At 42.9% G+C, this 224,422-nt stretch overlaps 3 protein-coding genes, 1 long non-coding RNA gene and 1 pseudogene across 11 annotated transcripts; 3 read left to right on the forward strand and 2 right to left on the reverse strand.

Annotated features, from left to right (window-relative positions):
• The first annotated feature begins 794 nt into the window (after positions 1 to 794).
• Positions 795 to 55,582, forward strand: RUBCNL (rubicon like autophagy enhancer). Of its 4 annotated transcripts, none has more exons than XM_075128554.1 (16): positions 795 to 1,187; positions 10,003 to 10,105; positions 12,579 to 12,699; positions 21,224 to 21,913; positions 36,750 to 36,835; positions 39,625 to 39,832; positions 42,723 to 42,827; positions 45,197 to 45,239; positions 45,487 to 45,619; positions 46,021 to 46,166; positions 47,105 to 47,169; positions 51,278 to 51,516; positions 52,460 to 52,521; positions 54,188 to 54,341; positions 54,468 to 54,558; positions 55,072 to 55,582. In XM_075128554.1, exons 2-16 carry the CDS (start codon positions 10,034 to 10,036, stop codon positions 55,179 to 55,181), a joined length of 2,325 nt encoding a protein of 774 aa, XP_074984655.1. In that variant the 5' UTR covers positions 795 to 1,187; positions 10,003 to 10,033; the 3' UTR covers positions 55,182 to 55,582. The 4 variants fall into 4 exon arrangements, with proteins under 4 accessions (XP_074984655.1, XP_048706431.2, XP_048706423.2 ...); XM_048850466.2 differs by lacking the exon at positions 795 to 1,187 and adding an exon at positions 3,504 to 3,988; XM_075128557.1 differs by lacking the exon at positions 795 to 1,187 and adding an exon at positions 3,972 to 3,988 and having other exon boundaries at positions 10,050 to 10,105.
• A 6,183-nt stretch (positions 55,583 to 61,765) lies between these two features.
• On the reverse strand, positions 61,766 to 65,605 carry LOC125627168 (E3 SUMO-protein ligase KIAA1586-like; annotated as a pseudogene).
• Positions 65,606 to 79,135: 13,530 nt separating this feature from the next.
• LRRC63 (leucine rich repeat containing 63) lies at positions 79,136 to 129,031 on the reverse strand. Of its 4 annotated transcripts, XM_048850536.2 has the most exons (11): positions 128,785 to 129,031; positions 118,731 to 118,790; positions 117,846 to 117,992; positions 110,602 to 111,351; positions 107,443 to 107,580; positions 106,424 to 106,584; positions 103,754 to 103,852; positions 97,047 to 97,183; positions 86,830 to 86,913; positions 83,654 to 83,893; positions 79,136 to 82,754 (listed from the first exon to the last, which is right to left on the reverse strand). In XM_048850536.2, exons 3-11 carry the CDS (start codon positions 117,931 to 117,933, stop codon positions 82,589 to 82,591), a joined length of 1,863 nt encoding a protein of 620 aa, XP_048706493.2. In that variant the 5' UTR covers positions 117,934 to 117,992; positions 118,731 to 118,790; positions 128,785 to 129,031; the 3' UTR covers positions 79,136 to 82,588. The 4 variants fall into 4 exon arrangements, with proteins under 4 accessions (XP_048706493.2, XP_048706502.2, XP_048706509.2 ...); XM_048850545.2 differs by lacking the exon at positions 118,731 to 118,790; XM_048850552.2 differs by lacking the exon at positions 86,830 to 86,913.
• A 154-nt stretch (positions 129,032 to 129,185) lies between these two features.
• LCP1 (lymphocyte cytosolic protein 1) lies at positions 129,186 to 201,542 on the forward strand. 2 transcript variants are annotated; one of them, XM_075128563.1, is made up of 17 exons: positions 129,186 to 129,305; positions 129,801 to 129,891; positions 179,258 to 179,347; positions 180,689 to 180,852; positions 181,387 to 181,516; positions 181,865 to 181,997; positions 183,990 to 184,071; positions 186,405 to 186,570; positions 188,340 to 188,482; positions 189,980 to 190,075; positions 190,654 to 190,849; positions 193,551 to 193,629; positions 193,835 to 193,949; positions 195,555 to 195,688; positions 196,515 to 196,638; positions 198,172 to 198,296; positions 200,019 to 201,542. In XM_075128563.1, the coding sequence occupies exons 3-17, from the start codon at positions 179,281 to 179,283 to the stop codon at positions 200,149 to 200,151; spliced, it is 1,887 nt and encodes a 628-aa protein (XP_074984664.1). In that variant the 5' UTR covers positions 129,186 to 129,305; positions 129,801 to 129,891; positions 179,258 to 179,280; the 3' UTR covers positions 200,152 to 201,542. The 2 variants fall into 2 exon arrangements, with proteins under 2 accessions (XP_074984664.1, XP_074984663.1); XM_075128562.1 differs by lacking the exons at positions 129,186 to 129,305; positions 129,801 to 129,891 and adding an exon at positions 163,963 to 164,110.
• Positions 201,543 to 212,678: 11,136 nt separating this feature from the next.
• Positions 212,679 to 214,631, forward strand: LOC142072142 (uncharacterized). Its single transcript, XR_012668469.1, has 2 exons — positions 212,679 to 213,350; positions 214,364 to 214,631. It is a non-coding gene; the product is annotated as an uncharacterized LOC142072142 (long non-coding RNA).
• Positions 214,632 to 224,422: the final 9,791 nt, after the last annotated feature.

A 224,422-nucleotide genomic window follows, 5' to 3' on the forward strand; every position in this document is an offset into this window, starting at 1 on the left:
GCCAATATTTTAAGTTTCTCATGATGATCTGGCTGACATAGTTGATTTAATTTTTGTTTTTTAAATATTTCTTTTAACTATTTTAGTTAAAAACAATTTTAACAAAAAAACCCTGATTTTAAAAAACTTGAATGTTTAACTAAATTCAAAATTTCATATTCCTGTTTTGTTAAAATATTATACATTTGCTGTTGAAGAAAAACATCCAGAATACATAATGTTGTTGTTTTAGTTAAATAAAACAATTTAAATGACTGTCTGGTGAGGTTGTCCTTCTAATACAGCATGGCAAGAAAATCCTCCAAATATTAATGATTAACCTCTTGCATTGAACATAGTTTACCTCCCAATGACTTCACAACTATCTGCTTCAATTACCTTTGGTAAATGAAATAACCAAACAATCATTCATTTTCCGATATAGCTGTCAAACTAATCGGAAAAGTTTTCCAAAATAAATCACTTTAAAAATGTATGTGTACCTTCTAAAAACGAAACCTACATCTATCTCTCTGAGTTGTGAAGAATATGTATTAAGGTTTTAACAACCAACCAGAATGCACTTGTATGTAGAAATCCATGATTACATCGAGTCTTCCTGACTAGTGATTTCAATCAGATCCACCCTGCCTCAAACTTTGAGGTATGTTTCAGGATAATTGATGACACAGCTGCTGGGCTGGGTTAGAACAGAAGGATGGGGAATGACAGGGTGTGTGTGTGTGTGTGTGTGTGTGTGTGTGTGTGTGTGTAGACCCACCCTGTTGAAGCACCACCGCAGTCAGGACAGCAAGGAAAACGACTGCAGCCATGCGCCCAGCCCGCGAGCGGGGGCGCAGCAGGCTCCCTGGGTGTGGGATTTCCTCTGAGGCCGTTGGCCGGGCTTGCGCCCGCTCGCACGGGGACAGTCCCGGCCCTGTCCCCACCCCCTCGGGAGCAGGAGGTCAGGGCAGGTCGGAGGCTAGGGCTGGAAGCTGCGCCCAGCGTCTCTCGCTTCCCCGCCCCGCGCGGCAGCCAGGAGCTGTAACTCCGCCGGGCAGCGACGTGAGCCCGCCCGCCGCCGCCGCCGCCGCAGCCCGGGCAGGCGGCCCCGCGACCTGGGCGGCGCAAACAGTCCCCAGCCCGCGCGCGGGGCGGAGCGGCCGGTTGCCTGCGGGGGCGGCGCCCTGCGCCCCCCAGCCTCACGGGTAAGGGGCCGGGCGGCGGGCAGAGCGGGCTGGGAGCGCAGCAGCGGGGGGCTGCTAATCCGGCGGCGGGACCGGGGCTTGGGATGGTGGAGGGACTGTGTGACCGGGGACCTGGGGACAGATAAGGGGGTGCTGATAGGTGGAGGGGGTCGCTGGTTAATGGGGGCCGGGGGCGGGGAGAGGGGGTGCTGGTTGCTGGGGTTGGGGGACAGGTGGAGGGGGCGGGGGAGAGGGGGTGCTGGTTGCTGGGGTTGGGGGACAGGTGGAGGGGGCGGGGGAGAGGAGGTGCTGGTTGCTGGGGTTGGGGGACAGGTGGAGGGGGCGGGGGAGAGGGGGTGCTGGTTGCTGGGGTTGGGGGACAGGTGGAGGGGGCGGGGGAGAGGGGGTGCTGGTTGCTGGGGTTGGGGGACAGGTGGAGGGGGCGGGGGAGAGGGGGTGCTGGTTGCTGGGGTTGGGGGACAGGTGGAGGGGGCGGGGGAGAGGGGGTGCTGGTTGCTGGGGTTGGGGGACAGGTGGAGGGGGCGGGGGAGAGGGGGTGCTGGTTGCTGGGGTTGGGGGACAGGTGGAGGGGGCGGGGGAGAGGGGGTGCTGGTTGCTGGGGTTGGGGGACAGGTGGAGGGGGCGGGGGAGAGGGGGTGCTGGTTGCTGGGGTTGGGGGACAGGTGGAGGGGGGCGGGGGAGAGGAGGTGCTGGTTGCTGGGGTTGGGGGACAGGTGGAGGGGGCGGGGGAGAGGGGGTGCTGGTTGCTGGGGTTGGGGGACAGGTGGAGGGGGCGGGGGAGAGGGGGTGCTGGTTGCTGGGGTTGGGGGACAGGTGGAGGGGGGCGGGGGAGAGGAGGTGCTGGTTGCTGGGGTTGGGGGACAGGTGGAGGGGGCGGGGGAGAGGGGGTGCTGGTTGCTGGGGTTGGGGGACAGGTGGAGGGGGGCGGGGGAGAGGAGGTGCTGGTTGCTGGGGTTGGGGGACAGGTGGAGGGGGCGGGGGAGAGGGGGTGCTGGTTGCTGGGGGCGGGGGACAGGTGGAGGGGGCGGGGGAGAGGGGGTGCTGGTTGCTGGGGTTGGGGGACAGGTGGAGGGGGGCGGGGGAGAGGGGGTGCTGGTTGCTGGGGTTGGGGGACAGGTGGAGGGGGCGGGGGAGAGGGGGTGCTGGTTGCTGGGGGCGGGGGACAGGTGGAGGGGGCGGGGGAGAGGGGGTGCTGGTTGCTGGGGTTGGGGGACAGGTGGAGGGGGCGGGGGAGAGGAGGTGCTGGTTGCTGGGGGCGGGGGACAGGTGGAGGGGGCGGGGGAGAGGGGGTGCTGGTTGCTGGGGCTGGGGGACAGGTGGAGGGGGGCGGGGGAGAGGGGGTGCTGGTTGCTGGGGTGGGGGACAGGTGGAGGGGGGCGGGGGAGAGGAGGTGCTGGTTGCTGGGGTAGGGGACAGGTGGAGGGGGCGGGGGAGAGGGGGTGCTGGTTGCTGGGGTGGGGGACAGGTGGAGGGGGGCGGGGGAGAGGGGGTGCTGGTTGCTGGGGTTGGGGGACAGGTGGAGGGGGGCGGGGGAGAGGGGGTGCTGGTTGCTGGGGTGGGGGACAGGTGGAGCGGGGCGGGGGAGAGGGGGTGCTGGTTGCTGGGGTAGGGGACAGGTGGAGGGGGGCGGGGGAGAGGGGGTGCTGGTTGCTGGGGCTGGGGGACAGGTGGAGGGGGGGGAGAAGGGGTGCTGGTTGCTGGGGTTGGGGGACAGGTGGAGGGGGGCGGGGGAGAGGAGGTGCTGGTTGCTGGGGTAGGGGACAGGTGGAGGGGGGCGGGGGAGAGGGGGTGCTGGTTGCTGGGGTTGGGGGACAGGTGGAGGGGGGCGGGGAGAGGGGCTACTGGTTGCTGGGGTAGGGGACAGGTGGAGGGGGGCGGGGGAGAGGGGGTGCTGGTTGCTGGGGTTGGGGGACAGGTGGAGGGGGCGGGGGAGAGGGGGTGCTGGTTGCTGGGGTGGGGGACAGGTGGAGGGGGGCGGGGGAGAGGGGGTGCTGGTTGCTGGGGGCGGGGGAGAGGGGGTGCTGGTTGCTGGAGGGCGGGGTGCTGATTATTACTGCGCTGTGGGGGTGGAGATGCGGGTTGTGAGTGGGCACCATGTGGCTGCACAGAGGCGTGGCATAGAGCCTGTGACCTGAGGACACCGGCCCTGCAGCTGCAGGTCCCCAGGCTGCTGCTGGTGCGCACAGAGGGAGCCGGGAGGAGGCGAGCTGCTACTAGGGTTAGGTTTAGAAATGATCTAGCCGCATCCCCTATTGCGAAGAGCGAAAACAGTGACTGTTGGGAGGAGCAACGCTGAATCGCTCCTTCCGCCTCATCCCGAGTAGTGCGGGATATGGCTGTGGCTGGGACTGGGAACATGAAGGGCAGCTCTGGCTTCCAAGCCTCTTTCTGTCCCTGTCAGCCTAACCTGGTGCTTGTCCCAAGCCCTCGATTTCCTGCTGCCAATACTGATCAAAGCCTGTTCTGGCCGGGGCCGGGGCTCTTTCTGGACTGGTGGGGCTGGATAAGGGAGGGCTAATGATAAACAGTCACAGCCACACGGTCATTCAGAAGTTGCGCGGAGTGACTCCCCTGGTATACTTGTCAGTAGATTGCATCAGCTAATAAGTAGTCAGGCGTGGGTGCTGGGAGAATCGGCCATAAGAAACAAGCAATACTTGTGCGAGACCAAACCTGTTCTTATTGTAAAAGAACAAAAACAAAAAACACCAACCAGACTCCCAGAGGATATACCTGAGGTAGCTCTGACTGCAAACAGTATTCGTGTTAGCTGAATCAGGAGTGTTACAGGAACACAAAGGGTAAAATTTGCTTTTGTTTTCTCCATAATTATTTCTTACTTTAGCTTGTAAGTATTTTTATAATTTTCTTGCAGGAGACCATGCTTTTGGCTGTTTAGAGTTTGAATATCTTTTGGCAGTAAGATACACAGGAATTTATTTAATGTTTTTATGTGGCTTTCCCCCTAACTTACTGTGTTTTATAAAAAGTTAGTGGCTTTCTCTGGGGGCATAATCCGCCTACTCAATATTTCATATCTCTAGAATCAGTTAATGTTAACTCAGTGCTTGGGGGAAAAAAATACAAGTGGCAAGTAGGAAACTTTACCAGTCAAGTGTGTTTGTGGGCTTGAGCTGTCCATTTCTTAAGAATTTAAACCCTCTGCCCCTGCCCGCCTTTTTTTTTAATTTTTATTTTTCCCTTGATGGTTGCAAAGAATGTGAATGGGTATAGGGCTGTCTGCGGACATTTCCAGTCCTACTGTTGGCTGTTGCTTTCCTAAGGGCAGCAAAGACAAACTGGCCTAATTTCATCAGCTTTAAGTGCTGCTTCTCAGAATCTTTTGACAGTAGTGAAACCATCAGAATCACATCATTCTCACTGTGTTGCTGCTTGGGAAAATTATGAAATGTAGCAGAGTCAAGCTCTGAGGGTGTATCCTCACTACGAAAAAGGATGTGTTTAATACATGCTAGTAGCTAACACATGTTAAAAAGTCCTAGTGTAGACAAGGCAGTTGTAGTTTTAAAATGTACTAGCTGGTTGAGATAACCACATTTTTGCTAGCATAGACAAAGCCTGAATTTATTCACAGGAAAATGAGGGTGAGGTACAAGCAGTTGGAACTACACTTTCTAAATCCCTGTTTTGACAGGCAAAAAGGTGCATTTTCAATCAAGTTTGCTTAACACAATTGAAAAGCCTTCTTTGTTACTCGTTAAGATGCACCACTAACATGCTTGACACCCTCTTAGCTGCCCTGTTGTTGCCAAAAGGTGTGTGTGCGTGCGGGGATCTAGGCTAGAGTATAGAAGCTAACACTGCTTCGACACGTTAGCTTGCATCTTAACCAGAATTAAGAGGGCTTTCAATTCAGTTAAACTAACAGGATTGAAAAAACATGCCCTCCTTTTTCTCTGAGAGACAGGGTGGAAGAGGTAAAATCTTTTATTGGACCAACTTCTGATCAGGTCTGGGAAAGGTACTCAAGAGTGTCACAGCTAAACACAAAGTTTGTGTAGCATAAATAGTTAATACATATTCTAAGGGACAATTCAAGGTGAAGTGTCCCATTAACATCCTGGCAGTCCTAGGACAAAGAAGAGGGGCTGGTGGGTTACAGAATGTTGTAATGAGGTGCAAATCTAGTATCTTTGTTAAAACTGATTTTTAGTGTATAGCAGAGCCATGAATTTAATTTCCCAGGCTCGTTTTTGAAGATGTTGTGCAGGTTTCCTTTGAGGACGTGGACTGACAGACCAGATATGGAGTGGTTGTTTTGTGAAAAGTGTTTCTCCATGGGTAATATGGTGTTTTTGTCTTTTATCATTTTTTCTGTGTGACTTCATTCAACAAGATAGTGATTGTCTGGCTTCACCCAGTAGTTGTTGTTGGGGCATTTAGCACACTGGATGAAGTATATCACATATTGTGATAGGCATGTGTAGGACCCGTGGATCTTGAAAGATGTACTGTGTGGAGTAATGACCATTATAGCAGTGGAGATATGGCTGCAGCTTTTGCAGGGTCTGGTGCCACTTCGAGTTGGTGAGTCTGTGTCTGTAGAGAGCTTGCTCTTGATGATGAAACTGGGGAGTTGTTTGAAGGCAAAAAGGAGAAGGTTCAGGAAAGATTTCTTTCAGGATATAGTTCCCATCGAGTATGGGTTGTAATTGTTTAATGATACCTCATATGGATCCCAGTGTGGTAGGTGACAACTAGGGGAAAAAAGCCTCCAATCCCACACCCCTCATATTGAAGAAGGTTCTTTAATTGGGATATTGGATGGCCTGTTTTACGATGTGATCTACTTCTCTAGTGGAGTGTCCTTATTTGGTGAAGGCAGTTTTAAGTGTGTTTAGATTTGTGTTCCAGCAGTTCTCCTCAAAACATATTGTGTGGTATCCGAGTGCCTGTCTGTAGATAAGATTTCTTGGTGGGTTTGGGTGGTTACTGGATCTGTGAAGATAAGTGTGGTTATCTGTGAGTTTCTTGTTTATAGTTGTTCCATTGCTGAGGCTGATTGTGGTGTCCAGGAAGTTGATGCTGGTTCAGGAGTGTTCTACAGAGAGTTTAATAGATGGGTGGTGGATGTTGAAGTTGTAGTAGAAATCTATGAGTGAGTTTAGGTCGTCTGTCCAGAGGATGAAAATATCATTGATGTGTCTCAGCTATATCACTGGTTTTCTGGTGTACTTGTCCAGAAATTCTTCCTCAAGGTGGCCCCGTCAGATGAGACCCAGTGGGAGGTAAAGGATGAGAAACCTGTTTATTTCCAAGAGCTGGGATTTCAAGCTTCATTCATCTGTTAGCTAAAGATGGATACAAAAAATAGGGTCCTCTTCCTGAGAGAATCCCAGAACCACCAAGGCAACTATGGGGTAGGGTTTCTCCAGGGCATTGCTTCTGCCCCTTGTAGGTGGGGTTCCCTCATCTTACATATCAGCCTCTGCCTAGCATGTGTTTCTGGTAAATTTGATATGCTGGTTAAATCAGCTGTGAGTAATGTTTCAGCAATTACTTCGATCAATATGTTCTAACTGAAATGTTTAACAGATGAAAAAAAATAAGCCTCTTCCAAAATTATGCTTAAAGAGCTGCTGACTCTTCCTAATTTTAGGTGCTCAGATTCCATGGTGATGAGTGCAGCATAAATGGCAAGGCTCATGGGAAAACTTGGAAAAAAATCCCAAATATTACATTTACGAACAGATATGCAGACAATTGTCTGTGCAGATCTGTCTTCTTTAGATAACTGAAAGTGTAAGAAAAAATATTCACTTTCTTTTTCGCCAGTTCCTGCCCCCCATGAAATTCAGTAAAATGGATATTTTCACATTGAAAGCACGCAAACATGAATTTTAGCGTCTGTCCACTTCAAAGCTGCCTTCGCTTCAAAATGGATCTTGTTCTATGTGATAATATATTATTTATTTAATGTGGTGGTCAATTTTTAGTGAAAGAATTCACACAAAAAAGTAAGGGCCCAATTCTGCTACTCTTATTCATGAATAGTACCTTCCTTTGACAATTCGTCCTGTTGACTTAATTTGACTACTCATAGAAGTAAAGTATTCAGAATGAGACACATGGTGGACATTTAAGAATTCCGTACTTGAGTATTTTTCCATTTTATTACAAATGTTTCATATGCATCTATACTAGGTTCATTATTTGCATGAACAAACATTGGACTATACACACTGCTGTATGAGCAGGTGTGACTACTGAAGTAGCACCTGCTTTATACCAGGGCTGAACCTGGCCTACTCGGCTTTATAAAGATGAACAGTGATCCTTATCAGAAGATACTTAAGCATATATCAAAGGATATTTCTGCAACATAATTTTCTTATGTTAGCTTTTATTTAAGGCCCTGATCCTGCAAATACTTATGCACATTTAATGATATGTATTTGAATAGTTCCTTTGAAGCCGGTGGGTAAAGTTATGCATTTATATAAGCATCACGGTCTTAGATTGTAATCTCAAGTCTTGAAACTGTTTGAATTTATTTGTAAAAGACAGCACATATCTGTGGCACTGTACAAATATTAATAGATACTGGAGCATAGAGTTGGACTTCGGTAGCAGTTGATCTGGTTTAATTTTATCTTCCTCAGTGTTTCTAAGACTTTCAATATTCTTACTTTGTATTCTATTGTATGTAAAGTAAAGATTATATTATCCTGTTTAACTATAAAATAAACCAGCTTTTGAACTTACACAAAGCTCTTCTTTCCCAGACCTGAAGAAGACCTCTGTAAGCCCAAAAGCTTGTCTCTCTCACCAACAGAAATTGATACAATAAAAGATACTACCTCACCTACTTTGTGTCTCTAATAATTTATTTAAAATTTTTTTATTGGAACATGATCTCTCTATCATCTAATGCCTTCTTGTAAGGTCGGTCAGTTTCACTTAAAGGGCTACATAGTGCTGTGGAATAGATATGTGGGTGGCAGAATTTGATATTTATATTTTAGATGGATAATACTGATGTTTACTTTTAAGCATTTGTTTTTATTGATTTTACATTTTCACAGTTGTGGGAAATTGGTGAGGAATCAGACAATAATTATTTCCTGAGAGTAGACATTGAGATTCAAAAAGTTAAAGCTTTGTGACCATTAAAAGACAAATTGTGGACATCGTGTCAATGTACAAAGTAAATATTCTTAAATAAAACCCTAAGTTCTCAAGCAGCATTTTTCTTATTTTGCCTAGCTGTAAATTTTGATTATCATCGATGGAAATAATTTTGTCAGTTTGTGTGTACATGACGAAATTGACATTTACTGACAAACCTCTAATCCTTCCAAGTCATATATATTTATATATAACATTTTTTTTAAAAGATTGTATCATGCCACAGACTTATTTTTTTAAACAGACTCTCATTGGTTGTACTAAGGTGTTCTGAGTTCAATAGATATGACACAATAGTGCCCTAAGGCTTAATCTACAATAGATTTTTTTTCTAAAAAATTTCCACTGTTTTAACATTGATGCTGTCCACATGTGGTAGCAAACAAGGCTGCATTAAGGCACTCTAGCCCCTTGGGCACATTCCATATGGGTATAGAAGTAGATTGCAGAATTAAGATGAGGGTGTGCTATTCAGACCACTTGGAGCTATTGTTTTAGCTGTTTTCAGACATTAATTACACCAGGTCACGTTTTCAAGCTTTTTTTTTTTTTTTTTTTTTTTTTTGCTATCAGAGGGCTAGAAACATTTTTCTAATGTGAAAATGGAGACTGATCTCTTCATGTGACTCTAGGAGACAGGACCCCATAATGCCTATTCCTTAATCCAGCCCTGGTACTAGCTGGGAGTGCTACTGTAGGTTGGTGGACAGTATATTAACAGCTGCATAGTATATCTGTTCTGAACTGCAGTTTATATTGTGTACAAATACTGTGAGTGCAGGTGGGGAAAGGATAGCTATAACTGCTAAATCTTAAAGAAGCACAAAATCTTATTTATAGATATCCTGGGCAAAAAAGCAAGAGTTGAAATACACAACAAACAGTTGTTTCTAGAATAATAGAAGTTAGAGGGAGAGAGACTGGCTGTTCCAATAAGTCTTTTTCTATCTCTTAGCCCAGGCAGGTTCTAAATTAAATGTTTTCCAAAGGTTTCCATGAAGCAGCAATCATAAGGTCTCAAAGTTAAACACTTGCCTAAGGAAAAACTAGCTTACCTTAAACAAGCTTTGCACTATCAAATTACCCACACCCCTGACCTATATAAGTTACACTGATAGAAGTACTGGTGCAGACAATGCTATATTGGCAAGAGACGCTCTTCAACCGACATAGCTACCACCGCTCATTGGGGGTGGCTTAATTATGTTGATGGGAGAGCTTTCTCCCGTCAGCATAGAGCAGCTACATGGGAGATTTTGCAGCTGCATCTGTACAGCTGTGCCACTGTAAGGTCTCTAGTGTAGACATAGCCTAATTGTAGGGAAACTCTTATTATGATTGAGTCGTTTCTCTTTGTATAATGAAAATATAGTCTAAACCCATCCGACGTTCATGTCACATTTCTGAAAATGTCATTAATCTATCCTTAGTAATACAGGTTTTTTTTGTTCTGAGTATGTGTAAACTGTTTGAATTAGAAAGATGCTCATTTAACCTTTCATTGTTAGTACTCCATTGTGCTTGGTAGTAAATGAGAAGGTTAGAAACTGCACAACAGTCAAGTATTAACAGTACATAAAGATTTGTCTGTATTTAAAGACTGCAAAACAAAATGAAAGCATGATTAATTTAGTAATTGTTATCACCTTTTCTCAATTGCTTCCAGGTAGTTTAAAATAAATGAAGATTTTCCCATCATGTCTTTCCATACAGGATCAGTAACTAGCTACTGTAGAACACAGGCCTTCAAACAGTTAAGTGCTCAAGAGGTAAAGCAAGATGTTGTTGGTTCCTTTTTTATTAACTGGAAATCATCTTATCGCTTTTCGTTGAATAGATACTATATCCTTAAACTGCTTTTGGTTTCATGATGAACTTGGACTTTAAGCCCAACACAGATGGAAAACCAAATTATTATTTATTTTATGAAAATTGGTTTTACTAAAATTTTACTAAAATTGGTTGTGACTAGTTTGTTTTGATTACAACTGTGCATTGTGTACCTCTGTTAGGTTTGGACATTGACTTCAGATAACTCATTTATGACTTTACAGTAAAATTGTATCTAACTAAAATATTTGTTTGATAATTAAACATATCTAAGAGAGTTTCCCTTTTCAAGCTTTTTCCAAAACCTGAAATATTATCTCATTTAAGTGGGAGTTGTTTTGAAAGTAATTAAAATCTCTTATCTATATTCTGAGACTAGTAACTGCTTCTGATAAGATCTAACAGGCAGCATCTTAGAGTAAAATTATACTCAGTGTAAATGACAGGTTTCAGAGTAGCAGCCGTGTTAGTCTGTATTCGCAAAAATAAAAGGAGTACTAGTGGCACCTTAGAGACTAACCAATTTATTTGAGCATAAGCTTTCATGAGCTACAGCTCACTTCATCGGATGCATTCAGTGGAAAATACAGTGAGGAGGTTTATATACACACAGAACATGAAAAAATGGGTGTTATCATACACACTTATCATACACACTGTAAGGAGAATGATCACTTAAGATGAGCTATTACCAGCAGGAGAGCCGGGTGTGGGGGGGGGGGAAGAAAACCTTTTGTAGTGATAATCAAGGTGGGCCATTTCCAGCAGTTAACAGGAACATCTGAGGAACGGGGTAGGGGTGGGGGTGGGGGTGTGGGAGAAATAAACATGGGGAAATAGTTAACTTAGGCTTGAAGAGAGACTGGGAGTGGATGTGTCATTACACAAAGTAAAACTATTTCAAATAAATTGGTTAGTCTCTAAGGTGTCACAAGTACTCCTTTTCTATTTCCCCATGTTTATTCCCCCTCCCCCCCCCCCCCCCGCCCCGTTCCTCAGACGTTCCTGTTAACTGCTGGAAATGGCCCACCTTGATTATCACTACAAAAGGTTTTCTTCCCCCTCCGCCTTCCCCCCCCCCCCAGTAATAACTCATCTTAAGTGATCACTCTCCTTACAGTGTGTATGATGATACCCATTTTTTCATGTTCTGTGTGTATATAAATCTCCTCACTGTATTTTCCACTGAATGCATCCGATGAAGTGAGCTGTAGCTCATGAAAGCTTATGCTCAAATAAATTGGTTAGTCTCTAAGGTGCCACTAGTACTCCTTTTCATTCAGTGTAAATGTTATAGTTGTAGAATACTTGCAGTAAGGTGTGGTGTTGACTTGTGTGATAATTAGGGCATTAGTATCCTAAAAGGCAACGCTTCTTTATTGCATAACTGATTAATAATGAGTATTCAAAAATAACTTTTAATCAAACTAACTGATTGCTAAATATTTATGTTCCTATAAGAAATGTTGGGCTTGATAATGCTGGTTTATAGTATGTATGTATGTATTAAATATGACATGTTTGGAAATGTCAGTTTTTAAAAATTCTTCTTGTGAAAAAGGGTCTAAAGCAAATCAGATGTTTAACAGAATATTTTCCTAACCTTTTAGGTTATGGAATTCTGAATATGTCAAGCATAACATAATATGTCATTGTCCCCAGTAACTATTCTCCAGATAAAATGGAAATACTTCAGTTTTGATTTGGATACCTGTTCCTTCCCAGATTCCAAAGGAGCTTTGCTTTGATCTTTAAACTAACCAGACTGTTGTCTGCTGTCAGGCTCTGGTGCAGCTTATTTAGTTTAAAAACAGTATGTATCTTAGCAGCTTCTCCCTTCCAACTATTAATTTACAAGAATTACAGTTCCTCTTTCTTTTCTTAATACTTTCAGTGTTATGCCAGTATGTTTTTAAACATCTTAATTCAACACAAACTGACGACCTATTCGTGTAAACGGCACATGCTTAACTTTACCATGAGTAGTTACATTGAAATAAATAATATTCACTGTAGTAGAATTAGAATGTGCATAAGTGTCGGCAGGATTGGGGCCTAAGAAAACAGGATTTCTTTCTCTTCCCCTTAGATATTTTGCTCCCCCCCCAGCCAACGCATTTTAATAACTTTGTTTTCTCAAAAATAACTAAAAATAAAATAGTTGTATTGGCCATTACATTTGTGAAGCATGTCAATTTTTGTTGCCAGTCCTGAACTGTTATGTTGTTGTGACCTAAACAATGGAAATGCAACAATATTACAGTGGGTGAGAGATTAGAGCATTTTTGTAACACAGGTTTGACTAAACTCTGTCTTTCTCTGCAGTGCTTAATAAAACATTGTGCATTGTTCTCCTGAGAGACCTCCATAATCCGATTGTCTTTATTTATTTGTTTTGGTTTTTTGTCTTAGTTGACCAAGCAAAGCAATAAGGTAACTGTCTCCGAGTCAGTGTATTTATCGAATGCTACAGTGTTTGCCCCAGCAAGGATTAGCTGTCTTGCTCAGACACCTCAAATTTCAGATCTCTCAGGTATGATTTTTATAATCGATTTTTCTAACTTATATTCTTAACTGTTGATTGCATGGCATGATAGTCAGCCTATTAATAGAAATGGTAGATATTTGTATAGTCCTTTAATTACCGAGAGCTAACTGACTGAAAATGAAAATTTATTTGTTGGCTGTTGAGATGAGTCAGTACAAAAGTGCCTCCTTCACTCTGCCTCGCTTCCTTGCCTTGAGAAGAATCTGCCATCCATTCTGGTCAGAACAGCAATCTGAGTGCTCAAAAGGTAAAATGAATGCTTCTTCCCATGAATAATCTGAATGGTATTTGAAAATAAAGACTTTGCCCTTACTCATGCAAGTAGTAATAATTTTGTTGACTTCAACAGGCTACTAGCTTGAATACAATTTGCAAGATGAAGCCATTAGTAGGAATACACTAGTTGTAATTTCAAAATTTGAGCTTAAAATAACACTTCTGATGTTGGCAACATAGGAGCCCAGAGTAAAGATGAAAGTTTATAATGGGGGATTAGCCCGTCTATGACCAAAAAGAAGGATTTTAGCCAGTGCTGACCCAGAATAAAACCCAAACATTGTAATTTTGAGGCAACAATCACATTACTTCTACTTGGACAGTCCCTTCCATTGTTCACTTAAGCTTTGCTTTAAATGATGTGGATAGAAAGCTGGAGAAATCAGTAGAGAACATTGAAAGTCTCACAAGGCAAGAGAATCTCTGTCATTATTGCTGTAGTGCCTAGGAGCCCTACTTATGGGGAGGACTCCATTGTACCAGGTGCTATACAAACACAGAATGAAAAGACGCTGCCTGCCCAAAGAGTTTACAATCTAAGTATAAGACAAGAAACATCAGATGGATACAGGCAGATGGGAGTAGAAGGAAACCATGAGACAATGTTGGTCAGTGTGATAGGCAGTAGTACCAATGGCCTAACTGATTTTTTGTAGGCATCCTGGCTAAGAGTTTTAAGGCGGTAGGTCTGCACATGTTTATGGGGAGCGCCTCCCAAGCATGAGTGGCAGCAAAGAAACAAAAGAGGGAGAAAGCACAAAAGTTCTTGTTTTAAACTTTAACAAGTGGATTATAGAAGCTGACATCATGGGCCGATTGGATGCAGGAATCAATATGGTTGGAAAATAACTGGTTGGAAAACAGTTCCCAGAGAATAGTTATCAGTGGTTCACAGTCATGCTGGAAGGGCATCACAAGTGGGGTCCCACAGGGATCGGTTCTGGTCTGGTTCTGTTCAATATCTTCATCAAAGATTTAGATAATGGCATAGAGAGTGTACTTATAAAGTTTGCGGACGATACCAAGCTGGGAGGGGTTGCAAACGCTTTGGAGGATTGGATTAAAATTCAAAATGATCTGGAGAAATGGTCTGAAGTAAATAGGATGAAATTCAATAAGGACAAATGCAAAGTACTCCACTTAGGAAGGAACAATCATTTGCACACATACAAAATGGGAAATGACTGCCTTGGAAGGAGTACTGCGTGAAGGAATCTGGGGCTCATAGTGGACCACAAGCTAAATATGAGTCAACAGTGTAACATTGTTGCAAAAAAAAGCGAACATCATTCTGGGATGTATTAGCAGGAGTATTATAAGCAAGACATGAGAAGTAATTCTTCTGTTCTACTCCGTGCTGATTAGGGCTCAACTGGAGTATTGTGTCCAGTTCTGGGTGCCACATTTCAAAAAAGATGTGGACAAATTGGAGAGAGTCCAGAGAAGAGCAACAAAAATGATTAAAGGTCTAGAAAACATGACCTATGTATGAGGGAAGATTGAAAAAATTGCATTTGATTAGTCTGGAAAAGAGAAGACTGAGAGGGAACATAACAGTTTTCAAGTACATAAAAGGTCATTACAAGGAGGAGGAAGAAAAATTGTTCTTAACCACTGAGGATAGGACAAGAAGCAATGGTCTTAAATTGCAGCAAGGGCCATTTAGGTTGGACATTAGGAAAAACTTCTTAACTGTCAGGGTGGTTAAGCACTGGAATAAATTGCCTAGGGAGGTTGTGGAATCTCCATAATTGGAGATTTTTAAGAGCAGGTTGGACAAACACCTGTCGGGGTGGTCTGGATAATGCTTCGTCCTGCCGTGAGTTCAGGGGACTGGACTAGATGACCTCTTGAGGTCCCTTCCAGTTCTATGATTCTATGTCAATAGTAAATGAGAGATGATAGGTAGGAGGAAGTGTAGACCATGAAGGGCCTTGAAAGTGAAGACCTGCTGCCCACCTTCCCCCACGGGGCACACAGAGATGTGCCAGCAGCAGGGCTAAGGCGGCTCCCTGCCCACTCTGCCTCCTTCCCACCGTGCCGCTTTGCTCCCAGAAGCAGCTGGCATGTTCCAGCATCCCTAGGGGTAAGTGTGTGTGTGTGGGGGGGTGTCTCTGCATGCTGCCCCCACCCCGAACGCCGACTCCACAGCTCCCATTGGCTGGGAACTGCAGCCAATGGGAGCTGCGGGGGAGGTGCCTGCAGGCAGCAGTGCATGGAGACCCCCTGCCCCTCCCCCCCCCCAACCTAGGAGCCTCTGCCAGAGGGATATGTGCACCAGTCACTTTTGGGAGCCGCACCGTCCAAGGTAAGCATTGCCCCCTACTCCCCTCCTGTACCCCTGCCCCAGCCCAGAGCCCTCACCCCTCCTCCTGTACCCCAACCCCCTGCCCCAGCCCAGAGCCCAGACCCAAACTTCCTGCCAGAGCCCTCACCCCTCTTTCCACATTCCTGCCCCAGCCGAGTGCCCACACCCAGCACCCAAACTTCCTCCCAGTGCCTGCCCCCCCCACCTTCTGCACCCCAACCCCCTGCCCCAATCAAGGTTCCTCACTTTATTTTCATTTACTTCCCATTACTTATAATATAAGAGGAGGATGAAGAAAGAAAGAATGAAAAATGGAGTGGGGTGGGGGAGGAGATAAGAGAGCATGTTATTTTTCTTGGCTGGGTCCTGAAAATGAAGCTGCACACAGAGCCCCACTAATTCTAAATCCGATACTACTTCTGACAGGCCAAGGAGAATGAGGATGGAGTGCTAGTTCTGAGATTTGGCTAAGAAGAGGCCACTAGAGACTTTGAGAGAGGTTTCAGTGGAGTGCAAGGAGCAAAAACCAGACTTGAAAAGGTCTTGGGATGGAATTGCGGGAGAGGAGCTCCAGACAGCAATTGTACAGATAGCAGGCTCAATGAGTTTAGAGATGAACCGGGGAAGGGAGATGGGGCAGTAGTTGGAGAGGAAAATCGGTTGAAGGATGGGAGAGACTAAAGCATGTTTGTATTGTGAGCGGAAAGAACCAGTGAGAGTGAGAGGTTAAGGAGAAGAGTAAGGAAGGAGATGAGTGAGGGCAAGGGCTACCAGAAGATGGGATAGGGTGAGGTTACTCATGGAAGTGGAGAGAGTGGGGGAGGTGAGCAGGCAAAAACCTACATCTGTTACAGAGGAGAAGATGGAGAGAGCTGTAGGAGGGAAAGGGTAAGGCCATGCCATATGTAGTTAATTTTCTCTTGGAAGAAATTGGTGAGATTCTATATGGGGCAAGAAGTAGAGGGAGGAGGAGAAGGTTTGAGGAGTGAGTCAAAGATGGCAAAAAAGCACTAGGATTGTGAATGTGGGATTCAATTAAATTGGATAAGTAGAACTGTTTACTTAGGATGATGGCAGAACTGAAGGAGGAGAGAACGAATTTATAGTGGAGGAAGTCAGTCTGGTCATTGGGATTTTCACCTGAGATGCTCCACAGTACAAAAGCCAGATTAGAGGAAGAGGCTGTTGGGGGGTGAGCCAGGGCTGGGGGTTGGCAGGCAGAACTTGTGATTGGAAAGACTGGCAAAAGAGTCAGAGGTAGAGGAGAGGCTGTATTTTGAATATTTTGTCTTATATGGAGGATGATGTGCATATGGGGAGAGAGACATGCAAGTGCAACCTATTAAAGTTATCAAACTATGCCCCCCCCCCCCCCCCCCGGAAAACAAATACAAGTATCGTAGAACCTCAGCGTTATGAACATCTCAGGAATGGAGGCTGTTTGTAACTCAGAAATGTTTGCAACTCTGAACAAAACGCTATTGTGGTTCTTTCAAAAGTTTACAAGTGAACGTTGAATTAATACAGCGTTGAAACTTTACTAGGCAGAAGAAAAATGCTGCTTTCCCTTTATTTAACACAGTACTGTACTGTATTTGCTTTTGTGTGTATGTCTCTGCTGCTGCCAGATTGTGTACTTCCGGTTCCAAATGAGGTGGGTGGTTAACTGGTCAGTTCATAACTCTGGTGTTTGTAACTCTGCGGTTCTACTGTATTGCCCTTTTTTGAAAGTCTTTTAGCTTTCAGTCCCTGTCTCTTTGAGTCTATGCTGCTTAAGGAACAAATCACTAGCAACGTGATTTCCGCAAGCAGTGGGATCAGTTCATTAATGTTTAGCAGTTTTTCAGATGCACCTTAGATTTCTCTTCTGAGAAGTGCTTTTACAATATTGAGGCTGCTAGGCTGAGCAAAGTGGCTAGGAGTTTTCTTAGAGTCCCTAAATTAGTAAACTCTCTTATCTAACAAACAATTCCAGCACATACTGGCTCCCAGTTGAGTGGGCCTTAGTGAGATTTGTTGCCAGTTGTTTTTAGTTGAGATTCATTTCCTGACAATGTCCAAGGAGACAACTCTTGGACAAAGGTCTCCCAGACTTGCCACTCTGTTCCGCTTGTGGTACTTGGCATTCCCTCTGGTCCTAATAAATCGCCCTTTGCTCTGGATATGAATCTTGCTGTTTGCACCTATTCTCAGACTTTCACAATCAACTTATCTGCCTTCAATGAGACACATGCCCATTTCTTTGTCATGTGAGGTCTGATAACTTATCTCGTAACATCCACCACATGACAAGGCCCTTCATTTAATGACTGATGGTAAGTTTTTGCTAAATTTCTTGATGAAGAAATGTGTCTGGTTCTACAATTCCATAATTTGTAGTAATTGATTGCAGTGCATACTAGTACATCATACTCATGATGTCAGACCTGCTTTTAAAAATCTTAACCAAATTCTTCTCTGTTCTGTTGACCTCCAACTTTGCAGTAATTCACTTAAAATTGTGAAATTGTAGCATATAGAGCGTTTGATTCCTTCCAAGGAACTCTGTGCCTTAGTTATTTGTTAAGGGTCCAGACAAAATGCTGCTGCCATTCTGAATAATGGTTTCATGGTAATTCTGGCCTTGTCTTGTCTGGGATTGAAAGGAACACATTCTAAAATTTGGTGTAGGCTGAGCAGTGTAGTCTTTAACCTGTGCTAAGCTAGCTGAGCCAGTATTGGGCCCATACTTTCCGGTCGTTGTTTCCTCCGGATCCAGCAGGAGTATGAATGAGTGGGAAGGCTGGCTGCAGTGAAAGCATCATATGCCCTTGCTTTTTGTCCCAACCAGCTGGGATCTTGTCTGGATCCAGCAGGAGTATCAGTGAGTGGGGAAGTGCTTCAAGAAAGGTAATTTTTTCTATGAAAGAAAGCACATCAGAAATGTGAAGGTTCTTGTAAAAGTACTCTGTAGGTATCCATTGCTGCTTTTTTTTTCTTTCTTTTCTTTTTTTTTTTTTTTTTAAGTGGAGTGGATTCTGTCATATTTTATTCTTCAAAAATAATTCCTTATAAAGATCTCAACTTGGTGCTTGTTTCCATCTATTTGCAGACTCAGTAAGTGCCTTTGTAAAAATGACATTTGCAACTGTAAAGAATATAAATGAAAGTTTAAATTCTAAATATTACACCTTTCATTACCCTCTTTGTTTAGCGGGAATCTTTCTTGCCTGGTTGTCTACACTTATAGTGCTGCAGTGGTTGTAGAGGGAGAACTTCTCCCATCAGCATAGGTACTCCATCCCCCCAGTAGACAGTAGCTATGTTGACATAGTGCTGTCTGTACAGGGGGTTAAGTTAGTATAACTGCATTGCTAAGGGATGTGAATATTCCATACCCCTGAGCAACACAGTTATATTGACATAAGTCTGTAGTGTAGACCAGCCTAAGTCCTGCCAGTGAGTTTCAATGGCTTGGTGAAGACTCTAGCACTTCATGTTCTTTTTTGACACAATGTATACTGTATGACTCCTCTGCCTTTTGTAGTAATCTGTATTCTTCTGCCTTGCTAAACTGTTAAGTTCCATTCTTGCCTTAATGCAGGAGATAGTGTAAGGACTGGAGCATTGTGTGTGTGGTTTTTGTTGTTTGTTTTTCCCCTGTTCAGGATTTCCTGAAGGCTCTTTCTTTTCAGCTCACATGTAGTTTCCAAAAATGACACATATTGGGAACATATTGGGACAACCAACCACAGTTTAAATGTATCATAAAGGGAAGGGTAAACACCTTTAAAATCCCTCCTGGCCAGAGGAAAAACCCTTTCACCTGTAAAGGGTTAAGAAGCTAGGATAACCTCGCTGCCACCATGTCAAGGTTCCTTCCCCACTCTGAACTCTAGGGTACAGATGTGGGGACCTGCATGAAAACCCCCAAGCTTATTTTTACCAGCTTAGGTTAAAACTTCCCCAAGGTACAAACTATTTTCTTTTTTCCCTTGGACTTTATTGCTGTCACCACTAAGCGTCTAACAGATATATAACAGGGAAAGAGCCCGCTTGGAAATATCTTTCCCCCCTACACTCCCTTTCCCGGGGAAGGTTTGATAAAAATCCTCACCAATTTGCATAGGTGAACACAGACCCAAACCCCTGAATCTTAAGAACAATGAAAAAGCAATCAGGTTCTTAAAAGAAGAATTTTAATCGAAGAAAAAGTAAAAGAATCACCTCTGTAAAATCAGGATGGTAAATACCTTACAGGGTAATCAGATTCAAAACATAGAGAATCCCTCTAGGCAAAACCTTAAGTTACAAAAAGACACACAAACAGGAATCTATATTTCATTCAGCATAGCTTATTTTCTCAGCCAGTTAAACAAAACAGAATCTAACGCATATCTAGCTAGGTTTCAGAGTAACAGCCGTGTTAGTCTGTATTCGCAAAAAGAAAAGGAGTACTTGTGGCACCTTAGAGACTAACCAATTTATTTGAGCATAAGCTTTCGTGAGCTACAGCTCACTTCTGTATTTTCCACAGTATGCATCCGATGAAGATGTTTTTATACACACAAACCATGAAAAAATGGGTGTTTATCACTACAAAAGGTTTTCTCTCCCCCACCCCACTTTCCTGCTGGTAATAGCTTATGTAAAGTGATCACTCTCCTTACAATGTGTATGATAATCAAGGTGGGCCATTTCCAGCACAAATCCAGGGTTTAACAAGAACGTCTGAGGAACCGGGGGTGGGGGGGGAAACAAGGGGAAATAGGTTACCTTGCATAATAACTTAGCCACTCCCAGTCTCTATTCTAAGTTAATTGTATCCAATTTGCAAATGAATTCCAGCAGTCTCTCGCTGGAGTCTGATTTTGAAGTTTTTCTGTTGTAATATCACAATTTTCATGTCTGTAATCGCATGACCAGAGAGATTGAAGTGTTCTCCGACTGGTTTATGAATGTTATAATTCTTGACATCTGATTTGTGTCCATTTATTCTTTTACGTAGAGACTGTCCAGTTTGACCAATGTACATGGCAGAGGGGCATTGGTGGCACATGATGGCATATATCACATTGGTGGATGTGCAGGTGAACGAGCCTCTGATAGTGTGGCTGATGTGATTAGGCCCTGTGATGGTGTCCCCTGAATAGATATGTGGGCAGAGTTGGCAATGGGCTTTGTTGCAAGGATAGGTTCCTGGGTTAGTGGTTCTGTTGTGTGGTATGTGGTTGCTGGTGAGTATTTGCTTCAGGTTGGGGGTTGTCTGTAGGCAAGGACTGGCCTGTCTCCCAAGATTTGTGAGAGTGTTGGGTCATCCTTCAGATAGGTTGTAGATCCTTGATAATGCGTTGGAGGGGTTTTAGTTGGGGGCTGAAGGTGACAGCTAGTGGCGTTCTGTTATTTTCTTTGTTAGGCCTGTCCTGTAGTAGGTGACTTCTGGGAACTCTATCTAATTCCTGTTCTGTTGCTGGCAAAAGCATCACACAGACAGAGAGAACCATTGTCGTCCTTCCCCCCTCCCACCCACCCCCTCCGGCCACCCCAGCTTTGAAAGTATCGTCTCCTCATTGGTCATTTTGGTCACGTGCCAGCAAGGTTATCTTAGCTTCTTAACCCTTTACAGGTGAAAGGGTTTTTCCTTGGGCCAGGAGGGATTTTAAAGGTGTTTACCCTTCCCTTTATATTTATGACAAAATGTTTACTGATTATACATGCTTGGCTAGGAATGGCTTACTTTACTGTTGATGATTATCTATGATTGATCAACAATAGAAACATTTCCTGGTTGCAGGAGACAAGATCCCTAACCTTCCAGTGGAAGTGGTGTTGGGGGTTTTGTTTGGAATTTTTTTTTCCATTGGAGGTGTTCTCTATTCGTGCTGTAACTAGTAACCTTTTTTTGATGATTTCCTAACCTCTCAATCCCTTACTTTTCCTAAACAGATGAGTACTCAAGGCCAGCAGTGATTGGGCATGCAGGAAATTTTAGATCATTCCTGGACAGTACTGCAGCTATCAAAGAAATTCTTGCATCTGTTCTAAATACATCTGGTATTAAACCATCTTCACTACCAGAGAAAACTGTATTGCAGACAACTGAAGATCCAGACAGCAATATGGAACACTGGGAGGAGAGTACCGATGGTGATTCTAATGATGACAGTGACACAGACTATACACATCACCATATTGCTTCTACACAAATGGATGTTAGATTTATGAGGCATAAAGCATCTTGGGATAATACTCAGTGTAGTTCTTCTAAATCTTCACTGGTTTCCTCATCATGCCCACTTTATCCTGGCAGAAGCTCCATCACTTCGGCGTTAAATAGCTCATCCCGCTTGGAAATGTCTCCTCTGAAATGTGATTACTTTACTCAAGTGACATTAACTGGAGGCACTGTCACATCATTGACAAACTCTGCTATTATGTGTTCAGAAAAAGAACTTAAAAACTCTTCAAGTTCACCAGACCACCCTTTGCCTTTTAACGGAATCTCTCCAGATTCAACAGCTAATGAGCTGTCGTCAGCATTTAGAAATTCTGAGACTTTGGAACCCATGCCACTCAGAGATGAGGGCAGCAATGCTTTCCACCCACGTTCACAGTCAGCGCCCTCTGATCAGCAAGGTAACTTTCATTTAATCACTTCCAAACCTTTTCCAGGTAAGACTTTTGTAGTACTAATGGATAGACCCAAATGAAACTAGTTTCACTGTGGTGATATAACTGACCACGCAAACACTGCCACTTGGGGCTGTCTACACTTAAAACACTACGGTGTAGACACTACCTACTCTGATGGGAGGGGTTCTCCTGTTGCCATAGATAATCCACCTCCCCAACAGGTGGTAGCTATATCAACCAAAGAATTCTTCCATCAACCTAGCGCTGTCTACATCAAGAGTTAGGTTGGCTTAACTATACCACTCAGGTGTGGATTTTTCCCACCCTTGAGCGACGTAGCTGGGTCAACCTAACTTTATAGTGTAATCCAGGCTTTGGAATGGGACAGAGTAAAGATGGAGGAATAACAAATTAAGAATAGCTGTTCTCTGGGGACAAACTAATCAGTGAGACTCTGAACACATGCTAGGGGGTGTCTCTGCTATTTTCTTTTTATAAGAATGCTAAAAGATTCTAATTTAGTACTGAATCTCTAATAGAACATAAGTCATTTAACTCTAATAATGCAGATAATGTAACTTAAGAGACTACTGCCCAACTTTATCTTATCTCAGAATTTCCCTTATGCTAAAAGCAAATAAAGTAAATCTTGGCATTTTTTGCTTTAGCTAATGGTTAAATGATGTGCTGGAGGGGATTCCTGGAAGACCCTTATTATGTTTGACACCAAATTGCACACAAGAAAGAGGGGTGATTTCCCTGACTCTGATGGGAATTCATCTCCTCTCTGGGTACTGCTGTATCATCCTATGCCACAGTTGACTTATACCTTCCGCAGAATATATATATTTTTTGCTTTTGGAATAGACCAGATTTCACCAAAAGGCAGGTATCCTCAAAGGGATCGTATCTTCAGACTTACACCAAAAGCTCTTCATTTGTCATCCACCTCCTTCAAATGATGCAAATCTTAACACTGTGCTGTATTTGCAACATACTCATATTTTGTTCCTTAAAAAAACACCACCACCATATTCATTCCTGCGAAAGTGCATATAGTAAGTTTGCTTGTTCTGGGGCATCACCTCCTGGAATTGTTACGATAAAGAACTTATGTTTTATAGGAATCTATTTTCTCATCAGATACTCCCCACTGTTCTTTGTGAGCACATAAACAGGATCAGGGAGAAGAGTTTTGCAGGAGCCCCTTGTTCTAAATACAGTGTGAGCAGCATTGCTGATAAGTTTCAGTTTTTGTTTGTTTAGTCATATGAAGAGTACTTTTAGTCATATGAAGAGTTTAGTCATATGAAGAGTCCCAGATTGTCATCAATGGAAAATAAAGTTCTCTATTATCAAGGTGCAGGACAAATAGTGACATTAGGGGAGATGGCATGGTCTAATCCAGCATTTTTTTAAAGTTCGGGTCATGACCCAGTATTGGGTCGCAGCATGTAAGGCACTGGGTTGCTCTGGTCAGCACCGCTGACCAAGATGTTAAAAGTCCTGTCAGCGGTGCTGTCCAGCTAAGGCAGGCTAGTGCCTACCTGTTCCGACATTGCACTGCGCCTTGGAATCGGCCAGCAGCAGATCTGACTTCTGGGCTGGGGGCCAAGGGGCTCTGCGCGCTGTCCCCACTCCGAGCACCGGCTCCACTGTGGGTGGTGGTGGTGGTGCGTGCAGGCGAGAGCCGTGCGGAGCTGCTTGTGCACCTCTGCCTAGGAGCCAGACCTGCTGCTGGCCTCTTCAGGTGGTCCACAGTGCCAGGACAGGCGAGAAGCCTGCCTCTGCACCCCGGCTGTGCCGCTGACTGGGAGCTGCCGGAGGTAAGTCAGCGCCCCAACCCCGCAACACCAATCCCCTGCCCCAGTCCTGAGCCCCCACAAACATGGAACCCCTTCCTACACCCCAAACCCCTCATCCCTGGCCCCACCTTAGAGCCTGCACCTGGAGCCCTGACCCCCTCCCATGCCCCAAACCCCTCATCCCCAGCTCTGTGGGGTCACAAGCATCAACAATTTTCTTCAACTGTGTCCCCAGATAAAAAGTTTTGAAAACCACTGGTCTAGTCTAGTGGTCATGGCACTGAACTAGGAGTCAGACCTGGATCTCTTTCTGTCTCGGCCACTGGTCTTCTGTTTGTGTTTGGCCAAGTTGCTTCATGCCCCTGTTTCCCCTCTCATCTTTTGTCTGTATTGTTCTTTAGATAGTGAGCTGCTCTTTGCAGCAAGGACGGTCTCTTCTCATGTGTTTGTACAGTGCCTAGCACAATGGGGCACAATCTCAGTTAAGACATCTGTCTGCTACTCTTAATACAAATAACTAAAATAGTAACTGATTTGGCTTCTACTTAAAGGAGACCTGAAGGTGGAGGGATTGGGAGGGTTTGTGCTCTCTTCCCCTTCTTTATGATTAGAAAAAAGGCTTGAACGAAAGGCTTTTTTCTCTTCAAAATTTGCATTTTTTCTGTTTTTACCTTAGAAATCTCAGGAATGTCAAATCTTTTGTACTCTGTCTTGCTAAAGGGCTCTGAGAACCCAAAAACATGGACTGGGCATTCCCTCAAGGCCTGCTCCAAAACCCATTAGAGCTAATGAAGACTCCAATTAACTTCAGTGGACTTTGGATCAGGTCTTCAGTTATTAAATGAAATGGTGTAGGTGCTGAATCGTCACCAAAAATGCTTTCAGTTCAATAGTTTGTCAGGCATTTTGGATTAAATAGATGTTGACATAAACAAAAGGTAACAATGTGAGTAAAAGTCATCCCCAGCCCTCAGTGAATTGGGTTTCCTTTCATTGATATCTGATATCCTAATTGTATTAGCTTCTCAGTCATCCAGGAACCATAAGGTTGAGACGGTGTGAATTTCTGGTGTAAGGGAGGGAAAAATCAGGCTGCCCGGGTATCATAAATAAATGCTCCCCCACCATCCAAAAAAACCCCTTAAACACATTTGTTTCTGTTTTTGTTACTTTAAAATCAACATTGCACAGTTGACAGACTCTGTGGCTCCACCCCTCAGTACTCTAGTTCACAGGGCCGGCTCTACGTACCAGCACGTGCTCGGGGCGGCACTTTTCAAGGGGTGGCGTTCCGGCCCTTGGGGCGGCAAAAGACCTCGAGCTGGCCCTGCTAGTCTCTCTCACCTGTAAATGGCTAATGTCATGTTAATTCAAAAAGTGTCTTGATCCTGCAGTGAGCTCCTAAATGGGCAGACCCCATTGCAGGATCAGGGACTTTTAACAATACCTAGTTATTTGAGACATATAGTTTCATAAATACTGAGCCGTTGATTAATGTGACCGTGATGATTGTGGTTTGCTCCAGTTAGGTGCTTTGTTCATTGAACCAAGCACAATGTATTTGGATCCTGTCCAGAACAGAGAAGGGAAGAAACAAACTACGCCCATGTTTGTAATCAAGTACAGCTAGTCATGCAGGTCTGGATAGTTTAATCCTGGCCAAGTCTCCAAACTGTTGCCAGGGATTGTTATGCATTAAAGTTGCTTGGAACCATCTGTCTTATTGCAAACGATGGAAGCTTGTGGCATGTCTCATGAGTCTGATGATGTTGGCTAGTGTAGTGGTCACCTGGAAAACAAATGCCAGAATGGGTTGAGGGGGGAGGGGTGGATAGAGATGAAGTAAACACTCTAAAAATGTCCTTGCCTGTGTTAATATTGCTGTAGATCCTGATTTCACCCCCATCATTTAGTCCTCAGAGGTGCTAGGGTCCTATCATTTGAGCCCTGCAAATCCATGGATATCCATATCTGTGGATGTAGATGTGTATATATGTGGACCATTTTTGCGGATTGTGGATTGGATGCGGATACAAATTTTGTATCCACACAGGGCTCTACCTATCATGCATAGTGGGATAGTCTTTGTCAAATTATGACTTCTGTTTTTGCATTCCATTCTTCCATACTTCCATTCTGTGTGCTGACTACAGTTTTGCATTCTGTGCTGGAAAAATGTTGTCAAGGCCAGTCTGTTGCACTGCATTCCAGACAGGTGTCCAGCCCAGGAAAGATGCTTGACACCTTGTTGAATTACTATGATTTAAAAGCCCTCAGATAGTCAACTTTGACTGTCTTCCAACTGCACCCAATCCCATGGAATAATGAACTTTCTACTCAGAAGTCTGATGGGAGGAAGGGGCTGGAATGTCTCAGTTTGGGCACCTGTGAAAAAAACACAGACTGTATTTAAGAAGGGGTGTTTCTCAGTGGAGCAGGGCCATTCACTACCACTTGCAAGAATATCTGGGGGGGAGGGAGGGAAGGAGAGACTCTTTACCTAGCCTGAATGCTGAGCATACCTTTGATTCTCAGAAGGATGAGATAAGATTGGGGATGGATGTGTGTGTGTGTGTCTGTGTCTCTGTCTCTCTCCCTCCCCCCCCCCCCCAAGGACATTTGTTGTTTTGCAAAGATATATAATTTTCTATTGCTTGTTAAAGTAAAGTGACTGTGCTTAAAACATTCCTTTGGCTTTTGACACGGTCTCCCACAGTATTCTTGTCAGCAAGTTAAGGAAGTATGGGCTGGATGAATGCACTACAAGGTGGGTAGAAAGCTGGCTAGATTGTCGGGCTCAACGGGTAGTTATCAATGGCTCCATGTCTAGTTGGCAGCCGGTATCAAGTGGAGTGCCCCAAGGGTCGGTCCTGGGGCCGGTTTTGTTCAATATCTTCATAAATGATCTGGAGGATGGTGTGGATTGCACTCTCAGCAAATTTGCGGATGATACTAAACTGGGAGGAGTGGTAGATACGCTGGAGGGGAGGGATAGGATACAGAAGGACCTAGACAAATTGGAGGATTGGGCCAAAAGAAATCTGATGAGGTTCAATAAGGATAAGTGCAGGGTCCTGCACTTAGGACGGAAGAACCCAATGCACAGCTACAGACTAGGGACCGAATGGCTAGGCAGCAGTTCTGCGGAAAAGGACCTAGGGGTGACAGTGGACAAGAAGCTGGATATGAGTCAGCAGTGTGCCCTTGTTGCCAAGAAGGCCAATGGCATTTTGGGATGTATAAGTAGGGGCATAGCGAGCAGATCGAGGGACGTGATCGTTCCTCTCTATTCGACATTGGTGAGGCCTCATCTGGAGTACTGTGTCCAGTTTTGGGCCCCACACTTCAAGAAGGATGTGGATAAATTGGAGAGAGTCCAGCGAAGGGCAACAAAAATGATTAGGGGTCTGGAACACATGAGTTATGAGGAGAGGCTGAGGGAGCTGGGATTGTTTAGCCTGCAGAAGAGAAGAATGAGGGGGGATTTGATAGCTGCTTTCAACTACCTGAAAGGGGGTTCCAAAGAGGATGGCTCTAGACTGTTCTCAATGGTATCAGATGACAGAACGAGGAGTAATGGTCTCAAGCTGCAGTGGGGGAGGTTTAGATTGGATATTAGGAAAAACTTTTTCACTAAGAGGGTGGTGAAACACTGGAATGCGTTACCTAGGGAGGTGGTAGAATCTCCTTCCTTAGAGGTTTTTAAGGTCAGGCTTGACAAAGCCCTGGCTGGGATGATTTAACTGGGAATTGGTCCTGCTTCGAGCAGGGGGTTGGACTAGATGACCTTCTGGGGTCCCTTCCAACCCTTATATTCTATGATTCTATGATTCTTTGCTGAACCTGTGTTCCTTGCCTTTCTGCCATGTTGTCCGCAAAGGGATTAAACTAAAAGCCAAGAATGACCAGAGAGTAGGTGGAATTCTGAGGGAGTGTCAGCAACTTGGGGGCTCAGGACGTCTGAGGTGCTGGTTCCAGAGTTTGGGGGAGGCAGTCCCACATCCAAAGGAAGGGCTTAGACATGGGCGGCGGGTGAATCGGGGGCTTGTCTGGCCCACCCCTTCTCCCCCCCTTCCCCTGCTGGAGCCCAGAGTCACCCTCTCACCAGCCCCAGGCCACCCGAGCACCCCACCCAGCCCCGGAGCGCCAGGCGGGCAGGCAGCCAAGCATGGGCCACAGTGGGCAGCAGTGTTTTCCCCAGGAATTGAAATTTGGGGGGGGCGGGGGGGGTTGAATTTACCGGGGGGGGAGGACCGATGAGGGGGGAGACTGTGAGGGTGAAGGTAGGCTGTGTGGCACCATAGTAAAAACTGAAAAATGTTTCATGACCATTTTATTAGATTTTAATTTGCGTGAGGATTTTAAAACATGATTTAAGTTGGCTACTCAAGCCTTCTATGAAGCACTATATCTACATCCTTCTTGGTTTCTTGTTATAATTTTGCACAACTCTGTTAATGAACTTCTTGAATGCAATGCGTTCAACTTTGGTGGCTTCTCGTGTGTCTGGTACTTCCATTCCTTCCGTTGATATGCCCATTAGTTCATTCACATGATCAGGCAGAAGGTGACTTCTTTCAGAACACAAAATGCTATTCAATGATGAAAAAGAACGCTCAACTATAGCTGTTGTGACTGGAAGTAGCAAGAGATGACTTCCTACTTCTTTCATCCCAGGAAACATAGCATAAAGATCAAGTCGAGCCACTAGTGATGATAAAAAAGAAGTTGAAGTCAAATGTTCATTCATTCGTTGAATGATATTCCACTCTGTTCAAATTCTGTATTCTGTCCTGAGCACATGGCAGCCCCATTGCTGGTAGTGCCTCACACCGCTCAACTGTCGGTGTTTTATAGGACAGGGATCCGTAAAAGCTACCTAGAGGTTGAGTAGAATCTAGAAGTCGCTGTTGTAGATTTTTAAGATTCATGGCTATGTACTTTTTCAGTTTTCTTAACAAACACCTCTTGTCCTCTTCACTTAAGAATTCAATATAAATGCCTTCATTAGTCAACTTCTGGACTGAAGCCTTTGCTTCTTCCATTACTTTTCCAATGAATAGTTCTCTGATACAAATGTAGCTTCTATTGCTGGACAAAGATCTACTACTATTGAAGCAGATGCCTGGATGGCATTGTTTAATGACCCAAGTGGTTTCAACAGTAGACTTACAAAAGAGAGAATAGCAATAGTCTTCTCTGAATGTAGTAGCAAAAGTAATCCACCAGCCTCACTACTTAGATCCATCCCATCTTCGTAGATACTTTCCAAAGCCAGTAATAACGGCTGGAGTAATTTTAAGACAACAGCCAAGGACCGTTCATGAGAAAGCCAGAGGGTTTTCCCAGGTTGGACTAATTTGAACTTCAGTCCCACTGTATCTTCTATACTTTCCAAGATATTCAGTCTTTTTGGACTCTTGCTGAAAAAAGAATATAATGAGGCACAAGCTCTTGGCAGAAAGTTTAACACCCTTTTAACTGAAGTGCCTCATTTCTGAATTCAGGAGGAAAAAAGACTTAATAAATACAACAGCATATATACGATAAACGTGCAGGAGAGTGTCTAAATAATGTCTTGGAATCCACATTTTGGACTGTTACTTAAAAACAAAGTAATTTTAGATTTATACAGTGAGACTTTTTATAATGAAGTGCTCTTTTGTTTTCTTGTCTAAAAACTGCTGTATAAGCAGGGAGTCGCTATAATAGGCAAAGACCTCTCTGGAAAAGATCCCTCGCCTTGTACACCGTAGCAGTCGTGGCAGCACCTCTTGTCACCCTCTCCATTTGCAGAGCTGAAGCAATTCTAGCAAAACTGGTTCCTCTCACTCCTGGCAGGAAACAGCTGCATCAAGGCTGGAAGTCTCAGATTCCTCCTTTCCCCTTCTTCTATAGGTTACTCCCGAACCCCTGTCCTTGTCTGCTTAGTCAGAACAGAGGGGTGGGAGAAGGAGATGATGCCTGTGGAATACAACATTTAGCATCTAACTGGTGGATAACACATTTTCTAAGGTGTCTAGCACAGTAGAATCTGCTTATAGTAAAGCTATAGTGGTTACAGTAACCAGAATGAACGTCCTTTTCAGACATGCTGCCACCATTCAGGATTCTAATTCTGCTTCACAATAAATGGAATTTTCACGCTTGAAGTTTACTTGTAAGTGGGTTCTACAGTTTAGGATTAATGTACATATGCCATTACATCCTGCTTTGATTAATGTACATATGCCATTACATCCTGCTTCGGTCCTGCTTTGAGCAGGGGGTTGGACTAGATGACCTCCTGAGGTCCCTTCCAACCCTGATATTCTATGATTCTAAGACATTAAATGTGTAGCTTTTTAAATGTCTTTTGAAGAGTCTGCAGCTCGTACAAGCACTAGTTGGAGTAGAGGGCCTCTACAGTGTGTATAGGAGAGATTAGGGTTACACTTTTCTCTAAGCAAAGCTTGTACTCCACTATGTCTTCCAGAGAAGTTTGCAACTCCATCAAATGCACAAGCAGCCATCTTTTTGGGGTCCAACTGAGAAGCATTTAACTCTTCTAAGATGTGGGTTGTCACAGATGAAGCCAGTGTGTCTTCTATAACTTGAACATCTAGAAATGCATCTACTGGCTACCACAGTCATCAAGATAATGTACACAATGACTTAATACTTGATGCCCATTTGCATAGGTGCGTTCATCAGCCATGTATGCAAATTTTTTGAATGTGATGAGAGAGTTCTTCACTTTTTCAACTGTTGAGTCTTTCAGTGTTGCATCACATGCTTCTAGCCAGTCAGTTGAGTTTCTTGCAGAAAGACAGTGAGCATTTGCTGGTCTTGTTCAGAACCAGTGTTCAGCTTCAAGGTGAACAAGTGACAATGCACTTAACATTGGCCTCCAGTCTGCAGTGTGTGGTATCTCTTGCTTAAATAGAAAGTAAGATGCCACCGCCATGTTTGTTCGCATGAACTGTGTAGTGTCTCCAGCATTCTTAACAGCCTCCTTAGCACTCACTGGTGTTGTCCTGGGTCAGTGGAGACTCAGCGCTCAGAGGTGCTTTCACATGAGTTCACCTCCCAGGTGGGGGCAAAGAAGGCACCTTGCTCGTTCCTCCAGCTGCTCACTGTTCGCTCTGGTCACTGTTGTTCGTTGTGCCACCGTTCACTCCATTGCTCTGTTGTCAATGGCCCTGCACTATCACCTTCTGCTGCCATGTGCCACTGTGACCTCTGCCAGTTGGTCTCTTGAGGTTGCACACAGCTCTCAGTCATTTCAGTTGAGCTCTCAGTGGGGGAACCTCGCTGCTAGTGCAGACTGGTCCATCTCTTCTACAGAAACACTGTCTCCACTGCAGGTTTAAGCACTCAGACCTGATTATCAGTGATTTCAACTGTAGTGGTCACTTAACAAAACAAGAGACTATCCATGGAGCCTAATCAGCTCAGTCTTTAAACAGTGAGAGGGGCAGGTCAAATAGTACTTGTGACTCAGGCAGACCATCAAGCAAAACAACTGTCCCCAGCCTCTCTCGATGCCCTCAGTCAGCAGAGGCTAAGTACAGTTCTACTGCCCTTTACTCATACAATAAGAACAACAACATTTCATTACTCCTCCTCCCCCCCTCCCCCCTGCATTCAAGTGATTTGTAACCTAGCCCCCGCCAAAATCTATCACTTGGGCAACACAGCTCTGTTTGCTGGATACCTAGGTAGATTAGGTGTGAATGTAAATACAGTGCTCCTGATGCCCTCCTCCCCCCCCCCCCCCCCCCCCCCCCAGTCGCTACTTCATCACTAGCTATCAGGGAGAGCTCATTTAGACTTTGCTTACAAATCATAATTTGAAAGTATTAGGTTGGCCAACATCACCGAAATGAATACACTGACATTGTCATAAAACAGCTGTATAAGGAAGCTAGTCTATGTTCATACTTTTCAAATGTATTATACTTTTTCAGATACATGTATTTTATCATACACTTTGTATGCTTTTAAAGTATGTATTAATATTTCAATTTCAATTCAGATTTCCAAACAATCACTACATTGGCAACACTGCATGTAACTGGTTCACAAAACGGGGGGGGGGGTGTTGGGGAAATGCAAGGTGGATGTAGGGAAGTCCCTGGGCGGCATGGACCCGAGTCCCCAAACGCCAGGTGGGTGGGCAGCACGAGCACTGGCTCCAGCTGCCCAGAGTCCCTGGCTTCAGGCCGGTCCCCACTAGCCCCAGCCTCAGCCCAGGGCAAGGGTGCCAGAGTCCTCCCAAAAGTGGGGGGAGCCAGGTGCCCCCGCCCCTCTGCCCGAGGTGGAGGCAAAAGCAGCCCCCTGCCTGTGTCCCAGGTCCCCAGCCTCAGGCTCCCAACAACTGCCCACACAACTCTCCCCGACCCAACTCCGGTCGGGGCCCTTGGAGCCAAAGCCTGGCCATGATAAGAGCTGGGCAGGCAGCTGTGGCACACCCTACACCTGCCCGCAGTGTGGGTGGTTTGAGCAGCCCCTGGCCTGTGTCCCTGCCTCCCAGGTCCCCTGCCCAGGGCAGGTGGTGCCTTGGGGGCAAGAGGAGGGAAAGGGGGCTTCGAAGCACATGGGATTCAGTGGTTCGGTTCCTTCACAACCAATGGGTGTCAGTCAGAATGTGGACTGGGCCACGTTTGAAAAAAGATCATTCAAGGATTAGGGACTTTATTTTGTTAAACCTGAGAGATTTTTTTTTTTGTGGGGGCAGGCACCTCATTCAGCTCTGGCAAAGAAAATAGATTCCTAGATTCCAAAGCCAAAAGGAACCACTGTGATCATCTGGTCTGACCTCCTGTGTGACACAGGCCAGAGAACTTCTCCAAAATAATTCCTAGAGCATATCTTTTTTTTTTTTTAAAGCCAGTCTTGATTTTAAAATTTGCCATTTGCTTTGATTCTTTATACTATGCTTAGAGCTTTAAACTTACTGTGCCATCTCAGAGATCATGCAACTTCCAGAATCCTCAACTTCAGGCCTCTGCTCCTCTCTTCAGCCAGTTAAACCACTGGCTAGTGGCTTAGGGGAGAGAGTGGTATGAGATATCTTCTTCCCTCACTGGAGCTGTGACTGTGAAATTGCACTGAGGCAGGAGAAGGGACAGTAGAAGGGAACAGGAAGCCAAACGACCAGACATGAACTGCTTAATTTTAGAGTGGGAATTATACTAGAGTGTTTTCTCTTTGGCATTCTATTGTCAGTTAGATTCTTACCTGAAAACAAGCTTTGTCCCTCTCTCAAATCCACCCCCACCATTTAAATGTTGGTGTGATTCCTGCTGCCTTGTCTCCCGCTGCTGAGGAAAAAACCTGGAAAATGAAAGCCTGTTATACCAATAAAATAAAAACCAGCAGGATCTTATTAAAGGGAATAAGGCAAAATGCCACATTTATTGTGAATACAGAAAGAATCATAGTAAGCAGTTAGTTATAGCTATAACATTCCATTCAATTTCATATTTATTCACACATTCATTCATATACACACACACACACACAGGTTCTGCAAGGTTGTTATCATAGTTACTAGCCTTAGAGTTGCACATGCCAAGCCACTGGCCAGGTGGCCTGGACATGAGGAGGGAGCGGGGCCTTGTCAGGTGTTCATCTGATGCTCCTGGAAGTTGGTTTGCAGAATCAGACCCCAAAGTTCTCACTTTCTAGAGTCCATTTTTATAGGAATTTCTTCCTATGCCAGTCTATGGGAATTGCTTCGTCATGCTGTTGCTGAATCAATCAGCAGATGTCACATTCCTGACGGCTCCGTGCTGCCAGATGTTATCTTGTTCTTTAGTTCTCCCATTCTTGAGGCTGTTGGGTGGATTCCAGCCTACCCTCCGTGGGTCCTCTGGTTGTTTCCACTTGATGCCTTCTTCGGCTGATGGACACTGGATTCTTAGGCTGGCACCTCCCTGATCATCAGTTATTAACCACACCAAGCATCCATCCACATACATCCTCTATCTCTATTTTAATCACAATTGTTAATACAATAAAAGGGCGGGGAGTCTCTGGGTGCTGTTTCTGTTGTTAGAGTATTGCTTTGAGTCTCTCTCTCTGTGTGAGTAGTTGTTGTTAGAGTATTGCTTTGAGAACAGACTCTGTTTTAGGATGTACTAACACAATTAGCAACTTGTAAGTTTCACACAGAGAGGGAGAGAAACAGTAAAACCAAGAGACCAAAAACCAAGAGACCTCTTAATTAGTAATACCCTGGAATTTAAATTATGGGGAATCAAACTCATTTGTGGTTTTTAATACAGAACTTCTTTAATATGATCCAACAAGCCTTGATGTTTAAATCCAGACAAACTGTTTTTTAATAGAATTTACTTTTTAACTATGAAACTGTTTCTACTTATCCTATGAAACTTCCTCTAAGGACCTCTCCAATAATCTCTGTTTAAAAAGGGCCACACTAAGGTCCCCCCTACCCCTATGACTTCAGTACAGTTTAATTTGAAATTCAAATCTCTACCTTTGCTAGATAACTGTTTAAATGAATTGCTTTTCCTGGTCTTTGAGGTGATGGATGTGTGGCAAGCAAAATGGCTGTTACTTCCCTTTAGCTTTAATTTTTTGCCTAGGTTACTCAGAATATCCAGTTTCCTAATGTGACTGTCTGAAATGTCCTTTCCCAGACCCCAACAGGGTTAGAGCAGCGATGCACAGTGCCTAGCAAACAAACTGACAATTTTGTCCAAGGGGGTGAGGTAATTTCTTTTATTGGACCACCTTCTTTCTCTCTCTCTCTTTCACTAACAGAAGTGGGTCCAATAAAAGATATTATCTCACCCACCTTCTCTCTCTGATATCCTGGGACCCACATGGCTGCCACACTGCATACAGTTTTATCTGTCACACGTTGCTGTCAGGCCCCACCAACCTTCCTCCTACAGACTGTGTGTGCACCACAGTTCTCTCCTTCCACACCTCCACCTGACTAGGCAGTTGGACGCTTATCCTTCTTGGTAGCTACAAAGTACAGCTAGCTCACTCATACTGAAATGGTGCATACAGTGATCTGTTGCAGATGTAAGTTGAGGCTCCAAAGATGATACAATCTGAAAAGGAACTAAAATTTTTAGATTGTTTTAAGTTTAATCAAATGTTTTGGTGAACCTTGGTTGAGTTAAAACTTGAATGAGAAGGCAGACTTCTAAAAAGGAAAGTACGCACTCTTAGTGTGATCCCGTGTTTGGTCTTTTTGTCTTCCCCCACCTTATCCTAACTAAGCTCCTTCAGGAGGGAAATGGGGAACCCTTTTGAAGTAAGATGGGGAGGACAGGATTACTTTATCTTCAGTGTATGTATGCAGTGTTGTTGTAGCTGTGTGGGTCCCAGACAGACAAGGCTGGGTGAGGTAATATCTTTATTGGACCAACTTGTGATTGATGAGAGAGACAAGCTTTGGAACTTACAGAGCTCTTCTTCAGGTCTGGGAAACTTACTGTGTCACAGCTAAATACAAGATCAAACAGATAGTTTAGCATAAGTAGTTAGCACATATTCTAGTTAACACATATTCTAAAGGACGATTCAAGGTGAAGTGTCCAATTATAGCCAAATAAAAATGATTAACGTATTGAGAAATGTTCAGTGCTAATTAGCTGGAGGGGGTGACTTGCATAAACTATTCTTATGTGTTTTTGGGAGTGTCTCTCTGTTCATTATAGTTTATCATTTTAAGCAGAAAGTCAATGGTGGAGAGGGTCTAGTTTGAAAAAGACAGACCATTTGCTTGTCATCTGGATGTTCTAAATCATTTTATATTGCAGTATACCCAGAACGTGCCAGATGCTGTGTGAGTATATAAGAAGCCAGGCCCTGCCCCAAAGTCTTTTTTACTGAAACAAGTCAATACATGCAAGGTAGGGAAGAGAGAAACAATATACAAGCAAAGTGGTCATGGTGGTGGTAAGCACAGGTTTTATTATCATATGCTCCTTGATATATATATATTTTGTTGTGACTGTATAAACTATCCCCTTGCACTCTATCTTGCCAATATTAGTTGGCTAATTTCTTGTAGTAGTGGTTCTTAGGGATTTAATATAAAATATTAGAATATGAACCAACTAATTTTAATGAAGGTGAGGCTTTAATTTCAACAAGAATTAAGACCCATTCCAGCACATCATGTTTGTGATTGAGTGTAGGTACTCGAGCTATAGAGAAACAAATGTGTGCTCTGCTCTATCATAAAAAGGTGCTGAAAGGGATGAGATGGTGCTTTTGTTTTCCATATTCAGCAAAATCACCAGTGAGCACTGTAAAAATGGCAGCTGCTACACTGTAAAACGAGAAATGCTGCATCTCTACGTATGGTGGTCCTACATATGCTAACATGCAGTAGGGATTCAGGACGTATGGAAATATACAGCAAACTTTTCTGAGCTTCTTGCATTCATATGAAACCAATGCCCACATTGTCTGCAGCTGGCCCCTGTATGATTAGACACCCACTGAAACCTGTATTGTGCTAGCATGAGTCTTCCAGCCAGTGGCTAACAGTTCTGAGCAGCGTTAACTTTCCACATGCTTACTGTAATAACACATGGCGTTTTCCAAGGGTAGCATATTGAGTACCCAGGCTTTTCCATGTGGCTTTTCTTAACTGCTCGGGTCCACACTCGTTTATTTGTAGTTCAGTGCGCTGGTATTTTATGTGCTTGATTAGCGTACTAAATGAACAGCTTTGGGCTTTGCTTAGACTTCTGAGGCAGGTTTACAATGAAGTTATGTGTTGCAGTGTATTTAAGCTTTGTTTCCCCTAAACTTGACATACTTTCTCCAGGTTGCCTGGATAAGTTAAGTACTGTTCGTATTTTCAAAAGACCAAGGTCCCTCAAACTGTCTCTACCTTTGACAATTCCTTTCTCCTCCCTCCCCGTGACCCCCCCCCCCCATGCCCTTGACAGTTTTGGAAAACAAGGGTAAGTTTTTCTCTTGGAAAGCACTTAACATATTGTGGCTAGTGCAAAGAAACACATAACTAATAGTAATGCTTATTGTTACACCTACAGGTGCTACTTCAGATTTAAGCATAGGAGCTATTTCCTTGAACCGTTCCTTGCAGGATATCTTCATGCTTCCTGTAGATGTGGAGAAGGTGAGAGCATTGCAGTTATGGTTCTATTGTGCCAATATTCTAGTGCAGAATAATCACTTATGAATAATTACACTTGATTGTTTGCTAGTCAGTCTACGTAGAACTGATTCCGTCTGATTGGCTTTAGAAGAACAAACTTTAGTGATGCCAAAATTAGTCTTTTACAACTTGCTGTTTTTCTTTTTTTATTCTGTTTTAGGATGAGCATTTGTACAAATTAAAATTCAGCCCAAGCTTTTCAATATTGCCCCTTCTACACACCCTCCTTTCACTCACTTCAGGGAGTGTAATACTTTAAAGATACTCCCTTTTCATTCCAAACATTTTCCAAACAATGTTTTCCCCTTTCCTATACCTCCATTTTATCTACATTATTTCATGCTATTCTGTGAAAGTATAGCACAGGATTTGTTTTGTGCTAGTGTTATGTGAAGGAGTAAATAACACTTCCTTATTCACTTTATCCACACCAGTCAAGATTTTATAGACCTCAATCATATCCCCTCCTAGTCATCTCTTTTCCAAGTGGAAAAGTCCCAGAGTTTTTAATCGCTCCTCATATGGAAGCTGTTCCATACACTGAATCATTTTTGTTGCCTTTTTCAGTACCTTTTCCAATTCTAATATATCTTTTTAGATGAGGTGACCAGAACCACATGCAGTATTCAAGGTGTAGGCATGCCATGGATTTATATAGAAGCATTATCATATATTATGTCTTATTATCTAGCCCTCTTCTAATGGTTCCTAACATTGATAGCTTTTTTTGACTGCTGCTGCATTTTTAGCAGATGTTTTCAGAGAACTATCCACAATGACGCCAAGATCACTTTTGTGAGTGGTAGCAGCTAATTTAGACCCCATCATTTTGTCACCCTGCCTATCAGTGGCAAAGCAGGGAATAAAACTGAGGTCTCCTGAATTCCAATCCAGTGCTCTGTCCACTAGGCAGCACTGCCCCCTCTACACAAATGATCAGGAGGCTGTCATCTTAGAGGAAAGATCAAAGAGCTCAGTCATGATGAAAGGGAGAGGGGGAGAATATAACAACTATTAAAGGGTTCAGACACCAGGGATGGTACAAGGGGTTTAACTAGAAGTAATGGGATAAAACTAAGAGGGGGGAATTAGGATGAATATCAGGAGAGAACTTCCTGACAGTTGACCTCTATTAGACAACGGAGTCGTCTCCCGTGGGAATTGGTAGAAGATTGGACAAAGCACTAATCTACGTACTGAAAGTTACAATCCTGCCCTGGGAGGGAGAGGGAATAGATGACCTAATAGGTCTTCTCCACCTTTCTCCTATGACCCTGAGCTGTTTCCTGAAGGGAAGGAGCTCAGCGTATAAAAGGAAGGTGGCGAAAAAGGGGTGAGAGCAGAGTTCACGTAAATGGAGACTGTTTGCTTATATAAGTTCCTCAATATGCAAGAACCCACTTGGCAACACAAACTCTTGCAGGCAAGTTCTTAACCATTGGACATGGCACAAGTATTCTCAGGTCTGCCAGTGACCTGGTATTAACCCCCATTGAGAATCCATCAAACTTTCTCTGAATCACCTTGGTATCAGTATTTCCCCTCCAGGAAAAATTGGCTATTTAATTTTCTTTCCTTTGTTAATGGTATGTCCCAAAGCTTGTTGAATGGTTTCTGTGGGAAACTGTTAACAAAAGAAGTGGTGATAATCGAACATCATTTAGTTTAAGATAGTTTCTTCAGGCACCCATGTGAACTTCTTGAGACGTTACGTGAGGGCCTGTACTGTTGGGGAAATGCCATTTTATTGGACTTGTTTAGAAATAAAATCTGTTGTTCACCTCTTTCTCCTAAAGATGGTCAAAAAGTTGAAGAAATGTCTACTGTAGTTTTCATTTTTAATTGTTCTTAAGTGATGATAATTTAAGTGCTTATTACTACAGCTTCCCGTTACACTGCTGTGAAGAATGTTGTAATTACAACTGGTGCCATTTTTAGAGCATTAACTCAATTTGTTAGTGGACTATTTGATATCTACATTCACAAGTTGCAACATTAGACCCCGAGAGTATTTTTAAGCAATGAGCTTTCTTATTGGACCTTGAAGTTGCATGCAAGCAAGCAACTCCATAGTGGGAGCCAGGGGATCTGTGTTCCATTCCTGGCTTTATCAACAACTTCCTGGGTGATCTTTTGAGCTAGTCACGCAAGTTTCCATTTTCCCACCTGTAAAATGGGGTTAATTATACCTTGCAAACATTAAAGAATTAAGTCAGTGAGATAAGCAAGTGCTTTTGCACTTCTGTTATCATCCCTCATCTGAGAATCTCAAAGTAGTATTAAAGCCTGCCACACCTCACCAGTTCAAAATTAATATGCACACTAAAGTGTCTATATATACTTCACTCCTTTAATTAAATCCTAGTAAATATGCTACATGGTTTAACATATGCTTACTAAAATGTATGGGTAATCTTGGGAATATGCCCTTAAAAATGCCTAAATATACACACCTGCCAAGAGACTACTCAATTAAGCATTTGAAGTTTCTTCCTTTTGATTTCAGAGAGGGAAAGAAAATAAATGCAACAAATATTCTTTAAAAACATTAAGACCAACATAAATTGAGTTTCTTGGATACTGTACCTCTTACCCACATTATTTTATTTTAATTTCCAGCAGCTTCTTAAATTAAAGGCCACGTATGCTTTAAGTATGCATTCTTGGCTTGTTAATGTTGGGAAGAGAAGCTGACACTAATTACACTAATAAGTAAACTAGTAATAAACATTCCTCTTTTCTGTGCCCAGGAGAATGCACACTTCTTGGTTGCAGATATGATTATAGCATCTCTGGAGAAAATGAAGTGCAGTATCCTAAGTCAACAGGCAGAGCCCTGGAATGCAGAGGAAACCAGTGGATGGCTAGGCAGCTATCAGACTGATTCAGAAATATCCTCTTGTACCAGAGTAAAGACACAATCTGCTTCTTCTGCTTCTTCAGACAGTGGCTATGAAGGTAAGTTATTTCATTTTAGCCCATAATGTAACGCTTCTTGCCTGTCTTTGCCCAATTACCCTACAGGAAGAGTTGGGATGGGTGTTTCTCATAAGTGAATTCCCTGTCCTGTCTAATCTTCACTGACTCCCCAGACAGGCTTCAAAAACAAAAGGTCGCTTGTCCTATGACAGAGGTGGGCAAACTGCGGCCCGTGGGACCGTCCTGCCCAGCCCCTGAGCTCCTGGCCCGGGAGGTTAGCCCCTGTCCCCTCCCCCGCTGTTCCCCCTCTCCCACAGCCTCAGCTCGCTGTGCTGCCAGTGAGCTCTGGCCGGGAGGCGCAGCTGCAGAGCCGCTGCCTGACCCGGGAGGGATAGCTCAGTGGTTTGAGCATTGGCCTGCTAAACCCAGGGTTGTGAGTTCAATCCTTGAGGGGGCCATTTGCGATCTCTGGCAAAAATTGGGGATTGGTCCTGCTTTGAGCAGGGGGTTGGACTAGATGACCTCCTGAGGTCCCTTCCAACCCTGATATTCTATGATCTCTATGATTCTATGACCTCTGTGCTGCGTGGTGGTGTGGCTGGCTCCAGCCGGGCAGCTATCAGTGCTCCAAGCAGTACGGTAAGGGGTCAGGGACCGTTGGGGGTGGGGTGAGGTGTGAGGGTTGAATAGAGGGCAGGGGAGTTTGGAGTGGTGGTCAGGGGACAGGGGTCTGGATAGGGGTTGGGGCGGTCAGATGGTGGGGAACAGAAGGGGGGTTTTATAAAGGCAGGGTTCCCAGCGGGGCAGTCAGGAAGGAGATGGGGGGTTGGATGGGTTGGTGTTATACCAACAAAATAAAAACCAGCAGGATCTTATTAAAGGGGAAAAGGCAAAATACCACATTTATTGTGAATACAGAAAGAATCATAGTAAGCAGTTAGTTATAGCTATAACATTCCATTCAATCTCATATTTATACACACACACACACACACAGATTCTACAAGGTTGTTATCATAATTACCAGCCTTAGAGTTGCTCATACCAAGCCACTGGCGAGGTGGCCTGGACATGAGGAGGGAGCAGGGCCTTGTCAGATGCTCCTCTGATGCTCCTGGAAGTTGGTTTGCACAATCAGACCCCAAAGTTCTCACTTTCTAGAGTCCATTTTTATAGGAATTTCTTCCTATGCCAGTCTATGGGAATTGCTTCATCATGCTGTTGCTGAATCAATCAGCCGATGTCACATTCCTGACGGCTCCATGCTGCCAGATGTTATCTTATTCTTTGGTTCTCCCATTCTTGAGGCTGTTGGGTGGATTCTAGTCTGCCCTCCGGGGGTCTTCTGTTATTTCCACTTGACGCCTTCTTCGGCTGATGGACACTGGATTCTTAGGCTGGCACCTCCCTGATCATTCAGTTACTAACCACACCAAGCATCCATCCATACATCCTCTATCTTATTTTAATCACAATTGTTAAAGTGAGATGAATACAACAGAAGGGCGGGGAGTTTCTGGGTGCTGTTTCTGTTGTTACAGAGTATTGCTTTGAGTCTCTCTCTCTGTGTGTGAGTAGTTGTTGTTTACAAAGAATTGCTTTGAGAACAGACTCTGTCTTAGAATGTACTAACACAATTGGCAGCTTGCAAGTTTCACACATAGAGGGAGAGAAACAGTACCAAAAACCAAGAGACCTCTTAATTAGTAATACCCTGGAATTTAAACTATGGGGAATCAAACTCATTTGTGATTTTAATACAGAACTTCTTTAATATGATCCAACGTCGGTGGAGGGCAGTCAGGGGCAGAGGTTCCAGGGGCAGTCAGGGGACAGGGAGGGGTGGATGGGGCAGGGGTCCTGGAGGGGGCTGTCAGGGAACAGGGGGGATTGGATGGGGCAGGAGTCCCGGGGGGAGGGCTGTCGGGGGCATGAAGCAGCGGGGGTTTGGATAGGGGGTGGGGGCTGGGCCAAGCCTGGCTGTTGGGGGAGGCACAGCCTCCCCTAACCAGCCCTCCATACAATTTTGGAAACCCGATGTGGCCCTCAGGCCAAAAAGTTTGCCTTCCCTTGTCCTATGAGATGTATCCCTGATAAATTTGATTCTCCAAGTTATTCCCACGCTTGCCAGTTTTTCTTTAACATTCACATCTGTGCATCTTTTATGGTTTGTCTCTCTCTTTGGAGTGTGCATGGGGATATATGTAGTTCTTTGTGCTGGACTGTGATTCACTAGAAATCGTAGTTCATGTTCCTTGTTAGTGAAACTGTCAAGTTAGGATTTAAAAAAAAAAAAAAAAAAACCACCACCACCTTCAAGTGCAACATTTGTAATGTGTGGTTTCTTCATCTTCCTTTTTTGTATTACGGGATATGGAGTCTGACTATCATCATTTGATTTATAACTTACTTCATTAGTTCACAGATCAGTCAGCAGACATTTGAGTAGGATGAAATCTCAAGCAGTATTTGTGCACATGTAGTATGAGTCAGGGTAACAAAGGCTTATGATATTGTAACACTGTACAGTACATGAATTTGTAAAATGGGCATGTCCCAAAAGGAATTTTAATACATTGTATAACATGAATCTAAACGATGTAACTTCTTGGGGGGGAAATCACTGAAGTAGAAGTGTGCGGGGTGGGGAAGCACATTACTATTAAATATTTATAACTGCAGTAGTTAATACAGGCTTCAATCAGCTTAGGCCCTGTTGTGTTAGACACTTTACAAATACAAAAGAAATGACAACCCCTACCCCAAAGAACATACAACCTAAAAGCTCATTCTACATTTAGTGTGTGGTTTTTGTTTGATGGAGAGGGAGGAGAAGACAGTGACAGAATGTTTAAAATAGTGCACAGATCTAAATGTATTAATCCCTCCATGAAACTCTTTTAGTAATGAATCACTTCCTTTGTTAAAGGTTGTGCTGTGCTGCAGGTCAGCTCATCAGTAAATCCACCATCACATCATGAGGCCGGTAGATTTCACTGCGATAGTGACTCAGACGATGAATTTGTAATTATTGGTAAGACTTTCAAACTATGCAGATGCAACTTGCAATGAGTCTGGATGGATTTACTAACTACTTCAGTGCCACTTTTCCAGAGCTACATGTTGCCATAGTATGTATTTTATAGTACAAACTCAGAGGTGTATGGTAAAATTTCTCTCTTGGTAATCATGCACTACTAATGGGAAGAGTTGAAATAGCTTTGCATAAGTGCTAAAACTCTATCATACATAATAATAATACAGGAGTTCATTTCTACAGCAAGAATACTTTCCACTGGTTGACATGTATATTAACGTGCATGCGCATTGTACGGGGTAGTGCCCAAAGTGTACCCACCACAGATTCCCTATATAGCCCCTGAGACACCTGAATTCAATTCCCTGCTTTGCCACAGGTTTCGTGTGTGACCTTGGGCAAGTCATTTAGCATCTCTGTGCCTCCATTACCTATCTGTAAAAAATCTGAAAAGCTAACACAATTCAAGACAAAGACGAGAACAGTCTTACAGAAGAAAGGGACATCATCAATAGGTGGACAAATTACTGCTCTGATCTATAAAACCACCAGACAAATGGAGATCCTAGTGTCCTAGACAGCCCAGATTCAACAGAGGAGGAGGACTTTCCAACACTGCATGAAGAAGTGGAGACAACTGTGAAATCACTCAAGAATGGAAAGGCTACAAGTATTGACAGTATCCCAGCCGAACTGATGAAATTCGGAGGAGAAATAGGAATAGATGTACTTACCAAGATCTGCAACAAGATCTGGCAGACCAATGAGTGGCCCTCCACGTGGACATAGTCACTAATCATCACTCTGTCAAAGAAAGGCAATTGTGTCAAAATTACTGGACCATAAGCTTAATTAGCCATCCCAGCCAAGTGATGTTGAAAGTCATATGGAACAGATTGAAGCCACAAATGGAGAATATCATTGCTGAAGAACAAGCTGGCTTTCGTGCTGGAAGAAGTATCACAGAACAGATTTTCAATCTTCGTGTTCTATGTGAGAAGTACTTATAACACCAGCAGGATGTCTATCCCATCTTTGTTGACTTCAAGAAGGCATTGACTATGGCACGCATAATGACTGATGCCATAGATGATCACATATGGACAGTCAACACTGGGGGCCAAACAATCTCAAATCTTTGGTTTGCTGATGACATTGCCGGCCTGTCAGGTAGCGAAGGTGAATTTACCAACCTTGTGAAACGATTGGATGAAACCTCCTCAAAATATGGCATTGAAATTAGTGCAGAGAAAACCAAGCTGACGACAAACAAACATGACTGGGTCAGCTCACATATCCCTGTCAGTGGACAAGAACTGGAGACAGTGAAACAGTTTAATTATCTGGGGGAAATCATCACTGATGAAGGATCAAAGGCAGAAATTCTGGCAAGAACTGCGCAAACAGCAGTGGTGGCAAAACTAAAGCCAATTTGGAGGAATAAGAACATCTCCCTGGAAAATAACTGAAAGTTCTGCACGCACTGGTCATCTTTGTTTTTCTGTATGCGTGTGAGACATGGACTCTTACGGCAGAACTTGAATGGAAAATACAGGTAGTAGAAATGAGATACTTCCGTAAAATCCTGGGCATCTCCTACTTCGACCATGTCACTAGTGAAGAGGTCCACAACATCATCACCCAATGCACTGAGTCATATGAAGACCTCTTTTCGACCATGAAGAAGTGCAAGCTGAAGTGGTACGGCCATGTAACAAGATTATCTGGCCTATCCAAGATCATCCTCCAAGGCACAGTACAGGGGAAGAGAAGAAGAGATGGACAGACAACATAAGAGTGGACAGGAATGGACTTCGCGGATACTCATCACTGACACACAATCATCAGGGGTGGAGACAATTGGTCGATTCCTCATCAATGACGGTGCCCCAACAACCAATGTGGTTATGGGAGTGATGATGATGATTGATGAAAATGAGATAATAGCACTTCCTTACCTGACAACGCTCTTGTGAAGATAAATATGTTAAGGATTGTCAGGTGCTCAGATACTATGATGATGGGAGCCATATAAGATCCTAAGGGCTTGTCTACACTGGCAATTTACAGCACTGCAACTTTCTTGCTCATGGGATGTGAAAAAGCACCCCTGTGAGTGCAGCAAGTTTCAGCGCTGTAAAGCACCAGTGTAGACAATGCCTCAGAGCTGGGAGCCATCCTCCTAGCACAGGGAACCACGCCCCCTGTGGAGATGGTTTTTTTTTCTCCCAGCACTGCACAGCGACCACACAAGGCACGTTAAGCTTTAGCATTGCCAGTGTAGACTAGCCCTAAAGTAGATAGAATACAATGGTAGGAGGTTTTTGCTTTTGTTGGGCTAACAAATTTTTTCTCCTTTTCTGCAGAACTTGAAGACTTGGAAAATATTGCAGCATCTCCAGATAAAAGGTAACTTTTTGTATTTCTCATAACTTAGTAAATAGCCAGGTGGCAATACTCTTCCCTGCCACATGGTACTTCTCCTAAAGAGAGGCAGGAAGGGAACATAGTTTTTGATGGCTGTGGCACAAGGGTCCTAGAGGTCATAGGTGAATCAAAGTGGGGAGAGGAGGGAGGGTGTGTGAGGAATCTTCAGGGATGTGGAAGACACAAATCTACTTATGAAATGCTGCCATTTGGCTTGCTTAATTTTCAGATTATCTTTTGATCCAGGCTGCAATTCTGCTGAAGTAACAGCACAGAAGCTATACCAAGCATTCAGGAAATGTTGGTTACAGGCAGAAACTAACATTCAGCTGTCTAGGAGCCTGAACACAACTAAGCAGAAAGTAAGTCTCTAAACAGAAAACAATGTGCTTATTATTCAGCGTGTTCAGTGCAGCTGCCTCATTGGCAAGGGGAGAAGGAGGATGCTTAATATGTGTGTTCAGGGTTTGGTTATTTTTAAGCAGTTTTGGGGGTGGGGGGAGTCTGTCTTGGTTAGAAAGCTCTAATGCCTTTAATTCAACGTAGGACAATCATGTAAATGGGATCTCTGTGAACACAGGAAGTCCTTCAAGAGTTGCTACTAAACATGACTTTGGGTATCAACGCTGTGATTGTACTGACAGCTGTTGGAGTGTTGAATGTGACACTTCATTGCATAGTCTGCAAAGCATGTTAGCATCTGTTCAGCTACTAGGTTGCAGGTTAAATTCCACACTTAAGTCTGTCTTTCTGTCTTCAATAGTATGCTAATAAAGAAAATATTCCAAAGGAACTTGAGTCTAGTGGGAATCTGGCAGAAGAAATAAAGGTCAAAGCCAAATTAAGAGGAACCACAGACTGGGCCCCACCTAGGTTTCAAATAATATTTAATATTCACCCATCACTCAAGTAAGTCTCAAGTACTTGTCTGTCTGTGGGCTAGTCATTTTGTTTCTGTTATACACTGAGCCCAGTCCAAAGCCTGTTGAGATCAGTGAAAAGATTTCTGTTGATTCACTGGGCTTTGGCTCGGAACTGTTATTCAGTACCTTGTTCTCCAGTGTCTCACTGGAAGTTGTGTAGTAATGTCTACTTTTGCTGAGTCATTATGTCCTGATTAACACTGTGTGTATACGGTTACTCAATATGGTGAGTAACTTTTTTTGAGGGTTGTGGGTAGGGTGACCAGACAGCAAATGTGAAAAATTGGGACGGGGATGGTGGGTAATAGGAGCCTATATAAGAAAAAGACCCAAAAATCGGGACTGTTCCTATAAAATTGGGACATCTAGTCACCCTAGTTGTGGGATCTTTGCTTTTTGCTCCCCTGCTGGCTCAAGACTTTTTTTTCAGCAAGCAAAAGACTGACTACGCAGAAGAACTATGAATCTCACTCTACTTAAAGTGCTGTTAAATGCACAAAGTAAATGAACAACTTTTTTTCTGCCAAATTCTGTTAAAACAACCTTGGGTGTTACTTGCAATTAATGATGGGTACAAAATGTTCAGACAAATGTGATTTTTTTTCCTGGGCTGACCGTATCCCTTTAAGCTTTCTTAAAGAAAGACTGGGGAAGTATCGCACTTCTCGCATACCATGATCTCTGGTAGCAGTGTCTGTATATTCTACAAAGATTAGCTTAGAGTTCACTGTAAAATAGCATACAGGACTTCTCTTTAACAACTGACTTCTCTTCCTACATTGTGGGTTTTTTTTGAGTAACATGATCAGACTTCCAAGTTGAAAATATTCATAAGTATTAGTGCAGGTGTCTGTCATTCTGGGAGAATGTAATTGATCAGATATGCTTTTGGATAGTTAGATTTAATTTTGTCTGTCTGTACAGGAGAGATGCCGTTGTAGCTGCACAAAACTTTACTTGTGCTGGTTGCGGAACCCCAGTAGAACTCAGTAAGTACTGAAACACAAACACAAACCCCCAGACATACCACACCAAGCAAACCCAGGTTGTTTGCCAACCTGTGTTCTTGTGTTGACATGATGCATTTTGCAGTTCTGACAATACCTTAACTAGAAGAAAACGCTCCGTGTTGGGGATGCACATAACACAGTGCACAATAGGATCATATCACCATCTGAAATGTCATTACAGCCAGAACACAACGCCTTTCTCCATCAGCTATAGGCCACTTCATAGCACTCCTACTTATCCACAGTTGGAAGTGGTGACTTTCAATAATAAAACTGGAAGCATTATTTATGACGTTGTAAAATAGCTTGTCTTTTTTAAAGTGGGCTATTAGTAAAAAATAAATTCAAGTCTCCAAGCTGCAAATCATAAATCTTAATTAGAAAATACTTTTGAAATAGAATTCGTAATCCTTGCCAATTCGTACTGTCAACTGGTCTTAAAAAGAGAGGCTGTGTAAGTAGTTTTCTTATTTTTAAAGACTTGACCACAAAACCCTGTTGGAGTTATAAAAATCTTTGGGATACTTTTTTCACAAACTGCTTAATGCATTGTAATGTGCAGATGTATCCACTTCATCAGGTCTCATTGCATGGGAAATCTCTGAAATGAGTGTAAAGCCCTATACTAGGTCCATTATACAAAGAGAAGAACAGGAGTACTTGTGGCACCTTAGAGACTAACAAATTTATTAGAGCATAAGCTTTTGTGGGCTACATCCCACTTCATCGGATGCATAGAATGGAACATATAGTAAGATTATATATAATATATATATATACACACACACACACACATATACACACACAGAGAGATAAGTTAGAAGTTACCATACAAACTGTGAGAGACTAATTAGTTAAGATGAGCTTTTATCAGCAGGAGAAAAAAAAAGAACTTTTGTAGTTCTTTTGTAGTTTTGTAGATAATCAAGGTGGCCCATTTAGACAGTTGACAAGAAGGTGTGAGGATACTTACCTTAAGGAAATAGATTCAATATGTGTAAGGACCCAGCCACTCCCAGTCTCTATTCAAACCCAAGTTAATGGTATCTAGTGTTCATATTAATTCATGCTCAGCAGTTTCTCATTGGAGTCTGTTTCTGAAGCTTTTCTGTTGCAAAATTGCCACCTTTAAATCTTTTACTGAGTGGCCAGAGAAGTTGAAGTGTTCTCCTACTGGTTTTTGAATGTTATGATTCCTGATGTCAGATTTGTGTCCATTTATTCTTTTGCGTAGAGACTGTCCGGTTTGGCTAATGTACATGGCAGAGGGGCATTGCTGGCACATCATGGCATATATCACATTGGTAGACGTGCAGGTGAACGAGCCTCTGATGGCGTGGCTAATGTGATGAGGTCCTGTGATGATGTCACTTGAATAACTATGTGGACAGAGTTGGCATCGGGCTTTGTTGCAAGGATAGGTTCCTGGGTTAGTGTTTTTGTTGTGTGGTGTGTGGTTGCTGGTGAGTATTTGCTTCCAGTTGGGGGGCTGTCTGTAAGCGAGGACTGGTCTGTCTCCCAAGATCTATGAGAGTGAGGGATCATTTTTCAGGATAGGTTTTAGATCTTCGATGATGCGCTGGAGAGGTTTTAGTTGGGGGCTGAAGGTGACAGCTAGTGGCATTCTGTTATTCTCTTTGTTGGGCCTGTCCTGTAGTAGGTGACTCCTGGGTACTCTTCTGGCTCTGTCAATCTGTGGACTCCTCCTGAAGGTCGAAACAACAGACTGGACTTCTACATAGATTGTGCACATCGACGTGCACAGGCTGAAATGCGGAAAAGCAGCATCACTTGCCCCGTAACCTCAGCCATGCTGAACACAACCCCATCAACAGCCTCAGGAACAACTCTGACGACATAATTAAAAAGGCTGACAAAGGAGGTGCTGTCATCATCATGAATAAGTTGGAATATGAACAAGAGGCTGCTAGGCAGCTCTCTAACTCCACATTCTACGGGCCATTATCCTCTGATCCCACCGAGGATTACTAAAAGAAACTACACCATCTGCTCAAGAAACTCCCTGAAAAAGCACAGGAACAGATCTGTGCAGACACATGCCTAGAACCCCAACCTGGGGTATTCTGTCTGCTTCCCAAGATCCATAAACCTGGGAATCCTGGACGCCCCATTATCTCAGGCATTGGCACCCTGACAGCAGGACTATCTGGCTATGTGGACTCTTTCCTCAGGCCCTACACTACCAGCACTTCCAGCTATCTTCGAGAAACCACTGACTTCCTGAGGAAACTATAATCCATCGGTGATCTTCCAGAGAACACCCTCCTGGCCACAATGGATGTAGAAGCCCTCTACACCAACATTCCACACAGAGATGGACTACAAGCTGTCAGGAACAGTATCCCCGATAATGTCACGGCAAACCTGGTGGCTGACCTTTGTGACTTTGTCCTCACCCATAACTATTTCACATTTGGGTACAATATATACCTTCAAGTCGGCAGCACTGCTATGGGTACCCGCATGGCCCCACAGTATGCCAACATTTTTATGGCTGACTTAGAACAATGCTTCCTTAGCTCTCGTCCCCTAAGACGCCTACTCTACTTGCACTACATTGATGACATCTTCATCATCTGGACCCATGGAAAAGAAGTCCTTGAGGAATTCCACCATGATTTCAACAATTTCCATTCCACCATCTACCTCAGCCTAGACAAAACCACACAAGCGGTCCATTTCCTGGACACTACTGTGCTAATAAGCGATGGTCACATAAACACCACCCCATACCGGAAACCTACTGACCGCTATGCTTACTTACATGCCTCCAGCTTCCATCCAGGACACACCACACTATCCATTGTCTACAGCCAAGCTTTAAGGTACAACTGCATTTGCTTCAATCCCTCAGACAGAGACAAACACCTACAAGATCTCTATCAAGCATTCTTAAAACTACAATACCCACCTGCTGAAGTGAAAAAACAGATTGACAGAGCCAGAAGAGTACCCAGAAGTCACCTACTACAGGACAGGCCCAACAAAGAAAATAACAGAACGCCACTAGCCGTCACCTTCAGCCCCCAACTGCCATGTACATTAGCCAAACCGGACAGTCTCTACGCAAAAGAATAAATGGACACAAATCTGACATCAGGAATCATAACATTCAAAAACCGGTAGGAGAACACTTCAACTTCTCTGGCCACTCAGTAAAAGATTTAAAGGTGGCAATTTTGCAACAGAAAAGCTTCAGAAACAGACTCCAATGAGCTTGAATTAATATGCAAACTAGATACCATTAACTTGGGTTTGAATAGAGACTGGGAGTGGCTGGGTCCTTACACATATTGAATCTATTTCCTTAAGTATCCTCACACCTTCTTGTCAATTGTCTAAATGGGCCACCTTGATTATCACTACAAAAGTTTTTTTTTTCTCTCTTTTTTCTCCTGCTGAGAATAGCTCATCTTAACTAATTAGCCTCTCACAGTTTGTATGGTAACTTCCAACTTATCTGTGTGTATGTGTGTATATATACATATTATCTTACTATATGTTCCATTCTATGCATCCGATGAAGTGGGATGTAGCCCACAAAAGCTTATGCTCTAATAAATTTGTTAGTCTCTAAGGTGCCACAAGTATTCCTGTTCTTTTTGCGAATACAGACTAACACGGCTGCTACTCTGAGACCTGTCATTATACAAAGAGAGACACTCGCTCATGACTGGCAGAACAAAATTAATATTTGAGTTGACATCAAAGACTCAAAGAATCATTAACAATAACTGTGCAAAGGAATTAGTGAGGTTACACCTGTAACCACAAGCCCCAGTCTTGAACTTGTTTTGGGGAAGCAGCCAACACTGTTTCCAATAAGGATCTGTGTAAATTTTGATGGTGATATAACTATGATCAGTCTTGCAAAAGAGGTTTCCATATTTAATTCAGAATATTAAATCTGACCACGAGTCTACCTCTTCAAAAAACAAGACTTCCCCCTCCGCCCAGCCCAGCCCATTTTTCTGTAGATCTGAATTATGTATTACTGGATTGACGCAGTTAAAAGGCAATACAGTAATTCTTTAAAGAACCATTCTTCATTGTTGACCCGCCACAGAATACATCAGGAGACTCCGCTATTGTGATTACCTGGGGAAGTACTTCTGTGACTGTTGCCATAGCTATGCACAAACTTCCATCCCTGCCCGAATATTGATTAAATGGGACTTCAAAAAGTACTATGTCTGTAACTTCTCCAAACATCTCCTGCTCAGCATATGGCAAAACCCCATCTTCAATGTGTCGTGTATCAACAAAACCCTCTATACAAAAGCAAAGGAACTGAACAGAGTCAGGGTAAGTGCAGCTTCTTTGTAATTGAAGTGTGTGGCATTGTCCTGCACGCTGCCAGAAGAAAGACTAGACCCCAGGAATCTGGTTTAATTAGGTTGCTGCCTTATTAAGTAACATATCTGGGCACTATCCGGTAATAACTCATCCAGTGCAAGCGATTCTTCATTTGTTACCTGTAGCACCTGAGGGCAGGAGGGCTGCTACCTGCCTCCCTTTTCTCCCGCTGTTCCAATCCACCTGCTGGGACCCCACCGCTATCGACTCTGATGAGGGTTAAAGGGATGGGGAAGAGGGGGTTTTAGGAGCCTCAATCCTATTGCCCACCTTGTTTAAGAGATGTCCAGTTTATCAGGGAATAGGATGCCCTATTGAACAAGTACCTGCCACCAGGAGAGACCAGCAGTTAGATTGGCTGCCTCTCTCTGCCCATGAAGCAGCTGTGTCTGGGCCAGCAGGAGAAAGAAAATAGTTGGCTCCTCTAAGGATTTCACACTCCCCCTCCCCTTCTTGTGGGCACACTGACCTCCCTGTGGGTTGGGAAGTGGAGGTGGCTCTGTGGCTGACTGGTTGGACAAAAGGGTGCAGCACAAGTCTATTGGCTCTTGTGAACCCAAGGGAAGGGCTTATAAACTCTTCCCCCTGCCCTGGGGCATAGCAATTGGTTTTATCTAGTCTTTGATCCTGCAGGAACAACCTGCAGCTTCAGGTTGTATGTTTTGGCCATGCATACGCATTTGTGGGGTAGGCCTTTTGGTGCATTATATAGCTGATCTGTCTAACCTTCTGCTGTATTTTTCCTAATTTTAAACTAAAACTGCTCTGTGGTGAAATGCTAATTTTTAAATATTACTGTCTAAATTACTGCTCTTAAACACTTCTGAATGTTTAAATATGCTGCTCTGCTTTTCATTTTAAATACTACATTTATCTACCCTTCATCCTTTAGGAGATACAAGAACAGCTTTTGCATATTAAAAAACTACTGAAAACCTGCAGGTTTGCTGAAAGGTATGGAGCATGATTAAGTATAGCAAATACTTGGTAGAAGTAAATAGTTATTCATGGAGCTTCCCCCTCCAGATGAATTTTTAATCATGTACTTTTTAAGGAAGTTAGTTCTGTATGATCAACAGAAATTCTGATATCGTCTTCCTTTCCCCTGCAAATTTATCTATTGCAAATTTATTTATTGCAAATGTCAAGTGATAGTATATTTTATAAGGCAGCTTGTTTTTTTCCCCAGTACCATTGTAGAAACACTTATGAGACTTGATTAATGATTCGATGTGTGTAATAATTTTTGGCAGATTTTTTTCTTTCGTCCTTCTGATACTATTCCTCTTGGAGGAACAATGTGAGTGTCCTTGCTCAGCAATGTAATGTCTGTTCAAAGTTTTTCTAAGGTGACTAGAGTGGTTATTCCATATGTTGCTCAAATCATGGCTCTTTAGTAGACTGTATTCATTCCATCTTCATTAACTAATGACACAAAACAAGCTGTAGAAAATGTGCATATTCTGCCTGAGTTAGGCAGCTCTGATTACTTTCTTTCATTACACAATCAGCCTAACTTCTCTGTGGCTTTAGGGAACATTGGTGGGTTTAAAGAAAAGCAAGATGTTCTTCCAGGATATGTTGTTGTTTTTTGTCTAAATCAATGCTTGCCTGCAATGCTTAATGTAGTAACTATAAAATGGAAAAATAATGGACCTTTGTTTTGCACCTGCAATTAGTCGTGGGTGCAGATGATAGCACTTGGACACTGAGCTGAGTTCTGGGTAAGACATTTAAATGCTATCACTTACACCCACAGAATTAGAGGTCTTTTATAAACCAGGCAAGTAAATAAGAAAATAAATTAGTAAAATTACCAAAAAAAAAAAAAAAAAAGTAAATGTTTAGTCTCTCTCTCTCTCTCTCTACCATGGGGCTAGGGACAATAATGATTCAATGACTGATGAAAATATTATTGTCAAAACTAAGCATTTTTGATGCACTCTTTCTCCATCCAATTATGGTTAGCAAATGAAAGTTAAAATGCACAACAATAGTGCTCCTCTTGCGCTTGCTGCAATGGCTGAATAGTCTAAAAGGCTTTTTAACACTCTCACCACCAACCCCCCCCCCCAACCACATCAGAACCCAACAATCACTTACTTCTTTTTGTGTGCATTCAAATAGTAAGCGGCTGATGCTGTTTCTGTGTGAGCATTCTGCGGATGATCAGTGAACAGGTGGGGTTATTGCATATGACGAGATTCATGCCTCCACAATTGAGAACAGAATTTTTTTTAGTTTGAATACTTATTGAACTCAAACTTTGGGAGAAAAAGCTATGTTAAATAATGACTCCCATACACCCTCACCCACAAGCCAAGAAAGTTCTCACTGTAGCCTTCCAACAAACACTCCAGCAGAAACTGGGTAGGCAAGACTTAATAGCCTTTCTTCTACGGTTAGTTAAGAAGCAGGAAAATTTTTTTTATAACTTTCAGGCTTTTTGCAAAATTCACAAGTGCCCTTTAACTCAGTTCTGCTGTGTATAGAGGTATCAATTTTATGTTCTTCCTGGTTGATGAGACTTGGCTGTCTCCACTTACTTACATGTTTTGATAAACATGCTCTCAATAAACATGTCACTTTGTAATTTAATTTTTTTTTTTTTAATCTGTAGTGTATTGAAAGAATTTGAACAGGTCTCCAGCCACCTGACGACAGAGCTGCATCTGTTCTCAATGGATGACTTGGTGAAGATTAAACGAGGGCTGTTAGTGCCTCTTCTCAGGGATATTCTAAAAAGCTCCACATCTCATGTAGAAAACTGCAAGGTAAGGGAATCGCTGTCTCTGGTATATAGCCTGAAGAATAGCCACAACTGACCATATTTTTTTTTTATAAATATGAACTTTTAATAAACATCAAAAAAGTAATTAACTCTTTTTCAATTCTTCTAGCTTTGTCAAGCCAAGGGATTTATTTGTGAATTTTGCCAGAGCTCAGATGTACTCTTCCCATTTCAGACTGCCACATGCAAAAGATGTACAGGTATGTTCCATCCCAAAGCTATTTCTTTCTTGTGAGAACATGTGTGTGTGCATGTATAATATTTCAGGCCCCGAATCTGCAAGGTACTTAAGCATGTGCCTAATTGTAAGCATGTGAGTAGTCCCACTGATTTCAAACTCTCTTGTCTCAGTGAGTTTATTGTATATTTGAAAACTTGGATGTGTTGTCTGCATGTAAGTTAAAACAAAATTCAAGTGTGTTCTTGGTATGGGTTTACATATCTCAGTTTGAGTTTGAAATAGCAAATGTAGTGCTGTTACATCAGATTTTTCTGGACCTAATCCAGTGCCCATTGAAGTCAATGGAAAGACTCCAATTGACCTCAAGGTTCATTGGCTTGGGATCAAAATATGGAATTAACCTTGTTACATTGTGCTTCATTGTCCTGGTCATGAGTCTTCTTCAGTTACTTTCGTATCGGGATAAACTACCATCTTTCAAGGAATACAATTATTGATGCAGTTTTCCCCACCTGCTTGTGTGTGTAAACAGTTTGCAAAGCGTGCTTCCACAGTCAGTGTTTCAAGTCTGGAGAGTGCCCCAAATGTCTGAGAATAGCTGCTCGGAGGATGTTTTTGGAAGCTCCATCTGTGGCTATGTGAGACTGGATTACTATGAAGAGGCACACAATTTTCTGTATATACCTCTGAAGAAACTAGATACAGATATATATGCGTCTGTCTACAGGGTGGATAATGTTGTTTTAAACATTGGTATTTTTAAATCATCCTGCCATGCTAACATTTTGTAATGTGACTTTTTAAAAAAAGAATAACGTTTTAATATTATGCTTGAATACCTGTCCTGACAGAAAATAGTTTTTAATGTGATCAGTTTAAGTGTATGCCATCATTAATATTTTGCTGCTATTGGTTTTTTACTCTTTCTGTTTCTGAATTTGTTTTTATTATTGTTGTTGTTATTTTATATTTGACAAGTTGACAGTTCCCATATGTAACTTTGCATGCAATGTAGAGACAATAAACAAGGTTGAAAAACTCTTTTAACCCTGTCAGATTTTTATTACAAGCAAGAGGTGATAAAATGTGCAGAATTTTTTCTCCTCTTTGAAACAATACTACAGAAATGCCTTGACTTCCAAGTTTGATTAAAAAAAAAAAATGAACCTGAAAATGTTATCCTGGTAAGCATCCTAATTCAAAATGGTGGATCAGTTTTGTTTTAAAAAGAGACCTGTACTAACCTCTGGGGCAGCACTTTCCAACCTGAGAGATGCCAGGCTACTTGGGGAGGGCATGTAGAGAGAGAGAGATACATGACCCTGAATCCACTCTGTCCAACGCTGCAGGCTTGCTGACTTCTACAGGCCAAGTACTGGGTATCTCTTTGAAAACGGACTGCTTTCCTCACCTGCTCCTGCAGATGCTTCTAACGAAGCCAGCCGTGGAAGTGGCTCATGCATTCAGAAGTGCTGAGCTATTGCCTGAACCTATATCACTCACTCCTACTCCTGTGGCACTTGCCTCAGTGTGGTGACAGCACACGTGGTTCAAGCTTCACTGCAATAGCAACGGACACCCACTGACCGAGACCCCCAACATTTACAGGAGGGGTTACTGTAGACATTGATCTGGAGAACATGTCCCAAAGGTACTTTCGCCCTAGCTAAATGCCTTTAAGACACTGGATCTGCTTCTGTCATTCAATGTCTAATTTCCTATGGGACTTTCAAACACCCTTCCCCTTAAATATCCATTCAAACACTAATGCTGTACTAAAAGAGAATGGGACTCTGAACCTGGTAGCTGTTGCGATTCACTTCCAAGCTGAAAATCTTTCACAATACACATTACAAGTTCTCATATACAGTTCTTATCTTCCTGTAGCTGGAAACAAAATGTAACTGCTTATTGCATAGATGTAAGATTATCATCGATGACTGTTATGTAAGATCTGCAAACAGACATGAAACTGCTGAGAAGTGAGTGACGTCAGATGGTGAGACACCTAGAGTTGGCTACATTTAATATGATGCAAGTGTTAGTTGCTGCATCTGAACGCAAAACTGAGTAAGCCACATTAATGGATTTGCTATAGGGATTTACATTTTATGAAAGAAGTTGCCTTAAGCCCTGTATAGAACAATTTGCAGGTCTACTGGGTTTGTTTAAATAAGGGGAAAATGTTCGCTTAAGCTTTATTTGGTTGTGTGTGCTTTCCATGAATAATCTAATGAATGAGTTTTCTCACCACAAATGTTTGCAGAAAGAGGAATGTTAAAATGAGTTTTTGTGCATGTGCACACAAATAATCTATGCTAATTTTAATCAGGCTGGTTGAGTACCACTTGAATCATCTGACCAATCATTGCTAAGCATCACCACTTGAATTCAAACTTATCAAAAGTTGAGTTTAAAAACAATAAAAAACCTTTGAATAAATTTGAAAATCACAAGCTACTTGTGGACAGCTTGTGGAGGGGGAGGGGGTAAACGTGTTTTAAAAAGCATTACAAGTTTTTTCACTTAGCCTATTTATTATATAACTACAGAACTTTCATATCCTACAGTTCTCCTCTTCCCTTCATCTTTCTTGTTCTTTTGGAGCTGCTGAAATTCTGTAGTGGACTGACACATACCTCAATCCGCTGTAGTATCCTGGCTCGCCTGCTTGGTGGAAGCGCAGACCCAAATAAATGGTCTATTTCTTTAAATTAAAAGTGTGTGTGTGTCTGGGGATACAGCCTGGGTCTTTCATTCTTCGATGTTAATTTGGCCATTCATAGGCCCTGTAAAGTTCTCCAGTGGTCAAGGGTGTCTTTGGCACCCTACAGTGTTTATAATTTGTCTTGTTGGGAATTGACTGTATATGGGGCTGCTTTCAACAGTATGAAACCCTACTGAAATATTTGTGTCTGTTCACAGCCCTAGTGTCGAAGAGTTGCTGGAACAGGTAGCGCCAACAGGACATTATGCCCTAAGAGCTTCGCAAGAGTTTGGTAAATAGTCATTTGTCTCTTGGCCAGGGCCAGAATGAGGCTTTTGGGGAAGCTAAACTAGCATGAGGCAGTTTGTTTAGTGATGGCTGGTTGATAGGATGCGTTTTCTGAGGGGGGCTGCTCAAGTAAACCAAGTATACTTTTTTGCTATTGGTATTTTGAACCCAAAGAAACAAAGCAGTGAAATGGAGAATGCCACCATAGTAAACCCCAAATGTTGCTGCTGTGTTCGAGAGACAAGACAAAATAAGAAAAGGAGGTAGCAGTAGGTGATGTGAAGTAACATGGAAAGAGGGACTAGGGACTGAAAATGCCCAGTCAGCTGTCTGTGGAGCATGTGAGCTGAAAGTACTTCATTTTAACCTGTCCTGAGTGTCATTAACTTATCCCATTACAAACTGTAAAACGTAGACTTACATGACCAGGCATACCTCGTTGTAATCCCCACTGTGCACCACAGAAGGTGCCAAGAGGTTTGTCGCCGCTCTGCACAAGGTTATAGAGGCTGTTGTGACATAAGTGTTTGTACTGAGGAAGCTCCGCTGCAGAAGCTGCCACCAAGAGATCAAGACTCCAGTGCTGAGGGGCATGTAAACTGTGCTTGGCCCAATGCAGAGGAAGCTGGGAGGGATGTTCAACAGTGGTCAGTTGCCACCTCTATGGGCCCTGGATTCTGGCAGCACTGGGGCCTGTTCTAGGCCCTATCGTAGTGGTCCACTCTGGCAGCTGAGAATAACCTGAACACAACAGGCCGCTTGCCCCCCTTTCCCATGCTCCATTCCCAAACTAGGGGACAAGGTAAATCCTCTGTGCCAGCAGGGGATTCCTCTGGCAGCAGAGGAGTTCCCAGACAGCTGTGGGCATATAGCAGCTAGAACAAGACTGAAAATGGTGCGTTGTGTATCTTATTTGGGGATAACATTGGAAAATGTTTGGCTTGGACAGAAGGGTCCAAGGCATTAGCATGGGTCTGTGGGCATTAGGACCAGGTGTTTTCTCCATTTCCCCTGTCATGTGGGCTTCAGAGGAAAGCCTCTACAAAGAGCCAGCAGACACTTCAGTTGCAACAAATGTGATTGATGTGGCTGGTTAATATCCTGTTACACATTTCAGTTCTCTTTTCACAGTGCCAGTACAGATTAACTGGAACTGCAGAAGTGCAATGACTGACACCTTTGAATGGGATATTATTACTAAATCACAGCATAAGGGTTGCTCTGAAGCAATATGGTAACTGAATGCACTGGAGCAGAATATCACCCCTTCCCCTCTGCTCATAAAAGGAACTGTAATGGGGTGTACCGGTTCTTGATGCCTAAAGGGAGCCAGAAGATGCCCTCTCAAGGGGGTGTTGGTGTGATCCTAGGCTCAGGAAGCAACCAAAACCAGAAGAAAGGCAGTGTTCCCGAGGAATTAACAGTGGGATGGGAAGATCCCAGGACACTGTTACTTTAAGGGTCTGGAATCTGAAGCCCTGTAGTGGGGGCAGGGCACCCCCCTTTCAGCCAATCAGGAGGGTTGCTCAGCAGGAGAGTAGTATAAATGCCAACTTTTCTCTCAGAGCAGGACATGTGCTGACTGAGGAAAGAAGGCAGAGCTGGAAGGCTAGACTTCTGCTGGATAGAATAAAGGCTCTGTTGTAATCAGGAGCATTGGACATGGGTTGGAACTATGGGGTTACTGTGTTTGTGTTTGGGACACTGAGGATTATTTTGGGCTACTGACCCAGTTTCAGGGGAGGTCTGGTGGTAGCCTTGAGAAAGACTACCCAGTGCTTCCAAGGGGCACGGAAGAGAGGGGGAAGATGGAGTGTGCCATTGAAACACCTCTGGCCACAAGGGGGAGCCAGGTGAATGGTGTCCCTGCTATGGAAGCCACCGCTAAAGTCAATGTCATGCTGGGGATTCCCCCAGCCTGGGTGTGTGGCAGCAGAGTTGGCTTTTGCTGCCCTCTCTGAAGCCCCAGTGCAGGCTGTGGGGCAGAGGTGGGAAGGGGCATGGCAGAGGTGCGGGAACAGCCAGAGCAATTCTTAGCTTGCAATGGTCTCTTAGGAACTACGGCAAGTTTATGTAGGCTAGAGCAGTGCTACTTAAAGTGGTGATCTGTGGACCGGCACCATTGGCTGCCGGTCTGTGCGCACATTGGGAAAAAAAAATTGCCGGTCCTCCACATCAGCTAGCTTGAGAAGCGCTGGGCTAGAGAATCCCGTGAAAATCAGTGTCAGTTCTGAGCCCAGCGTAACGAGAGCACAACAGAGAATCTGGCCCACAGTGACTGGGATTTGTCAGGGACTTTAATAAACAGTGAGTGGAACGTGCTGCTTCAGGGCCAACGCAATGCTTAACTTCAGTCTCTTAATAATTTGCATATTTAGTGACATTTCAAAGAGCAAGGCGTAAACACGTTGCTAGCAGTTGTAGAGATGCAGGAAAGCAGAAGTAACTGCACAGCTGTCCTGAGAAGCTTCCTCTTTCAGAACCAATATCTGTCTGGTTAACTCCTTGTCTTCCCCTTTTACAGGGTGAATGTGCTTGAAAGTGTGGTTTTGAATTCTGCATGTGTCTTCTTTTATTAGTAACACACTGACTCAGAAGGTGGTGCTCAAATCCCAGTTTGGTTAGGCTCGGGTTTGGACTTTGAAGCTGAATATGGGCTAGGGTTTGGGCTTTAATGGTACTGAAATCTTGGAGCTGTTCTAATGAGATTTTGGCTCAAAATGAGAGTGGCTGTTCCAGCTTGTGAGATCTTGGCTGCATTTAAGAATATAGTTCAATATAACATAGTTCAAGATTTGCATCCATCTGCAACCAAGTCCACAGGTGTTGGTTTGGTTCTGGGGATTGTAACTGTTCCTCTGCAAAACACTTGGTTCTAAAATTCTCAAAGGACTATACAGTTAATGTTCTATTTCTGACCCCCTTTAACAAGTAGCAGCCTTGTATTGATGTAGCTCTGACATTCCCCATCTGCTTTAATAGTTTAAATAGGAATCACTTCACTATTATAATGAAGCTACTTCTAGGCTGAAATGCAACAATGCACAGCTGCAACCATTTAGAACAGGAGAGGAAGGAGAATCATGTTTAAGCGAAATGCCAGGAGGAATTCATAGCAGAAGGTGGGATAAATAATTGAAGGAAAATGGTTTTTTTTCATGGGATAGTCTCTGGCTGATCCCATGATTTTTGCCACTTCATCAAGTTCCTGAATTGCAGCAACCCTCCTTTAACCAGGAACTGAACCCTTTGACGTCCATTTGTGCAACTGTTAGATTAAGTAGAGAGCTGACACAAGAGTGACGTGAGAACCCGCCTCACTCCAGACGCGCACTGCCTCTGCAGGGGCTAGACTTGAGTGCAGAGCATTAGCCAGAGGAGCAGCCAGCTAGCTCTTAAGTGTTAGATTCGTATTTACAAGGCAGACAAGGGAAAAGTCAATGAAAGCTTCTCAAGGTAGTTGTGACTGTTGTTTAGTGTAATGCTGCCCTTTTGAGGCACGTTCTCTTTAAATAAGGCTGCCCCGGGCCAGAGCAAGTGGGGGGCCTCTCCCCACCACTTCCACTGGCAGTTCCGCCCCTGTTCTGCCCCTTCCACCTGCAGCCCCGCCCACGGCCTCATCCCTTCTGCCTCTTCCCCTGAGGCCCTGCATTGTGCTTGCTCCTTTCTGCCCTCCCACCCCCACACCATGGCTCCCCGGACTGGAGAAGTTCTGTTCCCTCTCCATGGCCTCGGGCCGCAGCGGGGAGTCAGAGCTCCCCCAGGCCTGAGGCCACGGCAGGGAGCGACAGCTCCTTCAGTCCTGGGACCGCAGCCAGGGTTGGGACGTGCTTCCCCCACCGCCCGGCGCTTCTGCCAGGGTGTGGGATCAGGGCACAGGGACTTCCCCTGCCCTGCCCAGTGCTCCTGCTGCGGAGTGGAGTCGGGACGCGGGCAGTGATGAGCTGCCAAAATCTTAACAACCGGTTCCCGATAAAAAGTTCTGATTTAAGGGATGTGCCATAGTATGTATTTTTTGTACTTTTTTCCATAAGAAGTGGCAATGCATTGAGTCACTGGGAGTCATACTTAACAATAAAAATAATAAAAAATATTTTACATGTTTATTACAATAGAAACAAAGTATTGCTTTCTTAAATGAATTTAAAATACATTTGAAAAGAAAATATAAAGAAGAGATGTATGAGTAAGCAAACGATAATAATATTTAAGAATGAAATGCCTATTTTTCTTGTATTTTAAAATATTACATGTGAACTACTTAAGTTATTATTAAAAATAAAAAGTGTAATAGATTCATATTGAAGTATACAATGCAACAAGCAATATTTTAAAGAATATTTAAGTACATTATTTATTACTAATTAGGTGGTAATTTCCAAATGGCTTCTTGATCTTCTCCATAATCTTTGGTGTTGGATACACGAACTCTGGTATCTAATGCGGATCGATGACTTCTCATCCAGGCTTTAACATATGGTATTGGGTTAGTGGTTTTCCCAACTTAGTGGTTTTCCCAACAAATTGATGGTCATAAAGCTTGGGATATGTGTAATTGTTAAATTCGCCCTTTTATCACTACTGTCATAAATATAAAGGGAAGGGTAAACCCCTTTAAAATCCCTCCTGGCCAGAGGAAAACTCCTCTCACCTGTAAAGGGTTAAGAAGCTAAAGGTAACCTCGCTGGCACCTGACCAAAATGACCAATGAGGAGACAAGATACTTTCAAAAGCTGGGAGGAGGGAGAGAAACAAAGGGTCTCTGTCTGTCTATATGCTGCTTTTGTCGGGGGTAGAACAGGAATGGAGTCTTAGAACTTTTAGTAAGTAATCTAGCTAGGTATGCGTTAGATTATGATTTCTTTAAATGGCTGAGAAAAGAATTGTGCTGAATAGAATAACTATTTCTGTCTGTGTATCTTTTTTGTAACTTAAGGTTTTGCCCAGAGGGATTCTCTATGTTTTGAATCTTATTACCCTGTAAGGTATCTACCATCCTGATTTTACAGAGGGGATTTCTTTACTTCTATTTATTCCTATTTCTATTAAAAGTCGTCTTGTAAGAAAACTGAATGCTTTTTTCATTGTTCTCAGATCCAAGGGTTTGGGTCTGTGGTCACCTATGCAAATTGGTGAGGCTTTTTACCAAACCTTGTCCAGGAAGTGGGGTTCAAGGTTTTGGGAAGTATTTGGGGGGAAAGACGTTTCCAAACAGCTCTTCCCCAGTAACCAGTATTTGTTTGGTGGTGGTAGCGGCCAATCCAAGGACAAAGGGTAGAATATTTTGTACCTTGGGGAAGTTTTGACCTAAGCTGGTAAAGATAAGCTTAGGAGGTTTTCATGCAGGTCCCCACATCTGTACCCTAGCGTTCAGAGTGGGGAAGGAACCTTGACAACTACAAATAATATTCATCAACAAAAAAGCTCTTTCTGCTTCTGCAGAAGTAATTGCAATTGTATTCATAATTTGCTTTCCTTTCCTTATTGTTTCCGGATCAGGAAGATGTTTTGATTGAATGTTATTCTCTACAAAGTCACAAAAATCATTTAAATCAACTACAAATTTTATGAATTTGTTTAACTCATGCACTTTTTCTTCTCCTGATTTCCAAGGTAACCTGACTTCTTCAATATTCCATGAAGTGGGATCTATAACATTGAATAATTCAACTATTTTAGGTGTATTACTAGAATGACCTAAATTATCTTCTTTATATTTAATGTGATTTTCGTTTAATAATCTTGCCTTCATTTTTTCAATAATACACTCTATTATTTTGTCTCGTGGCAGTGATTTAAACCTTACATTATCTTCAAACTCTATGCATTTAAAAGCATCACTTTCTATCATTTCATTAATTTTATTTTCATGTATACCAAAACTATCTTTTAACTGTATGAAAAAATCAATCATTCGTTTGATTAGCTTATCTGCCTTTGTTAAACTCAATTGTCTCGCTTGCAATGCATTTGATAATAAAGCAATTTCATCCAAAATGTCAATCATTAATGCCAAGTCTTTTAAAAATTCTTTGTTTCTCAATCTTTTTTCCATGCCAGAAAATATATTTATTTTTTCAAAAATAAGAAAAAGAGCTGGATAAGCTCTCCTGACCGCTTTGACAGCTCTAAGACTACAAGAAGCCCATCATGGACCAAAAACACGGCCTATTTTGATTATTTCAATATATAGTTCTTCAGAAACTTGTTTAAGTTCAAACTGACTTTTATTTGACTGATGAAAAATTGCATAAATCTTGTCCAAAAAAATCTTGAAATGGCTTATTTCATTAATATCATTTATAGCATCATCTAAAGCCAGTTGTAGCCAATGATTCAAACAATGCCAAATTATAACGTTCGGAAAATCTTGAATGAGTTTTGTAGCAACTCCAGATTTATGTCCAAGCATGGTGCTCGCGCCATCAGAACAAAATCCGGTTAAATTTTTCTTTAAATATTCTGTGTCAAATCCTGTATCGGTTAATGCATTTCTCAAAGCATTGTAAATATTTTCTGCTTTTGTTGATTCTAATTCCACTAAATTGAGAAAAATTGTTGGTGAAGAATCTTGTAATTCACATTTTATAAGAATTACAAGCACAGTTTTACTTGAAATTGTAGAAGCTTCATCAATAATAATACAAATCTTTGAATTATTTTCAATGATTTTACTAAAAATTTGTTTTATTAATTCACCAATATGCTCTACGATTCTGATGGCTGAAAATCGAGAATGTAGGCAGTTCCCTAAATCGGTTTCATTCTTAATTTGTAGCTCTACTTCATCCTCCATATCTGACATTGGTCGGTTTCTTTTTACTAAGCTGTAAACTATGTTGAAAATTTTGCTGATTATTGCAATATTTTTTTCAGTAACTTTATCAATCACAGTAGTGAGAGGTTCTTTTTAGATTCATTTAAAACATTTATAACTCTCAAATGAGAGCTTGATTCAAAATGTTCCTTCATTTTTTTTCTTAATGTAGCTTGCTGAACTTTTTTTATCAGTTCCAGATGCTTTAATAGTACACTTTTGCCATTCCGAAGAAATCTGTAAAGATTTTCTTCCAAGGACCCCCAAATGTGACATATTTGCACAGTGGGAACAGCCAAGTTTTTTGCCTTCAATTATCAAGCCATTATATTTCTTTAAAAAATATTGTGCCTGCTCGGAAGTCCAACATTCAGGTACCACATTTTCACAGTCATGTAAATCCTCTTCCATTGCGAACGCATTTTCAGATGATTCAACATTTAAGATATTTTCATCACCAAAATTGTCATTGGCGTTTTCAGTATTTAAATCATTATTTTCACTACTAGAACTGACTAATGGTTTTGTCATTTTAGTGGAAAACCAGTCACTAATGCTTTTCTGGTGTTTCATTATGAAGAGTAAATAATATTGAATAGAAAACTTTAATCTTCGAATAACAGTCCAGTTAGTATTACACACCGAAATATCACACGCAATTTCCTAGAAACAAACAGGCCAACTATGACTCACTGGTCATGTTGAATTGTATAGAAAAGAGTTGAGCAAGTGCACGAACAAGGCAAGTGCAACCCCTGTTAATAAAATAATAAACGAGATGTTTGTCTTGCGTCAGGACGAACTTGGATGCGACCGAGTCCCAGCCTGCGACATTACATGCGCACACGCATAGCAACATAAATCTTGAACTATCTGTTGTAGAAACGGCTCTTTAACTGCTAAAATTCCACATCCCTTTGCATTTGAAGTTTATTTTGTACACTGTATTACAAGTCTTCATTAATTTAAGGTTTCCTGTGCCAGTTATAAATTTTATATTTACCTGAGCCCCCCACAGAACCCCAGAATGACAGCGGGCTAAGTGGGGCCAATAGCTGGGACCCCGTCTGGCAAGGGGCCAGCAGCCAGAACCCCAGACTCTGTCCGCCACCCTGCTCAGCCCGTCGCCGGACTGGAGTTCTGGCCGCTGGCCCCTTGCCAGCTGGGGTCCCAAGCAGGCAGTGTGCTGAGAGGGGCCAATGGCTGGGACTCCAGCTGGCAAGGGGCCAGAACTCCAGTCCAGAGGCGGGCTGAGCGGGGTGGCGGACAGAACCCCAGCCCGGCAGTGGCTCACCTGCCACTGCTCTGGGGTTCTGGCCGCCGGCTCCTGCCAGCCGGGGTCCCGGCTGCCAGCCCTGCTCAGTTCTGTTTACCCAGGCAGGCAGCGGGCTGAGTGGGGCCAGCGGACCCCGGCTGGCAGCAGCGTGCCAGTAAAACATCGGCTCGCCTGCCGCCTTTGGCAGGCATGCCACAGGTTGCCGACCCCTGCCCTATTATTTTCTACACCATTTTATAAGATTAAGATTATTCGTTTTAAGATCATTTTATAACATTTGTTTTCCTAACAATTTTTAACATCCAGTTCTAAAACTGCTTCAAAATTTAGCAACTGGTTCCCAGGAACTGGTGTGAACCGGCTCCAGCTCACCACTGGACGCAGGGGCTTCCCTGCCAGCCTGGCACTCCTGCCGTCGAGCAGGGTCGGGGTGGGGACACCCATTTTTCCAGGGCCCCCCATTGGTTGGGGCCCCTGGGCACAGGCCCCATCGGCCCAGTGGCTAATCTGCCACTGGTTATGATATATGGAGACATGGCAGCTATGTGTCTAAATAATCTGAGTAACGACCTTAGATGTGGAATTAGAAACCCTGGTCCTGTGAGTCTGCAAGTGTCCTCAGCACCTTGCAGGACTGAAGTTTAGAGACAGGTGGGGGGGCATGGCTGCCCTCAGGATGCTATTTGTCTGACCAGCAAATTTCAAGAACTTGTATATGTTCTGTCTATGGCCATGAAAGCAGCTTTAAAGTGGTACAACCACTGTACCAGGAAACCCCCAATCACTGCGGTCTCCTTGACAGGAGGAGTGCATTTTATCCATGGACGTGTCACTGTCCTACTTCAACAGCAGGTGGCAGCAAAACTTGCTTTCCACTGGTGCTGATCATGTTCATCTACTGCAATTTGTTTCACACTTCTGCCCTCAGATTAGTAATAATATTAGTCTGTTCGTGCCAAACCTTCTCACTTCCTGCATGGCAAGGGCTGTTGTGCAAAAGACCCTTTGATTTACATAGGGGGCCTCTCCCACAGCTTCTGCTTGAGCCAGGTGAAGTAGGATCAAGAGGAAAGCAACAAGCTGAGATGAAATATTTTCCCCACAGCCAAATGTAATAGTTGTTGTGCGCTCTTTTACTTCTCCATTAGAGTGGCAGCTGGGGAAACAACTTCCTAGACCTTTGGTTACTCGGGTAAAGTTGTTTGTCCAGCTGGTATCACATTTTTATATCATCTTTCAGACAAATTGCACTCAAATATTTTGTGGACTTGAATTCTAGAAGGCAGCACACCAAATGTGGTGTCTAAGGAAGAGTTCTAAAACATTTGTGAAGTTATGTAACTTATTTGTGCATCCAATTACCTTACTGCCCATGCAAATTGGGGGTTTGCACATGTAAATAGCCGCTGAAGCATCTAACTGTCCATTTTTGCAACCACATGCACCTGTACAAGTTCAGCAAACACACATACGAATTAAGTGCACAGATTCTGAAGCTCTGACACTGATATAAATGACAGAAAACAAGACATTGTATCATCACTTATATTTGTGTCCTGTTCAGTACCAGGTATGTTAATGGTCCTTAACAAATAATAATGAAACACCCAATCAAAGTCAAATAATAGAAGAAGGGAGAACGATTAAGAGGAATAAGCAACAGAGAGATAATGGGCTTTCAGCTGCAATTTACAAAGAAGTGTAGGCCTTGCCTACACTGGAGATTTGCTCCGGATACAGCCATCAGTGGTCAGCAACCTGTATAGCTGCAGCAGTGCAAACCCCAAGTGCAAACCAGGAAAGCTGTGATTTGACATTGTGGGGGACTGCATAGTGCAGCAAGATAAACTTCACCAGGGCAATCTCCACCTTTCCTTGTCTACAAGAGGAATTTGCCCTGATGCAGCTACACTGGTTGCTGGACAAACATGGCTGAATTAAAAAGTCCTTACCATAGGCAAGGATGGCACGTTAGGCTGGGACACGTGTAGGGTGTTCCAGATAGCAATAACTGCTGAGGAACAGACTGTCACACTAAGGTCCTGTCTACATTACCCACAGGATCGAGGGGCAGCGATCGATTCAGCAGGAGTCGATTTATTGCGTCTAGTCTATCGACTCTGGTACTCCACTGGAGCGAGAGGTGCTCCCTCTCCCAGCAGGGGAGTGTCAGCTGCCGACTCACGGCAGTGAAGACACCGTGGTGAGTAGATCTAAGTGCGTCGACTTCAGCTACGTTATTCACATAGCTGAAGTTGCATAACTTCAATCGATTTCCCTCCCCTTCCCACCTGCAGTGTAGACCAGGCCTAAGAGTAGCGAAGTTGTGAGTAAGTACAGAAAGAAGGCTTGCATCTGATGAGCGAGAGAAAGTTTAATAGCTGCAGCAATTTTGTTGACAGTTTTGTAAGCCAGCTCAGGCAAATGTGTAATATCATTAGCCATTAAGCATAGAGCTATTGTAACTTTTCCTGTTTTAATTTTTTTCCCTCAGCAGCTTGCTTGCCCAATACGCACGTGCTTGTAACTGCACTGAGTTACAGTTTGCTCTGTCTGCACATTTGTAGAGGCCTACAGCAAATGATCACTCTCCAACAGAAGAGGTCTTAACTTCTGGGATGAGTTATAGGATGTACCAAGTAATCACTGTCTCAATTCTTCTTGACTGGAATATAAATGGTGTAAAATCTGCTAACAAACGAAAGAAATACACATTGGAGAGGAGCCTTTACTGCAGGGAAGTAGTTAGTTGTCAAGAGTCCAGATACAATCCAAACCTAAAACATTTCATTTCAGAATTAATGTTGCCAAGTCAAGACTATAGCATCAGGGAAAAGAGACCATGCACTTAAAAGCAGAAGAAGTGAAAAGATAGGAACATCATAAGACTCATACAGCCCATTGGACATGCTTCTTTTGTATGTTGAGGCAGCTTTGCAAGCCAGTATCAAAGTGTACCTGTATTAGGTACAGAGCTGCAGCCTCCCGGCACAAGCAAACAGCCAGCACATGGTCCCAGAACACAGGCTTGTCCTATTTAAGGGAGGTAAATCTGTTATCTATTATCTATGGCCCAGATTTTCCCTCCCTTCTCCCCTCCCCACCAGATCTCCACATGGGAATGTGAGTCTTCCATGCGCAGATCTCCACCTCTGTGTGTAAAAGAAGAGGGTGGGGGGATTTCAAGTGCCTCCACAGTACAATTCCCCCTCCCTGCATCCTATGAAGGAACCTTACGTTCTTTCTAAACTACACTCAACCATTAGGGATGGGGATTGGGGCCATGCATGTTCATACGTGTGCGGAAGGGCCTTCTCACAGAGTCCCTCCTCATGCTCAGAATTGCTTCGGTTTGCCCACTGCGGACCATCCTCCCCAGACTGGCAAGGGACTTTGGCTGGAGTCTGCCCCTTCCAATGCAAATGTGCAACCAAAGCAAAGTTCAAACAGAAAGCAATAAAACCATCCTTCCCCATTGGTGACAGAGGTATTCACAGTCCTCCTGCCTCCCCAGGCTAAATTCTTTCCCCTCACAGGCCCACAGTGATTTACACAGTCTCCTTGTTCTAAGGTAACAGGGTGTCCTCACATCTTTTCACTCTTTGGTCATGGGATTTCACCACTGCTTTTAGGTGGCATCATAAGGGCGCCTCTCTCTCTCCTTTGACCTTAGGACTCTATATGTCCAAACTGCCTCATTTCCTAGTCTCCAAGGTCACTTCCTACTACTGCCCGTTTCAGTCTGTATTTGGGGCATTTTCCCTGACCTCTTCCCAATTGTCCTCCACCAAACCTCTCCCAGACTCCATTCCTGGCTCCATCTCAACAAGCACCCATTGCTAACCTCAGTTCAAATGCTGCATCCCTATTGAGCTCTTCCTCCACAGCATTCAAGCCCCTCACAAAGACCTGCCTCATCCCTGGTCTCACCTAGTAAAAAAACTAGGTCCCTCTTATATAGGCCTGGGCCCTACCCTTTGGCCACAGCAGGCCATGCTTACAGTGCCCGCTCCTGCTCCCACTGAAGTTGATGGCAAAAACCTTTCATTGCTCGCTGTCAAAAGGAGCAGGGCTGGGTCCAAAACTAATCACACACAAAAAATCTCTCTATTAAATATAATTATTTGCTTGATCAGAACCTGTTTTCTTCAAATAGAACCACTGTGTGAGGAAACTGAGTTGTAAGTTTGAAGGGTCAATAGCAAGCCATTTTTGCGCTAGAGGGCAACAAAACATTAGAAAAGTGTCAAGATTTCAAATCAGGGTAATATTCTTAATGAGTTTTAGCTAGCAAGGTTTCTTCAGCTTTCACAGAACAGTTTTCTTTGGCTTCAGGGTAAATGGGGCAATTTTAAAATCCGGAGTTATAGGGAAACTAAAATAGAGCCATATAATATAAGCTGGCTGGGCCCTTAACTCTCGTACCATCTGTCCATAATGACCTATGTAAAAATGAAATGTATCATCATGCACCAAAACTGCTGTATCAGCAAGGCTCCTGCTTTTTTAGGATTTATTCATTTCATTTTTCAGGGTTTATTTTTTTACCAATTTTTATATACTTTACTCATTACAGCAGTATATGTTGTCATCAGTAATCTCTTTGTAATGTCCCCTAGTGTGCTTTAACATAGTACTTTTCAAACAGCACTATCCTAAAGCACACTAGGAAACCTTCAGTGTGCACCAGCAGGGTCTACACGGACTAATTAATGCATAAGACATTAGCGCGCTTTAACCAATCACACCCCGGTAGTCCGTGTTACTGTTCTGTGGAGAGAAGCCCTTAGATACAAGTAACCATTTCCAGTGTGTGTTGGATAAACACCAATTTCAATTTTTTTTTTGGTATTTTTTTTTAAAGTCTGTGTTTATCACTTAAAAATAAAAAAAACCAGAAGCTCTATGCAGAAGTTCCTGAAGTAGGGACAATACAGTTAATACTGAAATAAATTAATCTGGCAAAGACATTGAACAGATTGGTCATTGTTGCCTTATTAGCATGGCATGGTCAAGTTTGAGCCTGATTTTCCTCTCATACCAGTTTGACACCTCTGTTACCTATTGGTTTGAATGGAGTTTCTCTGGAAGTACAGATGTATAAATACCCTACCAAATTCACGGTCCATTTTGGTCAATTTCACGGTCATAGGTTTTTTAAAATAGTAAATTTCATGATTTCAGCTCTTTAAATCTGAAATTTCCCCATGTTGTAATTGTAGGGATCCTGACCCAAATAGGAATTGTGTGCGGGGGGGGGGGGGGGGAGGGGTTACAAGGTTATTGTGGGGGGGGTGGCGGTACGGCTACCCTTCCTTCTGTGCCGCTGCTGGCAGCACCACTGCCTTCAGAGCTGGGCAGCCAGAGAGCGGTGGTTGTTGGTGAAGTGCCCAGCTCTGAAGGCAACACAGAAGTAAGAGTGGCAATACCATTACCCACCTAGAGTAGCCTTGCAACCCCCCTGCAACTCCTATTTGAGTCAGGACCCCCAATTTGAGAAACGCTGGTCTCCCCTGTGAAATCTGTATAGTATAGGGTAAAAGCACAAAACAGACCAGATTTCACGGTGGGAGAACAGATTTCACGGTCCATGATGCATTTTTTATGGCCGCGAATTTGTAGGGCCCTAGGTATAAATGAGAGGAGAATCAGACCTGAACGATTTAGCAGAGGCGGTTAGAAAAAGTAGTGTGATGTGAACAGGTGTCAGTGTTTATTCAGCTGAGACGCACCAGCTTTATTTTATATTTTGATTACATTTGTCAACTCACCTTGTCAGATAAACGATGTGGAGTTGCTCCTGCTACCTTGTTTTTTAAGACGAGAATGATAGCAAACAATACAGCTTCAGATCTTTTTTTAGTAAAAACTGTTCACATTGTTCTTTAAAAAAAATATCACAGGTGGTTAAAGCTCCAGCATAAAACATACCAGTAGGGGATGCTGGTACACAAGTAAAGATTGTCCTACATTAAAGGCTTAGGAACAGGTCCTTCCTTTCTCCTCGCACTGCCCCCCCACTCCCTGTTTTCACAGTGAGTGGTCGGGAAGTAGATGTATGTAAGTGGGCGAGTAAAGCCCAAGTGGCACTGGTCTGAGCTTGGTCCTAGCTTCTGCAGAAAGAACAGCTGGATTTTTCACGCAAGCCCTGAGAACACTTCACATCAGCGCTCTACACTCTCCAATTTTCTTTACCTTTGTCCATCCTTAGACTATTTTTTTTAAAGTTTATTCATGCATAACAGACACCAAGCTTTTTGCAGTGTTAATGTAGCTGTGTTAGGCCCAGGATATTAGCAAGACAAGAGGGGTGAGGTAATAGCTTTCATTGGACCCAACTTCTGTTGGTGAAAGACACTTTGGCGCTTACATGGAGCTCACATAGAGCTCTTGTTCAGCTTTAACACTGTCCATTGCCACCAGGCTAAGTAATGCAAATGCTCAGTTTTCTGCCCCTTGGAACCTGGCAGATGTGACTAGAAGCTGGCCTTTATTCATATACTACAGAAATGCTGAGCAATGCAGCCTCTCATTTGGAATTCCGTTAGCCTAGAGTCTGTTGCTGAATTACCCAGAGGAAGCCTATTCACTGGTCGTAAAAAAAAAAACAACCCAAAAAACCAATGCTAGAAAAACCTCCATGTCATCTGATGTTATCAAATGTTTGGCCTTTGGAAGAAATGGGAACACAAGTGCCTTAATGATCTTCAGTTGGCAGAAAATGCCCTTGTGACCATAGTTGTTTGTAGTGGTGGTGTAGCCGTATTGGTTCCAGGATATGAGAGAGTCCTGAAGAAGGGTGCTGTGTAGCACAAAAACTTGTCTCTTCCACCAACTGATGTAGGTCCATTAAAAGACATTTCTTCATCCACCGTGTCTCCCTTGTGACCATAGGCAGCCAGGCATAAGTAGGCGAAGCTTCAGGCTGCTCTAAGCTTTGATGGTGGTCAAGTTGGCCGTTGAACGGGAGACAATAGAGGTGGTTTAAACTGACTTTTGCTTCCCCATCTTTGATCCTGCAATATGTGTAGCATGATAGAACTAGAATATCAGGCCCCAAGAGCTTTAAACCGTTAAAGCTCCCTCCTCAATCACTGAGCTTTTTTCTCTTCACTATTGTGATGTCATAATCTCAATTCAAGATGCTCATGTGCCATCAAAATTTATTTACACACCACTTCTTGTGACCACATAGGTCCTCTCACACAGATGTAAATCGGGAGTAAATCTCTTGAAATCAGTGTGGGTTGGCAAAGCTAGTGTGAGAACACCATCTTAATATAGGTTTCTTGCTACACAGTCACAAAACATCATCATTTGCAATGGTGTTATCTCAGGCCAATCTTCATTAGACAAAGCACCGATGCTTGGGGTGCTCTGCCCTTCCTCATGTAATGAGCTCATTCTGTGGTTTGCCAAAAGCTAGAGCATGGGTGTGTCGCAACAAATTTCTACAGTAATGAAGTGACCCAGAAATATGCAGCGATGGTGTCAAAATACAGCAACACCTTTGCTAAGTGACTAGAAATGTGGCTGTAACATGCAAGTCCTCTGCTGGGTAAGTTGCTGGGTGAGCCATTTCATTTCAAAGTTTGCACTTCTTAGCATATTGAAGCAGTCCCTGCTACATGTACGAAACTGCACGTTGCTTTCCTGTGCTGCTGTGGTTTCCTGAGCAGAGTTCGCAGAAAAATGTGAGGGGCCTGCCTATCCCAGTACAGGCTACATTTCCTAAAGGTGATAGTACTAATACTTTAAACAAAAATAGAAGAAAGAAAGAAAGGAAAAAAAAGCCTTTTCTGGAGATTATCCCCTCCCCCATTGTAATCAGTGCTGACATGCCTCAATTCCGGACCACAAAAATAATATCTCCTGCAGTAAACCAGGCAATCCATTTTCTACCCTGAAAGTTTTATGCAAATAAAGCTATGCCCTGTTTTGCATATCTGAAGAGTATGTATTCTTTCATTTGCATAAAGGCTCCACCCTCAAATCCTTCAGTTCCTTACTCCTCCTCCTCCTCATAAAATCCATACATTTTTCTTGTCAAACCCATCAAGTCCCACTTTGTTTCCCCTCCATTTCCTGCCATGCCCACATCTGGTTCTGCACTGGAATTTCCCTAGGTGCCTCCCAAGTCTTCCCCCTGCCCAGATCTCTGGTTCCCCGAGGCTGTCTCTTCACTAGGAAAAAGGTGTGCTCCTAACCTGAGTTAGCTAACTTGAGTCAATCTTAGGGGACAGAGCGCAGTCTGTAGGCTGTGCTGCACACAAGTCAGCAGGTCAAGTTAAAGACGAAGGCCCAGATCCTCAAATGTACGGGCCTAACTCCCATTGAATTGATTCAATTGAGTTCAACAGGAGTTCAACAGGTGCCTAAAAACCTTTAAGGATCTGCTAACCGCCTTCCCTTCACTGACAGGTTTCAGAGTAGCAGCCGTGTTAGTTTGTATTCGCAAAAAGAAAAGGAGGACTTGTGGCACCTTAGAGACTAACCAATTTATTTGAGCATCAGCTTTCGTGAGCTACAGCTCACTTCATCGGATGCATAAAGTGGAAAATGCATACAGTTATGGAATACCCCATAACACACCAAAAACAAGGTACCTTCAGCTGAAAACTGACAAAGTGCTAGCTTGTGGCTGGGACTAATGTGGCCATGCAGGGGACTAAGCCCCCCCCCCCCGACCCCCTCTTCTGCATGGCCACCTTAGACCTGCCTCTATTCCACAGGGGAGGGGAGCAGAGACTATTTCTACTACTTCCCCCTACAAACAAGTAGGTGGCAGAATTGTGGTTTTTGACCTTCTAATGAACTGGTGAGCAGACCTGGCCGGACACAGGTAACAGGATTATGTTGCACCTGAAAGTACTGTAGCAGATTGTTCCCTGTTCCAGCATAAGAGATGATCACTGGAGAATCTGTGCCTCAGAGGGGCATCACTGAGGAGCAATGCCTTGCTAGGCTACTGTTGGGGCAGTACTTGTGGCACCTTAGAGACTAACCAATTTATTTGAGCATGAGCTTTCGTGAGCCACAGCTCACTTCATCGGATGCATACCGTGGAAACTGCAGAAGACATTATATACACACAGAGACCATGAAACAATACCTCCTCCCACCTCACTGTCCTGCTGGTAATAGCTTATCTAAAGTGATCATCAAGTTGAAATGGCCCAACTTGATGATTTACCAGCAGGAGAGTGAGTTTGTGTGTGGGGGGGCGGAGGGTGAGAAAACCTGGATTTGTGCTGGAAATGGCCCAACTTGATGATCACTTTAGACTGTGTGTATATAATGTCTTCTGCAGTTTCCACGGTATGCATCCGATGAAGTGAGCTGTGGCTCACGAAAGCTCATGCTCAAATAAATTGGTTAGTCTCTAAGGTGCCACAAGTACTCCTTTTCTTTTTGCGAAGACAGACTAACACGGCTGTTACTCTGAAACCTGTTGGGGTAGTGAATCTTCTGCAGCCTACTCCTCCTAACACAGGAGTTAATAACAGATCTCACATTGTCTCAATGTGGGGAAGGGTCAGGTCCAAAGTTTGTCTGCAGGTGCTTGCCTGAAACCCTTGTGTATAAGGGCTTCTCAACCTTATGATACATTAAGTTTGTCCACTAACTGCTAAAAACTATCCTCATATTACCTCACCTCCCCTTGTCTCTCTAGTATCCTGGGACCCATGCGGCTACAACACCACTACAAAAACTATCCTGAGCAAATGGTAAGCTCTTCAGTATTCAGCTAATAGCATTTTAGTTACAGGGAGTTTGGTCCCTGTACAGTCACTACCCCTCCTGTCAGTGAGCCAGTTAAAGGGGAAGTACTGTATATGCTAGGAGCATACCACTGCTTCTTTCTTCCACAAGCCAAGAGAACCACATAGAAATGCAAATTCAAGAACATAGCAGGAGTTAACCCTACTCGGAAAACAAACAATTGAAAATAAAACTAAGGCTTTGATTCTGATGTTGGCTATCTGGGAACAAATGAGAGAATATTTGTTCCTGAGACTGGAACAAAGCCCTTGAAGTTTAATTGTAAAAGAATTTCAGATTCAATTTTTCTATTTAAAGGAAAATGCTAAAGAACGTTACTGTATTAGAGTGAAAAGCTCTGGGTAAGTCTTGTGAGCTAGTTCACATACAAGTCAGGGTTTTTTAAAAACACAAGTTTCACGTAGTTGTTGATTGTGTATTTCAACACTTGTGTTGAAACTGTGAGCAAAAATATACAATTAAAAACTCTGCATTGTTAAACAGCATTGTGGTTAAGATCCAAAACCAGAGGTAGGAGTTTTGGATTCTGATCTCAGCTCCATCACAGATTTCCTGCGTGATGTGAAGACAACTTACGTCAGCAGTGGATTTACCATGAAACAAACCGTGGAGTGGCACAGGGCCCCCAATGACGGGGGCCCCCCCAAATGCAGCACAAATATCTGGCAACCTGCCCCCGAGTCCTGGCCGGCAGTGCAGCAGGGCTCAGGCAAGCAGGCTGCTTGCATGCCGTGGCCGGTGGCCCCACGCCACTCCCAGAAGCGGCTGGCTGCTGGCATGTCTCTGTGTGCCCCTGGCAGCGGAGTGGGGGAAGTGGTTGTGTGCTGCCTTCACCCCAGGCAGCCCACAGAGACCTGCTGCCCCCCTCCCTGCAAAGTGCACACAGAGACGTGCCAGCAGCGGGGCTAAGGTGGCTCCTTGCCCGCTCTCTGCGCCACTTTGCTCCCGGAAGCGGCTGGCATGTCCCTGCGGCCACTGGGTGTGTGTGTGTGTCCACGTGCTGGCCCGCCCCGAGCACCAATTCTGCAGCTCCCATTGGCTGGAAACTGTGGCCAGGAGGAGCTGGGGGGGTGGCACCTGCAGGCAGCGGCGCGTGGAGACCCCCCTGTTCCCACCCCCCGGCCTAGGAGCCACTGCACGAGGGGTATGTGTGCCGTAGCTTTGGGAGCCACGCTGCCCAAGTTTCAGAGTAGCAGCCATGTTAGTCTGTATTCGCAAAAAGAAAAGGAGTACTTGTGGCACCTTAAAGACTAACAAATTTATTTGAGCATAAGCTTTCATTAGCTACAGCTCGACAGCTTATGCTCAGATAAATTTGTTAGTCTCTAAGGTGTCACAAGTACTCCTTTTCTTTTTATGCTGCCCAAGGTAAGCGCTACCCCCCCGCCCCAGCCTGCACCCCGCACCCCGCACCCCACCCCCTCCCACACTCTAACCCCCTGTCCCAGCCCAGAGCCCGCACCCAAACTCCTGCCAGGGCCCTCACCCCTTCTCCCACATCCCAACCCCCTGCCCCAACCCAGAGCCCGCCCCCGCACCCAAACTATCTCCCACAGCCTGTCCCCCATGCCCCCTCCTACACCCCAACCCCTTGCCCCAATCAAGGTACCTCACTTTATTTTCATTTACTTCCCCTTATTTAAAATATAGGAGGAGGATGAAGAAAAAAAGAATGAAAAACGGGAGTGGGGGAGATAAGAGAGAACGTTATTTTTCTTGGCTGGGTCCCCGGTGGCGGGAGAGGAGGGCTGAAAATGAAGCTGCGCATAGGGCCCCACTAACTCTAAATCCGCCACTGAGTTACATGGTCCAAACTTTTCAAAAAAAGAGGTATCAACAGTTGGCTCATTAAGTTTGGAGTATGAAAGTTAACTGACAACATTTTTTTCCCCCCATAAAAAAGGTCATTTTGCCAAAGCTGAAATGATTTTCAGAAACGTATCAATATGGTCTCAGGCCCAAAATAGAAATTTCTGATCAAAACAAGAAAGCCACTTCTCCAGAACAGTCACTAGCTGGGTGGATAAGGCATGCACCTGGAATGGGGAAGACCCAGGTTCAAGTTGCTGCTCTACCTGAGTCTGAATGCTCTAACCTCCAGGCTGTTCTGGGGTGCATTGGTCAGTCTCTCTTGAAAGATTTCAAGAGGGCTCGTTTTTGTTCTGTATCAGAATGAAAACAAATGTCAAAGCCTCAACATCTGTTGCAAAATGGAACTGTTGTCTAGCCTGCACTACTGGGTACCACACTTAAGTCCTCTCCGGCCTCTTTTTCAGTGGTATAAAACATTCCCAACTCCAAATGAAACCAATGGCAAAAATAGTTACCCCACACCTCTGAAAATCAGGATTTAGGTGTGTTAAATTGGGCACCCAAAAACAGGAGCACCCAAAGTCATTTGACATTTGAAAATGTTCCTTTTGGTTCATCACATCTTTTAAGGGCCCAGTTTAAGGGTGTGGCAGATCGTTTGCCACCTCTGAAAAAACAAACTGGGCCATATCTTTAGCTGTTGTAAACTCTCATAGCTCCATTGACATTAACAAAGCTCACTGATTATCTGCAACTAGGGATCAGGCCCGCTTTGTTGAGTTGAATAGACTGCTCAAATAAGCAAGGCTGAAAAAGTATCTGGGGATATAGTGGGAGGGGAAGCCATTTGCTGAAGCACACTCTCACTGCTGGCGTGCCCCCTTGTGGCTGAGTGTGGTGTAACAAGCTTTTCCCCATCTGGTGCCCCCAGCTGACAGCTGCTTCAGTCCTGTGTTAGGCTCTCTTCCCATCCCTCGTCCCTCTGGCCATGTTTACTTCTGGAAGAATTCTGAGCCACTGCACACACATAGACTTCATGTCCCCCACAGATTTATTTTTTCTCCGCAGAAAATGCATTCTGCTTGAGAGGCACTGGAGTTACAACTTTCACCCAGCAGGGGCTGCTGTGGCACCAGAACAGAAAGCAGCTGGCTCACTGTAGCAGCCAGCAACCAATGGGAGGAGGAGTGGCTGTGTTCCTCAGAGCGCCCTGCCTGAAGGGCCAGGTGAGGAGGCATATGATATTGAGGGGGTGGGGGACACAGAGCAGGGCACACAGGGTTGCTGGGGTGGGTCACAAAGACTGGGGGGCTGAATGGGACTGGGGGTGCAGGGACACATGGAGATGGGGGGCATAGAGGCAGGGCCACATAGGGATGGGGTGGTGGCTGAGGGGGGGTGCAGAGACACATGGGGAGAAAGGAAGCTTAGTGGGGGTGCCCCAGGGACACATGGGGATGGAGGGAGGAAGGGTGGCTGAGATGGGGGTGCAGGGACACATGGGCACAGGAGCAGATGTGCCTGACTGCTAACCACTCCCATTCAGTCATTCAGGGTCTGCATGGGGGAGGCTCCCAACTCCCTGACAATGCCTCCCCCCAAAAAAAACCAAAACAAAACACTGTTCTATACTTCTCCCACCCCCACCCAACAACCCTCCAGGTTCACTCCCACCACTTACTTCCCTCTCCCTCAGCTCCTCCATTATCCCTGACTCCCCCAAGCCTTTGCACTGCTTCTGAGGGGTTCTGGAAATACATTTCTATATTGCAGTTTAAATTATTACTCAAAGTTCTGTATTAATAGGCCTAGTAAGGAATCTATCTGTCAAAACCACTTCCTGAATCTTTTTTGTTGTCTGTATTGTTAGACATACTTGTCGATAGGTATTTTGAAATAAATTACCAAAATAATTGAACGGGCATGATTATATTGTGTTATTTTGACAAATAAAATATACAGAATTTTGCAGAATTTTTAGGTGCAGAATTCCCCCGGTGTACAGGTCAGTTTAGTCTCACCCCTTTTGGGGTAACAACGTCCAACAAATACGAGTTCAAATATGCTGACAAAAAAATCTTCAGTCCTCAGAATCCTGTAGTCCTCACACCTTTCTTTCAGGGCTTTCCATCATCCCTGGCCCCTTCTTAGGGCTTCACACCACCTTACCAGTGGCTACTAGGGAAACCCAGCCCTCCTACTCCACTGGGCTCTAGTCCAGGGACCAAAGGACAGACTGGCAAAGTTCACAGCCCCAGACTTCTTGCTGTCACCTCCTTAGGGCACGTCTACACTTAAAATGCTGCATTGGTGCACTTGCGCTGCTGTAACACTTTAATCAAGATGCTGTAAGCTGACAGAAGAGAACTCTCTTGTTCTCTCCCTGAGAGGTGGTAGCTACATTGATGGAAGAAGCTCTCCCACCAACACTGTGTTGTCAACACAGGTGGTTAGGTCGGTATAACTATGTCGCTATATTTTTCACACCCCTGAGTGATGTAGTTATACCAACATAGGTCTTAGTGCAGACCAGACCTTAGATTTCTTCCTCCCATGTCTCACTCATGCTTTCTCCCCTACTACCTCTCTAGGTTATTCCTACTTTCAGGGCCCTCACCCGGAATCCCCCAACAAAATCCCAAACCCACAATTAAAATTTAACCCCACTTCTGCCTTCCTTGGGCTTGACTTTCATCCCTCTTTCAGTTACCCTGCTGTATTCCCTGATTGATTGACTCCCAGGACTCTCTTCTTAGAAGACCAGCTGCTGCTTTCTTTCATGGCATACCTCTAGAACCAGCTCCACCCCCGTGGCTGCTCCCTGTCTCTCTTGGCCACATACCAGCCTTCTCTACACACAGGCAAGGATCCCGGGGCTTACTCCTCAACTGTCCTAGTCTCTCTAATGCCAGAAAGTGACTGCAGACTTACTTTTTCTCCCCCTGCAGCATTCTTCTACTGTGGGTTCCTTCCCTTTCTAATAACCACAACCCAGCTCCTTCCCCAATTCGGCTTCTTCTCTAATTATGTCTGGCTCACTCTCCAGTTACAACCACGTGGGTTAAAATTGGTCTCAGGCCCACATTAATCCCTTCATGATTTGTGTGGGATAAACACACTATCACAACTTCAAACGAGCGAAATGCTGAACTATGAGCATTTCTGCTGTGACTATACTTCTCTGAAATAGAGGAGACTTGTTGGAAAGACATCAGCCATAAAAGATCTCTCTACAGATGCCACCAAAACCTTGTGTTCCTATTGGCGGCTGCTGCTGCTGCTACTAGTCATTTTAAGGAGAGCAAGCCCAAGCCCATCAAATCAAAACTGGTGACTGAGGGTGAAGAAATTCAGACTTCCTACTTAGGAAATCTGATAAATAATCTTTTGAAATTTGCAGAGCAAATTTTTCTTCGGACCCCCAAGTTTAATTTTTTATTAAACATTTTCCACCAACCAATGTTTTGTATTTGACAATGTCAAATTATATAATTAAAAGCAGACATAGCCCAAACATCCTTTAAATACAAATTACAGGGTTCCTTTGGAAAGCTCCTATCTTGGATTTTGACATTAAAAAAAATTAAGGACTATACAAAAATGTACATACCTATAATCAGCCAGACATTAGATTATTGGCGTCTGTCTCGTGTTCAAATAAATGAGAACACTATCTAGCAAACTTCACTTTAGTGTGAATTTCCTTTGTCAAAGCTATTTGTAATAAAATATGCACTACAGCTAAGATTTCCAAAAGCAACTAGTGATTTTGGGTGCCAACTTGAGACAATTTAACGAGGTCTGATTTTCAGAGTGACTGTTCAGCACTTTCTGAAAAATCAGGCCTCCTGGAGGTGTCTCCAGCTGGTTATCCAAAAAATCATTAGTTGTTTTTGAGAATCTTAGCCCCCATATAAACTCTGCACCTGGATTATCAACAGTATATTAAGTCTGGGTTGAAGACATGTTCAAGAGGCACCTTTTTGTAGTTGTGCCGTTTAACAATTACTAATAGCCAAATTAGTGTTTTGTATGTGGCAGATAGTGTAGCACTTTAAACCACTTTTTATACCAGTGGAAAAAAGCAGTTTTGCTAGTATAGTTTAATCATGTTCAGTTCAAATCAAAACCAGGCTACTACAGCCAAACTACTCCTCTGGGAACTGTGGCTATGTCTACACAGCAGTTGGGATGGCGCTTCCCAGAACAGGTAGACAGACACGTTACCTCTGCTTGAGCTAGCAGGCTAAACATAGCAGTGTGGCTGCTATACAGCAGAAGGTGGCTCATGACAGCCACCTAAGTACAACCATCCCACCTACCCCCTCTGAGCAGACATTTTTGTCTACCAGTGCTGTGTAAATATACCCTGTGTCACAGCACAGTGACATGGTTCCTGGAAAGGTATGACCCACGCTAGAGCCTGAACTTGCAAATGCTTACTCCTGGACAAATGCAAATGCTTACTATCACAAGTAGTCCCGTGTATGTGAATGGAACTCTTTGCAGCAGTAAGTACTAAGGCTGAAAGTGACTTGTGCAGAGGACCAACACCAAGTCCTATGCATCATTTAAATCCTACTTAAGCTTTGTTTTGAGGGCTTAAGCAGATCTCAAGTGGTGCAAAGGGCTTGCACTGGCTCTCTGCACATGGGTCAATTTCACTCTAAGGCCAATGGCATGTGTTTGTGGAACTGAACACTGAATTAGAACCATGTTCGAGACTACTCCTCTAGCAGGGCTTGAACAAGGTTTTAGGACAACGTTATAGAATGGTGTTAACGTTGTGTTACAGGGATACAAACTTTGTTGTCCAATTTTAAACCATGTTAAGAACCAATTTATAATATGGTGTACTATTGGTAGGGTGAAAGAGGATTAAAAAATTCTCTTCTATGAATTATTACTCCAGGAAGTATGGGGCCAAAATCATCGGTGGTACAATTTATAAACTTCACTTGGCTTATACGGCAATGAATTTGGCCTGCTATATTGTTGATTCAATTATTCACTGGTGTCTAATGAAACATAAGCAAGTTATGAATTGTGGATTTAAGCTATTTGTATAGAACTTGTCATGTCTTAATAGCTAAGCATAAGCAGTTCTTAAAATCCTTCCGAGAAGGCTAGTGAGTGATCCCAAACAAACCTAAACAGGCAAAGACTCCTTTCCAAATAAAAATAGAACATTTAGGCCAGAAAGCACATTAAGGAGGATATGATAATTGCACAGAGAAAGTGATCCCAAACACTCCAGTATCACAAGCTATTTTCTTGTACAACATGACCTAAAAAACCTCATATTTCTTAACTGCATTATATCACCGGTTTCTCTGCTGCAACCCAGATCAATTTCCATAAAGCATTCAAGTCTGAGAGTCAGTCTGAGACATGTACCTGCTGTAACAGGAAGGTGAGCAGGCATTAAAGAGAAAAGGAAGTTTGCGGAATCTAAATATGTTCCTGCAAGATCGAATGAGACGAAGTCCTTGACCATACAAGGGTCCTTTGCAGCAGTCACAGACTCTACAGCTAAGATGGAGAGAAAAATGAGTCAGAAACATTGCACATGACTATACACACACAGTACATTCCAGTTCACTTTCTGCATCTTCAACTAGAAATTAAGGGATCTAGCTGGCCTCAGATTGATTTTGAGACTGATGGTTGTGGAAGGTTCCTGCACTTCCAGAACTACATTGTGGTGTAGGCTGCTCTCTATTCCATGGGGGTAATGACTCTAGCCCTAAGGGTGTAGTTATACTTGTATGGCTCCAGTGGGGAAGGAGGACAAGTGGAAGTCTGAGGCAGACAAAGCGAAAATAGAGAGATGCAGTGCAGGGGTGGGGATAGCTCTGCCACTCCCAGAAATTGAGCTGGTATTTTTTTCAACTTAGATTGTTCTGAAGCTCACAGCTCTCTCTTGAACAGACTGGTTCAGTGCACAACCTCAACATGACGATGCAGCAAACATTTTTGGCTGGAATATACGATGGTAATAGGTGACAGTACAGAACTAGTTAAGCTATTTAAATGGATCAAAGCAATAATTTGCACATGTTTGATGAACTTGATTAAATGTACAGTTCCATATATTATCAAAAATACATAGGCCTGGTATGCATTCAGATACATAGCTGAGTATACCTGCATGAGAATTGTTATAAGTAACTGCACTATTATTGATCAGCATTATTTTAATGTGAAGATGTCAATAACTTATTCTGTGGCTCACAATTCATGGCATGGAGCTCCTACAGTGGTGATCTACAGAGGTGGTTTCATGATGGAGAAAGTATACATTACCAGGTCTAAAGCCGGTGTCCTTCTGACATTGCCAGAATAAGTAATTAGGGGCCATTGGTACATTTCTTGTGTATCCAAAACTCCCATGGAAGCCAGAGTGTCAGCTAGAGATTTCTGTCACTTACTTGTTTAATATTTCTTGAATATCCTTTGAGATCTCAGTATATCTTTGCCACATGTGGTTTCTGGAGAAGTAAAGGGCAGCCAGATCAGTAAGTCTCTGTGGCTGGTTCTGGCTGTTTTCTTTCCATAAAGAGGGATGCATCAAATTATTTTCTGTGTTAAGGAGTTTCACAGGAAGCTTCAAAACCCCACAAGGCAAAGCACACAGCTGATTTCCTTCAACATTCAGATATTCCAGTGCCCTGTAATTTTAAAGACCACCAAATTATGTACACAATTCATCTCAGCTATAATTGTATACATATCCTACTTCCCACTTGCTGAGTTACTGCACCTAGATGGAACATGTATCTGTATGTATAAAAGGCTAAGTTTTAAAAAATAATACATTTTAAGTGTTGATTCAATGATGCAATTATGTGCACAAAGAGAATTATTTTCTGAAGTACAATTTAAACAACTAGTGCAACTGGAAATAAGGGATTGTGTGTGTATCCAACTGAAAGCTTAAGACAGGTGTCCAAACACACACATAGGCCATCATCAGATTTCTCAAAAATTTAATGTTAAGTGTGTGTGTTCTCAACTTCACACTCTTGCTTATTAACATGTAAGTATACTTCTATATCTGCCCTCCTTCTGCTCATATAAACAGCTGCTGATATTCCGACAAACTTTCTCACCAAAAACAGCGACAGATTAACTCTTTGTGGGAAAAAATTCCTCTTTCATAGTGTCACAGTTTAGGGCAACTGCACCTGTATTCCCCCTTTACAGTGCAGCAAGGGCAACCATTCTCAAGTTACCAGCTCCCCCAGTCATCACCTGTCCTGGGCAGAGACCCATATTTCTCTCCCTTCTGACTGGAGTATCTCCAGGCTGCACAGTTCCCTGCTTTCACTGTGTTACTACCAACACAGACAAGTTGCCCAATGGCACCTACATGCTTTCTCATTAGGGATGGTTAACAGGTATAATTGTTATAAGGCATCATACAGCATAAGTGCCGACTTCTGCTCCCGCAAATGGGTGTTCGACCGCCCGGCCTTGTCCCGACTCCACTCCTGCCCCGCCTGCGCCCTGCCTCCATTCCAACCCCCTCCCCAAAGTCCCTGCCCCAACTCCGCCCCCTCCCTGCCCCTATTCTGACTTCTTCCCCAAATCCCCACCCTGGCCCCGCCTCTTCCCCAACTCCTCCGCTGAGCGCACCATGTTCCCACTCCTCCCCCTCCAGCTGTTTGGCAGCGGCAAGGCGGGAAGCGCTGGGAGGTAGGTGGAGGAGTAGGGACGTGGCGCGCTCAGGGGAGGGGGAGGAGGAGTAGGTCGGGTGTGGGGATGCGGGGAAGCTTGGCTGCTGGTGGGTGCAGAGCACCCACTAATTTTTCCCCATGGGTGCTCCAGCCCCGGAGCACCCACGGAGTCGGTGCCTATGTCATACAGCACTTCCTACACAAACCTACTTTATCCTTCAGGTACAAAGCATTACAAAAAAAACCATATTAAAACAATAAAAGAATCTTACACACATACTAATAAACTGACTAGTCTTCACCCCAGCCCTAACATGGGCTCTGGAAGGAGCAGTCCTTCAACACCCCATACTAAGGGTTTCGTTTTAGAAACAAATTCATCACAGCTTCAGCTTAGACCATGCCAACAGTCATATAGGCCTCAGTGGGCCCTGCCCTTCCAACCTTTCCCTAGAGCAGTGGTTCTCAACCAGGGGTACGTATACCCCTGGGGGTATGCAGTGGTATTCTAGGGGTACATCAACTCATCTTGATATTTGCTTAGTTTTACAACAGGCTACATAAAAACACTACCGAAATCAGTACAAATTAAAATTTCATACAGTGACTTATTTATACTGCTCTATATATTATATGCTGAAAAGTAAGTACAATATTTATATTCCAATTGATTTATTTTATAATTATATGGTAAAATGAGAAAATAAGTAATTGATCAGTAATAATGTGCTGTGACAGTTGTGTATTTTTACGTCTGATTTTATAGTCAAATAGATTTTAAGTGAGGTGAAATTTGCGGGTACAAAAGACAAATCAAACTCCTGAAAGCAGCACCATAGTCTGAAAAGGTTGAGAGCCACTGCCCTAAAGGACTGGGGCCCTCCCTGGACCAATGGTCCTGTCCATTTGCTGGATCAGGAAGAAGGTCATGAGCCAATTTAAAACCAGGCTGTTTATTCAAAAACCCTTTCTCTGTCTGTTGGTGCCTGAAGAATCCACTCTGAACTGGTATATGTGCACCTCTCCAGAGGGTGGCTTCAAAGGGTTTATAATGGAAGAAGTATATTAGCATCCCCATCCCTACTAGAGAAGGTACATGCAATGCCACAATAACACATATACAATTGCTTTTAATACAACATACCTCAAAGATGTTAACCGTCATTCTAAAAGGTACATTAATTCCTTGTTTTTTTCAGAAAAACCTTTTCAGTTTATCACAAAATTTCTACTGTATCATTCCCTTAAGGCCAAAGTATTAACCTCCCCTGTCTACCACACACAAACACACTGAGGGTATGTCTACACTGCAAGTGAAGGTGTAATTGTGGCATGGGTAGACATACCTGTGCTAGCTTTAACCTAGCTAATGTGTAATAATAGTAGTGAAGAAGTGGGAGAACAGGCTAGCAATCAGTGTACAAGGGGATCCCGGGTATGTCCTCTGGTGCCCATGCTAAAGCCCCTGCTCCCACATCGTCACTACCATTGTTACATGTGCTAGCTGGATTAAAGCTAGAGCAGGTATGCCTGCCCACACTGCAATCACACCTTCATTTGCACGTTCTGGGAATGACAATGTGGTTTACATGATTTGAGGGCATACAATTACAATGATCATGCGTGCAAATTAGGCAAGTGCGCATGCATATGGGCACAATTAACAAATGATCATAATTTGTGTGAAGTACCTGATTTACAAGCATAATCATGATATTTAAGCAGTTGGACATGCATTTAATTTTAAAAATCAGACCCCCATTACAGGGCAGTGGGCCAGACTGTGATCTCTGTTATACCGGTGTAAATCCAGAGTAAATCCATGGACATCAGTGGCGTTACTCCAGATTTATTAACAATCGACTTCCTAATAGGCTCACAATATTTTACACATAGGTCTGGTTCCAGTGTATATTATATATCAATACCTGAGATTCCTGATTTCATGAGGGATAACACTAATATCATTGTAGGAAACATCCAAATAACTAAGATATGGTAATAAAAACAGCCTGAAAAAAAGAGAAAACACAGTACATTACAGAAGAACTATTTAAATACATTGATCTATGCTAATTGATGTATATATCTCATTTATATCCACCTATAAAATCTGTGATGGGGCAGCTGCTATCAGTGTTAACTGTTACGAGTTTTAAAAGACTGATTTACTCCCACTGGACAGACAGGTTTCTGGAAGGGAACAAGTCCTTTCAAGACCATCCATTTCTTAGGTTGATGTTGGCCAAAATGAGCAGAAAACAGAAAACATTCCACTAAGATATGGTGTCACCCCAAAATTAGAAATAGCTCCATGCACAGAAGCTAAAGTAGTGCTGACAATATAAAGCAATATTACGAATGAAATCGCTGCATTATGAATTTATTCCTAACAGGATTCCTCCCCCCCCATGCTTCCTTGGTGTGTGTGTGTGTGTGTGTTTGTGAGCCAAAATCCCCACCCAGAGAGAGCAAGAGAGAGAGAGAGGTTGAAATACTGGTAGGTTAAGAGTCCCAAAGTGTGCTCAACTCCTATATTCTGCAAATCCTCAGAGGAGTCAGTTGAGTGAAGCCAGCAAATGGTACACAATAGCAGCAGACAATCAGCCAACTGTACTGCCACTGCTGGCAAGAGGTTCAAGGAGCCACACAGAGGCAGACCTGATAGGGTGTGCATTTGACAGGCCAATGCAAGAAGTAGAATAAGCCCAAGCAGTGGCTCCACTAGAGACCTCTAGAAATTGTGAAAATATTATCCTCCAGGACTATTCGTTACTAGTTGTGATGCTGGCAGACCAGGTGCCAGCTCATGCTAAGGCCCAGGGCCTCACTGAACACTAACAAATACATAGCTGGAAACCAGTCTGACTTACCTGGGTGCTCGTAGTGTTAAGATAAATATTAGAGTTGTAAGAATGTGTTTGGTGTTTAGCCCCTATGAACAGTGTAGGATGCTGCATGTATTGATCTCACTTATAACCTCTGTTGCCCATGGTATAAAATTATATTGAGTGTTTGCACTGTAAACATCTGCTATTGTGTAACTCAGGGCAGGTCTACACTTAAAATGCTGCATCTCTCTGTTAAGCTCTCACGTTGACATAGCGCGCTGTACACAGGGGTTAAGGTCAGTATACTACGTCACTCAGGGATATGGATTTTTCACGTTCCTGAGTGATGCAGTTATATGGACGTAGGTCTGTAGTGCAGAACTGGCCTCAAACAGGAAAGAAGTATTAACTAAGGAAAAGTGCGAGTCCTTCAAACAAGAGGCCTTTGAAACCAAATGAGCCATTGTAAGACATCAAAAGGACAAAGATTGTTGATGGACGTCCCCACTCACATAAAGAGGAATCAGGCGCCGACACTTGTTCTATCAGTGTGGGCTCTGGGGAGAAGGGGATAAAAATCCCTGTCAAGGAGAAACTGGATCTTTATGCATCTGGACTCTGAAAGGCAAGGATTCCTAAACATAAGCAAGCGATCCCCATGCTGCTTGGCATGGGTCAGTCCTAAAGCATATATAGAGCTGCTTATTATAGAAGCGTGTATTACCTTATTAAATCCAAGACTGTATCTCATTTGTGTTTGTATGTTTCTTGTTTTAACCTTGTAAATAACTCTTTTTTTTTTTAAATAAAACTTTGTTTTATTACAGGATTGGCTATTGCCTTGGTTTGAGATCGGAGTACAGTTGACGTGGTCCTTTGAGTAAGAGACTGGTCCTTTGACATTGGAAGTAACCTGAATATTGTTGTGATTTTGGTGTAAAGTGACCATCTGTCACATAGTCCAGCTTGCCTGCTTGGCAAGACAGATTGGAATGCCCCCGGCCACGGTCTCTGACTCCATGATAAGACTGTTATAGTGCTTTAGGAGTTCACACTTGTTACTGGGTTGGTGAAATCTAATTATAGAACAGACAATCAGTTTGGGGCATCTGCCCTGCTTTTTGACAGTCTTCCCTGAGGTTGGCACTCTCGGTCAACAGTCACTCCAGCCAGTGCGACATGAGTACTAACATAGAACTGAGGCCTCAATCAAGGTCAGGCACTGTGCAACTACGTAGTGAGAGCTAGAGCTTACAAACCAGATATGAAAGATGAAGTGTAGAGGAAAAGGGGTACATACAACTAAAAAAGCAAAGTGAGCAGAGGAAGGTTGGGAAAGCCATGATCTGAAGTTTGGTTTATTGCCTATCTTATGGGGAAGGGCCCAAGGATGGTGGATATACAGAAGATCCACAGCTTTGTACATATCTTTATATAGCATAAATATAACAATGCATCCTTCCAATTTCAGTGAATGCACACTACTACTTTGCATCCAGTAAATATATTATTAAAATTCTCCAGCTCCTTGTCAGGCAATTAGGTTGGTTGGTTTCACTTCTACAGTAGTTCTTCCCATATTGTAATGCATCATTTGTTTTGCAAGATATCTAATGTTCTTTCCTTTCCCAGCCACCTGTAAGCTGTGTTTTAGGGAACTTAATGTTAAATGGTTTACAAAGCAATCATTTCAGGAGTAGAGAAGAGCATTATTTTTGACTATTGTTGATCAATGGAAATTAGTTGTGTGTCTTTCTTTCACTTTCTGTGCCCTGTCTTCTCAATTAAGCCCAATAAATACATTTGCCAGAAGAGTAGTGGTTGAGTTACAGAATTCCTTAAGATATATCCAGAACTAACAAGGACAATACCAAAGAAGGAAGAGCTACAGATCACTTAAAGAGGCCGTGCCAAGAGAAAAGAGGTTATATGTAAATATATAAAAATTTCAAGATCATCACCTGGCTGTGGCCTGGCCTTCACTACAAAGCTAGGTCAACCTTGCCTTGCATCGACCTAGTTGCACGTATTCTACACTTAAATTTGTCTCCCACCGTGTGTAAGTGCCCCATTACAGCGATGTAGTAACACCACTTCCCCAAGCAGCATTGAGCCATGGTGACATACTGGGGTTGACAAACCACAAGCGTAGACACTGCATTACTTATGTCAACCCTAACAGTCCTCCTGCAGCTATCCTATAATGCCTGACACTGACCACTCTGGTCACAATTGTGAACTCTACTGCTCAGGGGTCTGGAGACCTGAAGGCCTCCTGACCCTCTAAAGTCCTGTGAGTTTTTGAAATACCTTTTCATGATTGTCCAGCTTGGTAAGCACACCTACCAGCTCTCCATTGTTGTATGCAACTGCCCAACTGACCATGCCAGCTACACACTCCAGAGATGCTCTGGCTTGGAGTAGACAGGAGGTATTGGATCTCCTGGGGCTGTAGGGAGAAGAGGCTATGCAGGCGCAGCTACAGGCTAGCCATAAAAGTGTGGACACCTACAAGCAGATTGCACAGGGGATGCAGGAGAAGTGGTATGGCAGGGATCAGCAGCAATGCTGCATGAAAGCAGAGTGTGGCAGGAATACCATAAGGCCAGGGAGGCCAACAGTTGATCCAGTGCCAAGCCTCAGACCTGCCGTTTTTACAAAGACCTGCATGCCATACTTGGTAGACACCCCATTACCCGTAGACAACCTTGGATACCTTTGAGGAGCCCGTCACGGGTCTCTGGCGTGAACAGCGAGGAGGAGGAGGAGGAGAAGGGTGGGAGATATGCAACTGTGGGGGTGCAGCTATGCCACGGTCCAGAACCTGTTTGAGATTTGATTGCAGACCAGTGAGTCCTGGCAGTTGAGCACAGGTAAGCCCAATGCAGGGGAAGGAACCTTGGATAAGTGTGTAAATGTATTTCCCATTACAGTGATGTATTAATGAAGTGCCCAACTTAACAGGACACAGCTATCGACTTTTCATTAAATTTACTCATACTAGAAGAGGTAGTGGTACTACAAAGAGAAGTAGAATTGTTTATGTGCTTTTTTCATTTCCCTGTACAGTTAGGCAGGGTGGACCATGTGAAACAGTTTGTTTATGTACACAGGGGTGTCCCTTGAATCCTCCAGAGAGATCTTGATGAAACTTTCATGGAGGTACTCTGCAATCCTCTCCTGAAGATTTCTAGGAAGGCAGCCTTATTTCTTCCTCTGAGGTAGGATTTTTTTCCCAGGCCAGTCAGTGATTACTGCAATGGTGCCTGCCCAAGTTAACAGGCCAGCAGCATATGGGCCTGAGCAGCTTCGGGAAGTCAGCAGCAGCTGTGCTATCTGTGCCTTTGTTACTCTCAGGGTGAGATATCAGCTAAAATCACGACCACCTGTGGACAATGGTGCCACTGTTCAGTGCCATTGCCATATACTCTTTATACAACTGAGCAATTCCTGTCTCATTTCCCTCACCCCAGGCGGGCCATGCTCACCCTGTTTGGTGCTGTGAGTGGTGCCATGCACAAGCACTCTGAAGCAGAAGTGGCAATAAGCATATCTGGTTTAAAACTTTAGGGGAGCAAGGGAAGGGAGTTCTGAATCTTAATGTTCACTTTCTTTTGTGACTATATTGACACTAGTACCTCTGTGTGTTTTGTCTGTAGCTGCTGCCATTGTGGCTTTGAGGGGTTTCCCCCTCCACACTGATGGAATGCCTAAGTCAGACAAGAAGGAGAAAGAAAAGGACTCAGGATAACATGTTCAGTGAGATGCTGCAAGTCAGGGCTGCATCAGACTGTGAGCAGAGTGCCTGGAGGGTGAATATCACAGACTGTATGGAGAAGGAAAGAGCAGATAGGAGAAAGGCCCAGGAGTTGCAACAGGAAAAGGGAGATGCGCTAGGATATAATGGGGCTTCTCCAGCAGCAAACACAGATGCTGCAAACTCTTGTGGACCTACTGATTCAACAATCTCAGCTCACTTCCCTTTGCAGTGTCTGGAGAACTCAATTATAGCACCTCCCTATTTCTCTTTCCCCCAGCATTCCACGTGGCCTCTGTGGCCACATCCCTACCCTACCACTCCACCCCGGGAGACAAACAACCACAGCTTCACAAGCACTGACCTATGGAAGCTCCAGTTGCTGTATGCGTAGCTAAAATGGACATGAACGTTCTTTCCCCGTTAAGTTCTGTTCTATTAATTTAGTAAGTTTTTAATGTATTTGCTTTTAAATTGCACAGATTTTTCTTTGTACTGGTTTTGTTACTCAAATTCTGTTATTTGAAGAATGATTCATCTTTATTAGTTCAGAACATATGCAGAGTCCTTAGCAGTACTGAAAGCAACCACTTACTGGTTTCCGTACAGTGTGACACAAAACTCAGAATCAGTGACGAACAGTGTAATAATCATAAATGTACAGCAAGCACCCACAATTCCTAACAGGTCCCCACACTGCAGAGCCAGGCAGAGCACAGTATATCACAATGCATGTCTGTGGCTCACTGTTAAAGTACTCTTTCAAAGCCACCCTGAGCCATATAGCTCCATTTGAGCTCTTGTAATCACCCTTGTGCCTGACTGTTCAAACTCAGCAGACTCTACCTCTTCCCTCCACCCCAAAGGCAACTTCCCCCCTTGGCATCACAGATATTATGAAAGACACAGCGGGCAGCTGTAACCACTAGGATATTTTTTTCACTGAAATCCAATCTTGTGAGTTAGCATTGCCAGCATCCATTCAATCTACCGAAAGCATACTCAACTGTCATTTTGCATTTGCTGAGTCAGTAGCTGAATCTTTCCTTGGTGCTGTCAAGATGGCTGGTGTATGGCTTCATGTCCAGAGGAGCAAGGTATAGGCTGGGTCCCCCAGGATCACTATTGGCATTTCAATATTGCTACTGGTAATCAGCCAGTGCTAAAAGAAAGTCCCTGCTTGTAGATTTATGAACAATCTTATGTTCTTAAAGATATGAGAATCATGCTCTTTCTTGACCAGCCAACACTGACGTTGGTGAAACGTCCCCAGTGATCCAGCAATACTTGCATAACCAGAAAAAAGTAGTCCTTTCAGTTGAGTGGCAAGGTGGTCTGGTGCCAAAATAGGGATATATGTGCTCTCTATTGCCCCACTGCAGTTCAGGACCCCCATTGCTGTAAATCCATGCACTATGTCCTGCACATTGCTGAGAGTCACAATCCTGCATAGCAAGAAGTAATGAATGGCCCTGCACACTTGCATGACAATTGCCCCGACAGTCAATTTTCTAACTCCAAAATGATTACCCACTGACTGGTGTTTGTGACAGCCGCTTGCTTCTTCGCTCTCAGTGTGGCACTCATTCTGGTGTCCCTGCGCTGGAGGGCTGGAGCAAGCTCAGCCCACAGATCCAGAAACGTGGCCTGGCACATCCGAAAGCTCTGCAGCCACTGCTCATCATCAGCCCGAATTACGATGCGATCCCACCAGTCAGTGCTTGTTTCTTGGGCCCAGAAGCAGTGCTCCACCATCTGCAGCTGCTCCATAAATGCCACCAAAACACTTGAACTGATTCTTGCTATGTCCCACAGCAATCTGTCCTCCATAAAATTGTGATGTTCCCTGCTGATTCAGTTCTTCTTGCGGCTCTGCAAATACTGGAGGATCGGCATCTGTTCTGTGATTGCAATGCTTACGACAATAGTGCAGAGATGTGCAGATTCCATACTTCTGTCAGAGATGGTGGACAGTGAGGAGGGCTGTGCTGATTCATGGGATTTTTTAAAAAGCTGTGAAAATTATGGGCTATGCGTGACATTATGGGATGGAGAAAATTGCACACTGGAAAGTTGACCCCTTGCTACCTGTTACCCCTCATGACTCATTTTTTCCCCACCATTCATTGCCAAAACTTCCCAAAAGACAGTGCACGGGATGGTGGCGGGTTGCACACTGGGATACCTAGCTATGGTACACTGCACTGTGCATTGACACAATATGCTTACAAGGTTGCTTATTTCCTACAGAAATCTTTTCCTTATTTCCCTTCTCTGGGCCTCCCTCTAGGACACATCTCTCTATGCTCACTAGAGCAGGATCCGGCCTTTGTTCAGCTGCAAAGGGCTTGCAGCTAACAGCTGAAACAGTTCTGTCAGTGACAGGCACTCCACCCCCACTCTCTCCTTTCCTGATGAGGTGCTGCCTTCAGCTGCAGTGCAGGAGACAGTCTCAACTCCATCCACACTTGGAACCATGCTGCTTCCCTTTGCTGCAGAGGAATCAAAGAGAATTGCTCCCTTTCCTCCAGCACTTCCTGGGACTTTACTCTTTTCCTCTGGGGTCCCACCATAATATTCCTTCTTGAGAAACTACATGGAAAAAATCATTCCCAATAAGCATGTCAATGGGGATATTTTCATTCTCAACTGATACTCATAGTCTCTCTCTTTTTCTGCTACCTGCAGTCTGTACAGCTCTAACTTTGCAACTGCATCGCTCTCATCCATTTTTATGCCTTTCTGCTCCTATTTCCCTTTCCCAAAATAAGAAACAGAAAATAACAAAAGTGTAACTTTTTTTTTTTTTTACTGTATTCAGCCAACCCACTTAAAATCTCGGCACCAGTGTATGAAGTGCAAATTTCATTCAGAACAACAAGCTGTGCATTTCAGTCTGCTTGCTGCACCACTGTGACATGTCCCCGGGGTACAATCTAGACTGTGAAACCACTGTGTCCCCTTAAATTCCCCAGCCTGGGCTGACTCTCAATATGCTATGCTAGTGACAAGCAATAAACCTCTCCAGAGGCTATGATCACTCACCCATCAATATGTGGTGACACACACCCAGTTGAGTTGTATGACTGCTCTCTAAGCCACTCATGAACTGTATAAAGAGACACCAGCAAATGTCCCAAGCCCCAAACCTTGCGCTCCAGTAATGTGCCATTTTACACTGCTCAAGACTCCCTAGGCAGTGCAAGCTCATTAATTAGTTAGCCACTTCGTCAAAGGAAAGCGACCATGCACCAATCTTTGTAATCTAAGCAGATTCCCCAAGCACTTCAACCCAAAACACACTGTTTTAGATCAAATATAAAAAAGAGATTTATTAACTATAGAAGGATAGATTTTGAATGATTATAAGGGGTAGGCATAGAGATCAAAGTTGGTTACATAAGAAATAAAAATAAAATCGCAGCCTAAATTCTACAGGCTAAGCAAGATTTGAATCAAGCACTTTCTCGCCCCTCTAGATGTTCCAGCAGTTACATTTCTTATTACACAGGCTGAATTTCTTTCTTAGCCTGGGACCAATCTCCACAGTTCAAAGTCTTTGTCTTCCTAATTTCTTGTTGCCTTCAGAGTAGGTGCGGGAGGAGAGAGGCCAAGTGGTGATGTCATCGATCCTTGTTTATACTTTCTCTCTAACAACCTCACACTTGGTAAGGCAACTCACATCTTTTCACATATTTATAACTGCTCCTGTATTTTCCACTCCATGCATCTGATGAAGTGGGTTCTAGCCCACGAAAGCTTATGCCCAAATAAATTTGTTAGTCTCTAAAGTGCAACAAGGACTCCTCGTTGTTTTTGCTGATATAGACTAACACGGCTACCACTCTGAAACTTATAACAATAGAATACCAATTGAAATTTATTAAATATTTTTGGATGTTTTTCTACATTTTCAATATTGATTTCAATTACAACACAGAATATAAAGTGCACAGTGCTCACTTTATATTATTATTTTTTTATTACAAATATATGCACTGTAAAAATGATAAACAAAAGAAATAGTATTTTTAATTCACCTCATACCAGTACTGAAGTGCAGTCTCTTTATCGTAAAAGTATAACTTACAAATGCAGATATTTTTTGGTTACATAACTGCACTCAAAAACAGTGTACAACTTTAGAGCTTACAAGTGCACTCAGTCCTACTTCTTATTCTACCAATCGCTAAGACGAACGAGTTTGTTTACATTGACTGGAGATATTACTGCCTGCTTCTTATTTACAATGTCACCTGAAAGTGAGAACAGGCATTCACATGGCACTTTTGTAGCCAGCACTGCAAGGTATTTACATGCCAGATATGCTAAACACTCGTATGCTCTTTCATGCTTTGGCCACCATTCCAGAAGACATGCTTCCATGCTGATGATGCTCATTAAAAAAATAATGCATCAATTAAATTTGTGACTGTACTCCTTGGGGGGATAATTGTATGTCTCCTGCTCTGTTTTACCTGTATTCTGCATATATCATGTTATAGCCGTCTCAGATGGTGACCCAGCACATGTTCATTTTAAGAACACTTTCACAGCAGATTTGATAAAAGGCAAAGAAGGTACCAATGTGAGATTTCTAAATATAGCTACAGCACTCAACCCTAGGTTTAAGAATCTGAAGTGCCGTCCAAAATCTGAGCAGGACGAGGTGTGGAGCGTGCTTTTGAGAGTCTTGAAAGAGCAACACTCTGATGTGGAAACTACAGAACCCAAACCACCAAAAAAGAAAATCAACCTTCTGTTGGTGGCATCTGACCAGATGATGAAAATGAACAAGCGTCAGTCCGCACTGCTTTGGATCATTATCGAGCAGAATCCATCATCAGAATGGATGCATGTCCTCTGGAATGGTGATTGAAGCATGAAGGGACATATGACTCTTTAATGCATCTGGCACAACAACAGTGCCATGCAAACGCCTGTTCTCACTTTCAGGTGACATCGTAAACAAGAAACAGGCAGCATTATCTCCTGTAAATTGTAACCAACCTTGTTTGTCTGAGTGATTGGCTGACCAAGAAGTAGGACTGAGTGGACTTGTAGGTTCTAAAGTTTTACATTGTTTTATTTTTGAATGCAGTTTTTTTTGTACATAATTTTACATTTGTAAGTTCAACTTTCATGATAAAGAGATTGCACTACAGTACTTGTATGAGGTGAATTGAAAAATACGTTTTTGTTTTTTACAGTGCAAATATTTGTAATAAAAATACAAAGTGAGCACTGTACACTTTGTATTCTGTTATAATTGAAATAAATATATTTGAAAATGTAGAAAACATCCACAAATATTTAAAATAAATAGTATTCTATTGTTCTTTAACAGTGCGATTAATCACGATAAATTTTTTTAATCGCTTGACAGCCCTACTATATATATACATTCCTAGAAAGCCTTTCTGTAGGTGTAATTAACAAAGCCAGTATGGAAATGAATTAATGAATGAATATAATGTAGGTCACACAAAAAATTTAATCCTTGTTTGAGCATAGAAATAGTGTAATCCAATCTATTAATTAATAGTAAACACCTTACCCAGTGGGAAGGGCAGATAGTAAATTGAAGGACATGTTAAGTATTCTAAGTGTCTTGAGTTTGTGGACATCATCAGGGATCTCTTTGATGGGGTTGTTTCGGAGCTTCAGTACTTCTAAGTTTTTAATATTATATACCTTCGGGGGGGAAAAAAGTAATGGAAAAAAAGTTGTTTACCACAAAGATAATCTGATTCTTGTTATGGTAAGAGTTTCTACATTTCTAACATTAGTAAGTGACACTGTAATAACTAGAAACAAGGAAACTGTCCTAATATTGTATGAATCTTGCATTTAATGTACAGCAGTAGTTAATTAGTAATGTTATTTTAGTTAAAGTACCTTATAAAAATGTCATGTGGTTTCTGGGCCTGCTCCTGATCTCACTTACACTGTTGTAGTATTATAGGTTGGGCTGGTAGCACCATCTACTATTAAGGTTGCCCTACACTTCCCATTACAAAAACATGTTTCCAGTTGCTTATAACTTAACCAAACTAACTGTTTCAACTGAAATTTTCCATGCTGGGTGTCTGCCACAGGCTGAATCTTTTTGGAAAATTTCAGCCAAAACAGTTCAGCCATTTTGAAGAATGGGGCTAGGGAAAAATACATTCTTTTGACCATGTTAAACATCTGATTAAAACCTTTTTTTTTAAGTTCTAGCACCCTGATACTTTGGGATTTAAAATGTGGCAGAGGGGTGGCCTTTGTGTCTTGGATGTGTTTTTTGCTGTCCCTATGAAAATCAGCCCTAATTTGGCCAAGTTATAAGCCTTTGAAAAAAATCACAGGTCACATATGATCAGTAGAGACTTCTTTAGATTTTAGCAGCTAATTTCCCTAAAGATTCTGTCTGCACTGAGTATGCTCCAGCCCAGGTCAGAGCAGGACCTTTCCAGTGATTGCAGCTCTGGGCTGCTGCAACCCATACCATATCTGGGTCCAAGCACGTTAACTGAGAGATTGAGAACACAGGTGAGTTAATGACACCCCCCCACACACACACACCGCCTGGCCCATGCAGCATGGAGGAGACAGAGACTGGGAGCCAGGAGGGAGTTCGGGGACTGGTTGTGCACAGAAACTGGGACTTGGTTGGAAGGAAACTAGGAGACAGGAGGGGACAATGGGAATGGGGAATCAGTATCATAGAATAGAATCATAAAATATCAGGGTTGGAAGAGACCTCAGGAGGTCATCTAGTCCAATCCCCTGCTCAAAGCGGGACCAACACCAACTAAATCATCCCAGCCAAGGCTTTGTCAAACCACGCCTTAAAAACCTTTAAGGATGGAGATTCCACCACTTCCCTAGGTAACCCATTCCAGTGCTTCACCACCCTCCTAGTGAAATAGTGTTTCCTAACCTAGACCTAGGTTGGTTTCCTATCCAACCTAGACCTTCCCCACTGCAACTTGAGACCATTGCTCCTTGTTCTGTCATCTGCCACCACTGAGATCAGCCGAGCTCCATCCTCTTTGGAACCCCCCTTCAGGTAATTGAAGGCTGCTATCAAATCTGCCCTCACTCTTCTCTTCTGTAGATTAAATAACCCCAGTTCCCTCAGCCTCTCCTCGTAAGTCATGTGCCCTAGCCCCCTAATCATTTTCGTTACTCTCTGCTGGACTCTCTCCAATTTGTCCACATCTCTTCTGTATTGGGGGGACCAAAACTGGATGCAATACTCCTGGCATGGTCTCACCAGTGTCCAATAGAGGGGAATAATCACTTCCCTCGATCTGCTGGCAATCCTCCTATTAATATAGCCCAATATGCCATTGGCCTTCTTAGCAACAAGGGCACACTGCTGACTCATATCCAGCTTCTCATCCACTGTAATCCTCAAGTCCTTTTCTGGAGAACTGTTGCTTAGCCAATCAGTCCCCAGCCTGTAGCAGTGCATGGGATTCTTTCTTCCTAAGTGCAGAACTCTGCACTTGTCCTTGTTGAACCTCACCAGATTTCTTTTGGCCCAATCCTCCAAACTGTCTGTGTCACTCTGGACCCTATCCCTATCCTCCATCGTATCTACCTCTCCCCTCAGCTTAGTGTCATCTGAAAACTTGCAGAGGGTGCAATTAATCCCATCATCCAGATCATTAATAAAGATGTTAAACAAAACCGGCTCCAGGATCGACCCCTGAGGCATGCCATTTGATACCGGCTGCCAACTAGACATCGAGCTGTTGATCACTACCCGTTGAGCCCAACAATCTAGCCTGCTTTCTTTCCACTTTATAGTCCATTCATCCAATCCATACTTTTTTTAACTTGCTGGCAAGAATACTGTGGGAGACCGCATCAAAAGCTTTGCTAAAGTCAAGATATATCACATCTACTGCTTTCCCCATATCCACAGAGCCAGTTATCTCATCATAGAAGGCAATCGGGTTGGTCAGGCATGACTTGCCCTTGGTGAATCCATGTTGACTGTTCCTGATCATCCTCCTCTCCTCCAAGTGCTTCAAAATGGATTCCTTGAGGACCTGCTCTATGATTTTGCTGGAGACTGAAGTGAGGCAGACTGGTCTGTAGTTCCCTGGGTTCTCTTTTTTCCCCTTTTAAAAATATGGGCACTATATTTGCCTTTTTCCAATTGTCCGGGACCTCCCCCGATCGCCACAAATTTTCAAAGATAATGGCCAATGGCTCTGCAGTCACATCAGCCAACTCCCTCAGAACCCTTGGATGTATTAGATCTGGATCCACGGACTTGTGCATGTCCAACTTTTCTAAATAGTCCTTAACCTGTTCTTTCACCACTGAGGGCTGCTCACCTACTCCCCATGCTGTGTTGCCCAGTGCAGCAGTCTGGGAGCTGCCCTTGCCTGTGAAGTCCGAGGCAAAAAGAGCACTGAGTACTTTAGCTTTTTCCACATCATCTGCCACGATGTTGCCTCCCTCATTCAATAAGGGTTCCACACTTTCCCTGACCTTCTTCTTGTTGCTAACATACCTGTAGAAACCCTTCTTGTTACCCTTCACATCCCTTGGTAGCTGCAACTCCCATTGTGCCTTGGCCTTCCTGATTACATCCCTGCATGCTCTAGCAATATTTTATCCTCTTCCCTAGTCATCTGTCAAAATTTCCAGTTCTTGTAAGCTTCTTTTTTGAGTTTAAGCTCAGTAGGTGGGGGATGGGAGAGACAGAGATTGCATGAGGAGCTGTGGGGAGTGCGGGACTGACTAGGTAAAGAGACTTAAGATAAGAACCCGCTATGTGTGTGTGGGGGGGTGAACAACACTGAGATTGGATGAGGAGGCTGGGAAGAGAAATTGGAACTGGACTGAAAGCCAGTGGGGATGGGGAATGTGGATGATGAGACTAGACTGGAGGCCAGTCTGGGGGAGAGAGACAGCTTAGATGAAGGTCTGGGATGGACTGGCAATCTCTGGGCAAGGAGACTAGAACAGGAAGCTCCGAGGGGTGAGGTAGGGCTTGCTGGACAAGGATTTGGTGTTTAGATGAAAAGCCTAAGAAGTAGAGACTGGGAGTGGCTAGATAAGGAGAATGGGACTAAGATGAGAAGCCGGGGTGGGGAAGAGGCAGGACTGGGACACGGACCAGTGGGAGAGATGAGGTACTACAGATCACGCTTGGGGGAAATGGACAGACCAGTCTGGAATGAAAACCAATATTCCAGAGTCCCACCATTCCTCTCCTGTGAATAAGTACTGGTGTAACCCAATGGCAAAGTGTGCTGGCCTCCTCGAATACTGCTCCACAGCAGTTGTATGTTATCATCTGTCAGTTACTCTGTTAGTTCAAATGGCAGAGGTTTTTGTGATGGATCCAAAGATTCCAACCCTGCTGATGACCCATTTGGGCCTCAGTACAATGTTTTTCAGTTTGCTTTTTCAAAAACCTAGGAAATTACACAAAAACTATGTTAAGCAAACATTATTTGGCTTGCACAGTCAAACACTCAACATTTGGAAATTCCAAAATTAAGATTGCCAGCACAACCTTAATTTGGCCCTTATGGGTATGTATTATGATAGGTCTAATTACACTATCACATACTATTTTCCCACAGGATCCCTACCTCTTTCAATGTACAGGATGAACCTGCTCTGGGGATGAATCAGGGTTGTGTAGTACAGGAGGCTGTGGTCTGCAGGCACCCTGCTTCATTTATTGCAGTTGGAAGGTGTGTGGTGAATGAGACAGGGATTGTAGGAAGAGGAATGATTGTCTCATAGAATCATAGCAGTGTAGGAATGGAAGGGACCTCGAGAGGTCATCCAATCCAAACCCCTGCACTCAGGGCAGGACTATGTAATAACTAGACCATTCCTGACAGGTGTTTGTACAACCTGTTCTTAAAACCTCCAATGATGGAGATTCCACAACCTCCCTAAGCAATTTATTCCAGTGCTTAATTACAGTTAGGAAGCTTTTCCTAATGTCCAAACTAAAGTTCCCTTTCTGCAATTTAAGTCCACTGCTTCTTGTCCTATCCTCAGAGGTAAACAAGAACAATTTTTTCCCCTCGTCCTTAGAACCATATTTTATGTACTTGAAAATTGTTATCATGCCCCCACTCAGTCTTCTCTTCTCCAGACTAAACAAACCCTATTTTTTCCAATCTTCCTTCATATCTCATGTTTTCTAGACCTTTAGTCATTTTTGTTGCCCTTCTCTGGACTTTCTCCAATTTGTCCACATCTTTCCTGAAACGTGGCACCCAGAACTGTACACAATACTCCAGCTGAGGCCTTATCAGCACAGAATAGAGTGGAAGTGGAGAATTTGATTCTACTCCTACCTCTGCCATAGAGTTCCTATGTGATACTGGGCAAATCACTTAAACCAAACTTTTACCAGGTGGTCACTAATTGTGTGTTCCTCATTTTCTGGGTGCCCAGAGTGAGACCTTGGGGCTTTATGTGCAGAAGTGCTGAGCACTCATAGCTGCAACTGAAGTCAATGGAAGCTGTGCTTTGGACCTACATAGCCTACCAAATTCATGGCTATGAAAAACGCATCACAGACCGTGAAATCTGGTCTCTCGCCATGAAATCTGGTCTTTTGTGTGCTTTTACCCTATACTATGCCAATTTCATGGGGGGGGGGAAGGGGGAGGAGACCAGCATTTCTCAAACTGGGGGTCCTGACTCAGAAGGGAGTTATGGGGGGTGTCATAAGGTTATTTTAGGGGGGGGGTCACGGTATTACCACCCTTACTTTTGTGCTGCCTTCAGTGCTGGGCAACCAGAGAGTGGCGGCTGTTGGCCAGGCTCCCATTTCTGAAGGCAGCTCCCAGCCAGCAGCAGCACAAAAGTAAGGGTGGCAATACCATACCATGCCACACTCCAGCTGCACAGCTCTGAAGGCAGCAGCACAGAAGTGAGAGTGGCGGCTGCTGACTGAGGGCCCAGCTGTGCAGGCAGCAGCGCAGAAGTAAAGGTGGCAATACCATACCATGCCATCCTTACTTCTACGCTGCTGCTGGAGGCAGCTCTGCCTTCAGAGCTGGGCTCCCAGCCAGCATCCACCACTCTCCAGCTGCCCAGCTCTGAAGGCAGCACTGCTGCCAGCAGCACAGAAGTAAGGGTAGCAGTACTGCAACCACTCCTACAATAACCTTGTGATCCTCTCCCAAACTCCTTCTTGGGTCAGTATCCCTACAATTACAACATAATGAAATTTCAGATTTAAATAGTTGAAGTCATGAAATTTATAATTTTTAAAATCCTATGACCATGAAATTGATCAGAATGGACCATGAATTTGGTAGGGCCCTAAACATACATATACTGTGCTATATAATGGTAAGTACTCTGAAAAATCAGGTTCCAGGATCACAAACTGGGCTCCCAAAATTAGTGGATAGTTTTGACTTTAATCTCTTTGTGCCTCAGCTCTCCATCTGCAAAAGAGGGATAATAAATACGCACTCATCTCACAGAAGTGTGGTGAAAATCAAATCACCAATGTTTGTGAAACACTCAGATACTATAGTTCTGAGCATTAATCAAAGCCCCTGAGAAAATTAATACTTCTGACTTCAGAGTAGGATCTGAATAATGTGCAGTAAGTAAAGCCTACAGCCACACATTGAACAATGAGGAAAAAAAATATTGACTAGCTGCTTATTAGTTGAGTACTATCTGTCCTGTGCACTGAACGAGGCATGGATCCTGTGGAAAAAGTAGTATGTGATCATGTAATTGAGGACTGGATCATAGCATATGCACAAGGGAGTTGCATTAAGATTGCACAGGCAACTTTAATTCTGGAATTTCCTAACTTTTGAGTGCTTGACTTTGCAACCGGATTAAGGTTCTTTCAGCGTATTTTTTGTGCGGAATATTAGTATTAACCATAGATTGGTGCTCCATAAATAAGGATAAGTTTAAATCAGGAGTCACTTCCCATTGAAGTCAACTGAGTGACACTAGTATAAAGCAAGATCAGAATGGGACCTTCAGACACAGATGCAGAGATATTTCTAAATCTTGTTGGAATCTTTCCAGGCTCACATTGATTCTTACTATCCCATAAATAACCAGAAATGTAAAGGAATGATGTTTTTCTAATATCTGAGCTATGCAATTTGCATCTCTTATTGCATCTCTTATTAAATCATTGTTGTTTGAAAGTTACATTTTTTTATGTTTAGTTTAATATTAAACTGTAAAAATTCAGACAGTCTTACAGTTTTACTCTTAATAACGATAAGGAAAATAACTGGTACATACCTCCCTGGGAAAGAAGTGTAAGTCATTGAACGATAGGTTAAGATACACCAAAGTGTCGACTAAAGGTGTCAGGTCTGGAAGGAGAGTCAGGAAATAACCCTAGAAGACATATTCAGTAGAAAGGATATATTAACTAAATTAAAAAATCAACATTTTTTATCAATGGGGGGGGAGGGGCAGAGCTAAGAACTGGCTCCATCAGGACGTAATTTAAAAGATTTAAAAAAAAATAGTTAGACAAATCACCAAAATGACTCCATTGATGGATACAAAGAATCATAGAACTGTAGGACTGGAAGGGACCTCAGGTCATCTAGTCCAACCTCCTTCACTCAAGGCAGGACTAGGAAATTTATTCCAGTGTTTAACTATCCTGACAGTTTGGAAGTTTTTCCTAATGTCCAACCTAAACCTCCCTTGCTGCAATTTAAGCCCATTGCTTCTTGTCCTATCCTGAGAGGTTAACAAGAACAATTTTTCTCCCTCCTCCTTTTAGTAACTTTTTATGTACTTGAAAACTGTTATGTCCCCTCTCAGTCTTCTCTTCTCCAGACTAAACAAACCCCATTTTTTCCAATCTTTCTTCATAGTTCACATTTTCTAGAACTTTACTCATTTTTGTTGCTCTCCTCTAGACTTCCTCTAATTTGTCCACATCTTTCCTGAAATGTGGCACCCAGAACTGGACACAATACTCCAGCTGAGGCCTTATCAGTGTGTCTTGCTTACAATACTCCTGCTAATATATCCCAGAATTATGTTTGCTTTTTTGCAACAGTTTTACACCATCGACTCATATTTAACTTGTGATCCACTATAAACCTCAGATCCCTTTCCGCAGTTCTCCTTCCTATGCAGTCATTTCCTGTTTTGTGGGTGTGTAACTGATTATTCCTTCATAAGTGGAGTACTTTGCATTTGTCCTCACTGAATTTCACCCTATTTACTTCAGACTATTTCTCCAGTTTGTCCAGATCATTTTGAATTTTAATTATATCCTCCAATGCACTTGCAACCAACCCCTCCCAGCTTGGTATCGTCTGCAAACTTTATAAGTGTACTCTCTCTGACACTTTCTAAATCACTGATGAAGATACTGAACCGACCCATTACCAATCCCTGTGAGTCCCCACTTGATATGCCTTTGCAGCTTGACTGTGATCCACTAATAACTACTCTCTGGGAATGGTTTTCCAACCAGTTATGCACCTACCTTATAACAGCTCAGTCTAGGTTGTATTTCCCTAGTTTGTTTATAAGGAAGTCATGCGAGACAGTATCAAATCATTATGCAAGGAGCATCAAAGGATTTGCCTAACTGAGGGCCACATTGCCTCTCACCTCCCACTTCATTGATCTCCTCTTTCCTCTTGCATCAAATTTAAGCTACTTGTTCCCACTTTCTATGCTCTGCATGGCCCAGTTACTACTTTTATCTTTTATTATGCCCTCTTTGTATGAAATGTACGGGGCTGTTTCCTGTGATCTTCCTAAGGTGCACGGGATGTGTACTCTGGAGCTGTCTAGCTAAATAGGTTCTGGAATGTACATGATGTTTGCAACTCAGAGATCCAGAGTCTTAGAAAGTGAAGCTTCCTCTTTTCATTTTTTAAAACCCCTTTCTTTCAAAGCTAGGAAACCCCATACAAAAAGCTATGGTAAAAAAATATGAATTCATGATTTTGACTCAAATCAGGAAATTAAGTCACGATTGCATGCACAACCTTTGTCTACACCCTTGGGTATAAATAGTTGGATACAGTATTTAATTATATCATATATTATAATCTTAATACATTAATATACTTTTCTCTACAACCTTAGAGAAATTTATGTGAAGTAACTATTTCCTTGTAAGCTAGAATTGTGAGTCATTTCTATGAAAGTTACTTAGTAAACCATACATTCCTAACAGATACTACAGATTGAATGTAAACAGTGAACAATAATAAATAGTTGAATAAATATTAAGCATTATTATACTGACAAACAGATCAATTGTCAATGCTTTGACTCAACAGATCCATGCATTACATGAAAACAGAAATAATTAAAAACAGCATCTACATAACAGGGCCGAATTAATGCCAGGCAGGGTTCCAGAAACTTTAGACTGTGAAGTCTCTGGCCTCCTAGAAAGAGGGTTGGGCACCTTATCCCACCTTCACGATCTTGCCACTCCTACTTGCATGGTGCTGAAGCAATCTGATGGCACTATATGGAGGAGAAGAAGTAGCAATGTGTCCAAACTCAGTCCAATACTGCAAGAGGTGCTAGGGCCAAGAGATGTCACATAAATCATGAGGTGCATCAGAAAAATGAGGAGAGACACACAATATAAGGGAAGAAGAGTGAGGGTGAAAAAGGAGAGGAAATAGATAATAAAGAGGGAGATCAAGGTGAGGCAAGAGAATTAAAAAGGCGCATCTAGAACAACCAAGCTTAAGACTAATCTAAAATTGGTAAACAAATCTTAAATTATTTTAGCCATTTTTAATTTTTAAAAAGTGGCCATATACTGACAATTTTAATACCAGGTTCTAGGTGAATGAAGTTAAGAAAGCCAAGTTATGAATCCCAGGGAAACTGTGTTTCTAATGAAAGCAGCAGTTGATCATTAAGGATAGCGATATGGAAAGTGGGTGCAGCTGTAATTTTTAAAAGGTATACCTTAAGATTAAGTTCAATTCTTCTATGGATTGTGCAGTATAAAACTGCCATTCTGGACCTGGCCATCAGTTTTTCTTGTTCATCCTGATCTCTTAACAAATTCTGGTACCCGAATCCCTGGATACCCTTTATAGTATCATCATCAAGGGCATGATCAGGTTCTGCAATTAAAAATATATGTAGTCAAATAAAGAAATAATCATTGAGATTAGGAAATAAAGAACTAAAGCTTCATTATGTAGATCCCAAATTTATAGCCAAATCCTTCCATGCACTGTCAGGCCTTACTCAGGCAAAATTCCCTGTTATAAATCAGTATCTTAGCATTACCTGGATAAAGACTGCAGAATTTGACCCTTTAAAAGCATTCAAATTTATTCAACTTTTTTTTTTGAAGGGGGAACAGCAGAATGGGTTTCAGCTATTGATAAAAGGGCCTGAGCAGTGATGTTTGGATTTGGAGCAGAACTTTCCTAAAGTTTGGGAGCATCTTGTTCAGGTCCATCTATAGCTTCAACCCACAACAGATGATGTTAAAGAGATTGAAGATTTTGATTCTGTTTAGATAAACCATTAAAGCCTAAATTTTCAGAAAGTGGCAATTGATTGAGGGCTTTAATTCTGGGTGGCTCAATCCATGGCACAAGCTTGGGATGAATTTCAGGTTTGGTTACAAAAGCTTTCTACCACTTTTACTGTTAATAGCCCAAATGGATTCCTCACTCACTGGTTTAAGACCCTACAATCCAAAAGCCCAACAGGGTGAGAGTGAAAAGCTTTGGCTTTGAATTTCCTTCCTGTCTTGGTTTTATTGTAATTGTACATTTCTATTATTTATTATGACAACATCCATTATAATTTATTATAACATCCATTTCATTCTCCCCTTAAAATGGCATGCAGTATTGGGAGTTGATAGTAGGACTGTTCTTCATCTTTTATATTGCCATTACAATAATGCCACTACAGTGCTGTACATAGTTTATTTCATAATTGTAATGTATATATCTTGCCCCTACCTGAATAGGACACTTTTTTGCTCTGTCCATGAGCGTACAGCTTTAAACTGTCCATATAAGATTCTTCCCCTTCATCACCTTCTTCTAAAATCTGTTCCAATGAGTTAGATTTTCTTATTTTCTCCTCCAAAGCCATTTCTGAAAAAAGTTGGGAGTGGTGGTAGAAGAGGTATGTGAGAAATGTATTAACTTAGTCAGACTAGCCCATTTCTCATTTACCCAAAGGATCATTTACACAGCTCTGGCAGCATAAATGGACCATCAAGTCAACGTTTACTTTTAAGGCCTCTTTACATTACCAGAGCAGCATAAAGGGACATAGTATAAATGACCATCAGGGAACCAAATTTCTTATCATAGCTTGCATGTGTCATAGGACAGCTATCTGAAATTCCTGATACACTATTTCTCTAGTATTCCCAGCAGTCATTTAAAAAAAAACAACAAAAAACCACCACCACACCTATATTCCCACTAAAATGCAATATAGGCTTATCTTAGAGTTAAGATTGATGCACTTTATTTCCAGCCAATGCAAACCATAAGAAGAAAGGAAATACGCATCTATGTCATTCAACAGCCCATCTGCACGCCACTCATCAGTTCCCTTTCTCAACCTCAGCTCCCTCCCTTCCACCAACCACAATCCACTTATCTCCACCCATTTTGAACAACCAATGTGCAGCCTCAACACCACAGCCACATTAATGGTTACGTGTTCATATGATTAATATAGAGTTGGTGTGGTTTCATGTTCCATTTTACATAATTCTGTATATAGTTTTGTACTGGGGTGTGTAAATGAGATAGAGGGTAAGACTGCAAATGGTGGCTGCAAACCATGTTTTTATGTAACATTCAGGAAATGTTATGTAAATGGGTGATTTATTTGGTTGGTGATGGGCCCAAATTTGGAAGCAATTTTAATGTAAAAATCACAGAATTGAAATATGCATGTGTGTCAGCTGGTATGTTATATTTACAGTGGGAGTTCAGTGCCTATTTGTTCAGGATGAGGGTGGAGATATATATTAACATTAACAGTTCTGAACTATAGATTGTGCAATCAATTTAACGACAAAATGCCATAACTATCTGGTTACAGTGTATACTCATTTTAACGTTCCATGCAACCCTTGAAATAAGTGTCTCTCTAAGAAATATTTTATGAAAATAATGGGTGAATGTTGCCTACTCACTTTTTTCCACCCATCACCCTTCCCCAGAAAAAAATACATTAAAAATGTTTACAATGTTTCAGGTCATAAAAGGCCAAGCCTGTAAATTAGCACAGAGAAATAATAGAACTGGACTGTCTGACCAGTCCTAGAATCAGATTCTTAAATTTTCATTAGCAAACAAAAATTACATTTAGCGACAGTTAAGGCTTGCTTATTTCCCCTGTGTGAATCACTACTAACTTAGCTACAGGAATAATTGCTCACCCTTTTCTAGACCAGCCATCAGAGGAGACGACACACTTTCACAGTGGATTACCCACCTATTTAGTAGCTAATATAAAATTGGTGACTGGAAATCACCAGTTGATTCTATCCCTGGCTTTGGGAGTGAAGTGCAGTTTACAGTTTAAAGATAGGCTAACTAAAAGTAGGTTAGTTGCTCTGAAAGGTCATAGCACAGTGGCTAAACTTGGGATTGCTCATGCCATAAGCTTGGGTTCTAGGCCACCAGTGATTTCACATTAAGTCCTATCTCTTGGTACGTTATTTATTGTTGAATTAAAATTCAGTGGGTTTGCTTTGGCACACATTTTCTGTTACAGCTGAAGAGGTATAAAATATTGATAAACAATACCGATGTATAACTGATATTCTAGGAATCAGCACGTGAGGAGCAACAATCTGGACAAAAGATAGGTCCCAGAGAGTTGCAGAGTTTTTGCAAAAGGTATACAAAGAAGAGTGAAGCAATCCAGGGAGGCAGTGGAAGAAGGAATCATCAGAAAGAGAATAATAATAAAATTACCCTATCAATTCATTTTTCATCACACCATCATGAAAAATTCAAACAGTGCTCAAAGTTTATATTCTATGTTTTGATTTTTGCCTATTCAATGAGATATCTATATCTATAAATAAATAAATTAAATAAAAGGTTAAAAGTTATGCTGTAACACAATCTTAACTGTAGTGCGGGCACTGCTACACCATAATTTTATCAAACCTGTTATTTACTTAGAGGTAAAAAATTGGAAGAAATATGGTTCATTAGTGCCTGTCTCTTCTGGGAGCAAAGGAAGTTGATTGTGAGACGTACACTCATCTTCTCCTAATCAAAGAGCTCTGCTTAGTGCTTTAGACTTGGAGGAAAGTCATAAGAACCCAAGATCCCTGTTCAACTCTGTGCACATAAGCAAAAACCACTATGGTTAAAAAGCCCAATCCACTCTTTACCCAGAAATACCATCAGAGTCCTACTGAAGCCAGTGGGCCCAATTCACTGTTGTCCTGCACCTTATGTAGTCATTTAGACCTAGATTCTTATGGGTATTTAGATGCTGCTGTGCTCAGGAGCCTAAATCTTATTCTCACTTAAGAGCCAAAATCCTACTTACTGGCAATGGGATTTAGGCTCTTCAGTGCCTAAACCACTTCAGAAAATAAGATTAAGGCTAATTAATTTAGGCAATGCAACACTAAGCTCAGCAACACCTAAATACCTTTACAAATCTGGACCTTACACTAGTGCAAAGTAATTGCAAAATGATAGTAAACCAGAATATTAGCATTTTACACTCATTTAAATGACTACACAAGATGCAGAGCTACAATGAACTGGGCCTAGAAGGACTCTGTGCAGGTGTTAGGACTATCTTTCATGGATCCCGTTGCAGGATTAGGGGTCAGTTTTCAAAGCCTCAAGCAATGGGGCTTTAAACATTTTCCTTATACTATTAAGTATTTTAAGATATTCTTAGTATAAATTGTTACCTGCTATTAATGTTTTTAAACATAAAGTTAGTTTAGTTATTACTATTACAATTTTGCCCTATCTAGTTCTTAAATAATGATGTAACATTCTCACAGACAAATGGCATCGTTTTTTCCTGTAAAGGAGGCCTATTTCGGAAATGCTTTCAGTAAAAATCATGCACAGACAAAAGTGAATTAGAACACTTGACAATATAAAATACAGTACCTATGATACTCTGTCTCTCAGGCTTTCTTCGTGAAATTACTGGGAACTCTTCATTATCAGACAATACTATTGTGTTAACTTCAGTCTGTATGCTCTTTCTCTCTTTATTGGTCAACTGAGTAGTGAGATTTTGATAGCCAGCTGTTTCTCGCTGTAACTTTCTAAAGGTTGCCATCACAGGTGATGGGTGAGAAGGGGACACTGCAGCTAAGCTCCCAAAGGTAAACTCTGGTGAAGTAAAATAAGCAGGCTCATCCTTCGGTAAACCAAGAAGCTGCCTGCGAAAGGATTTACGACGTTTGTGTAATGGGAAGCTGGCAGGACCACTAGGAGTTGGAGTTATAATAATATCTTTAAGAATTTGATCAGGAAAAAGATTTTGGACTTTGAGTTGGACTGATGTTCGACTGCTCGAATAATAGCCAGAAAGAGTAACTCTATCCTTGTCAGTTGTGCTTGCAGCAGCAGCAGTGTCTGGTAAAGACCAATAAACAGAGTCACTCTCCTTAGGGGGAGCTAGAACCTCCATGTCCAAGGATCTACCATCTTTCTGCAACGGGCAGTCAGGAGGTATACAACAATAAGGAGCAGTAAGAGTCAATTCCTTTTTTAGATTTTGATCAAGAAGGAAGTGTGTATCTTTGGGATGGACTTGTGTTTGACCACTGAAATAACTACTGGAAAAAATATTACTGTCTTCATCATTTGTGCTTCTGATCACTCCAGGTTGGTCTTTTTGAGGAATCCTGTCTGGAGAACACAAAAGCAAGAAAAGTGAAGATACATTTATACCTAGGCATACATTTCACATGTTTTTCAAGAAAATATTGTGATTGACTCAAACTGGATGCTTTAGAGAGAATTTCCCCTACACTGAGTAAACACACAAAAATAATCATTTAAAAAAAATCAACCCTACTGCATCACAAAATGTTTTGCTTTGTAAATTTATTTGACAAGTATAATTTAATTTTAAACAAAGTAAACAACACTGAATGATCTGTAGTAATTTGTAAACATGTAAGTGTTAGACATCTATATTTAGAATGCTTATGATGAGCCACACAGATTAGTGAAAAACTAATTACTGAGGTTCCAGTGCACATAAAACTTGATTACTGTGATAATGCTTAGAGTCCTGAATCAAGGATCAGGTCCCACTGTGTGAGGCACTGGAAACACATAACAAAAAGGCAGTCCTTGCTGCAAGAAGCTTGCAGGGGCTCTTTTTGGGGCAGTGTTCCGCCACAGATCCCCTACTCTGGGGCTGTGACTGAGAGCCACAATTTAATCCCTTATGAAATGTGTTGCTCCAAAGAACAATATATACCATCTTTAACAAGAAGCAGCAAATTAAACTTCCACTGGTTAAACTGCCAAATGGCTGATTTGTTAATTTCCCAACAAATAATTTTAAACTATTAGCCAGTCATGAACTGACATATTTAGTTTCTAATAATGGTCACTTGGACTAACATCCATCCCATTACGCAGGACCCACATAAGGCTCTCTATACCATCTAGGCCCATGATAGCCATGGTTGTGTGGAGTGGAGGCTCAGGCAGAAGCAACCATGCAGGGGGCTTCCACATCCCCTAAACACCGTGATGTGGGCTCTGTGCTGGCTTCAACTAGGATGATGCAGATGCGACCAGTGTGATAAGCCTGTGAAAGGAAACTTAAATGGTGAATATATGGGTCCAGTGCCCAAAAATCTCCACAGAGGAGCTGCAGCCTTTTTTCTAGGCTACCAGCTAGAAGAGCAGCCACATAGGACTCCTGTGTATTGTCTGGATACGTTATATCACCCACTTAGTGCCCCACTTTCCTAGGAATAGGTTCATCTTATTCTTAAGGAATGAACTTGTTTCATACTTGATGAAACACAGAACAAGCGTGTACTCCAAGGTGATCATATTACCATTACTGAAAAGCTGGATTCTGATCAACGGTCACTCCACTTTATAAACATCCATCAAATGTAATGGCTGCATTTTGTGGTGCGAAGTGATCCTTGAATGTACTTTATTGTACAGCACTTTGATTCTTGTCAGGGTACTGTATAAATCTATACATTCTAAATAGCATTCATCACTAATCATATGTTATACTAGAAAAAAAGCCATTGCAACAGAACACTGTCTCTGGATAAAAGGTTTATCATTTTAAATCATTTAAAATCAGTGGAGCAGAGCTCTGGTATTGAGCCAGAAATATTTAGATACATTTTGGATGGTGCCAGACTGGAAATGTGTTGACAGAGATGGAAAATTTCACCAACTAATCCCCTAATGGACTTAATAATATCAAGAGAACAAGAAATGCAACTTCTTACTTTTCAACTTTAATTCACTTGCTGAGATTTCCCTTCTTACTTATTTTTTACCATACCAGTATAATGTTATGAGTATTCTTTATCAATTAGTGAAATAATAAATGATAACTGGAATTGGTATAAATAATAAACACACCATAAGTGACACTATATTAATAAAACAATATCATAATATTAATGTTAAGAAATTTCAAATTAGTTATGCATATCAAATACTATGAAAAATTTGTTTCAGAATTTTTCCTTTAGTTTACTTATTATGTTCAGATTTAATAGTTTTAGCTATTTAAATTGTTTTACATATAGGTCATAGAAAAGACCTATTAGGACATCTTTTCCATGCCAACGCAGGATTGTTCTTTTACAGTGCTAGTTTATTTTAACATATTGTCCAGTCTAAAGTACTGACCCTACATCAGAATCTGCACAGCAGCCTCTTGTGGGAGCACAAGTTTGACTGAAGTCAATGGGACAGTAGAGAAGTAAGAGCCCTTCTGGTAGGATCAGAACCTAGTTTTTAAAAAGTCTCAAGCAGTGGAGTTTTCAGCTCTTTCTTTGAGCTATTATTGAGCTAATATTCCTACTATCAATTGTTATTGGCTGTTAACTCTATATTTAAAGTTAATATGTAATTATTAGTTGATTAATCGCAGTTAACCCACGCGATTAACTCAAAACACTTAACTGCAATTTAAAAAATTAATCACTATTAATCGCACTGTTAAACAATAGAATACCAATTGAAATTTATTAAATATTTTGGATGTTTTCCTACATTTGCAAATATATTGATTTCTATTACAACACAGAATACAAAGTGTACAGTGATCACTTTATATGATTATTTTTTATTACAAACATTTGCACTGTAAAAATGATAAACAAAAGAAATAGTATTTTTCAATTCACCTCAGACAACTACTGAAGTGCAGTCTCTTTATTGTGAAAGTGTAACTTACAAATGTAGATTTTTTTTGTTACATAACTGTACTCAAACCAAAACAATGTAAAACTTCAGAGCCTACAAATCCACTCAATCCTACTTCTTGTTCAGCCAATTGCTAAGACAAACAAGTTTGTTTACATTTACGGGAGATACTGCTGCCTGCTTCTTATTTACAATGTCACCTGAAAGTGAGAACAGGCATTCACATGGCACTTTTGTAGCTGGCGTTGCAAGGTATCTGCGAACACCTGTTCTCACTTTCAGGTGACATTGTAAACAAGAAACAGGCAGCATTATCTCCTGCAAATTATAACCAAACTTCTTTGTCTGAGCGAATGGCTAAAGAAGGACTGAGTGGACTTGTAGGTTCTAAAGTTTTACATTGTTTTATTTTTTAATGCAGTTATTTTTTGTACATAATTCTACATTTGTAAGTTCAACTTTCATGATAAAGAGATTGCACTACAGTACTTGTATTAGGTGAACTGAAATATACTGGTTTCAGAGTAACAGCTGTGTTAGTCTGTATTCGCAAAAAGAAAAGGAGTACTTGTGGCACCTTAGAGACTAACCAATTTATTTGAGCATAAGCTTTCGTGAGCTCACGAAAGCTTATGCTCAAATAAATTGGTTAGTCTCTAAGGTGCCACAAGTACTCCTTTTGAAATACACTATTTCTTTTGTTTTTTACAGTGCAAATATTTCTATTAAAAATATAAAGTGAGCATTGTACACTTTGTATTCTGTGTTGTAACTGAAATCAATATACTTGAAAATGTAGAAAACATCCAAAAATATTTAAATGGTATTTTATTATTGTTTAACAGCACGATTAATCACGATTAATTTTTTAAATTGCGATTAATTTTTTTAATCACTTGACAGCCCTAGTTACTAGCCATTGTTAAATAAATGGCGAAGAGCATTTTTGCATCTTCTAGGTCACCTATAGCATACAAAATGTACAAATATTTCTGAACTGTATTGTATCATCAGTGATATCAGTTTTTAAGCAGAACTCCCCATTGCCTTCAAAGGCAACATGACTCTACATGTATATATGTAAGTGTTTACTTATGCAGCTGTACACAGGAGGGATGGGACCATCCCCAAATGCCCTTAATTTTTTCATAATCACTAATCACAATTGTACTTCCCTGTATCTTTACCTGTGTTCCTGACAGGGGCGGCTCTACCAATTTTGCTGCCCCAAGCAGTCGCCACCGAATTGCCGCCGCCGAATTGCCGCTGTGGAGGGAAGAGCAGCCGAGCTGCCGCCGAATTGCCGTCGCGGGACACGGACTCCCACCCCATTCTAAATGCCGCCCCAAGCACCTGCTTGGAAAGCTGGTGCCTGGAGCTGGGCCTGGTTCCTGACTCCATCCTCTCTCATCTCTCCCAACACCTTTATTTCTTGCTACATCTTTTTGTTTGTCATTTTGTAACTCACCCACATAGTGACAGGCCTTGGTTGGATCATAACATAAGCATTCATTATGGTGTTAGGGAAATCAGTTATGGCCTGGTGTCTGATAATGATTACTTGTGGTCTATTCCTGATCCCACTGAAGTCAATGAGAGTTTTGCCATTAACTTTGATGCATGCAAGAAAGAGCCTTATATATCCTGAATTTTAATTATAAATTTATTTTTGATAACATTGGTTTGTTCTGGGATTGGAGGGGAGACCATGTGAAACCAAGCATTTATTTTGTCACAGATTAAAGATTTTTTTTTACATGTTATCTCAGCACTAACTGTAGTTTTGGATCATCTCAGCTAATGTATGAACTTATGATATGTTGAATGTATGAAACCATCAGCAAGTGTTTGAAGTTAAATCCACAAGCACGGGAGCAGTTTCCATTCCCCCACCCTGATGCTAATGGTGACTATAGGGCCAAACAAGCTTCAGCACAAAATGGAGCAGCCTAGGAACTGCTCTAACTTGCACCTGGTTTTAATGCCCCCAAGAGCCCATTACATAAGCAAGGACAGCTGAAACACAGCATGCTCTGGTCTTGCCTGCTCCAGTTCTTTTACAGCCTCCCCATTGTCTGTGTCATGGGACACCTGAAGCAAGTGGCATAGAGCCAGCTACATTGGCTTTATGCCACCTGGCAAGTGGCAACTTCCCAACAAATTGGAATACTCAGGGGCAGCTGTCTGACTGTTCTGCACTGCCTGAGCAGTGCAAAGCAGTTGGAAGAAAAAGAAGTCCAAGCTACTGTCTCTTTAACTTTACCTTAAAATGGCTACCAATTTAAAGCCCTGATTCCAGGAAGGGCACTTGAGCCCATGCTTAATTTTAAGTGGGTACTCTAAGTCTCACTGAAGTCAGTGGGACATAAGAACATGCTTTTAAGTTAAGTACTTTCCTTAATAGAAATGGAGGTAAGCATGTGCCTAGTACCTTCCTGAATTGAGGCCTAAGGTAGTTGCATGTAATGCCAAAAATGTAAATAACCAGGTAGAGATTAAAAAAATATAGGGGGGCACAATCTGATCACACATCAAACAGTGTAAATCCAGATCCACACCACTGAAGGCAATGGACTGGCTCTGGATCAGTAGCACTGAGAGATCTAAATCTGATTTAGAGAAATAAACCAATTAAAAAATAGCTGTACTTTACAATATATATCTGTTAGAAGATAGCAAAGATAATGAGGATGAGCACATTTTATACTCCTAATTTAAAACTCATTTGAGCATTGAGGTCGGGAAGGTTGAAATTCACACAGGGAGTTGAACATATCAAGTTTGAAATCTGCTTGGGAAAGTACACATGTATATACATCAAATTCTCAATATTAAGGGCTAGAATTTGTCTTTGTGACACAGGTGTCCTTGGGCAAGGTCTACAGCAGCACAGACCCAGAGCAAGCTCAAAGAGGGATCACACCTTAGGTCCCTGGCACTTACAGGAAAAATGCCTTCTGCATCAATCAGTGGCCCATAACCAGGGCCGGCTCCAGGCACCAGCGAACCAAGCAGGAGCCTGGGACAGCAAATGTAAAGGGGCGGCAGGACGTCGGGCTCTGGGATGGCAATCCGTCCTCGGCAGCAATTCGGCGGCCGCTCCATCAGAGCACATTTTGCACTCGGCAGCAATTCGGCGGCGGGGACGCAACTCTTCGCCTCCGTGTTCGGCGGCAAGGTGTTTTGTTTTGTTTTTTGGGGGGCGGCAAAAACGCTGGAGTCAGCCCTACCCATAATGAAGGAAAGTAGCAAATGTCAAGAAAGCAAGTGTAGCTTCTTTAGATATAGCTTTTACATTGTGTACAAGTTGATTCATCAAAAACCAGCCAACCAACCCCTCAGGATACTCATTACATTCTGCATTAGAACATGGAAATTAGGGGATTTCTGATTTAGTGCATAAATATTAGCTAATACATATTTTATTTTGCTAACTGTGGTATTTATGTTCTCTGGTTTAATGGCTATTCTGGGGCATTTGGCAGGGCTCTGAAGCGATCTTCTCTTGTTCTCCTTTATGCTGCTGCACAGGATGCTAATTAATCAATACTCTATTCTACAAGTTAAGTAGCTAGTAAACTTTTTGTACAGCTGCATCTTGAAGACAGTTCAGTAGGACAAGAGACTGTATGGGTCTTCTTCATACTTAATCCCACACTCTCATACAAAAACCAGTATAGCAATCTCAAATTTTATCAAGCGCTGGCTTTCCTTTGGGTTGTGAACACATGCAGTGATCATCTTCCAGTCATATTCACACTGCATTACACCTCCAACTCCAATACTTGTTGTCACAGTACAGTTTCTTTGAGGAATTCTTCTGGTTTCATTTATTATTTGCTGAATAATGATAGCAACCATATGGTGTTTAAATGAATACTTAAATTGATTAATACACATTCCTTCAATATTGTCTCCAAAGAATATGTAAATCTTGGAACTATGCATTGTGAAGACTATCTGTTATTAGTACTGCTTACCTTTATAGGTGTTCTCCCTTGGCATAGACAGTTCAGGTAGCAGCTTTGGAGGCAGAGGCCTACGAAGTAGTTTTGGTTGCTCAAACATTTTCTGCCTAATAATTATTTTTGCTGGACAACTGAGGAGGATTCAGAAGTTTGAAAATTCTAGATATAAGGCAAAGAAAAGAAAATCATCTCTGGATTTATGTATTGAACTGTAAATGTCTGCCCAGAAACAGTTGCTGTTAGAAAACACCAGTATAAATGGATGAAAATGGTACTCTGTTTACTTAGTAACTAATTTGACATTTTGCTAATTATCAGTAGTGTTTTTGGAAACTAAAAGGTGACATTATTAAAAAATAATCTATCTGTTCTGTTAATTTAGGTTTGGAATGCTCATAATACAGAATGACGTATGACACCATTGTCATAAAAGTGAGGCAGTGGTTGGTTCTTCCTCTAAGAAGCAAATGGTGAAAAAAAGGAAACCTAATTTTCACGACATGAAACTTTTTGAAAGTTCACAAAAAGCAGCATTTCTAGCCACGGATAAATAGATTTATAGTTAATAATAAAAATTCAATTTTAAATTGGTATTTCTTAATGCTGTGGGTAACAGTTAATTCTTCTGATTTAGTGAAGCAGCTGGGCATAAGCATATTATACTTATGCTTAGAACTCCTCTACTTGCGCTACATTGATGACATCTTCATCATATGGACCCACGGGAAGGAGGCCCTTGAAGAATTCCACTTGGATTTCAACAATTTCCACCCCACCATCAACCTCAGGCTGGACCAGTCCACACAAGAGATCCACTTCCCAGACACTACAGTGCTAATAAGTGATGGTCACATAAACACCATCCTATACCGGAAACCTACTGACCACTATACTTACCTACATGCCTCCAGCTTCCATCCAGGACACATCACATGATCCATTGTCTACAGCCAAGCCCTAAGATACAACCAAATTTGCTCTAATCCTTCAGACAGAGACAAACACTTACAAGATCTTTATCAAGCATTCTTAAAACTAAAATACCCACCTGGGGAAGCGAGGAAACAGACTGAAAGAGTGAGACGGGTACCCAGAAATCACCTACTACAGGACAGGCCCAACAAGGAAAATAACAGAACACCACTGGCCATCACGTACAGCTCCCAGTTAAAACCTCTCCAGCACATTATCAACGATCTACAACCTACCCTGGAAAATGATCCCTCACTCTCTCAGACCTTGGGAGGCAGGCCAGTCCTCGCTTACAGACAGCCCCCCAACCTGAAGCAAATACTCACCAGCAAATACACACCACACCACAGAAACACTAACCCAGGAACTTAAAAATTTAACTTTTATCTGTGCTTTAAGTGCACCGTGAATTGCTATTATAAAATATGTATGTGGTGGTGTACAGTACATGAAAACAGAGATAGCCTCTGTCCTAAGAAATGTGTCTATCTTGTAGATTTTCAGATATGCAACACATTGGTGAGGATGATTTCATTTTTTTGTTTGTAATTTATAAACTCACTCTTTAGGGCCTAGTGGCAAAAGGGTATTATAAAAGGGACTTTAATGAAGAGAAAGTAGCAGCTTGGTACAGCAGCATGGGGATAGCATTCCATGCATAGGGGTATTCCTGGAAAAAGCCCACACAGATGGGACTGGGAGAAAGAAAGAAAGAAAGAAAGAAAGAAACAAACAAGTAATTGAAACTGGCATCATTCACAGATTATAAGGCCAGAAGGGACCACTGTCATCATCTAGGTCTAGTCTGACCTCTTGTACAAGACAGGCCATTGGACTTCCCTGAATTAATTCCTGCTTGAACTAGAGCACATCTTTTAGAAACACATCCAATCTTGATCTAAAAATTGTTAGTGATGGGGAATCTACAACAACCTTTGCTAAATTTTTCCAATGGTTAATTACAGTTACTGTTCAAAATTTTTTCTTTATTTCCAGACTAAATTGTCTAGCTTCAGCTTTCAGCCAGTAAATCTTCTTATACCTTTGTCTGCTATATCAAAGAGCCCACTATCAAATTTTTGGTCTCCATGAATTACTTATAAACTATGACTAAGTCACCCCTTAACCGTCTCTTTGTTAAGATAAATAAACTGAGCTCTTTGAGTCTATCACGATAAGGCAGGTTTTACATCCTTTAATACTTTTTTGGTCCTTCTCTGAACCCTCTCCAATTTATCAACATCCTTCTTGAATTGTTGGCACCGGAACTGGACACAGTATTCCAGTCACACCAGTCACACCAGTCCCAAATACAGAAGTAATATAACCTCCTTACTCCTACTAAAGATTCCCATTTTACTCCTGAGGGAATTCTGCGTCAAAAAATAAAAAAAGTGCCGCCCCCCCCAAAAAAATCAGCAGAATTTTGCAGTTTTTTAAAATATTGTGTGCACCATTTATTTGTCAATAAATGTGGCGGTTCTAGCATGGCAGTGGGGAGCACACGCCACTGGCTGCATGGAGGTGTGAGATCACCCTGCAGTCCCCCCACCCCCGGGACATGGACTCAGTGGTGGTGAGGCTGCACCCAACCCTGACACAGCACACGGGCCAGGCTTGCCCCAGAAACACCCGAGGCCCTGACTCCACACCAGGTGTGGGCAGGCAGGCTCAGCCCAGCAGGATCCAAGTGTGGAGTGGCTTAGTGTGGGGGGGTCCAGGTGTGGGTGACAGAGTTCTGTGTGAGGCAATCTGGGTGTGGGGGTTCACTGGAGGGGGGGGCTGTGTGTGGCAGGGATCTGGATGCACAGCATCTTGTGCGGGAGGTTCAAGGCACAGGGGCTGGGGAGGGCTGGGTTCAGGAAGTAAGGTTTAGTACTGGGAGATTTGGATGCGGATGGCTCGGTGGGGGGGGGGATTATGGTTGCGAAGGGGAGAGTAGGCTCAGCAGAGGGTCCAGGGGGGTCTGGATGCACAGGCATTGGGCAGATTGGGGGTGGGTCTGACTTGGCACCAGCCAGGGTGTCCCCAGACCTGCTTTTCCCCCATGCTTTACCTCTCTGCCAGCTGCTCCAGGTGCCCGAAAAGACACGCCTAAGCTGCTGGGGAGGGGCATATGACCACTCTTGTGGCTTCTCTTCACTTCCTCATCAGAAAGTCATTATTCAGTGAGAAAGCAAAGAAATCTGCGGGGGCCATGAATTCTGCGCACAAACAATGGTGCAGAATTCTCCTAGGAGTACCACTTATACAACCAACGATTGCGTTAGCCTTTTTGGCCACACAATCACACTAGGTGTTCATGATCAGCTGATTATCCACTACTATTCCAAACCTTTCTCAGTGTCACTGCTTCCAAGGATACAGTCCCCATCCTGTAAGTATGGGCTACAATTTTGTTCCTAGATGTACAATTTTACATTGGCCTTATTAAAACACATATTGTGTGCTTCCAAACAGCTTTCCAAACAATCCACATCACTCTGAATCCCTGACCTGACCTCTTCATTATTTACCACTCCCACAATCTTTGTGTCATCTGCAAACTTAATCAGTGATGATTTTACTTTTCTTCCACGTCATTGAGGAAAATGCTAAATACTGTGGGGCCAAAAATGGATTCCTGTAGGACCTCATTAGAAACACACCTGCTTGATGAAAATTTGCTGTTTAAAATTATATTGAGACCTATCAGTTAGGCATTTTTAATCCATTTAATGTGTGCAATATTAATTTTGTATTGTTCTCATTTTTTAAATCAAAATGTTGAGTGGTACTAAGTAAAATGGCTTACAGAAGTCTAAGTATATTACAACCAAGCTTGTAATCTCACGAAAAAAAGATATCAAGTTAATTTGACAGGATCTATTTTTCATAAATCCATGTTGATTGGCATTAATTATATTACCCTCCTTTAATTCATTATTAATCAAGTCCCATACCAGCTGTTCTGTTATTTTGCTCAGGACTGAGGTCAGGCTGACAGGCCTATAATTACCCAGGTTATCCCATTTACCCTTTTTAAACATTGGAACAATATAGCTTTCTTCCAGACTTCTGGAACTTCCCCAATATTCCAAGAGTAATTGAAAATCAAAATTAATGGTCCAGTGAGCTTTTTGGCCAGCTCTTTTAAAACTCTTGGATGCAAGTTATCTGGACATGCTGATTTAAAAATGTCTAACTTCAATAGCTGCTGTTTAACATCCTCTTGGGTTATTATTGGATTAGAAAGTGTTTTATTATCATCATGATAAAGCAGCTATTTTTTCCACCAAATAGAGAACAAATATTTATTGAACACTTCTGCCTTTTCTTCATTATTTTATTGACAATTCTACCATTTCTATCTAGTGACGCAGGGATCAGCAACCTTTGGCATGCAGCCCACCAGGGAAAGGCGCTGGCGGGCTGGGATACTTTGTTTACCTGCAGCTTCCGCAGGTTTGGCCAATCACAGATCCCACTGGCCGCGGTTCACTATTCCAGGCCAATGGGGGCTGCGGGAAGAGGTGCGGGCTGAGGGATGTGCTGGCTGCCACTTCCCGCAGCCCCCATTGGCCTATAACAGCAAATCGTGACCAGTGGGAACTGCGATCGGCTGAACCTGCTGACACTGCAGGTAAACAGACAGTCCTGGCCCACCAGCCACTTTTCCCTCTAAGCTGTGCGCGTGTGCACGCTCACACAGATCCTGAACCCCATGCACATGGTGAAACACCACGTGCACAAAAAATGAAATACTACATCAGGGCCAGGCTGAAATATCATTTACGGGTGACTTTTGACACTGTTCGCCTGCCATCTATCAACACAGCCAGATTCTACTAGCTGGCAAGGGGGGAGGGCGGGAAGGAAAGGAGGGCAATGAATCATACCCCTCCACACCAGCATTCCGAACGTGAAATGTTGATCACATTGGGACGGTCAGGACCCACACATCTCCTTGTAGTCTGTTCATTTGGCTGTGTACAAACTCAAGTACGTGCGAATAGGTCAAAATGCCTGGCTGTAGTTGCTAAGGAACTGCAAAGATTTCGCAGAAATGTACAAAGGTAAATGTTCTTTTCGTGACTGAAATCTTTCAAAGGCATTGGACTTCATACATTTACTCGTGATGTTTTACCATTTTCCCGCTTTTTTTGCAGCAGATACATGGACGTTATCGGAGCTATGCACAAACTTCCAGTATCCTGATCTGAATGATCTCCCGTTTGCCCTTTTGTCGAGTCATGCTGTTAAGCACATTGAAGATAGTAGCCACATAATAAAAGTATTAATTTTAAATAAACCAATCCGGTAAAAAAATCAATTCCAAAATGTCACTGTCTAGAGGTCTAAAGCGTAAAAGAACAGCGACTTCATTTAAATCTGGATGGCTGGATAAGACTATAGAGACGGTTACACCAAAGTCACATAGTGTAATGCTTGTTAAACTTTGTGAAATATTCACATATGAGGACAATGGAGTGGTTTGTGTATATTGTCAAGATGCCAGAGCTTCGGGAGAATTTTCAACAGGAAGAATGTGGAACGATGTATGGAAGTTGGATTTCTTAAAGCATCATCTGTCAAGTAAGTCTCATATAGATGGCGTAACAAGACTTAGAAACAACAACTCTTCCTTACGGAGCGGATTGCTTAGCATGATTCTTGAAAGTCCAGCTCAAAAGCAGAGGAGGCAAATTAATCTTGAACAAAAGCGCTCAAACCCAGAAGAAATCAAGGTACTTATTGACCGTGTGTTGTTGGCTATTAAAATTAACAGCTCAGTGCTTTTTGTTCAGGATATTAGTGACCAAATGGAAAAGTGTGTGCACATACCAGCAAGCTGGAGAAGTAAAAATTATGCTTTTGAATTTCTTGACATTATCAACTGCATTGTCCAAAATGACCTCATGCATGAAATAGCATTGGCAATGTTTCAAACTCTAGCTGTTGATGAAAGCACTGAATATCCATTAACAGATACTTGATACTCTACTTTAAATATAGATCCATAAATTTTGCAGACTATAAAACTTTGTTTGGTGGACTATTACGATTGCAAGAATGTGATGCTGTTTCAATAGTGGCTGCAATCAAAGAGTTTTATAAAAAACACCAACTTGATCTAATGAAAATGGTGATGTTCACATCTGATGGTGCCTCTGTGATGTTGGGCAAACCCAATGGCATGGCGGCTCAGCTGAAACGTGATATTCCTCACTTAGTCCAGCAACATTGCGTTGCACACCGGGAAGACTTGGGGATTTCCGATGCATGGAAAGAGGTCAAGCTGATAAGAGACATCGAAACCTTAATGAGAACTGTCTACATGGAGTTCTGTCAGTCATCCAGGAGAAAATGCAAATTTCAGGAAACAGTGGATGCTTCTGAATGTGAGTCAGTGGCTTTCAGGCCACTCAGTGAAGTGCGCTGGTTATCTAGGCACTTTGCACTTCGAGCAATTATTCGCAACTATAATCCTCTTCTGGAATATTTTGAGCAAGACAAAGATACTGATCCAGTTTCTAAATATTGCCACAAAAAGCTGAATACCATGGAATGCCGAATAACATTAAAAGTTTTGAATGATGTTTTATCGGAGCTGGCTTCACTATCCACACTGCTCCAGAAACGGGGCCTTACACTTCTTGAAGCATTTCACCTCACCCAAGGTAAACTGAACAAAATCAGAAGACAGTACCTTGGAGATTCAGTCTTATGGAGTGACAAAGTTAAGGCTCTCTTAGATATGAGCATGCAATAATGAAATTGATACCAATTCCATAATAACTTTCACAAACATCTTGTGTGCACATTTGGCAGACAGGTTTCCAGAGGATGAAGTCCAGGTGTGGTCCGCTTTTGATTGTGCAGTAATAGTTAAGTGCAATTTCAATTTCGGAATTCATCAGGTCAAATCCCTATGTTCAAAATACAAAGACTTTCTTGCTGAAGAGATTGTTATAGTCAATCAGTACAATGACGTCAAGTTTGCAGTAGCCGAAAGAATCAAAAGCCAATAGGTTTTAAGTTTCCCGGATATGGTGACATTTGCTCACCAGAACGAACAGTTTTAGGATCTTGCAAAGTTGATGGATATTGGAGGAACATTCCTAGCATCAAGTGCAGACTGTGAGCGTGGCTTTAGCTTAATGAATACTCTAAAAAACAAACTACGGAATCGTTTAAGAGTAGATCATTTGGACATGCTGATGCGTATTAAGAGTTACCAGCTGATTGGAGGACTGATAGATCTGGACAGAGTTTATATTGAATGGGCAAATAAAAAAGATTGCAGGGAAAAACAGTAAGGTTAGTTTAGCAGTCTTTGACATTTTGACCAATAAGGAAATTAAAACGCATTTGTAAATACATATCTTATTCTTGGCTGATAATCATTTATTGATATGTTTTAGGAAAATTTTAAATTTAAAACACAAACTCTTGTTTTTCTTTTTTTACTTATGATGTCTCTATCTGAAAACCCATATAAATTGACATAATGGCATACTTATTAAATTGTCTTTATTATATGTTTATCAAAATCTTTTCGGACATTTGTATAGAATGAAAGGTGAAAGTGGACACCAACGGGTAGAAGCCTATGGACTGATAAAGATCATGATTAATATGTGCTTGATATATGCTCGTGATTGTCTATAAAAAAAGATCATAAAGCGTAATACTTAAAACTAACTTCTGCTTCATGAAGAATGGTTAAATTTCCTTTTTCTAAGTATTTAAAAATGACATTTATAAAATAACATAGTGTAAAACTATTATCACAAATTGAAAATTAAAACGTTTTAAATGTATAAGCATTTTACTCGCTTGGGCACATTTGCCTGTTGGCCACAAATTTGAACTCTGCTTCAACAATTTGCACAGAAGAAATTTTTTGCGCACACAGCCTATCAAAAATCAGAGGGAACATTGCGCCAGCGGACTTCCCTGATGGGCTGCGTGCCAAAGGTTGCCAATCCCTGTAGTAATGGATCAATACCATTGTTAGGATTAATTGATGGGGCAGAAATGTCAAGGGGAGACAGGATAGGAGACAAGGTCTATAATGTAGGCAGGGACACAGCTCTAGATTAAGTCACTGAAAGGCAGGACTAGAAGTTTAAGCTATATAGAGTGTGTAAAGAGGTTCATAGAAAGAAGTTTTCCTATGACTCTGGGCTTTCGTGCAACTCTGTTGGTTTGCTTTCAAATAATGCAATATTCGGTTTTGAATGATTTCATATGAAATTAGCATCAATTTGTTGGTTTCATTTGGAAGTCATTTTGAGTTTGTTCAAACCTGATGCTGGACTACACACACTACGCACTGGTTTAACTAAGTGTGACGTACCAATTTAGCTAAACAGGTGCAACTTTGTGTGTGAAGAAACCCTCAAAGTGAAACAACAATTAAGAGATGACTTGATCATAGTCTGGAAAGTACCTACATGTAGAAGAGATTTCTGATAGTAGACTGTTCTTTAATCAAGCAGAAAAAAAAGTATTAACGAAATCCAGTGCACAGAAGCTATACCAATTCAGGCAAGAAATAAGGCACACATTTTTAACACAGAGTATTTAACCCCTGGAACAACTTACCTAAGGACAAGGTGGATTCTCTATCACTTAAACCTAGACTAGTTATTTTTCTAACAGATAAGCTATAGCTCAAACCGAAGTTATGGGCTTGATGCACAAATTACTGGGTAAGGTTGTAGAGTAGCAGCCGTGTGAGTCTGTATCCGCAAAAAGAAAAGGAGTACTTGTGGCACCTTAGAGACTAACAAATTTATTTGAGCATAAGCTTTCGTGAGCTACAGCTCACTTCATTGGATGCATCCGATGAAGTGAGCTGTAGCTCATGAAAGCTTATGCTCAAATAAATTGGTTAGTCTCTAAGATGCCACAAGTACTCCTTTTCTTTTTGGGTAAGGTTGTATGGCCTTATGCAAATAGTCAGACTGGTTTATCATAATGGTCCTGTCTCATCTTAAAAAACTACTAAGTTGGAGAAGAATATATAAACCCTTGCAAACAAAACTAAGTTTGACACAGCTGTAGCAACAAGACCTCTTTATCTATATCTAATTCTAGCACTCTTCTTCAATCATGTTATAAATTTGCACTGAAAGCCAAATGCTTTCAATGTCTTTCACTCTAAATTTTCTCTCTTCATCTTTTGTGCCTAGTACAATATGGGACACAAATCAATGTAAAGTGTGAACCAGATTCTATTTGGCTTTAATAATTGCTAAATATCAGAACCACTATGCTCTGTGTATAGCAGAAATAGATTTATACCCACATTATGGTGACCAGATGTCCTGATTTTATAGGGACAGTCCCAATATTTGGGGCTTTTTCTTATAAAGGCCCCCGACCCCCGTCCTGATTTTTCACACTTGCTATCTGGTCACCCTAACCCACATAGATTCATATTATTAACTGCCCAGGACAAAGCATCTGCTTTGCATGTTAAATAAAAAAGTAACTTTTTCATAAATGTGTACTTTGAAAAGAATATTACAATTAGGGACAAATAAAGACTACTGAACAAAAACTACTGGTATTACACAACATTATACTTGCTTTTGTTTTGTAACCAAGAATCCTCTCTCTGCCCCTCCTCCCCCCAATCTTGGACTCAACTTCAAAAAAAATTCCTTCCTGTTAATTATTATACATTATTTCTACATGTCCTTTTAAAAAAGCACATTTTAGTACAGTAACATCCCTGCTATAGTCAAACTATATTTTAAGCCCCTGCCCAAATGTTATTAAAGTGAAGATATATATATTTATGTATATATGTGTACACACACATAGATAAGAATATAATACTCTGCATGTCTATCCCTCCTTCCATGCAAGGATATCAAAACACTGTACAAAGAGTTGTGATATGTTGTGCTATTTTCTGACAGCCGCACACTTTGTTTCATCCAAAAACAGCACTGCTGACCACAAGTGGTAAAAAAAAATAAATCGTGAGACTGGCTTAAAAATCATGGGATTTTACAACAGCAATCGACTCGGGCTTGTTTCTATTGGTCTTCCAGCCGCGGAGGTGCACTCAGTCCAGGTGTTCTGATTCCACCACAACCAGGAGAGCTAGAAACGTTCATCACATCGAAGCAGGCTCAAGTGCTGAGCCAACACGGGCTTGCTGGGGCTCTGAGAACAACCCCCGCGGTCAGAAATCTGGCAGCATTACAGCCCCCAGGGGAAGTGTATCCAGGATCCCTTTGTCACACTGTTCTGCCCCCCTGACACCAACCACCCCCAGCCCTCTAGAGGGTGAGGAGCCCCGGTGGGCCGGCCTATATTCCACCCTGGTCCTGAGGCCCGCCAGGGATATCAGTTGGCGGCTCCTTCACAGGGCAGCGAGCACGGGCGTGTACTTGGCACAGTTCACCCCAATCCCGGACACCTGCCCCTTTTGCGGTGTGAGGGACACCCTGGCGCAAGTATACCTGGAGTGCGCGGGGCTGCAGCCCCTATTCCGGCTCCTCACAAATATTTTGTTAAGATTTTGGTTGCACTTTTCCCCTCACCTCCTTACCTATGCACTCCCTGTCTGTGGCCCCACTAAGTCAAGGGACCTCCTGGTCAACCTCTTCCTGGCCCTGGCTAAACATCTATAAAACCAGAGTGAGGAGGTTGGCCGATGGAGTCTCCTGTGACGGTGGGGCCTATTTCAGATCCTCCGTCCGTTCACGCCGCCGGGCAGAGTTCCTCTGGGCGGCGTCCACTGACTCCCTTGACACCTTCGAGGAGCAGTGGGCGCTGTCCGGGGTTCTCTGCTCGGCGTCCCCGTCCGGATCCCTTCGTTTGACCCTTTGACCGCACTCCTGTCCCCGTTGTTCATTACTTGTCCCCCGGAATTATTTGGTTTTCCAGGTCCTGTGGACCCCCTCCCCTCCCTTAGGCTGGGGGGATCCTTTAGCACTTCCTGGATCCCAAGAAGACCAACCACCCCCAGCCACACCTTACAGCCCAGGGCCTGGCATCGCCTCTCGCAGCGCTGCAGCGGCATGGGCTGGGCGCCCCGGCCTCTCCTCAGGTGGAGTCGGGCGAGGTCAGGGGCGGGGGCGGTGGGGGAGGGGCTCCTCTCCGCCCAGCAGCAGCAGCCGCCACCGCCGCCGCAGCCCCTCACATGCCTCCCAGGCGTCCCTGGAGACGGGCCCTCGCAACCCCCAGGGGAGCCTCGTTCTGGCAGCGGGCTCAGACGCCAGCCCCCGCGGCGAGAGAGAAAGAGCGCGCGAATGCGCGTCCCCGCCTTCTATTCCTCCAGGGCTGGTGGGAGGGAGAGAGGGAGGCCGGCGCGCTCCCGCCAGGGGTTCAGCTGCGGGGCGGCGCGCGCGCGCGCCTTGGCTTGGGCGTGGGCTGGGGTTGGGGCTGGTGTCTAGGCGGGGTGCAGCTCAGCTGCAAGGTGCTAGTGGCCAAGGTGGGGCGGCAAATAGGAGGCGGCGCTGGACCCCTGTGCAGCAGCATTGCACTGCAGGAGTGGTGAAGATTATTAATATGACACACTCGTAATCAGCACGGGCTCCTCTCGTTTCATTCGTTAGTGCAGTTATAGTCTTTCCTAGTCAGCATTTCCATAGTTATTGGTGTCTCTGAATAGTTATGGATGATGCTAGAATAGTCCTTATCACTACTGCTATAGGGTTAGCTTTATCATTATTAGTGATAAGTAATTATTGATGAGCTTATTATTGCTGTTACCTTTTTGTTTTACTTCCTTCATTACCATCTGCAGTTATTTATCAGCTGTGGTGTTACCATAGTCCTTATGACGTATGTTTCTCATTGCTATTTATTATTGTGATTTATTACTGGCATGTTACTTGTATTAGATTTTTCTGTACTGACTGATGATTTTTTAATAATCTTTATTGCTGTTTAATATTGTTCTTTGTTGATGAGGGGACTTATTGAGCGTGCTGCTTGCTAGTTAATGACTCAGGAGTACTTACCCTTTTTCTCATCCTTTCCTTTCAGCGCAGGATTCCAATGCCTGTTTGTGTGCCTAGGAACGAAAACCACTGGCTGAACGGCAGCAGTACCAGTTAAAAAGAAAACAAAGCAAACAGTGAGTTTTGAAACCATTATCTCCTGTCACATTCATCTTATGTTTGTTGCTCTGGATGTTGTGTCTGGTTTTCCCCATGTTTCTTGTTGTGTGTTAAGTTATCAGCCTTAAGACAATTGACAAAATAGTTTTTGTCTGTGTGTAGTCTGGAAAGGTGTAGAGTAAAAGGGAATTCACCTTAGCAGTGATTTAAAAAAAAAATCAAAGAAACTTCAAATTTAGCTTAGTTGTATTCGTTTAACCTTGACTCATTATCTACTGGACATAGCGTTACCAATTGTATTTAATAACAGTGCAGGTTTCTTAGTGGATTTTATTTCCAAATTGACTCAAGCTCCCTTCAGATAACATTAGATTTCAGCAGGGTCACCAATACTGCAGTCCTGATTCAAGCAAAACTCCTATTGATTGATTGCACTAGAAATGTTGCCTGAGAAAAGACTACACTGGGTCCATTCCAGACTATTTATAAAGGGGAAGGAGTGAGAGAGAAAGCAGAGATGGAGTTGCTTTTCATATCTCTGTTAGGTGAAAACATTAAGTTCAGTGACATGTTTAGGAGTAGCAGGAAGATAGTATCTTTGTTGTGTGAATAGTGATGGCTCTTGTTTTTTGTTTCAGTGATTCAACTAATCGTAGTTTTTTAAAGGGGCACATTAGAGCAAACCTCTTTATATTTGTAATTGTTTTCATAAACCCTGAAGGTCATTTTCTCAAACTCGGGGGTGGGCAAACTTTTTGGCCCGAGGGCCTCATCTAGGTGAGGAAATTGCATACAGAGCCATGAATGTAGGGCTGGGGCAGGTGGTTGGGGTGTGGGAGAGAGTGTGGGGTTTGGGAGGGGGTGTGGTGTGCAGAAAGGGGCTCAGGGCAATGGGTTGGGGCGGAGGAGGAGTGCGGTGTGTATGAGGGGCCTCGGGGCAGGGGTTTGGGGCGCAGGAGGCGGTGCGGAGTGTGGGAGGTGGCTCAGGGCGGGGATGCGGAGTGTGGGAGGTGGCTCATGGCGGGGGGTTGAGGTGTAGGGGCGGTGTGGCAGGAGGCTCAGGGCAGGGGGTTGGGGTGCAGGAGTACTTAGCTTGAGCGGCTCCAGGGTGGTAATGGCACTCAGCGGGGCTAAGGCAGGCTCCCTGCCTGCCCTGGATCTGCACCACTCCCGAAAGTGGCTGGCACCATGTCCCTGCAGCCCCTGGGGGAGGAGGGGCAGAGGGCTCTGTGTGCTGCCCCTCCCTCCCCCAGGGGCTGCAGGGACATGGTGCTGGCTGCTTCTGGGAGTGGCGCAGGGCCCACGGCGCCACAGGGGTGGCAATCCCCCAGGCCAGATCCAAAGCCCTGATGGGCCGGATCCGGCCCATGGGCCATAGTTTGCCCACCCCTGCTCTAACTTAGTATGGAAATAAAGAAAGTGTTTTGCATGTTGCTGATTTTAATATGTTGTTTGTCCTTTATCTGCAAGGTTAATGTTTTTCAACTGTACTGTCATCAAAGCAATTGTTCTGTCTTGTGCTTTTTTTAACGTACAAATTCAGCTACATGGAAGATTACAGATCGGGAATGGGAGGAGGGGAGATTTTGGTTTGCTTTTGTATAAAAAAAAAAGGATATTGAATGTAAGGTAAATAATAGAAAATTGAAGGGGGGTAATTTGCTAAATTACATCAGTATGTTCAGATTTTTCCATATAAATATCACTCCTTAATCAATAACAACGTGATATTTGGTCTACAACTCATATACTTCTGAATGTTATGTCTAAGATGTGTTCTCACAGTAATGTAATGTGAAATGATGAACTCTAGATTAGTCTGTAAATTCTTTTGGGCAGGCACCACATCCGCTACTAAATTTGTACAGCATGTAGCATAACAGGACCCGCATCCTGATTAAGACTTTTAAAGAAATCCTCTTGTTTAAACAGATCTCAAGAAAACTGTAGTGCTGAAACTAATTCACATTTTCACATTGTCCACAGTGACGTATTTGGTTGGGTTCCTTGTCTTTGACTCTGAATGGGCAATTTTGTGACTCGTGTATAGTGAAATCATACAAACCCATACTGAAATTAATACTTCTTCCTCATGTAAGCAATGCCATTGAGCTCAATAAAACCAACAGTCTGAGTAAGGACTGCACATGAGAAGAAGTGTTTGAAGCATTGAGCATTATATAGTTGTAGGAAAGGTAGATTATTGTATTTAAATATTAAACAGTATTAGCCTTCCAACTCTTTAGGAAGTCAAAACCAAATAGTAGGCCTGATCCTTCATTACTTGCGTATGGAATGCAGGGTTGGGCTCCAAATTTTAAGGCCCTGATTTTGCAAACCTTACGGGTATGTCTACCCTGGAGCTGGATTTCCAGCCTGAGTAGACATACCCGCACTAACTAGGTCTGATTGAGACCGCACACTAAAAATAGAATAGCTGCAAGTGGTTGGATGGGTTCCCTCTGATGCCATCCAAGACCATAAGTACATACTCAGGTAGCTAGCCCCTTCTGCCACTCATGCTGCCTTGGCCACGCTTCTCTGTGTAGCATGCTAGCTGAATCAGATCTAGCGTGGGTATGTCTACATGAGCTGGAAATTACTCCTCCAGATCCAGTGTAGACCTACCATTTAGGATGAAATTTTGGCCCCATTGACATCACTGGTAAAATTCCCATTAGCTTCCAAAGGGCAAGGATTTCACCCTTAGTGTTTGTGAGTAAAGTTAAGCTTCTGCCTAAGTGTTTGTAGGATCAGGGCTTATGTTTTGCATTTCAGCATATAAAGCAGGGATAAGAGCTCTCTTAAAAAACCCAAACTTGCTGAGTTTGAAGTTAGTAGACTGTACTGTAATTGTGACACACGGATACAATACTGTAAACACATTTGTTAAAATCCACAAATTCATGACATCATCATGAGCCTGCTTGGGGATTTTAATTCCCTAAATTCTTCGATATTCAGCACAAGGAAGAAATCTGCTGCTGCTTCTTCAATATTGTGCTTGTAGGGGCAAATCCAGCTCCCTCCTCTCTAGCCACAGAAGTCCCCTAAGCAATGAAACTGGTGCAATTCTGCTGTGGAAAATGGAAAAGCTGGGGGCACTACAGCCGGTGCACGCTCCAAGAGGCAGTGGAAGTGGCTGGGCTGTCATCGAGGGGTCACAGAGTAGCTCTGCACGCTGTACTCGAGGATTCCCCTCCTGTTTATCGTCTTGTTCAGTTTCTCATGCTGGGCACTGGGATTTGGGTTTGATTCTTAATGTTTGAAGAACATGAATTTCTTCCACAATAATATTAGTGGGTGGAGTACAAGTTGTTAATACATTTGATTGCTCTTTTGGAATATAACAACTTCTGTTTTTAATGATTACCTGTTGTGATCCTTCTTATACATTTTTTAAAAAATTGCTTTATTTTTAATGATATGTAACAACTTTCCCTAAATATGATTAATTTTATCCCTAGCTTTACATTGCTTTGCTTTTGTTCCTTTTAGTGACTGAAGCTTTAATACAGTATTTAATCTTTCTTTCCTGTTGTGATATATTATTGCCAGAGTACGCTTTGAAGGTATGTCCTTGACAAAAACAATGAGGAGTCCGGTGGCACCTTAAAGACTAACAGTTTTATTTGGGCATAAGTTTTCATGGCATGTCTCTGAAGAATGGGTTTTTTACCCACAAAAGCTTATGCCCAAATAAAACTGTTAGTCTTTAAGGTGCCACCGGACTCCTCATTGTCTTTGTGGATACAGACTAACATGGCTAACCCTCTGATACTTGTCCTTGACAATTACTGTTTTAAAAAATAGTTAAGTAGATGTTTCTGTATTTTTCTGTCATTTCTTACTGTAAAGGCAAATGCCATAATAAGATTATCCTGTTTCATTTTGTCCTCTAAGGCCCTGATCCTGCAAGCACTTAATTGACTTTAATGAGACTAGAGAGATAAGGTGGGTGAGGTAATATCTTTTATTGGCCCAACTTCTGTTGGTGAGAGAGAAGAGCTTTTGAGTCACATAGAGCTCTTCTCAGGTCTGCGAAAAGTACTTTGAGCTCTGTGAGGCTTGAAAGCTTGTCTCTTTCACCAACAGAAGTTGGTCCAATAAAAGATATTACCTCACCCACCTTGTCTCTTTAATATCTCGGGACTGACACAGCTACCACAACACTGCATACATTTAGTGGGACTACTCATAGTCATTGCTATTACATTCTAGTTTTATACCAGTGAAACGCCGTGGATTTCCCTGAAGTTACTCTGATATAAAACTGCAATAATGAAGCTGTGAATCAGGTCCTTTTAAAACCTTTTTGTTCCCATAAACAATCACCATTTTTAGGAAAGGGAAGTTTCTTCACTTTTTCCTATCCCCACATTGTTATGTTTTCTAATCTTGAAATGTTACATGAAAATTTTAAAAGTGCTTATTGCTTTGCTTGGGTTGAGTTGCCTGTCCCTTACTTTTATTGACAGGAGAGACTCAGAAACAATTTAGTACCCCTGTCTATTTTGGTAAAATGAATCTATTTCTGGGTACAGTATGAATTGAGAGCCATCACTTTGGAAATAGAGGGAAGAGTGCACTCCAAGTATAATACAGACAGTTGTTGCTACTTATTTTTTAATGTCAACAAAGCAATTTATAAAGCTTGTGATGTTCATTCTATGCAAAAAACAAACATACAAACAAACACAATATGCTAGCAGTTCTTAAGCAGAAGTCTCAGATGAAATCACTGTCTAAAATGATATACTTAAGAAACAGATTCTACATTTTAAGATTGTGAAATAATACATGAGAACATCCTTTAATGTATGTGAATATAAGTCTCCAGAAGATTAGCTACAATAGGATGCCAGCAAGTTCTTTTTGTAATGCTCCTGGGGAGAACTGAAGCACGATATCTCAGTGCATCTTGTAGACCAGTGCTTCTTTGAAAGTAGGAGAAGATAAATCATTTAAACGCCACGTATTGTCTGACTATACAACCTCAGCTCTATTGCTGTATTTGGAATCTTTAAATCTTCTGAGTGTGTTTCAACAAAGTTTTTAAGTTCTAAGCATTTGTAATTCTCTGCTGTTCATACACAGTCTTTGATCACTGATGTCTTTTTTTTTTAAACAGAACATCTGTGAGATTTTTATCATGAAATGTCTATAATAAAATATTGAAAATTTAATTTGATGTTAGTAGTTTAGACTTGACAAGGTATTTTCCCTTTCCCACTCCCATTTCATACATTTGTTGGCTGAATACCAGCAGGTCTCCTGGCTGACCTTTGCCCTCAAACTGTTTTGATTATATACTCGAGCCAAAATTTTGAAAAGTCATTAGCAATGTTGGGTACCTTGGTTTTGGGTACCCAATTTCCATGAAGTGCTGAGCACTGTCCCCTCTTAAGACAAGGCTCTGTTAAAGGTATGTCTACATTGCGATTAAAAACCCTTGGCTGGACCACACTAGTGGACTCAGGCTCAAGGGGCTTTGGGTTAAGAGGCTGTTTAATTGTGGTATAGACTAAGCTCTAGGACCCTCCCACCTTGCAAGGTCCCAGAGCCAAGGCTTCATCCTGAGCCTGAATGTCTATACTGCAATTAAACAGCCCCTTAGTCCAAGTCCAAGTCAGCTAGCAGAGGTCAGCCGCAGATTTTTAGTAGCAGAGTAGACATACCCTTAGGCATCCATCCTCAGTAGTCACTGTTGAAGATCTTGGGATCTAGTTCCTGGGATTCTCTGAACTCCATTCATTGTTGTTTAGGGTTAAACCTGTCCAAGAAGAGCATTATTGGATTGTATTACATTTTGCAGGTTACAGTGAAATCATGTATGTATACAAGTCAATCAGAACTGTAGTTCTGGGCACACAAGCAATTAGAAGCGCTAATGGGGATGAGAGAAGATATAATAAAGCCTTTTTTAACCTATACATTAAAATGAACTAATTTTAAGTATTTTTAAAACTAGGTTAACTTCCCCCAAAATCTGTTTATTTTAAAATGGCCTGATTGTCTTTTCTCAGCCAAACTTCTCTTCCACTAACTTGGACTTTGATTATTGGGCAGAAGTGTGGTGTCACCTAAGATGTATCACTTTAGGAAAAAGGAGAATAATTCCTAGAACCAAAAAATGTTCCAGAAAGGAGAAGTTCAAGCAGCTATGGAGCTCCCTGCAATACCGCTTAATTGGCCCGTGCAACTAAAAGGTCCAAACATCAGTGAGAAATCTTCTACCCTACTCAACTAGCCCAAACTCCTTTGCCATGCTAACTGGTGAGGTTAAGTCTCACTGAAGTGCAGTGACAACTGTGGATGTGTTTGAAACTGATATGAGTGGGAGAAGATTTCCTGTTAAGCAGGCGAGGAGAGAACCTGCTATGTGCCCAAGCCAGGCAGAGATACATTGAGGGATGTTTGTATTCAAGGGATTCAAGTTGTTAGGACCACTGCGCTCTCAGTCAGCACAAAGCAGCTTATGCCCCTCATTACATGGAACTGGAGCATAGGAGTAAACATCACCCTAGCATTGCAATCTGTCCTTGGTGAGGTGAGGCCTCAGAATCTGTGGGCCTCCTTTGGCTCAGGTTGGGTTGTATTCTCTGAAGCAGTCCTGATGCCAGACATACAGTTTCTCAAATGATTCTTATTTTTAAATACAGTATGTCTGAAACTGGGGAATTTAGTGCTTGTGAAAGGTTCTGGATTGGCAGTGTTTTTATATTGTGCCATAGGTGAGAATGGGACTTTATCAGCAAATAAAAAAGGTCTGCAGAGTGAGTGTGTGTGTGTGTGTTGGATTGAGGTTCATTTACTCAGCAGAGGAGTCTAACAAATATTTATTACAGCAAAATGCTCAGAATAATGATCAGTTTCTTACAAGTGGGAAGCATATCAGGACAATCTCATCATAGTTGCCTCCAGCATCGGACAGTACAGCTTCAACCTCCATTTGATACACAAACTTATTTATAACTTTTTGTTCTCTTTTCTTATACATTTTGTATTAGTTTCTCATTTCCATGTTAACTTTCCTCCCCCATCAGTACAGGTTTAGTGTTAGTTCAAACCAGTCTTATCTAGCTTGTTAGTTATTTTATCTTTTCCTGTTCTCACAAACATGATTACTCTGCCATTACTTAAACTGCATAAGTAGAACTGTGTATGTGTATCAGAACAGACTCTTAAAATCCACTGCAGGCTTCTGTCAGATCTAAATATGCTTTTGCTCCCGATGGTGGGGAAGAAGAGTAGGTTTGTACTTTTTGCTCCTTTATGATTGATAAAGGCTTGAAAGTTTTTAATTTCTTCTTTATATTACATCAGAAATTCAGCTCTTGTCTATCCTTTTTATCCTCAATGACTTCATGGATAGACTATGACATTATAAGCAGCAAAGAAGTGATACTGAAGTAACTGAAGGGGAAAGCAGTTTTAGTCAGTCTGCAAGAAAATATGTTCTTGTTAGAGATTCATCATGTCCACCCTGGTCCTCCAGTAAGAACAGTACAGAAAAGATTATATAGACCTCATATGTAATGGCAGAAGAACCCGTTTATCTTTTTTTTTTTTTTTTTTTTTTTAACACACAGAATTAAAAGTAAAATCTCTTTTTTGTCTTTTCAGGTATTTCTTTAAAAAAAAAAAAAAAAGTCTGAGGCTGAATTCACAGAGCCTATAAAGTTCCAGTGCAGGCCTAAGCCATCGGCTACTGACGTGCCTCAACTCAGTTCTTCGGGGACCAAGGCTAGGTGTGTGAGGGCAATTCACTTTTCAAGCCATTTCAAATCTGATTTCTCTACCAAGGCTGCCTATTAGGGCCAAATTTCAATTAGCCTCACAGGAAAAGCTGTGACCATAAACACCTGCATCTTCATGCACAATACTGACTGGCATGTGTAACCTGCAACATCTGCTTTTGCAATTTCCTATTAAGCAGTACACAGATAGAAGGTTATGTGCAGACAAACAGATTCCCCAGGAGAGGAAGCTGGTCCAGTGGTTAGAGCGCTAGTTTAGGCCATCTGAAACTTGGAGTCAATTCCTACTCTGCTATAGATATCATGGACAAGTAACTTATTCTGTAAGTGCCGCAGTTCTCAATCTGTCAAAGGGGGATAATAGTATGACCCTCCCTCCTGGAGGTAGTGTGAGGATAAGTACATCAAAGATTTTGAGGCACTCAGATGCTACACTAATGGGGGCCATATAAGTATCTAAGATATTTGTAAATTTTGAAACTGTAGATAAGGAGATCGGCTAGAAATTTGGCCCTTAGTAGAAGTTTCTTTTTGTATTGTGGATACCTGTCTACCGGGAATGAAGTGAGACCACCAATTCATGGCCACAGAACATCTATTAGATGGCAATTATTTACAGTCGCTACCAGCCTGGGCTGGATTTGAACTGTTGATCAAGAGGGTTTATAGCCTGTTATTTATGCTACATTTCTAATGTACCCATCACGGTGTGGGCAAGGCAACGATATTACTAATGGGAAAATAACTGCTAGTTCTTTGAGTCCTCTAGCCACCCAACATGATCTTAAGTGAGCATTGAGCACACAGGAGAGAGAGTCTCCCTCTCTCATTTCTGGTGCCCAGCACCACAGTAGCCCCAGGGGGCTGGAAGGAACAAATGCAGGGAAAGTCTTGCTCAGCCCTGCAACCCCAGAATAGTGCACGCTTGGGTGCAGAGAGAATTTTCAGAGAACTTAGTGGCCAAACTCTGACAAGTGTTTACTGAGCATGTGTGAAATGAGATTTTTCAAAGGCTTATAACTTGGCAAAATTTGGGTAAATTTTTACAGGGATGGCAGAAGGCACATCCCTGATACAAAGCATGCCCCATGCCAGATTTCAGGTCTCTTCTCTGAAGCACAGAAGCACTAAAGCTTATCCATGAAATGGATGGTAAAAAATTTAACATGGGGGAAACAATATTTTTGTTTTCTCTAACCTAGTTTTCAGAAACAGGTAAACTGTTTTGGCTAAAACTTTGCAGAAAGATTTACCGTGAGAAGACACTCAGCATGGAAAATTTCAGCTTGAATGGCCGGCTGTATTTTGGTAAAGTTAGAAGTTACAGAAAACAAGATCTTATAATGGGAAGTGTAGGTTAACCTTAACCACTGGAGGTCTATTTGCTCTGCCTATAATAAGTAATTAACTGAATTTCCAAAGTGTGCACGTGCTTTAAGCAGAGTAACTGAATGATAGACTACACTTGGATCACTTATTCATTACTGAAGTGCAGCCACCTCCGACATGACAGATGACCACTGTTCACCAGGAGAGGAAGTGAAAAATACAGTATCCAGCGAAAACTTCAGAGGTAGGCAGAATTTCCAAAACTACAATTTCGCCAGGACACCAAGGTGTAACTATAATGACATCAATTTTATGTATGAGGTACAAGAAAGAATCTCCCAGTTGTGATTGAAAGATGGCACCTCTGACAGCACAGTGCCCCCGAACGGCATGCTAGGACTTTGCTGCCACACTGAGGGGAAAAGTGTTTGGTTCCTGGGAGACCGCTGAAGCCCAACAATGGGATCCCAGTCAATTTTTTCCCTTTCCTATAGCTGTTCAGGGATAACTCTCAGCTGAGGGGAGAAAGGGACCAGGACTAGTACAGAGTTTCTTGGGCAGGGGATGTGAGAGCTTTGCCTGACTGCTATAATTTGATTATCCAATGATTCTGCATGGTAGTAATGATTTCCTATGTATGCACGTCACTTGAGATGTTGGACATTTGGCAGTCCTCAGACACTTATGAACTGTTTTTCAGGAATGTTGTTTATCCACAATTCCAGCTGATGGCAATGAGAGCTGTGAATTCTGAAAGTCAGGTGTCTCTTGCTCAAAAGAGGAGGTACCCAGAATCAATGGTCACTTTTGAAAGTTTGGCTACCAGGGGCAAATACTGGTCATCATTGAAGCCAATGGGGAGTTTGGTCATGGACTTATATTTGAGGGTGCTGAGGGAGTTGGGTGATGTGGTTACAGAGCCATTGATCATTATATTGGAAAACTCGTGGTGATTGTGGGAGGTCCCAGATGATTGGAAAAAGGCAAATATAATGCCCATCTTTAACAAAGGGAAGGAGAATCCGGGGAACTGCGGATGGGTCAGCCTCACCTCAGACCCTGGAAAAATCATGAAGCAGCTTCTGAAGGAATTCATTTTGGAGGAAAGGAAGGTGATCAGGAACACTCAACATGGATTCACCAAGGGCAAGTCATGCCTGACCAACCTGATTGTCTTCTATGAATAACTGGCTCTGTGGATATGGGGAAAGTGGTGGACGCGATATATCTTGACTTTAACAAAGCTTTTGATGTGGTCTCCCACAGTATTCTTGCCAGCAAGTTAAAAAAGTATGGATTGGATGAATGGACTATAAGGTGGATAGAAAGTTGGCTAGATCGTTGGGGGTCAATGGGTAGTGATCAACAGCTCCATGTCTAGTTGGCAGCTGGTATGAAGCGGAGTGCCTCAGTGTTCAGTCCTAGGGCCGGTTTTGTTCAACATCTTTATTAATGATCTGGATGATGGGATGGATTGCACCCTCAGCAAGTTCGCAAATGGCACTAAGCTTGGGGGAGAGAGAGATACGCTGGAGGGTAGGGATAGGGTCCAGAGTGACCTAGACAAATTGGAGGATTGGGCCAAAAGAAATCTGAGGTTCAACAAGGACAAGTGCAGAGTCCTGCATTTAGGACGGAAGAATCCCAGGCACTACTACAGGCTGGGGACAGACTGGCTAAGTGGAAGTTCTGCGGAAAAGGACCTGGGGATTACAGTGGACAAGAAGGTGGATATGAGTCAACAGTTTTCCCTTGTTGCTAAGAAGGCTAACGGTATATTGGGCTGCATTAGTAGGAGCATTACCAGCAGATCTAGGGAAGTGAATATTCCCCTCTATTTGGCACTGGTGAGGCCACATCTGGAGTATTGCATCCAGTTTTTGGCCCCCACTACAGAAAGGATGTGGACAAATTGGAGAGTCCAGTGGAGGGCAACAAAAATGATTAGGGGGCTGGTGCACATGACTTATGAGGGAACTGGGCTTATTTAGTCTGCAGAAGAGAAGAGTGAGGTGGGATTTGATAGCGGCCTTCAACTACCTGAAAGGGGGTTCCAAAGAGGATGGAGCTAGGCTGTTGTCAGTGGTGGTAGATGACAGAACAAGGAGCAATGGTCTCAAGTTGCAGTGGGGGAGGTCTAGGTGGGATATTAGGAAAAACTGTTTCACTAGGAGGGTGGTGAAGCACTGGAATGGGTTATTTAGGGAGGTAATGGAATCTCCATCCTTAGAGGTTTTTAAGACCCTGTGATGTTGCACTCCATATATTTTATGAAAATATGCTTATGAATGTGAATATAACGTAACTGGAATATGCTTTATGCAAAAGGTCTCTTGTAAGGTATCATCACGAGGCTTATAATCTACTGAGTGTGTTCATCCTATTTGTATGCATGTATCATCCTTGTATCTGAAGCTAGAAATATGAAGTATAACTCTGAGGTTCTATTGTAACTATGCAAAGTGTGAGTCTTTAATGGTGGTTTAGAATCTTGATGGCTCCCATTGACTAGGACAACTGGTTGTAGATGGTTTACTTACCTGCAAGCCTGACTGTGCACACGTGGGCCAGCCTGTGGGTAATGAAGAAAGAAGTCTCACAAGACGTGACCATGTCACATGATATTGGATCCATCTTAAATCTGGTACTTTTCCATTTAAAAGGAGGGGTGGGGACCCAGAGAGACAAAAGATTCCCGCCTTGTGCCAAAGCTATAAAAGGGGTCAGTCATGAGAACACTCCTACTTTCCACCTAAGATGTCTGCTGGAACTGTATAAGCTTTATACAGAGTAAAACAGATTTATTTGGGATTTGGATCCCATTGGGAGCTGGGTGTCTGAGTGCTAGAGGCAGGTTGCCTGCTAAGCTGTTTTCAGTTAAGTGTGCAGCTTTGTGGGCATGGACCAGACCTGCAGCAGGCTAGCGTGTCTGGCTCAACAAGGCAGAGTTCTGGAGTCCCAAGCTGGCAGGGAAAATGGGCTTAGAGGCCCAACTTGGCAAATCCCTGTCTGGGATGATTTAGTTGGGGTTGGTGCTGCTTTGACCAGGGGGTTGGACTAGATGACCTCCTGAGGTCTCTTCCAACCCTAATCTTCTATGATTCTATAACTTCAGTAAAACCAGAGTGCAAGTCTGAATCCTTCATTTTATACAATTACTATGCAGAGTTATATAAAAAAAATAACTAGTCAAAGATGTGCATTCAAAAGTTCACTCATAATTCCTGATGTTTATCATAACTGAACAAGCATAAAAACATTTAGGGATCCAGGCCCAGATCCACGAAGATACTTGGATGTCTAAACCCCAGACTTCAGGTCAAAATTTTAGGCTCCGTTGTGATCCACAAAATTCCTGCTCTGCTATCACCTAACTCTGTTGGTGCCTAAGTTTTCAGGGTAGAAGTTCCCTAGGTGCTTAAGCCCTTGATAAGCAGGCTGCTGCCTCCCTCTACCCATTGTATGCTTTTACCACATAAGCTCCAATGTGATCCACAAACTGTGGAAAGATAGGCATCTGCATGTCTACCTTGCCTGCAGGGCCTGATCTGGTAGGCATGCTCAGAGGCCGCCTACTAGATCAGGTCCTGTTCAACACTTCACTGTAGGTGGTGCCACCCACCTTATAACCTTTAGCCTGGTGGTTAGGACACTCACTTGGAATGTCGGAAATGTAGGTCCATTTCCTACTCTATCTTAGCAGGAGAAAGGATTTGAACAGGGGTTTCCTTCACCTCTCAGAGGAGTGCTCTAACCACTGACATATGGGATATTCTGATGTTGGTCTTCCTCAGTCTCCTCTCTTGAAGCTGTTCCACTGTGTATAAAGACTTAGAGTTGCTGGGCCACAGAGAGAGCGTGAGAGTGACTCTGTACCCTGGTGGAGATGCCAAGTCTAATCCCCTGGCTCCCATGACTCTAATTATTTAGAAAAAGTGGAATAGCTTCATGAGATGAGACTGTGGGAGTCTGAATAGCCTATAGCTCAGCGGCCAGAGCACTCTTGTGAGAGTTATAGGAGATCCCTGATCATATCCTCTCTCCCCTGCAGGGAGAAGAGGGAATTGAATGGGGATCTCCCACCTCCCAAGTGAGTGTTCTGACCACTGGGCTAAACTTCTAAAATTAATAGCAGCTCCTCCTCCTCCAGCTGTTGTGTGTGGAATGAGGCAGGTGCTTAATTCTTTCTCATCAGAAACCACTTATCACCTAAGCCAGTGTTTCTCAACCTTTGTGATAACAGGGACCAGCTTGCTGCCTCCCAAAACTGTGTCAGGGAGATCTCAGGGACCAGGACCGGTCCATAAACTGGTAGTTGAGAAACACTGACCTAAACCGCCTGATTCCAGGAATGAATCTGGTTGTAGATGATTAGTGGAGATAAGCACTCATCTCCATGAGATGGGGTGGCCTTAGCATACCCCTGGTTCTTTGGCATCTCTCATTAGCTAGTATGCTGGCTTTTGTGGATCTCATTCTTGGGTGCCTGTCTCTCACCATTCATTGTGCAGGGAGCCGATGTGCCTAACTTTGTGGATCATCAGTGTTGATACTGTGATTTTCTAGGTGACTAAAAGTTAGGCATTCCACTGCCTAAGTCCCTGTGTGGTTCAGGCCACAGTCTGGAAGTGCGGTCTTGTACACAAGAGCACAGAACCAGGAAAAGACTCCTGTATCCTGCTACCGGCTCTGCCACCAACTCACTATGAGATCTTGAATACAAGGCCATAGTTAAGTTTTTAGGGTGTGTGGCAATAGACCACTCCCTCCCCTACCAACTTCCCCCTCTGCTGTTTCTCTTTTATAGATTCTCTTCTCCCAGTGCTGTTTTTTCAAACAGCTTACTGTGTTTTTAGAAACTTGCTGAATTACTGAGACACTAGAGTGGGTGGGCAAACCATTCTGTAACCAGTGGTGTCTTTTCTACATCCTCATTGATTTCCAGGCCAGGTGACCACGGCAGGGGCGGTCAGCATCGGCATTCCGGTAAACAATTGCTGAAAGAAAATGTTGCGTAGTAGTACTTTCTCACTCCGCCTCTGTGACTCTCTCTCCTCCAACTCCCCACTTCCTGTCCCCCGACTTCTTTCCAAATGCTGTGGCCATCTCATACACTGTGGGAACTCTATCATACCAGCTGTGTTTAAACAAAACTACCCCAATGATGGCAGTGCGTACAGCACGGAGTTTCACTTAAAGCGGGATGTGAAACTAGGACTCCAAAAATGCAAATTATTATGATTGGTTTATCTTGAATTATGTTGCTCAAAAATTATCGTCGTTTGCTATTTCCCTCGTAGAACTGTGTACAGGTCTCGGAAACCATGACAGTTGCACAAGAGGGGGTTATACAAGGGTTATGCTCAAACGGGGTGTGAAACAGAGAGGAAAAAGAAGAGGAAGGAAGAAACTCAATTAAGCATATTAAATATTTTCTTGTCAAGAGTGTTTTCTTAAACATTGGAAAATCTGAGTATGTAAGTTAAAGCTGCCTGGGCAGACTGTGCTTACTCACTGGATTCCATAGATCACACTGATGTTACCAGCATATTTTGTTTCAATGATTTCTCTAATTCATTCATCACATGCTGGTGTTGGACTTGATGAGCTAATATTTTCCATCTCTAATTTGTGTGGGACAGATCCTTCAGTCCTCACTCAGGTACGAGTCCTGATTATTTTACTCATGCAAATAGTTATCTTCAAATGGACTAACTGAATGGGTAAAGTAAGCAAGATTTGGCCTTCAGTCCACATATAGATAAAACTCTGACTGCAGTCTAAGGAGGTTTTGCCTAAGTAAGGACTGCAGGATTTGACTCAATACCATGATTGTGTTCAACTCATACTTATTTTAACAGCAGAAAACAAAATTCCACTATGATTTATATTACCATATTGTATATGTCAATTGTTTAAGCCCCCCTATGTTCTTTGGTATTATCTCAGGATAGTGATGAATACAGAATCTTGATTCAGACTTGTCTGTCTTTTAGATAAGACTCTAGTTTTAGTGCTTATTGCTCTTTTTCAGGAATAGGGCTAGGGTTTTTTGGGAAAGCGTTTGAGAGCCATAATTCTCATTTTACCATTTGAAAGCACATGGGGTCTCTTTGTCTCATTTCTCCCCAGTGTGCAATGGCCCTAGCTGCAGAGAATGTGAAGCAGCAGCTTATGGTATTGGAAAGATCACTAGGAAAGAGAATGTGTTCTGGTTGTTCTAGATCATATTTTCTGTGCATCCAAGCAGCTTCTGTATATTACCCATTAGTGGAGAGCAAATCTGAGACCTGCAGCCAAATTTTCATGTGGTCTTGCATTCTGGATGACTGTATTTTTGAGTGTCCAGCCTTCAACACCCTGCACACAAGACTCGGGGTGTCCCAGGATCAGCACTCAGAAATGGAGGCACCCCCAAATTAGAGGGCACATTTGAATATTTTGGCCTTAAGGTGTAGGTTGGGCTACTTCCTTATTTATATAGTGTGACAGGATCGGGCCAGATGACTATACGAGAGTAATTTTTTTTATAGTTAATAAATCTTTGTTTATTCTACCTGAAGCAGTGTAATTGGTTTGAAGCATGTCAGAGACTCGCCTTGGGATAACAAGCTGTGACAGGGTCGGGCCAGATGGCTATAGGAGAATAATAGAAGGCAGATATATTAGCCCCAGGCTAAGTAGGTCCCTTTTCCCTGCGTAAGGTAACGGAAGGTTCCAGAACAATCAGGAACCTTCTGGAGACCATTAAGACAGGCTGATTAGAACACCTGCAGCCAATCAAGAAGCTGCTAGAATCAATTAAGGAAGGCTAATCAGGGCATCTGGGTTTTAAAAAGGAGCTCACTTCAGTTTGTGGTGTGCATGTGAGGAGCTGGGAGCAAGAAGCACTAGGAGCTGAGAGTGAGAACGCAGACCGTTGGAGGAGTGAGGTGTACAAGCATTATCAGACACCAGGAGGAAGGTCCTGTGGTGAGGATAAAGAAGGTGTTGGGAGGAGGCCATGGGGAAGTAGCCCAGGGAGTTGTGGCTGTCGCACAGCTGTTCCAGGAGGCACTCTAGACAGCTGCATTCCACAGGGCCCTGGGCTGGAACCCGGAGTAGAGGGCGGGCCCGGGTTCCCCCCAAATCCTCCCAACTCCTGGTCAGACACAGGAGGAGTCAACCTGGACTGTGGGTTCAGAAAAACGGCTAAGCTGAGGGCTGCCGTGAAGCTCCAAGGCAAGCAAATCCGCCAATAAGCGCAAGACCCACCAACGTAGAGCAGGAACTTTGTCACAATAGTCAATAAGGAAATTATCTAGGCCTACATTTTAAGTATTTAAATACACCATTAGCTAACTTTGTCCAAACCTACTCATTGTCTTCCCCTGTGCTCAATATCTAATAAAAAACAAAAAGAAAAACCAATAGTCATGGGCACTGCTACTGCCTAGTCACCCAACAGCAGCTGAAGATCTAGCTAGATCACCAAATTTTGAACTTTAGAAACAAACAGTGAACAAACACCCTCAATACAAAATGCACATATAATCCTCAGTGGATTTTCTGTTTGCTTCCACAACTTACCAACATAACCTTAGTTTTATTTCAGTTGAACCTCAGAAACCTAGATCTCATCCATGCTACAGTGTCAACCAGTCACTCAGGCTTGGTCTATATTACAAAGTTAGGTCGATGTAAGCCGCCTTGCATAGACCCAGTTGTGCATGTGTCTACATGTAAAATTGTCTCCCAATGATGTAAATGCCTGTTATGGTCACACTGTAACACCACCTCCCTAAATGGTGTTGAGCCATGGTCGATGTACTGAGGTTGATGTGGTGTGAGTATAGACACTGTGTTACCTACGTCAACCATAACATCCTCCAGCAGCTATCCCACAATACCCGACACTGACTGTTCTGATCACAGTTGTGAACTCCCCTGTCCAGAGATCTCAGATACTGGAAGCCCTCCCTCCTTCCCCCGTTTCCCTTAAAACCCTGCAAATTTTGGAAATGCCTTTTCCTGATTATCCAGCTTGGTGAGCAGATTAGCAGCTTTCCATTGTTGTGTGCAGCTGCCCAGCCAGCCATGCCAACTACATGCTCCACATGTGCTCCAGCCTGGAGAAGACAGGAGATATGGACCTATGGACAGAATAAGCTGTGCAGGCACTGCTGCGGACCAGCCATACAAATGTGGACATATAGGAGAAGATTGCACGGGGAATGCAGGAGAAGGGGTACGACAGGGATCAGCAGCAGTGCTGCATGAAAGCGAAGGAATTGTGGCAGGAATACCAGAAGGCCAGGAAGGCCCACAGTCAATCTGGTGAGGAGCCTCAGACCTCTTGCTTTTACAATGAGCTGCATGCCATACTTGGCAAATACCCTACCATCACCCTCCAGACCACCTCTGAGGAACCCAAGACACAGACCCCTGCTGTGAACAGGCAGGAGGAGGAGGAGGAAGAGGAGGTGGATGGGGGACATGCAACTGGGGGATCCAGCTATACTGAGAGCCAAAACCTGTTTGAGACTCCACTGCAGTGCAGTCAGTCCTGGCAGCTGAGCATAGGGGAACCTGATGCCGGGGAAGGAACCTGGGGTAAGTGTGTCAATGTACTTCTCATTAAAATGATGCACTGATGGTACCTCCACTCAGCAGGGCACAGCTATCGACTTTTCATTCCTTTAGTCATACTAGAAGAGGTAGAGTACAACAAAGACAAGAAGACTTGGTATCTGCTGTTCATTCCCCTGTACAGTGAGGCAAGGGGGCATGTGAAGCAGTTTGTTTACGTACACAGGGATGTCCCTTGAATCCTCTGGAGAGATCTCGATGAAATTTTCACGGAGGTACTCTGCAATCCTCTCCTGAAAGTTTCTAGGGACGGCAGCCTTGTTTTTTCCTCCCCAGTACGACACTTTGCCACACCAGTCAGTGATGACTTGGGCAGGCACCACTGCAGTAAAGACTAGCAGCATTCGGGCGTGGGCAGCTTCAGGACGCCAGCAGCTGCTGTGCTCTCTGTGCCTTTATTACCCTCAGGAGTGAGATAGCTAAAATCACCACCACCTGTTGAAAATGGTGCCAGTATTGAGTGCCATTGCCTTATAGTTTCATGCAGCTGAGCCATTCCATCCTCATTTCCCTCACCCCAGCAGGCCATGCTCACCATGTTTGGCGCTGTGAGTGGCGCTGTGTACAAGCACCCTGAAGTGCTAATAAGCATGTCTTGTTCAAAACTTTAGGGAGAAAAGGAAGGCAGTTCTGAACCTTAATTTTTGCTTTCTGTTGTGACTATCCTGACAACTGTACTTCTGTGTGTTTTATTGTAACTACTGTTGTCGTGGCCTTGGGGTTCACTCTGTACACTCATGGAATGCCTGAGTCACATAAGGAAGAGAAAGAAGAGGTCTCAGGATGATCTATTCAATGAGATCCTGCAAGCCAGTGCTGCATCAGATCATGAGCATAGGACCTGGAGGGTGAATATTGCAGACTGTATGGAGAAAGCAAGAGTTGACAGGAGAAGGAGAGGGAGATGCACCAGGACATAATGGGGCTTCTCGGGCAGCAAACATGGATGCTGAGGACTCTTGTGAATGTGCAGGTTCAACAATCATGGGCTTGCTTCCCACTGCAGTCCATGGAGAACTCCATTATAGCACCTCCCTACACTCATCCTCAACATTCCACATGGCATCTGAGGCTGCAACCTTACTCCTACCACTCCACACCGGGGGACATTATGGACAATTGTAGCTTTGCATATACTGACCTGTATCAGAGCCACTGCTGTATGCATAGACAAAATGGATGTGAATGTTCTTTCCCCTTGTTAAGTTCTGTTCCATTAATTTGATAAGTTTTTAATGTATTTGCTTTTAAACTACACAGATTTTTCTTTACATTGGTTTTGTTACTGAAAAAAATCTATTATTTGGAAAATATTTCATCTTTATTAGATCAGAACATTTGCTGCAGAGTGTCTAGCGGTTTCTGGTTACTGTACAATTTGACACAACTCACAGGATCAGTGGCAAACATGATGTAATAATTATACAGCAACCACAACAAAATTAATAGGTGCATTGACAGTAAGATAAGAGATGTATACCAAGAGATGTAAGAAATGTATACCAAGCACTACAAAATTTCTAACAAGCCCCAAAACATCAAGGCCAGCTCGAGTACAGTATATCACAATGCATTACTGTGGCTCACTGTTAAAGGCTTGTTTCAAGACCTCCCTGAGCCATATATCTCCACTTTGGGGGTCTTCTAATATCTCTTGTATCTGGCTTATCAAACTGAGCAGACAATTGATCCACCTCTGCCTTTCATCTTTGTGACAACTTTCCCCCCCTTTGCCTCACAGATATGATGCAGGACATAGCAATCAGCTATAATCATTGGGATATTTTTCTCACTGAGATCCAATCTTGTGAGTAAACAACACCATTGTTAGTATATAGATATTCAGGCCTGTCTGTAAAGGCCTATAGTCTAAGAATTTAGGTGTATTCTATCACTTGGCTAGTTAGAGGTATAAAAGAAAGAATCAAAATCACTGTCTGCCAGGGTAAGGTCCTTCTCTTACTGTGCAGTCTGAGGCTCTGTTGCTTAGCCAAACAGTCACAGTAAGAGAAGGACCTTACCCTGGCAGACAGTGATTTTGATTCTTTCTTTTATACCTCTAACTATCCAAGTGATAAGAATACACCTAAATTCTTAGAGTATAGGCCTTTACAGACAGGCCTGAATATCTATATCCTAACAACCAGCGTCCCTTTAATATACCAAAAGCACATTCAAATGTCATTCTCCACCTACTAAGATAGTAGTTAAATCTTTCCATGGTGCTGCCAAGGTGGCTCGAGTAAGGTTTCATGAGCAAGGGATAGGTTGGGTACCCCAGAATCACTATTAGCATTTCAACATCACAAGTGGTAATCAGCTGGTTGGGAAAGAAAGTCCTTCCTTGCAGCATTCTGAACAGCCCTGTGTTCTTAAAGATATGAGCATCATACTCCTTCCCTGACCAGCCAATGTTGATGTCAATGAAGCATCTTTGGTGATCCACCAATGCTTTCATAACCATAGAAAAGTAGCCTTTTCTGTTGATGTACTTTGTGGCAAGGTGATCTGGTGCAAAAGTAGGGATATGCATGCTATCTATCATTCCATAGCAGTTTGGGAATACCGTTGCTGCAAATCCATCCACTCTGCCCTGCACATTTCCAAGAGTCTCTGTTGTGCATAGCAAGAGACAATTAATGGCCCTGTGTACTTGCATGACAATGACCCTACTGTGGATTTTTCAACTCCAAAATTATTTCCCACTCACTGGTAGCAATTCAGTTGCAAGATTCTACATTGTGATCACCACCTACTTTCAGTGCAGCTCTCATTCTGGTGTCCATGCAATGGACTTCTAGGGCAAACTCAGCATACAGATCCAGGAATCTGGCTTTTTGCATCTGAAAGTTCTGCAGCCACTGCTCATCATCCAAAACGTGCATTAAAGCGCAATCCCACCAGTGAGTGCTTGTTTCTCGGCCCAAAAGTGGCATTCCACTGTCAAACCTGTGAATGCCACCAACAACCTTGAATTGGTTTTTGTTCACTATGTCCCACAGCAATCTGTCTTCCACGAAATCATGATGTGGTTCTTTTTGTGGGTGTGCCAATATCAGAGGATCATGTGTCCTGCACTTGCAACACTCATGACAATAGCGCAGAGCTGTGTAATTTCCATGCTTCTGTTAGAGATGGTGGACAGTGAGGAGGGTTGTATGGGTTCATGGGATTTTTAAAAAAGGTGTGAAAATTATGGGATAGGGCTCACATTATGGGCTGGAGAAAGTCACATGCAGGGAACTTGACCCCTTCTCCTAATAATGCCTCTATGACTTGTTTCTGCCCCACCATGTGTTGCCAAAACTTCCCAAAACAGTGCTCTGGTTGGTGGTGGGTTGCTCACTGGAATATCTACCCCAGTGCGCCTCACTGTGCATTGACACAAACATTGCTGGTGAGTATTCTCAGCGCTGATGGCAAGGAGCCAAGTATACACGTGCATGAGCAATATACTAAGTGTGGTGGCTTTATGCCAATGTAACATGCTTCGGCCAAAGTTTACAGTGCAAACGTGGCCTCAGTAAGGCATTTAACCAACAAGGTAAAAAGAAAATCCTACTGCCATTCCTGCAAACTTAGTTTGATCTCAGTAAGTCAAGTTGGGTTCAATAATAAAGGTTCTGCCGGCCAAATTAGGTCTTCATTTACCCCTGAGCAGCCCCCTTATCTTCAGATTATGCTGTCAACAGCACCAGTACGAACTGGTGCCTTCCGTGCTAGATTACCTGTTGGTGATGCATAAAAAGGAATAGAATCCAGCTCCCACTCTTAGCTGTGTTAGCTCTGTGGGACTAACAGAAGTAAACATTAATTTTTGTTACTGAGGTCAGCAGATATGACTCAGTACACACAGGGGGGTGATCTGTCAGGTAAGATGACAGCATTTTTACAGTAATTTTTCAGGGTAGGGCTGAATTGAATGGGGATTGCTAGCTCAAACCATTCAGACATTCCCTGCTATGGTCCTTATATTTCATTCTTGCAGGATATTTCAGTAAAGTTATTAGCTTCATTTCTTTACCAACTCCATCCCTCATCCACCACCTCATATCCCTCTATATTTTTCTGTCCTTCTACAGCATCCCTTTCAGTCAGTGCCGGCGTTAGACATAAACAGACTAAACAATTGCTTAGGGCCCAGAGCAGTTCCAGAGGCCCCCCTATTCACTTTCTTAGTATGTGTTGTGTGTGAAAGGGGCCAACAATCCTGCATAGGGCTCCCAATAGGCAGCACCGCCTCTGCTTTCAGTCTAACAATGAGGTGCACAGGCAGCTCTGTGACAACTGTCATTGCTTTTTTTGCTGCAAAAAAATGGAGCCTATGACCTACAAAACAACTATGGAAATGTTGAGAATAACACTTCTGTATTCATCCAGTCCTTCACTTTTGGCATTTACTACCCCAATTCTATGCAAATATTTTTATGTGCTGTGGAAGAGTAGCAAGTTCATTATGGGGCAGGCCTGGTTCCTTTCCTCACAGGGAACTGATAATTTTTACAGTCTCCTGGCTGCAAAATGCTACAGAACAGCTGAGCTGTATGAGCGATAGGCTAGAATGGAGAAGCCAAGTGCTGGGGCATTCTTGGCAGGGTGATTCAGAGATAAGCAGGGAGCAAGGCTGGGTGCTGCAAAGAGAAGTAGGAAGGAAAACAGGGCTGGAAGAGACCACATGACTGGGTGAGGGCAGGCAGAAAGAGAATTAGGGGAAGAGTCAGAAAAGGGTAGTTAGAGAGAGAAAGTGGAAAGTGAAAGAGATTAAAGAGAAGTAAGGTGAAATAAAAAGAACCAGTGGAAAGAGGGAGAGAATGCATTATATGAAAGAGAGGGAGAAGTGGAAATAAGGGAGATACTGAAAGACAGAGGAAGAGACACAGGGATATAATTTTCAAAAAAGATGAGTGAAGGAGATGAAGAGAATAAACTAAGAGCAAAATGAACAGAGATTGGCAAGTTAGAATGTTAACATTTTAAAGCCAAAATGTGACAAAGTACACCAATTATTTTAGTTTGCAAGTGTTTATATGTACAAATACAATTACACATGCATGTGTGTGCAATTTTCTGAGTGCAATCCAAAAGCAAAACAAATTAAATTCTCTTTATTAGGGCTGTCAAGCAATTAAAAAAATTAATCATGATTAATTGCACAATTAAAAAAATTAATCATGTTGTTAAACAATAATAGAATACTGTTTATGTAAATACTTTTGGATGTTTTCCACATGTTCAAATATATTGATTTCAGTTACAACATAGAATGCAAAGTATGCAGTGCTCCCTTTATATTTTTTATTATAAACATTTGCACTGTAAAAATAAAAGAAATAGTATTTTTCAATTCACTTAATACAAGTGCTGAAGTGCAATCTCTTTATCATGAAAGTTGAACTTACAAATGTAGAATTATGTACAAAAAATAACTGCATTCAAAAATAAAACAATGTCAAACTTTAGAGCCTACAAGTCTACTCAGTCCTACTTCTTGTTCAGCCAATTGCTCACACAAACAAGTTTGTTTACATTCGAAGGAAATAATGCTGCCCACGTCATGTTTAAAATGTCACCTGAAAGAGAGAACAGGCATGCGCATGGCACTGTTATAGCTTTCTCCAATTTGTCCACATCTTTCCTGAAATGTGGTGCCCAGAACTGGACACAATACTCCAGTTCAAGCCTAATCAGAGTGGAGAATAGCGGAAGAATTACTTCTGAGGTCTTGCTTACAACATTCCTGCTAATACATCCCAGAATGATGTTCGCTTTTTTTGCAACAGTGTTACACTGTTGAATCATATTTAGCTTGTGATCCACTATGACCCCCAGATCTCTTTCCACAGTACTCCTTCCTGGGCAGTCATTTCCCATTTTCTATGTGTGCAACTGATTGTTCCTTCCTAAGTGGAGTACTTGGTATTTGTCCTTACTGAATTTCATACTATTTATTTCAGATCATTTCTCCAGTTTGTCCAGATCATTTTAAATTATAATCCTATCTTCCAAAGCAATCCCTCCCAGCTTGTAATCATCCACAAACTTTATATGTGTACTCTGTATGCCATTATCTAAATAATTGATGAAGATATTGAACAGAACTGGACCCAGAACTGATCCCTGTGGGACCCCACTCATTATGCCCTATCGGCATGACTGTGAACCACTGATTACTCTCTGGGACTAGTTCTACACCCACCTTGTAGTAGCTCCATCCAGGTTGCATTTCCCTAGGTTGTTTATGAGAAGGTCATGCGAGACAGTATCAAAAGCTTCACTAAAGTCAAGATATACCATGTGTACTTCTTTCATCCTATCCACAAGGCTTGTTACCCTGTCAAAGAAAGCTATCAGGTTAGTTTGACATGATTTGTTCTTGACAAATCCATGCTGACTGTTACTTATCACCTTATTATCTTCTAGATGTTTGCAAATTGATTGCTTAATTATTTGCTCCATTATCTTTCTGGGTACAGAAGTTAAGCTGACTGGTCTTTGATTCCCCAGATTGTCCTTATTTACTTTCTTATAGGTTTTTTTTTAGTATTTAGCCACTTGAGCCGCTGAGATCACATTTTCATGCTTTTCCCCCATAGTCATGAGGGTTTGAAACGTACTTTTTAAAAAATGAAAGCTGAGATTCTTACATAATCACTCGTCTCCAGGAGCTCAGGCTTTAAGAGGTACACCAGTTTTCATGAGACTTGTGATAAAATCATGATTGTTGGCGTCGCTATAAAACTTTTTGCGAACCACTGGTGTAACTCATGCCCTTTTGGAAATATTTGTGCGTTCAGCATAAGACTCTATTTGAGACATAGTGTGATCCAGCAAGATTAAAAAATTTTTCATTACAGCCAAAATAAGCACTTCTGTATTTCACAGCCACTATTTTACCTTAGTTGTATAAGTAGAGTGCCAAGAGGCTAGTTGTCTAACAAAAAAAGATACACCACAGCTGTTCTAGAGTAACAGCCGTGTTAGTCTGTATTCGCAAAAAGAAAAGGAGTACTTGTGGCACCTTAGAGACTAACCAATTTAAAGCTCATGCTCAAATAAATTGGTTAGTCTCTAAGGTGCCACAAGTACTCCTTTTCTTCTCACAGCTGTTCTGTTTCACTTAATAGTAGGCAGAGACTTCTCTAAACTGGCCTACTTCCACCTAGCTGTACCTAAAAGGGGCTCATATTGTATCAGTCATACTTACTCAGAACTCCCTATTGCAACCAGTGCAGGGATCTGCTTAATAACAGATGGTAGAATATGGCCTATTAAATCTGCATTAAAGTGTATCTTTTATTTCACTTATTTATCATTGCTTTGATTTTACACTGTTGTTTAGCCAATCATTTTTCATCTTCTTATACATCCGTTCTCCCCCTGCTTTCCTCCCAAAAATTAGAATTATTCACAGGGAATCAATGAGGCTGCTTGTTCCTTTTAAGTCAGGTTATAGTTCTCTTGATGTCAATTGGATTTTTGCCTCTGGGTAAGATTTTCAAAAGCAACTAGTGATTTAGGCACCTAAGTCCTATTTTCAAAAATGACTTGGGCACTTAGAAGTCTAAGTCCTATTGACTTTCAATGAGATTTAGGTGCCTAAATGCCCACATTACCTTTGAAAATGGCACCTAAATTGCTAGTTGCTTTTGAAAATTTTATGCACTGACTTCAATGGGAGCAGCAGCAGGCTCTCACTGAATAAGGTCCTGATTCAATTCCCATTGAACTCATAGAGACACCCTCCCCCCTTCACCCTGTTAGGGTTGGGAAGTGAAGGCAGGCAGAGATTTCCCCCTTGGAGAACAGGCCAAATGGTCACCCCCAAACAAAACAAATCCCCAAAAGTCATGAGAGGTCAGGTCCAAATGATCCCCATTGCTTCCATGGGCCGAGGGAATGAAAATTTGATGGACTCAAGCAGGCAGTGCAGAAGATGGAAGTTCAGTCTCCTTAGCATTGCTTCCAGTTTCCTCCAAACCGGCAGAAGCCCCCTACTGGGATTCATTTGAGATCATGATCCATGCTGTGGAATGAGGTTAGCTATTTTCTGAGGTATTGTCTCTTCCCTAAAGCCCACTGGAATTCCCCCACCTAAATCAATGCTGACTGAATCAAGAATAATGTAGTTGACTTCCCCAAAATCCTTGGGGGGACCCCAGCTAGTCCATGCACCAAAGAGCATGGGGGCATGAAATGGGGAAGGAAAACTTTGTTAGGCTCCCCTGAAAGTTAGTTGGCAATTGTATTGTTATAGAAGAGGGGATCCTAGGAAGGGTGAACAGGAGGCCAGGGCCATTTGCACAGAGGATCTGTGTTTGTGCACCGATTCTGCTCCTAGAAGCCCCCCGCTGCATGCTCTCTGGTAAAACAGGTCCCGCTCACTCACAAAAATGGGGATTTTTCAGCAGAGGTGAGGAGGGATTTGAATAAAGAGAGCAAGGGGCTTTGTAAGCCAAGACTGGGCACGGGGAAATCATTCCATGGCGGGGGGGAGGGGGGGAAGCCCAGAAAAAGGTGTGGAGATGGGAGTAGGAAACTGTGGCAGGCCAAACCAACAGGTGATACCCATGCAGTTCTCTTCCAGAAATGCAAACAAGGGGGCTTTACTTCCCCAGTCCTTTTGAAGAAAGCATGCTCCCTCCCTCCCCCTGGCCCACGGTCCCTCCTCCCCAGAGGGGTCTGCCTTGAAGCTTTTTGAAACAGTAACCATGTCAAACAGCAATGGGCAGCTCACCCCTCCTGAGACAGGTGCCTCAGTGTTATACCAATAAAATAAAAACCAGCAGGATCTTATTAAAGGGGAAAAGGCAAAATACCACATTTATTGTGAATACAGAAAGAATCATAGTAAGCAGTTAGTTATAGCTATAACATTCCATTCAATTTCATATTTATTCACACATTCATTCATACACACACACACACACAGGTTCTGCAAGGTTGTTATCATAGTTACCAGCCTTAGAGTTGCTCATGCCAAGCCACTGGCCAGGTGGCCTGGACATGAGGAGGGAGCAGGGCCTTGTCAGATGCACATCTGACGCTCCTGGAAATTGGTTTGCAGAATCAGACCCCAAAGTTCTCACTTTCTAGAGTCCATTTTTATAGGAATTTCTTCCTATGCCAGTCTATGGGAATTACTTCATCATGCTGTTGCTAAATCAATCAGCAGATAGCACATTCCTGATGGCTCCGTGCTGCCAGATGTTATCTTGTTCTTTGGTTCTCCCATTCTTGAGGCTGTTGGGTGGATTCCCTTTTGCCCTCCGGGGGTCCTCTGGTTATTTCCACTTGACGCCTTCTTCAGCCAATAGACACTGCATCCTTAGGCTGGCACCTCCCTGATCATTCAGTTATTATCCACACCAAGCATCCATCCACATACGTCCTCTATCTCTATTTTAATCACAATTGTTAACAAAGCGAGATGAATACAACAAAAGGGCGGGGAGTCTCTGGGTGCTGTTTTTATTGTTACAGAGTATTGCTTTGAGTCTCTCTCTGTGTGAGTAGTTGTTGTTACAAAGAACTGCTTTGAGAACAGACTCTGTCTTAGAATGTACTAACACAATTAGCAGCTTGCAAGTTTCACACATAATGGGAGAGAAGCAGTACCAAAAACCAAGAGACCTCTTAATTAGTAATACCCTGGAATTTAAACTATGGGGAATCAGACTCATTTGTGATTTTAATACAGAACTTCTTTAATATGATCCAACATAATCCCCCTTTTGACACTAAGATTTATAATCGTCAGTGTCTCTTTCTGTGTAGCCTATTCAAGATAAGGTACTGTGAGGCAATTTGAGTTTGTGATTCCAATTCATCCCACATACATGATCCTAGTGATGTATCTTTACTACAAGGTTCTGGGGCAACAGGCAAGGTGAGGCACACCCACTTTTGAGGAGTCCATTCGGTACAAGCTCTAGTGTCCAATAGCTTCCCTCCCTCCCCAGCCCACTGGCTCGAGGTCCAGGGTAGCCAGAAGGATCCCATGTGTAATATGGGGAGTGGGCTAACCTTCAATACCTTTGCCTCCAGGGACTGTTGGTGTACAATTTTGACAACAATTTCTCCCATTAACAAGTCTGGTTTATAATACTGGAAACGTATTGCATCCATTCATATTGATAAGTGTCAAACAATTATCTCTTTCTTTGTTTTAACAAATGCATCAAACCCTTAATATTTCCCAATATGACCCAGAAATTTTGTGTTCCAAAGTAGCTAGGGCAAGTATCTGCATTTCAGTGCATCCCATAGCTATGGCTGTGTAGTTTCCTATTTCTATTTTTTTTTCTTTTGCGTAAGCCATGTGGTAGTATTAAGCCATTGCCAAAGATTCCATCGGGCTTTTAGGTTACCCAGACCAATTTGGACCAAGTCTACATTGGCATGTACTTGTTTTTCTTTCAGGCTGTCCTGTAGCTAGGACAGAGAGCTTAATTTATTTTTAAGTACCTGCAGGTCTGCAGTATTTTTTTCTTTTTTAAACACACAACAGTGCTAGCAACAAGACAAAACATAGAACACAAAACACAATTTCTGTTGTGACAGTAGATTCATGGTAGTGGGTTGCTCTTCAGTTGGGCATCAGCTTTTCCTGATTTTCTGAAAGAAAAAAAAAAACATGTTTCTACCCCTTTTTGGGGTGGCAGATTATTGCTTAAAATATTTCTTTTACAAATACCCTTGCTGATTACAGGCAAAACAGAGGAGTTACCCCCATATTTTCATGTTTTTTGTTCTATAGGCAGGCCAGGTTTCAATGGTGTCTATCTTTTAAGGGTTATGGGGAAATTATCCCACTGTTTAGACATTAAATCCCTGAGGTGGGGTACCTCAGTTTTCCTTCTTATACAGCAGACCAAGTTAATAATGTTTTTCCTGATGTGTTAAGCTTTAAGTTTAATGGTAATAGCTGAGAAGCATCATTACCATATGACCTTAAAGGATTTTTCCAAAAATCATACACACTATACATTGTTACAGGGGTACTTATTATCATTAAATTTATTAAAATTATCTTGTTATACCATGCCTTTGTTTGCTGACCAGGTATGTCCTTTATCTGCAGCTCCTTTGTGCTGCTGCATTTTCACAGACGCTTCCTGCTTTTGGATTTAAAGCCATCAGCAGTTCAGAGACTCTATTTTAAAAGGGACACAATCAACTTTCACCAGAGTTTTGATTACTTTTAACTTCTGCTTCCAAAACACACAGCAATCTGAAAAAGAAAACCCAACCTATTCTGGGTCCCTTTGGAGCCCTAATAGCATTTTAATTAAGTAGCATGGAATGTTTGCATTTCTTTTGCCCCTTCTACAATATACCATGCACATGTTCTGGGGGAAATGCACATTCCTTCCATAGTTTAACTTCTATAACATTATCCATATCAATTTTTACATAAGGTGTAACTATTTCTTTCTTTCTTTCTTTCTTTTTTTTTTTTTTTTGGTTACAGAGAGTTTTCATGTACCTTTATCACAGTGACAGTCTGATCACTCAGAGCCATTTTAAGGCTCAGTGTTTCTAACATTACTTCTTTTTGTTTTGTGCACCTCACCCCTGCTGTTGCTTCAGAGGGGCATTGTCTTTTTTAATTTCTTATTTATTTACTTTTTTACTAGAGCACTCATCTGCTATTTTGTTACAAAAACAAACAAACAAACAAAAACCAACCAAACAAACAAAAAGAATCCAGAATTTTTTTTTCTATTCTTCTGATTTTGACTGCCTTATTGTAGCCACAACTTAAAAACATTTTAAATTTTGTAAAGCATTGAGTTACCTTTTAAGGGTTAAATGCCAAATCCCAAAGCCAAACAACACTAATTACCCGTGTCTAGTGAAAAGGTCTGTCAGTTTTGCAACTTTGAATTAAAGAGTCAAATGAATTTTCCCTGCTACCTTTCTGGAGGCCAGCAGGTCCCCTGCTACCTTCCCGGAGGCCAGCAGGTCTGGTTAACCTAATAGAAATGCCTAGCTTAATAGAGCTGGCGGTGTGCACACCAATATTTACAATAACTGAGGTTTTTTACCAATATTCTCCCTTTCGCAATTCTCCACCAAAATTTAAACTATGGGGAATCAAACTCATTTGTGATTTTAATACAGAACTTCTTTAATATGATCCAACATCAGCTGGGCGGAGCCTTTCCTGATCCCACAGGAACCAGCGCTGGCATCACTGGTGGTTTTATCACCAGGAACATGGTGCGGGCTACTGCTGAAGCCAACCTCTGGAGGATGCCAGAGGCTCCAGCCTTCACCCATTTCCAGTCCTGACCAGGGCCAGCCCCCTCTGATTGGCTGCCTTCCGCACTGCCTGCCTTCTGGTATACAGCAACCAATCAGGGCTGCTTTAGGAGCCAGGTGGAGCTCTTCTCCCTCCCATCATGAACCCAGAAAAGGTTTTGGGGAGAGGAGGAAGGAAGCAGCTGACACCATTTGAGGGGAGGAGGGGATGGCTGAAAGAGCCCAGCATCTCAGAGGGGGTGAAGTGAATAATAGATCAGTTTGCTCTCTGCCCCTTCCCTCCAGTTCTTCCCTACCACACCAAGCCTAGGAAGAGGGAGAAGAGGAACCCATTGCAGCTGCCCCCCAAGGCTTGGGAGAGAAGGATGAAGGACCCTTGTGCTTGGAGCAGAAGTATGCTAAGGGGCAAAAGTGATATGTGGGGTGGATGGTGCAATTGGTGGGCAGGACATGGACAGATATAGGGCTGAGGGCAGAACTGATATAGGGGATGGGTGGTCCACAATTAATTGCTGAGCAGGGGATGGGCAGATGTGGGGGCAGAAAGGCACAGAATGAATGGCTTAGAGTGTTGGGTCTGGGTGGGAGGCTGGAAGCTCCGTACCTTCAGGCAGCCAGCAGGAACTCCTGCACTGGGGTCCAGATTCACTTTACTCTGTGAATTTGGGATAGTTGGCAAACTGTAGTTGCCACACGCACATCAGGGATGGGCAGGGGGGAGTTTGAAAATCAACACACACACCAAAACCACAACATCATCTTTACTAAAACCAACCACTTCATGAGTCGTAGACCAATCTCATGACTTACTGGCATCTGACTCAATTTTTGACTTTTAGGGTTGGTACTACTGTAGAAGGAAGCTGCTTTTATGCCCAACCCCCTCCTCATCCGGTCTTGCTAATGCACTGAGTTGCTCACTGGGTCCCAGGGAGATTGGCTGGGTGGAAGCTCACAGCCCCAGTTTGACCCTCAGCACTGAGGGGTGAGAGGCCCACTCTGACACTGGAACTCTAGTCCGAGGCCCTAAACAAAGGGAGCAGCCTGGGCTTTTGTGCCAGACTACTGCCACAACAACACCACTTCCTCCTGCTCATCATCTACACCCCCTGTCCCACAGGTTTGTCTAGTTCCAGACAAAATCTGGAACAGGATCATACTGTCTCCAGAGACTTCCCCCACCAACCTTAAATGGCTAGTAGGCCCTCTTACAAAAATGAACAGGGGATCAACCCTGGGAGAAGGGAAAGATTGCTAAAGGATGTAGTGAGAGGTAAGGTCCCAGATCTATCCGGCCAAGGTGGAGTTGAGGGAGAGGATGAGAAGTTCCAGCTCAGTGCAGCATGCAAGGGGAAGCCAGTGCAGGGATTCTGAGTTGGAATGGCCTTATCTGATTGACAGGCACAGAAGAGTGGGGGCAGATAGGTGGGGGACAATGTCAGTGCTGAGAGGTTAGACATGAAAAGGCACCGTTTGAGGTGCTGTGTTATTTAATGTATTTATTAATGATCTTCAAAGAGGAGTGAGTAGCTAAGTAGCAAAATTTGCAGATGATACAAAGTTATTTATTTTAGTCAGGACTAGAGAGGACTGGGAGAGGCTTCAGAGACACCTAAACAAGAATGAATGGATGGTAGATGAATGGGCTACTTGATGGCTAATGAAGCTCGGTGTTGTTAAATACAAAGTAATGACTACTGGAGGGAAAATAATTAGCTACTCGTACACTTTACAAGGTTCTCAATTGACTATCAACTCAGGTAAGGGACCTGGGTGTCACTGTAGACAGTCAATGAAAATCTCTGCTTAATGCAGAGCTGTGGTAAAAACAAAACAAACAAAAACACACTGAACAAGTTGTTGAGATGCATCAGGAATTTGATGAAGAATACAGAAAATATGATAATGTCATTATCTAAATTCCCTGGGGTGACCTCATCTAAACTACTGTCTATAGAACTGACCAGCCCTGGGTTTGAGATGGGGGACACTGGACTCACTGTTTGTGTACCTGTGCAAAGGCCCAGTACAATAAGGTTCCAGTTTTGTCCCCTAACTAGTACTAATAAGTAGCATGCTGCAGTCATAGCACATGAAATGAGCTGGTGTTCTGAGCATAGGGCTGGGCTCTAGGAATTCCTGCATTCGAATCTCAGCTCTAGCACTATGTGGCTTTGAATGAGTCCCTTAACTTCTCTGCTTCAGGTTCCCTATCTGGAATATGGGGATAGTAATACTTATATACATCACAGGAAGACCGTGAGGATTAATTCATGTCTGCAAAACACTTTAAAAATGAAAAACACGATATAAATGCTAAGCAAAAGCAGGTATTATATACAATGAAACCTGCCTTCAGCAGCCACATCTTCTTCAGCAGCTCCACTACTGGAGGTTTGCAACTAATTGTAGCCCATGCTGTATGATTCTCTGCTCATCTCTTTTTGGCTATAGCCAAGATACCACATTATCCATCCATGATCTTCTTTTTCTGTTTCGTTTTCTTCTGTCATTAACTTTCCCTTCCAGTGCTTGTAAATATGCATCGGCTGCTGAACGTCGCAAAATGTGCCCTGCAAATTGAATCTTTCTTTTTCATAAGATCTCTGATGAGTGTTTGCTGAGTTCCAGTCATTTCTAATACTTTTTTTGATGATTACACAAGCACATCAGGGACCACCAGAAATCTGTTGTTTATAAGACGTAATCTACTCATAACAGTTGAGCAGAATTCATAGAATCATAGGACTGGAAGGGACCTCGAGAGCTCATCTAGTCCAGTCCCCTGCACTCATGGCAGGACTAAGTATTATCTAGACCACCCCTGACGGGGTTTGTCTAACCTGCTCTTAAAAATCTCCAATGATGGAGATTCCACAACCTCCAGAGACAATTTATTCCAGTGCTTAACCACCCCGACAGCTACAAAGTTTTTCCTAATGTCCAACTTAAACCTCCCTTGCTGCAATTTAAGCCCATTGCTTCTTGTCCTATCCTCAGAGGTTAAGAAGAACAACTTTTCTCCCTCATCTTTCCTGAAATGTGATGCCCAGAACTGGACACAATACTCCAGTTGAGGCCTAATCAGGGCAGAGTAGAGCGGAAGAATTACTTCTCATGTCTTGCTTATAACACGCCTGCTAATACATCCCAGAATGATGTTCGCTTTTTTTGCAACAGTGTTACACTGTTGACTCATATGTAGTTTATGGTCCACTATGACCACTAGATCCATTTCCTCAGTACTCCTTCCTAGGCAATCATTTCCCATGAATTGGGGTGGTCTCCTAAAACAGGAAGTTGCCTACTGTGGAGAGAACTCCTGTGCAAGTTTCACTGTAATACCATACCTTCATATGATAACATCCACCCCGAGATCGCTGTATTTGCATCAGTGATGGGATCTTAACCAGGGGGTTTATAATTCAGGTGTGCGGGGTTCCAAAGCACTCTACATCTTCAGGTGTAGGGTGGTCCAGTTAGTCAGTTTGTCTGATGGCTGGTGCTCTATTTGTTTTTGATTAAGGGTCTTTTTTCCTCCCCAGGAGTAACCTCACTGAAGTTAAAACAGTAAGAAACACTGCTCAAAAGAGTCAAAAGAGAAAGGGTGAAATCCCGTCCCCATGGAAATTAATGGGAGTTTTGCCATTGACTTCCATGGGGCCAGGATTTCACCCCAAGTTCCCATAGTACTGAAGATTCATTTTTACATACCAAGAGCCTAATTTTCAGTTACTTTAAGGCCCCTATACAGTACTCTGGCAGTGTAGAGGTGGATTAAAGTAGGTGTAAATTACATTCACACCCACTTTAAAGCACCTTTTACATTGAGCCTTAGTGTGACTGTGAACTGTGACCTGAAACTGTAATTGCTTAATTTAGAAAAAGAAGAGGCATAAATAGTGTGTATTAGTGTATGTATATATATATAGAGAGAGAGAGACAGGAGAGAGAGAGAGAGATGCTTTTAAGAGACATAAAGAGGAAGTGGAAAGAACTCTACATTTCAATGTGACCTGCTCTGTGTGAGTAATCAGGTGATGGGGGGGGGGGGAAGGGTTGCCCAAAGTAAGCAATATTTCCTTATAAAGACAAAATCTATCTCACTGCCAGATGACGTTTGATCACTCTAGTCACTTCCTTCACTGGGGTCACATACTGAAGGTTGACAAGTCGCACTTCGGATCAGAAAGGAGGGTTTTCCTAGGCACACTCCAACCTGCTTCTACTTATTTTTTTACAGCTTTCAAACAAGGTAATTTTACAAAAAATCTTTCCTTTCAGTTTGAGTTGGACCACAGCATTAGATTTCTGGTATGCTTACAGCACCTGTTGTTTTTCCGTGCACCCACCCTCAATGCGCACTCTAGCAGTTTAACTGCACAGGAAGCCTGTGGTCACCAGGAGCAAGAGCATAGGATCAGTAACAGCATGAATCATTTTCCAGTCTGGTGCAGATTATTTCTATAAACCTTTGGGAGTACATGTGGTGCGTTATTCTGGTATATTGCCGTTCGTTCGGTTTGTATCGGAGTTATCGTCTGTATTTGATCCATTTGAAAATGTTGGGAGAATAAGAGTGGATTGATGTGGTGGCGTAGTTTTAATTTTCGTTCCAGTGGTCTGAAAAAGGCCGACATTTGCTAGCTGATTTACTTTTTCTGATACGGCTTAAAATTGTTGCTTGTTAGGAAGTCATACAAGCTAACCTATTATCTATCTAATTTCACTGTGCTGTCCCTTCCCCGATAATGGGAGCCATATTGGGTTATCAATTTTAAGGCAGAACTTATCACTAATTTCAGTAGGGACTTCTGCATAAAAACATGTGGGACGGCCCCAGAATAAAACTTGCTTTTTAAAAGCCCCAGCCAATGTGCATTTAAGTCAGTTAAAGTATTGCCATTGACTTGAATCGGCTTTGATTTAGACTCTAAATTTATTGTGTGTTCCAAGTCTCTGGATTCTCCGGGTGGCTTTATCTCTTCTGAGCATTCAGGTGATGTTTGCACAAACAAGGACCTATCTGCTGATCATTCCATTCCATAATTTCCATATACTTTCCTGCCACCCTCAGCCAGGCAGGTGTGGATTCACCATGAAGTTAATTCAAGTTTAATTAAGCATTGGCTGTATAGCATTGGGGAACATTATGTCTCTGGATGACTTTGATTTCCAAACCATAAATGAAATGAGATGTCAGGTTCTGAATACATGACACTAAAATTTCAGGAAAGAATAACAAATATATATTAACCAAGATACAAAATCTTGGTTAATGTGACACAAAACTGATGGCCAAATCCTGTAGTCTTTAGTCCTCATTTGGGCAAAAGTCCACTGACATCAAGGGGAGTTTGTCTTAATTCAGGATTTGTCCACTAGTTCCTGCGAACATCAAGTGAAGATCATCTTAAAAACAAATTACAAATGAGGCTACTTCTTTAGGGATGCAGATGGATTGTTGACAAATGGAGTTTTGATCATTTTGGTGAAATCTCAGGGCCACATGTATGTAGAGGGGATCCTCCATACACATATCTCCCCCTCTTTATGTTGAAGGGGTGGGTCAGACCTCCATGGTGTCAGATGACCTGAAAGTAGAGAATGAGTGGAAGGGGAAGGCAAGGAAGGACCCAGGCAGTCTCCCCCTGCATTGAGTAGAAACAGAAAACCCCCTTCTTACTGGAAAATCCCATTAAGAGTGGGAACTACCAGCATGAGCCATTTGGGAAATTCCTGATAGCACAGCGAGGTATTTCTGCATAATGCGTGATTTGGCTGATAGAAAGTTCTGCTCTCTTGATATAGTGTCAAAATTTATTTACTATAATCCCAGAAGCTGAAGTAAATGATAATACATTCTTCTCCACCCCAGAAAAAATCATATAGTCAGTTTTTAATCAGACGCCTCCATTGAAATAAATTAAGAGTTCTGCCTAAACATGGATGATGTAATATGGCTCTAGAATTTTTAAGATACTTTTCAAAAATAACTGACTGTAAGCATATGCAGAATGGCATTCACTGAGTATAGTCTCCTCTCTTCTGCCCACAGAATTAGCATGAAACAGATAGTGTTATACCATGCCATTGATTTTTAAGGCCTAGTACTGGTATTAGAGAGAAGAGCTTAAAATTCAGTGGCACAATATGACTCCATGGAAATGATGACCTTAATACAAAGATTTTGATGGAGGTCTTACAGCTATGGTTATCACAAAGATTTTATTAAAATATGTGCTTACTTTGGAAAGTGTGTGTATATAGGAAATGGGTGGCGAAACAGGGAGATAAATTAAAATTAAACAGTGACTTGCCTTCAAAAAAACAGTTGACTAATTCATCTACTTATCTGTTTCATACACAGCTGCAGAATCTAGTCAAATTCTGATGATGTTATGCAATATGTTTAGCAAATCAAACCACATTTAGCATACTAAATCCTATCTTGTTATCATACAGTCATAGGCTCATCATTGGTCATTGGTACTAAATCAGGCCCTTTACGATTAACAAAAAGGAAAATGGGTGCTGAGGATACAGAATAAATTGATGCTGAGGGAAAGAGAAGATGATGATGATTTTCATCAGTTAAATTATTATTATTAATGATTCTTATTACTAGTAGTTACCTATTACTGTGAGGATGACTAGATTGTGGTAGCAACCTAATATGGTAGGCATTTTCTGAACACAGGAAGACACAGCCCCGAGGTAAAGAGTGTGCATGCAATCTTAAAGACGAACACAGGTGATCGGTGGGAGGGGGAAAAGGATGAAACACACAAACAGAATGATCATCAGGGTGGTAATGGGCACATGACTTCTTAGATAGGTGTTTGTCATTTTTGTTCTCTTTTTTCAAAGTTAGACACACTGAACTCCCCTTACCCCAGCTTCCCTCCACAATTTAACCCTCCCATCTTTCTCTCATGCTGAATCCCAGATTTAGTTCTGGTGTCCTTAGGCCTCTCTTCCCCAACATTTCACCTCCATCCCTCCATGCAGAGGAGCAGTTCATTCATGAATCAAAGAAACAGGAAAGTGGATGATTTAGTCAGATAGTTTCTTGAAGGAATCACAGCAGTGAGTTTTCTTGAGGGAAGGTGCAGAGGCAGTTGTGGGAGAAGCAGACAAACGGCACTGGCAGAGTAGAGAGGCTGGGTGAGGTGATAAGATACAAGGGCAGGTAGGTAAGGAGAGGCAGAATTATGTAGGGTCTGAACAGGTTTAGAACAGCAGGCATAAGGAAACTTTAGTTTACTTGGAAAATAGTAACTAATGGGAAGGACATCCTAAGCAAGGTTGTGGAAGCAAAGATAAAGGGACAATTAAACAGAAGTCATTCAAGAGCCTATAGGCAAGCAGTACACAACAGCCAAACAACAGTAGGATACACAGAGGTTTTTTCCATTTCTAGTATTCTGGGCATAGCTGAATGACTTTGGGCCATATCATGACCTCAATTTAAAAGCAGAACTCCCCACTGAAATCAATAAGAATTTCTGCATAACTGATAACACAATATAACCCTTAGTATGCCCCAGGAAGAAATCTACCTGCAGATTTTCATATGGGGGGAAAAAGCAAAAAGGACTGGAGACTATGAGAAAAAATCCTTCATAAATCCAGTTGGAACACCAAACTCAAATAAATATTAATAGTTTATACATAAACATATTTTGGCAGCTCTTTGTTTTACCTTCTGAATATATTTTGAAAGTTTAGCTGGTTATGATTATTTTACATGCACCATGTTATTGGTTACATACTAATTCGCTTGAAATATGTACAGTAATTTTCTTCTATGAATTTATATAAAATAGATTTATTATACTGCATACATATGCAGCATACTTTAATTGAGTAAACACTCTGAGTTATGTCTAACAACCCACCACCAGGTGTCGTGCCACCACATTTTGCAGAACCCCCGTGACTCTATTGCATAGGGGTGGGGGATCGATTGGAGAGAGGCTGTCCCCTATTTACCTAAGATTTCTTTTGCAGTCCCTCTCTGCACTCAGTAGGTGCTGAACATGTAGATTAAGTCTGCTTGCTAATAGACAAAGTGGGCTTTGCTGGGAATTCTGCTCATTCCCCTTCTCAGGTTCTAAGAAGTGTTGTGTCAGCTATTTCTACAGCAGGAAAAATCTGAAGGATTTAATGCACAGAATGGCAGGGCTAGTGGTTCCACAACTCTGCATAGCCACTGGCCAAAAGTCCCTGCAGGATTAGCAGTCACTACTACAGCCCAGTAGCGGCTGGGCTGGTTCGTGGCAAGGAGGATTCCATTCCCCTACAGTCTCTCTGGAGCTCCCTTGCATAAAGTCTGTTTACTTAAGCTTGGTCTAGGAACCAAGATTTGGCCTAAAGGACTTAATAAGTTATACTGAGAAACAATGTCCTTTCTTGAAAGCTTATGAAACTAAGACTTGTGTAGCACCAACATGTTGTCCTTCAAGTAGAGATAACTATGTTGTTTTACTACAGTCTCTTCAAATTCTCACTGTCTGAAATAGATGCATGAAGGGATCAGATGCAACATCTTTATCATTCAGCAGCTATATTAGGGATGGTTATAGCCTTTGGGGGGAAGGTATTATCATTTACTATGGACCAATTGTGAACCCCTTATTCACACTGGGGAGCAGTTACTCACGGAAGTAATCCCACCAACTTCATGAGGGTTTCACAATCCTACTCTGTAGTTCTGTACAATGCCTTGCATAGTGGGGTCCCAACCTGGTTGAAACCTCTAGGTGCTACCGTAATAGAAATGTTACATATTGTTAATGGAGTCGGGTACATTTTTGGCTGTTTGGGATTGAGAATTTAATTCAACACCCTTGAGAAAATTAGAATGAAACATTTAACTTTATTGTGTATGTGTAGCCATTTAAGTAGGCCGATGGACAAACTACAAAGAATATATACCTAGAAAAAGAGCATTTTCTTAAATGCAGCATATTCAAAATACATTCGTTGGTCTATGCCCTTCAGTGATTTTGGAAGTCATTTTACTAAGAATTACATTTTAATCTGATATTTTGCTCAGAAATCGTTGATGTTTCCTAATGCAGTCAACCACAGTGGCCTAAGAAGGAGTACTGTGGAAAGGGATCTGGGGGTCATAGTGGACCACAAGCTAAATATGAGCCAACAGTGTAACACTGTTGCAAGAAAAGCAAGCATCATTCTGGGATGTATTAGCAAGAGTGTTGTAAGCAAGACCTGAGAAGTAATTCTTCCACTCTACTCCACGCTGATAAGGCCTTAGCTGGAGTATTGTGTCCAGTTCTGGGCGCCACATTTCTGGAAAGATGTGGACAAATTGGTAAAAAGTCCAAAGAAGAGCAACAAAAATGACTAAAGGTCTAGAAAACGTGACCTATGAGGGAAGATTGAAAAAATAGGGTTTGTTTAGTCTGGAAAAGAAGGCTGAGAGGGGACATGATAACAATTTTCCAGTACATGAAAAGCTGTTACAAGGAGGAGGGAGAAAAATTGTTCTCCTTAACGTCTGAGGATAGGACAAGAAGCAAAGGGCTTAAATGGCAGCAAGGGAGGTTTAGGTTGGGCATTAGGAAAAAATTCCTAACTGTCAGAGTAGTTAAGCACTGGGACAAATTGCCCAGGGAGGTTGTGGAATCTCCGTCATTGGAGGTTTTTAAGACCAGGTTAGACAAACACCTGTCAGATGTTTATTATTTAGTCCTGCCTTGAGTGCAGGGGACTGGACTAGATGATCTATTGAGGTCCCTTCCAGTCCTACATTTCTATGATTCTATGATGATAAATAACCACTGACAGACAAGTTGTTGTAGTGGGTCCTTTCACCTTGGGAGATGTGGGTTCAAATTTTGCCTTAGACTGCTAGGGAAAAATCATTAAACCACATAACTAAACCACACAAATGGGAAGGATCGCCAGTCTGTTCAAGAACCTCCAGACTGAAAAAGTAGGAGTGTTGTAGATTAGCACTGAGGAGCATTGATGGCTCTATCTAGCTGCCGAAGGCATTACTGTCAGCTAGATTCCTTTAGACCCCCCACCTATAAATTAATCCTGCCCCGACTCTGGCAGAAACTTTGAAGGAAGGTTGACATGCTAACACTGCTTGTCCTCCCGGGCTGTGAATCCATCCTGGGTTTCCTTCTTGGCACAGAGAAGTGCAATTTACCTCTGACAACACTAGAGAATCTAGGGTTGTATGTACATTACAGCTTAAAAAAAAAAATAGAATATAAAATGTGTCCGGAGGAATGAGAGGGAGGAAATTTTAGACTATGCTGTAACAGCATTACATTTGTTTTGCTGAGCATCAGCAACATTATTTTTCTCTCTCCATTTAGTGCCTTTATGGATGCTGATTTTAAAGAAGTTAGGACTTTTTTTCTTCTTTTTTGGCCAGTGAACGGAAGCCTAAAGTTGAGCAACTTTTAAGCCACAATGTTGTGGTTTATAGCATTGATTCTTCTTTTCGCATGAGATCAACTGAATAATTTCTCTTTTTCTCTCTCCTTGTGTGTGAGAGCAAAAAAGGAAGAAAATATTATGTGCCCTCCCGGCAAGACTACTTGCAGTTGTCAAAAATGTTTATGGCCCAAAACATAAATGCCGTACAAAATATACTAGTTGGACACATAGTCTGACCAGGAAGCCTTTGCATGGGGGCTGTAGCTCGGTCAGAGGACGTATGGGCAAAACCATGGAGACTATGCGTGCTAGTCTCCATAGAGAGATAGAGAAATATTCCAGGAGAAGAATGTCCTAGCAGAGACATTCTGATCACCATCAGTTACATGCACATGGATGAGGAGGGGGATTTAAGAAACATTGACTGGAGGAAGGATTTAGTGAGGAAAATCCCCCGAAGATACCAAGTACTCCCATAGGTGTTGGAAATAGGGTTGGTGGGGGTGCTCCCACACCTCCTGGCTTGAAGTGGTTTCCATTATAGACAGGGTTTACAGTTTGGCTCAACGGTTCTCAGCACCCCCACTATAAAAATTGTTCCAGCACCCTTGCCTATTCCCGTATACCTTTGTGCTATTCAAGTACACTTGGGGTACATCAGAAGATGCAGAACTCCTTGTCACTTCCTGGAGGCTCCTTCTCATTTGCTGTTGCTTATCTCATTGCCCGGATGTGCTGTAGGTAAGGAGAATTTTCCTGATGTATTTTGGGTCAAAAACTCTCCTTAAAATTAATCAGAAAGAAATGCTAATTCAGAAAAGTGGAAAACTATTCTATAATTCTGATGAAAAATCCTGCACAAAGAAATCTGGTCTCAGATAACTGACAGCTTGGATAGGGCAAGGAAGAGTAAAGAAAAAAAAAGGCATTAAAGGGGATCCAGCTCTGCCCGAGTAAACAGTACTGTGTTGTTGGGGAGGGGGAGACCTCTGTCTTGTGTTTTTCCTCGGCTGCTCTAAATGCTCTATTTCGCGGGGATGACATGCTTCTTGTTCCAGCAGCCTAAGTGAAAATAAACCATTTAGAAGAGGGTGGCTGCGGGAGTTGAAAAGTTATGAGACAAGGGACACACCCAATTCTCCCCTCCCAGTTCCCCACAATACTCTAGAAAAAAACATACTATTAACAAGGTAATGCCCCAATGGGTAAAGAGTTTGTGGAAAATTTTTATTTCTTCAGCTATTCCAGCACTTTAAGTCATTGCTGAGTTGATAATGACTATTCCAATATGTGTTCATGAAATGTAATGTTGCCACATAAAATTTGCCATTTTGCTCTGGGCAAAAAGTGCAACTTTACTTAAGGTGCATTGATATATCTTCACAGTTTTCATTCTAGTGCCTGTGAGAAACCGTAAAATGGAGCTTATGAAACAAGAGCTTCTTGTAACTAATTTAGTACAAATTGTGAAAGAATTCAGTATTTAATGATTTTACTATTTATCATTTATATTGCACCCTGAGTGCACACTTACTTTGCTGAGTAATATGTAATAATTCATGAGATTACAGTACTTTTCAGATTTTTTTAACTATGGCCTCATAATCAGAAGAAATGAAAGAACATTAATGCTGAAGCGCATCAGTTTAGTGGTGACATTTCATTCCTCAGTTTTGAGACTGTTGTTTTTGTTCTTCCATTATGTCCTAGGCAGAAAATAGTTTGTCATTAGATCTCTTAAAACATCCATGATATAGCTGTTCCTTTTGAGGATGAGGTCAACTAAATACCAGACAAATTACACTGTTGTATTATTTTAAATATACAACAATAAGGGTAGTGGCTTTACAGAAGCTATTTCAGTGTAATTTGTCAGCATTCTCAGCACACAGGATGAGAATAATTTTTAAATAAAGAAACACACAAAACAACATTCAGATACGGTTAAGAAGCTGGAACAAGAATGCATTTGCACACTTTGCTCCTAGATTGCAACATTGGTGTCAGTGGTGCTTCGCAGGTAAATAAAAAGACAAGGCCCCAGAGCAAAGTTACACACAGTCTGGATGTCCCACTACAATCTTAAATTCAATCTATCCAAAACGCAGCTTTGTACCTCTCCTTTTAATCTGTTTCCATTTACTTCTGCCTCTTTCTCGCTGTTGACAACTCCACTATTTTCCCCATCTCTCCGGCATATTGGTCGTTGTCAGCTCCTTCCTTTGCATTCAAGTTCTTGCTAAGTCCTCTCTTTTCATTCTCTATAATGGCCGCCAAATCTGCCGTTTATTCTGCTATAACCCTTGACCATACCTTGCTCATTCTTCACTTTGATTAACCTTGTCCTTCCTGGCACCCCTGCCTCTCCCCTCTCCCCTCTATCCAAAACAACTGCTGCTAATGCTATTTTCTTTCCCACGGTTCCAGTCACGACAACCCCTCCTTAAATCTCCACACAAAACAACAACAACGAGGAGTCCTTTGGCACCTTAAAGACTAACAGATTTATTTGGGCATAAGCTTTCATGGTTAAAAAAACAACTTCTTCAGATGCATCCATGGGCGGCGAATTCTATGGGCCCATGGTGCCTGGGCACCAGGAATATTCCTGGCCTGGGGCCCAGCTCCAGCAATGTTTGAGGCCAGGTCTAACCCTCTGCCCCGCCTTCCACCCCTGGGTGCTCGCCTCCCCCCCCCCATCTTCTGGGTGATTTAAAGCGGCCTGGGGCACCGCACCCCCCCCCACCCCCTCCCAGAGCCTGCACCCCCACCACTTTCCCACACACCCCCTCCCACTCCCAAACTCCCTCCCAAAGCCTGCACCCTCTTCCCACCCACCCCTCCTGCCCCCAAACTCCCCTGCACCCCCACCCCCAGACCAGAGCCTGCACCCAAATACCATCCCAGAGCCTGCACCCCTCACCCCCTCCTGCATCCCCACCCCGTTCCCCAGCCTGGAGCCTGCATCCAGCACCCAAACTCCTTCTCAGAGCCTGCACCCCCACCCGCTTCCCACACACTCTCTCCTGCGCCCAAACTCCCTCCCAGAGCCTGCACCCGGCATCCCTCCTGCACCCCAATCACCTCCCCCAGCCCAGGGCCTGCACCCCAGACCTCCTCCCCCCACCCTAACTCCCTCCCAGGGCCTTAGGCAGGTGGGGGGCAGACTTTCGGGGGGCAGGCTCTGGGCGTTCTGGGCACCACCAAAATTGATACAAATCTGCCGCCCTGAATGCATCTGAAGAAGTGGGAGTTTTTTACCCACAAAAGCTTATGCCCAAATAAATCTGTTAGTCTTTAAGGTGCCACCGGACTCCTCGTTGTCTTTCCACCTTGTTCACCTTACCAGTAATCTCCTAACCCCCTCCTTTGCCTGAACTACTGTCTTACCTTTGTTTGTCCTCTCCTGTCTTCTCTGCCATACGCAGCAAACTCTTTGGAGCAGGGAACGTGTCTTACTGTAAGTTTTATAAAGTGTAGCATACATTTTTTACAGTGCATTGTGAATGACAAGTTACAAGGTTGTTCAGATTCAGATGGAGTTGCTGGACTCCCAACAATCCCAATATCTGGGGACTTTTTGCTAGAGTCCAAGCCAGTGTCACTCAGTGAAGTTCTGGAAGCGCTTGGGTAGCTTTGGGATACTGTACATTGCCTTTTTAAATAGATCAGCAAGTTGAGACACCAGCTGCTGCCAGCAAGCTGCCTCCGTCCTGAGCCCTGTTGTATGTCCCCCTGCTCTGTGGAGATGGGGTATAGGAGCGGGGGGGCAGAAGCAGGGAGAGGGGGACACCCTGACATCAGCACCCCACTTCTCCCCCACCCTCCGCACAGCAAGCAGGTGGCTCCTGGAAGCAGCTCCAAGGCAGAGGGCAGGAGCAGCACATGGCAGTGGGGGGAGGGACAGCTGAACTGCCGGCAGTCGATAGCCTGCTGGGCGGCTGCTGCACAGGGAACTTAGGGCAGCGGGGAGCTGAAAAGGGAGCTGCCGGTCCACCCTGGTTCCAAGCCCCCACCTGCTGGCTCCACCGGGCTGCTCTTCCTGCAAGCAGTGGACAAAGCAGGAGGCTGCCAAACAACATTATAAGGAAGCATTGCGCAACTTTAAACAAGCATGTTCCCTAATTGATCAGCAACGTAACAACGAAACAACATTAACCAGGATGACGTTAAGTGAGGAGTTACTGTGTGTGTGTGTGTATATAAAATGTCTTTTGTCTGGTGAAAAAAATTTCCCTGGAATTTAACCCCCTATTTACATTAATTTTTATGGGGAAATTGGATTCGCTTAACATCATTTTGCTTAAAGTAGCATTTTTCAGGAACATAAATACAATGATAAGCGAGGAATTATTGTACCGGATGATCTTATTTTTAAACAATATCTAAGTATTCAATTAGCTAAACAACACATGCAATTACTGTACAACAAGACAGTCATTAGCAAGTTTCTTTATTCCATTAAACAAGTAGAAAACATTTATCCTTATTGGTAGGGTCCCCAACTTTGTAATTGCAGAAAACCAAACACCTTTGCCCTGCCCCTTCCCTGAGGCCCTGAATCTTCTCTGATGCCTCACCTCCTGCTCACTTCATCCCCCTCCCTCCATTGCTCACTCTCCCCACTCTCGCTCACTCGCTCATTTTCATCAGGCTGGGGCAGGGAGTTGAGGTGTGAAAGGGGGTGAGGGCTCTGGCTGGGGGTGTGGGGTTTGGGGTACTAGAGGGGGCTCTGGGCTGGGACCAAGGGGTTCAGAGTGCGGGGGCAGGGTCTCTGGGCTGGGGCAGGGAGTTGTGGTGAGGGAGGGGGTTCAGGATCTGAGAAGGAGTTTGGGTGCGGGAGGGGGCTCAGATTTGTGGTGCAAGAGGAGGCTCTGGGATGGGGGGTGGGCCGAGGGGTTTGGAGTGTGGAAGGAGGCTCAGGGCTGGGGCAGGGGATTGGGGTGTGGGAGGGGGTAAGGGCTCCAGCTGGGGGTGAAGGCTCTGGGATGGGGCTAGGAATGAGGAGTTTGGGGTGCAGGAGCGGGCTCTGGACTGGGGGGTGGAGCCAAGGGGTTTGGTGTGTGGGAGGGGGCTCCAGGCTGGGCCAGAAGGTTGGGGTGCGGGAGGGAGTGTGGGGTGTTGGCTCCAGGAGGGAGTTTGGGTACAGGAGGGGTTCCAAGCTGGGGCAGAAGTTTGGGGTGTCGGAGTGGGTTTGGGGTGTGGGCTCTGGGCAGCAATTTCCCCAGGTGGCTCCTGGAGGCGGCGACATGTCCCTCGGGTCCTAGGCAGAGGTGCGGCCAGGTGGCTCTGCGTGCTGCCCCTCCCTGCAGGAGCTGCCCCCGCAGCTCCCATTGGCCGCAGTTCCTGGCCAATGGGAGGTGCAGAGCTGGCGGTTGGAGCAAGGGCAGTGTGCAGAGCTCCTGTGGCCACCCCTGGGCCTAGGAGCTGAGGGACATGTTGCCACTTCCAGGAGCCAAGTAGGGAGACTGCCAACCCCGTTGCACCACCAACCAGACTTTTACCGGCCCGGTCTGTGGTGCTGACTGGAGCCGCCAGTGTCCCTTTTTGACCAGATTGTCTGGTCAAAAACTGGACACCTTGACAACCCTACCTATTGGTTAAGGTACATGAGGCACCTGGCCCTTAACAGCTCTCTTGTTTCTCAGTGCATTTGATTTAACCACCTCAGATAATTTCAGAAAAGTGATAGTAAGTCATAAGTATAAATTAATGCACAGAAAAACTCCCTTGGCAACCCCAACAAATCAGACTCTCAAGCACCATCTTTCCAGAATAAATCACATTGACATTAACAAAATTTGTTTCTCTTACTCTGAAAACTTTCTGGACAAGATTCTTCTCTCAGTTCTTGCAGTATACATTTGGGGGACCTTCACTGACTTTACTGAGCAAAACTGGCCAAATATGAGACTATAAATATTAAAAATAAAGACTTAGTTCTTTCGCTCCCTTTACTGCAATCTCTTGCCAAATTGGGGTTAAAGGTAATCTTGAAACAGTGTAGGAGCGGTGTTCCACTAGGGACTTTGCTGCTGATGTTATGTGGATATTATGTACCTGTGATGAGGTACTAAGGTGCCCAACTTTACAACTTAAACAGTTATGTGACTTGCAAAGTCCCACGATAGAGTTGTGCCGATGGCAATTTAGGGTTAACTGACAAAATCAGAATTTGAGGATCCCATTTTGATCGCACCCCAGGGTAAATAGGGAGTAACTCCATTGAAGTTGGTGGCACAAGAGGATATTAGGTACTAGGATTAATTGGGTGAAATTAAAAGGTACGGTTAGACTGAGAATATAGAATAATTCCAACTAATGTGTGTGTGCTGGAGGGGACGAGACATCAGGGTACTTTAGTGGTATGAATACCGCAGCACCTTGGCAGTTCCAATCTCAGCTCTGACACTGACTCTGTAGCCTTGGGCAAAACATTTAACTTTTCTGCTCAGTTTCCCCATCCATAAAATGGGGCTGATAACATTGACCTCAAAGGAGTATGTGAGGATTAATAAGAGTGAAACCTGTGCCTTTGCTGGCCATTATTATCAGGTTGCATTGTACTTCATGGACCAAATTCTCCACCAGCATATGTCCATTGGTTTCAATGGGACCATTTATGCAGGTGGTGAATTTGACCCAATATCTGTAATTGAATTGTGTGATAGTCTGTATGTGCTATTATTGTTGTTTACAGTATCTATTGTACTGTGGAATAATCTTCCTGGAGCAGTGTTAGACATCCTTTTGCTTGATAAAGGATCTAGACTGGACAGTATAAACCTGCACTGGAAAATGGATTAATGAGATGCCTTAATAAGTCTTTTCCATGATTTCCTCTCCAGTAGGTCCCTAAAAGTAATACTTCTTAATACTGCTAAAAATATTATTTGTTTTACATAGCACCTGGAGGCCCAATTGTACGAAGTATTATACAAACACAGACACACAATCCCTGCCTTTAAAAAGATTACAATCTTATTTATGTATTGTGTTATTCTTCTCTACGGGCAATGCTTCAAGAAAGTCTGAGCAAGATGAACCAGCTTTCTCTCCTGATGAAGAAGTCTTTTAGTTCTGATCCAGAGCTTGCAGAGATTAGGCAGCTAAACTCTGCTACTGTAGGGACAGACAGGATGAAAGAACCCACCACAATGTATTGCCTTTGGCTTATTTTTAATCCATTTCCATAAAGAGTTCTCCTTCTACGCCACACTTACTGACATTATAAATCAATGCATAAATTCAGGAAGGCATTAAACCTGAAATCCAGATAAATGGTGCTTAACTGTTATACTCAAATTATTCTAGCAAATGTGTTAAGTATCATCTTCCATTTTTCAAATCTACCCTAAATATCTTTTACAAAATGATACAAATGTTTGCAATCTGGGCCTTCTCACTGAAGTTATGGGGTTTTTTTTAGGTCTGAAGTAGTTTTAGTGCATTCTCTTTTGATTCTTTCCTAAACAAGGGCACTGCAACTGCAGCAGCCACCCTCAAACCCTCTAACTAGGGCCCATATAGTATTCTAGTCTAGTCTAGTCCTTTTATTATTTTGTAAATCGTATTTATCACACTAGTGCCTAAGGACCAACCAAAAGTGGGGCCCCATTGTGCTAGGTACCATACGAAGCTAGAACTGTAGACAGTCTCTGCCCCAAAGAGCTTACACTATAAATAGATAAGAAGGGGCAGGGCAGGACAATCCCGCTCCCATTACCATGGTACGGGAGCACCCTTCAGCAGTGCATGCAGCGATGTGACAAGCATCTGTCACAAGTGGAACTGAATCTTCCACCCCTGTGCAGCATTCTCAATGACATCAGAGCGAAGGCACAGTCGCTATAGAACCTAATCCTTCTTTGAGTTGCATGGGTGTACTGAGAGGGAGAGGGCACAAAATGCCTCTTTCTCCCACCGTGTGCCCATAAAACAATAGAACTACAGTTTGAACCGCGAGCTGAGGAGAGCATGAAGATGAAGGCCCTGTTACGACACCTGCCAGTGTATCCCACTCCAAGGGAATACGTGGAAGACCCAAGCAGGCCCTGAGGACGTATGCTGCAATGTGAAGCGTTTGCTAACTGGTGATCCAAGCTGCCTGCCATGGCAGCAGCAGCAAAGTGCTCCCAATCATGTGTTTGCCCCCAAACATCCTGAGCCATCCTGACCCCCACTTGCAGGATGGCTTTGAGGATTCCTGAGTGTCCAGCATAATTCTGTTCTGTCCCTCCACAGAGTAATTAAGGCAAGTGAGGACGGGATTTAGGTATCAAAAGTATTCACCAGCCTTGACAAGCATTTTGGGCAGGACTTATCAAAACAGCACAGTTTGGTAACAAATCAATATGGATTTACATCTATAGCAGGGGTGGCCAACCTGACACTGAGAAGGAGCCAGAATTTACCAATGTACATTGCCAAAGAGCCACAGTAATATGTCAGGAGCCCCGCAGTGAGCTCCCCGCACCCTGCTCCCAGCGCTTCCCATCCACCGGCAGCCCCACCGATCAGCGCCTCCCCCTCTTTCCCCGCACCTCCCGATCAGCTGTTTCATGGCGTGCAGGAGGCTCGGAGGGGGAGTGGGAGGAGCGAGGGCATGGCAGGCTCAGGGGAGGGGGCAGGAAGGGGTGGAGTGCAGGCAAGGCCTGTGGCAGAGCCAGGGGTTGAGCAGTGAGCCCCCCTGGCACATTGGAAAGTTGGCACCTGTAGCTCCAGCCCCGGAGTCGGTGCCTATACAAGGAGCCGCATGTGGCTCCGGAGCCACAGGTTGGCCACCTCTGATCTATAGGATCAAAAAAGGTTACCTCTTAGTTACACTCCTGGATACAGATGGAAACCGTGTTGTAAATTATGAAGAATGATGCAGTGACTTCGTGTCATGCTGTTCATTCCAACTTCTAAGTGAAATTGCTTTGAACTTCTGACTCTTAAAAATAAAAGGCACAAACTAATAACATGCATTTTCCTGCAGACTTCTGATTCAAAGAAGTAAAAATGGCGTCAACAACACACATCTCAGAGGAAGAGATGACAGACTTAAGAGAGGCTTTCAACAAAGTCGGTGAGTACAGTTAGCATGTAACATACGACACGAGGTAAAGTTGTATTCTATCCCGCTGTACTGGCCAGCTTCAGTTAATGAGCCATGCTTCAGTACTGTCATACTGTGAAATGGAAACTATATGAAGTAATGTTCATACAGCTGCAGTCCTTTTCAAATAAAACCACTTTAGCCTGCAGTCGCTTTCTGGAAGTACAGTATTGGCATTCCTTTGCTGGATGAAGACTGCACTTGTCCTTGTTGAACCTCATCAGATTTCTTTTGGCCCAATCCTCTAATTTGTCTAGGTCCAATCCTCTAATTTGTCTAAGAAGCAGCCTCAAATGTAAATCCTATGTGGCTTTGCTGCACATGACATGGTCAATTTCCAGCTCAACTCAGGAAATCACAACATCTACTTCTTTGAAATCTCTCTTTGGGCAAATGAAGACTACAAAACAACATTTGGGACAATAATATATATACTGAGAGCATAGGAGAGTTTATTACAAATAACAAGTTGCTAGCATTTTCATATGTCAAAGAAAAAATCTGTCTACATGACATCTAAATAGTTTCAAAATATAAATCCCCTCATTAAAAATTCTTTACAAATCACAATAGGCTGTGGTACAACTGAGGTAGAATGTTTCATTTTAAATTCCATACAGTTCTGCATTTTGATGCTATGGGTTGCTGATAGCTAAACATTTGTATGTACAGGACCCTCACCAATATCCAAAGCAAAATGAGAAGCAATGAAATAATGGGACAATATTGGAATAATCATACTTCTGTTATTATTTGCCTGCTACTGTTACACGTAACATGCAAGGATACTGTCATGGAAAGAGATTAGAGAAATAAAATTATTTTACTAATTTTTTCTCATTTGCGTAATTTGCGCATTTGAGAGCAATTTGTGAATAGTCATTTTGCGTATTTTCAGAAATGCTCCTACAGACAGGGTAATCTCTGCCTAACTCACACTCTCATTTTAGCCCTTAATAAAAGAATGCAGTAGGAGAAGGCTAATAACTTTTGGTTTTGAGTTTGTTTTTGTTTATTTTGTAAAACCATTAATTCAGGTTAAATTTAATAAATTCAAACTATGAATACATCCACATATCGCGCTGTAACATACTGTAACATATATCCAACTAACATACAGATTCTTCCTTCTTTTTTTGTTTCATGGTCATTATAAACTTTCCTTGGGATTGAAAAGGTCACTGCAGTTGTTAAAAACAATTTACTATATTTTTGTTATAAGATTAAAAAAATCATTACACATAATTCATATTTCCTGAAAAAAACCTTTTCTGTGCAGACAGGTTCATTAAGCTGTTTTTTCCTTTACAGACATTGATGGAAATGGTTTCATAAGCAGTTGTGAATTAACAGAGCTGTTCAAAGCAGCCAATCTGCCTCTGCCAGGATATAAAATCAGAGAAATCACTCAGAATTTGATGGCCACGGGAGATCAAAACAATGATGGCAAAATCAGCTTTGATGAATTTATTGCAGTGAGTAAAATGTTATTTTGGAGAATGTCCTCTAAAAAGAAATTCAGAAAAAAAAACAGTCTAACTTGCAAAACTAGAGCTGGTCAGAAATTTTCTGTCAAAATGATTTTTCAGTGGTAAATGCAGTTTCCGCAAGCTGGGACAAAAACAAATGTTGAAGTATTGGAGTTTCCTGCAGGATGGAAATTTCAGAATTGCACTTACCTCGGTTCAAAATGTAAACGTCTAAGGGCTTGTCTCCAGAATACAAAGACTCTGTAGATCCCTAATACGCTTTAACTTCCTATTTATTAGTTAAAATATAAAAAAGATTATAAGGTCCAATTCGGCTAAGGCAGCCACAAGTGTGAACCCTTGCTGAGAGTGCCCGTTCAAGTAATTGTTAGTATTACGGATTATTTATTTATTCGGTGCCCACATTGTTTTCAGCTCTGGAAAAGGCATGGAGGGCAGCACGGTGCCAAGAAATCTACAGCCTACGAGCTCATAGTTTTATAGCTTGCGACTTTGAAATCTCCCTATGTATTTTGAAAGGTATTCCACGGCCTGAAGAGCGCAGATGTGGCTACAACCTTTCGGAGAGCGATCAATAAAAAGGAGGGGATTTGCGCTATCGGCGGAACTTCAGAACAGTCCAGTGTTGGAACCCAACACTCTTACTCGGGTACGGAGAGTCAACGGAGATAGGTAGTAGTTGCAACCAAATGGCCCCTTGGAGATCATTTCGCACCTGCCAGTGTGAAAAGCCTTAGGAAATTGCCGTATCGATAAGGGAGACTTAGAACAGGCATATTTTGGACAAACCGTAATAAAGCTGAGGAGAAGTACGAGCAGCATTTTGGCCAAAAAATGCAACCTCCCTAATTTTAAATAATTGTTCGGTTCTCAGGTGGAGTAGAGAAGTGTCAGAAAAGGGACCAAATCACTTTTAATAAGAACTGAGATTTTCATGTCAAGAGAATTGGTAAAAGTTTTAGGCTCCAAACTGATAGATCTGACCTTGTGCTTGCAGAAGAAGAAAAGTACGCCTTTGTGAATTGGATTAACAAAGCCCTAGAGAATGACCCTGATTGCCGACACGTGCTCCCAATGAATCCAGACACTGATGACCTCTTCCTGGCGGTTGGTGATGGCATCGTGCTGTGGTAAATACCACCTATGTTTCCCTACACAGTTAGGCCCTGACCCTGTGAAAACTGATGCGTGTGCTTACCTTGAAGTACACAAGCAGTTGCGTTGCCTTTAGAGTTAGGCATGTGAGTAATTCTTGCAGGATCAGGGCCCTAGTGATTCTCTTTCTCACACATCTTTTCTCTTAAGAGATTATAAGGTTTTTTCAAACTATTGTTTATCATTGAAAAATAGATATTTTATATGTGAAAAGTGATTGTCTCTGTCCATTAGAATCAGGGGAGAAATAACGAAGCCCACAGGAATGAGCCTGAGTAGAAAATGAATAAAAACTGGGTAAGGACCTCAGAATATAGAACCCAGTGAGTTTTATATACTTATTTGCATATCTGAAATGTCCTGCATTACACAACATGGGCCAAATCCTGAAGTTCTCACTCAGTCCTTACTCATATACAATTCTTATGTAGGATTAGTTGGAGATTTAGATGAATAAGGACTTCAAGACTTGGCACAATGGACATTTTGCTGAAGATAAGAATGGAATAACTTAGTAAGGGCTTCAGGAGATGGTTCTACCTTTTCTATTAAATGAGACTGAAACACAACCAACCTGCCTAAATGTGAAGGACTCTGAGCAGCCCAAGACTTTGCAACTTACTATGGAAGAACTATATTGTTAGATACAAAGAGAAAATCCCATGTCAAGCATGCCCAGTAAACACATGAACGTGTAGGTCTTTTTCTTATGGACTATGTTTTGTAATAGTAATAAGAAACTTGAGACAGGGCATTTCTAGGGGGTTCCTATCTAGATGCATGCAAAATATTTGTGATGCAAAAATTATGGTTTTCATATTTTATTATGAACATGAAATTCTGCTGAAGTCTGCCTATTTTTTGAGCAAAATTGAGACCATTTTTGTACAGACTGGTTCATTTTTGAGTGAAGATGGATGGCTTTGTGTCAAAAATGTGTGTAAATCTGAGGATTTGTTTGCAGTTGTGGACAATGAAAATAGCTATTTTTTCAAATTTTGCATAAAGTCTTTGGAGGTAGAGGGTGAAAAGCAACGTGAAACAGTGAATCTTTTGACATGAATTTCCACAAAATTAACATTTTGAATTTCACACAGGTATACTTTATTGCTCTTTTTGGCCACTATTCAATATATCTGTCTGTCACCTTCCATTCCTCCACTGGTTAGGAAAAAGCTGTGCTAAAATATTGCAGTACATGTGTGTATGTGTCTGTGTCTGTGTCTGTCTGTGTGTGTGTGTGGGGGGGGGGGGGAGGAGACTATCTACTGGTGTTCCTGGACTTTTTAATACACTAAGCAAGGTCCTGTGGTCAATTCAGTCTCTGGATATTTGATCAACATGCCACACTTTGCACTGATTAGATCTCAGCTGGAGTATTGTGTCCAGTTCCAGGTGCCACATTTCAGGAAAGATGTGGACAAATTGGAGAAAGTCCAGAGAAGAGCAACAAAAATGATTAAAGGTCTTGAAAACATGACCTGTGAAGGAAGATTGAAAAAATTGGGTTTGTTTAGTCTGGAGAAGAGAAGACTGAGAGGGGACATAACAGTTTTCAAGTACATAAAAGGTTATTACAAGGAAGAGAGAGAAAAATTTGTACTCCTTAATCTCTGAATATAGGACAAGAAGCAATGGGCTTAAATTGCAGCAAGGGAGGTTTAGGTTCAACATCACGAAAAATGTCCTAGCTGTCAGGGTGGTTAAGCACTGGAATAAATTGCCCAGGGAGGTTGTGGAGTTTCCATCATTGGAGATTTTTAAGAGCAGGTTGGACAAACACCTGTCAGGGATGGTCTAGAATAGATAATACTTAGTCCTGCCCTGAGTGCAGGGGACTGGATTAGATGACCTCTTCAGGTCCCTTTCACTCCTACAATTCTATGATATTATGATGAAGGTTCAAAATGACTTTGGTGTAGGCATAATGACGTATTTCTCACTTGTGTTTATTCTTTAATTTACAGTAAAATGATCAACTTTTCAGTGCCAGATACAATTGATGAAAGAACAATCAACAAAAAGAAGCTCACTCCATTCACTATACAGGTACTGAAACATCAAGTATAAATGCTGAGTCGCTGTTATGTAATTAATTAGGTGTAATACTATACATTTCATAGCTCTGCACAATGCAGCCAGACACAGTTTGTGGCAAAGTAGGGTACTCAGGCTGCAATTCTGCAAATATTTACATCCATGCTTAATTTTGAACTTGAGAATCATCCCATTGAAATCAATGGGACTACTCATGTGCTTATAATTAAGCCAGGGTATAAATCTTAGGATCTAAGTGATAGGTGCCTAATGAATCTCCTTCCTTAGAAGTTTTTAAGGTCAGGCTTGACAAAGCCCTGGCTGGGATGATTTAATTGGGGATTGGTCCTGCTTTGAGCAGGGGGTTGGACTAGATGACCTCCTGAGGTCCCTTCCAACCCTGATATTCTATGATTCTATGAATACTACAGATGGGATGAGATGAAGACAATGACAAATTCAAATGTGGGTTAACTGCTAGAATACTAAATGCAGGTGAAAGTAAACACTTACCGGTATGGTAGGGGCAGGGCCTCGGGCGGAAGGGGCGGGGCTAGGGAGTCAGCCTCCCCCAGCCAGCCCATCCATGCTGCCTGGCCTGCACCGCCCGGGGCTCCCGTGGAGGGGGGAGGGGGAGCAAAAGGGGCAACAAGGTTAAAGCGCGGCCATGGCCGCGCTTTAAGCAGTGTCCTTTGCTGCGGCAGCACTTTAGCGTTGCTGACCCTTTTGTGCCACCCACCCCGTCGTCAGCCCTGCCGGTAGGGTCCATAACAGTTTGTTACAGCAGGACCCCTGACGGGGGGGGGGGAAGGGGCAGCGACGTTAAAGCGCTACCCCAGCAGTGCTTTAATGTCAGCTGCGTACAGGCCAGTCCTGGCAGCCACTTTTTACTGGTACGCCGTACAGACCCATACTGTCTGACTTTCACCCCTGACTAAATGACAGCTGAGTACTGAGATTAAGTGACTTGCCCATGGGTCACACAGGAATTCTGTGGCAGAGCCAGAAACTGAACCCACATCTCTTGAGTTCCAGTCTAGTGCCTTAATCAAAAGGCCATCCTTGCTCTAGAAAATACCACATATGTGAAAGATGGCTGAGTTAACGCTGTTGGGCCCTTAGCGTTTGCATTTTCTTTTGTGATTTTTATCTGTTCAACCGGCATGTTGGATTCATTTTGTAATGTGCATTGCGTGCGTGTGTGCACACCTTCATTATTTAAAGATGAACTGGAAAACAAAATTCTACCTGCCAAGATCTAAATTCAAGTTTATTCTGTTTCCCTTACAACAGTATGTAGAGATACATCATTCTATACAGTGTATATATGTACCTCTGTACCAGTATATAAATAGATATCTACTATATATGTACACATAACCCACTGTAGCCTTCAGTTACTCTGATTAAATGGAACATTAGCCAGGCTCAAGTAAGCTTAGAAGCCATTAAATTGGGTTTCTGGGCTGCAGTCCACATTTTTTCAGTTTTAATCCTCTTGGTCAGCAGCACATCTTACTGATGCAGCACAGATCAATCCCTGTCAGATTTAGATATGATTTAATCAATATAACGTATGCTTTAACTTAACCCTTTTACAACTGTCAAATAAAGAGAGGGGGATTCTTTTTAAATGCTATAAATTTTTCAGTTTATGACAATTTACGCTTTGTGTCCCGGTGTATTTTCTACCTAATCGAATGTACCTCTCACACTCATGGTGGTGAAATCCATATGATAAATTGCAGAGCCAGAAAACAAATGGCATTTGTCATGCACCTTTGCCTGCCTCACCTGCCCTCTGCCCACTAGTCCATCTCCCCAGGGACTTATTTGAACAACCCAAACCGTTGAGCAGATTCAAACTGCCCCTTTGAAAAAAGAAAAGAAAAAAAAAGCCACCTGCCTGAAATGTTTCTTCTTTTCACCCCACCATCTTGATATATGGAAGCTCCTTTTTCCACCCCACACGCCTCAAAATATGGATTTTCTCTCTCATCCCATATTCCACTGGTGTAAACACCAGAATGAGCAATATCCAGAACAGGACAAGTGTGGGGCTTAAGGTCCAATGTCTTGTAATACTTCAGGAGAAGAAATGGAAGCTTTTCCATGTTGCAAAGGAGAGGTTCCCTGTTCTGCAGAAGGGCACAGGACTTGCTTTTACTCCTGGGAGTTCTGAGCTATCACACCCTAAGCCCTGATCTGAAAATTGTTATATCTAATTTTGCTCACTGTATTTCCACTGAGTTCCCCTCACCACCTGCTCTTTAGTTCTCCTCCTCCCTCCCCTCCACTATTTAGTTATTGCCAAATAAGAAAACTCTCTCTCTCTCTTTCTTCAGGAAAATTTGAACCTTGCCTTGAACTCTGCCTCAGCCATCGGGTGCCATGTTGTTAACATTGGGGCTGAAGACTTAAAAGAGGGGAAACCTTACCTGGTCTTGGGCCTCTTATGGCAAGTTATCAAAATTGGCTTGTTTGCCGACATTGAGCTCAGCAGAAATGAAGGTACATGCGGTGCACTCTCTCAAACCACTGCTCTCATCTTTAGAAGAGTTATTTCAACGAGTCCTGTGGACTCTTAGGGCTTGTCTCCACTTACTGGGGGAATCGACGCACGGTGATCGATCCACCGGGGGTCAATTTAGTGGGTCTTACCTGCTAAATCGACCACCGATCACTCTCCTGTCGACTCTGGTACTCCACCAGAATGAGAAGCATAAGGTACTCCAGTCAATCCAGCAGGTATAGACACTGCAATAACTCGACCTAAGGTATGTTGACTCCAGCTACACTGTTCACGTAGCTGGAGTTGTGTAACTTAAGTCGACTTAGCCCTGTAGTGTAGACCTGCCCTTAGTCAAGTCTTCATTGCCTCTCTTCTTCACTACTCTGCTTCCCCCAGTTCTAGTCTCCATAAGCCCAGAGGCCCCATACTTTCAGTCCAACCAAAATGTGCATCCTTGTCTCCTTACCTACACCTGGAATCAGGAGCACATCATGCCACACTCAGGAAGCCTTGCTGGTTTCCTGTACTTCTCAGAATCCAGAGCCAAATCTCCCTTCTCTTAAAAATTCTGTGTGAACTTGCCTCAGCATGACACATGCACACTGCTCTCCATATTTTTTCCTGCTGCTTCTTTCCCTTCTCCCCTGGATGTGTTGCCCAGTTATCAGCACTTCTTATAGCCCCCCTCCCCCTCACCGCCTCTGCCGTCTCCCTTGAACATATTGCTCGCCTTCTTCATTCTCCCCTGCACACTGCTGTCCTGCTGAGTGCTGGCAGCCCCACTGACATCTCCAGTTGCAGAGAATGGCTCCATTTTCCTCTCTTTCACTTATTATATATAGTGATGGTATCTAGAAAAGGCAGCAAAGCTCACTCCTCTTCCTTGTTCCCAGCTGTTTTTAAAGGCCTCCAGGCTCTCCTGGCAATGAAGAACCTGGCCACTTGTAGAAACAGCTGGAAACAAGGAGGGAGCCAGCCCCAGGTGACCAGCCAGCTCTGTAAATCACCAGCCATTGCTCCAGGAACTATCAGTGACCCATAAACCATAGCTGGGAACTGCTGGAGTATTCATTCCCTACTTTCTAAACTGCCTTGCTCTCCATACTGATGCTCTTCATTCTTCCTGAAGCTTAGCCTTTGACAACAGTTCACCGCTTCACCGCTGACCGGCCACATCTGTAGATGTTACATACATGAGACAATACACTGTAAGCTACAGATGTTACTTTTCTTTGCACTTTTAGTGTGTAAAAAGCTGGAAAGCATTCTGTATCACTTGTGAATGAACAATGCTCTAATACATTGTGTTGTATTTTTTGTCTATGTAAAATGTAGCTCCTTAACATAAAATGAAAACCAAACGCATTTGAGAATGTATGGCATGTGAAATAGAAAAACAAAATTAAAAAGCCAAAATGTAACTCTGCCAGTAGAATAACATTTTTTATTTGAGCACGGCAGGAGGAAGCTGGGTTTGCAATTCTGCGATGCTGCAGTTATGCAAAACACTGCCCAGAACAGAGCAAAATGGCTGTAACATCTCTAACATCAAATTAAATCCTTAACAATAAAATAACTGCAGACTCAGGTGACAGCTTTCGTTTTACTTGAGCCTCTCAAATATATAAACACACTGATCTCCCACATTTTCTTCGGTGGGAGAAGGATCAGGCCCTTGCTCAGTAAAGGCAGTTAAGAAGGATAAGTTAAGAGCACAGATATTCCTGTGCATGGTGTTTATTTTTCTTTCAATTTTGTGCTTGCCCAGCTCTGATTGCCCTTCTGCGTGAAGGAGAGAGTCTAGAGGATCTGATGAAATTATCCCCAGAGGAACTGCTGCTGAGGTGGGCTAACTATCACCTGGAGAACGCTGGGTGCAACAAAATCAATAACTTCAGCACAGACATCAAGGTATGAGAAACACTGATCAGCTACAGCAAAAATAACAACCCCAAACTTCAGCTTTCTCCTCTGGATGAGCTTGTTCACCTGGAGGTGATGGCTTAGGCCCCAATCCTGAAAACACGTATGTGTGTGCTTAACTTTAAGCTTGTAAATAGTCCCATTCAATTCAATAGGACTACTCACATGATTAAAGTTAACCACGTAGGTAGGGTGTTTCCAGGGTTAGGGCCTTAGGGTATGTCTACACTGCAGCTGGGGATGAGCCTCCCAGTCTGGGGTAGACAGAGTTGTGTTGGCAGCACTCGCATTAGCATGCGAAAAATAGCAATCTGGCTGTTGAAACACAGATGGAGGCTTGGGCTAGCCACCCAATAACAAATAAGAGTGGGAAGAAAATATGAAAGATTTTGAGCCCAATTCTGCAGTCACCTCATGCATAAAATTTCCACTGAACTTAATAGATTTTTTTGAACTCAATAGATATTTTGCCTGGAGAAGGGCTGTGGGATCCTCACCCTTACATAGGCAAGCTGGAGAGTTATCGAATGTAGCTAATTAAATCTAAACTATGATTTATGTCACATCAATGTTGGAAAATATAAAGTAACATTGACTTCAACAGGGCCAGGATTTCAGCCGATGTAATTATTTACTACTTCTAATCAGCTTTGCCTCTTTTGTAAATACATATGTATACAATGAATGTATGCTTACAAGGAAGCATTTGGGTAGAAATCTGGAAACTTCAGTGGAATCACTTGTGCAAATGAAGACAAATCTCGGCAGTAAAGGTTTGCATGATATCACCTGGAGCCTTTTCCCATGTATCTAAATAGTAACAATTTCTTGGGTTTTTTTTTTTTTAATCTGAATCTTTATTTGAAGGGTTGCATTTATGTTTAAGATGATTTCTGATGTGAGGTTAATTTTTTGTACACATGGAACCAACACTATGCTTTATAAAACATGAAAGTAAACAGCATGTGAAATCTTTGTCTTGTTCTAGCCTTTTTCTGGAAAAATACTTGTTAACTGGTGTCAGCTTTAATATCTGTCCTTGAAAACTTTACTTTCTACTTTGTGACCAATTCAATGTTTCTTTAAACTCTGCTTTAAACTTCTGTCTGTTCTTTTACTAAACCTTTAGCTGACTGACTTCTACAGCCTTATAAAGGTATATTTTTCATATCTCTAATTTAATATGTTCATATTAAATCCATTCTATCCTTTTTTCATAAATGCAACATGTAGTATTGTGTTTAATGCTTCCAGCTTTTCCATATTTCACATTTGAATTATTTTATAAAACAAACAGATATGCAAACCAGAAGGCATACATGGAAACTGTTAAATGCTTTCAGTTTATTTAATTTAATTATGTTGTCAAATGGTTGATGTAATAAAAACAAAGCATGCTTGCTCATTGTTCATGGGAAGTATTGGCATGCAAAACCTGGCTTTCGATGTAACTTTCCACCCCTTTAATTTCTTGGTCTGTTGCAGGACTCCAAAGCTTATTACCATTTGCTGGACCAAGTTGCCCCAAAGGGAAATGAAGAAGGTATTCCAGCTATTGCTATTGACATGACAGGATTAAGGGTAAGACGATATACACTAACATTTTTATGACGGTTATCTATAGAACCTAGGAAACATTGAGATGCACTGTAATACCTAAACAAGCAAACGAGGTTTACCATTGGAGTGTAATCCTCCATTCAAAAACCAAAAATGCAGAATTAAATTGATATGTTTTAGGTTAGATTGTACTAATGATAACAAACTATCATCCAGCATGAGTTATCACAGAAGCTTTAAAAGCCAACGAACCAGTTAGACACATTAGCAATACTTAACCAATATATGTTTACGGACATTTTTCTGGGTTATTTCTCAAGCTTATCCTATGTGATAAGATTTATCTTAAACATGCATTTTAATGTTGCATAGTGTAGCACATTGATGTTAGGTAAAAGCAAATTTGCAGATATTGACGTGATTTATAATGTGGAAAAGGAAAATGTTATGGATTTAAACAAGAATGTGTTGTAGTTTTTATAGCAGCAGTATGCAAAGAGACAGTACGTACATGTGTATTATGAGTGTGATATTTCAGTGCTATTGGATGTCAACATATTTTCATGTTTTTGCTGACTGAGGTGTTTGATATCTCTTAGGAGAAGGATGACATCCAGAGGGCAGAGTGCATGTTGCAGCAAGCAGAGAGATTGGGCTGCCGGCAGTTTGTTACTGCTACAGATGTAGTCCGTGGCAACCCCAAATTAAACTTGGCTTTCATTGCCAACCTATTTAACAGATATCCTGCCCTCCAAAAACCAGAGAACCAGGACATTGACTGGAGTTCTATTGAAGGTAAGGAAAATACAAATAAGAAGTGGCATCCAACTGAGTCCTCTGACTTTTAACATGTAACTGAGACCTGGTTGGGTAATTCAGATGTTAGCTCAACTTTCTTGTGACATGTACTTAGTGCAACATTAGCCAAGGCAGGTTTGAGGATGGGATATTGCAGTATGTTACTTGCATGTGGCTTCAGAATATAGTTGATTCCCTTCACTGTAGGTGGATTTGTTTGAATGCATTATGGCTTTATGTCTCCTTCGTTTGTCTAGACTAGGATTCATAGTCCTGTTTAAATTAGAGTTAATTGACTAGGGAGGTTGTGGAATCTCCATCATTGGAGATTTTTAAGAGCAGGTTAGACAAACACCTGTCAGGGATGGTCTAGATCAGGGATCTCAAACTCAAATGACCACAAGGGCCACATGAGGACTAGTACATAGGCCCGAGGGCCGTATCATTGACACCCCCCACTGCTGCCCCCGGCCCTGTCCCCACTCCACCCCTTCTATGAGGCCCCGCCCCTGCCCCACCTCTTCCCACCCCTTCCCCACCCTCATTCCAACCCCTTCCCCAAAGTCCCCACCTGAACTCCACCCCCTCCCTGTCCCTATTCCAACCCCTTCCCCAAATCCCTGCCCTGCCCCCCTCTTCTCCGCCTCCTCCCCTGAGTGCACGGCTCCCTGCTCCTCCCCACTCCCTCCTGGAAAGTGCTAAGTGCCGCCAAACAGTTGTTTGGTGGTGGGAAGCGCCTGGAGGTAGGCAGAGGAGCCGGGACACAGCGTGCTGGGAGGGACGGGGATGGCGGGTGAGGGGAGCTTGGTGGCCGCAGGAAATAACTCAGGGTGGGAGGGGCAGTGAGCTTGGCGGGCCGCAGCAAATAACTCCGCGGGCCGAGTGTTTGAGACCCCTTGTCTAGAAAATACTTAGTCCTGCCATGAGTGCAGGCGACTGGACTAGATGACCTCTCAAGGTCCCTTCCAGTCCTATGATTCTATGATTACCAGTTAACCTAAGTTAACAAACACAATTGCAAATGCTACTCTAGGCACTCCACAAATGATTGTTCCAGTTTTGTGTCCTGGAACAAACATTTATGGGATGTCTGGACTAGCATTTACAATTGTATTTGTCAATTAACTTGATTTAACTAACAAACAGTTATGTTAAAACAAGAGCAAAAACTCTAGTCTAGACAAATCTCTTATGGAGTTATTATAAGAAAGGCACAGTTCGCTTTGTTGCACATCATGTCTCCTTTCTGAGCTAAGTGAGTTCTTGTCTTCTGTGGCACTTGAGCCACCTAAGCTTATTGACTTGAATGATTTCAATATCTGTGTGGCTTATAGTTATTGTGAGCTGACCTTAGTTATTTTATCCACTATGACAACTTGGAAATGTCCATTATAAACTTATTTCCTTTGTATGTAAACCTCCTAAAAAATTGTGTTTGGACTGAAACTTCCTGCTTGGTCTCAGCCCAAAGTTGAATTTTTTTGGGAAGAGGTTCTGCTTGGACATTTTTAAGTTAAATGAGCAGAAAAAAAGTATAATTTTCCCTCTTTGCTAATATTTTAGAGACGTTTTCTGTGCACAAATAACTCTCAAACCTCTGAATGCAAAACTTTAAACTTTGCATGTGTCTAGACATCAATCAGCAACAGTCACTGATAGCTTTCCGAAGAATTCTAAAATATAGGTAAATTATAATCAATGAAAAGCAGGCTTTTGCACATGCTTAGTGTGACACTTCTCTTAAATATTGTTGTGTAGCTGACAACAACAACAACTAAGGAGTCCTTAAATGCAATTTCACCAGTCTACAGTAGCAGCGTGGTTTTGCAAAGTGCTCATCTTTCTAGCCCAATGCAGCAAAATACCTAAATCATGTGCTCAGAACTAAGCATAAGTATATGCATTTCTTCACACACTGCACAGTCAACCTGTGGAATTCTTTGACAGAGGATGCTGTGAAGGCCAAGACAATAACAGGTTAAAAAAAGAACTAGATAAATTCATGGAGGATAGGTCCATCAATGGCTATTAGCCAGGATGGGCAGGGATTCAAAACCATGTTCTGAAGTGTTCCTAGCCTCTGTTTGCCAGAAGCTGGGAATGGGCAACATGGGATGGATCACTTGATGATAACCTGTTTTGTTCATTCCCTCGGAAGCACCTGGCATTGGCCAATGTCGGAAGACAGGACGCTGAGCTAGATGGACCATTGGTCCGACCCAGTATGGCCGGCTCTTATGTTCTTATGAATAGTCCTATTGAAGTCAGTGAGATTTTTGTGTGTGCTTAAAGTTAAGTAAATGCTTTGCTGGATTGAGGAAGAATGCTCAGCTCCATACAAGATAAATCTCTTATGTGGTGTGACTGCAGATGGCAACCCTTCATAAATCTGTATTTTTGATTGCTTCTAACTTTCTCACAAAGCTCATGCTGAAATGTCTCATGACTCAACACAGACTAAAGTTGAATTTCTTAAGTAAGTTTGAGAACAATCTGCTCAAATATGACAGTGCATATAGTATGTACAGAACATTACCTACTGTTTTGTATTTTTGTATTTCACTGCCTGTTGATATCTCATTCTACATGTCATTTTAGTATACAGTAAAATCTGTGTTTATATTTTCCTTGTTGTAAAAAGTTTGTTTCACTGAAGTCTTGTCTTGAGGATCTGTTGATTGATATTTTATTATTTTAGGTGAAACAAGGGAAGAGAGGACATTTAGGAACTGGATGAACTCCTTGGGCGTTAGTCCACGTGTCAATCATTTATATAGGTAAGGAAAGTTATCCTTCCTTTAGATGACTAATGTGATCTACGTCTTAAGAAAAAAATGTTTCTAGAAAACATGAACACATTGCTAGTCCTTATGAAAACAGACGCCTCCGTTTCATTCTTTAGGAAAATGTGATCGTTCTAGTAATGGTTAAATAGGATACCTTGCTCACATTATAAGGCACAATATGTTTCCATTGTTTCAGTGACCTGTCAGATGCCATGGTTATCTTCCAGCTTTATGAAAAGATTAAAGTGCCGGTAGACTGGAACAGAGTGAACAAACCACCATACCCTAAGCTGGGTGGTAACATGAAGAAGGTAAAAAAAATGGCATGGTTCTTATGAGGATATCTATTCCATTTCAGAGTAACAGCCGTGTTAGTCTGTATTCGCAAAAAGAAAAGGAGTACTTGTGGCACCTTAGAGACTAACCAATTTATTTGAGCATAAGCTTTCATGAGTATCTGATGAAGTGAGCTGTAGCTCACAAAAGCTTATGCTCAAATAAATTGGTTAGTCTCTAAGGTGCCACAAGTACTCCTTTTCTTATTCCATTTCATCTACACTACTGCTTAAGTTGATGTAAATTACATTGCTGGGGGGGGGTGTGAAAAAAGCGTACATCAAACCTAATGCTTCCACCTCTTGGGGAGGTGGAGTACTAAAGTCGATGGGAGAGCGATCTTCCATTGACTTATCACGTCTTCACCAGACTCACAAAATTGACACCACTGCATTGATTTAGTGGGCCAGTGTAGACAAGCCCATAGAGAGAAATGGAACCATACATCCCTCCACTCATTACATATTGACTATGCACATGTTCGAAAATGAAACTGAGTCCTTAATCAACAAATTACAAAGTGTAAAGTATGATTTGCCTTTGTTACTGTGAGTTACATTTTCAAAGTGTTCTCAATCTGACCTCCTTTTGTGTGTATGTAATTTTGCACCTGCAGACACAAGCATTTGTATTCTTTCAAATGCAAACAATAGCATGTAGCATCTGCATGTGACAGATGATTGTGCTTAAAAATGTCTGTGTAGGGACTTGCATGTGCCAGCAGACATTGTTCTCAAGTCATAAGTAGATCCAACCAAATTATAGTTTTATAGTCTAATCAGTGTCTATTTTCCATGAGTTTTCTAATAAACTCAACAATGTTTCACCAGCTGGATGGATGGTCAAACATCATTTTTGATATCAAGATACTTGACATTTTTCTATCAATCTTTAAAAATGTATTAGTGAATAATTTTTCCCACTATCCAATTCGCTCTAATCACAAGTCCCGATTTATGTCCATGATGAGTCATGTGACACCCACATTCATTCCAGCCCTCCAGATCACCTCCTACCACATGTAAGAAATAAGAAGATTTTAAACATTCCTGACATAGATACCTGACAAGCTGGCTAAGAGTTCCCCTCTGAATCTCCACTAACTACTCAGCTTTCTCCCAGCTACCTCAGTGAGGAATTTTGGTCCGGAACATTCCCATACTATTTGTGAGTGAAACAGCACAAGATGATTAAAAGACCTGAAACATTAAGTCTTAGGGACTGAAAACCACAGTTATTGTCCCACACAATCACTCTGCGCTGCTGGAGGTGGGCATGATTGCACAGTGCTGTACACTGTGTCTCCATATTTCCTGGTCTGTGTGATGGCATTTAGGCTCTGATGATATACAATAGCATTTCTATGTTAGATTTGTCTAAGGTGCCTATCCCCATAGTATCTAAGGGCCAGATGCTAAATATGGCCAGACCCCTGTACCCACATTGGATGGAGCTGCCTGCCTGGATCCTTTGGCAGGATCTGGCCTAAGTTCCCTGTAACAATTAAAGATAGCAGGAATGCCCTGAACAGCAACTTTGTCACATTTCCGAAGCACACTAATTGACTCTGTCATTAACAGCTTGAAAACTGCAACTACGCAGTGGATCTGGGAAAGAATCAAGCCAAGTTTTCCCTCGTTGGAATTGCTGGGCAGGATCTCAATGAAGGAAATCGCACACTAACCCTTGCCTTGATCTGGCAGTTAATGAGAAGGTACGCTCGTTGAACATATACAGACTGCTGTTCTGGTACGGAGAGATTCCATGGAAATGGAGTGCCAGCACTCACCAGTGAACAGGAGGATCAATACCATTATTATTATTATTATTCCTATTGTCTGTATCGCACCATAAGTGTTCATTGCCCTTCACAGACAATAATTAAAAGGCAGGTCTTTGCACCAAGAAAGGAGAGATAGAAAACATTGGAAGGTCAAGGGCTGAAACAGTAGTTAGAAGTCCTGATCTTTGCTTTCTGTTATGGAAACACCTTGTTAGATCCTTTAGGGATGTCGTGGATTTTCCATCCCTTACAGTTTGTAAGTCAAGACTGGGTGTCTTTCTAAAAGGTAGGCTCTAGCTCAAACTGAAGCATTTGGCTTGATGCAGGAATCTCAGGGTGAGATTCTACGGCCTGTGTTATGTAGCAAGTCAGACTAGATGATCACAATGGTCCTTTCTGGCCTCAAAGTCTACACATCTATTATTATTTTTAGATACTGTGGGCCTGAGTCTCCTTTACGCTACGGCCCCTTTGCACCAATCAAGCCATATAAAAGGGCCTTAACGTGGTAGTGAATGTAATTTGTACTTATTCTGAAGCCCCTTGATGCTGCCAGAGCACTGTTAAGGGGCCTTAGTGTAAATGAGACTCAGCCCTGTAGTTTGTATAAGTTAACATAACATGAGGGAACAGAATCAGTTGTGAGTGAAGACTGCAGCATTTGGCCCTAGTCAGGTTTTACAGGTACACCATGCTACAATGTCAAGCTTTTTATAAAGCATGAAGTAGTAATCAGCATTTTGTCCTCTGTGTTAAGGTACACGCTGAGTATCCTGGAAGATATTGGTGGTGGACAGAAAGTCAATGACGACATCATTGTCAACTGGGTAAACGAAACACTGACTGAAGCTGGAAAAAGTTCCGTCATCAGTAGTTTCAAGGTACAGTTTTTCATGATAAGTCTCTGTTTTGGGACCCCGGCTGGTTACATGTGTGTACTGTTGTTTATTTTTCACTGCATTTTCAAGGGATGTTCAGATCTGGGGGTTCGGTTCAGGCTCATCTCTAGTTCAAGTAGAAAAAGACTTTTTTTAAAATTACTGTGTTTATGACATTCAAAAGCTGAAGCCTTATAACCTGCTTGGATCCATCCTGAAGGGACCTTTATGCCAAGTGAGGTGACAATGAGAGTTTTAATCTCTGACCGTTATTGTCAGCCTCGCACAGCTGGAAAGTCACTTCATCAGTGAATGGGGTGGTAGTGAGCCAGTGAATGGCACAGTAATGTCTTATATAGCGCAGTTGTAGCCATGTTAGTGCCAGGATATTACAGAGACAAGGTGGGTGAGGAAATATCTTTTATTGGGCCAACTTCTGTTGGTGAGAGAGAAGAGCTTTTGAGCCACACAGACCTCTTCTTCAGGTCTGGGAGAGCAGCCTGGTGAAGCTGGGAGTTCCTTTCCCAGACCTAAAGAAGAGCTCTGTGTGGCTCAAAAGCTTGTCTCTCTCACCAACAGAAGTTGGTCCAATAAAAGATGATACCTCACACAGTGTCCTGGTATTCTGTGGTCATCATAGTTGTTCACGGCATTCAATTTTTGTGACACAAAATCATTGCCTGTAGATCAGGGGTGATGGATTCTTCCTAAAAGTGTGTGTGTGTGGCGGGGGGACAAATCCCCACGCCCTCCATGGCCCCACCCCTCCTTTTGCCTCTGAGCCCGCCCCCCCCCCAGCCAAGCCAAAAGCTGTAGCTGAGTCAGAAAGCCCGGGCCCCTCCACCTGCCCAAGGTGGGGGGGCCCAAGAGCAACCCCCAATCCATGTCCCTTCCCCCTGGGCCCTCTGTCCAGGACTGGTGGAGGTTCTGCGGCTTCCCACAGCTGCCTGTGTGGCTCTTATCCCGACTCAGCTCCCGCTTATGGGCTGGCCTGGGGGTGGGGCCTTGGGGGCTGAAGAGCTGCAGCCAGGCCATGGTAAGAGCCACCGGGGCAGCTGCGGGGAGCTGCGGACCTTCCATCTGCCCTGGGCGGACACGGGTCAGGGGCTGCTCTCGGGCCCCTCCACCTAGGGCAGGTGGAGGGTCCATGGCTCCCCCCACAGCTGCCTGGGCTCCCCAGGAAGCTCTTATCCAGGCCAGGCTCCAGCTTCTGGCCAGCTGGGGGCGGGGCCTCAGGGACCCCCATTCTGGCGCCCCTGCTATAGATACAATAACATTGTGACATGTATATTGAAATGCAGCGCCAAGATAACCATGCCGGGGTTATTGTGTGGCCATTGCAGCTACTTTTGACTCCATCTCACCTTTCTCTTCTTCTGCCCAACTCCTGCTGGACAGAATTCCTGCTGCTTGTTGCAAAGTTCTAAACAGTATGTCGTTTGAATGACCCATCCACTGTCCTTGAGCCATGATTATGGCTTTGTAGGACATATGTCAATCTGTGTTTGTGTCTAACTGTATTTTCCCTCTGTGCAGGACAGCAAAATCAGCACAAGCATGCCAGTCCTGGATCTCATTGATGCCATTCAGCCAGGTTCCATCAAATATGACCTTCTGAAAACAGAGGACTTGAATGAGGAAGAGAAACTTAATAATGCTAAGTATGTGCATGCCATGGGACACTAGGGGTTGCATTACACTATGTTTGTTCTTTTTGAAAAAAAGATACTCACACTGTCTGTTTTTAATCTGTATTTCATCTCCCCCTCCCAGCTGTTCTGTTCCTTTCACTGCGTCCTACACTTGTGTCTCTTCACATGGCCCCTTTCTCCCCCTCTCCTCATGTTCATGTTTCCCTGTTACCTACTTCTCTTCTCCTTTACATGCATCCTTGCTGTTTAGTTCTGTTCTCCTCTGCTTCCCTCAGCATATTGCCCCAGCCCTTTCTCACTCTGATGGATGGCAGCTCCAGTCCCACTGGTGAATCCAGGCCCTGAGGGCCACTCCTGTTGGCTATCCCCCTCCTCTGTAGCAGCACCCGCTGTAAAGGTAGCCAGGCTGGCTCTTCCTTCTTGCTTCCAGCTGAGTTACAGGTTTATGTTCTTTGTGGTGAAGTGCCTAGACACCAGTAGAAGTGACTGGAAAGACAGTGGAGAGCCACCACCATCTGACCAGCCTGTTCTCTGCAGGTCACCAGTGCTCCCATGGGCCTCAGGATGGGAACTGCTATACTACAGGAGTGGACTTAATCACAGATATATTTCCATTTTAAAACAAAATACTTGAAATTCAGCACTTCCTTCCCCTATCTGTCAAGTTTCTTCACCAAAGGAAAACTCCAGCTGGCAATAAAGGACCAAATTCTGCCTATGCAGCCTCACTGAAGTCAAAGTGATTGCAGCCGACATAAATCGGGGAAGAGATTGGCTGACAGTTTTTCTCTTTATGTAGCATTAATAAACTGTACTTATTTAAAACAGGAACCAAAAAGTATTCTAGGAATATCACCCTCACCTCTGACTCCTTCATCTCACAATAGATGTATGCTCTGCTGTCTCCTGTCCTTTAACCCCACCTATAACTACTGCCCAATGGATTCACTTCTTCTCTAGTGTTTGGAGGCACTCAGATATGATAGTGATGGGGGGCCATAAAAGTCCGTAGATAGAGAGAAGCTTATTGAATACTCTGCAGTTGTTGCCTCACGTACCTCTAACTCCATCTTCAGTCCCTTCTGGTTTGGCTTCCAACCTCTCTGCTCCACTGAAACTGCTCACACCAAGGTCTCTAACCTGATCCTGGCCAGATCTCAGGGTCCCTACGCTATTCGCATCTTCTTTGACCTTTCCTTCTGCTTTTGACACTGCAGATCACTCCCTCCTGCTTCCCAGATTATCCTCCCTAGACTTTTCCCAACACATGTTCTCCCTGGTCATTCTTTTTGCATGTCTTCTGATGTATCATCCTCCTCCCTTCTGCTATGTCCCATGTGAGTCCTACAGGTCTCTGTTCCCTCCTCTTCTCACTCTGCCTCCTATATCTGGGTGAACTCATCAACTCACAAAACTTTAACTACTACTATCCATATGCCAACTACTCACAAATCTGCCTTTCTACTTCTGGTCTGTCTCCCTCCGTCTAATCTTGAATCTTGGCTTCACTCTCCAATATCTGCATCTAGACATCTTGCCACCACCTTAAATTTAATATAGTTCAAACCAAACTCATGATCTTTCATCTGAAACCTTGTGCACTCTCCTGTTCTCTGTCACTGTTGAACTCACCTCCATTCTACTGTTTATATGTATGAAGCACAAGAAGTTGTTAAACAAATTAATTACTAAGGTTGCTTCTTACATTTCTTTTAATTTTTTCCACTGTAGATATGCCATCTCCATGGCAAGAAAAATTGGAGCAAGAGTCTATGCCCTTCCAGAAGACCTGGTTGAAGTAAAACCCAAAATGGTCATGACTGTGTTTGCTTGCCTTATGGGAAAAGGAATGAAGAAAGTTTAAGCCATAAAAGACTGATACTCATGACTGGTATATGCCCCCTGACTCCCTCAGACTGAATGTTCCTCATAGACTCAGATATCAAGGAAATATGCAGACTCGGTGCTTTCCAAAGCATGAATGCTAGACAAGGTTCCAAATCATATAAAAGGTGACATGCATATTCAGCAAAGCAATCTACGATGTTCTGTATGGAACAGCAATTTGCTTGATTTCTTTGCCACATTATCCCCTTTGCTAGATGTAGCCTTTTCTGCTTCCTGAATATGTTTCCAAACAACACAAGCTTTACATATGCTGATATTAATGGCTGTCAAGGTCATTGTCTGGAGGTCACCTGGCATTTTTGTTTTGGGAGCAGGATCAGGTTTACAGCTTTTTCAGGATTGTGAAATATTACATTAACTCTGTTATGGGTGTTCATGCTTGTGACAAATACTCTATGCTTTCCTTCAGCTTGTACCTGGAACTACAAAAGAGATTTCCTTAAGCCAATGCAGGTACTGCATAGTGTCCTTATCAGTGTTTATTTTTCTGCGATAGTAAAATCCACTTAGTTGGGAAACTCTTCTGGCAACACAAGTGCTAATTAAGGGCCCTATTGTGGTGCACTTATCCAGACTAAGTAGTACTTTACACAGTGAGTAGTCCCAGTGATATCAGTGGCATTACTTGCAGAATATAACATTAATCATTGAATAAAAGTCTGGCCCTCAGAGCATCCTAATTCTGTGAGACCTTCACAGCCCATGTTGTGCAAGATGATCATTCATTTTTATTTCATGACATGCTTTAAAAATAAGCACGTTACGAAGCAAGAATTAAAAATGAATTCTGTGCTAAAGAACTTAAGGAGAGGTCTACTCAAGTAGCAGCTGGGACCAGAGTGAAGTGAACATAAGGCCACATAGTGACAGATTTATTTATCAAACAATAATTCAGCCCTGCTAACAACTTCGAACAGGCTTGCAGACAATAAAAGGTATGCTACTGAACACACAAGGGGCCAGGGTCCTGATTAAGCAAGGCAGTTCAGCATGTACGTATCTTAATTAGGCACACGTTTAAGTGCTTTACTGAATTGGGGCCCATTTCCTCAACTGGGGTAAAAAAGCATAGCTCCCATTGACTTCAACAAAGCTCTGTCAGTTTATTCTAGCTGGGGATCTAGCCCTATCTGTTTAGAATAAATGAAATACATTGCACTGAATCTATTCTTTGGCATGTGGTATTCATGGTTATGCTCATTAAGTGCATTCTACTGTAGTTCAAATGCAAAAGAAGAGAGTTTTGCCTTAATGCACATTCTTTCCCCCTGCGAAATTGCCTTAATGAAGAATAAATATACAGTGATGTGAAAAGCCTCTCTAAATAAAACATTCTACAAGTCAAAATGTAAGGCTTTTCCTTTCAGTGATGTATGTGCTAATGGTGTGATAAGTACTGTATGCTTGTGCAACTGAAACATACAGATTTTAAAACAAACTCTTGGAACTCAATATATGTAGACTTGTACCCTGGACTTGTACAACATTATATAATTCACCACTCAGTACCTTCCCACCTTATGGACACTAGCCATCAACATTAATTTTACTTCTTTGTTTGTTTTATAATGGAAATATGCTGTTGGGTGTACAATATTGATTAGAAAGGATAGTTTCTGCCACCGGTATTCATCTGGAGTAGTAACTTGCTCCTGACCAGATTCTGCTCCCTTGCTCATATTGAGTACTACCTTACTCTCTGAGTGGGCCTAGTGACTTAAGTGAGATGGTTTGCCTGGTAAGGCATGGCGAAAGGATAGCAGAATCTGGTTCTTTGTGTTTAGTTCTTTTGATTGAAAAGGGAATGCTGATGGAATCAAGTGCAACTCAGTGTGGGTAAGGGTTGCAGAATATGGCCCTAACTGTATAGTAAAGATTTTGAAAGGTACATTTCATTACGTCATTATATATCCCATCATGTGATGTGTTGGTAGAGCAGAAGAACATTTTTTAATGAAGCGTTTAGGTATGATTGACATTATGAAAAACAGACCTCATCCCAGCCACTTCTGAGCAGGGAGGACAGTATTGGTCCACAGCCCCGCCTCAGGCCCCTAGTTCCCATGCAGGGAGTCAACAGAGGGTCTTATCCCACCCCCTTATTCCTCTGCACAGAAGCATAATTTGGGGAATCACCGGTTCTCAAACCCAGTCCACAGGCAACCCTGGTAGCCCAGCTGTCATCCAGCAGCATGCTAGTAGCAGCTAGTCTGAGTGATTAATGGAACCTAGACCCACCAGAGGCACCACCCACAGGAGTCCTGACTGGAGGAGTGCGCACTCCCACTGATGGGTCTGGCTGTGCTACTTAAACCAGAAAGAGGCACAGAAAATTGTCTGTGCAACTGGGTGAGTTCCTGGATGGCTGCTACACTGGACCCTGCCTTCTCACCTGACTCCCAAGCCCTGATTCCCTGCCTGGTGCCTGCTTTCTTGCTGTGTTCCTGATCCCTGCCTCTGTTCTTACACTCCAGCTCTGAACCTTGGCCCTGGTATTCAGCCTCTGACTCCAATTCTGACCTTTGGCTCTGATTCCTGGTTCTGATTCCAGCTTGATCCTTGACTCTGGCATCTGGTGTCTGCCTCTGGTTCTGACCCTAGGCTCTGTTTTCCAGCTCCTGACTCCTGCTCTGACCACTAGGTCAGACTGTCTACCTCCCGATCCCTAACAGTTTGCATGGACCTCTAGCCTCCCAGGGTCGACTCTGCTGGGAAAGATGCAAGCAGAAGAGCTCCCCCACTACATGGGTGCCAGAATCACCAAAGCAGGTAGCCTGCCATCAGGCAGACAACCAAGTGATGCAGGCCCAAATTACACAGCTGACAACCGAATACCAGATGTTACAGGAACAAGTACTTCAGCTTTGCACTGAGAAGTCTGCACTTTGGACCTGGCCTGCAGCATTGCTCTTTGATCCAGGACCTGTGATTCCCCTGTCAGAACCATCAGAGAGTCCAAGGTTTCATGAACCACTACTGCTTCTTGTTCCTACTTCACCTGCAAGTTTACTTTTCCAATAGGCCAAGGTAGGGCTGGTAATTAGCCTGTTGACTGGGGAAGCATTGGCCTAGGCCTTCCATTTACGAGAGGAGACAGTCCAGTATTAGCCAATTGGAATGCCTTCCTAGGGTCGAGCCTGACTATCTTTGACAACCCCTATCGTGCTTCCTAGGCCAAGGCTGCCCTATGGAAACTCAAGTGGGGGCAAGGCACAGCTGCCTCTTACATGGTGCATTTCTGTCAACTCCTATCAGACACTGAGTGGAACAAAGTGGCCCAGCTGTAACAAATCCGATGAGGCCTACAGGAGGAGGTTAAGGACAAGCCGGCCCAAGTAGAAACCCAACAGGTGTGGATGCCTTCATTGACCTTGCTATTTAGATAGACAATTGTTTGTGTGAGCGGCAGGAAAAGAGGGTTGTCAAGGCCACCTAGCCCATGGCCCCTGCTGTCAAACCCTGCTCAGCACACTGTGCTGATGCCAGTAGACCAGACTTGTTGGTAACTTACCCCTGAGGGAAAGGAACAATGACGACACCTCAACTTTTGCTTCTAGGCCACCCCATCTCAGAGACTCCTAGACTTTTAGGCCAGAAGGGACCATCATGATCATCTAATCTAACATCCTGCACATTGCAGCCACAGAACCTCACCCACCCACTCCTGCAATAGGCCTATAATCTCTGGCTGAGTTACCTGAAGTCTTCAAAACTTGATTTAAAGATTTCATGGTACAGAGAATACACCATTTACTCTAGTTCAAAGCATGGCCCATGCAGCAGAGGACAGTGGCCCCCTCCCTCCCTTCCTTCCCAGGTCTCTCCATCTGCCTTATGCAGAACCCAGCCTAAAAGGAGACAGGAAATGAGCCGGCCCAGGTTTGGTAAGTGAGGGCTGGCTTGGGCATCACAACACACCACCAAATCTCCAGCCGCAGTCTTGATCAGAACATACCCTGGGTCCCACCAGCTGACTCTATGCCTTCAAGTACTGACCTGATTACATATTCCTGGACAGTCCAGATGACTTCCTGTGCAGTGGGCCCTCACTGACACAGGTGCAGCTGATAACTGTATGGATATGGTGATAACCTGCAACCTGCGAATCCCCCTATAGACCTGGACCTGGAAGACATAACTGATGGGTGCCACATATCCTCAGGGCTGGTGACCATAGAAACTGTATCTTTGGAGGTTCAGCACCGGGAAATGCTGCAATTTCATGTGATCCACTCCTGAGCCTAGGCATCTCCTGGCCGACCCTCCACAACCCTCTTGTCCATTGGCAGGAACAAAGGGTCAGTTTTCCCGAGGAACTTTGCCAACAGCATTGCTTGTTAAAGCCAGTGTGGGGGCATGCACCTGTCTTTGGTGGGACTCCAATGGAGGTGACTGGCCTGCCAGGGCTGTCGCTGATTCTGCACCCTAACTCCCTTTTAAATATCGTGACTTTGCTGATGTATTCAAAAAGAAAAATGCTGATTCCCTGTCTCCACAAGTGCCTTTGTGACTTGCAACCAGGGGTGATGATTCCGTTTGACCACATTTATGCCATGTCAGAGCCTGAGTTGGTCATTCTATGCAGGTATCTCCAGGAGAACTTGGCTAAAGGATTTGTTTGTCAATCCACCTTGCTCACCAGACATCTGTTCTCTTTTTAAAAAAAACAAAAGCAAACATAAAGATGGTTGTTTTGCCTCTGTTTTGATAACCAAGCCCTGAACCAGATAACTATAAGGAATAGATTCCTCTATAGCCCTGCACCCCAAACTGTTGGATCATCTGGGGGCCCCTTGAATATTCATGAAACTGGACCTCCAGAGAGCGTATAACCTCATATGCATCAGAGTGGGAGGGGGTGGAAGACCTCCTTTTGGAACTGCTACATCCATTTCAAGTATCTCATAATGCCATTCAGTCTAAAGAACTCCCCTGCCACATTCCAAAATCTCATCATGTATTTCGGGACATCCTGGACCAGTATGTGGTAGTGTGTCATGATGATATACTTGTTTTCTTGGACTGTCCTGAGCAATATACCATACATGTCTGAACCCTTCTGGAGAGACTTTGCCAACGTGCCCTTTATGCCTCTTTGGAGAAGTGTGCTTTTGACCACGCCTCTACAGAATTTCTGGGGATTAGTCTGTCTCCAGAGAGTTTCAAAATGGACCTATAAAAAGGAAGAAGTGGTTCGCAATTGTGCAACACCAACGGTTCTTGGGCTTTGTGAACTTTTACCATAGTTTATTCCAAGGTTCACTGTGCAAATCTCACCCCTTCTCAATCTGTTCCATAAGAACACCAAGTTCCTTTGGTCTCTGGAGGCCCGCTCCTGTATTGGTCCACCCTGATACCACATAAGCTTATGCCTCTAATGTGACCATCAGAGCGGTGCTCTCCCACTGGCACAGTCCCCAGAAGGTGCTACATCTATGCACCTTCTATTCTAGGAAGCTTACTCCTGGGGAGAAAAATTCTGGCAATTAAAATAAACTTTGAGGAGTGGTACCACTACCTTGAAGGAGTTTGGTGTCTAGTTCAGGTTTATGCCAATGATAACAACTTGGAGTACTTACACAGGGCCAAAACCCTCAACCAGTGACAGCTTCAGTGGATTCTATACTTTTCCCATTTTGACTTTATCTCCTTCTGCCTGGGATTGTGGAATAGCAAGGCTGACATGCTGTCCTATAAAGGGGAGTACTGTGTTGATCCAAAGAGGCCTAATCAGGAAAGCTCCTGCATCCTTAAGCCCCATAACTTTCTTGGCGCAATAGTCAGCCATGATTTGCTTGTCCTAATCCAGGTTGCTGCTATCACAGGGACTCCCACTGACAAACATGAAGCGATAAACTAGGAATCACACGACACCTGGAATGGACTAACTTTCACAAAGGAATACATATACCTTTCCGCTGGACTTCCACAAGTTGCAACTGTGCCACAATTCCCCCTGGGTGGGGCATTTCACTCGCTCTAAGACCCAGTATTTAGCATCTTGTTCCTTTTGGTGCCCTGAATGAGAGCAGTGACAAGGGAATGTGTTGCCTCCTGCAATGTATGCACCCACACCAAGATGCTGTGCAGTAAACCCCTCGGATTCTTTCAACCCTCTAGAGACTCCCCCTGGATTCTGCAGGGCATTTTCTCTATACTTCATCATGGAGCTACTTGAGTCCAAGGGGTATATGACAATTTTGACAGCTGCGGATCATTTCACAAAGATGGCTCACTTTATTCCCTGCACCCACCTGCCCTCTCTTCCAAGGAAGCCCCCAGCTATGGTTAACCAGGTTGTCCACTTTCATGGGCTCCTGGATCACATCCCTTCCAATCACAATCCACTGTTTCTGGCCTCAAGCCCTCCAAATATTAGGGCCTCACTCTTGCTACTCTTTTGCCTACTACCCTCAAGTGAACGGCCCACTGGAGAGAGTAAATCAAATACTAGAGTAGTCCCTATGGTGTTACATAAATCATCAACAGAATGTCTGGTCCTCACAGTTACCCTAATGTGGAGTTCACACATAACAATGCAGAACATGCCTCTACTGGGAAAAGCCCTTTCTGTAAGGGTCCAGGGTGTAGGTGGTCTGGCCTCGCAGTCACAGCTGAGCTGGGGACCACACATCAGGGATGGTAGTCAGTGAGCAGGAGTCAAAGGAATTGCTAGAGCCAAGTTTAGTAAGCAAGAGTCAGGGATCAGAGTCAGGCCAGAGCTGGAGACCAGAGATCAGAGTAGTAGCAGGCCAGAGTCAGGCTAGGAGTCAGGATCAGAGTCAGGCTAGGATCAGAGACCAGAAGATGAGGTTAAGTCTGACATCACAGCAGGCCAAAGTCTGTGCAGTTGCCCAGACAACTTCCTGGGGCACCCTCCAGAGTTAAATAGGGTGCTCAGCCAATCAGAGAAATGAAAGGTACTGTCACTCTGGGTCCCTTGGGTGGTACTTCCTGTGGCGTCTGCTCTCCAAAGTGCTCCCTGGCTGCAGCTCTGCAAGGCTTCTTCGTGGCACTGTGGGAATGTCAATTGGCCCAGGCTCTGTAGACTTGGATTCTAATCCATGGATCTTTACACTTCCTTTGCAAATTATGGGGTCCATCCCCTATTCCACCCAGAGTTCCCCATGACCTCCTCCATCCCAGCCATCTCAGATTGGATACGATAGATCCATTAGACCTAAGAAATGTTAAAGAACTACCTTGAAGAAGCAAAAAAGTGTTACAGGCACGATGTGAATCCATAAGGGCAGAAGATATGTCTCTCAGCTAAACATTGCGCATGGACAGACCCACAAACTGCACCATCTGTTCATCGGCCCCTGTTGGATCCATAGACAAATCAACCCTGTCAGTTTTGAGCTCCACCTGACTTGATCCCTCAGAATAGACACTTTTTCATACGTTGCTCCTAAAGCTGTGTATAAAAGACTCATTTTCCCATAAAACCCAACCTCCTCCCCATTGCTACACATCCAGGATCATGACAAGTATATTGTGGATGATGTCCTCAACTGTCAGTCAAGAGGGGCAAGTGTTGGTACTTGATCTATTGGAAAGGCTACGGGCTTGAACAACGCTCCCAGGAGCCTGCAGAGAATGTCCCTGCCCAAGAACTCGTGAAAACCTTCCATGAAAGCCACCCTGAGAAGCCTGGTCCAGTGGCACCTCGAAGGTGTCCTAGGGCACGGGTGATGTGAGGATCCATGGGTCTTGAGCCTGGGTCTCCAGGCAGCCCTTGTATCCTAGCCACCCTCTGGCAGCTTGCTAGTAACTGCTGAGCTGAGTGATTATTGGAACCCTAGCCCCACCAGAGGCACCGCTCACAGAAATCTTGATTGGAGGAGTGCCCAACCCCACCGAATGGTCTGGCTGTGCTATGTAAGCCAGAAAGAGGCACAGGAAGTTGTCGGTGCAACTGGGTGAATTTCTGGCTGGCTGCTACATCAGACCCTGCCTTCTCGCCCTGAGTCCTAGTTTCTGTCTTCCTGGCCTGATGCTGATCCATGCCTCTGTTCTCTGACTTTTATTCTGGCTCTGACCGTTGTCTTAACTCTCTGACTCTGATTCTGACCCTGGCATTTGGCCTTTGGCTCTGATTCCTGGCTCTGACTCTGGCTTGACCCTTGGCTCCGGTATCCAGCTTCTGACTCTGGTTCTGACCATCAGCTCCACTTCCCGGCTCCTGACTCCTCCTCCAACCACTAGATCAGCCCATCCATGTCTGAGACCTTAACATGTAGATCTGACTCACAGTCCAGCCCATAATGAACAGGAAATGGATCCATTGTTGGGAAATGTGATTTTAGCATCTCCTAGTTATTTGCATATATTTTGCACATTCAAGGGGACATTTAGGCTGAGTGGTTAATGGAAGTCAGAGAGTGGCGTGAGGCAATAGTGAGTGACTAAGGATAATGTGGCAGGGGGGAACTGGGTGTTCTTTTGCATACTTTCTACTATTTGTTGTTTTTTAAAGGGTAGAATATTTCATAGAATCATAGGACTGGAAGGGACCTTGAGAGGTCATCTAGTTCAGTCCCCTGCACTCTTGGCAGCCCTAAGTATTATCTAGACCAGCGTTTCCCAAACTGTGTTCTATGGAACACTGGTGTTCCACACGATGTGAATAGGTGTTCAGTGAAAGAATCCAGAATTTAATTTTGACTCTTGCACTTGATTTTTGTACTACTTTATACGCGCTTTCCAGTTAGAAATGGTTAGTTCAGGTTATTTTAAATTTGTATTTTTGCTTTGTTTTATAAAATAAAATATATTTGAGCATAAATAACGCAATTATTTGAAAACCAAACGACCACAAAATAATATTATAAGTGTTCCGTAATAGGCTAAAAAGTGTTCCGTGGCCAAAAAAGTTTGGGAAATGCTGATCTAGACCATCCCTGACAGGTGTTTGTCTAACCTGCTCTTAAAAACCTCCAATGATGGAGATTCCACAACCTCCCTGGGCAATTTATTCCAGTGCTTAACCACTCTGACAGGAAATTTTTCCTAATGTCCCACCTAAACCACCCTTTCTGCAATTTAAGCCCATTGCTTCTTGTCCTATTCTCAGAGGTTAAGAAGAACAATTTTTCTCCCTCTTCTTTGTAACAACCTTTTATGTACTGGAAAACTGTTATGTCCCCTCTCAGTCTTCTCTTCTCCAGACTAATCAAACCCCATTTTTTCAATCTTCCCTCATAGGTCATGTTTTCTAGACCTTTAATCGTTTTTGTTGCTCTTCTCTGGACTTTCTCTCATTTGTCCACATCCTTCCTGAAATGTGGTGCCCTGAACTGGACACAATACTCCAGCTGAGGCGTAATTACTGTGGAGTAGAGTGGAAGAATTACTTTTCGTGTCTTGCTTACAACACTCCTGCTAATACATCCCCGAATGATGTTCATGTGAGTTCTCTGCTTACACAAACCTATTTAAACCGTATTTTACAAACCTAGTAAAAAAACCAGGGCAAGTCCCAAATAAAAGCTTCCTATGAAAAAGAGCTAAGTTTGCAGATGTGTTGCAGCAGGGTCTTGTGAAGAGCCCAGAACATTACTCTCTCGCTCAAACAGCATGCCAAGGCCACTCACGGACTGCACTATGATACCTCAATGCTTTGCTAGCAGCTCTCAATGCTCCCAATACTAACGATGCAGTAGAGCAAACTAACCACCAGATGGCAATACATCTATCTGGAGTTTTAACACAAATATATGTGTATGTAACCTTGCAACTGTGGAACCATCTGCCATGGGGAGCAGTGGAAACCCTTCACTTGGGATATTTAAACCTGGACATAAAATTAGCACCTATCCATGTGCAATCAGCTACAGTACTACATTGTCAGGGAAATATAGTTAGATGACCCAGCAGATCTTTCATCTCTAACATTTTATAATCTTATGTGAAAAATAAACCTGGAATAGCTACATTATTGTAGAATGATATAAATATTTTCACCTTCACATACAGCAAATGGAACCTCACTAGCTTTTTGCTGATGGACTCAGGTGGTGTTTGAGGTTTTGCTTTGATGGACTGGTAAATGTGGCATGGAATGATGCTCTCAGTCATTACAAAAGGTATCATTCCGTGGCATTTTGATCATGGCACAGAAATTCTGAATTCTTCACTGTCTCTTTCTCCCTACTTTTCTATCTCCCCAAAAGGCAGCAGCTGTCTTTTAGTCTTCACTTCCAAAGCAAGCTGGCTTTGTAAACTGTTTCATGATTGATTTTCAGTGCACAAGTCATCATAATTTAAAAAGATTCAAAAAGGCTTAGACGTTTATATGAATAAGAATAGAGCACCAGCAGTTGCGCTAGCTAGGATGAAAATTACAAGGGCTCAGTCAGCATGCTTCAGGGCATAATCTGATCACCAGATGGAGTAAGACAGAAATGTTCCCCCATGGTATAGTAGAGATTAATTAGGTGCATTATGAGGATTTTACACCTTGCTTAAATCATGTGGTCCTGGCTTCTTTCAGAAACAGAATACCAAATTGGATGGATGCTTGCTATGTTTTACTATGGAGGTACCAATGTGTATATCTACATTATAATGACATCAAACCAGAACTCTATTTCTGCAACATTTTGTTCCCGCTCTGAAGTTTGGTAAAGTTTGGATCCAGATATTAACTTTACAACTGGCTCATACATATGTCAGGGCCAAATCAGAACATTAGATTCTGGTTTCTAATGTGTCCAGACTTTGGGGTAATTCAGATCTGAATCCAGATCTGAGCTTGGGCCCATCTCTAAGAGATGCTGCAATAGTCAAAATAAAGGTGACTCTGTTGCTGACTATGACAATTTGTACAACATGGGCTATATCTTGCTTTTATTCCATGTGTGGAACCCACAGGCTGTAGCCCGTAACTTTCAAAAATATGTTTAAAAGTCCCAGAATTCTGCATCAGTCACTTATGTGACTTTGCTAGGTGCACCCAGGGTTGTGAGCTGTCTCGCTACCACCTGCCCTGAGCGTGAGGAAGTCTTGTCTGTGTCTGCTGTGGCTCAGGTCCCTGACTCCAGCAGCCACAGGCAACACAAGCTCTCTCCTCTAGGCCTACACAGGCCCCCACTCTCTCTCTACAGGTTAGCGGTAGGCACACACCAACCACCAAGCCCGCCGAGCATCTCCCTGGAGTGTCTATCCCCTGATCCACTGGACACATGCGGTATTTACAGATTACCTCTTCCAAAGAAGCAGTACATCCCAGTTTACCAGTTCGACCTCAGATCATCGCTCCACTACAAATAGATAGCACTTAGATATGTTTTTAGGGAAAACAAGTAAAAGATTATTTAACAAAGTACTGTGTAGAGATTGAAGTGACCAAAGGTAGAAGTATTGGAAACAAATGGTTACATATAAAATAAAATCATAATTTGCATTCTAGACTTACCTAACTAGATACTTTCATGTCTTATAGAGCAATGCTCAACCAAGGTACTTCCAGCGATTTACAGCCAGGCTTGATATGATCTTCCATTCATGAGACAAGACATACGATAAGTTTGCCTCCTTGGTGAAAGATGCTGGGAGTCTCTTGTGCCTTAGATATAGCAGGACAGTCCTTTATTATTTTTCATAAACAGGACCCCCTCATCCTCCCTTCCTTCCTGCTCCCCTCCGCTGACTGGGTTTTCCTGTGGCTTCCTTTGTTGTCCATTTAGCAATCTTTTGATTAGCATAAGGCTCAGTTTGCAGCTAAACCACACTATGGACAGTACCTAATGACCAGATAGGGAGATAAGCACACGGCCATGCCACCTTCTGGTGACCTGCCTTACCTTAAGAACGTAATTTTCAGTATCAATACACAATTTCTTCAATATTACCTTTACATATATTTCATAATGATTATGATGACCAGCAGGCTACTGGCCCTCGGTAGAGACCTCTCATGCCACCCTTTGGTGAACTAACATGTATATATAGCTGACTCAGGGGATCTCTGTTCACCCCAAATGTCCTCAACCAGTTGGCATCAAGAGGTTCCCTGGGTCACACTAGGATATACAGAAGGCTTGTGTGAATTTGTTGCAAAAGTGTGAACTTTGTAACTCTGTGATCCTATATGTGAGATGATATTATTATTATTTACTTAGATTGTGGTTGTGACTAAAGTGTGCTGGGCACTTTTCATACATAAGGAAGACAAGGCCATGCCCTGAAGAATGTCCAATCTAAACAAACTTTAAAAAAAAGCGGTGCAGGGAGAAATTTTAAATATTTAAAAACCTTTAAATGTTATCATCCTAGAAGGCAAGACTGTCTTGCTAACATAGATCCACACTTCTGAAAGGGGCCCCAACCTCCCCTCCAAATATGTACCTTCAAGAGATATAAACAGGTGCAGGTGCAGTTGATGGCAGTTAGATAGCTAACCATTTGAAAGGTTGATGTGGTCACGTACTTATGCAAATACTCATATTTGCACCTCCAGCATTCATTCATCCACCTGACTACCGCATATCTATGCAGTCTTGTTGTAGCTGTGTTGACTCCAGAATATTAGAGAGACAAGGTGGGTGAGGTAATAGCTTTTATTGGACCTACTTCTGCTGGTGAAAGAGACAAGCTTTTAAGCTACACAGAGCTCTTCTTCAGGTCTGGGGAAGGTACTAAGAGTGTCACAGCTAAATACAAGATCAGACAGATAGACACTGCATATGTATGGCAGTTCTAATATGCCCATTGCTGTAGCAGCTGGGTATCGGTTACTGGCAGCAGCAGGCACAAAACTGCTGTTGAAAATGGGAGACTGTTTTTAAAAAGTTAGTCCATAATGTATATTTCCTTCTGAGGAACTCTCGAGCCATGTCTCAGCATCAACAATGACCTTACCGCCTTTCTTAGCTAAGTCTCCACTCAAATTAGAGCTTTCTAGAAAGAAGAAACACTGAGGTGAATCCTAAGGATTTCGTCACGAATTGGGGCCTACAGCAGAGCCAGTCTCTGGGCAACCTGACGAGTGCCTGATCGGTTGGAAGGAGACCCAGACCGGCTCTTAAGCCCAGCAGCAGCAGCAGTTCAGTTGCTGCTCAAAGCATTTGCCCACAGTTGTGACTGCCCCTGAGCCTGCTTGTTTCTCATCCTGCATGGACCCAGCCATGCCCCTGCCTTGAGTCACTCCAGGTAACCCAGTTCTGATCCTCATCTCTGATTCCTGATCTCTGACTTTGACTATGGGCTCTGAAACCGGTTCTGATCTGGGTCCTCACTCCTGGCTCTTGACTCCGGCTTTAACCCTTGGCTCTGCCCTCTGACCCTGGCACTGACCTTTGGCTCTGATTCCTAGCTACAGATTCCTGCTCCAACCACTAAGAATGACTATAAAATCATGAGTGGTATAGAGAAAGTAAATAAGGAAGTGTTATTTTCCTTCTCGTAATACAAGAACAAGGGGCCACCAAATGAAATTAATAGGTAGCAGGTTTAAAACAAACACAAGAAAGTATTTTTTCACACAATGCACTGTCACCCTCTGGAACTCCTTGCCAGAGGGAGTTGCGAAGGCCAATACTATAACGGGGTTTAAAAGGGAGCTAGATAGATTCATGGAAGATAGGTCCATCAATGGCTATTAGCCAGGATGGGCATAAATGGTGTCCCTAGCCTCTGTTTGCCAGAAGCTGGGATTGGGTGACAGGGCATGGATCACTTGATGATAACCTGACTCTTCATTCCCTTTGGGGCACCTGCCATTGGCCACTGTCAGAGGACAGGATACTGGGCTTGATGGACCTTTGGTCTGACCCAGTATGGCTGTTCTTATGTTCTTATGACTGCACAAGTCCCAGTCATGTGACAGATCTTTCCTTTCTTAAAATGATCTTTCCCATTTGTGACTCATTCTATTATTTATGATTATTCTATTTATTTTTTCAACTAAAAAAATACAGAATGTCAAAAATTAAGAAAAAAGCAAGAATTAAGGAAAATATAAAAGTGTATCTACAAGGGCTGTTTCCGAGGACACATTGCTAATGACTGACTACTGCTTTTGGTACTGGGAGCAGACAACCCAATGTAAAAGCTAATTCCTGGTCCAACTGACTTCAGTAAGATCAAGATTTAGCCAGAAGTGAATTACAGAATCATATTGATTCAGACATACTCAAGAGTTTTTTATTTCACTGGTTTGATAGGCTGCAAAATTGTTTCGTCAACAAGATGACAGAAGTTGGTGACATTGCCCATGTATGTAAATGATCACAGTATCCTACGGAGATTAATTGATTCATGAATAAAGATGAAGAGCAGAGGTGTGGAGGGAGAAATCATTTATCAATTATATGCCATGGAAAAACTGAAAGATGGTGTGGCCTTAATGGCTGAATGAATTTTAGAGGGAGACTTTTAAATTGAGTTCTAATTCTGTTCTGCTGCACTCCTAATAAAGAGCTGTTAAACTAATTGCATCCTTGCGTTGTTCATGAACAACAGCATTGTGCTGCCTAGTATGGAGGACAGTGGAGAGCAGAGTTTAATTAGACTTTAGTCATTGTCCTTTCCATCATATAAAATGGAGAGCAGCTAGTTATTTTTTCCCCACTGATAATAATAATAGTAATAATACCCGAGGTGGGAAGGGGGTAAGAATCTGTAAACATTATCTAGGGGAGTTGTTTAGCAATTTAACCTGAATATAAACAACCTGAAGCATAACAACATGGTTTAGTTTGGCCTTTGGGATTTCCTTTAATCAGATGGGTCCACTGCAGGGACTCATCGCTGATCAGCTGAAAGCTAACAGGCTACCACCAGGAAAACAACAATGGAGAGAATATGCTAATTCAAAAAAAAGAAAAAAAAAAAAGAGAAGTATTTGAGAAATGTGGCTGCAATAAGTGCCCTCCTCCCTTTATGTTTCTTAATGTCTGCTTTTCTAATAGATTTATCAGTAGCAACCGACAGGTCAAACTTACATCTTACTCGGCATCCTGAGTTGCTAGCATGGACCACAGCACACACATGGCGTCTGCTGAACTAAGAGGGACTCTGTGCTGGTGCAGGATTCCATGCTTGGGGATGCTGATGCAGGACCAGATCTATAATTTAAAAGTTTACTGTACATTACTGGGCAAGTTCACAATGGAGCCTGCTTTAGAACACTTAGAGTCACAACATCAATGTAGCACTCAGGAAAAGAAATGGGGAAGCAAATCTGTGAGCAGTTGAAGAAGTCAGTATGATCAAATGGCCAAGTATGGGATAAGACTTCATTTAAAGTTTCCTTTGAAGTATGGTTATACTCTAAAAAGGGACTTTAAAAATGACATTTTGAGGTTTGTATTTAGTGTCTCTCCAAAATGTTGATATCAGATTTCCTTCATTAACACGTAAAGATATGAATTTCTTAACATCCTGCCCTACAAATTCTGGGCCAGATTAGCCCTTTTGAAATAAAAACATGAGGAATGGGGAAAGCTACACTAAAAATTACTCCAAGACATAAAGTTGTAAACTGTCCCTTACCATCTCAGGAAATCTATGCATATCTGTTATGTGAGCAACAATCAGTAGGTGTGGTTTTAGTGAGGGTTAATGTTCCACTTAATGGAAAAGCAATGTTAACCCAAGTGCTGCAAAAATGAAGGCTGGTGGGGAATTGTTTGACAAAATGTTTTTTCATCTGAAAATGCCAATTAATCACATCTGAACTTTTTGCGGACAAGGGTTGATTTAGATGAATTTCCCATTTTGAAAAATTTTTGAAATAAATTCTTGAAATAAAAAGTTCTTTTTAGGTTCTAAATTACTTTTCATTTAGAAATGTAAGTTAATTTATAGTAAAATATATTTAAAAAAGTGAAAATCAAAATTAAATACTTAAATTTACCTAATCAGGATTTTTTTTTTGGGGGGGTGGGATTTTCATTTCACAAAAATTTTCAAGATATCAACTTTTGATCCCAATTTAGGCTGGAGAAAAATTTCAAAATCTCAAAAATTCTCATGGGATGAAAAGACCAATTCCCGATCAGAACTGGCAAAAATACACATTTTTATTCATGGCTTCTGGAACGCCAAAACACAGCACACACAATCAGCTCGGGTCTTCAGGGGTGGAGGCAGTTGGCGGTTTCAGCTGAAGCAGGTAGACAGTGTAAGTATGGCAGGTGAGCAGATGGTGGAATGCAGTCCTAAATTACAGGAGAGCTGATAAACCATAATAATAGAGTTAAGTCAGAGAAATCAATGCTCATCTGAGTATGGTGCCTGGACTCATTCACATCCCTTATACCATATCTGTAGTCTATTATTGCTGCGTTGGTAATTGAGTGTATGGTTCATAGGTTCATCAATCAAAAAACTTCAGTGACAGAAATAGGTATCATATGAATACTAGAAATCTGATCCAGTCGGAAATGAATCTGTAATAGAGACTGAGTGCAACAGGGTGGCCTTCCCCCTAAGGACTAGAGGCCCGGGGTTTATCCCAGTCCTGGTTACTATGTAGGCACACCTAAGCAGGGATCAGCTGATTCCCCTATAAAGAACAGTAGGAAGCTGCAGAGAAGGGGAGGGTGCTCGGGGAGACCAGAGTGGAGTACGGATGCTGCTGGGAATGAGTAGACTCCTGCAGAGAAACTTGAGAGTGAAACTACAGGCAGAAAAGATATGGGAGAGATAAGGGAAACAGATGGGCTTAACTTTATTTGAAACGTTTTAATTAATTTAATACATCAAAACCCAAGAAGGTCTGTCAATAGACAAAAGGATTTGTGAGTTATTGAAGAAGTGCCTTGAAGAGGAAACTGGCAGGAAGTCTGCTCTAGAACACCGTGCCTTCATGCTCAATAGTATCACACATCTAACCGTCACATGACATACATCTCCATGGACATGTTTCACTATGGGCTAGATTCACCAAGAGGCTTAGATGCCTGACTTCCACTTTAGGTACCTAAATCCCGGGATCAGATGCCACTGGTATTCGTAAAACTCCCACTCAGCTGCCGCCGAATGCTGTAGGTGCCTAAACTCTGCACTTAAGTTTTTGCAGTAAAAGTATCTGAGGTACCTATGGCACCTTAGAGACTAACCAATTTATTTGAGCATGAGCTTTAATCTTCTACACTTTCCACAGTATGCATCCGATGAAGTGAGCTGTAGCTCACGAAAGCTTATGCTCAAATAAATTGGTTAGTCTCTAAGGGGCCACAAGTACTCCTTTTCTTTTTGCAAATACAGACTAACACGGCTGTTACTCTGAAACCTGAGGTACCTATGTTTCTGTTTCTACTTCTGAACATGCACACACACATACACTGTTCCTCACTCTAGGAGTCCAAATGGCTAAATCCTGAGCAATTCATGAAATGGAAGAAAGTAGGCATTTGTCCACCTAACTCTCCTGCCGGGCCCAATCTAGTAGGTGAGCTCTGAACACAGCTACTGGATCAAACCTCATCAGACAAGCATACAAAAGGGAGGACGAGGAGGAGAAGAAGGACTTTAATTGTAACTTTTAGCTCACTGGTTAGGTACTCATCTGGGATGTGGGAGACCCCTGCTTCAAATCCCTTGTTCACATAATGGGAGAAGGGAGTTAAAATGGGGATCTGCCACCTTTCAGAAATGGGCATTAACTACTGTGTAAACTGGGTATGCATGAGCTCTCCCCTGGCATCTAGTGATGAGCTAGGGGAGAAGACTCCATGTTTGCACAGAAACCTTGTTTGCATAGACACATCCACTTTGCCTAGATGTGCAGCGTGATGGGGCTGCTTTGCCCAAATGATCACTTTTGGCTGGTGTTGGATTGCAAGTCACTTTGTTATTGGGTGTAAGGGTAATAAAGGGTTGTTATTCTTGTTGTGTGAATCAAGGGAAGCCGAACTGTGCTTGGCATGCCCTGATTGAGGGGTTCACCCTCAACCAAACTGCACTTTCTCAGCATGGGATAGAGGTGCCAAAGCCCCATAGAGAAGAGAGAGGGTGGGGACAGGAGTTTGTATATGGTGGTGTGGGTGCTGCCTAAGGGTTGTAGGCACCATCTGATTCTCTCTCATTTCACTGTGTAATAACAGAACTGATTAAGACTCAATTGAGAGTCTTTTGTTGCAGATAACTAGAGCTGAAATCACTGATAACCAGGTTTAAGCATTATCCCTGCTTTGGGATAGTGTCTTTGTGAAAGAGATTGCCTAGCCTGTACCAGCAGGGAGGCTTCCCTACTAACAACTGAAATCGCTGGAAGCTATGTTAAGTGGTGGGACCTCAAGATACCCCAGAGGGTGCAGTGGAGTGGGCAGAGGAGCAGTGGGGTGGACTGGAGCAGGTGTCAGAGCAGATGGAGTGGCCAGCAGCAGAATGAGTGGCTGGAGGAGTGAGCAAGATGCCTTCCCCCCCCCCCCATACCTCCCAGGGTGGTAGGTGAACTCACGCAAATGCACTTCTAAACTCTGGGTCTTCACTGACCAAGAACAACAACTGTGAGTGGGGTGCGATGAAGGGAGGGACACTTTAAAGGAACTTTTGGTTGTCGGACTTAAGAACATGAGGCAAAGGACATTGCCCAACATACTCTGTGGTGGGTGTTTTGCTCATGTCTTATACTTACGAATCCTTCTTGCAGCATTTTTCCCAAGTTAATGCTGGGTTGCTTTCCCCTTTGTATTAAAGGTTTCTTTTCCACACACAGACTCAATTGAACAATGGGATATTCTGATGGTGGGAGAGGGGTCTCCCTCAACCTTTCCTGTTGAAGCTGTTCCACTTTGGCTAAATAATTAAAACAAGTCACTGGACCAAAGAGAGAAAGCATGCAAATGATTCCTTAGGCTTGTGATTAGAGCACTCACCCAGGATGTGGATGACCCAGGATCCAGTCCCTCTAATCCGATTACATTAATTATTTATCCACGGTACAATAGGAGAGATTGAGGGAGACCCAGGCCAGACTATCCCATAGCTCAGTGGTTCAGGCACACACCTAAGAGGTGGCAGATCTCCTTTCAAATTCCTTCTCCCCCTCAGGTTGAGGAGGACTTGAACCTGGATCTCCCTGATTCCAGATGAGTACCATAACCACTGGATTGAAAGTTATGAGAATTGACTGTTGAGAATGCCAAGTGGAGGGAGGTATGACCCTCCAGACCAGATTTAGGCAGTAAATGTCCTGAGACAGGTGAGCCTTAGGACACATCCCTCACCATGACATTGGCTAGCTTAGGTGGAGTGCTGGTTTTTATGAATCCCAGTCTTAGGGCTTGTCTACACTACCGCACAGGGTCGATCTAAGATATGCAATTTCAGCTACATGAATAGCGAAGCTGAAGTCAACATACTTAGATCTACTTACCGTGGTGTCTTCACTGGAGTAAGTGGAGAGCTGACGCTCTCCCATTAACTCCGCTTGCACTCCTCATTCTGGTGGAGTACCGGAGTCGATGGGAGAGTGCTCAGCAGTTGATTTATCACATCTAGTCTAGACACGATAAATTGACCCCTGCTGGATCGATTGCTGACCGCCAATCCGGCAGGTAGTGTAGACAAGCACTTAGACAACTGTCTCCCTCCATAAATTGTGTAAGAAGCCTGAACATGTAACTCAGGCTTTGTGAATCCCAGTGACTTTCTAGGCACCTAAAAGTTAGGTATGATGATGCTGAGTGTTGCAACCCACAAGTTCCTTTGTGAATTTAGCCCTATATGCATATTGGCGAAGATTTCAAATCTGGGTGCCTAAAGTTAGATTTCTAAACTGATATTTAGGCACTTTAAAAAAAGATAGCCTCAATTTTAGTGAGAGTTGTATGTGTGTTCAGCCCTTCTGAAAATCAAGCCTCTTTAATATAGGTGCCAAAAAACAAATTCAGCAACATAGGATTAAGCAACTAGGTTTGAAAATTTTGGCCAATAGGCATACAGTGGAATGTATTCATGGGAATGTATGTCCTCTGGTGTTATATATATGCATAAAAGGACAAAAATAGGGATGATATCATGGTAGGGGGTCTTTTATAGATAAGGCTAAGATTTAGTCTCAGGTATTTTTAGTAAAAGTCATGGACAGGTCACGGGCAATAAATAAAAATTCACAGCCTGTGATCTGTTCATGACTTGTATTATGTAACCCTGACTACATCTTGGGTATTCTTGGGGTGCCCACTGGTGCTGGGGGGCTCTTGGGCACCCATTGATTTTCTGGGGGGCTCCGGGACACCTGGAGGATGCCACTGGCAGGGGATGACCCAGGACCGCTGCCGCTTGTGGCGGCGGGGCCGCTGTCACTGGTGGTGGGGGAGAGGGACTGCTGACGCAGGCAGGGGATGGCCTGGGAAGACTGCTGCAGGCGGGGGGTGGCCCGGGATCACCACTGCTGGGGGTGAGGCGGCCCGAGACTGCTGCTGCGGGGAGGGCAGCCCAGGATCGCCACTGTTTCTGGGGGGACTGGTGGGGCTGGCCCTGGGGCCACCCAAGCTGCTCCGGGGGTCCTGGAGTCAGGCACACCAGCAGGCTGCAGAAGTCCTGGAGGTCCCAGAAAATCATGGAATCCCTGAGTTCAGTGTTCTATGTGACAGACTCGTAGCCTTAATTATAGACCACCAATTTAGGAGGATGAAGCATTTCTAGAACGAACAGAAATATCCAAACACACAGGATCTGGTAGTAATGGGGAAAATTAACCAAACATCAGTCGGAAAACTAATACAGTTATACATAAAACACAAAATTTCCAGTGTGTTCTCAGCATGTATTGGGGACAACTTTTTGTTTCAGATAATGGAGGAGGTAACCAGGGGGACAGCCATTTTAGACTTGATTCTGACCAGCAGGTAGAAAAATTGGTTGCAAATGCGAAGGTGGAAGGCAATTTGGGTGAAAGTGATCATGAAATGACAGATGTCATGGTTATAAGGAAAGGAAGAAGTGAGAGCAGCAGAATAAGGACAATGGGGTTCAAAAAAAGCAGTCTTTAACAAACTCAGAGAACTGGTTGAGTGAGAGAGGTCCCATGGGAAGAAAAGCTAAGGGATAAAAGGATTCAGAAGAGCTGGCAGTTTCTCAAGGAGACAATTTTAAAGGCCCAACTTCAAATTATGCTAATGTGAAGGAAAGACAGGAAGGATAGGAAGAGATCAATATGGCTCCATCAGGAGCTCTTTAATGATCTGAAAATAAAAAAGGAATCCAACAAAAAATGGAAACAGACAACTTACTAAGGTGTACAAAAGAATTGCACAAGCATGTAGGGATAAAATCAGAAAGGCTAAGACACAAAATTAGTTACACCTAGCAAGGGACATAAAAGGCAATAAGAAGAGGTTCTATAAATACACTGGGAGAAAGAGAAAGATGAAGAAAAGTGTAAGTCTTCTATTTAGAGGGGAAAAAGGCAAATATCATTTTTAGGGGCATTAACAGGCGGTAAGACATAGGAGGCACTTGTCCCATTCTACTCGGTGCTGGTAAGGCCTCAACTGGAATACTGTGTCAAGATCTGGGCATCATACTTTAGGAAATATGTGGATAAATTGGAGAGTCTAGAGGCGAACAACATATAAATGATAAAAGATGTAGAAAACATGACCTATGAAAGGTTAAAAAACCTGGGCATATTTAGTCTTGAGAAAAGAAAAGGGAGAGGGGACCTGACAATTGTCTTCAAATATGTTAAAGGCTGTTATAAAGAGGGTGTGATCATTTGTTCTTTGCGTCAGCTAGAGGTAGGATAAGAAGTAATTAACCTAATCTGCAGCAGGGGAGATTTACCTTAAACTTCAGGAAAAACTTTCTAACTATAAGCATAGTTAAGTACTGGAATTGACTTCCAAGGGATGTTGTGGAATCCCCATCTCTGGAGGTTTTTAAAAACAAGTTGGACAAACACCTATCAGGGATGGTCTAGGTTTATTTGGTCCTGCCAGAGTTCAGGGGGCTGGACTTGATGACTTCTCAAGATCCCTTCCAGCCCCAGGCTAATGAGCAGAAAGGCACAGCCTCTCCCAGATTCATCTAATTCATCTAGGAATAGTGTAATAATACTATGAACGCGGTATATATAGCCTTGTAATTGAGGCAGACTGTAAAACTAGATGAGGCGATTGGAATGTTTATTATATGCCTATATTGATTTAACTCAATGAGAGTTTTTTTTGGATGAGTAAGCAGGAAAGAACCACAATAGATCTAGATAAGCAATCTCCAACACACCTTCAAAGTTAATGGGGAAAGCTATTAGCTTTGGGGATCCTATATAGTGTCTCCAATGCAGATTCAAGCCTTGTTTTGCCAAACTGAGAACTGAGAGATCAAAAGGACACAAAACAGTTAAAAAGCCCTTCTTAGGAGAGAAAGGGAGAGGTCAATTGTCAGAGACTGACAGAGGCTCTAAAGAAGCTGGGCTTTCCCAGATCCAGGGGATGGCAAGACTTAGGGAGAGGCAGGCATGCCAATAGACTGGTTTATTATTTTAAGATCTATTTGCTCTTAAATGCTTTGGTTCTAAATAAATAATACTCTGCTTTCAGAAGGCTGTCTGGTTACTGGTTATCACTGTCATTGCTCTCAGTGGGACCAGAAATCCACACACTGAAGATAAATCAGGCCTGATGACAGTAGTTGTGGTTGAGAACAAGGGGCTGCAGCCCAGGGCAGATTCTGAGAGTGAGAGAATCACATGATTCTATCCCAAGAGAGAGGAGACATCTTAAGGCCTGAGACCTGAGGAGGGTGAACTCAAAAAGACCAGGAGAGGTCAGAAGTACCAAGTCTAGTAACCATTGACAAGAGAGCAACAAGACTTTCTAGTGTCAAGAGAATCTTGTGAAAAGAATTAATTTTTGCCTACCTAGGAGTGACTTCGGAGTGATGTTTGTGTGTGTATGTAAGAGGTTCTGGTTTCACAGTGAAATAAGACTCTTTAGTGTTATTATCCGGTAAGTTGTTTCTATAACTAATACAATGACTAGAGACTATGGTGATGGGCACTTTTATCAATTAATCAATCAGCTAACTACATACATTAATAGTCTGGATGGCTATAATACATTATTTTCTAGGGTCCCTGCTACATGTGATTTGAAGCTCAGTCTTCAGATTGCACTATCCTCCAATATTCTACTTTGCTACACATTTCAAAATGAAGAGAGACAGTTAATTCTAAAGATAAATCATTGATTTATCCAGAGCCTTCTGGAGATCTGGTCTCAATGCAGCAGGCAGCTTTTCATGTGACAGAGGAGCACTTGAACCATTGGTTTAAACATCAACCACGGTGGCAGAGTGCTCACTGCTTCCTTATCTGAGAACTGTTTGTGTAACTTACTAGAAGCTGATATTTATTTGTACAAAGTTTAGAAAAGATTAAAAAGGGACTTTGAAATCTAGGCAGTAATGGGGGGCATTGTAGTGATTCTTTTCATTATTCATTATTATTTTTCATTTCCTATGTCCTGCTCAATCAGTCTTGCCCTTCTTTTGTAATTCAGGGTCTTTTTTTAATGATTCATGTATCTTTACTGACACATTAGAGGTATTTTTCCTTTAGCTTATTTTCATTTTTGGCTGTGTTGGGATCCATTATTTGTCTTATGATACGTTTAAGAAATGTCCTGAGTTTAAAAGACTCAACTGTTTTTGTTAAATAATACTATACAGCTTTCATCTGAGGATCTTCAAGCACTTTGCAAACATTAATGAATTAAGGTTCACACCATTCCTTTAAGGGAGGTACATATTATTATATGTATTTATATAAGTAAACTTAGGCACAGAGAAGTTAAAGGACCTGTCCAACATCATGCAGCAAACCACTACCAAAGCTGAGACTATAACTCAGAAGTCTATCCCCTGCTGTGATCACTAGACATCAACCCCCGCATTGATCTTCAGGTTCTTCAGCCCAGTATCATCACCTATCTTATTTCAAGTATTATATGCAGCAATTAACAAAGATACAGGGAAAGTTTGGGGCCTTTAATTTTCATTTGAAGCACTATTGTTTCTATATTTTCCCCTCTCAGTCTCACTGGGCCTAAAAGCAGAAAGCATCAGTGCTCCTCTCTGGATTGTAAGACAGGAAGAATCCTATGCAAAACTGTTAGTACTTCCCATCACAAAGCTAAACCTCGAGGGCCTGATTCATTACCTGGGTTCCACCAGTGGAAAATCCAGGCTTTGGGGCTCAGCAATGGAAAATCTCCCAAGAAAGGGGGTGCAGCAATGCAAGTGGCCCACGGTCCCCGCACTGCTAG

Source organism: Caretta caretta, chromosome 1 (assembly GCF_965140235.1).
Source record: "Caretta caretta isolate rCarCar2 chromosome 1, rCarCar1.hap1, whole genome shotgun sequence".
Taxonomy (NCBI): domain Eukaryota; kingdom Metazoa; phylum Chordata; order Testudines; family Cheloniidae; genus Caretta; species Caretta caretta.

Coding starts and splice junctions, on each gene's coding strand:
- RUBCNL (XM_075128554.1), top strand. CDS start 10,034: ATGTCTTTCCATACAGGATCAGTAACTAGCTACTGTAGAACACAGGCC. Junction 39,833..42,722: donor TTCAGACAGTGGCTATGAAG/GTAAGTTATTTC, acceptor CCTTTGTTAAAG/GTTGTGCTGTGCTGCAGGTC. Junction 45,240..45,486: donor GCAGCATCTCCAGATAAAAG/GTAACTTTTTGT, acceptor CTTAATTTTCAG/ATTATCTTTTGATCCAGGCT.
- LRRC63 (XM_048850545.2), bottom strand. CDS start 117,933: ATGTTTGAGCAACCAAAACTACTTCGTAGGCCTCTGCCTCCAAAGCTG. Junction 111,352..117,845: donor AAGGGAGAACACCTATAAAG/GTAAGCAGTACT, acceptor TGTGTTCTCCAG/ACAGGATTCCTCAAAAAGAC. Junction 107,581..110,601: donor TGAGAGACAGAGTATCATAG/GTACTGTATTTT, acceptor AACTTTTTTCAG/AAATGGCTTTGGAGGAGAAA.
- LCP1 (XM_075128563.1), top strand. CDS start 179,281: ATGGCGTCAACAACACACATCTCAGAGGAAGAGATGACAGACTTAAGA. Junction 179,348..180,688: donor AGAGGCTTTCAACAAAGTCG/GTGAGTACAGTT, acceptor TTTCCTTTACAG/ACATTGATGGAAATGGTTTC. Junction 180,853..181,386: donor GCTTTGATGAATTTATTGCA/GTGAGTAAAATG, acceptor GTATTTTGAAAG/GTATTCCACGGCCTGAAGAG.